Below are 288,358 nucleotides of genomic sequence, written 5' to 3'. Positions count from 1 at the left end.
CTCGTTCTTCTGATTCATTAGCATGAGATGCCTTTCCATTTATTTAGATTTTTATTTTCCAACAACAAAGTTTTCTAGTTTTTAGAATAGCAGTTTTGCACTTAAAAAATTATTCCCGAGGATTTTGGGTGTTTTTTTTTTTTTTTTGTTGCTGTTTAAGTGAATTGCTTTTCTTAATTTCATTTCAGATTATCATTCAAATATGTAGAAAACATAGTCATAAATATGTATATATTTATGTTATATAAATATATATTATATTAAAATAAATATATAAATGCATAAATAACTATTATATATAAATATATGCAATTATCTTATATAAGTGTATATATATGTATATATATGTTTGTGAGGTAGCCTGAAAACTTGTTGAACTCATTTGTTAATGCTAATAGGTTTTTAGTTAATTCTTTAGATTTTCTCAATATAAGATTATGTCCTCTGCAAAAAGCATTATTTCTTCCTCCCCAATTTCAGTGCTTTTATTTTAATTTCTTGCAGAATCTTCAGTATAGTGTTGAAAACTAGTGGCAAGAATGCACATTTGTTTCTTCTTAATCTTAGAAGAAATAATTCTGTCTTTTACCATTAAATATAATTTGAGTGGTGGGTTTTTCATTGATACCTTTTAGCTGGTTGAGGAAGCTTTCTTCTTTTCCAATTTTGTTAAGTGTTTTTAATCATTAAACTGTTAGATTTTATCAGCTGATATTCTTCTGTCTACTGACATGATCACCTTGTTTTATTCTTTACTGATAAAGTGTGTTGTATTAATTGAATTTCAAATGTTAAACCATCCTTGTATTTTCTAGATAAATTCCACTTGGTTGTGGCATAAATTCTGTTTGTTTTTTTCCACCCTACTGAGGTATAATTGAATAAATTATAATATATCTTTTAATTTTCAAAAAATTTTTAATGTTTATTTATTTTTGAGAGAGAGCACAAGCAGGGGAGGGGCAGAGAGAGAGAAGGAGACACAGAATCCGAAGCAGGCTTCAGGCTCAGAGCTGTCAGCACAGAGTCCAACATGGAACTCTAACTCACAAACCGTGAGATCATGACCTGAGCTGAAGTGGGGTGCTTAACTGACTGAGCCACCCAAGTGCTCCAAAATTATAATATATATGTATATTTAATGTATACAATGTGATGATTTAATGTATATGTATGCATTGTGAAAGGCCTCCTACCGTTAGGTTTATCCATACATCAATCACCTCATATATTTACCCCCGTTTTATTTTGGTTTTTGTTTGTTTGTTTGTTTTTGTTTGGTCAGAACACTTCAGTTCTACTCTCTTAGCAAATCTCCATTATATAATACAGTATTATCAATTATATTCACTGTTATATATTATATCCTCAAACCTATTCATCTTGTAACTGAATGTTTGTACCCTTTTTACAGGCCTTATTTCCCCCAACATCCTAGTACTAGATATGAACTACTCTTTCTACCATTCTACTCTTCGCTTCTAAGAGTTCAATTTTTTTCAAAGTCCACATGCAAGTGATACCACACAGTACTTGTCTTTCTCTGACTAATTTCACTCAGCATAATGCCTTCCAGCTTCATTCATGTTGTCACAAATAGAAATTCCTTCTTTTTGAAGGCTGAATAATATGGTCCATTCTATCTATCTATCTATCTATCTATCTATCTATCTATCTATCCATCCATCTACTTATCATCTATCTATCTATCTATCTATCTATCTATCTACTTATCTATCTATCTACTTATGTATCTATCTATTGATTGATTGATCTATCATATACCTATCTCATATTTTCTTTACCCATCATCCATTTACAGACGTTAAGGTTGTTTCCAACTTTGGTAATTATGAATAATGCTACAACGAACATGAGAGTACAGATATTTCTTAGAGATAGTGATTTAGTCCCTTTTGGGTATATACGTACAACTGAAATTACTGGATCATATGGTGGTTTTATTTTTAATCTCTCGAGGAAACTCCATACTGTTTTCCATAGTGGCTGCACCAGTTTACATTCCCACCAAGAGTCTACAAGGATTCCCTTTCCTCCACATCCTTGCCAATGCCTGTTATATTTTGTCTTTTTGATAAAAGACATCCTAACAGGTGTGAGGTAATAGCTCATTGCAGTTTTGATTTGCATTTCTTTGATGAATAGCAATGTTTAGCATCTCTTCATGTAAGTATTAGGATTTGTATGTCTTCTTGGGAAAGTATCTGGCCATGTCTGTAGCTCATTTTTAATTGGATTAATTTTTTTAATTGTTTATTGAGTTGTTTGAGTTCCTTCTGTATTTTGTATGCTAACCTTTTATCCATATGTGGTTTGCAAATATTTTCTCCCATTCCATAGGTTACCTTTTCATTTTGCTGAATTTTCATTGTTTTGTAGAAGTTTGTTAGTTTGATACAGTCTCATTTATTTATTTTTGCTTTTTTTGCCTTTGTTTTTGATGTCAAATCTAAAAAAAATAATAATAATTGTCAAAACCAGTGTCAAAGAGCTTACTCTTAATGTTTCCTTCTAAGGGTTTTATGATTTCAGGTCTTGCATTCAAATCTGTAATCTATTTGGAGTTGAGTTTTGCATATGGTGTGAGCTGAGCATCCAGTTTCATTCCTTTGCATGTGGATACCCAATATTCTCAACACCATTTACAAAGAGACTGTCCTTTCACCATTATATAGTCTTGGCTCCTTTGTCATAAATTAATTGGCCACATATTAATGGGTTTATTTGGCGGCTCTCAATTCTGTTCCATTGGTCAGTGTTTCTGGTAGTGTTACTGTGATCACTACAGCTTTGTAAGGTAGTTTGAAATCAACAAGTCCAGTGCTTCCAACTTTACTCTGGTTTCACAGGGTTGCTGTTTTGGCTATTTGAGGTCTTTATGGTTCCATTTATATTGACTACAATATGCTCTCCTTTTAAACAACGTCCTTAATACAATGCCCAGTGGAGAGGGTTATGAAGTCTGAATTGCAGCCTTCCAAAAACAACTCAATCCAAAAAAAAAAAAAAAAAAAAAAAAAGAGTGGGCGGCGTGCCTGGGTGGCTCAGTCAGTTAATCTTCTGGCTTCAGCTCAGGTCATGATTTCACTGTTCCTGAGTTAGAGCTCCATCTCGTCTCTATGCTGACAACTCAGAGTCTGGAGACTGCTTCAAATTCTGTGTCTCCCTCCTCTCTCTCTACCCCATCTCTGCTCATGCTCTGTCTCTGTCTCTCTCAAAGCTAAATACACATAAAATTTTTTTTTCAAAAAAAAACCAAGCTCAATCCAAAATCCTGAATATATCTCTTCTTTAAACTAAGTATCTGCTCTACTTTTGCATGAAAATGGAAGAACATTGGAGCTGTCATCTTTGTCTACATTGATATCTTATTGGAGCTGTCTTTGAATCAATATCTTGCTTTAGTTTTTCAAGTTTGTGTATGTTGGCATCAGACTAAGAAGACAATGTGTCTAGAACAATAATACACTGACCACTCTTATTCTCAAGAATCCATAATTCCTAGTGATAAATTTTAATAAGTCCCAACACGGAACATAATCTTCTTAGATATCAATGTAAGCATATGTCACAAGGACACTTTCAGGCATTTTGCCCCCAGTATATGGCCATCTCTCCCACCCCCAGGACATTCCTGAGCTAGAAAAAGTCCTCAAATTTTAACTAAACCAGGACTTTTACTAACAGGTCTTAAGTCTGTGTCCATATTAACACACTTTAATAATTCATAGAGACTTATTTAGTATTCTTCAAAGCTTTTTCCATGGACTGGTTTTCCCACAAAGTACTAGTGGTTTTACTGCTGTTGTCATTTTTAACTTGGTTTCCAAGAGCAAATATACTTTCCAAATGAAGTTACTTTCCAAACAAAAGTTACTTTTGTTTTTGTTTTACTGCAAAAATTATCAAAGTCTTTACTATGACACAGAGAAGAAAGAGATGAATTGCTTACTTTTTTCCTTGATTAAAGGAATCAAATTTTCTTGGACACAAAGCTGGCAGCGGTTTAATTGTGAATAAAGAAGAATAGTACTGTGCTCGCTTCGGCAGCACATATAAAGAAGAATAGTACCTATATTAGTAAATTGCCCAGTCTAAAATTATAGCTCCTGTAAATTCTCTAATTACTTATAGTGTCTTCCCCCACAGAAAGGAAAAAAAAAATATTGAGTACAATTTAAGAACTGCCTCTCATAGAAGAACAAAAAACAAGAGATACTATGATCAGCTGAAGTTATTTAAAATGCTTTAACCCAGGTGCCTACATGGCTCAGTCAATTAAGTGTTCGACTTCAGCTCAGGTCATGATCTTGTAGTCTGTGGGTTTGAGCCCTGTATCCGGCTTGTGCTGACAGCTCAGAGCCTGGACCCTGCTTCAGATTCTGTCTCCCTCTCTCGGTGCCACTCCCCTGATCATGCTCTCTCAAAAATAAATAAATGTTAACAATAAAACTTAAAAAATACTTTAACCAACTTCCACATTATTGCCTGCACAGAGAAATTTTAGATTCCAAAATATAATTGTACCAATATACAATTTTTTGTTTGAACTTCTATTTCTTGTTTTATTTAATACAAAAAGTGTATTAAATTCCATATCTGCTCAATAAGATAATAATTTTTAAGTATACCCATTTATAATTTTTTAAAGTATGTGTTTTTTTAAAAAGCTCTAAATAATTATTTCTAGTGGCTCTAGATATTGAGGAATTAGCTGCTATATCTCAATAGCCTAAGAGAAATGAAAAGAAAGGACTTTTCATCAAGTTAAATTTTCTTGATGGAAAAGCATGTATGTGAAAATAGCTGCAAATATAAAATAAATTAAATTCCTAGTTGGAATTGCCTAATATATAAATAAATAAGGGGCTCTTAAAAATTAAACCATCATGAAGAAATCCCTCAATACATGTATTATGGAACATGGTGAGTTAGAGCTAATATTTATTCATGATCAAGTTTTCTGCATTGGACTACACAGAGGGAAAATGAGTTTCTTTTAAGACTATTAGCACATAGATACAAATTACTCACTGAAATCATGGTAGAAAAGCATGATTAATGAGAATTGGTTTCAAATGTTTCCATATAATGGCTACATTCAGTGGATAGAATGGGGATAGTGGGAGTGTTTTAAATACAAAAAAAAAAATGAAATAAGAAGATGATCATGAGCAAAATGACCAACATCCATCACTCGAAGCTGGTATAGTTTTGACTAAAAACAGCAACAAAAATTGAAGATCAGAATAATTTTAAACATGTCCCACTTTGCCTTACTGCATGGGTTCTTACAAGTCTTTGGGATTATTTTGTTCATATCTATTGGATAATAGAATCTCTAATTCACAATATACACATTTAGTCAAAGGGTGCAGGATGTGACTGCAGGTGAGAAACTCACTACTAATGCTCTCTGCACTACTGAAGTATAGCTGTAGCCCTAGACATTTTCAAAGTTGGAAGCTAACAAACCAGAGGCAGTGCGTATTTTTGTCACATACGATCAACAATTATAATAATATAAAGGCAACCTCAATATGGATTTCCAAGATAGGCTTTCCTCTCCTGTCAGCCTGTACTCATCTCTCTGGGCAGTAGGCCCTGATGGACCTTTTAGCCCCTTATCAATGTTCAACTATATTTCTCACCAACTAGAAACTACAAATAGATTTAAAATTTATTATAATTTGATTAATATTATAATCTTTCTCACAAACTATTCTAACTAAACAAATTGTAAGTTGTTTTCTCTCCCCCCTCTCTCTTATTTCATTTTTATTTATTTATTGTTTTGATATTGTTTGGGGATTCTACATTGTTACCAGTGATAGGGAAAATGGTGTATTCCAGCATATTATTTTAATGTAATATTGCTTAAAACTAACCTTTTGGTCAGGACATCCCTAAGCTTGGACAATTTAGTAGTACTTCAAAGTAAATGAGGAATCTCCAAAAGAGATATAAATGTAAAGCTTTGTTATAAAATGGGGTATAAATTTGTAGATAAAGCATTCATGATAGAAACTTAGCTTTTGTGAGGTGAATAGAATAAACATCATTCAATTTATTCAGAAAATTTGGCTTCAAATCCCAAATCAGCTAGTTGCTAGCTGTGCCTTAGGCAAATCACTAATGTTTCTGTGGGTAAGTTTAACTATGCAAAAATAAGTATAATGTGTTTGACTGACTGACTTTTTAGTGCTGTTAGTATAATCAATGGAGGAAATAAATACAAAATCACTTAGTAAATTCTACAGAAATATAAACTACAAATTCTTATGAGCTTTGATTAATGTTTTTGATGAGTCAGCAAATTGTTTTCTTGTGCAAAGAGGTCTGAGATATATTTTTAAAGCTGACATGACAAGTGAGATGGATGCACGTATTTATCCCAGAGATGTCTCAATAAATCAAATGATAAATGTGGAATGATGGAATCTATTCCAGTGTGGCAACAATTTCCTTTAGACTATTGACTTATTTAAAGTAATTCACCATTCTTTAGGTACAAGATAGAGTTGAGATTTTGGAATCATCTTCCTACTTGCATAAGCACACTGAGTTCATGAGGGTGATGTAAGCAGTGTAGATAATTTCCTTTTCATTTTGTTTCATTTCGGGAAAATTCTTAAAACTTGTGTTATTTTTCTAAAGATTTTTGTAAATGAATTTACCTGAAATATTCCTTCCCACTAGAGTGAGATGCTTCTAATAACTAATAAATAAAATGAATTTTCAGTATGTATAAACATTTTAAAGTGTTAGAGATCAATTGGTATATCTGAATATTATTTGAAGTGACATTGCAAATGCTATTTTAGCTATTTGCTCATATCTGAAATACTTATGGACATTTTACCATAAGAGAAAAAATATATATATATTAGAAAGAAATCATGAGGGATCTTATTGAAAGTAAATTCTGGGGGGTGCCTGGGTGGCTCAGTCAGTTAAACATCCGACTTCAGCTCAGGTCACGATCTCACAGTTTGTGGGTTCAAGCCTCGCATCGGGGTCTGTTCTGACAGCTCAGAGCCTGGAGCCTGCTTCAGATTCTGTGTCTCCCTCTCCCTCTCCCTCTGACTATCCCTGGCTCACACTTTGTTTTTCTCTCTCTCTCAAAAAATAAATAAACATTAAAAAATTATAAAAAAAAAAAAGAAAGCAAATTATGGAACGCCAAATGATGAAAAAATGAATGCAATATCAGACCCTATTTCTTTGTTATACTATTAATTTCCGGTGTTGACATTTTACACTGCTGCTCATGGCAACTATTATTTAGAGCAATATATTTAATCACTTAATCTTTATTTTTAAAGTACTTATTGCTATGTAAACAATATTCATCTGTGGATAATTAATAAAAGTATTTAAAATTGTGGCTTTTTTATATGACAGATTAAATGAATATTTAGAGGATTAAACTGAAATAAGCAGAAGAACTTGGTTAAAATACATTTAACTTTGAAGAATTTATAAGCCTAAAGGAATGCATTTCAGGCTTTAACTGAGTAGATATTACCTAAAGCACATCAGCTGTATCTTTGCCAGAGAGTAACAAAGGTACCATTTATTAGAACTAGAACAAAGAGAAGAAAAGGAAGAAGAGAAATTGACTTAGACATTCATTGCAAATTTCTTAGAACATAAGCTGAATACTAAAATGTGATAAAAATAGAGAGAGAGAGAGGCAAACCATAAAAGACTCTTAAAAACAGAGAACAAACCAAGGGTTGATGGTGGTGGGGAAAAGGGGTGATGGGCATTAAGGAAGGCACTTGTTGGGATGAGCACTTAGTGTCATATATAAGAGATGAATCACTGGGTTCTACTTCTGAAGCCAAGACTACACTGAACGTTAAATAACTTGAGAATAAATTTAAAAAAATGCTTTTCCTAAATTTTGTTTATTATTATTTAGAAATAGTAAGGCTTGCTTTCAAATGACCTACTCAGTAAACAGAAGCATGTTGTAAAACAATGAATTCTCTTTTGCACATAATATTCTATACCTGACCTTATAAAAAATAATAAGTAAAAAAACATGGCTTCTACACTTCTAACTTTATGTTCCAGTATGGACCAAATTAACTTCAATGCACATGAAAATTTTGTGTTAATAAACTAAAAAATAAAGAAATGCACAAATACATGATGAGAAGGAAAGCTGAAAAAAACAGATAAAAAAGAACCAGCCAGATGTTGGAGGCTGGATACTCCCTTTGCATGATGTTGGCTTCCATACTCTTGCTTGCCTCGATTAGCCCACTGCCCACATAGCACAACCCCCACCCTTTTTTTTTTCCCCTTGAGTCCCTGCAATCCCGCCCACCTGTGCAGCCGATGGAAAGTTTCCAAGTTCCCAGAAGCTGGCCAGGCATAAAGTAGGCCAGCGCCAGGGCTGGGGGCTCAGCTTTTGGAGGTGATTCTGCTGGGCCGGCACCAGTGCAGAATGAACAGTCTTTACTGATTGCCAGAGTGCATGTCGTTTGTCTCTTCCTGGGCGCCAAGTAGTTGCTGTAACAATAAAAGATATAGAAATTAATGATTTTAATTATATTCTGTAACAGATTAAACCAAATTTCAAATGTAGAGCCAGAGGATGAGGACAAATAGTAGAACCCTCTGGTGCAGACATAAAGCATGGTGTTCATAAAGAGATGTTCTTGGGCTTGCATTACCCCATGCAAAGTGGATCGCCACCAACAGAAGGATCCCACTCCCATGCTGCTTTATAGTCATAAGAAAATTACAAGGAGGTAGGAAGTGCCAACTGGTCATCTAATAATAGCAACTTTATGGCCAGAGTAGTGACTCAAGAGGCCTTTAGGGAGGACATCAGCTCTGGATGAATTTATACACCAGCACCACCATCAGCATGATTCTCTAAGCCAACACATTCATGTAAGCCAACTTCTTGAAAAGCAACTTGAGGTGGGGATGGTGCCATCTAGCTGGCAATAATTTAAGCCAATAAGGCTTTTTTAAAAAATGTTATGAAGAATGGTGATAAAATTATTTCACTTCTGAAAAATAAACACGACATAGGATTACAAGTCGTGATTTGTATAGTTCTTCCATCAGTATTTGTAGTAACACACTGAACACTTACAAACCCAAATGGAAAAATAATATACCCAGTTGGGATTGACACATCTAAAAAATAAGGACACAGAATACTTAACTGAGGAGAAATATTCTGTGTCCCAACGACCATTTTAGTTTTTTTGACAGTAATTTTTGTTGTATTCTGTTAAAATCAAAATTTAAAGTACATTTATATTATACTTAAACTATTAGGTCTAGGTCAGTCTATATAAATTATTTTAAAGAATTATAATTTAAATTTGGCAAGAAAAAACATGGATTCTTCTCTAGATTCTAGCCTCTGAAACAAGCCTCCAGCTTCATTCTTAGACTCATTTCTAGCGTGTGTTTTCTTTGCACAGTTACATAACACCAATGGTTTTTTTAAGCTCGCTCCAGATGAGTTGTCAATGACCAATTTGATTCCAATAATAAAGCACATATGCTTTACTATCACTGCTTTCTTTTCATTCAAGGAATAAAAATAAATGTGTGCTTTCAGTGTTATTTTGTCTATGCCAAACTTCAGGATGCAGTTCCAATACAAGTCAGTATGCTAGAACATATCAGAGGACAAAAGTGCAAAAAAATCTGACATTGACCTTAAAATATAAAGGAACTTAATATTTCCACTCTTCTTCATTTGTGTTAAATGTCAAATATTTCAAACTGTCCTATCTACAATCTGCTCAACACACAGAATCCTACATAGATAGAAACAATGAAGCAATGTTTGTTCAATTTGATCAAATATTGGAAACATGACATTGCAGCACATTTAAAACAAAATACAATCCCTGTGGTGGGGTGGTCATCCCAATAGTTGTAGAGATATCAGATGTCAAAAGGAGTTCATGTTGTGCTTACTCCCTGGAATATTCTTTATTCTGTATTCCTGGCTAATTTTTCTCACCACTCAGTTTTAAGATTGAATATGTCTTCTATAAAAATCCTTCCTAGTTCCCTTTAGCCTCTCCTATTTCTTTGTTAATGACATTTATTATCATTTGTAATACTACATTTGTTTTGGTAGGCATTTTTATATCTATCTTCAACAAACTGCAAGCTCTGTCAGGTCAGCTTAATATATACATGTTCACTGTGGCTCATTCATCTCCTAGCAAGAGCCATGCACATTATAGACAGACAATAAATATTTTTGAACAAATAAATGCAGGCTTTAAGGGCTATACTGAGCATTTGAAAGGCTTAAACTAGCATCTCAAGAGCTTGGGCTAACTCCAGCTATGTAAAGATATAGATACTGACTTTGCTAGGTTAAGTTGAAGAATATTTAGAAGAATTCCAATATTAGATGAGATGTCTGTCTCCTTGTGACAGACAAAGGTTGATTTAGGGTGTGAGAATGTAACCAATGTATCCTTCTGAAAGGCTGACTTTTTTTTATTTGACTTAGCAGACAAAACGGAATATGTCCTTCAAATGTATTGAAAAACCAAGCCCAAGAGAATGATGCCATTCTCATTTGGCCTTGTATTCTGCCCTCTTTTTATCCTTGGAAACAGGAATATTTGAGAGTGTAAAAGGATAAGAGTGTAAGAGTCTTTGCTGAATTCAAAGGGACATCTTTAGATTTTCAAGAATAGAAGGCTTCTGCAGAACTTCTTAGAGTATTTGTTATGTGTTAGTATGCAAAACTGGTAAACTTCTACCAACTGTACTACTTTGATTTTGTGTAATGTAAAAGCTGTTTTGCATGACAAATTACACTGTTGTAACCAATATTATAATTAGGATAGAAAGCAGATATATTGTATTCACATTTACAAAAAAGCTACAGAAGATTAATTACAGTCTATTAAAATTCTAAGTTCATCATCATTTAAAGTTTCTTTCACTTGATGTCAGAATGGAAAGCTTCTAATACATTGGTGAGATGAATCTAGCATGAACTAATCTACCATGCTGAACCCATTCAAATTTAAGGACCCAAATGTGTTATAAAGCATAATTACTTGAGAGTTAAATCTTAAGCAAGACAGAAATCTAAATTAAAGTTGCCAAAAATTATATGGACACAGAGAATACAATTAGGGAGAATCTATACAAATAAGGTCATGTCTTTAAGTGGTCCAGCATCCCCCGATTATATGATTCATGTTGGTTACTATAGTTTAACTTGGATTCTTCTAAATTAATTTTTAAGGCATTGAAAGGTATACCCATTTTCATGTGCTTAATGTATTCATTTTATATTACCTTTTATGTTAACTGGCAGATGTCACAATAGAGTGTCACCTAAATCTTCTAATTATGCATGCAAATGAAGGGAATATAGCAAGAATATTTTTCATAATATGAGTACTTGATGTCACTTTTTGATTTTTATTAGGCTAATTAATATAATTGCATACAATACCATTTGTGACATAAATTCCAAATACCAAGCTGTCAATCATTTAAATATAATGTGATCATATGTTTTGGTTGATCTTTTCCAAAACCACCATCTTAGGTTTAAGAGCTCCATTTGCCTTTTTTTGAAAACAACAGATTGGTGTTCCTTCAAAGGTAATCATGAACGTTTTCCATGTGAAATATAGCATGATTAAAACAAGTGGGGTAAAAACTGACGGTGATAAATAGTACTTCAACATAAAGAAAGCTGTTCTGAAATCAAATCTTCAATTGCACTTTTCAGGTTAGGTTTTGAAAATTCTGATTTGCTTTCTTTATGCAAACAGAATAAGAGGCAAATTAAACCTAGTCTGTCCTTCTTAGCTGAATGTAGTGAATTAAAAACACAAAACAAAAAAACTGTGTCACAAGCACTTCACAACTTTTCTTTAATACTCATAGTCTAATTTATCTTGGAGTAATTACAGCTCAATGATTAGCTAATTAGGAATAGTCATTATCATTTTCATAGGTTATTTGTAGGGTATTATGTCTGATGATTTAATATACATTGTGTTATGAGCACTCCCCTGCAAGTTATATGCAGATAGGGCCATAGGAAGATGAAAGCAAATATCATTTCATGACCATGAAAATAACTTGATTTTTGACCAGAGTTATGAGTCTAAGTAAACTCACAAATGGTAGAGTCAAAAGAATAAAAAGCAGCTTTAGTCTTCAAAAACATATGAGCTGTATTAATGTAAAATTTTCTGGTTTCCTACATTGTTCTCACTAAATGTGCTTCTGTTTTTTATGAATATTAGAAACTTTTTACTTGTATTTTAATGCTAACTCAATGAAGAGTAATTACGTGATGAAAGAAAGAATTCTGAGTGTTAGGAAAAAATTATTTTGAGATTTGGCTTCACTATGTGGCTAGTAGGCAACTTCTGGTAAAATGCTTAACAATTGCACTCATTAACCTCATCTTAAAATGTGCCAAATAGCTTTTCCTCTCTGTCTCAGCATGGGTCATTTTAAAGTTCAAAGAGAAAATATGGATCAATTATGTAAATGTGTCTGTGCACATTATATCATTTGGCCCACAATCTAAAATTCAAGATAGTATCATTATATACAAAAGAATCAATACAGCCTTTATCTATCACTATGCTTGATGTTGTCTTAGATTCCTGAAGAGTATACTTAAAGTAGACTCTAGGAGCATGTAGGTGGCTCAGTCAGTTAAGCCTTCGACCCTTGATTTCAGCTCAGGTCATGATCTCATAGTTTGTGAGGTCAAGCCCTACATGAGGGCTGCACTGTCAGTGCAGAGCCTGCCTGGGATTCTCTTTCTCTCTCTCTCTCTTTCTCTGCCCTCTCCTGCTCATGCTCTCTCTCTCAAAATAAATAAAACTTTAAAAAAAAGTAGACTTGGGGCGCCTGGGTGGCTCAGTCGGTTGGGCGACCGACTTCAGCTCAGGTCATGATCTCGCAGTCCGTGAGTTGAGCCCTGCATCAGGCTCTGGGCTGACAGCTCAGAGCCTGGAGCCTGTTTCAGATTCTGTGTCTCCCTCTCTCTCTGACCCTCCCCCGTTCATGCTCTCTCTCTGTCTCAAAAATAAACATTAAAAAAAAAAAGTAGACTTGAAAGTAAATATTTCAATGAAAGATTTAGTAAGAATTAGGTGATAGAGAATGAAAATCACATTTGCTTTAATTTTGATCTGAGATTTCAGGGGTGCCTGGGTGGCTCAGTCGTGGTCATGATCTCATGGTTTGTGAGTTCCAGCCTTGCGTGGGGCTCTGTGCTGACAGCTTAGAGCCTGGAGACTGCTTCAGATTCTGTGTCTCCCTCTCTCTCTCTGCCCCTCCCCTGCTCATGCTCTGTCTCTCTTTCCCTCAAAAAAAAAAAAAAAATTAAAAAACATTAAAAAAAAATTTTGAGCTGAGATTTCAAATCTATTTTTTCCAGTGGGCCATGGATTTTTAAAAATAAACATGGACATAAAAAGTCAGACACTGTGACATTTTTCTAACCTATTTATTTTTGTGACTCAAATAAGAGTAGGTCTTCACAGTCAGTATCTATTTTTAACAGGAGATGAATCTCAGCTTTATCATCAAAATAAAAGATACACATATACACATGTGCATATGGCATTTTAAAAGATTGATGGAAAGTATAGATATTACTGAGGGTTTTGTGATAAATGAGGGAGAAAATTATCAAACGCCAAATATTCAAACATACCGAAATGTTTTTAAAGATATGTAATCAGTCTCCTTACGACTCTCCCCTCCTGCCTACACCACCAAAGAAAATTATTATTGAAAATTTCCCTTACCTATGATTTCCCCTTATATGGTGATCTCATCCTCCTCTCCTCCAGTTTAGCTTTCTTTCAGCTATCCCAATAGGTGTCTTTCTTCTCAGAATAAAACCATCAAACAAAAGATCTTCTTCGGAACTACGCACATTCAAAGTCTGAGAGAATTATAAATAAAACTTACTAAAGATTTGGATAGAGATGGCAGACAGAGCATATACAATTTTCTCCTTGCCTAGCACTAATTCACAGAAATGACATTAAGTAAAAATAGCCAAAACAATATTATTGCCAGACAAAATAGAATTGAAGGTGGAAAGCATAACCAGGAGGGGAAGAACAAATTCCACAAAGAAGTAATCTCTAAGGTAGCATAGTCATGAATCTTTAAGTAGCTAGCAACATAACTTTGAAATATACCAAAAACTTTTAAAAATGAAAGAACAAATTGATAAAGCTACAACATATTGGAAATTTTTTTAATTGTTTAATGTTTATTTATTTTTGAGAGAGAGACAGAGTGTGAGCTGGGGAGGGGCAGAGAGAGAAGGAAACAGAATCCGAAGCAGGCTCCAGGCTCTGAGCTGTCAACGGGGTCAAACCCACAAACCATGAGATCATGACCTGAGCTGAAGTCAGATGCTTAACCAACTGAGCCACCCAGGCGCCTCCATAGTGGAATATTTTAACATAACTGTCTCATAAAACCAATAGGTTAAGTAGATAAATAATAAGCACAGGCATAGTTAAGATTTAATTAAATAATTAACACATTTGACCTAATGTAAATATATAGATTTTTATGCCAAACAAAAGAAAAAAATTTTTCTTGAAAATAATTACACATTTACTTGAAAAAAACACTATATAGCTCAAGATATTACTAGAAACAAACATGCACAAATAAATTTCAGTAACCAGAATATATTAGAAATGAATTATTGATTTACACTAAGGATAGCAAAACTTAGAGGGGAACAGATATGACTTTTTTTTCCTTCTAGATATATTATCTAATAGTTATCAAACTTTGGGCTTGGAAGGGCTAAAAAGAGACCTGAAAATTACTTGTGAGTAATTTTAGAAATACAGAAATGAGAATGTGCTATGAGAATTTGGGCTGGTAAGGGGAGGTAAATCAACAGAAAAAAAAAAAAGAACTCTGTGTAACCATGTTTTCATTTGTGAGTATTAATTTTTGTTTTTATAGTCTTCTCCTCTGAAAAAGAAGAATGCCCTTGGAGCACTGTAATTTGTGTAAGTTAATTGGATTTTTTCAATATAGTATTCAGAGGACAGTGTCATGAAAATAAATTTTTATTTAGAATAGGTGTCTTCCAAGTGGAAAATTAAAAGTATGTAATTGAGATATAAAACTGTCATGAATAAATACACCAAAATACTCACAAGAAAAAAATGTTAATCTTTTTTGTGAAATTCTGTTTTCAAGATAAATGCATGTGACTTTGGTCTGGGTTAGTCAAGTATTTACATGTTTGGTACAAATGTCTTTTTTTCTTTTTTTTTTTTTTTTTTTTTTTTACTTTAAAAACCATCATTTTCAGGTGATCCAAAATACACTGAGGAGGTCTTGAGATAATTTCATGAAAGTGTAAAATAATTGACCTCTGTGTTAGATATGTTTAGGGAAGAATTTAACATTAATGGCATAAACTAACTAAAATTAAAGGGAGAGGCTGGCAGTGAACCTAGATTATATAAGGTTACACATCTCATGGAAAGAAGATCTGTTTTCTGGCTTGACTTGAAGTTAGCTTCTCTAGTTTATAAGCTGAAAGCGTGAGTGAGAGTGAGAAAGGGAAAGATCTTAAATGTTTGATAAAATTAGTTCCTTAACAGATTACTAATTGTTTTAAGTTTATTTATTTTGAGAGAGAGAGAGAGAGAGAGAGAGAGAGCGAGCAGGGGCAGAGAGAGAGGAAGAGAGAGAGAATCCCAAACAGGCTCCACACTGGTCCCTGACACGGGGCTTGAACTCATCAACGGTGAGATCATGACCTGAGCCGAAATCAAGAGTCAGACGCTTAACTGACTGAACCACCCAGGTGCCCCAAAAGATTACTAATTATAAATTTTTTCATATTTTAAAAACTATTTTGCAAAGAGCTATGAATTTACTTTCAAAGGAGAACATATTTAAAAGATGAAATAGAAGGTAATGAGATAGGGAAAATGAAGGATTCCATAAGAATCTGCTCTTTGCTTCTTTCCCTGCTTCTTTTCTTGTTAGGACCTGCACCCCACTTTACACATGCCTCAGAATGCATATAGTGTATGGCATCCTTGTCAGGGACACGGAGTTAATGATTTCTTTAGAACAGAGAACACCTAAGATAAGACCAGGTGAGAATGACCAGGTGAAACTATCATATGTGTATTCCTGACCAGCAGCTTTAGACTTCTCAACGCCAAGGTCTTCTTACTCCAGGTACAAACACCTAAGTCTTTGTCTTTGTTCTAGCTGGCTCCTGGGTTCCTGAGAGGACATGTACACTGGACCCACAATCCTCAATAACTCACCCACCAGGCCCTGGACAAAGACAAGACTCATGCTCCTTTTCTTTCCATATCTCCCAGATGGTCTGTCTGTATCTGCCTTCCCTATGTCTTCAAAAAACCCTTTACTCACTTCCTGTTGCCTTGCATTTTATCCATCCTGCAAGAAGCCAAGGACCATCTTGGCTGGTCCTGTGAAACCCTCTCTGGGTCCTTGGACCCGGCCTCAGTAAATCCACGTGAGAACCACTTTTATCAGGAACTACAGCTGTGCACTGGGAAAGGCACAGTGGCAGACCACAACACAGGGCTGATGCCTAAACCACAGCAACATAACCTCTGAGCATTGTCCCAAATGAATCAGAGTCTGCAAAAGATGGCATAGACTTCTCATGTATTGGTGATAGGTGGTTTTCTCAGAATTGACAGTATAATAGTCCGGGTATGGAACTATTCTAAATCTGAAGGAAGTGATGTCTCTCATGCTTAAATACAGATGTAAATTATACATGGAAAATTTTAACTTCTAATATTACCATCCCTCAAACAGATGTATAATTTGAAAGTGTTAGTTTCCTAGAGATCATATGGGCAAAAGCATCTATAACTAACAGGCAATTAAAAATAAATTATCATTCTGCTCTGGCCCAATGTGTAATAACAGAGACAAGATTTTACCTTTCACCTAAAACAAAGAAGAAACCAAAAAAATATATTGAGTAATCATTTTCAAGATGCTAGGCATTCCACAACAAAGCACAACAAACCCTGAGAGAAAGGGAAATCATACTGTAAGCCCTCAGATAGCCTCACCCTATGGCCTTAGAGAGTTTTTGGGACTCTGTTCAAGGAGAAAGAAGCCAGGCAGAATCCAACAATTTCCAAAGGTGAAATGGGAATCTGGGGAGGACAAAGAAACTAGAATATGCAGGAAAAACACTGGACAAGAGAAAAATGGAAAGAGGAGACCGACAGGGAACTGAATAGAATTTCAATTGAAGGTTCAGCTGAGTCTGATCAGTACACATACATGAAGAAACTGCAGGGAAAGGATCACCGGAATGATTAGGGGGGAAGATCTTGGAATTCACACAAGATGATAATAGCCCCTGTTCCCACAAACCACGGTAGAAAATCTCACAATATACAGGGTATTGGGTAGATCACAAAAGATTCTTTTGCATCAGGAATGGAAAAAAAAAAGCCTCACACTGAAGGCTGGCCTGGTATAACCAAGTAAGTTATAGAATAAAGATCCAAAAGGGTCAGGCATTTCCAAATATTTTTACCACATTCCAGAACAAAGGTCATGAATAGTTATAGTACAAAAAAGTAAAATTCGCAATGATTTATTTCCAATAACAAATTGCCAGGCATTCAAAGAAACTGGAAAATGTAAGTCATAATGAGTAGAAAAATCAATAAATCTAAACTGATCCAGAATTGTCACATTTGACATAATTAATAAATGGGGACATTAATATACCATTATAACTGATTCCATATGTTCAAAAAGCTAGAGAAAAACTGAATATGTTAAGTAGAGACAGGAAAGATATTAAAAATCCTCTAATGAAATGCTAGAGATGAGAAGTATAATATATGAAATAAAAAATAAAACTATGTGGGATTAATGGCAGAATAGACATGGCAGAAGAAAAGATAAATGTACTTGAAATTACAGTACCAGAAACTATCAAAAATTAAATGCACAGGAAAGTCCCCTGGGGGGGAAAAATACATATAACATCAGTGATTTCTAGAAAGACTTTATGAAGCCTGATATACATCTACTTAAAGTAATGTAATATATATATATATATAGTAGAGGGAGAGGGTAACAAAACAAAGTTTGAAGGAATAATGGTACCAAAATGTCCAAAGATGATGAAAACCCACAGAGCCAATTAGTTAAATAAACCCTAAACAGAAGAGGGAAAATAATTTTAAAACTCTGTAGCAATGCATCTCAATCAAGTTGCCTCAAACCAGTGATAAAGGGAAAAATCTTAAAAACAGCCAGGGGTAAGGGAAGAAAAATGCATTATGCACAGAGGAATAAAGACAAGCATGTCAGCAGATTTTTTTTGTCAGCACAATACAATCCAGCATACAACGAGCAAGATCTTTAAAGTACTCAAAAGAAAAAACAAACAATCAATTCTATACCCAGTGAAATATCTTGATAACATGAGGGCAACAGAATTTTTCAGCATGGAAACACTGACAGACTTCATCATCAAGAGACCTGCATTAAAATGTACTTATAGATTAAAATTTTTTTTTTCAACGTTTATTTATTTTTGGGACAGAGAGAGACAGAGCATGAACGGGGGAGGGGCAGAGAGAGAGGGAGACACAGAATCGGAAACAGGCTCCAGGCTCTGAGCCATCAGCCCAGAGCCTGACGCGGGGCTCGAACCCACGGACCGCGAGATCGTGACCTGGCTGAAGTCGGACGCTTAACCGACTGCGTCACCCAGGTGCCCCAAAATGTACTTATAGATTAAAATAATTATTTTAGGCAGAAGAAAATGATATAGGAAATAAATCTAGATCTCCATAAAGCATGAGGAATACCAGAAACAGTAATAACATCAATAAAAAAAGTCTCATATTAGTTAATTTATTTGAAAGATAATTGACTAAAGAAAATAATAAAAAATGAATCGTGGAGCTTATTACCTATATGGAAATAAAATAAAATGTGTGACAAAATAGCACAATAGCCAGGAGGGAGGAAATGGAAGTATACTGTTGTATATTTGACTATACAAGAATCACATAATATCACCAGAAGGCAGATTTTGATAAATGAAAGTTACATATTATAAACATGACAGCAACTACTAAATCAACAAAACAAAGCACTCTAATATGCCAACAAAGGAGATTAAATGGAATCGTTAAAAACATAATTTTAGGGGTGCCTAGGTAGCCCAGTTGGTTAAGCATCCAACTCTTGGTTTCAGCTCAGGTCATGATCTCACAGGTTGTGAGTTCAAGCCCCACATTGGGCTCTATGCTTTCAATATGGAGCCTGCTTGAGATTCTCTCTCTCCCCCACTCTCTCTCTGCCCCTCCCCCACTTGCATGCACACACTCTCTCTCTCTCAAAATAAACAAAAATTTAAAAAAACACATAATTTAAAAGAAAAAGGAAGAAAATGAGGAAATGAGAAAATAGAATATGTGGGACAAATAAAAAACAAATAGCAAGATTGGAGGTGTAGATGTAACTCTATCAGTAAACACATTACATGTACATTGTCTAAGCACAATTAAAATAAGATTGTGAGATCAGATTGACAAAAAAGCAAGACTCAACTATATGCTACCTGCAGAAACCTCACTCAATATAAAGATCTAAATAAGGTAAAAATAAAAGGATAGAAAATGTTATGCCATGCTAACACTAATCACACACACAAAAAGCCTTTAGTGGCTATATTAATATTAGGGGAAAATGAGGTTTTAGAAGAAAGGCTATTGTCATAAATTAGGAAAGTCATTTCCATAATCATGAAGAATGAATATAATAATCCTAAATGTTTATGTACCTAACAACAGAGATTCAAAACATATCAAGCAAAAAGTGATAAAACTGAAGGCCCACAATTGTAATCATATATTTCAATACCCTTCTCTCAATAATTAATAGGACAAGTAGAAATTAAGAGTATAAAAGAATTGATCTGCACTATCAACCAGGTTGATTTAATAGGTATTTGTAGAGCATATCATCTAAAAATGGCAGAATACCTATTCTTTTCAAGTGCAATAAACCATTTGTCAAGGTAGACCATTTTCTGGGCCATAAAATAAGCCTTCATAAATTGAAAATTATTCAAGTCGTGTAATGTATGTTTTCTGACAACAATAGAACTACATTATGAAAAAAACAAAAAGTGATCTGGAAAATTTATAAATATTTGGAAACAACAAAAATTTTATATAATACATGAGTCTTAAAATTGCTGAAAAGAGAATTTAAAAATATGAGCTGAATGAAATGGAAACTCAGCATATCAAAATGTGAAGTGTGCAGCTAAAATATTACATAAAGAGAAATTTATAGGATTAAATACACGTGTTAAAAAAGAACAATCAGTAACTGCAATGTAACTTTAGAAACTAGAAAAAGAAGAGAAAATGAAACCCAAAGTAATTAGAATGACATAAATAATACAAAAATAAGAGAGAAAATCAATGCATTACAACATAGAAAACAGTGGAGAAAATCAGTAAAACCAAAATCTGGTTCTTTCAGAAGATCAGCACAATTAATAAAACTCTAGCCATACTAATTCAAAAGTAATATGGGTTGACACAAATAACCAATATCAGGAATGAGAGTCATCACTACAGGTACTACAGATATTAAATGGTCAGTAAAGGAATGGGATTAACAACTTTATGACAATAAATTTGATAATTTAGATAAAAAGGACAAATTGCTTGAAAGATACAAGCTACCAAAGCTTACTGAGACAGAATAAGTTGGTGTTTTCTTATTAAACATGAACAAATTCACAGTTAATCAGACAAGTCCTCTCTGAGACTATGATGGGTCAGGACAAAAAGGAATTTAAATCCTTAATTATATCCGAACATGGTAAGAAATGTAAACATTGTTTAAATCACAAAATGATCAAACTTCTCCCTATTGCACTAACTTGTGTTACTACTGCTTCTTTACCTGAATTATAGATACAGATTATCCTGGATAGTAAATAAAAATCTCTAAAACACCTATCAGAGACTTGTCCTTACTTATTGGGAATTAAAATATAATTATCTTTGGGGCACCTGAGTGGTTCAGTTGGTTAAGCATCTGACTCTTGATTTTGGCTCAGATTATGATCTCAGGGTTTGTGAGTTTGAATCCCACATCTAACGCTCCACATTGACAGTGCAGAGCCTGCTTGGGATTCTCTGCCTCCCTCTCTCTTTGCCCCTCCTTTGCTTGTGTTCTCTCTCTCTCTCTCTCTCTCTCTCTCTCTCTCAAAAATAAATAAATGTTAAAAAAAATTATCTTAGTGCCTACAAAAATTAAGTGTTAAGAGAGTTTTATGCAAACATAAAACCTATATTTGTCCTTCTAATAGTATGAAAAATTTTGGATATTATATGTATTACTTAGGGTAGGCTAAAATATTTAAAGTTTCAGTCATAATAGATACTTATTTCTTGCTTACATACAATCATACAGGTGCATTCAGGATGCTAGGGGCTCTGCCAACATCAAATGGTATCCTTGAAGATCTTAACAGGTGTTGTTTCCATTATATCAGCTGAACAAGAAAAAACATGGAGGACCACATATAGGAAATATTTATGCTCCAAGCCATAGAGTCCTGCATGTCACTTCTACTCACATTCTACTGGCTAGAATGCTGCTTCGCACCCATCCTTAACTGTAAGCAAGTCTAGGAAATGAAGCATAGCTATTAAATCGACAATAAAAGGAAATGTGTTTTGATTATCAACTCGGCAGCACTAGGCATGCTACTGATTTTTAAAATTTTTTTCACTTTAATATATATTCAGAAAAACACATAAGACATATGTAAGGTTTAAATATAATTTCAAAGGGAATACTCATATATTCATTACCCAAGTTTAAAAAAACAAAGAAAGGTGTCAGATATACCTCTGTTTACTCCTTGATCGCAACATTCTCCCTGCTCAAGTAACTATATCTTGGCTCCTGTGATCATGTTTTCTTTGTTTAACTGTTTTTGTTTAAGTGTGTTAATTCCTATGATTGTGTCCCAAAAAGTATAGCTTTGCTCAGTTTTAAACTTTATATAAACATCGCCATTTCCAACCTTTACATAAACATCACAACATAAATATTGTATGCTTATTTTTCTCTACATTATTTTATGAGATTCACGCATGTTTTGGTGAATAGTTGTTGTTTGTTCATTTTCATTGTTGTATTCTATGTCATTTTAAGAATATAGTCCATTTTATTTCATTCTGTTGGTCAGCTAGTAATTGTTTCTGGTTTGGAACACTTACAAACAAAGTGGCTATGAACTTCCTGTACCTGCCTTCTGGTGCATGGTGAAAAAGTTTCCCTACCCAACAAAGGAATTGCTGAACCATATGGTATATTTACATTCAACTTTACTAAATAATGCCAAACTAGTTTTCTGAAATAGTTGCAATAGTACATGTTCCTATCATGGTATGAGAATTCTCATTTTGCCATATCCTTGACAACAGTATCATTAGATTTTTTTTTTTAACTTTTGTAGATCTAGTGAGTGTGTAATTATAGCTTATGTGGCTTCAGTGTGGACTTCTCTCATTACCAATGTGTGTTTTCCTGAAGAGCAATGAAGATGAATATCATTTGATATATTTATAGATCATTTGGAGTTCCGTTTTATTCAAGTGCTTATAGAAATATTCCACCATTTTTCTGACGGGTTTTCTTCTCCTCATTAATATGTAGGAATCCATCGCATATTGTAAGATTTTTGTCAGTGATATGTGTTGTAAATAGTCTTCCATTCAGTGATTTATTTTGTACTTATCCTTTAATTTTCTTTATAACCTCTTTCGATGAACAGTTTTTATTTTTCTTCAAAAATAAAATGAGTAATGAGTCAAACTCATTGCTGCTTTGTGGCTGGTGCTTTTCTGAGCTCTATCCCATTGTATTTGATTATACCTTAATTATTTTCAGATTTATAATAATTTTAGCAAACTAGTAAGGCAAACCCAACCAACCTCTTATTTTATTACTGGATTTGTTTTAATTCTTAACTGCTAAAGCTCTTACTCTCAACATCACTTTCTGCATTCTTCAGAGGAACTTATCAAAATTTTTCCTTGCACCGTTCTCTGGCACAATTCTCTAACTTATTACCTATGATACCTCTTATGTTCCTCCTTATAGCACTAACCTTTGTTCTAGCAGGTCTCAAATGATGGCAAGGGTCTATTTGACATGATCCATGCCCAAACACACAAACACTATCTACATTATTCAGTTTGGCCCATAAAAAAATACAACACTTTTTTCTGCCAAACTCTAGAAGCTCTGTCCTTCCTTCATGTTCTCCTATCAGGGCAGTTCCAACCAGTTCTGAACTTTATACTTTCTAAAGTCAAACATTCTACTCTGAATTCCAGAGAATAGATTTTTATATACTTCAAACCATTGTCTTCAAAGCCCTCTTGCCCTATTTGCTTTGGGATGAAGGACTCGTTGGAGAACAGGAAAAATGGATGCACACGCCTAAAATCATAGCATTTCAACCAAACTCTCCAAGGAAATTCTCACTACCAATCTTTCTTTCTGATTATTCTTTATCCCTTTATATAACCTGGAGATAGGTTCAGGGCTACAGGTCTCAAAAGCAGTTTAGGGTAACTGGAATCTCAATAGATTATCTGGGACTTCTCTTTGGCATATAAAAATATTTAACCCCCACTTCTCTTTGGAATCGCTATCCAAAACCTCAAGGCATACAAGGTCATATTTAGCAATATACTTTTCCTGTATCATTTGAGATTGTTAGTTAAAAGCGTTAACATATTACTTGAGATATAGTCAGTTGAAATTAATTAAGCCTATAATAGGTCATAAGACAATGTTCAAAATAAACATGTTTAATATAAACCCAAAAACATATCTACCAATGTAAACCAATTCACTTGATTTTAATTACAGAAAAAAAAAATTTTTGACACACTTTGGTTAAAAACATAACCAGCTCCTGAGTAACAAGTAATTTGAAACACTTTACAGTCTAAGTGGCTCTTGTACAAATGACCTAAAGTATTAGGTCTTTTTTGTAGCATAGCTGTATTATCCAGTCCAATTAAAATAACTTGAAGCCTCTATTTTCCTTAGTGTTATTACTTGTTTACATATTATTACTTGTTTCCACACACTATCCTGTTTTCCCTCATTTTCCAAAAATATGTCCCTTTCACAACACCATAACTCTGGACATTCCTCTGCCCAAAAGTCTCTTTTACTTCTTCTTTACTACATATTTACATTAAATCAAGCATAGGTGTTATGGCTTCTATTTGCCCTCTCTTGACTTACTAAATAAGGATTATTTACATTATTGTTGATGTCACAGCCCTAAATTCATTATCTATTATAGCACATAACAGATTATATTATTAATTATAACAATTTTGTTGTTTCTCTTATTAGACATGGATTACATCCTCCCTAGAGCAAAGCTCCTGGGATATAATTAATTCCTCAATGAATATTAAATTAATAAATAAAAGTATCATATCTTCTCCATGTGAAGGCTAGATAGAGTTATGGTGACTAATATCAGGTTTTCAGTTCCAGAACAGGCAGCATAAGACACAGCAGCTCAGAGTATTTAAAGGCAGAGAATAGTGAGAAGTCTGTTTTCATTTGTGTCTTCTAGGCCACAAGGAAAAAAGATATATTGAGAAAATTCCAGCGATGGGGTTTCTTAGTAGATAAAGATACAAATATAAGAAACAAAGACAGTGTATCGAGTCAAACAATTCCCCTGAAGAGTCAAAGCCATAAGCTGTTGCTATTTTGGATTCAACAGCAATTGTAGTGGTTCAGCAGTAATTTCGCTAACTCAGCTGTGACTCTGGTAACCCAATCCATTTGTCAAGGGGACACCTAGCTCTTACTACTCTAGTGACCCCATGACCCAGCTCCCCTACCTCTGATTTGTTCTAAATCTGTTTCTCTGTGTACTTCTGCTGCTTAAATTCTTCATTCTCCCTAATCGGCTTCTGCATTGCCTGTACTTTTTTTGAAAACCTAGATTCTAAATTTCTTAAAATAGTATCTTACAGAATTTTTTCCAACAGGTAGAAGGTAGCTTATAGCTACTGGACTTCTTGCAACAAGCCTGGAGATGTTTCCCTTTACCACATTATCATTGTTAATCCAATTAGTTTTGATCAATATAGCGAGATTAAAAGACATAAGTAGGCAGAATAAAGAAATAAAATGTTTATGTCTACATATTTAGTTGTTTGTTTTTTTTTTAGTTTTATTTATTTATTTATTTAGAGAGAGGGAGCACGCACAAGTGAGGAAGGGTGAGAGAGAAGCAGAGACAGAATCCCAAGCGGGCTCTGCACCATCAGCACAGAGCCCAATGCAGGGCTCCAACTCACGAACCATGAGATCATGACCTGAGCCAAGATCAACGTAGAACATTATTGAGACAATTGAAGAAAACTGAATATGCATGATAGTAGTAAACTGTTAATTTCTGCATATATGGTAATGAAAGTGTGGTTATATTATATGATGTTCTTATTGTAGAGATATGTGTGCTGAAATATTGAGGGGTGAAAAGTTTAGATATCTGAAACTTTCTAATAAATCAACAAAGATGGATGTGCAGGAGAGAGAGAATGTTAATAGTTGTCAAATAAGGAGGTAATGTACAGAGGTATACTGTTCTATGCACTTGTTTTCCTGCATGTTTTCATAATAAAGTTGAGAGGGGGAAAAAAGGACAAAGTTAAGGAAGAAGAAATAAAATGGATGCTTTTCATGCCAAGATTTTATGAAGTTTTTTTTTCTGTTATTTAAGACATGGCATAAGTTTATAAAGACATGGGAAAAATAAAAAAAAATTGAAGCTATTGTTCTAATTTTATCATCTCTTATATGAGTTTGGATCACTCTATCATTCATTATAAATATTGAACTTTTGCTGTCTGTTCAGGATATTGCAGCGTTAATGTGTTAATGTCTCCATAATTTTCTGAACTCTTCAGATTAGAAGTGCTATGCAATTGAAAAGTATTATTGTAATGATGATCATCATTATTAACCTTGCATGGCACTTTATATTTGAAAGTGCTTAGTAACCATTTTTATTAGTCATTATTAACATCTTTTCCAGAGTGCACTTCAGATTGATTAAGCACATTCCTGACCTGACTATTCAATTTATGTTCAAGATGTGCCTCTATGTTCAGTTACAATTTATTGTTTTAAACTTTCCATTTGTTTTTGAAAGCCAGAGATTTTCAACAGTTATCTTTGAGATCAAAGGACTTTTAAGTAATTCCACTTTGTTCTCTAACAGATTTTTGAAGATACATGTATTTTTACTTGAAGCAATAGTCATTTAGAGGTTATATAACTCTATTTGTAAAGAAAACTGCCAAATTGTATTCACATTTTATTCATATCCTTCAAATCCATTGCCTTTTTTGCTATTCCTGAGGTGGTAGATTTAGTTTATTCATTTATTGTTGAGGTTTTGATTATTCTTTTTATAAAAAGTCAAAGACAAAAAGAGCATGTCTTTGGTGTAAGAAAGTTGAGTGCAATTTCTGAACCCACTGTTACTTGACCATAGACAGATCTGTTAATAAACCTTATCTATGAAAGAGAGAAAATCACTACTTCATAATTTGTTGTGATGATCTAATGAAGTATCTATTATAACTTATTGTTATAGTATCTGATACATGGTAAGCACTTAATATAGTATCTGGTAAACAGAAACCACAATTTACCATGTTTCCAGTTTCTTCATCAAACTTGTGGTAGGATGATCTTTCTAAATGGCAAATTTGAGAATATTGCTTTTGTTGGTTAAAATTAAGACTAAGTCCTCTTCTCTTTTTAGGGCCTCACAAAAAGCACAAAAAACCTCTATGCCCTTATGTGGTCGTTATATTCTACCATTCTGACTTGTACTCATTTATTTTCAAAGGATTCTGAACTATATGGAACTAAATACCTGCAACCCTCCTGAGAGTCATCATAAGAATTGTCCATTTTTTAAATACTAGATATCTTGTAAAAGCTTTGCACATGTTAAATATACAGAACTTCTATAATGTCCTTGGAAAAACCCTGTTTATACAGCAAACTTTAACTCAAATGTCATCCTTCAGCAAAAGCTTAATTTTTCTCCCCATCATGCTCTTATGACAACCTGACCCTATTAATCCCTTGAATTTCTAGAAATGTCTCTCTTCTCCTTTCTCTCCCTCTTCCCTTGACTATGAGCTCCTCCATGATAAGGTTATGTTATGTAGAACTTCATTTACCAAGAAAACAATTGCAGCATCTGTCAATATGTAATTTCCCTAGTATTTATGTAAAGGGTATAATTTAAATATAATCACTAGTCTCTGATTTTTTTCAAAATATCTGCTGTATCAGCATGAGATGATAATATTTTCTTTTCCTTGTTACCTGAAATTTCTAACAATAACCCCACTGACCCAAAGTGGGCTATTTTCTTATTCAGACCATGCTTAAAAAATGTGCTACATGGTACTGAAAAATCTATTTCATTTCTAACTTTTTTTTCAAATCATAAATTAGTTTATAAGATTAGCCAATTATGACCTTAGAAGATGTAGAGAAATTATCTCTAAATTTAAAATAAGATATAGAGCAATTTTTTAATTGGGATAGAAAAGAAATATAAGGGAAAATCAGTGCATATATTTTATGTACAGCAAGTGAAAGGACTTCTTAAGGATGTACGTCAGCATTCATGGAAAGCTCATGTTTTGATATAGCAGAATTTTCATTACATACAGGATAGTGGTTACAGGCATGAGATTTGGAGTAAACTAACCTATATTATAATTCTATTTTTAATGCTTACTAGAACTATAATTTGAGACAATGTAATTAACCTATACATAGCAATTTTCTCATATACAATATACTTGTAAAAAGATGCCAATCTCGTCTAATTGTTTTTGCGATTTATTTTTTATGTTTTTAATGTTTTTACTTATTTTTGAGAGAGAGACACACACACAGAGTGCAAGTGGGGAAGGGGCAGAGAGACGGAGACACGGAATCTAAAGCATGCTCCAGGGTCTGAGCTGTTAGCACAGAGCCTAACGCAGGGCTAGAACTCATGGACTACAAGATCATGACCTGAGCCGAAGTTGGACACTTAACCAACTGAACCACCCAGGCGCCCCTGTCATGCAATTTAAATAAGAAAATATGTGTAAAATATTTATCACAGAAGCAAGCACATGATAAGCGTTCAATCATGGTAGCTATAAGTAATAATGTAATTATTATTATCTCTTCATTCAAAAATCACAAATCAAGTGTTATCCTTCACAGCTAAGGGTATCAAATCTCAAGAAATGTTAATGACTTGCCTAGGATGTAAGTTGATAGTTCTTAATTTTTTAAATGTCTTATGTATTGGTAAGAGAGAGAGAGAGAGCACATGAAGCAGGGAGAGAAAGAGACAGAGGATCTGAAGTGGGCTGTACATCAAGAGTAGAGAACCCAATGTGGGGCTTGAACTCATGAACTGTAAGATCATGACCTGAAGTGAAGTGAGACACTTAACCAACTGAGCCACCCAGGTGCCCCAAAGCTGATATTAACTGATGGACATAAGATTCAAACTTAAGCTCTCTGATTCTCTTTACAGCACACTTTATAATATCCCATGCTGCTTCTAGCTTGCAAAGGTCTCCGACAAGGAATAAAAGATCATTTGTAGGTGTCCAAAGGTAGGTATCTGATAAGGGGAGGGAGGAAAGCATAGCTAAAACAAAATGCATCTGTTTTCTAGATATGCCTTTTGTGATGTTATCTAAAAACTGATGCTACCTAAAGAATCAGCACTTGTAGGGCACTATGCTAAGTGTGGATGTGGAAGGACAACAACAACAACAAACAATTTATTCTCCAAAAGTTTTTGTCTAAGTTAAGAAATAACAAAGTTCAATTTTTTTATTGTTTTAGAGAGCAGAAGAGGGTGAGAGAAGGGCAGTGGGAGAGAGGGAGAAAATCTTCAGCAGGCTCCATGCTCAGCACAGAGACTTGATGTGGGGCCCAACCCCATGGACCTGGAATCATGACCTGAGCCAAAATCAAGAGTTGGCCACTCAGCCAGCTGAGCAATACACAGGGTCTCCCCAAAACTCAAATATTAATAGAATAAATCCATAACTGCAAAATAAGTATAACCAAAGATGTTCTTATATTGAATAAAATTATTCCGAGTTGACATATAAAAAAAGATTTTATGGAAAAAATTTTTTGAACTGAGTTTCCAAATTGTTATGGAAAAAGAAAAAGGAGAATATTCTAAGGAGTGTGACTATTCTTCTACTTTACCTTTCACCTTAGGATACTACCCTTTACCTTCCAAACATCAATCATCATTCATAAACTGTCCATTTTCAAAGGTGCCTCATAAAATTCTAGCAACGTGTCCTATTCATTTTATTTTCTTAGCGATGTAGATAGGTAATAACTTCCTTTTAGAAATGACCAGATAGTTCTTTTCAGCAAAAACCAATTACAAGTCACTTTCAATATACTAGCTAAAGACATTTATTGATACTACAGTGTAATAATGATATTTTGTAGGTGTATGAGTTTCCATTTCAGTTGAGAAAATTCAAGCATTACATAATGAATAGTTCATTAACTTGCAGTGTTTGCCTGTGATGAAAAAGAAGGAAAATTATTGTCTTAAATTTCAGGTTTGGTAATAAAGAGCAGAGATTAAATTACTTGCCCCCAGTTAAAGCATGAATCAGGATAGAACCATTCAGATCTCAAAATATAGTATGCCTACAAAATAGCTTGAACCCTTAGGAGAAAAATATGAATAAACTGAGACAATATATTACTCTATAAAATTATGCTAATTTACAATAATTAGCTACCATCCTATTTTAAAGCAGAATTGTAGCAATTTCATGCAATTTACTAATTTCCTTTTCCATTCTGCACCCCGAGTTTTGTTGAAGGAAGGAAAGATTGTATTGTTAGACTCACAAATGTTGCATTCTTAATTCCATATTTAATATGATGTTGGTGGATACTTTGAGAAATCTTAAATTCAAGTCAGTCTGATTAATTAGTGAGATTATCATGGGTCAATCACTCTGCTAAATCCCGAGGACAAAACATTTACTAATAATAAGACTGGCCTCATTCGATGAGAATTTACAATCTATCGGAGAGTAAAAATACACACATAATTGAAATCCAATGTGTTAAGTGTTAGAGTATATTCAAATGCCCTAGTTTAAACCTCATTGTCTCTCACCTGGAAAGCTGGTGTAATGTAATCATTGTTCTTCCTGCCTTTAGTCTCTGCCCACTAACTATTTAATCTCTTTTACATTACTATCAGAATGACCTATATAATGCAGATCTCATTTTGTTACTCTACATGTAAAGACCTTTGGTGGCTCTTCATTATGTACAGAATACAGTTCATACTCCCTATCAGGGCCCATGAGGCTTTCCAACTTTTAGTATGTTTCTCTCCAGCCTGGTTATGGATTTAGAAGCATCATGCTATTCTACATCTTTCCTATTCCTTCCTTCTGGGATGCCTTCTCCATACTTAACCTAACTCTCTTTATGTTTTCTCTTCTTTCGTGATTTAGATAAGGTTTATATCTTCTAAGAAACTTTGAGAAACTAAAGGGCTTTCCTTTGCCTTTTTTTATAACATACTGTGTTGATCTCTATTTTACCACCTTCCATAATATTTCTGGTTATATTTGTCATGGTGTGATATTTTGCATGCAATTCCTACTCACAGAAAATAAGTTAAGTTAGAGTGAGACAAAATGGGAGTCACAGTGGCCAATGTCAATTTCCATATTAATTTTTTTTGTCAACGTCTGATGCAGCACTTCCAGTGTGTCCATACAGATGAGCTGTGTGGCCAATAGATTAGTAAAACTTGTTTGGGGCACCTGGATGACTCAGTCAGCTGAGGTGGTTCCAATCAGGTCATGATCCCAGGGTGGTGGGATCCATCCCCCAGTGTGTCTCCATGCTAGGTGTGGAGCCTGCTTGAGATTCTTTCTCTCCCTCTGCCCCTCTCCCCTGCTTATGCGCTCGCTCTCTCTCTCTCTCTCTCTCTCTCTCTCTCTCTCTCTCCCCCTCTCTCTAATAAAATAAAATTAAATTAAATTAAAACAAAAACTTGCTTGGAAAAGTCCATGGGGAATTTGGTGAGACCAAGCAGACAAAACTGGTAACGGAAGACTCTCAGGTGTAACCTTTTACACCCAGCTAAGCAGACCCCTTAAAAGAAGGAGCTGTCTGGGGCAATGTCCTGCAAGGCTGGTTAACTTCCCACACTGTACCTGTAGAGATGTTGCTCCAGATGGGTGCTGCCAGAGGCTCTGTCTGCGTAAAAGGTGACCTGACTGCAATCCAGACCAATGCTTGTGGCACTACCCACCACCAAACCGGCGCTTTGCTGCTCATGTTGTGACACCTCCTTTCTAGATCCTCTTTGGAGTGCTTTGTTACTTCTCTCTTCTCACAGTTTTGTGATAACGTGCAATAAACCGAGTGATTCGTGATTTTCATATTGGCACCACGTGGCGTGGTTATGTGAAACGTTTCAATCCAGTGATTGCTACCTGGCATTGCCATTTGTCTCACTTCCATATTGCCAGACAAAGTATAAAATTCCCTGTGGTGAATATGGTCCTTTCCCATCCCTTCTAGTATATCTTCCTGCTTTGCATATTTCTGGATTCAAATTAGATTCTGCCACACTTTAAACTCCACTTTTATGAAATTTGAAGGCAGAAGAAGTACAAGTTATCTTTATGCTTCTTTTGCTATTTACTCCTGGCAAGAAAAGAGCTATTATGCAGCAAGGTCCAGTCTTCATTGTTGCAAGTGTTGAAATATAGTTTGGGCAGAGGCAGAAGTCAGAATTTAAGTTCCTGTGTCCAGGCACCAGCTCCATAGGATTGAGATGCAGGATTGAAGTTGCCTCCTAATCCCAAATTCCTGATCTCCTGATCATTGGTACCGCTAAGTGTGTTTGAACACACTTCTCACCTCCCTGATCTTAGCAGAATTAATAACTACCTGGCAAGTAAGTTCTGCACTTTTCTAGGACTCATTTCACGAGATCCAGCCTTGAGTCCATTCCTCTATCCTTTCTAATGACTTTCTAAGTGCCCAATTCCCTATATTAAATTTCTTTTTTTGCATAGAATACTTAGAATTGTTTCAGTCTCCTGTACTGTGCCCTGCCAGAGTTTTTATACCAGGATTGGTCTCAGACAACAACATTTTCTCAAGAAAGGGAATTTTGGATTGGTTATCTGGCTACACTAAATTTTAAGGCAGTGAAAATAACAGTATAACTGCAGAATGGGTATTGGTGGCCCAAAGACGACAGAGAAAGTCAGTAACTTATTTGGAAGGAAATGCCTACTAACTATAAGGGGCTATTGTTTCCTGGAGTGACACCTGACTGATATAAATAACCCTTCTATGAGCAGAGACTGTCACTGCCATGTCACAGCTGCAGCCTCTAGCGCAGAGCCTGGCATGTAGTCACATAGCATGGAAGTGAAATGAGTGACGCATTTGGCCCAGGTTATTGTAAGCATCTCCGTGAATGGACTTATATTTGACTTTGATATCAGAGCACTTCAGTTAATACTTCAGACAAAAGAGACAGCATTTCAGAGGAAAAAGGCTCAAAAAGACAAAGCATGAGCGGGTGATAGCAAGTAGTTCAGTGTAACTCTTATCAGCAGGCCTTTGAAAGATTCCGTGAGGGATAATGTTGGAAACAAAATTCTGAAGGACATAGTACATCATACACAATCCACTACCATCCTTAACTGTTTTCATTATTTTCCCCAGGAATTTCTCCCAGTGTTTTCTAGCAAGCTTTTATAAATCCCCTGCTCTGTTATTGCCAATCCTATACCAAGAATAAAATTGTAATAACATTACTAGACCGGTATTATCCAGTTCAGAACACTATTTTTCTCCTGTTGTCATTAGATTTCAATAAATATAAACCAAAAGAATATTGAAAGTGATGGTGTCTCTTAAAATAAATCTCATTTAGTTGTCATTTATAATTTATTTTTCTTAGGTAAAATACCTGTATCTATTTTTACTCTTGTCCTTTTGAATTATTAAGTCAGAAATGACCGCTTCCTTCTAGGACTTTGATCTTTTCTCACGTGTACCTTCAGTGTGATTATTTTAAAATTCAGACAGGGAATTAACTTTCACACATTTTCTTTCACCTGTTAATCATAACAACCAGCATTTCTACAGACTAAAAGATTGATCTAAATTTAAATAAAATTACCTTTTGCAAAGTAGGATGATTATTTTATAAAAGATCTAGAATTAGTATTCTTTTCCTACAAACAACAATGCAACAGAGCAAATAGAGTGTCCTAAATCCCTAGTCTGTCATATGTAAAGTACTAGATGTGGTAGAAAATGGCACAAGTCTTCATCATCACTTCATCGGATCAATACTATCCACAAAAGGAATCGATCATTTGGCATTTTTAAAAATAATATTTGCTCTTTAAGTACAGAGTTGATGAAATTTTAATGTGTACTCCCTGGAACTGATTTCATGCCACTTTCCTCATTCATTCACTCATTTATTCAATAAATAGCTACAGAGTGACTTTTATGCACTTGGAAACAAAACAGACAAAGATTCCTGCCACATGAGCTAACATTCTAATGCTTCAATGTCTCTTCAAGAGAGAAAATACATAAAACACATAATAAAATAAATTGCTACTGAGCTCCCTAAACACTGGCTGGAATTAACTGACAGTTTAATGAAAAGTACCTTAGCTCTTAGAGACTAAAATATGCTATCTCCCTAATTTGGACATATAATTTCCCTTAGTATAAATTCAACATGTAAATGATATTTATAGCAATGAGCAAAAGGAACAGAATAAAATGGAATGATTCAGAACTAGCAGGAATCTAATAAATTTGATATCTCATCAGTGGTAGTCATCTTTGGAGACAGTACAAGCCAGGTGCTATGTTTGCCACTCAACATGCATTTCATTATTTAATAAAACATTTTGGCCAATATAAATAAGTCCAGCTACTATACCCAATCTATAGAAAAGGAAACTGAGGAACAGAGAAGATTCCCATATTTCAGAACTTAAGAAGTAGTTTGGATGGGACTAGAACCCAGACTATCTACTCCTAAAGGTGCTAGGTTTGACTGTGGGTAGAATGCAGTCATGTATCTACTAAAAAACAACAACAACAACAATAACTGTGATAGTCAAAAAGAAATACTGGGAGCTTTGGAAACATGAAAAAGTGAAGTAACTTTTTCAGTGCACATTTAAATGCTATTTAGAGAGGGAAAACCTTAGACGAGGAAATTACAGTTTCATTTACATGACCATTCTAACGTGTGCATGGTGCCTCAGGCTACACTGGTATGATGAGAAATACTTGACTCATCTAATTAACTCTCCTTCGTTTGTCAATCCACTTTCTGTTTATTATTTGGAGTTCCAAATTTAACACCGAGAAGGAAGCTACCGCGTCATGTCAATGTGAGGTTTATGATGCATATGACATATATAGTTCCTTTGGGATATGATACATTTGATTCTAGTTTTATTCATCTGTCTCAGGAGCTTGACTAGAAACTAATAGTATTTCATGAAATGTATGATGTACAAACTCTATGCTAAATATCTTATGTGACCTAAATATTTTCCGTTACAAGTGTTTATTAAATGAATCTATCCTCTCAGTTGTTGAAAAAAATAAACTTCTATACTTCAACTTTGTAAAAACCCTACAAGTTAAGAACTATTATTAGGAACCAGACAATAAGCCCATGGACATTTAGGGCTGGAACTTTTACTCACGTCTACCTGAGTCTGGAACCAAAACGATTGCTTTTCAAACTGTAATACTGTAGCTAGACACTAGTATGGTCATGACAACTTGACAATTCTATTTTACTGAGTGAGCCGAATCCACTTGAAGTATTCCCTTAGCCTTGCCTCTTGTGAAACTGTCAAATAGTCATAAAGCACCAAATCTTTTTCATTAAAAGTACAGTATATGACAAACACTGATGCTCCAGACAAAACACATAGGATTATTGGCAAAATCACTTTCTTAAGTAATATTACTGGTTGTTAAGTAAAAACAATGATTAAAACTGAGGAGGGCAATAACTATAAAAGAGGTGCTACAGCAGGCATTTTTGTATTACATTTTAAGGAAAGCAGCCAATATAAATGGTATGAATGAATTCTTCACATATTTGTGGTACAAATATGAAATAGAAGTACTCGATCACTTTTTCTTCTCCAGTCCCTGGAAACTCACATTAAAAAGGAAAGTGTTTGTTTCCTCTTGTTTCATTTAATGATTAGATTGTTCCCGAGGGATGGAATGGAGCACTTTTGTGTGAGTCACATGAATGGAAGTTGCTTCTCAACTAAAGTAGATTGCACCTGAATGTCAATCCAAAGCAGCTTTATTCACAGAGGGCAGAAAATATTGATTTTGTTGTTGAAAATAACTGAGAGAGGTGTGAGCATCATTAAATCATAACTACTGAGTCTAATTGCAAAGTACTGTTTCAGGGGTCTCACAAGTCCACACTCATTCTCAAAGAGGAAGAGGTTTACACGTTTTGAGTTGAAGCCTGTCTGTATTCTTGCAAATACCCTATCCATAATTTCAAGTGGCTTGATAAAGCAGAGTACCTCAATATGTTGAATAGATTAAATTATTATTTTAGGTACAAACAGTCTCATAAGCATTTTTTAGAATATTCTTTTAAGTTGAGAACTTTCATGAATTTTAATTTAGGCAAATAAATCAGAAATCATTAAAGGGCCAATTAGTGGTATAAAGACTCATTGAAAATTGTCTTGATTTTCTCCACTTCCTAGATACTTTTCCAGAGCCAAATGACACCAAAAACTGAGTAACAGTTCTATTTGTTTCTATTTCCTCAGCTGAAACACACATTAAAGCTTTTAGTCTGATACACAACCATCACCTTAGCATTTGACACAGATCAAATGCGGCAAAGAACATTCAGTGAGAAGTCTCTAGATTGTGGGTCTATTGTCAGAATTATCTATTAGAATCACAAAGAACTTTCTGACTTACTCAATAATCTGTGCTAGCTCAATGTTCACAAAATAGAAGTGAAGTGTTAGGAATGTAAGAAAAGAAACCAAGCAGTGACAGGGTCGTATATGTCTAAAACTCCACAATATCAAACAAGATTGAAGCATATTATTAATCTACCATATCATCTCTATCATTAATAAGAAACTATCATAATTGTTACAAGTATTTATAATTCTACATTTTTACCTTATTACATGTATATTTAAATAAATTCTTACTTTTATATTTACTTTGAATTGGGGTTTATATGTGTGCAAAGCTCACTGAAGAGTCTATTGATGATGACAAAGAAAAATCATGCTATGCCATATTCTAAATCATTTATTGAATGTTTCCTTTATTTATTGTCCTAATTAAAACTTGGGATGCTGCAGATGCCTGGGTGGTTCAGTCAGTCAAGCGTCTGACTCTTGAGTCTGCTTGAGATTCCCTCCGCCTCTCTCTCATGCTCACATGCACATTCTCTCTCTATATATATTAAAAACAAAAACAAAAACTTAGGGTTGTCCACTTCATAATATTGCTATTCTGATGGAGGCTATTTTTTTCAATCCCATGTACCTCAACATCTGGGTGTTTAGTATGTATCCTTCAAAGCCATTTCCCAAAACTTTATGCTTCCTCTTCAAATCCCATATTTGACTTTATGTGAATCAACTTTACCATCTACAAACTCTCATGTTGTTACTTTTATGGATACATTTTCTCATATACTGATGATTTTAGTATTTACCTTAACCTTTCAGATTACTAATAGCATTTTGACAAACTCAGGATCTACTTATCCAATCAATAATATGATTGCTCATAATCTTAATCTTCTCACTTCCCACTACTGAATATTATTAGCATATCCAACCCTATACCATGGCTTTCCATCTCACTCATGGTAAAAGTCATAATAATGGCCTACAAGAATATGCATGACCTGGCTTCACCCTCTGAATTCTTGTTAGTCCCTTCACCTGGAATAGTCTCCAGATTTCTGTTTGATTTACATCCTCAAATTAACTGCAGTAGTGAGAAGTTCCCTGACCAGCCTTATAAAATAGCAACTATCCTAAGGCATATTTTATCTACATTACCCTGCCTAATTTTTCTGCACAGTACTTATCACGATTCATAATTACTTCTTTGTTTTTGTATGTTTTCCCCCACATTTTGTTTGTTTGTTTAGTACTATATTCCCAGGGCCCCCAAAAATAAATGATGTACTGTTGTACTGACTATTACTGACTATTGTACTGGGTCCACTAGGAGTAGCCAACAGGTCAAGTTTCTGAAACTGCATAAATTTAGGGGTATATTTATTACCAAGATCAAGAACACCACTGAGAAGATTCTTGAAAAATAGGCAATTAGCTCTTCTCTCTTGTTGCAGTGGTTGCTACAAGCATCTTGTTTTTTTCAACTTTCACAAATCTTCCTCTAACTGTTATCACTTCTTTCAGTAAAAGGCCAAATTTTAAAGACTTTATTTAAGAATAAACACTTTTAAATACTAACTGACTGTGTTTTGCTAGAATGTAGATTCATGTTATACATTTATTTCCCTGTCAGGTTTTAGTTTCAAAAGAGTCCAGAATAAAAATAAGATCAGTAGATACTGTGGCAAAAGAAAAAGATATTTTTAAAAGGTTTATTCTTCTATCAGATAGTTCATTGAGTTTCACTGTGCTTGACAGATTAAAAAAAAAGTCACTGGCAGATCAACAAAACACTTCAGACGAAAAAATTTACCAGTTGACTAAAAAATACTCGGTAAACAAAATGATTTTGTTAAACACCTTGATGTACTCTGCTTACTAGTTATATTCTGACTCATAAATGAAAGTTTCTGAAAATTTATGTTGTCAGTGACACGCCATTTGGATGGAAATTTTCATTTTGCAAAGCAGCTTACCATACATTTGCTAAAAACTACATTTAGGATGAGCAGTAAAACTAATGTTTGCTCAAAATAAATTTTGCTCTACACTTTTTGTATTAAATTCCTATAAACTGCTGTTACAGATTACTACAAACGGTATCTTAAAACAATAGAGATTTGTTCTCTCACAGTTCCATAGGCCAGAAGTCTGAAATCAATATCACAAGGCCAAAACCAATATGTCAAATGGGGCCTCACTCCCACTGGGGGCTGTAGGGGAAAGTCCATTCCTTGCCTCTTTTGGCTTCTGGTAGTTGCCAGCCTTCCTTGGTGAATTCTTCAAAAATAAGGTGCTTATGTCAATATGAAAATCATTGTTCTGTTCCAAAGGCATATATGGAGTCCATAGATTTTTTTTTTAAAGAGAGAGAGAGAGAGAGAGAGAGAGAGTGAGAGTGAGTGGGGAAGAAGGGCAGAGGGAGAGAGAGAGATCATCTTAAGCAGGCTCCATGCTCAGCATGGAGACTGACGGGGGGCTCAATCCTATGAACTGTGAGATCATGACCTGAGCCAAAATCAAGAGTCAGATGCCCAACTGACTGAGCCGCCCAGGCATCCCAGATTTTTCAATACCACTCTAAATTATTTCTCAGAATTTATAATATTTGGAGTTTGAGATATTTATAAATTTAATATAAATTTTGCTGTTATTAATATCCATTTGAATAAAAAATACTGGTAATTCAATGCCTTTTTTGTAAAATGAATATACATGGTCTTAAGACACTTTTTTAAATTTTTATTAATTTATTTCAAGATAGAGAGAGAGAAAGCAAGCATGAGCAGGGAGGAGCAGAGAGAGAAGGAGAGAATCACAAGCAGGCTCTGAGCTGTCAGCCCAGAGCCCAACATGAGGCTCAATCTCACGAACCGTGAGATCACAACCTGAGGTAATATCAAGAATAGAGTGTTTAACTGACTGGGCACCTTTATAAAAGGTGCCCCTTTATAACAGCCATGAAAATACAATGCTTAGCTCTCCTGTTGAGGGTAAACAATTTACTTATGATCTCAGCTACTGCCTCCATGGATGCCACACTATGTGTAGATCCACACTTTCCAGGGACTGCTCTGGCAGTGACTGAGCAGGATAGAGGTATTAATGTGGATCCATTCCTGTCAAACAGGGAACTTCTCAACTACTTTTCCTCCTCATTGGTCTGGCTTAACTTTGCTGTGAACTTGCTATGGGTTAATTTGTGTTTCCCCAATATTAGGTTGAAGACCTAACCTCCAGTACCTCAGAATGTAACTGTCTTTGAATATAAGGTCTTGAAAAAGGTAAGTAAGGTAAAATGAAGTCATGTGGAGTCTTAATTCAATATGATTGGCATCCTTATAAGAAGAGGAAGTTAGGACACAAACATAAAGGAAGACCATGTGAAGACACAGGAAAAAAAAAGACTGCTATCTACAAGCCAAGGGAAGAAACCCTACAAGAAACCAATCCTGCTTGCCACCTTGATCTTGTATTTGTAGCTTCCAGAACCGTTAAGACATTTCTATTGTTTAAGCCAGTCAGCCTGTGGTACTTTGTTATGGCAGTCCTAGCAAACTAATACAGAACTACACTGAAGTTCAATACTCTTTGTCTTCCTGTTGTCTCCTCTTCTATGGGGATCAGACCTGAATCACAGTCTGAATTCTCACCCAACAGCTTCTACTCCATCTCATTTTATCCTCCACAGATTCCCCGTGCCCCTCCCAACCCCAGAAATGTGTCTTTTGCAGGTATAATTACATTTTGGCTTCTGCTCCTCATTGGTATCAAACTAACACAATTTTCTATATAAAATAGGGTGAAACATTATTTCTAGTTCATGTAACAGAGACATTAACTTTAGATTATCTTGTTCAAAAGTTATTTTCCTAACTGCAGTTAAATTTTTATTTCTATTTCTTCTAAAAGTTTATGAAAAAATTATTCCTTATAAATCTGACTAAAAACTCTTTTCAGTATATAAATTTATTCTGTAAATATTTTTTCTCTCAAAAGTAAAAACAAAAACCAAGAAACTATTATTTTATTTTATTTCATTTTATTTTAATTTTTAGAGAGAGCATGAGTGGGGGGAGAGGGGCAGAGGGGGAAAGAGAGAGAGAATCTTAAACAGATTCCCTAATGCAGGGCTCAATCCCATGTCCATGGGATCATGACCTGAGCTCAGATCAAGAATCAGCTGTTCAACCACCTGAGCCACCTAGGTGCCCCCAGGAAACTATTCTTATTGTAAACCTGCACTTATTGGCTGGCATTTTGTGATAGCCCCTGTGCTAGTCGTCTTTAAAATAACTGAATCAGTTGATTCATTGAGTATCAATGAAACATAACTGTTCAAGAAACAATTAAAAACCCTAAACATTCCACCAAAAAAAAAAAAAACTATTAGAACTGATAAATGAATTCAGTAAAGTCATAGGATACAAAATCAATGTGCAGAAATCTGTTGCATTCCTCTACACAAACAATGAAGCAGCAGAAAGCGAAATTAAGAAAACAATGCCATTTATAATTGCACCCAAAACAATAAAATATCTAGGAATAAATTTACATAAAGAGGTGTAAATAAAAGAGGCTGTACTCTGAAAACTATAAAACACTGATAAAAGAAATTCAAGATGACTCAATGGAAAGACATTCCATGCCTATGCATTGGAAGAACAAATATTGTTAAAACGTCTGTACTACCCAAAGCAATCTACACATTTCATACAATCCAAATCAAAATATCAACATCATTTTTTTTACAGAACTAGAAAAAACAACCCTACCATTGGATTGGAATCCAAAAAATCCTACAAATGGAATTCTACCATTCCATTTTGTATGGAACCACAAAATACCTCAAATAGCTAAAGCAATCTTGAAAAAGAAAAACAAAACTGGAGGTATCACAATTCCAAACTGCAAGTTATATTACAAAGTGGTGGTAATTAAAATAGTATTATACTGACATAAAAACAGACACCTCATTCAATGGAATATAATAGAAAATCCAGAAATAAGCCCAAAATTATATGGTCAATTAATCTTCAACAAAGAGGAATGAATATACAATGGAAAAAAGACAGTCTCTTCAGCAAATGGCATTGGGAAAACTGGAGAGCCACATGCAAAAGAATGAAACTGGATCACAAAAGTAAACTCAAAATGGATAAAAAACCTAAATGTGAGACCTGAAACCATAAAAATCCTTGAAGAGAGCACAAGTAGTAATCTCTCTGACATCCGCCATAGCAACATTTTTTTAGATAGGTCTCCTGATGTAAGAGAAATAAAAGCAAAAATAAACTATTGAGACAACATCAAAATAAAAAGCTTCCACACAGCAAAGGAAACAATTAACAAAACTAAAAGGCAACCTACAAAATGGGGGAAGATACTTGGAAATAACATGTCTGATAAAGGGTTACTATTCAAAATATATAAAGAACTGATACAACTAAATACCAAAACAAAACAAAACAAAACAAAACAAAACACCCAGATAATCCAATTAAAAACTGGGCAGAAGACATAACAGACATTTCTCCAAAGATGATATACAGATGACCAATAGGCACATGAAAAGATGGTCAACATCATTCATCATCAGGGAAATGCATAACAAAACTAAAATGAGATATGACCTCATACCTCTGAAAATGGCTAAAACAAAACCCTAAGAAACAAGTGTTTGTGAGGATGTGGAAAAAAAAGGAACCTCCGTGCACTGTTGATGGAAAAGCAAACTGTGGCAGCTACTATAGAAAACAGTATAGTTTCCTCAAAAAGTTAAAAACAAAACTACCCTATGATCCAGTAATCATTCTACTGAGTACCCAAAAAATACAAAAACACTAATTCAAAGGAATATATGCACCCTAATGTTTATTGAAGCATTTTTCACAATAGCCAAACAATGGAAGCAGACCAAGTATCCATAGATAAGTGAGTAGATAAAGAAGATGTGGCATATTATATATGTATATATATTTATATTTATATTTATATTTATATTTATATTTATATTTATATTTATATTTATATTTATATTTATATTTATAAAACTTATGTACGATATATAATTATATTAATAAATTATACTAATTTATATGTGATATATATAATATATCTATCACATTACTCAGCCATAAAAAAGAATAAAATCTTGCCATTTACAGCAACATGGATGAATCTACAGGGTATTATGCTAAGTGAAATAAGTCAGTTCCGAGAAAGACAAATACTGTATGATTTCACACATATGTGGAATTTAAGACATCAAATGCTGGAAAGACTGTTTTTTTTCCATTGTAATTTTCATTCCTCCTTTGTATGAGCAAAGGAAAAAGAGAAAGAAAGAGAGAGAAAGAGACCAAGAAACAGACTCCTAACTATAGAGAACAACTGATGGTTACCAGAGGGGAAGTTGGTGAGAGATGGGGGGGTGGAAATAAGGGACAGCAATTAAAGAGTACATTTACCATGATGAAGTAAAATAAAATAAAATAAAATTAAATTAAATTAAATTAATAAAATTAAATAAAATTAAAAAATAATATTAAAATAACATCTTCCAAATCTCTCTCTCTCTCTCTTTCTCTCTCTCTCTCTTTCTCTCTCTGTCTCTCTGTCTCTCTCTCTCTCTCTCTCTCTATATATATATATATATGTGCCCAGAAAGCTGTTTGATGGATAACGAGATAACTATCCAATGTAAGATTAATAAGTAGCCTATCAATTATCAAAATCAAAATACTTCTAAAATGGTTAACACTTTACTGTTATTATTTACAGAAAATTACTAATGATTTTAAAATTTAAAATTTCAAGTAGCAGATGTTGATTTAGCTAGATTTTTTTATTAACCCCTAAAATAATTTCTTAAAAGTTATATAAAATTATATTATACTCCATTACTAGATGTTCAGGGAGATGTCAGTTTTAAAAATTCATTTTAACTGATTTTTTTTATTAAAATATGTTGTAAAATGAATGGGAAGTGAGTTAGGAACTGAAACTACAGTATTTTACACAAAGAGTATTTTTTAAAAATTTTTAATGTTTATTTAAGAGAACAAGCAGTGGAGGGGCAGAGAGAAAGAGACACAGAATCTGAAGCAGGCTCCAGGCTCTGAGCTGTCCGCATAGAGCCTGACATGGGACTGGAATTCATGAACCACCAAATCACGACCTGAGCTGAAGCCAGATGTTTAATGAAATGAGGCACCCAGACGCCCCACACAAAAAGTATTTCTTGTAAAACAATTTGAAGCAAAGTTGTCAGTGATGAGTGCTACATAGGAAATATAGCAGGAATGAAATCACTGAATTGAGAAAACATGGAAAACATTTTTATTCATTAAAAAAATTTTAAACACCACCTAAAACACCTGCCAGTGTTGTGTTACTAACAGAAAAATTCAATAAAAAAAGATCAAGCCTATAAATACTCTGTTTCCAGGGGAGCCAGGGTGATTCTGTTGGTTGAGCATCTGACTTACGATTTCAGTTCAGGTCATGATCCCAGGGTTATGGCATCTAGCCCTGCATCAGCTCTGCTTTCTCTCTCTCTCCCTCTGCCCCTGTCCCCAGCTTGTATGCTTTCTCACTCTCTCTCTCTCTCTCTCTCTCTCTCTCTCTCTCTCAAATAAATAAATAAATAATAATAATAAATAATAAATAAATAAATAAATAAATAAAAATAAACAGATACATAAATATTCTTCTTCCAGAATATTTTGCTAGAACAAATTAGAAATTTTGCAACATATCTTAACTTTTAAACTCTGGATATTCCTTTTATTCTTTAAATGAGATTAGACTTGATCAGTACATTTTCAAATCTTTGTTTTATTGTAAAAAGTGTCAAAAGATTAAAGTGGACATACCTTCCCCCACATTCACATCCAGTATTTCTCAAACAAGAAGTTTCTTTCTACCACCAAATCACCACACTTAGTGCAGCCACTAACCCCTGCCCCCCAACACCGAGATCCAAAGGATAGATACACCACTTATTTAAATGCTCTTCTCTCATCTATTCTGGGATCTTTACTTTCTTACTACCTAATAGTTTTCAACTACTTCCTTTCTATTCCTCTTGACTCTTTTCTGACATTTTAAAATGTTCAAGTATCTTTCTTTAGAAAAATAAAAAATTAGGGGCATCTGGGTGGTTCAGTATGTTCAGTGTATGACACTTGATTTCGGCTCAGGTCATGATCTTAGGGTTGTGGGATGGAGCCCAGTGTTGGGCTGCACTCTGAGCATGGAGTCTGCTTAAGATTCTCTCTCTCTCTCTCTCTCTCTCTCTCTCTCTCTCTCCCCCCCACAACCCTCTCCCCTGCTCACATGCTCTGTCTCTCTCTCAAATAAAATTAAATTAAAATTAAAAAAAGAAATTACTCTCCCCAATCCTTTCCAAAACCAGCTATCTCCTCTCTTCACAATGTTCCGAACTATTGTCTGTATCAAGGATCATGAATCTTCTCTGCAAAGAGCCAGTATGTAAATATGTTAACCTTTGTGAACTATGTGGTCTGTTTCAACTACTGTTTGCCATTGTAGGCAAGAGTACAGACAATAGATAGTTGAAGAGTCACAGATCATAATCAAGTGAGTGTGATTGTGTTCCAATGAAACTTTATTTATGTAATTTTCACATTTCAGAAGATATCCTTTCACTTTTTCAAGCTTTAAATAAATGGTTTCTCTATGCACCAAATTCCTCAAACCAAAACTCTATGAACTCTCTCTCACAAGTCCTCCCACTGATCAATCAGCAAGTCTGTCAAATGTCAAGACTTCCTGAACCCATCTACTTTTCAAGCCACTACATGCATCCTCGTCCACATCCTCATTGTCTTCTACTTTCGACTGCTCTCTCTCGTCCCATAAACCAATCTCCACTTAGCAGGGTGTTTTTATTTTTTAACATAAATTAGATTACATCATTTCTTGATTTAAAACTCTACAATAGATCCTTATTACATTTAGAATAAAATTAATGTTGTTTACATTGGCTTACAAAGCCCCAGATGATCTGGTCCCTGTTTACCTCTGAATTATTTTAGCTCATCTACCATCATCTCATTGCTGTCTGCCACCATGCTGGTTTTCTTTGTTTTTCTTGCTTCCACCTTAAAGTAGTCCAGCTAGCTTTTCCTTCTCTCTTGAATTCTTTCTCTTGATCTTCTTATGACTAGCTCCAGTGATCAGCTTATATGGCATTTCTTCTTTGGGATCTGCACTGGCTAAAACCCACACATCCCATGTGGCTAACTTATACAATGCATAGCAGTTATAACTACCAGCTATGCTTCTTGTGTATACATTTAGTAGCTTCCCAGCACGTAGGTTGGTATCTAGTCTGATAATGTAGTTTATCATCCAAATTGGTATCACTTGGGAATATAAGAGGAAACTATTAAGGATTATGCTAGAACAAGCATGAAACAGGCCTATCCCAAGCAAAGACAATAATCGCTCTACAAAGGCTGGACATAATGTGGTCTGGCAGCAAACATTTTGAATAAACAAGCTCTCTGTCTATCTTCCTTAAGAAACTGTATATTCTGATATTAATGAACTTAAGCTATTCTGGCTATAATATATAGTGAAGCTCCATTTTGTGGGAAATAAACACAATGTGTATTCTTAGGTTTAAAACCATAATCTTTGTTATAACATTAATCATTATATTATAAAGATAATTAGAAAATAAAGAAATTTTTCTTGGGGCGACTGAGTGACTCACTCAGTTAAGCCTCCGACCCTTGGTTTCAGCTCAAGTCATAATCTCACGGTTTTGTGGGTTCAAGCCCCACATCAGGCTCTGCTCTGGCAGCATGGAGCCTGCTTGGGATTCTCTCTCTCCCTCTCTCTCTCTCTGCCCCTACCCCACATTCTGTCTCAAAATAAATAAATAAACTTAAAATAAGTTTTTAAACATTTTAAGAAATTTTTCAAAGCCACCAACTCTTTGTCTTATAAAGAGACAGCAGGCTTTGAAATTGAGATTTTTGACATACAGAAATTAATTTCATTATAAATACATAATATTATAATAACATCATTTATGTGACATAATGATAAACAAGTTTTATATGTTTTAATTTAACACTTTTTCTACTAACCTTCCAATTATCAGTAGATATATTTCAACCATTTTCTTTCACATATAGTTTAAGTGGTCTTTAAGAATAATTCAATAAGACTATACAAATTTATCACAAAAATTTTTACTTTCTTGTTTGTAGTCATTTTCCCTTGTCTTTCATATTCTAGAGTTATATTTTGTTTAAAAATGATATAAAAGCTTGTATTCAAGATTAACTTTACAAAATCATTAATGAAACTGAGCAACAAATGAAAAAACAACTCAGTTTATTTTTCATGGTCTGTTTCTTGAATAAGCCTGTTGTTGCTGCTCAATTGTAAAATAGCTCAATTTTTCTATCCCTTTCAGCCACCTGTATATTCATACATTTTTTGTACTTTACAATTGTTTCACTGTTGTAGTTATTAATATTTTAAAACTTAAATGGCAATAGCCAAGGTTTATAATTCATGAGATACAGTTTTTTTCCCCTTTCCACTAAAAAAGTGATTCTAAAAAATACAGTATTTTTCCAATTAGTTTTCATTGCTAACATAATTATAACATGAAGTCATATCTATATAATATTTAGCAATAGAGATTACATCTTAGAAAAACATTTAACAGTACTCCTAAAACAGATAAAAAATCTTTTTTAGTGTTAAGTTAGCCTGAATCCTCATTAAATGGAGCCTGAGGCATGTGTCCTTTGTGTCATTACTTTATTAGGGAGTCCCACCCAAGGGAAGGATACATTATGTAATTGGAGGATTCCGTAATTGAGTTATCCCTCCTGTGGAATCAATAGCCTAAAATATCATATCATATAAACTAAATTGAGCAGCCATCTTCAATAAGAGCAAGAAGGAGACTAGAATGTATATATCCAGTAGTTACCAAATGTGTCCAGTAGTTTTCAAATATTTCTGGTCAGAAGTTTACCTCATGGACATTTAGTTCTTTGCATGCTGGCCTTAGCAACACCAATAAGCAAACCCTAGTGGGAGGGCATAGGCTCACAGTCACTAGACAATGCGCTGTCCAACTACAGATGTTAGAATTTGGACAGGTAAAACCAAGAGGTAACATGATTTTTTTTTTCTTAATGTTTTAAATGTATTCAACATTTTATTTTGAAAATTAAATTTTGAAAAAGTAAGTAACCAAAGGTACTTGATTTATCTTTCCTTTTGCACAGCTTCTCAAATTTCTTTTCCTATCTGCCAGATGAGAATGCTGCCCAATTCATCAATCATTAAGTAAAGCCAATGAGATCATTAAAATTTATTCAGTTGAATTTTTTTAACATTATAAAGTTATAAATTAAATAAAAGTATACTATTGATACAGGAACTGAACAGAAAGTATAGAAACAGACTCAAGTATTATAATGTTAATTTATATGAAAAGGAATTTTTTCAGGTGCAGGCCAAAGATAGATAATTAAATTCATCATGTGTTTACAACTAGCTAAACTTTCTAAGAAAAAACTAGTTTAAGCCTTTAACTTACATCAACTGTAGATTTGTAAGTAGGAGAAAAGGAAAGTACACAAGTACTAGAGGAAAAATAGAGTAAATCTTTGTGCCATTGTGTTTTATAATAAGACTTATAGGGGCACCTGGGTGGCTCAGTCAGTTAAGCATCTGACTCTTGATCTTGGCTCAGGTAATGATCTCATGGTTCAAGAGTTTGAGCCCTGAGTCAAGCTCTGCACTGACAGAAGAAAACAGAGTCTGTTTGAGATTTTCTCTCTCCCTCTCTCTATGCCTCTGCCCCGGTTGCATGTGATCTCTCAAAGTAAATAAATAAACTTAATATATATATATATATATATATATATATATATATATATATATACACACACACACACACATATATATTATACATATATATATTTGATATATATTATATATAATATAATATATTTATGTATAATATATATAATATATAACATATATATTTCATATTCATTTCCATTTCTGGCACAGAGCTTCTAAAACTCTTGGTTAAGCATCTGACTTCAGCTCAGGTCATGATCTCATGGTTCTTTGGGTTTGAGCCCTGCATTGGGCTCTGTGCTGACAACTCAGATCCTGGAACCTGCTTTGAATTCTGTCTTCCTCTCTCTCTCTCTCTGCCCCTCCCCTGCTCATACTCTGTCTTTCTCTGTCTCTCAAAAACAAATAAGTGTTAAAGAAATTAAAAATAAAATAAAACTCTTGGAATTCCTTAGAGATGAAAACAACAAGGTATCTTTTGTTATGCTAATGAGGTTACTTTTGAAAAAATCCCAAAGATGGGAAGTGGTTGTCAGGAGAACCAACCACATGACTAGAGGGTTGGAATCTTTATTCCCACCTCCCTGACCTCCAGGGAGGGGAGAGGGCCTGGAGGTTGAATCAATTGCCAATGGCCAATGATTCCATCAATCATGCCTATGTAGTGAGGCTTCCGCAAAAATCCAAAAGGACAGGGTTTTGCAGGACTTCTCGGTTGATGAACTCATCTCCATGTAGGGAGAGTGATGCTCAGAAATGGCATGGAGCTTACATGCCTTTTCACATACCTTGCCCTATGCACCTGGCTGCTACTGAGTTATAATCTGTCATAACAAACTAGTTATCTAGAAAGTAAATTGGTTTTCTGAGTCTTGTGAGCCACTCTAGCAAACTAATTGAACCCAAGGAGGAGGTGAGTTGTTGGAATCTCTGATCTATAGTCTGGGTCAGTCAGAAACTGAGGTGACAACCTGGACTTGTGACTGGCATCTGAAGTGGGGGCAGTCTTGTAGGAATGAATCCTTAAATTTTGAAATCTGATGTTATCTTCATAGAAATAGAAATGAGTTGAATTGTAGGACACCTAGGTGGTGTCAGAAAATGCTTTTTGGAGGTGTGGGGAAACACCTCCCTCAACATATTGATATTGTGATCAGAACCTAGTAATATTCATATAATTCATATTATGTCTTTATATTATCACATAGTAATGAGATTATTTTGTATTAAAAATCTGGAGAAATATTTGGATTAGTTTATATTTACCTCTTTATTATTCCAATGACTAGTACAAAATATGATAAGCTTTTCTAGTAGTGGAGAAAATTTTCCCCAAAACTAGATTCATCATCAAATATAATAGCATTGATACACTTTTTTTTATAAGATCTTACTTAAAAAAAAATCAAATAATTTAATTCATTTTCAATTTTCAGGAATGATTTTCTTCATTTTATACAGTGTTTAGTTTATTTTGTATAGTTATTTTTATTGCTTTTTTATTTGTAATTTAAATTAGAATGGTAATATATATTTAACTTTATGGTTTTGAACTTTAAGATTCATTCAACATTATATAATATGTGTTTATACATTTTATATGCAAAGTATACCAAATATTTACTTTTAATGATTTTTAACATTTTTCTGAATTCTGAAGACTTTTTAAATAAACAATGGGTATTAATAGCAAAATATCAATACATTATGAAAAAAATACAAAAATATAAAACTCAAAATAGAGCCATGACCTAAAAGTAAGACCTAAAACTATAAAACCTTTGAAGAAAGCAAAGGACAAAAGATGCATGACATTGAATTTGACAATATCTTCTTGGATATGACACCAAAGGCACAAAAGAAAAATTGACAAACTGAACTTCATGAAGAAAATTTAAAAAAACACTACCAACAGACACTATCAAAAGACACTATCAACAGAGTAAAAAAAAGCAGCCCACAGAATGGGAGAAAATATTTACAAATCATAAATCTGTTAAGTGATCAATATCCAAACTACTTGGGAAATTCCTAAAACTCAGTAACAAACAACTCAAAAATGGGTAAAGGGCTTGAAAAAAAATTTCTCCAAAGACAATATTCAAATGATCAATAAGTACAAGGAAAGATGATTAACATCACCAGTCATTAGAGAAATGCAAATCAAGACTACAATGAGATGCTACAGCATGCTCATTAGAATGGCTGCTGTCAAAAAAACAAAACAAAAACAAACAAACAAACAAATACAGAATAACAATTGTTAGAGAAGACAAAAAAATTGTAACACTTGTGGCTGGTGAAAATTTAAAATGGTACAGCCACTATAAAAACAATGTGGTGGTTCCAAACCAAAATAAATATAGAATTATCAAACGATCTAACAATTTTACTTCTTAATGTATACTCAAAAGAATTGAGGGTAGGATTTCAAAGAGGTGTTTGTACACCCATTTTCATAGCAGCATTATTCAGAATAGCTAAAACATGAAATCAACCTATGTGTACATCAGTAGATGAAAGGATAAGCAATATGGTGTTACACACAATGGGAAGAAAATAAAAGAGAAGCAAATTTTGACATACATGACTGCATGGATGTAACTTGAAGACACTGTGCTGAATGAAAACAGCCAGTCAAGAAAGACAAATTCTGTATGATTCCACGTATTGGTGGTACTTAGAAGAGTCAAAATTTTAAGAGTCAAAATCATAATGATGGTTATCAGGGGCTGGTAAGAGGGGAAATGGGGAGTAATTGTGTAATGGGTATAGAGTTCCAGTTCTGCAACATGAAATAAGTTTTGAAGCTAGATGGCAATGTGGGTGGCACAACAATATGATTTTGTCAGTAAACTGTGCATTTAAAAATGGTTACGATAGTGAGGATCATATTATGTACACTTTACTAAATTAAAAAAAAAAAAACAGTAGAAGAAAAATACCAGGAGGTGATTATAAACAACTTTATAACAACATATTTGAAAACTTAAACAAAATGGAAAAATTCTTTGAAAAATTCAAGTTTATAAAACTAACACAATATAAAGTAGAAAATCATATAGATTATACCTATTAAAGAAAGTATATTCCTTTGTAAAAACTTTTCCATCAAAAGAACTCTAGGTTTAGATTGTTTCACCTGTAAATTCTTTTTTTTTTTTACATTTATTTATTTTTAAGAGACAGAAAGACAGAGCACAAGTGGGAAGAGGCAGAGAGAGGAGACAGAATCTGAAGCAGGCTCCAGGCTCTGAACGTCAGCAAAGAGCCCAGCGCGGGGCCCAAACTCACAAACCACCAGATCATTACCTGAGCCGAAGTCGGAAGCCTAACCGACAGAGCCACCCAGGCGCCCTTCGCCTATAAATCCTTTCACACATGCAAAGAAAATAATGCAAAACGTGCATAAACTTTTTTCAAAATTGTAGAATGAAGAAATACTTTTTATCTGTCTTTTACATCTGTGTAACATGCAAGTCAGACAAAGATATTCCAAATATTTTTTAAAACAGAGTCCCTGATGGGGCATCTGGGTAACTCAGTTGGTTAAGCATATGACTTCAGTTCAGGTCTGATCTCACTGTGAGTTCAAGCCCCACATTGGGCTCTGTGCTATAGGCTCAGAGTCTGGAGCCCACTTCAGATTCTGTGTCTCCCTCTCTCTCCAACCATCCCCCACTCACAATCTGTCTCTCTCTCAAAAATAAATAAACATTAAAACAGAGTCCTTGAATATAGGTGCAAAAATATTTGGCAAAATATTAATAAATCACAGCCAACAAGATGTAAAAGGGATAATGTGCCATAACCATGTAGGGCATTCGCTACTATGCAAAATAGCTTAACATATAAATACCAAACAATGTTATTCTCCACATCAATTAAAAAAAAAGGACAAGATGTTATGATAATTTTTATAGGTGAAGAGAAAAGCATTTAACAAAATTCAATTGCCATTTGATTAAAAATTCTCAGCAAAGTAGGATTAGAAGGGAATTCTGTAACTTAATAAGGACATATATGAAAAACCTACAGCTAGTATAATATTTAACTGTAGAATATTGCTACTTTTCCCCTAAAAAGAGGAAAAAAGCAAATGCCTGCACCCACCACTTCCAATCAATATTGTACTGAAGAGCAATAAGACAAGCAAAAAACCCCAAAGTTTTATACATTAAAGAGGAAGTTAAAACTGTCTATATTTGTAAGCTATATAATTATTGAATATGAAATCCTAAGGAATCAGCAAACTTATTGAGAATTAATGAGTGAATTTAGCAAAGTTGCAAGATATAAGTCTAATCTACAATAATCAATGCATTTCCAGGGGCACCTGGGTGGCTCAGTCAGTTAAGCATCCAACTTCAGCTCAGGTCATGATCTCACAATTCATGAGTTCAAGCCCCACATCAAGCCTCACATCAGGCTCTGTGATGACAGCTCAGAGCCTGGATCCTGCTTTGGATTCTGTGTCTCCCTCTCTATCTGCTCCTCCCCTGCTTGTGCTGCTTGTACTTCCTCTCTCTCTCTCTCAAAAATAATAAACATTTAAAAAATTTTTAAATCAATGCATTTCCATATATTAGAAAAAAACTTGAAAAGTTGAATTTAAAAATGTAAACTATATATTAACCTTTACAATACAGACAAGAATAAAATTCTTAGGAATAAATATAAGAAAAGATGTATAAGATAATTTTCTTAAAGATTTCAGGACAACAATGGGATTGAAATACTCAGTATTGTTAAAATGTCACTTTTCATTAACTTGGTTTATAGAATCAGTGCAATATCAACTAAATGTCAATAGATTTTCTGTAGAAATTGAAGTCGCTTAAAAATTTATATGGAAATGCAAGTGATATAGAATGACAAAAGCAATTTCAAAAGAGAACAAAACTAAAGGAATCCCAGTACTGGATTTCCAGACTAACTGGAAAGCTACCAAAATCAAGACACTGTCATATGAGTATAAAAACAGACATATATATCAGTGGAGCAAAAAAGATTTTCAAGGAAATAGAATTAGTGATTGTGTGTTTGTGTGTAGATTTGTATGGTAGGTTGTTTGATTTTTGACAGGTTAAAAATCAATTCATTGTGGACAGAGAAGTTTTCAATAAATGGTGTTGGGACACTGGATATTCACATGTATAAAAGGGACATCAATCTTTACCTAACTCATGGATAAAAATTAAATCAAAAGTATAAGTCTAAATGTATTAGTTAAGGGGCGCCTGGGTGACTCAGTTGGTAAGCATCCAACTTTGGCTGAGGTCATGATCTCATGGTTTGTGAGTTTGAGCCCTGCGTCGGGCTCTGTGCTGACAGCTCAGAGCCTGAAGGCTGCTTCTGATTCTGTGTCTCCCTCTCTCTGCTCCTCCCCCACTCACACTCTTTCTCTCAAAAAATAAATAAACATTAAAAAAATAATAAAATAAATGTATTAGTTAAAAATATAATATTTCTAAGATAAAACAGAAAACATTTCTGCTTAAGGTAGGCAGTGTTTTCTTAGATAAGACAGAAAATCCAAACCATAAAATATTAATACATTGACTTTATTAATATTAAAAACTTCTCCTTTAGAGAAACTATTAAGAAAATTAAAATACAAGCCACTAGATGGGAGAAATATTCCCCAAACTTTTATCTGGCAAAGGACTTGTACCCAGAATATATAAAGAACTCTTATGTTCAATAATACTAATACTAATACTACTACTAATAATAATAATAAATGATGAATAATTGGATACCAATTTATAAAATCATTTCATACACACACAGAAAAAATAAACAATTATCCAGTAAGAACATAATGACTCATGAAAGGACAGTGAATTTCAAATTTGGTGGTTTTATCTTCCCCCCTTTCAAATGCACACACATACACATTCCTGTCCATTACTGTTTACTGGCCATGTACATGCAGCCTATCCATTATACACTATTACACTAGAATCGCTGAAATTAAAAAAAAAAAAGACTGACAATAACAAGTGTTAGTGAGGATATGGAGTAAATGGAACTGCTGCTTACTATCTCATTTCAATACATCCCACTGCTGGTAGAAATTAATAATGATATGACTGGGGAAAGTATCTGGCAGTTTCTTAAAAAGTTAGACAAACCCCATTCTTACACCCAGCATTCCACCCAAGTATTTATCCAAAAGAAATGAAAATATATGTCCACTTGTAAGGGAATGTTTATAACAAGAATGGAATATTAGTAATATCAAAGAACAGATTATTCTGCATATAGTCATACAGAATGATGGATAAATCTTAATGCTGATGTAAGGAACCAGGCAAGCTAAAAAAATACACATGACGTGATTTCATTTTAGAAAATTCTGGAAAGTACAACACAATCTACAGTTACAGAAAACAAATCAATGGTTTTCTGGAGCCAGGGGCAGAAAAAAGGGATAAAGGGAATGGGATTTGAGAAGTTTTGAAGGTGATGGTAATGTTCTCCGTCTCAATTGAGGGAATGCTCAGGTGTACATGACTCTCAAAAGTCATTAAATGGTTGACCTTCGTGTATGCAAATTGTATTGCATGCAAATTATATCACAGTACAGTTGGTTAAATAAAAAAATACATACTATAAAACCTAAAAAGTCGAAAGATCATGGCATTAAGATATAGATGAAGGTGTTTAAGAGCCCCAAAATAACTCAAATAAATTGAACAGAACAAAATATTATGTGCTTTCAGTTGGTAAAAGAACTTAAAATGCCCTTGTTTGCCTACTTACTACAAAGGTTTTATGATGAAACACTGATATAGTAAGCCAAAGAACACCAAAATGTTCTGCCTTACTTTAAGTTTTTTTTTTCAATCACATAAACTGGAACAATATAGTACAATGAATAAATTTATGAATTATTTTTTATTAAGAGGGAGGAATTGTCTGAGACTGTAAAGGGTAGAAACTATTGTGCAAGTGATCACAGATGTCTCAGAAATGAATTTTTTAAAGCATAGAATCTACTCCCCAAAAAAGACCAAAACAAAAATGTAAAGAAATAAAAAATCAAATTCTGTAATATACCATTGAAACACTTTATATTGTAATTTTACATCAATATGCTTTTACAGTGTCTATAAATTATACAGAATATAAATCTCTGAAACAATAGAATCTTACATTAGAAGACTTAACAATCTTTACAGTATATAAAACTATATCCCAGAGAGAAATATGCTCATTATTTCATTTTTGCAAAGAGTATTTTTTCTGCCTTTATCTCTATGTTCTTTCCTTTACCATGTATCATTTATTGCTGATATTTGAAAAGTCTGCCCTATGAACAGACTCAACATTAGCAAGAAGTCACTATTGTCTTCTTGCTCTGGAAATTGGTGATCTATTTTTGGGTTCTAAAACCCTGCTAGTTTCTAAGCCATTCAATTGTCAAAGAAATAGTTCTTTGTTCCACTCTGAGATAGAGTACCAATGTCTGGTCATGAATCACTTAAAAGATAACCAAAAAATCTTCATAGGAAACAGAAAATGATAGGTTTTCTCCAATATAAAAAATATATCATTGAGTAAGAACTTAGTTTTTGAAATTTTTGATCTTAGCACTGTTAAAATAAAATGCACATGGTGCAGAACTATACACATTTTGTTAAAGTATACTTAATAGGCATATTTGACATATGTACAGACTATGCTTTACACACTATATACGTGCTTATATATGATATGTGATATATTTTATTATATTCATAACAATTATGCTTTATATAATATCATAACAACAAAAGAAAAAAGCCTGTAATTTTTAAAGTTTATTTATTTATTTTGAGAGAGAGAGAAAGAGTGGGAGAGGGGAAGAGAGAAGAGAAGAGAGAGAATTCCAAGCAGGCTCTGTGCTGTCAGCTTGGAGTTTGACATGGGTCTCAATCCAAAGAACCATGAGATCATGACCTGAGCTGAAATCAAAAGCCTGGCATGCAACCGACTGAGCCACCCAGGTGGCCCCTGTTAATTTTTAAGTAATTATTTTTAACATTAATATATGGATAAATGTCCTAATTATAAAACGTTGTATAGGTAATGGAGATCATTGTAGAATGAATATTATTTTATTTCATAGAAGAACAGACTAATTTAACATGAGCTACAAAAACAACTTGTTCAATTTGAAAGATGGAGAAAATGTAAGCCACCTGAATCTAGGAGGTTCTCTTATAGCAAACATATCTCTACTATAGGCCTGCTAAGTCAGGAAAGGCATAAAGCTCAGTGGTTGAGAATTGGATGAATTGGATGAGTCCATCATTTACCAGCTGTGAGACTCTGAAAAGTATTTTTACTTTCTTGAACCTCAGTTTCCTCAACTGTAGGATAGAGATTATGATAAGTTCCCCATGGAATTTCTGCAAGGATTTAGTATCATCATGTATGGAATCATTTAGTATAGTGACTGCCACATACTAAATGCTGAAGAAATGATGTCTTTTAGTCCAAAAATTACTGTCTCCACAAAATTGGAAATTGGTTCTAATACATACTTCTTTAAAAATTTTTAAACTCAATCTCAGAAGGAAGACCCTGGAGCAGGTACTTTTACTAATAAATTAAGAACAATTAGGTAGCATTATACAAACTACTCAAGATTAAAAAAATGTTTTGAAAGCAAATATATAATTATGTTCAAAAAAAGGACCCCATTTATTTTACATTTGAAAAAGTTTTAAAACGTTTTGAATAACTTTATTTCAATAATTAGGAACAAAATCAACTTCAGCATGCATCCTACTTCCTTATCTAGCTGTATGTTCAGAATGTCTTTCATGAATTCCATTTAAACAAAACTACAGTTTGATGCAACAATGCTTCTAAACAAATTGATGAATTCTAACCAAAAGGTTTACACTATTACAACTAAATCTCTTGGAGCACCTAGGTAGCTCAGTCAGTTAAATGGTCAACTCTTGATTTTGGCTCAGGTCATGATCTCACAGTAGTGAGATCAACTAAGTGATGGGCTCTGCGCTGGGTGTGGAGCCTGCTTAAGATTCTCTTTCTCCCTCTTCCTCTGCCTCTCTCCTGTTCTTGCTCACTGTCTCTCAAAAGTAAATAAATAAATAATGAATAAATAAATAAATAAAGTATGTTATTAATGCAGCAAAGGGTAAGTCATTTAAATACTCTGTGCATTGATGCATACAAGTTTGTAGTTAAAGTAAAATAAACAAAAGTCGGAGCCAGGAAGACATGAGAGAAAAATCTCTAAATTATAGTCTGGTATACCAAAAAAAAAAAAAAAATAGACAGTACTGGGATGAGAAATTCTTGGAAAAATTTCCTTCATGGGATTGAGAACCGGAAAACCCATGTCATGACTCTTTCTCATGGGAAGCTGAAATGATTAGTAGAATGTGATTATTATCTGTTCGTGTTAAACAAGTTATTCTAGGGTCAACACATGCCCCTTCCTAGAGAAAGGATGACTATATATGTCAAGGGTAGAAAACTTTAAGTGCCTACAAATTCTCTGGTAAACAAAGCTCTCTTTGATTAAAAAAACAAACAAAAAAAAACAAACAAAAAATGCGTGTTCCTTTATACATATCTATAATATAATATGGATAAAGTATTTCAGGGAATAACATAAGTAAAAATAAAAGATCACTATGAACTCTCCATTTCACCTTTAACAAATACAAAAATAGAGTTAATATATCCCACTTCCTCACCCATCACAGCATTTGCTAAGCAATCATCACATGAATTAACACCAGTTTGGGGGAACTTGAGAAAATTCCCAAAGAATTCCATCTCCAGGAAAGGAGTGAGAAAATGAAAGTATTTGGCTAACTCTTAGCATTATAATTAAAACAGAATAAATGAAGACAATCTGAAGAGCCCATATCTCATTAAATCTTTTAATTACCACTTCATTGTCATCAATAGACTCAAAGTAGATATCTTATACAGAGGGTAGGCATCCTCAAATTTGATAGATCTAGTCTCCCTTAACTCAAAGAGAAAAAGACTAACAACTTCATTTTAAAATGAGAAGAGATATAAACAGGCAATTTACAAAAGACACACAAATGGTCAATAAACATGGAAAGAGGCTCAGTCTTAATCTATTCAAGGAAATTCAAATTAACATAGCAATAGTATACAATATTTGCCAGTCAACCTAGCAAAAAGGGTTAGAATTAATTATTGACAACATCAAAGAGATTTAAAGACACAGATTAATGGAAAGTCTCTTAGAGCAAAACTATAATTGAAGCCTTTTGGGAAACCATTTTTTTAGTATCTATCAAAATGTTAAGTTAGATATATCAAGATTTTGACCCAGTAATTTCATTTTTAAAAACCATCTGCAGATCCACACCTCAGGCCTTGAATGTGGCTTTGCTAAGTGATACAACAGAAAAAAATTGGCCTACTCATCTATTATATAAATGCAATAACCAGCCAGGAATGTGTTGGACCCATTTAGCAACAATTACCTGCAACTAGTCTGCAAGCAAGGGCATAGGAAAAAGTTCAGAGTCAGAATGAGACTAGAAAAGTAATTTTTAAAATATAGTCAAGATGGATGTGTGGGAGCAAGGGGGTACTTGAGAATATCTCTACCTTGTGCTCAGTTTTGCTGTGAACCTAAAACTGCTCTAAAAAATAAAGTCTAATATAAATTATTTTTAATACAGGAAAGAGGAGTTTCTTACTCCAGAAAAAAAAAATACCCACCCCTTACAGTTAATACTATCAATAGTTGTACAGCCCTGTAGATACTTCTTGGAAAATCTTTTCATCTGAGAGCATGATGTATTTATGTCACCATTTCTGAAAAGTCTCCTTTCACTGCCATAAACAAAGCATCATTATTTTTGCCCTGTATTTTTAGGATTTTTCCTTAAATTTTAGCATGGGATATTCCATTGCACAATTATATGGGCCCTATTTACCTTGCAATTTGCCCTCTATGGGTATCAATCACATAAGAGACATAAGCATAGCACAATCTCCTGGGTTTGTGTCTGAAGTGAGACTACCCAGTGATGCCAGATCCTATTGGCTAAATTGATTAGAATGAGATATCAGGGGAAAGAAACAATAATGGAATGCTTGGTAAAACAAAATAAAACAAACAAACAAAACCCAAAAAACCTCCTTGCGTAAAAATCATGAAATTTTTGTGGATATATCAGGAAAGGATAGGCTTAGTTGCATATATCTACTTATCTGTAGCTCTAGGTGGTTTGAAACGTGAAAATGAAGAAATTACAATGTGAAGGATCCATATTGGTTAACCCAGTTGGTTCTCTCAGGTATCGTGACAAGAAAATTTGGGAAATGTAAGGAGTCTGTTCTTCCAATTGACGCATGCCATACTGCTACTGCTTTATATAGCTCAGGGAATAAATACATTTTTTGTTCATTTCATTCAAGAAACTTATATCTTTTTATTCGTTCTATTGGTATCTTTTTATGAATCATATCACTGTCCTTTTGTGACAAACCTATGCCACTAAATAACATAAAGTTATTAGTTCAAAAATGCCTTCCTGCTTCTTTCTTCTAAAAGCAAAAAAAAAAGGAAACTGTTTTACCCTTCAAGAAGGAAGTTTGAATAAATTACATTATGTTTATACTACAGTATTGTATCTAGTCATTAAAGAAGATGAAGTAGAGCTATATTTATTGACATAGTTAAAATTCCAAGATAAATAGTTGGGTGAAAATAGTATTTTATAGTATATGAATGTGTATACAGAGGGATAAAGTAGAGAAATATGCAGATAGAGACAGGGATGATAGATATTTATAAAGATCAACCTATTTTTTGCAGATTTTATAAGAACAGTTCCAAATGCATGAACATCAGAGGTTCAGTGACAGAGTGGATACATTTGGGGAAAAGAAGAAAGGCAGATTCATATACTCTACAGATTTTTTTACCTAATGCTACCTAAAGATGTCTATGAATGCATAGATATTATGCCTTGATGGGAAATCTTGGAATTCATCATTAGAAGCAGTAAGATCATCACACCTTATCTGAAGAATATTTCACCTGGACTCTACCTGTGTGTCTCAAAAATAGAATCTTTAGTATTGTAAAATACACTATCATCAGTGTATTTGTGCTGGTCCTTTAGCCTGAGAAATAGTTTCTACACAGATCTGTGGAAATATTGCCACCTGGTTCTAGTGCTTTCCTTCATGCTAAATCTGATTATTTCTCTTACAAATGTAACCAATACTTTCTTTATGCAGGGTATATTTCTTACGCACCCAAGCTTTGAGGCATATTTGGCTTTGCTAGACTTCATCTTTGTTATTATGAAATCTTCAGGTAAATTCTTCAAATGATTCTAGCATTCAGCTGGTAGAAAAGGGCCTAATGATTCTGTATTTTTAGTGGGGGATTGCTTGAGCCATCTTTGTCCCTGATACAATTTTTTTCTTTGCACTTTAAGATATGTTTATAAATCTCTATTTCATTCTCTAATCCACCAAGGTACCTGAGAAACTAACTGAATTATTCTTCTCTACATTGTGGTCAGATTCCTCCAAAGATATTTATTTTTTACATAGGGTTGTGTACTTTATTAATTTTTCATTGGTCAAAACTGTGACATTGCCAAGCTGACACTCATAATTATTTGATCTCTGCAACATGTTTTATTGCATCCATTTTCTTTTTTTTCCCAAGTTTTTAAATTCCAGTTAGTTAACATACAATGTAATATCGATTTTTAGGTGTAGAATTTAGTGACTCAACACTTACATACAACACATGGTGCTTATTACAGCAAGTGCCCTCCTTAATCTCCATCACCTATTTCACCCATCCTCCTACCTATCTCCCCTCTGGTAACCATCAGTTTGTTCTCTATAGTTAAGGGTCTGTTTCTTGGTTTTCCTCTTTTTTTTTACCCAATGTTCATTTGTTTAGTTTCTTAAATTGCATATATGAATGAAATTATATAGTATCTGTCTTTCTCTGACTTATTTTTCCTACCATAATACTTTCTAGCTCCATCCACATTGCTGTAAATGGCAAGATTTCATTGCTTCTTTATGGCTGAGTAATATTATACTGTGTATATATACCACATCTTCTTTATCCATTCATCAATCTCTTACATCCATTTTCTTATCTGGAATTCTCAGGTGTTTGCTTTCAAGCTTGCCTTTGTGTATAGCAAAATACTAAAAAGGAAAGGGCAGCCAGCTTTGCAAATATTTACCCACTTTTAACATAGGTCACCTCATTTTTTGAACATACAATGTAAGTAGAATAAATACTGTTATGGGCTTAATTGTGTTCCCTTCAAATTCATATGTTGAAGTCCTAACCCCCAATACCTCATAAAGTAACTGCATTTGGAAAGGGTATATAAAGAATTGGTTTAATTAAAATAAAGTCATTAGGGTGGGCCCTAGTCCAATATAACTAAGAAGGAAATTTGGACACAGACACATAAAAGAAGGAAGATAACATGAAGATGTAAAGAGAAGATGGCCATGTGTAAGCCAAGGAGAAAGGCCTAGAGCAGATCCTTCCCTCATGACCTTCAGAAAGAACCAACCCTGAAGACAACTTGACCTTGGACTTCTAGCCACTGGAGCTGTGAGATAACAAACTTATGTAAGTCCCCCAGTCTGTGGTAGACTGTTATGGCAGCCCTAGAAAACTAATGTAGATACTATGTGTTCTTATTTATGTATCTATTTATTTTTGAAGTTTTTTTATTTATTTTGGGAGAGAGTGTGGGTTAGGAGGGGCAGGGGCAGAGAGAAAGGGAGAGAGAGAATCCTAAGCAAGTTCTGCACTGCTGGCATGGCTCCATCTCACGAACCATGAGACCATGACCTGAGCTGAAATCAAGAGTAGGACAGTTAACCGACTAAGCCAAAGTGCCCCAATACTATGTGTTTTTAGAATAGGAATGCCAGCGAGTATTGAAATCTGAATCAACATTAATTTATAGGCAAGGTTTACCATACTCTTCCAGAATTTTTTTGAAGTAAAATGCTTACTTTAACCATGGAAATATTGTTTGAGTGCTGAAGGCTCTTAAAATTGGGTCTGCTGTTATTATTTGTAACATTTCCTCTTTACTTTTAGACAAACTAAGTTTTTCCCTTATTATCCTTCACTAAAAATTCTTTATGGTGTAGGACTTATGAAGCTACCTAGTCATTTTTACTGTTTTCAATGTATCACAGGAGCAAAGTAATAAGATTTATATTTGAAGTTGGATTAACATATGTAGTAGGTAGTTTGAGCAGATGAAGTCTAGCTGATTGACCCATACTTTGAAAATCATTTCCAACAAATGGTGAAGAATTTTAATTTAGTGGGGTCAGCAAGTCACATAACCTAGTAGAAAACAGCTTGTGTCATAACTTTAGTAGTCGTTGATAGCCTGTGAAGAGGGTTCAGCATTTATGTTTCCATAAACTCCCCTCATCTAGTGTATGTTGTAAGCACAGGGTTTCTTTAGGACCCAACAGGAAGCTGCTTTGGATTTCGCTGTAAGCTGATAATGACCAAAGGGTAACTGAAGTTTCTCTCTGCAAATCTTTGTAGAATCCTTTCTTTATCTTGATCTCTGCTCCTCAGTGTTAGCCTGAGCTCATGGATTTTCCACAAGCCAGATCTTCTGCATTTTGAATGGGTGAATAGATAAATGGTTAAAACCTTACTATGGAGCCCTGGCAAAGTAGACTTAAGGTCTTTGCAGTCAAATGTTCCACCCCCTGTGCTATACCATCTCTAAACAGAGATTCTTTGAATGGCTGCCAACCCTTGCAGGGAAGGATGCCTTTGTCGTGGTCCCACTTTCACTACACCAATATCCTGGTTTTTAAAAGCTGGAAATTAAATTTTAAAAATAAATTAACTCCGGATAAACACTGCAGTGCAGTTTGGTGCAAACCAAACAAAATATTTTTGTGATTCAGAATCATTTGTGAGCTGCTAGTTTATAATCTCTGATTTAGAGGAAATGATACGTTTTGGGGAGGAAAACCCTTACTTTGGATACTGGCTTTGCCACAGAATTGATAGAAACTTGTCCTGTAAGTGTTCCACAAGATGAGCAAACATTTCTTTTTTTAATTTTTTTTTAAAGTTTTTGTTAATGTTTATTTATTTTTGAAAGAGACAGAGAGAGACAGAGCATGAGCAGGGAATGGCAGAGAGGGAGGGAGACACAGAATCTGAAGCAGGTTCCGGGCTCTGAGCTGTCAGCACAGAGTCTGACACAGGGCTCTAACTCATGAACTGGAAGATCATGACCTGAGCCAAAGTCATACACTTAACTGACTGAGCCACCCAGTGATCAAACATTTCTAAAAAATTTTAACTTGGATAAACAAGAAATGTCTTGCAATACTAATACGTGAAGCCAAGCATCACGTGATCACAACTGAGCCAATGATTCTTGAAATTTGCTTTGATATACAAGTGCTTTGGAATACAAGCATGTTTCTGGAATGAATTATGATCGCAAACCAAGATTTTACTGTATATACTTGGGGAACTCTACCTCAGTTTTGTCATGTGGTAAATGGGAATCATCTGCTCTATTTATATATTAAGATAAACTGTTTTGATTGTTTTCTTCTTTTGAGAAACAAATAATGACTCTGAGGAGAATGAACACAAGGTAAGAAGTCTTGGAGAGTGGATACATCTGGTCAATGCAAGAACATTAGGAACCAAGGATAACTACACCACCTGCTAAAAGGTGCTCTGATTCTTTTGTAAGGCACACATTGTTTTGTTTGCCTAACCTCCTGATTTTCTAGGAATCATAGTTACTGATGGCCTAACCATTTTGTATAGTGTTATCCTGCTCCCCAAGACACATGCCTGGTTCAAGGATGGGCACAAGAACACACTGAGTTGATGAATCCCTTCACCAGGGTTCTGAAATTGGGAGAGAAAAGAACATCTCCCTTTCAGTAAACATCAGTAGCTGTTAAAAGTTAAGCTTTAGCCTTTAGTCCAGAAAGGAAAGAGACCACTAAGCAAAGAAAGTGAGAGAAATGAAGGAATCCAGTGAAGTAGAGAAGCAAGTGCTGAAGAATAAAAGATCTTTGTCACCTCAATGTCTATCCCAATAACTGGACCTAAGTAGACAAGCAACATATGTATTATAAATCAATGAGTGATATAAATTAGATGATAGATTCAAAATTTCAAGTGCATAATTTTTGTTTTATCTCAGCACGATCTCTCTCTGTTTCTTCCTCCCAAAACAAAACAAACTAAAACAACAACAGAAAAAACCTGAACACCTCCTGTATAGAACCCATTCCATATGTTTAGAGATGGTTGACACTGCCCCTTCACTGCCAGAAAGCACCTGACCTGGGCCAAGTTAATGAGAAGATTCTTTTCACCATAAACAATAATTCTTACTCAGGGATGGTTCTGGGTTCAGGAATGGTGCAGAATACAAACTAAGCCAAGCAAAAGTAGAGTATTCACTAATTAATACATGGAAGGAGGGGTGCCTGAGAGGTTCAGTCAGTTGAGTGTCCAACTTCAACTTAGGTCATGACCTCACAGTTTGTGTTCAAGACCCACATCTGGCTCACTGCTGTCAGCACAGAGCCTGTTTTGGATCCTCTGTCCCCCTCTCTGCCCCTCCTCTGCTTGAGCTCTCTCTCTCAAAAAATAAACAATTTAAAAAATACATGGATGGAGAGCCATAAGGATATTAGAATGGAGCTACCAGAATTAATCTTTACTGCATGTACAGCCAGTCTGTGAATTAAGCCAATACAGTGTGAAGTTGGACAAAATGATACAGAAAGAAACCTCTTCATTTGAATCCCTGAATTTAGCTGTTTCTAAAAGTAGATTTGTTATCTGGTATGAATCAATGGTTTCACTTTCAACTTAAACTGGTTGAGTTCGGTGCCTGTCATTTGCAATAAATTACACCTTATTATACAAAAATTATTTCAAGAAATGTAGAAAGGTCTATGCAAATGTTGTTTATTATTCAAAACTTATTCCCCTTTGATTAAAAAAAACAAAATAAAATAAAACCAAACGAACAAAACCCAGATAAAATTCCCGAAGTATTTAGAATGCTGAAGTATTTAGTCAAATTTTTTATCCATTATTTCCAGGAGAAAAGGGCTGATTCAAGACATTTGAAACATCAGTCCTGTTTCCTTGTGTAGCCACTCCAAACAAGCATGCATTCGAAGGAGAAGAGTTGGACTTGCTAACCTATAGAACAAATATATAGCCCACTCTATCAACCAGATTATCATCTCAAAAGTCTCCTTTTATAAAGAGCCACCTTGTTGAATTCACATGCCAACTTCTCTTATGAAGATTCATTAGTTCAGCTATGTGCCATATACCATGAGGCTTTGAGGATAAAAGAAGAAAATAAAACCCTGGCCCAGGGAACTTGCAGTAAAATGAAAAAGATAAAGCAAGTTCGAGCACCTGGGTGGCTCAGTCAGTTAAGCCTCCGACTTTGGCTCAGGATATGATCTCACAGTTTGTGGCTCAAGCCCTTCATCAGGCTCTGTGCTGACAGCTCACTGCCTGGGCCTGCGTAGGGAATTCTGTGTCTCCCTCTCTCTCTCTGCCCCTCCCTCACTTGTACTCTGTCTTTTTCTCTCTGTCTCAAAAATAAATAAACGTTAAAAATTTTTTTAAAGATAAAGCAAGTAAATAAACAATTATAATACAGTATGAGAGTGATTTTTATGAAAATCCAGAGGGCACTTCATAGGAAAGTGTTTCGCCATCCTGCGGTACTGTGTGTGTGTGTGTGTGTGTGTGTGTGTGTGTGTGTGTGTGTGTTTAAGGAATAAGCCAGTCTTCCCATATACAAGTTGCTTCATGGTTATACATAAAGCATGTCTGGCAATTTTATTTATACTTGATCATTAAATGATTATTTCTTGAGGACCCAGAAATCCAAAGATAACCAGAGAACATGTGTTTACAAACCTGCTTATTCCCTAGGTTCCTTTTATTGTCTATTTAAGTTAAATTAATTGGCTGAGATTCAATATTATTTTTAGAATTTTAAGTATAGTAGAACAAAGATATAAGTATTGAGTGGTTATTTCTGTGGAAAATTAAAAATTATAGCTACTATTTTTACCAAATACCCCCAGTAGTCTTATTTTTAGAAGTTAAATTTCCCCCTTAGAAGCAATATTTGAAGAAAGAAATATATTTCAAGCACTGTTTTTATCTCAACATCAAAACAGAATGGGACAAATCCTAGGAGAATTAAAGAACTATTAGCACATGCCTAACAAAGGGGGCTGGTTGAAGACCTGTGGCCCACTGGAAAGTCTGTGGATTTCCCAATGTAGAAATGTGGTCAGTGTCCTGATCATTGAAATTAGAGGAACATGCACAAAGGAAAACCATCGATGACCTCTTTGTCACACGCAGTTTCTACTTCTCCTGAAAGAGGTAGAAGAGCTTCTTGCATGCAGCAAGAATGCCAGCAAGCATCGGTAAGCCTGACATGAGGCCAAGAAAAGAGGAAACAGCCCCTCCAAGATTCAGTGGTGGGGAAATTTAAACCCTGAACAAGCCGCCTATTTGATTTCTTCATCTGGCAACTCTATTTTGGCAAATTATGATGTTGGAATATGTTCTCCTTGCTAATAGAATATCAGTGTGCAGAATCTTTAAAACCTGTGAATATACTGTCTGGGGTACATTCTTCCCGCATCTGTCAGAAAGCTCCATCTGTTTCACGCTGCCACAGGCACTGTCCAGTTCCCGCTCAGCTCCCTCCCTACACACCAGTTTCTTCTTGCCTGCCTTTCGCATTTCGCCACCCCCCACACCACACACACCTAATTAATTCCACGTGGCTCTGATGATTCCTCCACATTGTCTTCATCTGACCGTGTAGCTTCTCTACTTGCTAATCCTAAAATTATCTTTGGAAAATCCCATTTGACTCAGAATAGCCTCATTAAAGAATTTAAGACAATTTTCTAAATGTGTTTTACAGAACGGAATAGGAAGGAATATGCATATTAGCTTTGACAAGTAATGCGTTAGAACTCTCTTACCGCATGCTTCACTAGTGCATAGAGCCCGAAAAGCTATAAGCCAAAACATAAATTGTACATATAACGAAATCTTAATATAAAATAGCATGAAAGCAGGTATTAGCCTGTCTCCCAAAAGCTATGTAAAGCGGATGAACGGTCTATAAATGAAATGACAGAATTATAATCATGAGCAGTTGTCATTATCTGGAGATAAAATACAGAGTTCCATTTTTGGCTTTGCTACTAACAGATCATATACAAGTCAATTAACCTCTGTAAAACATGACTTGCTACCTTTCTATTTCACACCAGGGTTTTGAAAATTTGGATGAATATGAATTAGTATAGCTTTGTTTATTAAGTGGCTAAGAACCAAAAAAAAATTGAGAATAGAAAATGTAACAATGTTAGGGTGGCTGAGTGGCTCAGTCGTCCAACTTCAGCTCAGGTCATGATCTCGTGGTTCACAAGTTTGAGCCCCACATCGGGCTCTGTGCTAACAGCTGGGAGCTTGGAGCCTGTTTCAGATTCCGTGTCTCCTTCTCTCTCTGCCCCTTCCCTGTTCACGCTCTGTCTCTCCCTCTCTCTCAAAAAATAAATAAACATTAAAAAATTTTAAAAATATATAACAATGCATGCCCAGGTATGATAATCAAACATATGGCACCATTGGTATTTTTTAAGGGTATTTATTGATTGCAGAATTTCTTTATTTGTTGTGCTTTTTTGTTGTTTTTGTTATTTGTTAGAGCAGCTCTTTTAAAAATAACTGTACCTTTATTAACATATCACATTAAATACTAAAAATGTTGAATTTAAATAAATATAGCAGGAAAATAAATTTTTACCTCAAAGAACAAGCATTGATTTACTTTTGTAGTTAAACCCATCTATTGATACAAATTGCTTAGCAGGAAACATATGTTGTGTTTAAAACTGATCTTACATTTAGAAATTTGAGCTGAGCTACCCTGAACCTTTTATCTAGGTTAACTTTTATTCTTCAAAGTTGTAAATGGTTTCTTTCAACATGTACATTCAAGGTTACCGGATACAAAAGTAAAACATCAGTATTATATTTTCTTCTACTCTAGAATAAATAGGGTGTTGGGGGAAGGATATTTATTTTAAAATATAAAACTTTAATTAAAGGTGACCATAAAAGCTTTACTTAGAATCATTTGCAGAACATTATTCAATGTTGCCACCTTCAGGACATATTTAAAATAGCAATGAAGAGGGTAGGATTAAAGATATTCTTTCCATGAATAAACAAATATTCGGCCTACAACAACGATGCAAGGTTGACTACTTAGACATTTTAAGGCATCTGAACATCTGACTTTTAAGTTATTCTCATATTCAAATGGCCCAAAATTTCAGCTAGAACATACCCTTCCAATAATCACCCACTGACAGATATTTAAGAAACACTGGTTGATTATTACTATGTCTTAGACACTGTGCTAGATGTTAAAGATTAAAAAAAATGACTACACTCAAGGAGCCCACATTCTGGAAGGGGAGTCAATATAAAAATTGGATATTCCAATTTGTGGTAACTGTTCTGATGGAATGTAAACAGACTGTTACAGAAAAAGATAAACTAAATGCCTCTCACTCCAGAAGATAAAAAAGAGCCAGTGAGAAAGGCATGGATGGAGGTGATGACTGAGCTTAGCCTGTTATCATAATAACTTTGAAATAATTTAGATTGTTTCCCCTTTTCTTCTTTCTATTAAAACAAAGGGAGAAAGAGAAATGAATCTTTATAAAAAATGTTTGTTTATTTTGAGATAAAGGGAGAGAGAGAGCGGGAGAGAGGCAGAGAGAGAGGGAGAAAGAGAATCCCAAGCACAGAGCCTGATATGGGGCTCAGTCACAGGAACTGTAAGATCATGATCTGAGCTGAAATCGAGTCAGACTCTTAACCAACTGAGCCACCTAAGTGCCCCAAAAAGAAATAATTCTTAAGAACAGAACAAATATCATGTCTACTGGTATATACAGAAAATGGAGATTATTTGCTGAAATATTGTTTCATAAGTCACATAGATATTCTTACATTTTAATTTCCTTTTTTTACTCTTTAAGAAATTTCTGAGTCTTCATGGAGCAATTCTGGGGGGGTAAATATTATGTCATTTCTCCTGCTCATATTCTAGGTGTGAGCAATACAACAGGATTGCAGGTAGTTGTGTTATTGATTGGCAGATACAGTCTTTTTCAAAAGCTCCATGAACAGAAAAAAAAAAAAAAAAAAAGAAAAGAAAATGCAGTATGGTGTCAGTGTTCCTTCCCATCATAAGAAAAACTTTTTTCAATCAGTTTAATATTTCCATTCCTACTGTCCCACTTTTCCACATAAATGTCCTCTGAAACAACTTTTCTTAAATTTATTTTTATTTTTGAGGTGGGTAGGAGCAGAGAGAGAGAGAGAGAAAGAAAGAATTCCAAGTAGGTTCCACACTGTCAGTGCAGAGCCTGATGCTGGGCTCAAACTCACTAACTGAGATCATGACCTGAGCCGATATCAAGAATCGGATACTTAACCAACTGAGCCATCCAGTCGCTCCTGAAACAGCTTTCAATTTAAGTGTGTTACTGTTGTTATACATATGCATATATGAGATGTGTCTGTAAGGCAGTAAGACTATGAGGCCTATGAAGCCGGTCGGATGTGCTCTACCTGAAAATTTCCTATATCTCCATTACCCAAGGAGGATTTTGGCCTGCTCTTTACTGTAATAATTTCTTAAAAATGCCACTGTAGGATTTTTAAATAAAAATTATCATTATCACTACTACTATTGGAAATGGGATTATTTCAATCAGAGAAAATGAAATAGCAATGTTGATTGAAGGCATTACATTGACAGATAGGAACTTAAACTGACTATAGAAAACAAAGACCCCAAGTAAAAGCAATTTATACTCAAGTTTAAATTTGAAAGAGAAAAAAAAACAGGGTACAGTGTTGAATAATGTCTCATTTTTGTAGAATAACAGAAAAAAATCAAAATCTGAATTTAAAAAATATGAATAAAATTGTTCATATCTCTCCTGATAAAAGATCACCCAGGTGTGCTAATGAGAACACAGGAACCGGTTATGTTTAAATAACTTACCAAACTTTATTCGAGTTCTAATACTCTCACAAAAAATTTTAGTTGCACATGTCAGCAAACAATTCTCCTCCTGAGGTACTTTTTCTCCTGGATATAGTTGTCTTCTATGTAGCCACATCTTTCCTTCCACAAACATTCATCATGGAGATAGGTTGTGTCCCAGTTCTTTATGACAAAAAATGCAAACAATTTAACCTTAAACATCTAGGGTTTTTTTTGAACCAGAAAGTACAAAAAACATCTTCACAATAACGTCTATCACTTTTCTAGTGAGAAATCATAGTTTCAGGATTGAATGGGTGATTGCATATGTGGTTTCAAATGTGAATGTTTTAGTGCGGTAATTTTTTTTTAAAGGAGCTGACAAGAGATTTCCTTCTTTTTATGTTGCCAAAATAATATAATAGATAAGATACATGCAGGGTAGATAGATGATAGATAAACAGATCAATCAGTCAATACTCTGGCCATGATTTTATAAAATGAAGGAATTTTTGACAAATTTTGACAAAAAAGTTGAAAGTATGTGATTTTAAATTAAGAACATTATATGATATTAGATAAAATGATCTTCATTTAAAACTCCCTGCATTCTTTTTATTTTCTACTCATTTCACCACAGAGCAACAAAAACTTCCTAATAGATAGGCTCTGGTCTGTGTCAAACCCATGAGAACAACAATCTATTTCAACTCTCATTCCTCCCTGGTGAGGGTTCATCTAATATTTCTGTTTACATTACATTTGTACTTATAACCATTTCCAATTTTAATTCATGGAAAATGCTTAATTTTTAAAAACTGACAGCTTAAAGTTATTTTAATTCTTTTCCAGGTTTGCCCTCAAAAATAGCTTAAGTCTCAGTCAAACACTCAATCATATATGTTTAAAATCAGTGAACTTCAGTTTGTCTATTTGAAAAATAGAAATAGGATTCACTCATTCATTCAGAAACAAGATGCAGATATACATATAGAGTGCAATGACATAATTTCTATCCTCAAGATTATGTGAAGAAAATTATATCTCAGGTATTTAGATGGTTGAAATGTGATAAGATTTAAGAAGAATTTTGCATCAATTCTGATTCAAAATTATATAATTAATATTGCACAAAACATATGTAACAATATGGCCAACAACCTTAAAACACTTGCTATATTCTGTGAAGCTTGGTTGCCAGTTGAAGCCAAGGAAAGCATAAATACATTTCCTGCTCCCTCCTTCTGTCCCTGTTTCTGACATGTATGCAGAAACAAGAGTCTTTAGATTCCAGGACTGTCTCCTTTTTCTCCCCTACAGTTACAGTTCACTCTGGTGAGGTGCTGTTGAAGTATCTTATGCACACAAAGTCACCACCCCTGTTTTTTGACTTTCATCTGTTGACATCATCTCCTGATACTCACAAGGCTCCTGTTACCATGTCAGCTCACCAGAGCCCCATTGTGTTCTCACAAAATGAGGTGAATCCCACCCCACTCTGATCTACCAGTTACTTGGGCCCCCAAACATGGCTTTCTACTCAGCCAAAGTCTTCAGAACATTAACAAAGCAGCTCATTATAAATTAATATATCATTATATATTATATTACACATACAGAAAGGTGTACACAGCATATATGAGCAGTTTGAAAATAAAAAGTATATATACCAGTTGCCCACTGGGCTGGTTTCCCAGTTATGGAATCTGTTGGGCCTGCTCTGGCTACTCCCCTCCCCATTAGGAAAGGAGTTCCAGGAACCACGGGAGCACGAGCACATGAAGCCCTAGTGCCCACTTCTCTGAGCACCCAGGACCCCACAATTCCTTGCCCAGATGTCCCTGACCTTGCTTCTGAAGCCTGATCTAACTCTCTCCCAGGTCAGATACTACCAGGATATGTCACTCTAAACCCCAGGAGTGTTCAAGAGACAGATACTTAGGGGAGGTGTGGGCAAAGCTTAACTAGAAGTGTTGTGATACCCTTTGCAATGCACAGACCTTAGGGGGGACCAGAATTGAGTGGGCCACTATTGTGATGAGCCAGAGGCCATGGGTCTACAGTCTAACTTTTTCTACATCATTATGTTAGAGCATAGAATTCCTAAATTCAAACCTTCCTTTTGGATCACAAAGAAGATATATGTTTCAAGTTAGGAATAAGCAGCAATTTTGCTTAATGGTTTGATAATCTTGATACTGTTAGGGAATAAATAGGCATGCACAATTGATGTTTACTAAACATGGATGAGTCTCTTAATAATTAAGCTGGCTGAAAATGCCAGGTAAACAAAATGAATAGATACTGTATGACCCCATTTATTTAAAATTCTAGGCTTTCATTTTTCTTGAGTGAATTCCTAGTAGTGGAATGGCTGGATCATGTGGCATGTATGTGTTAAGTTTTTGAGAAAATTCCATGTTGTTTCCCAAAGTATTTGTATCATTTCGTGTTCCCACTAGCAGTGTATAAAAGTTCTAATGCCAGTTCTTTCATGTCCTTGACAACATTTGGCATGACTAGTCATTTCATTTTAGTTATTTTACTAGATGTGTAATGGGATGTTGTTGTGGTTTTAATTTGAATTTCTCTAATTACTAATGATGTTGAGTATCTCTGCACATGGTACAACACTGAGAAAAAGTGGTGAATCATTTTGCTTTTATTTAGATTTTTATTATGGTCCAGAATAAAATGTATCTTCTTAAAAAGTTCTGTGTCCACACACAGAAAAAAGTGTGTATTCTGTTGTTGTTATGTAGAGTGTTCCATCATGTTACATTAGGTCAAAATGGCTGATAGTGCCATTCAAATATTCTATATGCCTAGTGATTTTTGTTCTCCTTATCCTACCAATTATTGATAATGGAGTATTGAAATATATCTTTAGAATTGTAGATTTGTGTATTTATTTTTGTAGTCCTGTTAGCTTTTTCTTCATTTTTTTGAAATCTGTTTTCTTGTTTGTTTTTGTCCATAAAAGTTTAGAATTGTTAAAAACCTCCTGATGAAGTCATCCCTTTATCATTGTTGAATGGCTGTTTTAATCCTTGGTAATACTAATGCTTTGAAATATACTTTTCCCAATATTTAATTTTGCCACTTAAGCTTTATATATATATATATATATATATATATATATATATATATATATATATATGAAATATGAAGTATATACAGGTCTTATCCTTTTACCTTTAATGTATTTGGTTTCTTTTTATTTGAAGCATGTAAGTACATTTCTTATAGCACCTAATTATGCTCTTTAAAAAAAATCCAATCTGGGGTGCCTGGGTGGCTAAGTTGGTTAAGAGTCTGACTTCACTTCAGGTCATGATATCACAGTTCATGTGTTTGAGCCCCGCATCGGGCTCTGTGCTGACAGCTCGAAGCCTGGAGCCTGCTTCTGATTCTGTGTCTCCCTCTCTCTCTGCCCCTCTCCTGCTCATGCTCTGTCCCTCTCTGTCTCTCAAAAATAAATAAACATTGAAAAAATTAAAAAGAAAAATCTGATCTGACAATCTCTGTCTCCTAGTTGGAATATTTAGACCATTTGGTATATTTGGTATGTTGTTATTGACATGATTAGAGTTAAATCTATCATATTGCTCTTTGTTTTCTATTTGTACTATATATTTTTAATTTACCTTTTCTCTTTTTCTGCCTGCTTTCAGATTAATTAAATATTTGTATTACTGTATTTTATCTGTTAGTTTATAACTTAGTATCTTTGTTTTGTTAATTTGTGGATGCTTTAAGGTTTATTGCATATATCATTAACTGATCACACTCTAGTGATATTATACTACTTGATATATAGCATAAAAATCTTAAAATTTTATACTTCTTTATCCATTATATTCCTGATGACTGTTGCTCAAATTCTATATGTGGCACATGAAAAATTTTAGAGATAAATTAGGACTCTGAGTGTTAAATTCTTCCAGAGATATTTAGGCTAGGGGAATACCTCCTTAACCCAATCTGAATTTGAGCTGATCAGAAGTTGGTTTGAAGGTAGGTTTTGATCTATTTCTGGTTTGCTCTTACTCTTTGAGAACAAACTTTTAGAGGTCTCACTTAAATGCCTGGGAAGCTTATCAAGGCCTTTATTCCTTAGTGAACTCTAACTTATGAATATTGACTCCTTAGCCTGAAGGAACAAGAAAAGCTTTGCTCAGTTTCTCAGTCCCTTGGCTTAAGAATTCACAATTTGTCAGGAGAAAGATGATGGCAAACATCAGAAACATCTCACTGTGCTTGCCTTCTTTCGAGAATCCTGAACCATCAAGTCCTCACTACCTTAATAGTTTGCCAGTGTTTCCAAACTGAAGACATACTTTTGTTATGTTTTGTGTTGTATCTAGATTTTCTCTAGATGTTCTAATTGCGCTAAGCCGGAGGATTGGTCTATTGAAAGCTAAATTTCTGTGACCAAAAGCAGATGTCCCCTTTGTTCTGAAATTTCCCAATGACTTTCATATGTCATCCATTATTCTGAGTACTCAGTAGCCATTTCAGTATGGAAATTCATAGCATTCCATTCTGAAAGTTTTCTTGAATAATTTTTTATAACAAAATCTTCTCCAGTTTCTATGTTTTCTTTTTTTTGAATTACCCATTACTCAGATATTGACATCCTGAGTAGTTCTCATAGTTTTCTTATCTTTTCTGTAGTTTCAATCCCCATCTCATTCCAGAGACCATCTGTTGAAATTTCTTCAGTTAGTAGAGCTTCAGATTTCAGTTGAATATGTAAAGTGGGGGAATGTAGGGATATAATTTCTTTCTTCTTATGTATGCTCGGGGAAATGTCTTTAACTTTCTTTTTTGAGCTCTTCTTTTGCATCATTTTCATTTCTACTATTTTAAAAATTAATATCCAAGGGTTTTTTTTTTCCTTTGGATTTTTTAAGCCATCTTTATTTGGTCCATCAATGTATTAAATTGTCTTGTCTCTCTAAAAATATTGCAAATAGTTGTTCTTTTTCAGTTTTCTTCCCCCTGCTAATTTGATGTGTATGCGTGTATGTGTGTGTGTATGCACATATTTCAATATTCTATGAGAAGCCTTAATTCAGAGATATTATAATACTTGGCTTATAACAAAAAATGAGAGAGTTAAAAGCTGATTGGTGGTTTTGTCATCTGTCAACTTTTGAGCTTTAATAAAGTGTAGATAAGCATGTAAGTCATTGTCTAAACTTTTGAGATTAAGGAGGCACTGTTTATACTATACCAATATTACAAATATAAATTAAGATTGTGCCAGACAAATCAAGATGTATGTTGATCCATTTATTAAACTCTACATCTTTAAGTACCTTTTTCGAGACTGGTGAAATTCCTTACACAACAATCTTTAAAACTTTTTGCCTGTATTCAAAGATAGAGGTAAGAAAAGTGGACTGAGGATTCTCTATATTCCCATTCAGTATGTTTAAAAACATTAATTTCCCTGTTTTTGAAATGGGACCCACAACCTCAATTCTGTATCATGCCCTAATACTCAGCTCAAATCATGTCTGTTGAATTTTCTCTAGTGAAGCATCAGATTTCTGTTTGGCTGTGTTAAGTGGGAAAATATATGTATCTAACTTTTCAAGTAGTTTTCACCCCAGTTTTCCATATTTTAACTCATATCCAATTAATTCCCAGTCCCACAGGACTTGCTGTCTCAGTAGCTGAGGCTTTTGATTATTCTTTAGTGTGAATCAGGGTGATTTTACTTTTCTTTATTGCCATCATGGGATTTGGTTTTATTTGGATGCTAGGTCAATTGACACTCCTCCATCTACATTTTCTAGATTTCAGAATTTTGTCTCTGCCCCTATACTTTTGTACTTGTTACTTTATGTGTTTAAAAATGTCTTCACTGTAGTTTTAGTGGAGTTTTAAGAGGGAGAAAAATTTTATGTGTATTCAGTCTATGACATTAATTTCAAAATGTTCTTTTTATTTTTGCTGCTGTCTCTACTTCTCAGAATTTGGATATAAATTTGAGAGAGATAGAACAGACGGCAATCTGACTAAGAAACAGAGTAGAATTCCTTATTAAAATATTCATAACCCTTTGACCTTAAGGCATTTCTTTTGGACCCATTTTGCCCTCCTTTTAAAAGTAGTCCTTTCTCAAGTATTTATCTGACATCTTGATCAAGCCATCCTTTTATAGGTGTACCTCACACATCCTCCAGTCTTGTAAGATTTTAGGATAAACACAGCTTAGACTAGAGAAAAGATCTTTGCTTATTTTAAGAATGCTGTTATATCTATAATCAGGTGATTATCTCAAAGAAAATCACTAATTCAGCAAATATTTACTTAAGGTTTTCTATATGGAAAGCATTGCATTGGGTCTTCATAATTCACAGGGTTATTTCATATATTAGCAAGTGAATGAATTACCATAAAGCTAAGAATTAATTGGAGACAAGTGCATCTAAGCATTAGAGCCAGAGGGACCTCAGGGACTATGTACTCTTTATTCTGTAGGTAAAAAACTGAAACACTGAATGGTTTAATGATTCAAAGAGCTGCACCCTTATTGGGGATTAATGAAGTGTCCTAGGGGATTTCTACTCTGGCCAACCCAAATTGAGAGTCAATGGAGTAATTTGGGAAATTTCTACATTAAACTAGAAAATCAATTGCCTATGGTATATTAGCTAGCATCTTGGGTAAAATATAATCCTTATGTTCAAGTGAGTTATCAAATCAATTTTGAACCCACTCCAAATGCATTGGCCTCTAAGCTCCTGCAGTCAGTACTGTAATAGCACAAGTCCTGCTGTATTAGCCAAAGTGCAAACGCCTGTTTAAAAATTACTCATCCTTAGTGAAAATGGCCAAATGTTGAAAGTTATGCTATACATTACACATGCATAGAATTTTACTGCAATTTGGTCTGATTGAAGATTTAGGTAAGACTATTCTGCTTTTCTCTTGTAATCTTTAAGTCAGTAAGTTTTATACTACATAATATTCATCTGTCTTCTTAAGATCATCTTCTAGTACTTTATACATTGTTGGATGGTCACAGGAACAAAAGTATGTCACCATTCAGAGAGATGCTTCAGTGCCCCAAATAGTAACTTCATTAATGTACGGACAAACACATACTATCAAGGAGGAGTGTTGTACAGGATACACTGACACTGGTGTAGTGATTGGAATTAGACAGTCCCTAGGTCACTTTCTAATTTATTAATTTTTCAAATAATGTTATAGTGTAAATAAATATTTTCAAAGCTTCGAAAAAATATAAGAATGTGTTCTTCACTGATGCTTCACTAAGATGTATTTACAGATATATTACTCTAGCATCTCCTTATTTTATATTTAAACCATCATAATAAATTTATATTATACCTATATAACGAAATATGTTCTTTATACCTATACTGCATAAATGTACTCATAGTAATGCTACTTTAAGGCAAATATTGCTACAGCACACAAACATATATACTATATATGTATATACAAATATACATATACATATATATGTATATGTATATATATATATATATACCATATTCATACAAAGAAGAATAAGTTCTGATGAAGTTGGATTAATAAATCAATGTGATGATATTTTTGGAGGAAAGAAGTATCTCAGAGAATGTTTATTCACTCCAGGCTACCTAGGCATAGAATGAGGAGGCTTCAATTTGTTTGTAAAAGCAAAACCACTCACTTTAGAGTAAAGACCATTACACACTGAGAAGTGAATCCCTTGAGTGCACTCCACAAAGTCAAGCCCTCATGGCTGACAGGTTGGTAGATTCCAAGTCAGCATGATGTAGGAGCTTAGTGACCTTTAATTCCACAGACACAAAGGACTTCTATCTAGTTTCCTAACTCCATGGCTTTCAGAAATGAATGCTTGAGTACCCTTCTTTGTGCCTCAGCTGCAATCAGAGTCATTTTATGCCCCTAGAATACAGTTTTAGGTTGATTGAACACATAGTAAAAATACCCCAGATGTTTCCATTGTGATAGCTAAGAAACAGTTGACAAGTGCCTTTTAAATTGCTTTTTGCCACACTGAAAGTTTTGAGATATCTGTCCTTATCTTATGATAAAGTATCATAGTTTATGAAACACACAACAATCAATCCATAAATGTTAGTGAATTTGTTAGTTAAATGTCATATACAAATTGTTTAACTAGACTCTGAGCAGGATGAAGTGCCATTTAAGGGATATAGACAAAGGAAAATAGAATTAATATCACAAGGCCTTAAAGGCATTAAGTGGGTGGTAGTTGCTCAGTAAAAGAAGACAGAAAAGAAGCAGTCTAAAAGATTGGATGGGATAAAGGACTTGAGTTGTGCTTTCCACAGAGGAAGAATACCATTAACAAGGGAAGCAGACGTGAGAAAATACAAGGGGTTTTTTTGATGGTCAGAGAATGAAGGAAAGGTAAAGTGAACAGTCAAGAGGGAGAGGACCTGAGCCTCCAAGTGTTGTAACAGTACAAGATAAGAGCAAAAAGGAGCTGTGATCTGTAATGGCATGTTCCGGCCACACACAGAGGTTTGGACATCTTTTGGCAGGTAATGTGACACCATTAAAAGGTTTCCAAAGAAAATTTAAGACATGATCATACTATTAGTTCTGTACAGAGAGGAGGTGACAGGAAAGAATAAAAAGAGGAAGTCCATCAAGAAGCCCTTGCAGCTGCCTAGCTCCCCAGGAACAAGGGTCTAAACCAGCAACAGTGAAATCAGGAGCACGGATGAGGCGTGTGTGAAGACACCCAAAGTTGTTGGCTAATGGCATTGTGAGAAATCAGGGAAAATTTAAATTGAAGATGACAATGGGATATTAAATCTTACAAATTTAGAGAAAACATAATTCAAAAAAGAAACCCCACAGTGCCTGGATGGCTCATTGGGTTGAGCGTCAGACTCTTGATTTCAGCTTAGGTTATGATCTCACGGTTCATGAGATCACGCCCCACACTGGGCTCTGTGCTGACGACACAGAGCCTGCTTGGAATTCAATCTCTCCCTCTCTCTCTGCTCCTGCCCCTGCTCACAGTCTCTCTCTTCACAAAATAAATAAAATAAACTTAAAAAAGAAAAAAAACTTTAGAAAAAGCTATGTAAAATAGTGTTTACAATTGTAAGCACTGGAATGTAAATTATTTGAATTTAAATTGCAGCTCCACTACTGATCAAATTTGTGATCTTAAAGAACAGACATCTCTGTGCTTCAACCTCCCCATCTGTAAGAGAGCTCATTAAGTATCTACTGCAGAGGGATGGCATGAACACAAAATGATATTATGGATGCAAATAAGTGTTGCCTTGCATATGATAAATATAAAACACTATTATTATTAGTAATGTTACAATATTTCAAGCACAGGGGATTACTTTTATATATGTTGAGTTTGGGGTAATATTAACATCAAATAGGCAATTAGAATAGTGATCAGAACTCTGGTGGGAAGCAGGCAGGTGATATAGGATGTTGTTGTTTAAGCCCATAAATACTTGAAACTCTTAGAGTTAAGAAAAGAATAATAGAAGCCCCATTTTCTAGTCTCTGAGACCAAACCTGGACCTGTTGGGTGAGTCCCTGGTGCCTTGAAATGCCATATAAATTTATGAATCACCAGGCCACAGATGATATTACATCTAACCCAGGTTTCACCATCAGAGCTTTAAAATAAGAACTCAACATTGTTCTGAGATTGGAGAAATCTTTGAAAATCATGGTCAGTTGTACAAAAGTTCAACAACTAATGATAGACAAACGTACAAATTGTCAAAGAGGAAGAATATTGTAATTTGAGAGCTATAAGCCTATAAATTTGGTGTTTATCCTCAGGAACTTTTACAAAAGTAATTAAATAGAGAATTATTAAACCTATAAAAAGATGGGAATATTAGGAGCCTGGGTAGATTCAGTAAGCAAATCCCAGACTAACATAATTTGAGGTTTTTAGGAAGGTTGTCCAGAAAGTTCACAAAGATTTTATAAATTTGGATATTTGAAAGAACTCACCAGAATACAAAAGGAGTATTCACATAAGGCTTTAATATAAAGGCAAAGGTTTTATGCAGTGCAGACAAGAAAGAGTGCAGGCAGGCACTGGAGATCCTTGAGACATCCCATGTGCAAGCTCCTAAAGTTCCTTATTAAGATACCAAGGGGCTTCCTGTCCAGATTGAACCTTCAAGATCTGAGTAATGAATCTTGACCTCAGGAGATCTCAATTTATTAAGAGATAAATTCCCAGTAGATTCTTTTAGGCCTCTCTGGTCACAGAGACAAGCAAGGTGGGCTAACAGATTGTGTCAAATGAATCCAGTCAGTAAACATACTGGTCCTGGAAGTTACCAGAGTAGTTTCAGACTTTAAATCCCACTGCCCTTAACTCAACTAAGAATTAAAATCAGACATCTAGGCATCTCCAAAGATAAGGCTAGAATTTTCCAGCCCAGCTACAAATCAGCTCTATCCTACAAATAGATCAGAGGAGCTCATACACATGAGCTTTTCTAGTTTCAACGAGAAATTTGATGTTGTGTTATCTGTAGCAATTATAAGCAAGATGGAGAAAAATAGATGAGATGATTAGGTTGATTTATAGTTGGAAGAGGAACTTACCCCAAAATATCAATTATCAGAGTAAAATCACTATATAAAGAGATTTCAATAATCAGTGTATGAAAACTAGAAAAATAAAAATTTAAATTTCACAAATATTAAGTCTATATTTAGAACACGTTAATTATTATCCTAAATTGTTAGGGATCAAAGCAATGGGCAGTTTATATGCAGGAAAAAAAGCTTAGTGCTTTCAGCAGACCAATAATCTCAATCTAAGTAAACATTATTTTATTTAAATGCACGCGCGCACACACACACACACACACGCACTCTTCTTCTAAGCTTAGAACAGCTTAGGAAATTATTGGACTTACTCTATCCTGTTGCAGTTTAAATGGCAATTGGTTTTACTTCTGGATATCACAATTACAAGATGACAGCAACATCTTTATTCTGGCCTAACTAGGCTAAACTAGGATTTTTTTTTTTTTATCAAGGAATCAGATCAGTTCTTTAATAAAATAGGTAACACAAAAGGACTTAAATGTATTACATATATTTTAATAATTTTTTTAAATGTGCAAAATTCAGTAGACATGACAAAAGGCATAATGAAAAGTGTGTCTTCTTAACCAGTGTCCCTTATCACCTACACTTCTCTCCCACCAGTGGCTATAGTTCTAGAGAGATTCCATGCATACACAATCAAATAAATCATTTTAAATCATTTTAAACAAATGATCATATACTATACACAGTGTTCTGAATCCTACTTTCAGTTAACATTTCTGGACATCTGTGATAGTTTTCCATTATCAGTACATAATTGGTCTCATTCTTTTTATGCGTTGCATAATATTGCATTGTACAGATGTACTACACATAACAATACCTATTGATAGATTTTAGGAGGTTTAAAAACAGTAATGTTGCAACAAACAACACTGTATAAAAATCATTTCACACATGTAATAATTAATTAATTGGAATTAATTAATCAATGCAATAGGAAGTAATATATTGATTTTAGTAGAATTACTGGGTCAGAGGGAATGTGACTTTAGAATTCTGATATATATTTCCAAATTGTTCTTGTCATTGGTTTTACCCTTTTACATGGTCATGTGCAAAGTACAGAAATATCCACTTTCCTTCATCTTGGCCCATGCAATGTGATGAAAATTTCTCTTTCTCAAAGTAGAAAATTGAATCTTGTTGCAGTTTCAATGCATACTTCCCATATTATGAGTCACATAGATCATATTTTCATATGTGTAAGTCACATTTGTTTCTCTCCTGTGTGACTTCTCTGCATCTTTTGCAGGTCTGGATGAACAATAAGAGGCAGGTGAGTAAAAGGGTAAACTGATCCAGGTGGTGACACAAGCACAAATGAAGGCAAAGTTAGTATGGTGGAAAAATCATAAATAAGATTACAATTTTATAGCAGTAAATGGGGAAAAGAGTAGTGGTGAGAAATGAGGCTGAAGAGGATGACAAGCATCGTATCATGGAGAGTCTAGTGTATCTACTAACAAACCAGATTTAGCTGAGATCTTTAATTATAAGAAACACCTGGGATCCTTTTAAAGTAGCATCTCAGGATGCTTTTCTCAGCATTCTACTTCTTCAGGATTAGGATAAGAACCATGGACCTGGTGCAAACTGTGGTGTATTAATGGATCTGAAAATCAGTCCTGTGGCCCTCACATACCAGTGTTTGAGGTTTTTTGTTTGTTTATTTTTAATTAAATACAAAGTAGAGGAGGAAAAAAAAGAGTGTGAGATAAAAGGGGGAGAGAATGGAGGGAACAAAAGGAGAGGAGAAGAGAGAAGACAGAAAAGAGAATACAAAAATGCATTGCAAGGTACATGACTTTGATTCCAATAAGTATGTTTATAAATAAATGAGTATGTATTTGTGTAGGCTGGTGTTCTGGGAGGTAATAGGAAGATATAAAATGTATTTTTTTTTGCTGTGAGCCATGGTTTAAAAGTTTGAAAATCACTGCCTTAGGCTAGGTGGTACCATTGAAGGATTTTTAAGCATATGAATGGCAGGATCAGATTGAATTTCAGATTTATCTGTTAAAAGGCCTACAGGGCAGAAAGCCTCTTCCACAAATTGTTTGTAGGCAGATCTATAAGCCTCACTTGAATATATTTAAAGTAAAATCCGGTCATTTGACATGCAAATGAATGTGCATGTTTTTTAAAGTAGGAAAAAAAAAAACAAGTTTCCATGAGGATCTTTCTTTATGCAATATTTCATTCATTCATTTACTTAGCTATGTATCCAGTACATACATTATTTTAGGCACATTTGTAGGTGCTGAAAACACAGCAGTGAATGAAAAAAAGTCCCTGCCCTTATTAGGCTTATAGTCTAGTCAAAGTGCACAGGATAGTAAACTATGTAATAATTTGCATTTTAGAAAGATGGCAGCAACAACACCCCCATGTCTTAGGCTCTTCCAACAGTGTTACTCTGTTACTCTATCAAGTAGTGGGATCTATGTCCATTGCCCTTGAAAATGGGCATGCTTTGTGATTATGTTGGTCAATTAAGTATGCTGGAAAAACTTCTTGAGGTTTTCAAGCACACTGTAAAGGATCAGGCTGCCCTGAAGCACTCATATGTAAGGAATCCCAAATTAGCCCTTGCTGAGAGCTCATGTGGAGACACCATGAAACTACATGGAAAACAGAGAGAGAGAGATACCTGGCCAATTCCAAGTTGTTTCAGCCCCACTCTTAGAGCTGCATCCACTATGTTCCTGCAACTATATGAGAAACCCAGAGCCAGAATGACCCAGGAAAGCCTTTCTGAAATCCTGACACATAGACACCATGAGAGTTAATAAAATCATCATCCTTCTTTTGAGCCTCTAGATTTTGGTGTGATTTGTTATGCAGCAATAGACAAAGGGAACAATGACAAATAAATATACAGTTAGTCAGTGATAAAGTACTAAGGAAAAACATAAACTAGGGTAGAGCTAAGGGGGTTAGGAATTGTAGGGGAGAAAAGTACTGTACTATGTAAGCTGGTCAGAGGAGGTCTTACTGATGAGTGATGTTTGAGCAGAGGTAAGAAAGTAAAGGAGCAGCCCTGCAGGAAAGTGGAGAAAGCATTGCAGAAGTCAGAAACAGTAGATAGGAAGACTGAAGTAAGTCCGGAATGCTTGGTATGTGTTCAGGACATGAGAACAGAGAGAATGAGAGAGAAGGTGATGGAGAAGAGATCACAGAAAAGAGAGGATGGAGAAGAGGAAAAAGAAACCTAAATAATGTGGACTACTATAGGCTGTTCTAAGAACTTTTATTTTCACTCTGGGTGAGATGGGAAGGTTTAGAATGGTTTCGAAAAGGATTTTTCTTAAAGCATCTTTCTGGCTTCTGCATGAAGATTAGAAGGGGTATAAGGACAGATACAAATTTAAAATAAGAAGCTTAAGACTCTCCCTTGAAAATCAGGGAAGGGAGTCCCCTCATCCCTTTTCTTAGAGCATTTTTCTTAGAAAACTGGTAAGTTCTTTCATTGTCTTTTTGAAATTTATGTGAATCTTTTCAAAAGGTAAATAAACCTCCTTCCAGCTTTATAACCCAGGAATGTCTTTCTCAAGGGCCTGGGAACCATCTCTTTGAAAAGTAATCATCAAGAACGATAGTATCCCTACTCCCAGTCTCTGCCATGGGAGGGGAGGGCGCAGGAGCCTAACTTCAGCAGGCTCCTTGCTCTGAGCTGTTAAACAACCTCTGGAAATAAAGGTATGAGAAGGTTTCCTTAACCCTCTTTGGATAAAGCCAATTAACTAACACAGATGGTCAACTACCAAGTGAATTTAGGATGAACTATGTGACAAATGGTGCTGTCAAGTCCTCTTGAGAACTCCTTGTTGTTTATCTTGGAAACATGTATGTAATTTGCTTAGCTATGTAAAAGGGGAGATTTCTTTCTTTCTTTGCAATCCCTCAGTGAATTGCCTGTTATGTTCATCAAACTCTGGTTTAATGCGTATTCAATAATAAAATTGTTTTCTTTCTCTTCTATCTTTGTGAAGAGACTTTCTAGGTAAAAAAGATGTTTTGTGTTTTAATTAAATATCCCAGACAAGGGCAAGGATAGAATCAAAGAAAATAGTTATGAACTTATTTTGGTATTCTGAGATAGGTGATGATGGCTTACAGAATGTGCAGTAGTGAAGACTAAAATGTAAACCAAAATTATTCATTCTTTCTTTCATTCTTGTATTCATTCAACTAAATGTTCTTTCCTGTCTTCCAGACATAAGCATAGACCCTAACAAGTTAAAATAAATAATACTGATGCTATTTATCAAATTTGAAAGTCTTTTAAAATTTTTCTGATAATTCAAATTACATGTTTCATAATTCTCCTAGGCTTTCAGTTAGTGTAAAAGATGCAAAGCTGATTTATTCACTTTTAAATGATTTGGGGGAGTATTTTTATAGGTTATCAAATCAAAGTCTAAACTTCACCATTATGAATAGCATATTCAATGCTAAAATATATGAAACCATATATGTGCATGATAATAAATAATGACAATGATACCAAAATACTAAAAACAAACTCTAAAATTAAGTTTATTAAAGTTTGTGTCCCCACTATTTATATGGTGTCTTTTGTAGCTTTTTTTTTTTTTATTGCGGGGAGAAGAGGTAAAAAAGAAGAAAAAGTAAAATATCTTGGGTGATTTTTTCCAAGGTAGGAAAAACAGGAATAATTGGTCATTCCCAATCTAAGTCTCAAACTTTCTGTCTAACTTTTCTGATAGGAATCAGGGAGGTTACCTGTGTTAGAGTTTTATAAGGGTACAGAAAGCAGAATCCATGCCCATTATCTGGAATCCAGAAAAGTCCAGGCTTTAGCTGAAAAATGAATACTAATAAGAGTATTGAGCCTCATTGAAACCAATAGCTACTCACGAGCTAAGTGAGCATTTTGTTTAACATAATCATCACTCCAGACAGTTTGTGTGAACTTACTCTGGTGACAATCCCGTATAACTCCGAACCTCTTGAAACAACACAATTTAGTTTTCTCAGAACAGGGAAATAAAAATATGCAAGCTCTTTCACTGATTTCTGGGCCAGCACTGGGACTAGTTCTTGACAGCCTAATTATGCCATACATGAGGGAGTGATTTTATCTTCCAAATTGGTTTTTATTTTGTTAGCATGAAACATATTCTATTAGGAAACAGGAATTTTAAAGGCAAGCAAAAGTAAACATCTACATAGCTAAACCACAACCTGAAATAATTATGGATGCTATTTTGTCCTATAAAAATCCCCCACTGAGGAAGTTAGTTTGAGTTAGTAAATCATTCAGAAGGGCTGTCTTCACTAGTTGAATCTATTCAATGATTGTTCAACTTCCTGGTTGGTGTTGATAGAGCTAAGACAATCATTTCAGTGAAGGGCAATGCTTTGGAGTAGAAGGAAATTCATGAAATCAGAATACCTAGGGTCCTCAATTTCTGAGCGTGTAAATTTAGGTAATGAGGTAACATTAAGCTGAGTAGCTGAGTAGCTCCTACTCCGCAAAATAAAAGTACTGATAATAACATTTCCCCCTGTGTAGCACTATTAATATGAGTTGAATGAGAGCATGCAATTACAAGAACCTTGAGAACAGTAAGTTGTTTCTAAATGTAAGGTATATTATTACTTCCACTATTAAAAACATTGATTGTAGAGTATCAAAATAGATTATAAAAGTTCAAAGAAAAATTTTTTATTTCTTTTTGTCTGACCTACAGGGATGTCACAACAATCTATAAAATCATTTAAAATGTTACAATAACCCAAGTAAAAATTTGTACTCTTTTTTTTAAATTTTTTTGAAAAGAGAACTGGGTAGATGAGAGTCAGGGTTGGTGGGAACAAAGTCTGAATTATGTGTAATATATGCCTAATGCTTACCTCCTAGTATATAATAAACTCGTGGGAGAATTAATAAATGACATATTATATACTTAGCCCTTTAGTAATAATGTATTGTTATCTTGTCATGCTCTTGCTTAAAAGGATTGGCAAAGAAAAATCTCTGCCTAAAGAGGAAAAGTCCTTTTAAAGAAGGTAGAAGTCATATTCACACGTCTCTCCTCATTTATCAATTCAACAAATTATTTATTGAGTTCCTTTTTATTGCTAGGCATGTGGTAGCCCTGATAGAATGCTCCATATCTGAAAAGTATGAGAAAGTGGAAAAACATAGAAAGCACATTTATATGTATTCATTCAATGAAAATTAATTGTACCCTGTACCATTCTAGGCAAAGGAGACATAGCAATGAATAAGATTAGCATTACATTTGCTATCTCAGGACTTATAAAGTGATCATTAAGTACATGTTTAAAAATATTTTTTTAAAAATCTGACTGTTATGATTGGGAAATGCAGAATAATATGGGAACATAAACCTAAATTTAAGAGTCAGAGAAGGTGAAAAGAAGAACTAATACATAAATTGACATCTGAAGAGTGATTCATTAAAATGAAAGGTAAGATTGTCCTAAGAAGAGAACATTTCTGGTGTAATTATATGCAGACAAGTTGGAAGGACTCCACCTCCCCCTTCCACATATAACTGAGAGTTTCTTTATTAAACACCACCATAGCACTCTGTACTTTTGTAACACTCCTCATATTTATAATTATATTTTAATGCCTATCTTATCAAACATTTTGGAATCTCCATAAGGGCAGGAAAACTACCCCATTCATCACTGTATTCCATCTCTTAGTACAGAAATGGCTATATTAAAAAGCCCAATAAATAAAGGCTAAATACAATGAGTTAATGAAAGAAATTTAGTGAGTTGTGAAAGCACTAAAAGTATCTTGGAGAGAAATGATATTGGAAATATGGCCAGAGGCCAGATGTTAATTCTAATTTATAGGATAGCTATTGAATTATTTTATGGGAAGCACTAAGATGATTACAATTGGCAGTTTGGGACGAGCACTCTGGCTGGAGAATAAAGAAGAATTTGGAGGACATCTTACCAGAAGGAAAAGACACCAGTTTAGAAAACTGTTGCAATAATCTTCATGATGATAATGGTGGCCTAGTCTAAGGTATAGTAGTAAATATGAAAAGTAGAGGATGGATTCTGGAAATATTTGGAATGCTAAATTAAAGAAAAAGGCAAAAAAGACAAATATCCCTACTTTGATTCTGCCTTGGTCAGTCTCTCTATACAATAAAAATATCCTGAATATCTAATTTAAGCTCAGAGGATGTAGAGAAGCTCACAAACATAATAACAAATTATTACAGTACCATAGTCTAAAAGCTATAACAAAGTACAAAAAACACAGAGGCATAAGGAACCTAATTCATTTGTTCATTTGTTCAACAGATATTGATTGAAAGCCATCATTGATACCCATTGAGTAGTATGGAAATGTTGGGGTAAAGAGCCAACAGCCAAGAAAGAATTCTTGAGATGTCTTCAGTGCAAAAAGGGTCGTTTTATTAAAGCACAGGGCCAGGACCCATGGGCAGAAAGAGCTGTGCTGGGGTTGTGACAGATGACCGATTACATACCTTCAAGTTGGGAGGGGGTCAGGAACAGCACAAACCTCCAAGGTATTTTGGAAACAAGGTTTTCAGGATACTGAGGGAGCTAGCTATTGTTAGGGAAAGGTCATTTACTACTGTTTAGTAAACCCTCCATCATGAGACCCTTCAGATGTATATCAGTGGGCCATATGCTTGGAGGGTGATTGCTAACATATATTTGGGGGGCTAGAGATAAAGGAAGTTTCCAAAAGAATTTTTATATGTTTAAAGTAGATCCACAGGATGTTGTAGGGTCAGCATAATGTTAAACTGATTGCCTTTTGCTCTTAGCAAAGGGTCAACACCAAGGCAGCTGAGCTCCCAAAGGAAGGTCATTCTGCCTCTTTCAAGGACTTGTCAATGGGCTGTAACCTGTAAGGAATTTTAATTCTTTTCTTTTTCCTTTGTTTCATACATCACTAAGTACATGTTTGGATCTGTCTTCAAGAAATACAATATCATGGGAAACTCAAATAGGAATAGTGGTTAAATGGTAAAAACAGCTAGCATTTATAAATCAGTGATGGAACTGAATCCATTTCTTGCTTCATCTTATTTAACCCTCTTATCAAGCTTATGATGATAATTATTCTTATTGTCTCCTTTTTTATTTATCTTCTTCTCCCCTACTGCTTAAGTTTAAAATGAGATAAGACTCCATCTTTAGTCCTCTTCTCTTCATCTACACTTATACCCAAGATGATCTTATTCTTTTTAATGACTTTAAATACTTTTACATGCTGTGACTCCAAATGCATATCTGCTTCTCAGACTTCTCACACAAATTCCAAACTTCTATATATTGCTACCTATTGGACATCTCCTATGACCAAAATGAAGTGTTAATATTCTCTGAAACTTGATTCATTGACAGCTTTTCCCATCTCAATTGATGGTACTCTCCCCTTCCAGTGGTTCAGCATAAAGACTTCGGATCATCTTTGGCTTCTCTCTTAACTCTCATACTCTATGTCCAATGTTGTCATAAAATCCTATTGGTTTAATCTTCAAAAGTTATCCAGAATCTGACTGTTTCTCACTCTCTGCACAGCCACAACCTTGGTCTGAACCATCTTTATTTCTTACCTTGAATATGGTTAATAGCTTCCTAATTGGAAGTTTTTCCTTAACCTACCATTGCTCCCTTATAGTCCATTCTCACCAGAAAAGATATCTTTTTTTATGATTTTGTATTTGTATATATTGTGAAGTAATCACCACAATTAGTCTAGTTAACTTCTGCCACCATACATACATACATACATACATACATACATACATACATACATTGTAATGAGAACTTTTAAGATTTACTCTCTTAGCAACTTTCCAGTAGGTACCATAGCTTTATTAACTATAGTTGCCATGCAATACATTATATCCCCATGACTTATTTATTTTCTAGCTGGAAGTTTGTACCTTTTGATGCCCTTCACCCATTTTGCCCGTACCCATCCTCTACACCTCTGGAAACCCCTAGTCTGTTCTCTGTTATCTGTGAAGTTGGTTTTTAGTTTTGTTTTTGTTTTTTAGATTCCACATATAAGATCACATGGTACTTGCTTTTCTCAGTCTGACTTAACTTCACTTAGCATAATGTCTACAAGGCCCTTCCATGTTGTTGCAAATGGCAACTTTTCATTCTGTTTTAATGGCTGAACAATATTCCCTTATGTGTATATATCACATTTTCTTTAACCAATCATCTGTCAATGAACAATTAGGTTGTTTCTATATCTTGGCTATTGCAAATAGTACTGCAATGAACATGGGAGTACAGATTATCTTTTTGAGTTAGTGTTTTGTTTTCTTTGGACAAATACTTAGAAGTGGAATTGCTGGATCATGTGGTAGTTCTATTTTTAATTTTCTGAAGAAACTTCATAATTTTTTCTATAGTGGCTGCTCCAATTTACTTCCCACAAACAGTGCACAATGTTTTCTTTTTCTCCACATCCTTGCCAACACATATTATTTCTTATCTTTTTTATGATTACCATCTTAACAAATGTGAAGTGATATCTCATTGTGGTTTTGATTTGCATTTCCGTGATGATAGGTAATGTTGAGCATCTTTTCATGTACCTGTTGGCTTTCTGTATGTCTTCTTTGGAAAATGTTTATTCAGATCCTCTGCCCATTTCTCAATCAGAATGTTTTATTGTTGTGAGGTTTCTATTTGTTTGTTTTTGGTTTTGCTTTGTTTGCTATTGAGTTGTATGAGTTCTTTATATATTTTGGATATCAACACTTTATCAGATATATATGATTCCATTCAGTATATTGTCTTTTGATATGGCCTCCTCTGCTAAGCAGAGACGTCCTTTTAAAAGTCACATCATGTGACTTGTCTGCTCAAAATCCTACTGTAGCTTCACTCTCTTCATTGTAAAAACCCCCAGAGGTCTCTGAATCACATATGTATTGGATTAAATAGCGTCTTCAAAACAATGTCTATTTGGACCCAAAAAATGTGGCTTATTTGGAAAATGCCTTTGCAGATGAAATCAAGTTAAGATAAGGTTATAGTGGGTTAGATTCAATAATTGTTATCATAAGAATTTGAACACAAAGATACACAGGGAGAACACCATATGACTGTGGAGGCAGAGACTACAGTGACTTAGTTATAAGCCAAAGAATGTCAAGGACTACTAGCAACCACCAGAAGCTAGGAAGAGGCAGAGGAGGATTCTTCCCTACAGCCTTGAGAAAAAGCATGGTTTTTCTGACACCTTGATTTTGCACTTCCTGCCTCCATAACTGTGAGAGATTAAATTTTGTATTTTAAGCCACCCAGTTGCAGTAATTTGTTACAGTAGCCCTAGAAAACGAATACCTTAGGGGCCCTGTGTAATGTGCACTTCCCATCCCCCCAACCTTATTTCTTGCTGGTTTTCTCTCTTGGCTACTCTGTTCTAGTTATCCAGCCTCTTTACTACTTCTTATATACAACAGGAATGATGGCACCTTAGGCCAATTGTACCGCCTGAAACATCTTCCTGGAAGGCTTTTCTGTTAGGTGTCTGCATAGCTAATTCCCTTGCCTTACCTGTTTCAAGCCAGTGACCAACTAGAAGAGTGTCAATAAAATTGAACAATTATTGCCTTATTTTATTTTTATTTTTATTATTTTTAATTTTTTAATGTTTATTTATTTTGAAGGAGAGAGAGACAGAGCGTGAATGGGGGAGGGGTAGAGAGAGAGGGAGCCACAGCATCTGAAACTGGCTTCAGGCTCTGAGTTGTCAGCACAGAGCCTTATGTGGGGCTCGAACTCACTAACCACAAGATTATGACATGAGCCAAAGTTGGAGGCTTAACTGACTGAACCACCCAGCTTCCCCCACCCTATTTTAAATTGTAGTTATTCCCAAGTCACAGAAGGCTAATTTATCACATTTTACTGATGACTTTGACTTGTCATATTAGTTTAAAAGTAGTAGTTAAACACCTTCCAAAAGATTAACATATAAATGATGACCCCTATCATTAAGGACTATGAGAACCTCTTTCTTGTGGACACTACAGAGTATACACACAAAAAAAAAAATATTCAGAGCTCAAGTAGTAAAACAAATAATGTGTCTTCTCCCGATGAATAAGAATTCATAGAAAGGAAGATCTCAGCAGGAGCAGGACAAAGTCAAAAGATTGTTGGAATTGTGGGACTTTGATGTATTGCTTAAATTCTCCGGATGTATAGTCCTATTGAGAATAAAGAGGTGAAAACAGATGATCTCAAAAGTAACCCACCCCTAACAATCTATTATCAACCATTTACTACTTAAAAATTTTTTTTGCTTGTAGTAAAAACTACTTTCTCCACTAGCTCACATTTTGTATTATTATAGTTACATACTCATGTCATAAATCCCTTCTAACTATTCATTTAAGAGTATAATTTCCCCGTGAATAGACACTGTTCTAAATGTTGCCTTCACAATACAACATTAGGAAAACCGCAAAGCTCTTAACTGCTTTAAAAAAAAAAACCCTCACCATTCTTGACAAAATATGGAAGTTTTTGGCAACATTTTTGTTTTATAATCCCCAATTCAATTATAAAACTACCAAGAAAGAGTCAGTGAGACATGGAGCAGTGAAGAATACAGTATTCCATTGGGAAAAATAAATTATAGTCATTCTGATGGAAGAGAGAAGGCATTGAAGGAATGTTCAAATATTGAATAAAGCAGCTACTAAATATACCAAATATATCAACTAATGTATTTGTTTAAGTGAGAAAACTAGAGAAAGCATGTATCAATAAGACTTAAAAGTGAAAGTTGGAGTAATAGTCTTAAGAAAAAAAGAAGCTATTTGGAAAACCTGGAGTAGCAACAGGAATCTCCACTGAGAAGCAATTTAAAATAAAATTATGTAGTTTGCCTAACTCAGATCCATTTTATCCTTCAATTAATTTCATGCTCTTCAAAATGATAAAATAATGATCTCTGAGTGCCCAAATAATTGAGTGCTCTTGAGTTATGTGGAATAAGATTACATTCTTTGTTCTTTTACCCTCTTCTGAAATTGGTGTAATGCTTGTAAAAAGATATTCACTTGACAGTTCTAAACATGTAAGCCCTCCATTAACCCAGAAAGCAAGCATGGAATGCAAAGGAGATGCCAACAGCCTCATATCAGCTATGTGCATGCTAAACACTGCTCCTATTGGACCACTTGTAAAGTGAGACGCTCACACAGTTCAGAGGCCATTCAGCCCCTCCTTCATGGTTGGTATATTCAGGAATGAAGCTAATTAACCACAGACTTATAAAATTATTTCAGCTCAGAGATAATCTCCAGAGATACATTCCTTAGTATAATGGTGAATTGGCTAAGGAATATTAGCTTGCTTTTTCCAAGTTAATAAAATTAATTGACCACTCATCAGTCCAATCTTATTTTATCTTAAATGATATATCTCTACTTCCATGATATATGACTTCATTATTCGTCTAGTTTATGCATTATCTAAATATATGGAATGGGTAAAAGAGGCGCTTTAACCTGAAAGCTGTTGTTCAAGTAAATGGCATTTTTTAAGTACATTTTTAAAGGCTTTATATTCAACATCCATGAGCTACCATTGAGACCTACAAAATGCAAATTTGACAAGTAGATCAAACAAAGATACAATATGTCATGGGTAAACCTCATTTTTGAAATGATACTTAATGTGGAAAAAACACAGACAATTTTTAAAAACCAAGCACAAAACCCATTAGGCATTAGTATTTCCCAGGCATAATCAATGTTCCCAGATACAAAAACATGTCCTTGAAATATAGTCTACATTGCTGTTAATACTGCACAGACTGAGGGCAATTTCATAAAACTTGGGGATGAAGCTCCACAGATAAGAAAAAGGCTCCATGGTATCAGCATCCATTTGTCACTTAATTCATGCCAGTTTTCCAAAATATATTTTAGTTCCTAGCATATATTAGCTCTAAGTAACACTATGTGAAATAAATTAATACATCTCTAACAAAGTACAAAATGTCTGCTAATTTATGGCCAATAAACTATTAAATAAATTATCTTATATTCATTTAAAATAAAATGATTTCTCAATTTTTTTTTTAATTTTTTTTCAACGTTTATTTATTTTTGGGACAGAGAGAGACAGAGCATGAACGGGGGAGGGGCAGAGAGAGAGGGAGACACAGAATCGGAAACAGGCTCCAGGCTCTGAGCCATCAGCCCAGAGCCCGACGCGGGGCTCGAACTCGCGGACCGCAAGATCGTGACCTGGCTGAAGTCGGACGCTTAACCGACTGCGCCACCCAGGCGCCCCTATTTCTCAATTTTTTTTAATCAATGCTCTTGGTCAACTCATACAATGAAAAAAATAATGTAAAACAGTATTTAATAATTCAAAAACATTGTTAATCCCTGCCCTTTCTGGGCTTACAGGCTGGTGATAGAGATAAACACTAAACAAATTAATAAGTAAATATGTCATAAATCAATACCAATTAGTAGAAATAAATCTATGAAGAAACATAAAGTAGGATAAGGGATAGAAAGAGAGACTATATGAGTGCTATTTTACATGGGATAGAGGAGACACAGTGGAGCAGACATTTAAGTTAGAGAAAGGACCCATGGACATATCTGGAGAAGAACATGACAGGCAGTCTTGAAGTCAAGAGTAAATAAGCCTGATGTATACCAAACTTCAATTAAATATTCTAGTGGCCTCTTAGAGCCATATGTTAGTTAAATAAAAACAATTTATGATGAATAAAAAAAGTCAGTACAAATCAAAGATTTGGTGTAAAGATCAACCACATATATAGCACATATGCAGTAAATAGTACCAAAACCTGAAATCTGTACACTGTTTTAGAGTATACAAAATGCTTTTACATATAAAGTGATTGCATCACTCACTGGGCATTTTGGTATAATATACAGCCTGTTAAGAGTTTTGAGTCAGACAAATGTGAACTCAAATCCAAGCTTTGTTGTGTGTCTTCTCATAAGAGTAAGTAACCTAATTTAATATGACTTCAGTTTCTTGACCTGTAAGGCAAGGAAAATGATCTTTACCTTTGTTTGTTTGTTTATGCATTCATTCATTCATGCATACATTTATTTAATCATTTCACACATATGTAGTAATTGCTTCTAGCACAACAAGCATCATCCTGGATCTGGGAATAAGATTACATTCTTTGTTCTTGCCTCTTCATAAATTGGTGTAATGCTTGTAAAAAGATATTCACTTGACAGTTCTAAACATGTAAGGAGAAATGCTGTCATGGACTTTGGAGAAAGATCACCAGAAAATCATTAAAATAAAAATTTGTAATGTGTCAATTGGTAATATGTGCTAAAAAGAAAAAGAAAACAGGATAGGACAAAATATTTGGGGCATTCAACTATTCAAGGTAATGTTGTCAGGGAAGCCTGTCTGACTAGAAGAGAGAAACCTAGAGGTAATGAGAGATCCACTGGAAACTGTTCTAAGCACAAGCAAAGGGCAGGGGCAAAAGATAAGAACAGATAGTCAACCTGGAGGCAGATGATTCCTAGACATGTAAACCATAATAAGAATTTTGGATATATTGGATATATATATTTGGATATATATTGGATATATTGGATATATATATATATTGGATATATATATTGGATATATATATTTGGATATATTTTAAGTGAAGTTGGAAACCCTTAGAGCAAGTAAGCAGAAAAATGATTTGGTAAGACTTCAGTTGTAACAGGAGCACTTCAGCACTCTAGTGGTGGGTGAAGAACAAACTTAATAGCTGTGGCAAGTTTAGAAGCAGGGGGACTAGTTGGAGGTATTGTTCTAATCCTGATGATAGTGATCTCTACAAGTTTGGGATCAGAAAAGGTGGTAAGTGATAGATAGCTTATGGATATATTTCAAAAGAGGAATTCGCAGGATTTTCTGATGAATTTGGATATAAATTGTGAAAGAGAGGAGTCAGGAATGACTCCAAAGCTTATGATCAGCTGTAGGCTGAATGAATGACATCCCAAATACATCCTAATCCCTGTAGCCTGTGAACTGTTATTTTATAGACCAAAAAGCGCTCTGCAGATGACATTAAGTTAATGATCTTGAGATGAGGGAATTACCCTAGATTATCTGGGGAGGCTTAATGTAATCAGAAAGGTTCTTTGAAGAGAGACTCAAGAGAAGTCAAAGAGAGAAAGAAGTACATGTGATGACAGAAGCAGAAGGAGAAAATGCTATATAATGCAGGGTCAAGAACCAAGGAATGAAGAGAGACCTATAAAAAGTGGAAAAGGCAAGGGAATGTCTTACCTCTTAGAGCTTCCAAAGAAAAACCAGTCCTGCCAACACTTTGCAGATTTTAAAATTGTTAAGACTCATTTTCAGATCTAGAACTATAAAAGAATAAATATGTGCTATTTTAAGCCAAGAAATTCATAGTAATTTGATAGAGTGACAACAGGACACTAATATGTGGCCTAAGGAACTGAAAGTATAGAGATGGTGGAGGAAGACAGGAAGAACCAGGTTTCTACCTGTGTTAGGAAATCAGTGAGTCTGGGTTTGACCATGTTACATCTAGATGACTTCTAGATATCAAAGTGGAAATGTCAAGTAAGATGTTAGTTAATATATATACAATAGAATGTTCCTTGCTGGAGAAATAAATTTGGAAGTAATTGGCATATATGTTTGATAATTAATCCATAGGTTTGAGGAAAATCACCCAGGTTATAAGTAGAGTTGGAGAAAAGATATCAAAATACTGAATCCAGAGATTCTTCAAAGTTTACAGAAAGAAAACTCAGGGAAATTCAAAAAAGCAGTAGCCAAAGAAGTAGGCAGAGGACAAAAGACTAGTGCTCTGAAGGCCAGATGGAGAAAATATTGCAAGGAAAGGGGAGTAATTAGTTGTGTTAAATGTTGCTGATAGGTTAAAGCAAGGACTGAAAATCGACCAATCAATGTAGCAATATGGGGATCAATCATATATTTGATAAGCACTAAAACTGTAATTTTAAGACCTATTTGGGTGAAGGTAAGGAGAAAAGTCAAATTGACTTGGGCTCAGGTAAAAAAAATAGGTGGAGAGAAAATGGAGGCACTGGTCAGGACACAATATCCTAAGTATGCAAAATGGAATGGAATCCAGTGTACAAGTCAAAGGATGGGCCTTAGGTAAGAATATGGGCAGTTTAAATGTTATTATAAGGATTAAAGATCTAATAAAAATAAAATGCCCACTTGTTTGTACAAAATAGCTACCCAATGAGATGTAGATATTATTATTAACATAAGTATCCTTCCCATAAACAAATGAGTTGTGTTAATGTGGTGTCTAGTTTACAAAAAAAGAAACTGACTTCTATTTTAATTAGATGAATTTCCAACTCACGTAATATTAGATATTGGCAAGGATGTGGAGAAAGAGGAACACTTTTGCACTACTGGTGGGAATGCAACCTGGTGCAGCCACTCTGGAAAACGGTATGGAGGTTCCTCAAAAAATTAAAAATAGGACTACCCTACAACCCAGCAATTGCACTACTAGGTATTTATCCAAAGGATACAAAAATGTTGATTCAAAGGGGCACGTGCACTCCAATGTTTATAGCAGCACTATCGACAATAGCCAAAATATGGAAAAAGCCTGAATATCCATTGACTGATGAATGGATAAAGAAGAAGTGATACACACACACACACACACACACACACACACACTGGAATCTTACTCGGTGATCAAAAAGAATGAAATCTTGCCATTTGGAACAACATGGATGGAACTAGAGTGTATTATGCTAAGCAAAGCAAGTTAGAGAAAGACAAACATATGATTTCACTCATATGTGGAATTTAAGAAACAAAACAGATGAAGATACAGGAAGGGAAGCAAAAATAAATAAAAACAGGGAGAGGGACAAACCATAAAAGACTCTTAAATACAGAGAACAAACTGAGGGTTGCTGGTGAGGTGTTGGGTGGGGGTGGTAGGCTAAATGGGCAATGGGAATTAAGGAGGGCACTTGTTGGGATGAGCACTGGGTGTTATATGTAAGTGATGAATCACTAAATTCTATTCCTCAAATCATTATTATACTATACGTTAACTAACTTGGATTTAAATAAAAATTAATTAATTAATTAATTAAATGAATGTCTCAGGTGTATTATACTAAATAAGTTTCCAATATACCTTACAGTGAGGGTAGAGTCGCATAATGGAAAAGTTGCTGCCATGAAAGAGGACTTAGATTTGAGATAACTCTTTGTCAATTACTAACAATGTAGTTTAAAAAAAACTCAGTTATTACTTCAATTCTTCACATATAAAACGGAGCTAATGATATCTCCACTACACAGTGTTGCTAAGGTGATTAAATAAGATCCTGAATATAAATTTTTTTTTACATTCTACAACAGTTCAAAAAGAATATCAAAAACCTGGTGAAAATCTCTTCCTCAGTTGGAGAAGTATTCTTAAAATTAATAAGCCTGGAGTTTGATTTTTACTAAAGACTGAAAATTGACAGACAGATGAAGAAGTGATTCAAACATAGGAGCCATCACAAAAGCAATCACGTGACACACTAGAGAAAACTGTATGTATGAGCATCAAAGGTAAAAGGGAAAAGTGATAAAGAAAGGCATGGAAAGTCAGACCGAGGTCTTTATTTTGAATATTTGAGAAACGCAGAGATGGAGGAGGAGACACAACAGTTAGGATCCAGATGTCATTCCTGGAAAATTAGCTAATAATAGACTGAAGGAATAGAGGTCAATGGTGCATACATTAGACTAATACAGGTAAAAGGAAGCAAGGGCCATATGAAAGAGTAATAAATCAAAAATGATGAGGTAGATTATAGAGATTTAGTCAGCTATCCATCAAGCTGGCAATTCTTTATATTCTCATTAGAAAATACTATTTCTTTTAGTTTCTTAGTTAGCATTCTTCCTTTAGAGATCTTACTTCCTACAGAGTTTTCATTCAAGTGAAACACAGTGTGGAGATTTGAAGTAACTTCTCTGCATATCTGAGTCCTAGCAGATACTTTTTGTAAAAAAAAAAAACAGAAACAAAACAAAAAACAAACAAAAACAACAAAAACCCAAACAAACAACATCCAAACCCCATCTTACATAAAATAAAGTAAATAAAACTTAAGAGTGCCCATAATCACAAAGAAAGTCTCAGTGTCCAGAAAAGTGGAGCCCAGAGCAGTACAGATTAAATTCAGAGGATGGAGGGGACACATGGGTGACTCAGTCAGTTGATCCTCTGACTTCAGCTCAGGTGACATTCTTGTGGTTTGTTTGTGAGTTCGAGCCCCACATCTAGCTTGCTGCTGTCAACCTGTCAGTGCAGAGCCCTCTTCAGATCCTCTGCCCCGCCCATCTCTCTGCACCCCACCCCACCATTTACATGTGCTGTCTCTCAAAAAATAAATAAAACATTAAAAAATTTTTATATAAAAAAATTCAGAGGATGGAGAAGAGGAAGAAGATTGCCTGAGGCTTTCCATTAGTTTAAGGCATAAATGGAATACAGTAAGAACTCAGGAAACAAAATACAAAAGGTAGCAATTTCTCGAGTTGTCTTTACTGTTAACTTTCAGTATTATGAAATTTAGATCAGACACAGTCGTATGCATTTCAAATAAAAGATTTGAACTGCATGTCTCCTGCTAAAGTTTGCATGATTACTCATATCAATCACCAAGTGATTACTGTTCATATTCTAAGGTCTCTGCACTGTTTTTCCCTCACAATGATGATTACTCTAGAATTACTAATCTTAAGAGATACAAAGACTAACATTTAAGGATATATTAACATCAAATGTCAAGAACATTTAGTTAGTAATTTAAATTATCCCCAATGTACAGAGAGAAAAATGAGACATAACAGACCTCTCCCCGCAGAAAATAACATTACCACTGTGCAACAGGAAGGCAATGCTGCTGTTCCAAAGGTCTAAATTAGCGTTTCTATTAATGGAACCCACCACGGGGTTATTGTGAGGATCAAACAGTAAAGGAGATTAGTATAGAATTTTTCTATAGTAAGCACCTAATAAAAGTTGATCATAATGATTCTTATCAAGATATATTGTTTTCCTAAAACAGATTTTTATTTCCCTCAAAAATAATGATAGTTTTGTGCCCAGACATGATTCATTAATATGAGAAGGAAATTTGATGTCTTTGTATTTCAATATTTTCTAGAGTTGATTATTTTATATTTCCCTCCTTACCACAAATGAGTGTGCATGTGTATCTACATTTTGGTAACATGTTTTTAAAGCTATAATGAGGGGCACCTGGGTGACTCAGTTGGTTGAGTGTCTGACTCTTGATTTCACTTCAGGTCATGATCCCAGGGTCATGGAATTGAGCCCCATGTCGAGCCCTGTGTCAGGCTCCATACTCAGCATGGAGCCTTCTTAAGATTCTTTCTCCCTCTGCCCCTCTCCTCTGCTCACATGCTCTCTTTCTCTAAAATAAAAAAAATATATAGAAAAAGCTATAATGATTGCATTGTGCAATAGGATAGGGCGTTCCATAATATTAAGAGTGTTGTATGGGCTATTTAAGGTGAATATATTTCATTAATAGATATTGTGCTAAACTATGAAAGACTTGGATACAAAAATGAAGTTTTCTTTAAAAGACTTTTAACTGTTCTGATAGCTTATATTAAGTATTTCCCTAGAGAATTACATTAATTTGTATATGGCACTATAAGAGGTTTTTTTTTCCCTTGATGTATTAACTGTATCAAATATGTTTTCTAGTTTATTGTAAATAAAGGCCTTTCTTTGCTATAAGGAGGTTGAACAATTCCCTTCATCAGGAAAAAAAAATGTTTAAAACAGGTCAAATGATTAAAAAAAATTTAAGGAATGCTGAAAAATGACTAAAAAGCTTACAGCTATTCCAGAAGTATTTACTCAGAAAAAAATTCTTCCTTCAATAGATAAAAAATTAGTCTGTGATATTCTAGCCTAGAGGTATTCCCATCTCAGTGAAAACACAGTTTTACTTGTTGCAGGTGGTGGATTGATACCAAGGTGGCTAGAAGAACAAGGAGAAATTCAACGGGAATATCTCTTGGAAGCAAGAGAGCCAGAGAAGAACTGAGATGATAAACTCTTCACATATCCTTCACTGGCTGCTAACCTACGAATATGCAAGAGACCCTGGAGCACTCAATGAAATCTCTATATCGCTGATACTCTGTTCTGCCTCATCCATCCTTGCTGCCACTGCATCCATCCATAATTGCAGTTCAGTTATAGCATTTGTAATTTCATTGTGGCCATTTTTTACTTCTTTTATCTCTGCAGAAAGGGATTCTAATGTATTTTCGACTCCAGCTAGTATTCTTATTATCATGATTCTAAATTCTGAGGATGACCTCTTTTGGAATCATTGACTAATGTCTAAACTAGGAATACACAAGAAGATCACAAGGAAATCGAGCCAAAACAAAAAAAGCCAAAACAAAACAAAACAGAACTAAACAAAACAACTCTGCCGAGACATCAGGAGCTGCATACCACGTGAAGAATATTTTATGATGTGAGTATAGGTGAGATAATTGACTACTAAAACAAACAGCCTCCAGAGAACAAAAGAGAGTCCAGAATAGCCACAGTGTATTATCTACTATATATAGTTAACAACCAAATTGTTCTTTTAAAACTAGACAAAGAGGGGTGCCTGGGTGGCTCAGTCAGTTAGGCGTCTGACTTCGGCTCAGGTCATGATCCATGGTTTGTGGGTTTGAGCCCTGCATTGGGCTCTGTGCTAACAGCTCAGAGCCAGGAGCCTGTTTCAGATTCTGTGTGTGTCTCTCTCTCTGCCCCTCCCCGGCTCACACTCTGTCTCTCTCTCTCAAAAATAAATAAACGTTAAAAAAAAATTAAGTAAAAAAAAAAACTAGACAAAAAAATAGGAAACTGTGAGAAATAGTCAGGATTTTAAAATAGCCAATACAGAAACTGACGTAAAGTGGGTTCTGATGTTAATAAAGACTGTGAGGCAAATTATATATATATACACACACATATACACACACACATATATATAATGTATATATAATATATATGTATATATAATACATACTATTATAAATATAATATGTATATATTATATATATAATTTTTTGAGGTGATTGTTCTATATTTCCTTCCTTACCACAAATCAAAGTTTCATGTGTATCCATCTTTTGGTAACATGGTTTTAAAGCTATAATGAGGGGCACCTGGGTGACTCAGTTAGTTGAGCATCTGATTCTTGATATCAGCTCAGGTAATGATCAGGGTCATGGGATTTTATATATATATATATATATATATATATATATATATACACACACACACACACACACACACACACACACATATGTGTGTGTGTGAATCAAAGAATTAAAAGAATGCATATTCAATTAAATAAGTATTACATTATTTATTTCAAGTAAATAAAAGAAAATATGCTAAGTATATTCAAAACAATCATACAAATAAGGAATCTCAATAGAGGCCTGGAAATTGTAAAAAAAAAAAAAAAGGGGAAAACGCTTAATGGAAATTCTAGGACTGAAAAAGTATAACAGGTAAAATTAAAATTTCTCTGTTCAACGGCAAATTTGAGATGTCAGAAGAAAAAATTGGTGAACTTTGAGATAAAGCCATAGAACTGTTCAAATCTGAACCATAAAGAGGAAAAAAGATTGAAAATAGCAGCTATTTGGAAGTATGTGGGATAATAGCAAGTATTCTAACACATGCGTAATTGGACTTTCAGGAAGAAAATAAAAATATAAAGGGGTAGAAATATATTTGAAGGAATAGTCGCTCCAAACTATCAAAATATGTCAACAAATATTAATTTCTACATTCAACAATCTTATGAATCTTCAGTTAGTATAAATACAAAGAGAACCACACTTAGATACCCAAGAGTCAAACAGCTGAAAGCCAAAAACAGAGAAGTCTTGAAAGTATGTATCATATATATTAAAATGATATAGTTAAGGTCATAGGAGCCAAGATGGCAGAACAGCATAGAAGTTTTTTGTGTGTCTCGTGCCCATGAAATACAGCCAGACCATCCTGCACAACCTAGAAACCTAGTAAACCATCCTGCACACCTAGAAAACAGATTGGAAGATTAACACAACAATCTGCACACCCTGAACAACAGAATTCAGCAGGTACGTGGCACAGAGAGATGAACTTGGGGAGTGAAAAGCGGCGGCTGGCAGGGAACCACTTGTGCAGGTGGAGAGAGGATGGAGACTGGGGGGTGGGGGAGAATACAGGAAAAGCACCCCTCCCCAAACAGTTGGAGAGAAAGTGGAAAATTGGAACAGCCACAGGGACTAAACCTAAAAGGGAGAAAGGAGAAAGGAGAGGGTTTAAATTCCATTAAGACTGTAAACAAGGGGAGCACAGTCTGCAACTCTGCAGCTCAATACCTGGTGGTGCTCTGGTGGGAAGGGCGAATTCCCAGGAACAGAGTGGGGTCCGGGAGGTTCTTGGGCCATATGGGGAAAAGCGGTTCCACTGCTGGAAGGACATTTGGTGGCGACTATTGAGGCGCCCTGGTCCCAGCAGACCCCAGAGAACAACACACATTCGCTGGTGCTGGAACAAGGTCCTTAAGGATGAAGCCTGGTGCCAGATGTGTGTTGTGGTTTTCCATAATCCCTGAAACTCTGCTGCTACACTATATTGACTATATATTTCTGGGGTGGGCTGGCACCTGGCAGTAGTCTTGGGGCACTGGCAAGGGTCCAGCAAGCATTCCTGGGTGCAGCCAACATTGGCCATTGTTCAGTGAGACCCTCTCACAGAGGAGCGGTACAGGTCAAAACCGCAGTCCCTCAGAAGTAAGGGGCCGGGGAGAACAGCCACACCTGAGACAAAACTCAGGGGAAAGGTACTGCCTGGGGTTTGGTCACTGACAGTGAAAAAGCGGGGAGTGGATGAAAGCTAAAGAAAGAGAACAGGTGCACAATTGCTGATCAGGGAGAACAGAGTTCTGATACTAGAGACTGGGTAGCTGGGTGATGCCATTTTCACCACTCCTGCGCATGTGCATAGGGACCTACTAACCCCACAACTATCCACCCCAATAGGCTAGCAGCGCCATCTAGTGGATAACAGAGCCATTACACTGAGCCCCACCCAACTGGGACAACCTCGCTCTTCAAAAACACAAGTTTCACCACCTGCTTAGTTTGTGGAATATAAAGCGCTTCATAGTCTGACTACTAGGGGAAATCAGTAATTTCAATCCTAATCAATCTGATAGCAGGCCCATCTATTCAACTTTCTTTCTTTTTTTTCTCTTTTTCTTGAATACAGAAAGAAAAATTTCATTTTTATTTTCAAATTTTATTAAATATATTTTTCTTTAATTTTTTACTGTATTTTTGGTGTAAATTTTCAAATTCTATTTTACTTCCATCATTTTATTTTAGTCTACTACAATGTATTCACTTTTTCAATTTTTCAACGATTTCCTTTTTTTCGTTTTTCTCTTTTTCGTTTCTTTTCTTGAATACAGAAAAAAATCATTTTTATTTTTATTAAAAATATTTTTCTTTATTTTTTTCTAGTATATTCTTTACTTTTGTGTAACTTTTTTATTCTATTTTACTCCCATGATGTCATTTTAGTCGACTTCAGTGTATTCATTTTTTCAAATTCTCAAATTATTTCCTTACACCCGCAACCCCGCTTGTTTTTTTTTCTTATCTGTCAAACCACTTTCACCACCTAGACCAAAACACATGTAGGATCTAGATCTAGCATCATTTATTCAATTTGTGTGTGTGTGTTTAATTTTTTAATTTTTTTTAATTTTGGTTTTTTTTAATTTTAATTTTTCTACCTCATTAATTCCTTTTCTCCCTTCAAAATGACAAAATGAAGGAATTCACCCCAAGAGAAAGATCACAAAGAAATGACAGCAGGGATTTATCCGACACAGATACAGGCAAGATGTCTGAGCCAGGATTTAGAATCATGATAATAAGAATACTAGCTGGAGTCGAAAATACATTAGAATCCCTTTCTGCAGAGATAAAAGAAGTAAAAAATGGCCACAATGAAATTACAAATGCTATAATTGAACTGCAATTATGTACGGATGCAGTGGCAGCAAGGATGGATGAGGCAGAACAGAGTATCAGTGATATAGAGAGAATAATGAAGCAGAAAAAAAAGAGGGAGATTAAGGCAAAAGAGCATGATTTAAGAATCAGAGAAATCAGTGACTCTTTAAAAAGGAACAACATCAGAATCATAGGGGTCCCAGGAGAGGAAGAGAGAGAAATAGGGGGAAAAGGGTTATGTGAGCAAATCATAGTGGAAAACTTTCCTAACCTGGGGAAAGACACAGACATCAAAATCCAGGAAGCACAGAGGATCCCCATTAGATTAAAAAAAAAACCGACCATCAGCAAGGCACATCATGGTCAAATTCACAAAACACTCAGGCAAGGAGAGAATCATGAAAGCCGCAAGGAAAAAAAAGTCCCTACCCTACAAGGGAAGACAGATCACGTTTGCAGCAGACCTATCCACAGAAACTTGGCAGGCCAGAAAGGAGTGGCAGGATATATTCAGTGTGCTGAATCAGAAAAATATTCAGCCAAGATTTCTTTATCCAGCAAGGCTGTCATTCAAAATAGAAGGAGAGATAAAAAGTTTCCCAGACAAACAAAAATTAAAGGAGTTTGTGACCACTAAACCAGCCCTGCAAGAAATTTTAAGGGGGACTCACTGAGGGGAGAAAAGATGAATGAATGTATATATACCAAAAGCAACAAAGATTAGAAAGGCCCAGAGAACACCACCAAACTCCAACACTACAAACATCATAATGGCAATAAATTCATAACTTTCACTACTCACTCTAAACGTCAATGGACCCAATGCTCCAATGAAAGACATAGGGTAACAGAATGGATAAGAAAACAAGATCCATCTATATGCTGTTTACAAGAGACCCACTTTAGACCTAAAGACACCTTCAGATTGAAAATAAGGGGATGAAGAACCATCTATAATGCTAATGGTCAACTAAAGAAAGCTGGAGTAGACATACTTATGTCGGACAATCTAGACTTAAAAATAAAGACTGTTTCAAGAGATCCAGATGGGCATTATATCATAATCAAGGGATCCATGAAGAAGACTTAAAAATTGTGAACATTTATGTGCCAAATGTGGCAGCATCCAAATATGTAAATCAACTAATCACAAACATAAAGAAAATCATCGCTAGTAATACCATAATAGTAGGAGACTTCAACACCCCACTCACAGCAATGGACAGATCATCTAATCAAAAAAATCAACAAGGAAACAATGGCTTTGAATCACACACTGGACCAGATGGACTTAACAGATACATTCAGAACATTTCATCCTAAAGCAGCAGAACATACATTCTTCTCCAGTGCACATGGAACGTTCTCCAGAATAGACCATATACTGGGACACAAATCAGCCCTAAGTAAGTAGAAAAAGATTGAGATCATACCATGCATATTTTCAGACCACAATGCTATGAAACTCGAAATCAACCACAAGAAAAAATTTGGAAAGGTAACAAATACTTGGAGACTGAAGAACATCCTACTAAAAAATGAATGGGCTAACCAAGAAGTTAAAGAGGAAATTAAAAAGTATATGGAAGTCAATGAAAATGATAACACCATAACCCAAAACCTCTGGGATGCAGCAAAGGCGGTCATAAGAGGAAAGTATATAGCAATCCAGGCCTTCCTAAAAAGTAAGAAAAATCTCAGATACACAACCTAACCTTATGCCTTAAGGAGCTGGAAAAAGAACTGCAAATAAAACCCAAAACCAGCAGAAGACAGGAAATAAAGATTAGAGCAGAAATTAATGCTATCAAAACAACAACAACAAAAAACAGTAGAACAGATCAATGAAACCAGAGCTGGTTCTTTGAAAGTATTAACAAAATTGATAAACCACTAGCCAGTTTGATCAAAAAGAAAAAGGAAAGGACCGCAATAAATAAAATCCAGAATGAAAGAGGAGAGATCACAACCAACACAGCAGAAATACAAACAATAATAAGAGACCATTATGAGCAATTATATGCCAATAAAATGGGAAATCTGGAAGAAATGGACAAATTCCTGGAAACATATACACTACCACAACTGAAACAGGAAGAAATAGAAAATTTTAACAGACCCATAACCAGCAAGGAAATCGAATTAGTAATCAAAAATCTGCCTAAAAACAAGAGTCCAGGGCCAGATGGCTTTCCAGGGGAATTCTACCCAACGTTTAAGGAAGAATTAACACCTAGTCTCTTGAAACTGTTCCAAAAAATAGAAACGAAAGGAAAACTTCCAAACTCTTTCTATGAAGCCAACATTACCTTGATTCCAAAACCAAACAGAGACCCCACAAAAAAGGAGAACTATAGACCAGTTTCCCTGATGAACATGGATGCAAAAATCCTCAACAAGATAGTAGCCAACCGGAGCCAAGAATACATTAAAAAAATTATTCACCAGGCTAAGTGGGATTTATACCTGGGATGCAGGGCTGCTTCAATATCCGCAAAACAATTAACATGATTCATCACATCAATAAAAGATAGGACAAGAACCATATGATCCTCTCAATAGGTGCAGAGAAAGATTTGACAAAATACAGCAAACTTTCTTGATAAAACCCTCAAGAAAGTAGGGATAGAAGGAGCATACCTCAAGATCATAAAAGCCATATATGAATGACCCAACGTTAATATCATCCTCAATAGGGAAAAACTGAGAGCTTTCCCCCTAAGGTCAGGAACAAGACAGGGATGTCTACTCTCTCCACTGTTATTCAACATAGTATTGGAAGTCTTAGCCTCTGTAATCAGACAACACAAAGAAATAAAAGGTATCTAAATCAGCCAGGAGGAGGTCAAACTTTCACTCTTCGCAGATGACATGATACTCTATATAGAAAACCCAAAAGATTCCACCAAAAAACTGCTAGAACTGATTCATGAATTCAGCAAAGTTGCAGGACATAAAATCAATGCACAGAAATCGGTTGCTTTCCTATACACCAACAATGAAGTGACAGAAAGAGAAATCAAGGAATTGATCCCATTTACAGCTCCACCAAAAACCATAAAACACCTGGGAATAAATCTAACCAAAGAGGTGAAATATCTATACACTGAAACTGTAGAAAGCTTATGAAAGACATTGAAGAAGACACAAAAAAAATGGAAAAAGATTCCATGCTCCTGGATAGGAAGAACAAATATTATTAAAATGTCAATACTACCCAAAGCAATCTACAATCCCTAATCTACAATCCCCAATCTACAATCAATGCAATCCCTATCAAAATAACACCAGCATTCTTCAGATAGCTAGAACAAATAATCCCAAAATTTGTATGGAACCAGAAAAGACCCCAAATAGCCAAAGCAATCTTGAAAAGAAAACCAAAGCAGGAGGCATCACAATCCCAGACTTCAAGCTATACTACAAAGCTGTAATCATCAAGACAGTATGGTTCTGGCACAAGAACAGACACTCAGATCAATGGAACAGAATATAAAACCTAGGCATGGACTCACAAATGTATGGCCAACTAATCTTTGACAAAGCGGGAAAGAATATCCAATGGAATAAAGACAGTCTCTTCAGCAAGTGGTGCTGGGAAAACTGGACAGCGACATGCAGAAGCATGAACCTGGACCACTTTCTTACACAAAAATAAACTCAAAGTGGATGAAAGACCTCAATGTAAGACAGGAACGCATCAAAATCCTGAGGAGAAAGCAAAAACCTCTTTGATCATGGCTGCAGCAACTTCTTACTCAACACATCTCTGGAGGCAAGGAGACTCCATTTTGCCTGACTTGTCAAAATGAACTACCGGAACCTCATCAAAATAAAAAGCTTCTGCACAGCGAAAGAAACAATCAGCAAAACTAAAAGGCAACCGATAGAATGGGACAAGATATTTGCAAACGACATATCAGATAAAGGGTTAGTATCCAAAATCTATAAAGAACTGATCAAACTCAACACCCAAAAAACAAAGAATCCAGTGAAGAAATGGGCAAAAGGCATGAATAGACACTTCTCCAAAGAAGACATCCAGATGGCCAACAGGCACATGAAAAATGCTCAACATCACTCATCATCAGGGAAATACAAATCAAAACTGCAATGACATACCACCTTACACCTGTCAGAATGGCTAACATTAACAACTCAAGCAACAACAAATGTTGGCAAGGATGCGGAGAAATAGGATCTCTTTTGCATTGTTGGTGGGAATGCAAGCTGGTGCAGCCACTCTGGAAAACAGTATGGAGGTTCCTCAAAAAACTTAAAATAGAACTACCCTACGACCCAGCAATGGTACTACTAGGCATTTATCCAAGGGATACAGGTGTGCTGTTTTGAAGGGACACATGCACCCCATGTTTATAGCAGCACTATCAACAATAGCCAAAGTATGGAAAGAGCCCAAAATCCATCGATGGATGAATGGATAAAGAAGATGTGGTATAAAAATACAATGGAGTATTACTCAGCAATCAAAAAGAATGAAATCTTGCCATTTGCAACTATGTGGATGGAACTGGAGGGTATTGTGCTAAATGAAATTAGAGAAAGACAAATATCATATGACTTCACTCATATGAGGACTTTAAGAGATAAAACAGATGAACATAAGGGAAGGGAAACAAAAATAATATAAAAACAGGGAAGGGGACAAAACAGAAGAGACCCATAAATGTGGAGAACAAACTGAGGGTTACGGGAGGGGTTGTGGGAGGGAGAATGGTCTAAATGGGTAAGGGGCACTAGGGAATCTACTCTTGAAATCATTGATGTACTAATTTGCATGTAAAAAATTAAAATTAAATTAAAACAATAATAAAAAAAATGAGATTTGTCAAAAAAAATAAAAAATAAATAAAATGATATAGTTAATGACTGACTTGTCATCAGGAACAATGGAAGCAGAAAGACTTTGAAAAAACATATTTAAAATGTTTAGGGGAAAAAACTACCAAATAAGATTCAATATATACTGAAATTATGTTTTAAAAATGGATATAAAATAAAGGTATTTCCAATTAACAAAAATTGAAAAAATCAATAATAAGACAAGTGCACTATAAGAAATATTAAAAGAAGTCCATTAGATTGAAAGAAAATCTTATCAAATTGTAATTAAAATCCAAAGGAAGGGGTGATGAAGGCACTAGAAATATAAGGTAAATATAAGATAAATGAAAGATTTGTGTGTTTTTACTCTTAATTTTTTAATGGCATTTATTGCTAAAGTTATAACACCCTATTGTTATAACACCCTATTGTCAAAAATTATAACACCCTATTGTTGAGTTTGTAACCTATGGATATAATGCGTATGACAAAAATAGCTTAACGAAGTAGGATAGAATACAAAATTTCTATATTTTACAAAGAGCAAGTCAGTACAAGCTTGAAGTGGTATTGATATACACTAAAATAATATTGTAAAGAAATTGATTGTGGTGGTAGTTAGATGACTGCATACATTTGCTAAAACTCAACTAACTGTACACTTTAACAAGGTAGATTGTATTGTATGTAAATTAACTCAGTGAAGGTTACTTAAAAAAATAAAATCAAAACAAGCTTTCCCAGACATTTCCACAAAACAGGCAGTCTTATTTAATTTATTTATTATTTATTTAGAGAGAGAGAGAGAATGGGTGGGGGAGAGGGGCAGAGAAAGAGGGACAGAGAATCCCAAGCAGCCTCTGTGCCACCAGTACAGAGCCAGACATGGGGCTTAGTCTCAGTAACTGTGAGATCATGACCTGAGTTGAAATCAAGAGTCTGACACTTAACCGACTGAGACACCCTGGTGCCCAGAAAGTCTTATTTGAATAAAAATAATCATAGGAACAACTAAAAACTTCTTACAGTTTGGAAATTTTTAGAAAGCTGTGAGTTAAACAATTTCAGAGCAGAAAAAAAGAAAATGTCTTCTTTCCATACTGAACTGCATGCATACCAAGAAAGAGCAAGATGAAGAAAGAGCATTTTTAAAAAAAATAATGGGTGGAATTTGATTAATTCAATCTAGGCAAATAAAATATAACTTTAATTTTAACCAAAATAGCAGAATTCCTATTTATTCCTGAACACATGGTTTATGTGAAATATGATGGCAAAAGATTGTCAAAAGGCATCAAAAAAGTGACAATGTTAACGTTTTGACCTCTGCAATGGCACTAAAGATTTTAATTTGAAACTACAGCTTTCACTTCTAAATCTGAATTTAGCAACAGGACAAATTAAATAATTTAGCAAATGTGATTCTTTTTAAGTCAGCATTTCCCCAAAGCAGCACCCATAGCTTTGTTACAAGGAACCAACAAATGGTAAAAACGTCAAGTACTTTTTCCGTGAGTGCATCTTTCTTCAACCCAGTAGGTATTCATAGCACAGATTTTTTTTCCAGAGGTATTTTATTGTTTTTCTACTTTTCATCAGGGTTAGGTTGCCATGGCAATAAAGTAGGCTATCTTGCTAGATTTCACCTTTGCTGTCTTGCTTTATATGGTTCTCTCTCCTCAGAGCAAACATGGTGGATGCTGCACACATACAGATGTCTGATTTTGTATTTTCTTCTTGAGTGTGCTTGGCAGTTACTCTCCTGAGACAGCTGAAGCAGCACTTCACAAACTGGCATTCATCTTTCTCTCTAATGGCCACCATCATATGTCTCACTTGCTTTGTGATCTCTCTTTTAAGAAGGACACAGCACCTTTTAAAAGATTTTTTTCCCATTGAAAACATTGGACTTTTAACATTTCAATTAACTTGGTTGTCAGACCAACTCTAAATGCATGCCCTGTTTAAAGTTACCTATCATTAAGGTGTAAAAGAAAAAAAATCAAAAGAGCATATAGATTTACAATTATAGGTAAATTGATTTACTTGGTACATAAACACTTTAGCTTACAGTCTCCTCTTACTTATGTGTAGCAGTTATCAATCCTTCCAACTGTCTAAATGTAATTATTCCTGACAAAGGATGGATTAGTTTTTTAACTGAACTTGCCTGCCAAAAACAAATATTTTTTTTCTTTTCATATTACCTACCTATTTATGATTTCTCAAGTTCCATTCTATCATATTTATTTGCATCTGGTAACCAGTGGTGCCCAATAGTATTTGTTCATCAGATTATTTTGGTTTGGAATTCCATTTAAAGGAAATTTGTTAATTCTATTGCTTATAGTTCAAAAAATGACTTTTGCACATAATTTACAATAGATATTCCATGCATTTAAGCAAAGTTTGCAAGGCAAAAGCTTGGCAATATTTTTTAAGATTTAATAATACTATTTTCTGATTATATTTAATTACAAGACTATAGTCAGCATTGTCTAGTTAGTAATATCTACCACATTATTGCCATAGGTCTCACACATTAAATTTTTGTTTTTAAAAAGGTAGACATTTTCCCCCATCCAGGTGCGTAGAACATACAACATTCTTTTGATATTTATAGATAATCAATATTGTGTATTGTGGGACCACAGGGTTTTTCTCTGCCTTTTATGATTTCCTTACCCTCCTTTATCTAGTTGCTCTGTGGAATCCCTCTATTTCTATTCCTGAAGCATATCTCCATTATGATACCCATTCCCAGCTCTAGGAAGAGTCCTCCAACCCAGGTTGGCCAAAAGTACTATCCCTCTGACCCCAATGATTGCTTCAGGGTTGACCATATTATCCCTTCAGAGGTAGGAAATTCTTAGGGGGAAAGATCTCTTTCTGCAAAGAGAATATAGATATGAAGTACATGCAGTCTCAGCTTTCTCGCATGGAGTGCTTGTCTATAGGATGGTGCCAGATAGAGATGAGCTGAACCACAAGAGCTAAAGACATAAAGACAGCTTTATGTATATCTGAAAGCAACGTCATACATGAGTATTTAAGTGACATGTCCTAATATAAGCCATTCTTCTCAAGTTCAGCTCAAATATCAGTTTTGCAGAGAGGACTTACTTTCTCACAGTAACTAAAGTACCATCTTCTTTAACAACCCACCAGTTACTCTTTCACTGCCCACTTTCATAATAAAAATAACAATCTGTATTCTCTCATTTATGGTTTACAGTCTTTTTCTCTCATAATAATATAAGATCCATTACGGCAGAATCTTTGTGTTGTTCACTATAGTAGCCCCAGAGCCTGGAACCATGACTGGCTTTCAATAAATAGTTGTTGAGTGGATGAATAAATGAATGAATGAATGAATGAACAAATGAATGAATGTATTTTGAGGAGAGTTTCTGTCACTAGAAACTGAAAGAATCTGAGTAATACATACATTATTTTTCCACTTTATGGAAATAACATAAAAATCTAGTATTAATGATTCTATTTTCTCAACTTTTTTATAACTATCTTTTTTTTCACATTATGGTGACTTCTGTCTTATTTTAGTTTCTCAGATGGGTTTTCAAAATAGCCTATGAATAGAATTTCTTGCTCCTTAGCCTAACCCTTTGTTTCAATCTAATGTCACCAGAGTGATATTGAGGAGAAAAAGATTATATTAAAGTACATTCTCTGAGTGTCAGCAGAGACCATCTAGTGTCAAGATGCCTCAGACAAGACCACCTTTCCCTAGCTTCTGCATATCCATGGGGAGAAATTAAGAGGAATCCAAGAACTCCATGTACTCTAAATAAAACCTTCTTTCCTACAAATTCCACATACCCACTGGCAAGAGTGAACAAGAGACCATGGAACTCTATGATCCTTGCAAGATTCACTACCTCCCAGCCAATACTCACAGCTTCACTCCCTGCCCACCCCCCTCCCCGATTATTTGAGGCCACCATTTCATTTTGTAATTTATCCATTTCAAGTCAAGCATGACAAGATTTCCAGAACTCTTCATTTGTATTTCATTCTCTGGATTCTAAACAACATGATATCTATGTAGGCAGAGGGGCAACTCTCTCATCCCAATTCCACCCTCAACATTCTTGATTTCCTGATTTATTTTACTTAACATCTATATTATATATTCTCTTTCTCTATGAAAGTGAATATAAAGTTCTTTTTAATCTCTTCTCAATTTCTGTAATCCTGCTACTACCCTTCTATAGCAGGTATAGACACTGGTCTGAGACTTGGCCCCACAAGGTACTTCATCCTTCTTTGCATAAGAGATGGCCATGTGTGGCGTGTAGTATGATGGCCTCCAAAAAATGCCCATTTCCTAATTCCTGGAACCTGTGGATATGTTATATAATGTAGCAAAGGGTAATTAAGGTAGCAGATATAGAGAGATTATCCTGGATTATCCAGGTGAGGACAATGTAATCACAAGGGTCCTTAAATATGGAAGGAGACAGAAGTGTCAGTGATGCAATATGAGTAATACTCAACTAGCCATTACAAGCTTTGAAGATGAGTAAAGGGGCCATGAGCCAAGAAATGCAGGTAGCCTCTGGAAGCTGGAAAATTCAAGGGGATAGATTCTTCCCTAGAGCTTCCAGAAAGGAATGCAGCCCTGCTGACAGAGTAATCCTAGGCCACCACATGAAGAGAATTAAAGTAGCAGGTGGAATTCAGTATTCCAAGAATCTAATCAATACAAGAAGGCACATCCAAGAGAGAAAGCTCTGGTGGCATTATTTCAATCCTGGACTTTTCAGTTATGTGAGTCAGAGCATTCTTTTTATCTTAAGCTGGTCTGAGTTAGATTTTTGTCACCGTTAGCAGAGAGAATCCTTAATTACCACCTTCCTTGACTGTGCCTTTACCTCCTGAAAAAGGTCTATACATATTTCAAAATTTTGTTCAAGTCCCCTCACTTGTTAAGCATTCCCCGACTCTCACAAGTAGAATTTTTGCTACTTCTGTGCCTACTATAAAGTTACATTGCTAAACTTAATATATCTTATCATTATTTGACTGACATGGTGAGCTAAGATTTTCCTTATGCCTTCCATGTCCTCACCCTGAGTCAGGAGAGAAGACTTGAAATTATTCTTAATCATAAAAATTTTTTCTAATAGAGAGGATAAATGCTGCTTTAACAATATAAGGCCAAAATAATGGTTCATAAGAAATAAAGCCAAAGTCACATTAATCAGAGAAATATAAATTTTTTAGGGAAACAAAATGAGATATATGGGAAGGAATTCCATTCATCCTTAATTAGATATGTCTGATTTTTGATGGACCAGAGTGGAAGAAACTTTGATATAAAATCAAATAACTCATCTAGTCTTTCTTGTCCCCTCTAGACATCTCTCCACCCATGACACCATAGCTTAAAGCATGTCCATACACATGTACACACACACACACACACACACACACACACACACACACACACACACACATTACTGGATAAGCCAGTAGACTGAAGTAATCCCTCTCTGGAAGAATGTGGAAAAAAATTGAGGTATTTCTTCCTTCAAGAGATTCCAGGGGGTGCCTCACTGGCTCAGCTGATAAAGCATGTGACTCTTGATCTCAGGGTCATGAGTTCAAGCCCTACATTGGTCATGGAGCCTACCTAAGGAAAAAAGGGAAAAAAATCTCTCAGTATATGACAGAGGGGTATGTATGCTAACAGGGTAGTGATAGAGAAGGAAAGATTCAGTTTCCTGAGTGGTCTCTATATCAAGCCTTCTGTTGTCACCAGGGATAAGCGGTGATGCTTTGTGCCTTCTGCATTAAGAGAAAATAGAGAGGGGTGCCTGGGTGGCGCAGTCGGTTAAGCGTCCGACTTCAGCCAGGTCACGATCTCGCGGTCTGTGAGTTCGAGCCCCGCGTCAGGCTCTGGGCTGATGGCTCAGAGCCTGGAGCCTGCTTCCGATTCTGTGTCTCCCTCTCTCTCTGGCCCTCCCCCGTTCATGCTCTGTCTCTCTCTGTCCCAAAAATAAATAAACGTTGAAAAAAAAAAAGAAAATAGAGAGTCTTGGGTATATGACACTCAATTCCCTACCACCTCTCATATATCCATTCTATATGTCATATATCTCATATATCCATAGTTTTTAAAAATTCATCCAAAATCCTAAATTCCTTTAATGAATAACTACTTACTTAAGCCTTCAAAAATATCAGGAGCATATTAATTTCAGAAAAAATGAGCTTAAAACAATGTTAAATCCAGAATGTTAAGTATATTCCCATGGTTATGCAACAGATCTCCAGAACTTTTCATCTTACAAAACTGAAACCCTATATCCATTGAACAACAATTTCCATTTCCCCCTCCCTCCAGCCCCTGGAAATTACCATTCTACTTTCTGTTTCTCTCAGTATGAGTACTTTAGATACATTATACTTATGAATAAAAATATATAATCTAATTTACATATGGAATCTAAAATAGCCCAACTCATAGAAACATAGAGTAGAATGGTGGTTTCCAGGAGTTGGGAGAAAGGGGAAATGGAGAAGTTGGTCAAGGGGTGCAAAGTTTCAGTTATGCAAGATGAATAAGTTATGGAGACCTAATGTACAATAGTATGACTATAATTAGCAATACAATTTGCTGAGAGGGTAAATCTTAAGTATGCACATGCACACACATACATAAATGAAAAAGGTAATTATGTAAGATGATATATTAATTACCTTGATTGTGATTATTATTTCACGATGTATACATATATCAAATTATCCAGTTGTATACTTACTTATATGGAATTTTATTTTTAATTGTCAATTAAGCCTCAATAAAGCTAGAGGAATAAAGGAGAGTAGTGGAAGAGACCAGAGCTCTTTTTCACTTCACAATGTGAGGATGCAGCTGTCTATAAGCCAGGAAAAGAGCCATCACCAGGGAACTAAATAGACTGGGTATTGATATTGAACTTTCAGCCTCTAAGACTATGAGAAATACATGTATATTATAAATAAATAAACACACAAATAAATAAATTTTAAACACTGAAGTATGTTAGAAGGAGTAGAAGCCCTCGACCCTTGTAAAATCCATGAGTAGCAGCAGTACCACCATCACTGTAGAGTACAGGGTTTCAGCAGTGCCTGTACTTAGCTGACTGGACAAAAAAGATGCAGTGTATCTAACCTACTAATCAAGCTGGAGAAACATTCAGTTAAATTGGTCTTCCAACTCTCCTCTCTATTCACAAAGAGTATTTATAGATAGATGACAAGTTATGGAAAGGAAGACTCATAACACCCAGGGACATTGGTTTACATCTATAACTCTCCTAAAGACTATAACCTCCTAGAGAGAGAGAGACAGAGACAGAGACAGAGAGTAAAAAGGCTGTGCTTATTTATCTGAGGCTTAAGCATTTAGTACAGAATCATAAAACAAACTAAAATTATTAAGTAAATGAATAAAAAACTCATTGATCCTTATTATACTCTAAAATTTACCAAGCAATTTAGCATACATTATTATCTCATTTCAATCTCCTGCAATCCTGAAAGATAGATGGGAATTATAAAGAGAAATAAGAGAGAAAACTCCAAAGATGTTTAAGGATTCACCTTCCATTCTTCAAGTTAGCAAAGAGCATAGCCAGGACTAGAACTCTAGTTTATAGGTTCTTTGTCATAGCCTTCCACTGTGGATGGCCTCTTTCCAAAATTTCATTTGCAAGTCACTGAAAGATCTTCCTAACTCTTTTATTTACTTTGAATTGAGACTCGAAATTTTAAGTATTCTTATTTCCTTTCACTTTTCTAGTGAACTCATATTTAATCTATGAAAGGTTTTATTCATATATCTGAAGGTAAGCCACATCTCCTATGTTCTTCCTGTGCAATATTTAAATCTCTATTTCATTCTTATAGTTTCTACTTAAGATAATCTGTATATTCTGCCAAATTAATTTAATAAAATTACTAAATCTATATTTTAAAAATATCAATGCAACATTTATTGTTTAACTTATTTATTGTTTAATTATATTTCAAATTTTATTGCTATTTATTCTATAAATATTCAAAGTAATTTGAATGAATTCATTCTTTTTAAAGTTTATTTATTTATTTTGAGAGATAGCATGAACAGGGGAGGGACAGAAAGAGGGGAAGAGAGAGAATCCCAAGCAGGTTCTATGCTGTCAGTGCAGAGCCCAATGTGGGGCTCAACCTCACAAATTGTGATTCTGACCTGAGCCAAAATCAAGAGTCAGCTGCTTAACTGACTGAGCCACCTAGGTGCCCCTTAATGAATTTATTCTTATCTTAAGAATATTTACCTTACATTTTACTCAACATACCCAAAATTCCTTGCATAATTTTCTACTAAGACACTAAATTTCATTAGGGAAAGGAGTAGTGATTATCTTACTAATTGTGACAAAACACTTGTGTATAGAAAATTTATCTTAGGGGCGCCTGGGTGGCGCAGTCGGTTAAGCGTCCGACTTCAGCCAGGTCACGATCTCGCGGTCTGTGAGTTCGAGCCCCGCGTCAGGCTCTGGGCTGATGGCTCAGAGCCTGGAGCCTGTTTCCGATTCTGTGTCTCCCTCTCTCTCTGCCCCTCCCCCGTTCATGCTCTGTCTCTCTCTGTCCCAAAAATAAATAAACGTTGAAAAAAAATTAAAAAGAAAATTTATCTTGATGAAACAAAATATCAATATCCTTTCTTTAAAAGATACATATATTGAAAATAAACTTAGAAAAACAAATATGGTTTCAGAATAAAAATTAGAAGTATTTAGTCAGAAAACAAGATCGTTTCTATAATTAAATAGCTCATCATAAAACACAAATAAATAAGTACAAAAAGCAATAAAAATATAAACATATTCCAAAATAATAGAGATTGAATCAAGGTGATAGGCTTAGAAAATGCTACAACATCCCCACTCATCCAAGATTTCATGAAAGAAGAGGAAAATATTTTATATGAGATCATATACATGTAATTTTCTAAACCCATATATATATACATACATATATATATATATACATATATATATATATACACATACATACATATATATATATACATATGCATAATAGAGAATAAACCCAAAGTGGACAAGAACAAAATTAAAAGTTCCATGATAGTCCAGTTTTGTGAGGAATACCTAAAAGATAGAAAGTAAATAACATCAGATCCAAAGGAAAGAACATAAGAGAAAAATGTACTCTAAAATAGATGCAAAAGCACACTGTTGCAAAGGTGAGCACATCTGAGTTTCTAAAGGTTGAAGTAAAATTAATGAAGCATGATAGGTATTAAGGAGGGCACCTCTGATGATCTGAGTGTTATATGTAATTGATCAATCACTAAATCCTCCACATGAAACTAATATTACACTGTATGTTAACTAACTGGAATCTAAACAAAAACGTGAAAAAAAAAAGTGAAACAATCATGAAATCTCAGAACACTAAATGTTATTACCTGAACTGTGTCTCCTCACCAAAAAAATTTATATCTCAAAAGCTTATTCCCCAATACCTCAAAATATAACTATATTTGGATATAGGGCTTTTAAAGCATTAAGTTACAATGAAGTTGTTGGGGATGGGCCCTGATCCATAGGGCTGGTGTCCTTGTAGGAAAGAGACATCAGGACTGCATGTGCAGAGAGGAAAGACCATGTGAACACACAGCAAGAAGGTAACCATCTGCAAGACAAGGAGAGAGGCCTCAGAAAAAACCAGATTTGCTGAGACCTTGATCTTGGACCTCTTTCCTCCAAAACCATGAGAAACAAAAAAATTCTGTTGTTTAAACCAGTCAGTCTGTGGTATATTCTTGTGGCAGTCCTAGCAAATTAACAAACCAAAGATGGAAAAAAAATTATTCTAAAAGTTTCTTGTAGGGAAACACAGATCACATAACAAAAGAATAACTGTCAACTTAATATCAGATTTCATTTGAACTTCACTTCTACCTTTATTATGATCACTTAAGGATAATTATTGTAATAGCATCCAGATTTGATTCCCACTTTCCACACTTCTCAACCCCCCCTTTAATCAGTTCTTGACTCTGCAGATGAAGTTATCTTTTCCAAAAAAGATGATGTAATGACCCCTGCTCAAAACCTTATAACATTCAAAATAAAATCCAAAGAATGCATCATGACCTGTAATCTACCGTTTATTTTTCTTTCTTTCCTGGTCATCTTTTATCCACTCTAGCCTCCTTGACTTTCTTTCAACTTCTGGAATACAAGTTCATCGTCATCTGATTCAGTGTTTCTCAACCTTGCTGGACATTGGAAGCAACTATACGGCTATTAAAATACTGATGCCTGGGTTCTACTCCTTAGAGCTTTGGGTGTAATCAGTCAGATATGCAGCATGGGTATCAGGATCTTTCTTTTTTCCCCTTCCTTCCTTCTGTCCTTCCTCTCTCCCTCCCTCCTTCTTTCTTTGTCTGTCTTTCTTTTCTTTCTTCTCCAGGAGATTGTAATGGGCTTAACAAGTTTGAAAAATGCCACTCTACAGAATGTTCCCTTGTCTCAGTTTAGAATCAATTTGCCCACATTTTCACCTGGCTCTCCTCTTCTTTTCATTCAAGGAAGGCCAAATATCTGATGTCCTCTAGTCAAATGTCATCTCCTGAAAGAGTCTTTCTGACCTTCATATATAAACCACCCCATGTCACCCCTCCAGTATATACCTTCACTCAATTGTTAAGAAAGTGGACCTTTGTTTTCTGAGCAAATTTTTTTAATGTTTATTCATTTTTGAGAGACAGTGCGAGTGGGAGAGGGGCAGAGAGAGGGGGCACAGAGGATCCAAAGTGGGCTCTGTGCTGACAGCAGATAACACGATGCAGGGCTCAAACTCATGAACTGTGAGATCATGACCTGAGCTGAAGTCTGATGCTTAACCAATGAGCCACCTAGGTGCCCCCTGGGTAAAATGTTTTTTAATGTAAAATTCTAAACCAGAAAAATAATATTAACATGGGCAGAGATAATTACACAGACACATCAAAATTACAAAACACGTGAATGATGAAAACATTTAAATCAGAGAGAAAAATGAGGAAGCAGCATGTCTATAGTAGTAAAACCTCCTAACATAGCATCAGAAGACCGGGGTTCATATAATGTCTCTGAGCCCTGGTGTCCTCAGTGGTAAACTGGAGATAATAATAACATTTTAGTATTTTCATGCCTCCTCCTCCTGGTTACATCAGATCAGTGTAGAGAAAATTTCTGGCACTTGAAGAACCATACAATGCGGTTCTTAAGTAAATGTAAAGTAAGAAATTCATACCAGTCTTCTTGGGCTGCCATAACAAAATACCACAGACTGAGTGGTTTATACAATAAAAATTTTCTCAGTTCTGGAGGCTCAAAGTGCAATATAAAGGTGATAGCAGGTCTGGTGGACCTTACCTCCTGGTTTGCAGAAAGCTACCTTCGCACTGTGTCTTCACAATAACTTTCCTCTGTGCACACATATTCCAGATGTCTCTTGTTATAAGAACACCAGTCCTGTTGGATTAGAGATTCACCTTTATGACCTGACTCAATCTTAATCACATCTTTAAAGGCCATATTTACAGATAGAGTCATATTAAACGTTAAGGCTTCAACATATAAATTGGGGGTGGGACATGACACAATTCAGTCCATAGCAAACTTCAATTAAAAGATAAGTTGAGGGGCGCCTGGGTGGCTCAGTCAGTTGAGCGGCCGACTTCAGCTCAGGTCATGATCTTGCAGTCCGTGAGTTTGAGCCCCGCGTAGGGCTCTGTGCTGACAGCTCAGAGCCTGTTTCAGATTCTGTGTCTCCCTCTCTCTGACCCTCCCCCGTTCATGCTCTGTCTCTCTCTGTCTCAAAAATAAATAAACGTTAAAAAAAAAAAAAAGATAAGTTGAAAGCTTAAAAGCTACCTTTGACTATGAGGCTTGAACATGGTCAATAATGTCTGTTTTAGATTGACATTCAACAAATGTCTTTATTTTTTTATAATACCTAATTTACTTTATTTTATTTTTTTAAACAAAAACATTGTTTTACTTGAAGCATACTTCAGAATACAAGGCTCTAAAATATATATATATATATATATATATATATATATATATATAAAAATATATATAAAACATTCCATCCAAAAAAAATAGAATACACATTTTCCTCAAGTACACAGAAAAATCCCCTTGTTAAATCACATAAAAAGAGACATAACAAATATTACAAATTTAAGAAGACTGATATATCAAGTATACTTTCCAATCACAATAGTACAAAACTAAAGATCAACAATAAAACAAAGCTGGAAAATCTACACTATAAATATTTAATATGTAAATGTTAAATAACACAGTACTGTACAAACAATGGACCAAGTAAGAAATCAAATGGTAAATCAAAATATGTCTCAAAGCAAAAGAAAAATAAAACACAATATTCAAAACCCATGAGATGCAGCAAAAGCAGATATTAGAATGAAATTTGTGCTATAAATGCTTGTATTAGGAAAAACTTCAAATAAAAACCTTAAAATTACACCAAAAGAAACTAGAAAAAGAAGAAACTTACCTGAAATTCAGTAAAAGAAGTCACAGAGAAAAATTTTAAAATACACAAAATAGATACCATAACAAACAATAACATAACATTGAAAGTAATGGCCAGTTTTCCCCTCAAAAAATAAACAAAATTGACAATGCTTTAATTACATTAACTAAGAAAAAAAAGAGAAAAGACTCAAAAACCAAAATGAGAAATGGAAGAGAAAGCAATACAACAGATAACCACAGAAATACACAGGATGATAACAGATTAATATTAACAATTATATACTAACAAATCAGATAACTTATAGAAAAAAAAAAAAACAGGTAATTCCTACAAACATACAAGTTACCAAGATTGAATCATGAATCTTGAATCTAAGTAATGGGAAATCTTAGACCAAGAATTCTTTAAAAAGAATTAAAGTTGAATTAGGAATCAAAAATCTTCCAGCACCGAAAAGCCTAAGAATACATGGTTTCATTGGTGAATACTATCAAACATTTAAAAACAATATTTAATGAAAATCTTTACCAAAATCTCAAAAATAACACAATAGAAGGAACACACTCAAAATCATTCTATGAGAGTAGCCAAGATGGAGGAACAGCATGGAAGTTATTTGTGTGTCTCGCATCCATGAAATATATCCAGACCAACAGTAAACCATCCTGCACACCCAGAAAACTGTCTGGAGGATTAACACAAAGTATGCACAACCTAAACCATAGAATTCAGCAGGTACGCGACGCAGAGAAGTGAACTTGGGGAGCGAGAAGGTGCAGGAAGGGAGGTGCTTTTGTGACCAGAGAGAGGACTGAGACTGAGAGGAGGGGGAGAATACAGGAAAAGCACCCCTCCCCAAAAGCAGCTGGAGAGGAAGTGGAAAACTGGAAACAGCTACAGGAACTAAACTAAAAAGGGAGAAAGGAGAAAGGAGAGGGTTTAAATTCCATTAAGGTTGTAAACAAGGGGAGCACAATCTGCAACTCTGCAGCTTGATACCTGACGGTGCTCTGGTGGGAAGGGCGAATCCCCAGGAACTCAGTGGGGTCCAGAAGGTTCTTGGGCCACACAGGGAAAAGCGGTTCCACTGCTGGAAGGATATTTGGTAGAGACTGTTGAAGCCACCTGGTCCCAGCAGACCCCAGAAAACGGCCACATTCGCTGGTGCTGGAACAAGGTCCTTAATGGTGAAGCCTGGTGCCAGATATGTGTTGTGATTTTCCATAGTCCCTGAAATGCTGCTGCTACACTATCTCGCGAGCTTTTTCTGGGGCAGGCTGGCACCTGGCTATAGTCTCAGGGCTCCGGCAGCAGCAAGGTCCAGCAAGCGTTCCTGGGTGCAGCCGACATTCGGCCATTGCTCGTTAAGACCCTTCCACAGAGGTGCGAAACAGGTCAAAGCCACAGTCCTTCAGAAGTAAAGGGCTGGGGAAAACAGCTGCATCTGAGACAAAACTCAGGAAAGAGGTACTGCCTGGGGCCTGGTCACTGAGAGTGAAAAAGCAGAGAGTGGACGAAAGCTGAAGCACCACTCCAGCGCAGGCACAGACGCCATCTACTAGCTCTGCAACGATCCACCCCAGTAGGCTAGTAGAGCCATCTGGTGGAGAACGGAGCCGTTACACTGAGCCCCGCCAAACTAGGCCAACTTTGCTCTCAAAACCACAAGTCTCACCGGTAGCTTAGTTTATGGACTATAAAGTGCTACATAGACTGACTTCTAGGGGAAAACAAAGTAATTTCAGTCCTACTTCAATCTGTTAGCAGGTCCATCTATTCAATTTCCTTTCTTTCTTTTTTTTTGTTCTCTTTCACACTTCTTTTTCTTGAATACAAAAAGAGAAAAAACTCATTGTTATTTTCAATTTATATTAAAATATTTTTCTTTAATTTTTACTACAATATTTTTTACTTTTGTGTAATTTGTTTTCAAATTCTATTTTACTTCCGTCATTTTATTTGATTCTACTTGAGTGTATTCACCTTTTCAAATTTTCAAACGAGTTCCTTTTTTTCTTTTTCTTTTTTTCTCTTTCATTTATTTTCTTTTTCTTGAATGCAGAAAGATAAAAACTTCATTTTTAATTTCAGTTTCTATTAAAAATATTTTCTTTAATTTTTTTACTATACTTTTTGCTTTTATGTAAATTTTTTCAAATTCTATTTACTTCCATTATTTTATTTTAGCCTACTACAGTGTATTCAGTTTTTCAAATTTTCTAATGATTTCCTTTTTTTCTCTTTTAATTCTTTTTTCTTATTTCTTGAGTACAGAAAAATAAAAGAATCATTATTATTTTTAATTTTTATTAATTTTCTTTAATTTTTTTCTACTTTATTCTTTACTTTTGTGTATATTTTTTCAAATTCTATTTTACTCCCATCATCTCATTTTAGTTTACTTCAATGTATTCACTTTTTTTAAATTCTCAAACGATTTCCCTTTTTTTTCTCCCCTCACCCCTTTTTGTCCCCTCTAATCAGCCAAACCACTTTCAACACCAAGGCCAAAACACACCTAGGATCTAGCATCATTGATTCAATTTGTGTGTGTGTGTGTGTGTGTGTGTGTGTGTGTGTGTCTATGTGTTTAATTTTTTAATTTTAATATTTTTTAATTTTAATTTTTCTACCTCATTAATTCCTTTTCTCCCTTCAAAATGACAAAATGAAGGAATTCACCCCAAGAGAAAGATCACAAAGAAATGACAGCCAGAGATTTAACCAACACAGATACAAGCAAGATGTCTGAACCAGAATTTAGAATCACGATAATAAGAGTACTAGCTGGAGTCAAAAATACATTAGAATCCCTTTCTGCAGAGATAAAAGAAGTAAAAAATAGCCACAATGAAATTAAAACTGCTATAATTGAGCTGCAATCACGGATGGATGCAGCGGCAGCAAAGGTGGATGAGGCAGAACAGAGAATCAGCGATACAGAGGACAAACTTATAGAGAATAATGAAGCAGAAAAAAAAGAGGGAGATTAAGGCAAAAGAGCATGATTTAAGAATCAGAGAAATCAGTGACTCTTTAAAAAGGAACAACATCAGAATCATAGGGGTCCCAGGAGAGGAAGAGAGAGAAATAGGGGTAAAAGGGTTATGTGAGCAAATCATAGTGGAAAACTTTCCTAACCTGGGGAAAGACACAGACATCAAAATCCAGGAAGCACAGAGGATCCCCATTAGATTAAAAAAAAACCGACCATCAGCAAGGCACATCATAGTCAAATTCACAAAACACTCAGGCAAGGAGAGAATCATGAAAGCCGCAAGGAAAAAAAAGTCCCTACCCTACAAGGGAAGACAGATCACGTTTGCAGCAGACCTGTCCACAGAAACTTGGCAGGCCAGAAAGGAGTGGCAGGATATATTCAGTGTGCTGAATCAGAAAAATATGCAGCCAAGATTTCTTTATCCAGCAAGGCTGTCATTCAAAATAGAAGGAGAGACTAAAAGTTTCCCAGACAAACAAAAATTAAAGGAGTTTGTGACCACTAAACCAGCCCTGCAAGAAATTTTAAGGGGGACTCACTGAAGGGAGAAAAGATGAATGAATGTATATATACCAAAAGCAACAAAGATTAGAAAGGCCCAGAGAACACCACCAGAAACTCTAACACTACAAACATCATAATGGCAATAAATTCATAACTTTCACTACTCTAAACGTCAATGGACCCAATGCTCCAATGAAAGACATAGGGTAACAGAATGGATAAGAAAACAAGATCCATCTATATGCTGTTTACAAGAGACCCACTTTAGACCTAAAGACACCTTCAGATTGAAAATAAGGGGATGGAGAACCATCTATAATGCTAATGGTCAACTAAAGAAAGCTGGAGTAGACATACTTATGTCGGACAATCTAGACTTAAAAATAAAGACTGTTTCAAGAGATCCAGATGGGCATTATATCATAATCAAGGGATCCACGAAGAAGACTTAAAAATTGTAAACATTTATGTGCCAAATGTGGCAGCATCCAAATATGTAAATCAACTAATCACAAACATAAAGAAAATCATCGCTAGTAATACCATAATAGTAGGAGACTTCAACACCCCACTCACAGCAATGGACAGATCATCTAATCAAAAAAATCAACAAGGAAACAATGGCTTTGAATCACACACTGGACCAGATGGACTTAACAGATACATTCAGAACATTTCATCCTAAAGCAGCAGAACATACATTCTTCTCCAGTGCACATGGAACGTTCTCCAGAATAGACCATATACTGGGACACAAATCAGCCCTAAGTAAGTAGAAAAAGATTGAGATCATACCATGCATATTTTCAGACCACAATGCTATGAAACTCGAAATCAACCACAAGAAAAAATTTGGAAAGGTAACAAATACTTGGAGACTGAAGAACATCCTACTAAAAAATGAATGGGCTAACCAAGAAGTTAAAGAGGAAATTAAAAAGTATATGGAAGTCAATGAAAATGATAACACCATAACCCAAAACCTCTGGGATGCAGCAAAGGCGGTCATAAGAGGAAAGTATATAGCAATCCAGGCCTTCCTAAAAAGTAAGAAAAATCTCAGATACACAACCTAACCTTATGCCTTAAGGAGCTGGAAAAAGAACTGCAAATAAAACCCAAAACCAGCAGAAGACAGGAAATAAAGATTAGAGCAGAAATTAATGCTATCAAAACAACAACAACAAAAAACAGTAGAACAGATCAATGAAACCAGAGCTGGTTCTTTGAAAGTATTAACAAAATTGATAAACCACTAGCCAGTTTGATCAAAAAGAAAAAGGAAAGGACCGCAATAAATAAAATCCAGAATGAAAGAGGAGAGATCACAACCAACACAGCAGAAATACAAACAATAATAAGAGACTATTATGAGCAATTATATGCCAATAAAATGGGCAATCTGGAAGAAATGGACAAATTCCTGGAAACATATACACTACCACAACTGAAACAGGAAGAAATAGAAAATTTTAACAGACCCATAACCAGCAAGGAAATCGAGTTAGTAATCAAAAATCTGCCTAAAAACAAGAGTCCAGGGCCAGATGGCTTTCCAGGGGAATTCTACCCAACGTTTAAGGAAGAATTAACACCTATTCTCTTGAAACTGTTCCAAAAAATAGAAACGAAAGGAAAACTTCCAAACTCTTTCTATGAAGCCAACATTACCTTGATTCCAAAACCAAACAGAGACCCCACAAAAAAGGAGAACTATAGACCAGTTTCCCTGATGAACATGGATGCAAAAATCCTCAACAAGATAGTAGCCAACCAGAGCCAAGAATACATTAAAAAAATTATTCACCAGGACCAAGTGGGATTTATACCTGGGATGCAGGGCTGCTTCAATATCCGCAAAACAATTAGCATGATTCATCACATCAGTAAAAGATAGGACAAGAACCATATGATCCTCTCAATAGATTCAGAGAAAGCATTTGACAAAATACAGCAACCTTTCTTGATAAAAACTCTCAAGAAAGTAGGGATAGAAGGAGCATACCTCGAGATCATAAAAGCCATATATGAACAACCCAATGCTAATATCATCCTCAATGGGGAAAAACTGAGAGCTTTCCCCCTAAGGTCGGGAACAAGACAGGGATATCCCCTCTCACCACTGTTATTCAACATAGTATTGGAAGTCTTAGCCTCTGCAATCAGACAACACAGAGAAATAAAAGGCATCCAAATCGGCCAGGAGGAGATAAAACTTTCACCCTTCGCAGATGACATGATACTCTATATGGAAAATCCAAAAGATTCCACCAAAAAACTGCTAGAACTGATTCATGAATTCAGCAAAGTTGCAGGATACAAAATCAACACACAGAAATCAGTTGCATTCTTATACAACAACAATGAAGTGACAGAAAGAGAAATCAAGGAATTGATCCCATTTACAGCTCCACCAAAAACCATAAAACACTTAGGAATAAATCTAACCAAAGAGGTGAAAAATCTATACACTGAAAATTATAGAAAGCTTATGAAAGAAATTGAAGAAGACACAAAAATGGAGAAATATTCCATGCTCCTGGATAGGAAGAACAAATATTGTTAAAATGTCAATACTACCCAAAGCAATCTACATATTCAATGCAATCCTTATCAAAATAACACCAGCATTCTTCACAGAGCTAAAACAAATAATCCTAAATTTTGTATGGAACCACAAAAGACCCCTGATAGCCAAAGCAATCTTGAGAAAGAAAACCAAAGCAGGAGGCATCACAATCCCAGACTTCAAGCTATATTACAAAGCTGTAATCATCAAGACAGTATGGTACCAGCACAAGAACAGACACTCAGATCAATGGAACAGAATACAAAACTCAGAAATGGACCCACAAATGTATGGCCAACTAATCTTTGACAAAGTGGGAAAGAATACCCAATGGAATAAAGACAGTCTCTTCAGCAAGTGGTGCTGGGAAAACTGGACAGCAACATGCAGTAGAATGAACCTGGACCACTTTCTTACACTATACACAAAAATAAACTTAAACTGGATGAAAGACCTCAATTTAAGACAGGAAGGCATCAAAATCCTCGAGGAGAAAGCAGGCAAAAACCTCTTTGATCTTGACCGGAGCAACTTCTTACTCAACACGTCTCTGGAGGCAAGGGAAACAAAAGCAAAAATGAACTATTGGGACCTCATCAAAATAAAAAAACTTCTGCACAGCGAAGTAAACAATCAGCAAAACTAAAAGGCAACCAACAGAATGGGAGAAGATATTTGCAAATGACGTATCAGATAAAGGGTTAGTATCCAAAATCTACAAAGAACTTATCAATCTCAACACCCAAAAACAAAGAATCCAGTGAAGAAACGAGGAAAAGACATCAACAGACACTTCTCCAAAGAAGACATCCAGATGGCCAACTGACACATGAAAAATGTTCAGCTTCACTCATCATCAGGGAAATACAATCAAAACCACAATGAGATATCACCTCACACCTGTCAGAATGGCTAACGTTAACAACTCGGGCAACAACAGATGTTGGTGAGGATGCGGAGAAAGAGGATCTCTTTTGCATTGTTGGTGGGAATGGAAGCTGTTGCAGCCACTCTGGAAAACAGTATGGAGTTTCCTCAAAAAATTAAAAATAGATCTACCCTATGACCCAGCAATAGCACTGCTAGGAATTTACCCAAGGGATACAGGAGTGCTGATGCATAGGGGCACTTGTTCCCCAATGTTTATAGCAGCACTTTCAATAATAGCCAAATTATAGAAAGAGCCTAAATGTCCATCAAGTGATGAATGGATAAAGAAATTGTGGTTTATATACACAATGGAATACTACGTTGCAATGAGAAAGAATGAAATATGGCCTTTTGTAGCAACGTGGATGGAACTGGAGAGTGTTATACTAAGTGGAATAAGTCATACAGAGAAAGACAGATACCATAGGTTTTCACTCCTATGTGGATCCTGAGAAACTTAACAGAAGACCATAGGGGAGGGGAAGGAAAAAAAGGTTAGAGAGGGAGCGAGCCAAAACATAAGAGACTCTTAAAAAATGAGAACAAACTGAGGGTTGATGGGGGGTGGGAGGGAGAGGAGGGTGGGTGATGGGCATTGAGGAGGGCACCTATTGGGATGAGCACTGGGTGTTGTATGGAAAGCAATTTGACAATAAATTTCAAATAAATAAATAAATAAATAAATAAATAAATAAATAAATAAATATAAAATTAAAAAAATTAAAAAATTAAATTAAAAAAATCATTCTATGAGGCCAGTATTACCTAATACCAAAGCAGGATAAAAACAATACAAGAACAAAAATGTCTAGTCTGTCCAATATAAGTATTGTTACTCCAAGTTTCTTTTGATGCCAATTTGCCTGATAAATGTTTCTCCCTCCCCTCACTTTCAATCTCCATGTGTCTTTAGGTCTAAAATGAGACTCCTGTAGGCAGTTTATAGATGGAACTAATTTTTTTAATCCATTCTGACACCCTTTCTTTTAATGGGAACATTTAGCCCATTTACTTTCAAAGTAATTATTGATAGATATGTCCTTATTACCATTTTATTACTTGTTTTTCATTGTTTCTAGAGATTTTCTCTGATTCTTCTCTGTTACTTTTGATCTCTCCTTTGCACTTAAAGAGTCCCTGTCAATATTTCTGTCAGGGCTGGTTTAGTGGTAATGAACTCCTTTAGTTTTTGTCTGGGAAACTCTCTCTCTCCTCTATTCTGAATGATAGCTCTACTGGAAAGAGTATTATTGGCTGCAGATTTTTCCCATTCAATCTGTAGCCAAGAATACTCTATCCAGTAAAACTATTTGATTTGAATATGCCATGCCACTCCCTTGCTAAATTTCTGTTGAGAAATCCCCAGCTAGCCTTACAGCTTTTCCTTTGTTAGTTAAAGACTTCTTTGGATGCTTTTATGATTTTTTCTTTACCACTACATTATGCAAATTTAATTACAATATGTATTGTTATTGGCCTGCTTTTGTTGATTTTGATGTGAGTTCTCTATGCCTCCTGGATCTGGATGTCTGTATCCTTCCCCAGATTAGGAAAGTTTTCTGCTATTATTTCTTGAAATACATTTCTGCCTCAGTCTCTCTTTCTTCTTCTGGGACTCCTATAATATGAATGTTATTACATTTGATAGAGGCAACTGAGGCCCCTTAGTATATTCTTATGTTACATAATACTCTCTTTCTCTTTTACTCGGCTTCATTATTTTCCATTATTTTGTTTTCTAGATCACTAATTCATTCCTTTGCTTCTTCCAGCCTGTTATTCATTGTAACAAACCTATTTCCAATCTTGTTTATTGCATTCTTCATCTCTGATTGATTCTTTTTTTTAACTCTTTTATCTCTGTGGTAAGGGTATCACTGAGATGGCAGTGGAGTAGAAAAACCTTTGGCCCATCTCATACGATGAACACAACTAGATAACCATAAAATCATCCTAAATAGCCCAGAAATTGACCTGAAGACTGACAGAACAAACTCCACAACTAAAGGGAGAGAAGAGGCTACATTGAAGAAGGTAGGAAGTGTAGAAACATGGTTTAGGGGATAAATGGATCATGGGTGCAGTGGAGGGGAGGGAGCCATGGTCATGGAGTAGGGTGAGAGAGGGAGGAGCACACAGGAAAATTCATAAGAAGAATGTTTCTCCAAAACCATTGGCTTGGAAAATGAAAGAGGCTTGGAAAACATATTTTGTGAATTCTTGCAACCAGTTGGGCTCAAAGCCTGGAGTTTTTAAGGTCATCAGGCTTTGCTGGTATAGAACCTGGAGGGCACTGCCCTGCTCTTAGAGAGAAAGCAGGCAAACAATCTGAGGATAGAAAGTGTGGTAACAGCGATATGAAAAATGCCTGGCGCATACAGGGTAAGATAATTCGGTATTCTAGGAGGGCTTCCCTGAGAGGCAGCATTTATGGAGACACCTCTCCAGCAACAAAGGAGCTGGCTAGACCATTTCCTTCCCCTGCCCCTAGCAATAAACACAGAGTCACCTGCAAGAAGTCGCCCAGTGCTGACACTGGCTGCCTAACTTGCTTACATCAATCACCATCCCCCTGTTCTCCAGTGAAACTGCCCTTCTCAGTCACACTTGCCTTAGTCCCAGCATGGTGGTCCTTTCCCAGAAAGCCAGCACAAGCCCCTGCCCATACCACATCTACCAAACGGAGAGTTGTACAGGGCCTAAGTTCTACAGGCCCCTAGTGGAGGTGGTGTCAGGTCTCATTTCACAAGCAGACCGGAGAACACCTAGTTAAAACTCACCATATTCAGGCCAGGGATGAAGCTCTTCACAGAGCAGGCAAGGAGAGCATCTTTGGACAACTGGCCAGAAGCATAGAGCTGCCAAAACACAACAGCAGAACATATACAGTACACACTGGAGACATTTCCTGAAGCACCAGGCTATGGGCACTACATAACTTCTTCATAAGACCATTACTTTTAGGAGCAGGAGACATAACTGGCTTTTCTAACACAAAGAAGAAGGTAGAGACTTAGACAAAAATGCCAAGATAGAGGAATTTATCCCAAATTGAAGAACAAGATAAGGCCATGTCCAGAGAGCTAAGTGAAATAGGTATAAGTAACATGCCTCATGGAAAATTCAAAGCAACAATCATAAGAATACTCACTGGGCTTGAGAAAAGAATAGACAACAAATGTCTTTAAATGCCAAATATTTTCTTGTTTGCTAATTTTTCACTGTAAGCGATATGCTAGCCACTTTTGTTTAAAGCCTGGAAATTAAACTAGAAAATTAAATGTACAAAGAAGATTTTCAGAAACTGAAATGTTTCACAAACAGGACCAGGTGATGGGAATTAGTAAATGTAAGCACACACTAGTACTTTGATGTGTGAAAACACTCAGAAGAAAAGGGGAGATTTTGAGGTTTAGGAAAAGGCAAGTTAAGTACCTTTTTCTGATGAATAGGCAAAGACAACTCTGCTGAGTTCACTTTTTTAATACCAATTGACAAATTATGATAGATTCTTACTCACATATATATCATAGTGGGTGATAATCAAAAAACCCTATGAAGAAAGAATCATAAATAATTGTGTTCTCATCTACAAAAATGACAAGCTATGATCTTGTGAGTAGTTGCTCTGAAAGTTTTTTTGTATATCACTTTCTACTAAATTGAAACTAAATTATGTTGATTTATGTTAATCAATATATTCATGTAGTGTTATTAATGCAAGATTATATTGGTTACTTAAGTTGCATATTGATAGATACAGACTGAATTTTGCTTGCTAGAATGTAAACACCAAGAGAACAACATTTGTCTGTTTTTATTTTATTTTATTTTATTTGTTTCATTGCTATAACTATGGCACCTAAATTAGCATCTGACACATTTAAGCTCTTAGTGAATATTTGTTCAATGGAATATTTATTTAATTCATGCATAAGTACTATCAGTACTAAGATTTTATCATGTTGTAAAGCATCATGCCAAAGGAAATTAGTTGGACACCAAACAATGGTCGAGTAGGTAATTTGGCACGTATCAATTAAAAAAAAAAAAAAAAGGATGGGTGGAAAGAAGGAAAGGCAAATGATAATGATAAAATTGAGGGAAAGTGAAAAAATTCTCAGTGGCATTGAATAACAAAATGGAAAATTTCTTGTAAAAATTAAAATGTGTGGGCGGTAAGGAAGAGACAGGGATTGGGAAAATCTGAGGCTGTGACAGATCTCTTTCTAGGATGGGCCTGCTTTAGTTATGTTTCCTTCTTGAAATTTTTATAAGATTTTACTCTGCTCTAAAACAAATAGAAAATTAACATGATTCATGTACAGTCATTTTCCTGGTATGTAATGTCCAGAGGGAAAGTAGTAAGAAGTGTCATTGAAGAAATGAGGGAAAAGCCAAGCTTCTTTTGACAAGATTCAACTAAATAGTCAATGCAAGCTAGAGGGATACCTCAAAATTGTTGTGGGTTCAGTTCCAGACCATCACAATAAAGCAAATATTGCAATAAAGTGAGTCAAATGAATTCTTTGGTTTCCCAGTGCATATAAAGTTATACTTACATTACACTGTAGTTTATAGGGTACAAAAATAGCATTATATCTAAAAGAATATATGTACCTTTATTAGAAAATACTATATTGCTAAAAAATGCTAACCATCATCTGAACTTTCAGTGAGTTATAGTCACTGATCACAGATAATCATAACAAATATGATAATAATGAAGAAGTTTGCAATATTACCAGAATTACCCAAATGTGACATAGAGACATGAAGTGAGCAAATGCTATTAGAAAAATGGCAGTGACAGATTTGCTTCACAGAGTTGTCCCAAACCTTGAATTTATAAAATTTAAATTTAAATTCAATGTTACAGATACATGTTGCTATTTTACCTTTTATTATCTAGGACAATAAGCATATTTGTCTAATGCTGGTATTATAATTATTACTAATAATAAAAATATTCCACACTGCCACACTGAAGATAAAGAGCAGACTTACTGTCTAGTAATTCCCAGATTTCTCCATGATTCATCTTGCACCATGCATTATGCCCCATAATAATGTCACCCTGTTTAGCTGCCTGTTGGAACTAGAATATTCCATCAGGTGGTAATCCCGTCTATTTGTCCCCACTAAGAAACCTCCTTCTGAAAAAGTGATTGACACAAATTAGCTTAATAACTATGCAAAAAGGAATTGACTGACCATTTGAGAATTCTGCTTAATGGGCATGCTATAGTGACTGTCAATGGCCAAACCTATCATATCTTTTTGGGGGATATTTGTGAGTCACAGAGACTCAGTTGTGTGGTTTAAAGAATGAAAAAAAAACCCATCAGGATATTAGAATAGGAAACATGGAGGCCATTGTCTTCACAGAAGGACAAAAGCATGAGTTAATGGCAGGTTATTAGAACTACTAATGCATGGTAAGTAGTGTTCTGCTCTTCTTGCTGTGCAGCTACAGAGATAAAAGGGTATCTTACTTCCCTTTGTATTCTGAAATAATTCACCATTTGCTGAGATAATATGAGTGTGCTTCTGGTCCTTATAACTTGAAAGACCCTAACTAGCAATTAAGATTAATAAATATGCATAAAATGTTTTACTCATTTTATTTTATTATAGCGTATTTTATTTGATGCCCTCCTAAGCTATGTGTTTCTGCTCTGGACTTAGATGCTTATGCTGTCAAATATACATAATATTTACCTTACAACTGATTTATACTGTAATAAAATAGTTCCTGTACTCTTGGCAAACTACGTGTATGTGATTCTTTTGTAACTAATCATAGCGGAGTGCTCCTGATAGGACATGGTAAGATATTAGAAATGCTTTCATATAAACAACATGATAGACTTCTATTGGTGGACTTTAGATATTGAACTTTATTATAATGCCTTTAACCATAAGGATTGTGCTTTAGGATTGACCAATGGATGAGTCATTTTCATCTCAAGATTATTATTGGTACTCCAGTAACTTACCCAGCTGGTGGCTTGGAGCAGAGGCTTCCTAAATTTTGCAATATAGTAAACAATATAACAGAGAAAGTTTTGAGTAATTTCAGACTATGCAGTTCTTTCAGACTGGCTTTTAATTGGCAGTGGCTAACACTTATTAAGTTTATATATGCCACATCTTGACTTCTTAAATAGAATAATAAATTTCAATATAAGAATAACAGCACATTTTCACTAGTTACAGTATATAGTATTAATATATGCATATCTCATTTTCTCTGCACATGTCCTAAATGGAGTTGTTGTTAGCCCCATTTTAGAGGCATAGTAATAAATTCTTGGATAATTTATTCTTAGTGATAAACCTGGAATTCAGATGTATCTGACTCCAAAGCCTGGTTCTTAATCATTGTTATATACTATCCATCTTAAAGCTTTTAAAAATACTTGAGGGCTCATAAAAAGAAGAGCTCTGATTAAACCCCTTAAAAAGTTATTTCTCAGGCACCTGGGTGGTTCAGTTGGTTGGGCTCTTGATTTTGGCTCAGGTCATCATCTCATGGTTCATGAGTTGGAACCCTGTGTGAGGCTCTGTGCTGGCAACATGGAGCCTGCTTAGGGTTCTCTCTCTCTCTCTCTCTCTCTCTCTCTCTCTCTCTCTCCAAATAAATAAACATTAAAAACTGTTAATAAAAAAATAGAAGTAAAATAAAAAAGTATTTCCACTTGGGATCTCTATTTGAAGGTTTCATAAAGCAGAGATTACTTCCATAACCATTTAAATGTTAGCTTCTAACTACTTTTTTTCCTAATGTAATAGATTCAGTTTTATATTCTGTAGAGCACTGGATTTCTAAGAATCTTCTCAAAAAAATCTGAAAACTAGAAGTTTGAAAAATATTTTGATAATATACCACTTCTTAAAGATTCACAGTGCACACTAACATTTTTTTTTAATCAAAGGATCCTACACTAAAAATACATTTAATTTTGTTTATCACAGCACTTCCAATTTTACCTGAGTGTTCATTAAAAACATTTATTAAAAATCTTAGGTAATATTTTCTCACAAAACAATAGTGAATGTATACATTTACTTAAGGATAAAAAGGAAGAGGAAGAAAGGCCCCAAGTAATTTCCCACTTAAAATGTAGTTCTCTAAAACCATATAGTTTTACTTCTAATTAGATACACTGAACAGAAAAAAAAGATGTCCTTTAAAATGTTTTTTGTTGAGAAGATCAAAACAGGAAAAATAATAAGAAATGAAACACATACACCAAAACCCTCCACTCAGATTCTATATAAGAGAAATTTCCATTTGTAGGGTCAGCTTTAAGTTTCTTTTAAAAAGTACAGCTACCTATTTTCAAATAGCAACATATATAACTTTTCTATTAAAGTATCATGGGGTGAATGATTTATAAAGTAGTCATTTCTCCCCCTTCTAAAATCATATTTTCTCTGCCTTACCTAAAATGACATTGAAGTGAGGTGGCTACATGAGTTAAATTACCAAAGGCACTAACTATGTACAATAAGTGGAATAGAGTGTTATTAAACAAATCCATGGGATATTTTCCTCTGCAATCTCTTGCCAGCTCTATCATCTCTCTTTGTTTCTCCCCCCCCCCCCCGCAATTTCTCAAATCAATTCATTTCTATGCAAATGCTGGCGTCTCTGTAAGGAGGATATGTGGTAAGAAACCAGACTTTTCTATAGACAGGCTGCTTATTGAGTAATTCATCTATCATTTACTCAAAGAGAAAATCTATGACTACCATTATTTATTCATTCACAAGGGTGTTTTCCCATCTGAGGCAAAGACTCTAATTTTGCTTTACAGTGGTGGATACATCTCTGCTCTATTACGATCAGCACCCCCACTTTGCACGTTACATTCCTTCGGTGCCTTCTAAATATTCTTCCATCACAGAGTGTCATTCATCTTCCATGTTCTCTGATTTATTCAATCCTAGCCATCTTTTTGAAGATGCTGCCTCCTTGGCTATTGGAGCCCACTTCTATTCTTTTAATTCATAAACTATAACATATAAGCTATCACTTAAAAGGTTCACCTTTTTCTTGTAATCCCTCTGAAACAGAGGCTAAAACATTGAACACAAATAAAATACTACTTCCAACATATATTCTGTTTTCGACCCTGCAATATTCTAACCCATAATATATGCCTATTAAAGATTTGCTGAAATGGAATTGGTGGAATTATTAAGAGGGACATATTACAGTGGGGGAGGGTTACTTTAGTGAGAGGAAAGAGCCAAAGTAAAACAGTGAAGACCTGTCAAGTTTATGAAGTTCCATTATCACATAAATGTATGTCTTCAAAGGGTGTCAGAGTTTCTGGTTGCACATTCTATTAGGAGCCTAGAAAGTTGCTAAATAAGACGTTCAGATGAGTTAGCAAGACATGGTACATTGGAAGCACACAATTCTGTGCTTTACATGAACAAACTTGATTTAGGTTTGTTTTGCTTTTGTTACTTTTGTTTTTGTTTTGTATCTCAAATTCCACTATAGTTAATGATGCTTTCAAATCAACTATTTTTTTTTAAATGTGCACAACCTAATTCCTCAAATATCCAAAAGATAGTATCATATAGTTTTATCATGTGGTTAAATGACATATTTAAAAAATCTTTTCTTTGTTGTGTATCCTCAAGCTCTGTCTATAGAAATAAATGAATTACTTACCAATGCAGTTAAGCAACTGTTATTATTTTTTTTCCTTCTACACATATTGAGGTAGGCATTGGGTATGAAGAAGTAAACACAGAGATATGGTCCCTTCCTTCTATATACTATAATTCTGTGGAGAATGTGTATGATAAATAACCAAAGAAAAAGAAAAAGAAAAGCAAAAAAGAAAAAAGAAAAAGATAAACTGTTACATACTTATAACAAGAAAAATGAACAAGAAAAAAATAATAACCAATCAACAACATAATTACAAACTGTAATAAATTCAGTGAAAGGAGAGTGAGGTGCTGAGAGATTAAATAGGGGGAGCCTATTTTGGATTATGCTGTTTTTTGAAAATTATTTTAAGAAGTAACTTTTAAGCTGAGACTTAAAAGATGAGAAAGAACCACTATGTGAATAAAGAACATTCCAAGTAGAAAGGAAAAAGAATGTGAAAGAGAACCTAAGTCAGGAAAGGATTTTTAGTATAAAAAGCAAAGGGGAATAACGAAAAAGATGAGGATGGAGAAACTGGCAGGGGCCAAATTATAAGAAGATAATAGGCTAGGATAAGTTCAATGGAAGCCATTGAAGACTTTCAAGAATGAAAGGAACAATATGAGTTTTTTAAAAAGATAAGCTCCTATGTGGAAAATACTACAAGGGAACAAGTGTGGAGCATACTTCATTATCTTGAAGGTTGTCTCTACATGATGGGGAAAGTGATCCGTGACAGTCATAAACCTACATACTTCAGATTCCATATTAATAAGTCAAATTTCAGAGAAGAACCAATTAACTGTTTCCAGTTCAACGTCTCCTGCAGCAGACAGTTGATACTTCCATCAATGCCATATGAATTGGAGCAACAGAGGATTGAACTATTTATGTTCTCCCTTAATTTTATTCTTCATTTATTTTTATATTACCCTTTAGTCAATTCTCTTCATACCTCTATATACCTATTCTTTATCTTCTGAGTGTCCTTTGCTGATACCTTCCTTAAATATTGATGTTCTTCCACTTCAACCCACTCTGTCATGCTCATTTTTGGTGTCTTTCTCTGAGTATGCACAACTATTCTCACAACATTACATTCTCTTAAATTTAGTCAACAAATGTTCATTGGGTACTACCAAGTACCAGGCACAATTCTAGGCACCATGAAAATAGTTAACAAAACATTCATTTAAATCTATCATCTATCAGGGTGCCTGGGTGGCTTGGTTGGTTAAGCATCCAACTCGATTTCAGCTCAGGTCATGATCTCATGGTTTGTGAGTTGGAGCCCCATGTGATGAGGCTCTATGCTGACAGTGTGGAGCCTGCTTAGGATTATCTCTTTCTCCCTCTCTCTATCTCTGCCCTTCCCCTGCTCATGCTCACTCTCTCTCTCAAAATAAAGAAACACTTTTAAAAAGGTAAATAAATCTATCATCTATCTATCTATCTATCTATCTATCTATCTATCTATCTATCATCTATCTACCTATCTATCATCTTTCTATTATTATCTGTCTTATCTTTTTATCTGTTGGTGCTTCTCAAATCTAGATTTCAAGCCCAAAACTCTCTCATAAAAGGTTCTGTCTACTGGGCTTGAGATTCATATATCCAACTTCTTGCCATCATCTCTGCCAAAGCATCATGCAGACACTGCTTACTCAAAATAGCCAAACAAAAATTCTCTTTTCTCTTAAGCTTGTTCTTCCTCATCATTTTCCATCTCAGCAGTTACTACAACCATCCATTCAGATACTAGGGAGACATTTTTCTTTCCTCCCCCTCTTTCACTTTCCACCTTTCAATGAGTGACTAATATTTGATATTCAAATTAATTTTTTAGTTAATTCAAGCCCCCATCATCTATTGCTGGTCTATTGCTATGAATTCCAGACTTGTATCCCTGATTCTAATTTCCTTTTCTTCAAATCAAACTTCCACACCACTTCAAGAGGGCTCCACCTGAAAGGCAAATCTGATCACCCTATCCCCTCTTAAAACCACTATCTCATCATAATAATTCAAGCAACTTAGCATGGCATAGGTCATCTGATCACCATCTTCCCCCTCCTCTCTATCTCTGGCCCCATTTCTTGCCAATTCCTCTCAAGCATTTTATGTTCAAAATTTTCTCTTGACATTGCCTGGGTTTGGGATTTCTTAGTTTCCATCACTCCTTCTTTATCTGAAGAACAACTTATTATTCTTTAAGACACATCCTTCCAAGAAGGCTTTTTTTTTTTTTGGAACTTTGAATTTGGATTCTCTTCTATGCATTCATTCATTCACTTAAAACATCCTTTGCTTACTCCTCTATCTGCTTGTATTTGCCACGTGCCTATGTATTATTTGTCTTAATAAGATCTGTGAGCCATGATAGGAAAGAAAACTTACTAATTTTCCTCTCTCCAGAACTAATTTAATGCCTTACACAACAGATGTTTATTGAGTGAGTGAATATTTTTACTTCTTCTCTTTCAAGTCTAAATGTTTCAATATATACTATCCATACACAGTCTTTATTATAATGATAATATGTATTTGAATAGCACCTTTAAATTTTTGAAATGCTTTCACATTTTTACCATGTTTGATCCAAATCATTCTTTAAAAGAATATTAATAGGTTTGGGTTTTTTCCATTTTTAGTAATAGGAAAAGTTGAGATTCAGAGATTTATTCAAGGTCAAACAGCTAGTGATAGAACTGTAACTCTGGACATATTTTTTTCATAGACCACACTGCCTACTACTCACTGGAGTGGGGATTCAGCCTCTTTGACCCCCTCTTTCTTAAACATGCTGGACACATCTCCTAACCTAGGAGAGCCTAACCTAGGGAAGCAGACACCTCTGCTCAAGTGAGCCTGATCTTTTCTCGCTGAGTTCCAACCTGTATTTCTAGCAAGCTGCTTAATATATCTCTCCCTGAATGTGCCACACTACTTCAAAAGCAACATATCTAAAACAAAATGTACCTTTGCTCTCCTTCCATACATACCCTCTGCCTCCCACCCAAACCAGTTTGTCCTCCAAATTTTATGATTTCTGCTGTTATTTTGTCTTGGAATTTTTAGAAATTAATGTTATAGCTGTATCTAGCTATTCATCTCTTGAAAATAAACCTCGTTACTGATAAATCGTCATTATTTATTGAAAACCTGCCAGACTGTCATTCATCCCTTCAGGGCCTTATTGAACAAAGACATTTTAGAGAATTAAATGTGGCATACTGAAAACACTACTCCCCCCCTTGCATAATTAGATTCAGGCATTAAAATATTTCAGTAACAACCTAAAGTGATAAAAGGCAAAAATCTCTAACAATGAAAATATTACTTTCATTACTTCAATGAGTTTTGTGAGTGTAATATATGTTATTATTACCTTTCAATTTATTTCAGTTATTTTTTTTTTACAATGAGGAGGACGATGATGACATCTGTTTTAATTCTATTTATTTCTGTTTCTGCACCATGCCAGTCATTTAACTGTACTAATGAAATATGGCAAAAGAGATTCCCTTTCAGATTCACCAAGTTTTATAGTGGTAGGGTGAGCTTTTCCTTCATTCTAACAACTTTCTTGTTATTTTAATATCTGCTTGAAACCATTCATTGGATTAAGTGTAATTGTTGAAATAAAATTATTGTTAAAAGACCAGAAAGTTCAGGGGCGCCTGGGTGGCGCAGTCGGTTAAGCATCCGACTTCAGCCAGGTCACGATCTCACGGTCCGTGAGTTCGAGCCCCGCGTCAGGCTCTGGGCTGATGGCTCAGAGCCTGTTTCCGATTCTGTGTCTCCCTCTCTCTCTGCCCCTCCCCCGTTCATGCTCTGTCTCTCTCTGTCCCAAAAATAAATAAACGTTGAAAAAAAAATTAAAAAAAAAAAGACCAGAAAGTTCAAAATAAGTTCAAAATATAAATCGTGTAACCTACTTAGTACACCACACCTAAAATATCTTATTGTATAAGTAAGGCAGAAACTATATTGATCAAATTGCTGCTCTTAATTGGTCTTTGACTTGGACTTTAGAAATGATATCAGAAAAGTACTTCAGTGGCTAAAATTAAAGGGAGAAACCTGAAGATTTCAGGGCTTGATTTCTCATAACCTGGGTGTGATGGCACTGTAATGTTATTGCCCCAGCTTCTGGGAGTGCTGTCGTCAACATGCTTTAGTCATCAGTCATCAGTCTTTTCAGAGATTTCCTCAGCTGCTTCGTGGTCTCATCCACTGCTTCTTGGGCAACTCACATTTAATGACAGATCAATACAGGAAGGCCCAACTGGTGACAAGCTCCTGGGTATGACTGCTCCCCTATGATTGTGATTGCCTAAGGCTGTTTTGGTTCTGTATCAGCTCAGCTTCTCACTCTGCCCAATCTTTCATCCTCATCTTCCTTTCCATAGGTATTGCTACCTAACAAATATCCTGCCTGCTAAGGTGTCTTAGAGTTGGGTTCTTCCACCCTAATCCAACCTGGAACACGGGGCTTCAAAGAACCTGTGAATCCTCTAAATTTACTAGCATGTGTTTATCTTATAAGTATACATAAACTTTCCTCGTAGAGGTTTTTCCTAGGTGGCCTTTGTATCAAAAACTACAAGTTTCATTGTCCTAGTATGTTGAAGATCATCCCATTACAAAGAAAAGATGAAATATGGATAATTTTAGCCTTTGAATTAATTGTAACAAATTCTGCACAATGACTAATGCACACATATTAACCATTCAATATCTATCCCATTATGAATAGGCAAAAATGAAACTAAATAAATGAATGCTTAAAAAGCAAAGAATACCCTGCTAAAGTAAAAAGAGAAATGATAATCCTTAAAAAAAAAGGATGACTATTCTTTATAGCCAAGAGACTATTTCAGGCTATCCTTTTCATTTTTAAAAAAATTTTTAAAAAGGACACATGAAAATACACCAAGGTAATGATACCCCCTGAAAAATTTTAAAATGATTGTGATGCACTTTTGAAATTGTGTGCATGAGTTCTTGGCTAGAGCCCTGCTGAATCTTTTTTCAAATTCATAAAAAGAGTCCCTCAGGATATTTCTCAGTGTGAGGATACACAGCCTCCTTTCCTGACAGGTCATTATTGCATATCATGCTGGGATTGAGTACAGGACTGGAGAGTGGCTTCTCTCTGCTTCTTCTGTAAATGTATGTGGGACTCAAGCTTTGGAATCTTAAATGTCCATGAGAGCTCAAAGTGTACCTGATGATTGATTTGCACTACAGGACAGGGCTGACACAAGAATTACAGTTGAGTTCAGCAGGATTGCAATCAGAGTCCTTGGCAAAAGTCACATTGCATGAGGTTGACTATCATGTGGCTATGACCACCTGCTGCAGGATTTTTTCTTTATCAGTGCTAGATAAGGGTTTTTTTTTGTTTCCTTTTTTAAATGTTGTAATTAAAAGCAGTTTCTTCAAAAGGAAAAGTTTAACAGAAAAAGAACATGTCTACCAAGTTCTTCTGACTGAAGAATGAAAAGTAATATAGGGAAGTGAAACCATAGGGAGGCATAAGCTGTGTGTCTAATTAGTCTATGGCCTTCGAAGTTGAGATACATCACAGGAGAGACTGAGCTTGGAGCAAAGTTCCTTACTTTCTTTAAAAATGATATACTACACAATCATTAAAACATTAAAGTCCTAGAAAATGTTACACCACATGATGTTATACCAATTCATGGCTTTACTTTATACAGTTAAGAAGTCTAGGTGGGAGAGCATATTTAATTTTTTTTAATGTTTATATTTATTTTTGAGACAGAGAGAGACAGAGCATGAGCAGGGTGGAGGGGAGGGGTGGGGAGCGAGACATGGAATTTGAAGCAGGCTCCAGGCTCTGAACTGTCAGCACAGAGCCAACATAGGGCTCAAACCCACGAACCACAAAATCATGACCTGAGCTGAAGTCCGATGCTCAACTGACTGAGCCACCCAGATGCCCCAGGGAGGGAAGCATATTTTAAAATTCACATTCTGCTCTAATAATCTTTTCCTCCTATTATGCTCATTGTAAGAAAAATTAAAAATACATAAAAATATTTTTAAAATGAATGAAAATCAGTTAGAACTGTACTACATAAGAGATCACCACCCGGATTCTACTAAAAATGTACCACCAAACTCCCAGGGAGACTAAATCCACTAAAAATATTATAAAATGTCAGAGAAATTTTCAATTGTTGAAAGGTAACAAAATTTAGGTTGACTAATTGTTCAAGTAAATTAACCATTTTTTTTCAAAGTTATTTCAAATTAATTTTGTTTGTTTAATATGCAAAAGCACATGTAAACAGATAGTTGCTTTGGAGAATTGATTTGAACAGAAGTAAAAAGCTAATATTAACCAGGTAACTCAAATGATTAAAGGCTTTGATGTACACATTCAAATTCAAAATCAAACTCTATGATATCTGATCTCCATGGAACATCTTTACCTATTCCAGTAATATTTCTTGCCACATTTTGATTCCTAATATTGGTCTGGACAAGGAGAAATATGAGGACTCTGACCACATGCTCAAAACTCTTAAGTGTTGAAAAGTGATATCCACATCCTCACTCTATTCCAGATGGCTATGTACTTTATTCTTAATATTAAAAGGGGAGTTGTGGGATTTTTGTTTCGTTATTGCTTTTTACCCTCAAGGTGGTTTTTATTTATAGAAATGGGTACTCAGAGGCTTACTTTAATGTTTAAAAAATCAACTAAATTTACAATTATTAAAACTTGGCTCATTCTTAAGCTTTTAAGCTTAAAGTTGACTTTAAGCTCAGTTTACTTATCTTATTCTATTACAGGTCTCGCAGATTCTCAAATTATTTTAAGGAACTTTCAGTAATTTATAGTCCCATTTATAAGCATAGTTATAAATATTTAAACATTATTTTTTCTTTTTAAAAGTTTATTTATTTGTTTTGAGAGAGACACAGATAGCATGAGTGGGGGAGGGGCAGAGAGAGGGAGACCGAGAATCCCAAGCTGGCTCAGCACTGTCAGCATGGAGCCCGATGTGGGGCTCAAACTCATGAAGTAAGATCATGACCTGAGCTGAAACCAGTAACCAGATGCTCAACTGACCCAGCCACCCAGGTGACTATAAAAATTTAAACATTTTAAACCACAATTTTACATTGTTAAAGTTTATTTTCTTATATTTTTCAATTTATGACTACAATTTCCCAACTGCTAAATACTTCTCATAAAGCTATTAAGTCAGATTTATAAAAGAAAACTGGAATTACATTAAATGTTACTTAATAACTAGTTAGATGTCAACAACAAAAAGTATAAACCTAAAATGGTTGCATAATTAAGTGTCTTAATTTGGAATTACAGGAATTTAAAAATGGAGTCACATAGTTGACTCCTGTTATACAAGTTGTCCAAATATCTTCAACATTAATGGCACCAATAGTAAATATGCACCCATTCTTTAAAGAATATTAATGCTATGAATTTTAATCTCTTAAGTAGTTCTATATTCAATTTTAAATCTTTCTGGGATTGAAAAATTATTTGTCTTCCTCTCCCACTAAGGAAGTATTATATTATTCCTTAAATTTAGAGGGTTAACCTTCCAAATCTACCATGTTTACAAATTAGCTATGTTTTATCCATGTCCCTGGATTTATCTACATCTACTCATAGAGGTCTACAGCTCCCACTCAGTTCAATTGGATTTTGTATTTCTTTTGCTTCTGAAGAGTGGCTTGCAGACCTTGGTTTGTGTGGTCATGGGACACTAAAGCTGACCAGCCAGGCCTGTTCCTGGGTCCTCACCAAACTGGAGAAATGAACCTGTGGGCCTATCAGGGTCTTACCAGATCCAGGATATGGAGCCCAGCCTTGCATGTGGTAGGCCAGCTCTTAGCCCTACCCTCTCCACAGTTAACCACTGCTGGGACAACTTCCTGTTGAAATCCCACACAGGGAGGAAAACAAACAAAAAACTTACTTTTGCAGAAAAGTAAACACAATTGCGGTCCAAGTGAAAAGATTTTTCTATGTGAATGGAAACTGCATTATTTTATATACTTCCTAAGACTATACAACACTTGGGATATTAAAAGTATATTAGGCTCAGTTTGAAATTTTTCTTTGTACTCTATTAGGCCCAATGTAGAATGCATTTCCTCAGAAACTGCTATTTCCTGTTTCTCTGGTATTGATGCTGTAGGACAGGGATAACAAAAGATGACTATCAGGATAGCCTTGCCCAGAACAGTCCATGCTGTTTCTCTCCAGTTTGAACAGACTAAAAATTCAACTCAGGTAGCTTCTAGTAGAAAGGTGGACTCAAAGAGGATAACAAACATGGCTTTTTAAATTAGGATTTGAGTTTCTCAAAATTTTGGGTGACTAATTTCTGGGAACTTTTTGATCCTGCATTGCAATAAATTGTCCTGAGGATTGGATACAGTATTGTCTGCAGCAGCAGCAGCAGGAGCAGTAAGCAAAAATTAGGGCTGTAGGTTGCCTTTCCACTTTGTTGATTGTTTCCTTTGCTGTGTAGGAGTGTTTTTTGTTCGTTTGTTTTTGTTTTTGTTTCTTGTTGTTTTTGTTGTTGGTGGTGGTAGTTTGTTTCCATGTTTTTAATGAGAAAGGTACCGAGATTTCTGTATATTCCTTCCCTGCCAAAAAAATATTCCTTAGGATCAAGTTGGGGAAAGAATGACAGACTGATCTAATTCTAATTCAGCATAGGAGGTCCCTTGTATGGGACTGACAGCATCTCTCTTTATCAAGGCGCTGTATAATATTTCTCTGACCTTGTCTAAAACAATTAAGAAACCTAGAATCAATGGAGCACCTCTCATTCAGCTTACTATCAGCTCAGTGAGGACTGTTCAGAAGCGTTTTAGTTTGATGTAGTCTCACTGTTCTATTTTTGATTTGTTGTTTGTGCTTATGGTGTCATATTTATGAAGTCATTGTAAAGACCAATGTCATGAAATTTTTGCCTGTGTTTTCTTCTAGGAATTTGACAGCTTCAAATTTTACATTTAAATCTTTAATCAATTTTGAGTTAATTTTTCTGTAGAGTGTAAGATAAGGGTCAAATATCATACTTTTGCATGTGAATATCCAATTTTCACAGTACTATTTTTGCTGAAAATACTATCCTTTACCTACTGTGTATTTTGGCACTCTTGTCAAGATCAGTTGATCTTACACTCATGGATTGATTTCTATTCCACTGGTTTATATGTCTCTCTCTATGCAAGCACCATACTACTTGTTAGTGTAGCTTTTTGATATAGTTTGAAACTAAGAAGTGTGATGCCTCAAGCTTTGTTCTCCTTGTTCAAAATATTTTTGCTATTAAAAGTCTTTTGTGCTTCCATATGAATTTTATTTTATTTTATTTTATTTTATTTTATTTTATTTTATTTTATTATTTTTTAATTTTGAGACAGAGAGAGAGAGAGAACATGAGCAGGGGAGGGGCAGAGAGAGAGGGAGAGAGAGAGAATCCCAAGCAGGCTCTGTGCTGACAACGCAAATCCCAATGTGGAGCTCAATCTCATGAAACATGAGACCATGACTTGAGCTGAGGTTGAGAGTAGGAAGTTTATCAGATTAAGCCACCCAGACACCCCTGTGCTTCCATATGAATTTTAGAATTGTTTTTTCTTTAAAAAATTTTTTTTAATGTTTATTCATTTTGAGAGAGAGAGAGAGAGCAAGTGCGGGAGAGGCAGAAAGAGAGGGAGACACAGAAACCGAAGCAGGCTCCAGGCTCTGAGCTGTCAGCACAGGACCTGATGCAGGGCTCCAACTCACAGACTATGAGATCATGACCAGAGCTGAAGCTGGACGCTCAACTGACTGAGCCACCCAGGCTCCCCTGGAAGTGTTTTTTCTATTTCAGTAAAAACAAAATATTCCATTGAGGTTTTGGTAGGGATTGCATTATTATGGATGTGTTTAACAATAATAAGTCTTATAATCCACGAATACAGGATGTCTTTCTATTTGCATTTGTCTTCAATTTCTTTCACCAGTGTTTTAGTTTTCACTGTATAAGTCTTTCACCTCTTTAGTTTATTCTAGAGTATTTTATTATTTTTGGTGCTTTATAAATGATATAGTTTTCCTACTTTCATTTTCAGATCATTGATTTGAAATCAGATTATATGTAGAAATACAGCTGATTTTTGTGTGTTAATTTTGTATCCTGCAACTTTACTGAATTAGTTTACTAGTTCTTACAATTTGTTATACAGTCTTTAGGTTTTCTATGCATAAGATTGTGTCATCTGCAGATAGGGACAATTTTATTTCTTCCTTTCCAACTTTGATGCCCCCTATTTCTTTCTCTTGCCTAATTGATCCGGCTAGGACTTCTAGTACTACATTGAAAGGAAGTGTCAAAAGTGGTTATCCTTACCTTGTTCTTGATCTTAGAGGAAAATCTTTCAGTTTTTCACAATTGAGTGTAAAATTAGCTGTGGGTTTTTCATATATGGACTTTATTGACAGAACATTTTTAAAGCAGATTTAGGTAATACTTAGAACAAAGAAAAAACTTGAGATTCTACTAAATTACTTTCTGATTATTACTCTTATAAACAACTTCTATATATTTTTAACATAAAAATGGACTCAGTCATTTTACTGATTTTTTCCCAAAGTTAAAGCAAGGTTTCAATATGCAGAGAGGAGAGGCTTCAGCCCCAACTTAAGTAAAGATGGAAATGAAAGATGTACCCTGGGAAAGAGCTTAGATTTTAAAGTTAATTACAGGTGAGCAGATATGAGAGCAAGCAGACAGTTTTCTGACATCATTCATTTCAATTCAATACTGTATTAGATAAATATCTCTCTAATTTTAAGTAGCATTTTCTAATTTAAGCATGAATGCCTGTACTAGATTTCCACAGCTGTGTAACATTACCGCAGACTTAAAAACTTTAAGAAATCACACATTTATTATTTTACAGTTACCACAGGCAGGAGTCTGGGCATAGCTCAAATGGGCCCTCTGCTCAGGCCCCCTAACAAGCTGCAATCTAAGTATTAGTAGGGCTGCAGTCTCATCAGAGGTTCAACTATAAGTCTTAGTTTTCCAATATACCTACAAAGATTAAATCATATTATTTTTTTATTGGCTCTGGTTTTCAAGAATTTATAAAAAATTTTTCATAAATTAAAAATATTACAATTATTATTATTTGTTAATGAGAAAAACGTTAACAAAACTATCATGTTCAAAGTCACCTAGCTCTGAGTTTGTGTTTCTTTATTTTATCATCTTGTTCTTTGGTCATTAAAATAAATTTTTGCCACCACTTTATATTCTCAGTCTGATTTCCTACGCTACTTTGAGATTTGATTAGTAGTGGAAACTTCTTGGGAAGCTATTTGGCACTGTTATCGACCTCACACAGGATTCCCCCCCACCACCCCCTTTATTCTGTCTTTTTTCCCTTTGCTCTGTCTCATCTCATTACTTCTCCATTTCTTCCTGCAATATCACATTTGAAGGCTTTCATCTAATTTTCAATACACTGTCACCTGCTCATCTTTTTTTAGTTCTCCTGCTTATCAAGCGGTCCTTTCTTATAGAGTCACTTTACTTTGGAAACTATGTGCCAGGTATATGATACTAACTTGTAGTGCTGCCAGATGAATCTTGTTTAATTTTCTTTTTAAACTTGCTTTAAATGTATAGAACAGCACATGTTCCAAATGCATTGAACATCAGGAGTAAAAAAAAAAAACAAAAAAAAAAAACACTTTTTTTTGTAGGGAAAATGGAAAAGCATGTATATATAGCCTATCTTATCTATATATAAACACAGTGCTGCTCTTCTACCGGTAGTTGTGCACAGGTGATTACCAACAGGAAGCCACTAGAAGGTAGTGGAAATTAGTGCACTCAGCATAGCAGTAAACATTTAGCCTTTTAGATATACTTTAGAAAGAATTTCTCCATGGATGGACTTGCAAAGTGTGACTCTGAAGAGCAAAGCAAAAGCTAGCATTATTGGTATTGGGTCACTGACCCACTTCAGGCATCCAAATGCTCAAATCTAACAGACATAACCTTAGCTCTTAAAATCACAAAATTCCTTTTACAAATTTCTAAAAGTAGGGAAGAGGATCCTCTTGAAGAATGAGAAAGTTTTCTTTGCTTTCATCTGAAACCTATTTTATCCAGTATTAGCCTTACACAATATCATGCGTACACATTCTAAACAATTTTTTTAATTAACTTAATAAATAGCTGATATAATTCCTTTTTTTGTGTACAACTTGAATATTTTTAAAGTTTACAATAATAACAAAAACTAAATCATATCTTATTTGTTATAAAGGCTAGAGTTTAAATATAATGCATTGTGCTAAAAATCAGGTAAAATGTCAAAAATATGTATAGTGCATGTTTTCTTCAGTGCAAGGTACTAATTAAATTTTTTTTAATGTTTATTTTTGAGAGAGAAGGAGACAGATTGTGAGTAGGGGAGGGGCAGAGAGAGAGACACACAGAATCCAAAGCAGGCTTCAGGCTCCCAGCTATCAGCATAGAACCTGACATGGGGCTCAAACTCACAGACTGTGAGATCATGACCTAAACCAAAGTCAGATGCTTAGCCACTTAACCAGGTGCCCCAAGGTACTAATTTTATACTCAAGAACATTATAACCAAATTAACTAAGGATATGTTATAATTAAATGGAATCTAATAAATTTTCACCAAGGAAGTAAATGTTCTCTGTCATGACTTTGGCAAGTTTATTCCAATCTGCTTATATACTTCCAGTAATACAGATTCCCTTATTTCACAAGACTGTTCCCTATAGTGTTGAGTTCTATTTTTATGTCTTATAAAATTTTTACTTTCATAGAAAATAAACCTGCTTCTATAGGACATCCATTCATTGACCTTAGTTTCATCTTGGAACTATCCATTATAAATCTGTTTCTTACACATTACCTTCCTGCAAATGTTTAACAAAAATTTTTTTTTACCGTAAGACATGTTCGGGTATGTCTAGAGTTTTTTTTTTTCAGTAATTTCCAATATGCTTTTCTGCACACAATCTACTTGGCCATTACCATGATTATATGAATGAACTTAAAATTATTCACAGTAGCATAGGCTAAGGCTACAATAGATTTTTTTCTTTAATGTTTTCGTTGTTCTGTCAACTAACACTCTATTTTATTTTCTAATATAAAGTTCTCAAGATAGGTCTCTTGAGTTGTGAAATTTATATTTGATGTTTTTTTATAACCTTTGTGCTGAATTTGTTTAGTTTTTTGACACATAACTACTAGTGCCAAGTACTACCCCAGGTGCTGGAGATGGATTGCTGAGCACAGTTTGATCACAATGGCCATAGAGTCTTAAAAAAGAATCAGACAGTCAAATAATCACAGCAATAAATATATAATTATAGACTGAGATAATGTTCAAAAGAGAAAACTTCAGTTTATTACATACATTTGTAGTTATTTTAATTTAATTTTCTTTTGTTAGATTTGTCCTATGCATCTATACTCTGGGGATGTTTTTGAACCTGTATTATTTTAATCAACATGTTAGTTATTCCTTTTAGGTTTATTGTCATTTGAAATATTAATAAGTGTAAGCATTCCCATATGTTCTTACCCTTTTAAAAATCATTTTCCATATCTAGTTAAATAAAGATAATTACATTGTCCCAGCCTTCAGCATAAGGCTATGATTAGGATAAAATGAGATATTTTACCTGAAAGCTCTGTGAACTATCAAATGCTACACACTGTCAGGCATTATTATTCTTCTGAGTTAATACATCAAAAACCAGAGTCTTTTGTGTAATTAAAGCTTTCATTAATACATTAATCAACAATGTTTAGGCATATTTATCTAACCAGTTAAAATGTATGTACTCAATTGTGTACTTGTATTCACCCACGTTTCTCTATTTTCTTCATAAAGATATTGCAGCAGAGAGTCAAAGTGCTTGCTAAAATCAAGTGTCTATATTTTCCTGAATTTTCCATTTTATTATTTTATAATTTACTGAATTATTTGGTAATCAAAACAAATAAACATCATTTTGGTCCTCTTCTTTCTCACTCTCCTCAACAATATCACAACTTGTCAAAGAAATGAAGGGAAATTGCCTGCCAGTTTTTCACTTATGTAATGTTTTTTAATTTGTTATGCAAATGGGTATGCACAGTACATATTTCTCCTTTTCCACTCTTTGAATTTTATTTCCAATTTCAAAGATCACTCTTCTTTTTTCTTTCATTTATTACTGACTGCAGGTGGATTCTTCTTAACAAGAAAGAGGTGTGGTATCACACTGAGAAGATATGAGGATTGAACACAGCTTTCAAATAAACTTTTATCCATCTAGTTTTTTTTTTCTTTTGGAAGAGATGAGGTATAAAAGGTGATTTTTATCAATTCTAATAACAATTTATAATTTCTGATATATCCTGGAGCACATATCACAATAATTAACTCTCAAAAATTTACTTTCTTTGTTAATTACCATCCCTTGAACATATACAAAAGAAAAAATGACATGTTTCAATAAATGCAAAAGTTCTGCTTTTCATTGTTTCACTCAAAACTAAACCAAACCACAGCAGTAATTAGAATGCATGTGCTCTTTTAGCTGGAGGGTACCAAATTGGTCTAGATGGTAGACAAACCAATCAAGACTTTGTAAACTAACAACGAACTCATAATTCTGTATTTTATTGAAATCAATGTTCACTTAATTTTTATTGTAGTGTAGATTATTTAGACACTCTCATAGTTAATGCTTTCAAATGTAATTTTACTGCTAGTTTACTAACATTATTATTATTATTTTAAAGTTTATTTATTTTGAGAGAGAGAGCACTAATGGGGGAGGGGCAGAGAAGGAGGGAGAGAGAATCCCAAGCAGGCTCAGAGCTATCAGCTCAGAGCCAGAGGTGGGGCTCAATCTTATAAACCATGAGATCGTGACCTGAGCCAAAACTAAGAGTCAAACACTTAACCAACTGAGCCACCCAGGTGCCCCAGTTTTGCCACTAGTTTGAAAATTCATTCCTTTACTATCAAGAAACATTTACTGATTGCCTGTGATGCTTCAAGTACTATTTTAGGTACTTGAGATTGGGCACTAAACAAACTAGCAAACAAATAGACAAATCTCCCTGCCCTGATAGAGCTTACCTTTCAGCAGAGACAGATAATTATAAACTGAAATAAATTAGAAAAAATGTATATTAAAAAGTAATAAATGCTATGAAGAAAAATAGAGAATAATGAATAAGAAGAGAGTGTTTGAGGTGGGAAGGGGTAGGTTATAGTTTTAGTTGTGACAGAATAAGGAAGGTTACAGAGAACCTCATTAAGAAAGTGCCATTTGAACAAAACCTTGAAGGAGGTGAGGAAGTTAGCTATGTGGATGCCAGGAAGAAGAAGCAGCTAAAGCAGAGGTCCTAAGGTGGGAGCATCTTTGGAGGAAGACTAGTGTGACTGGAGCCAAGTGAGGGAAGTGCAGTGTAAGTGGGGTCAGAGACTTGGTGCGGAACAAGGTCAAAGAAGGGCTTTTGGGATACTGCAAGAATTTTGACTTTTACTCTAAGGAACAAGGGGGGTCAGGGCACAATTATAAGCAAATATTGGACCCATTTTTACTTCTGTTGCAAAGGATTACTTTGCCCATTGTGTACTTAAGTATACACTAGTAGATACAGGAGCACAATATTATAGGCTGTAGCAATAATCCTAGTAAGAGACAATGATGATTTATATTTGAGAAAAACCAGTAGAAATGGTCAGAAATAATCAAACTCTGGGTGTTTTAAATTAATTTTTATTATGAAAAATTTAAAACATATTACAAAGTAAAAATCATAGTAAAATGACCCCATATACCCATTACTCATAAAGGAGAATTATCAGGATTTTGTCATATTTACCTTCTCCATCTTCATTATGTTCTTTCTTACAAAGTATTTTAAATCAATCCATAAATATCTTGTAATTTCCCCCCAATAGCTTCATTATGAATTCCCAAAGCTATAGTTATCATGACCAATAAAAGAGATGATATTCCATAGTATCCTGTAATATCATAATCAAATTTCTTTCAGTTATTTTAAAATATATTTATACAGTTGCTTTCTTGGAATTGAAATCTAAACAAATGTCTTACATTGATTTTTGTTTCATGGTGTCTCTTAAATCTCTTTATTGTACATTTTTAAATGTTTATTTTTATTTTTATTTTTGACAGACAGAGACAGAGACAGAGACAGAGTGCAAGCAGGGGAGGGGCTGAGAGAGAGGGAGACACAGATCTGAAGCAGGTTCTGGGCTCTGAGCTGTTAGCACAGAGCCCAATGCAGGGCTCAAACTCATGAACCACAGATCATGGCCTGAGCCAAAGTCAGATGCTTAACCGACTGAGACATCCAGGTGCCCCCTCTTTGTTGTAAAACAGATGCCATTTAACTTCTTTCAAGTGAATCTCTAGTAGACAGCATATAAGTGGATCATTTTTTTTAAAGACTCTATTTTGCCAATTTCTGCCTTTGAATTGGAAAATTTAATCCATTTAAACGTAATTGGTGATAAGGAAGAATTTCTGTCATTCTGCTCCTTGCTTTGTGTATGTCTGTTGTTCCGTGTGTCCTTCATTACTGCCTTATTTGCAATTATTTGGTTCTTTACATTGTCCAATTTTTATTCTGTTCTCATTTCGTTTTCTGTATTTCTTTAAATTATTTTCTTAGTGGTTTCCCTGGGGATCACAATTAACCTCTTAAACTTGTAACGATTTATTGGTACAATAAGGTACTAATACCACCTCAACTTCAATAGTATACAAAATCTTTGCTCCTATACAGCTCTGTCCCTCCCTCTTTATACTGTTGTCACAAATTACATCTGTATACAATGTTGCCCATTAACATAGATTTTTAATTAATGTTTTAAGAGTTTGTCTTTTAGATCACACAGGGAAAGAGGTAAGGGTTACAGACCAAACACACAGTAATGCTGACTTTGTATTTACCTATGTAGTTACCTATACAGTGTTCTTTATTCTTCATAGACTTTATGTGATTCTCCAGTGTGCTTTTATTTCAACCTGAAGTACTTCCGTTAGCATGTCCTGTATGCAAGTCTACCAGCTTTTGTTTGTCTGGGAATGTCTTGATTTCTCCTTTATTTTGGAAGAATAAGAATAGTTTGCCAGATATGTAATTTTTGGTTGACATTTTTTTTCTTTCACTACTTTAAATATTTTATTCCATTGCTTTCTGATTTCTATGGTTTCTGTTGATTGTTTATCGATCTTATTGAGGATTCCTTGTATCTAATAAATTGTTTTTCTCTAGCTGCTTCCAAGATTCTCTCTTTGCTTTAGTCTTTCAACAGTTTGATTGTCTTGGTGTGGATCTCCTTGTGTTTATCCTTCTTGGAAAGATCTTTAGATTCATGTCCTCTATCAAAAATGATTAGTTTTAGGCCATTATTTTTTCAAATATTCTTTCTTCCTCTTTTTCTCTCTTTTCTCTCTTCCTGAGACTTGCATTATGTACATGTTGGTACATTTGGCAGTGTTTCACAGACCTCTTAAGCTCTGCTAATTTTTCTTCATCCTTTTTTCTTTCTGCTTCTTTGAATGTATAATTTCAGCCTTTAAGTTTGCTGACTCTATTCTGTCTGCTCAAATATGCCATTGAAAAACATCCTCAAGTGACTTTCTGGTTTCAGTTATTGGACTTGTTAGCTCTAGAATTTCTGTTTGTTTCTGTTTTATAATTTCTGTCTCCTTATTGATATTCTCTATTTGTTAAGGCATCTTTCTCAGGGTTCCCTTTAATTCTTTGGGCATGGTTCCTTTAGCTCTTTGACTTTATCTAGTAATTTCAGTGTCTCTGCTCCCTCACGGACAGTTTCTGTTAAATTCTCCTGTGATTGAATCATACTTTCTTATTTCTTTGCATGCTTCATAATTTTTTGATGAAAACTGAACATTATGAAATATTATAATGTAATAACTCTGGAAATCATATCTCCTCCTCATGATTTGTTTCTGTTCATTTAATGGGTTATAGCTCTTTGTTCAGTGACTTCTCTATACTACTTTTGTAAAGATTATATTCCTTATCAAAGATCAGGCAGAGATGAAAGTTTAAGGTCTTCTCAAGGATTTTTTTGAGCATGATTTCTGCTGTGGGCATGTGCATGGCTTTCTAAATCCCTCCATTTACACAGAAACTTTCAATTCTGTAATTCTCAAAATATATATACATATACATGTATCTTTACAGCTTTCCTTTTTTGCTCCAGATGGAAGCAGGTTAATTTTCTTTTCAGTGTTTTTGAGAAACGTCATCTGTGTAGCCACTTTTCTGTCATGAGGAAGTTCTGCTGAGGAAAAACAAAGACCAGCATCTTGCAGCAGTTCTTCAGGCAACTCTCAGGTCAGACAGAGAGACACAATTTCTTTGAGAACAGGGTCTGGTATGCTCTTTCTGGAATCAGGAATCAGGGTTCCATGTTGGAAACATGAGCTGTCATCTTTAAAACCACAGTGGAGCTAAAGAGGGACTAAGTGGTGCATGGAGAAGTGTGCATGACTAAAGCTGTCTTACTATTTTTTGGGTTGCTTCTTTCTTGATTTGGTATTTTCTTAGTTGCTGTAGACCTTTGCCTATTTTTCTAGAGTTCTATTAATATTGATTCTTACCATTTTCACTCATATTTCCTTTGTGTGTTTCTGTGGAAGCATATGACTTTTGAGATACCTACTTCACTATCTTCACTCATGTCATCTCATTTGTTTAAATTTTAATGTCTCCTATTATGAATAAAGGTGAACATCTCTTTATATGTCTGAAGGCTATTTTTATACCTTCTATAAATTGTTCATAGTTTTTTACCATTTCTCTATCAGAATGGATATATTTTGAAGAAGCAGGAGAGTGTGGCAAAAAAATACCAGTTGTCTCCAGCAAGTGTCCAATCTTCCCTTCTCTATTATAGTACATGAATCCCCAATATTTATTTATTTTTTCTCATTTTTTAATTTTATTCTATGAATAGTCACAGATGACTATGAATTGACACAGATAGTCAAAACATACTTTTAATATTTTACTAAAATTTGTTATTTCTCAATTTAACTCTGCCCTTTTTTTAGAAAGCAAATATGTTCATATAAGCAAAAAGAAGAAAATAAAAATCACCTTACAACCTCACAATCTAGAGGTTACAACTATCAGCATGCAGGCATATAATACTCTACACTTTTTAATGTTAAATACCATAAAAGTGACCATACTTGTACAGATTTTTTTAAATATGACCATATAGAAAAATATTTTCATACATATATTTTAATAGAGAGTGATAATTTTTTAAGTTTATTTATTTATTTTGAGAGAGAGAGAGAATCCCAAGCAGGCTCCACACTGTTAGTGCAGAGCCAGATGTGGGGCTCAATCTCACAAACCTGAGCCAAGATTAAGAGTTGGACGCTCAACCAACTAAGCCACTCAGGGGCCCTGAGAATGATTTTTTAGAGTTTGATATGTTTAATTTAACCAAAAAGCTAAAATAAAATCTATACATAAAAACAATATAAGCATTTCAGCAAATGATGCTAGAACAATTAGATAGCCATAAACCAAAAAATTGCTCTATATATGTCATCATATGAAAAAAATTAACTCAACATGTATCATAGACTTAAATATAAAACCTAAAACTGTACAATTGCTAGAAGAAAACACAGGTAAAATCTCTGTGACATGGCCTTAGGCAAAGACTTTTCCTAATTCAATTTTTCTACTTTGGCAAAATACAGATAACATGTACTATCGTAATCATTTTTAAGTATACAGTTACTAGACCAATGGCTGACTAGAATAAAGTCTATATCTCCCAGCCTCTCTTCCAGCTAAGTGTAGAGTGATGATTACATCCTGACCAATGAGATGTTTGCAAAAGTAATGTGAGAAACTGTACTTTACTATATAAGGGAAGGGATATGCATTTCTTGTTCCATTCTTTCCATTCCATTGCCTGGAATGTGAGTGTGATGATGATACATTTGGGATCATATAAGATAAAGGCTATTTTCTATTGCAAAGCAACATTATAGTAAATGCTAAATCCCTAGAAAACTTCATGAAGCATACCTGTCAAAGCAGCCTTTAGTCTCTATTTGCATTTAATTACCTGAGAGGGAAAGATGTTTCTGTCTCATTTAGGCCACTGTTATATCTTTTCATTCAATGTATACTATATCCCAACAAACACAAATATTCATCAAGGATGCTTCTAGTTGGCAGCAGCCATTAACACTAGAAGATCAAGGAAGCTTGAGAGCTGAAGAATCCAATAAGGACAACATGAAAATGAATATATAATCACTCGTGCTTTATTTATTTTATTATATTATTTTTTGAGATAGAAAGTACATGCATGCACATGAACATCACTCATGCTTTATTTATTTTATTATATTATTTTTTGAGATAGAAAGTACATGCATGCACATGAACATCACTCATGCTTTATTTATTTTATTATATTATTTTTTGAGATAGAGAGTACATGCATGCACATGAACAGGCGGGGAGGGGTAGAGGGAGAAGGAGAGAGAGAGAATCATAAGCAGGATCCACACCCAGCACAGAGCCTGATGCGGGGCTTCATCTCAAGACCCTGAGATCATGATCTGAGCCAAAATAAAGAGTGAGCTGCTTGACCCATTGAGCCACCCAGGTGCCCCAATCATTCATACTTTAAACAAGCACTTTTATTATCTATTAGAAGTGGAGGGAAAATATTTTTAAAAAAGAAAATCCTTGTAGTAAGGGTAGTCTGCTCTTTATTTAAAACACATAGATTTAAAAGATGCTGAGGTGGCATAGTGAATATTAGGATATAGTAGTAAAGAAGAAAAGTTAGAGCTAAATTTTTCACTATTATAAAAAAAAGAGACATATCAATAGCATAGAAGGTTGGAGACAGGAAGGTTTGGAGAGAGATTAGGGAAAAGGTTAAGAAAGGTTAACTAAGAAGGTACTCTGGGAAGAAATGGCTAGTGAAGATTTTTGGAGAAAAATAGATACATACTAATATTATGTAACCTCTACTTTCCCACTTAATCTTCAGTAAAATCTGAGTTGTTCACTAGCATTATAGAAATCATAATTTCCATTTAGTAACTCAAAAAACATATTGAATTATGTTTCCATGTTGGTATAGATTCTGTGCAAGAAGATTGATTCTCTCTCAGTTACAAGTACTAGGTATAAAAATATAAACAAGATAAAAATCCCCATCCTCCAAGATTTCACAGTCCTTCAAGATTTCATGAAGCAAATGAAGCAAAAAGTGACAAAATAATGTAACAAATGTTGGATACTAGGAATATGCAAAGCATGCTAAAAGTGCCAACAGAGGAAGACTAAATCTAGTGGTAGGGTATGGTAGGAGGAAATACCTTTTGTGGATGCAGACTGGAATTCTTCATGGAGTGAAGGGGCAAGAATCCTAGGTAAAGGGAATAAAACCACGTAAGATGTAAAGAGCTATGAATGAGTCAGTATGCTACCTCGATAGCCTACAAGTTGTTTGGAATTGTGAGTTCAGGATATTTAAGAGGGACTAAAAGCAGATGCATTGGGAGAGTTATACACTTTTTCAAGCCATCTTAAGGACTTTTGAATTCTCCCTTCATGTAGTAGAATTAAAACAACAAATTCGCTTATTCACTAAATAACATTTTTTTTTAAAGAAGCATCTAGTGGTGCCAGATACTGTTTTAGACACTAATATATGGAAGGAACAACTTTATATCTTGATGGGAGGAGAAAATGTTCTTAAAAATATAAGGCACATATGAAAACTATATTGAAAAACATATATAAGAAATCAAATTCTTTGTTTCTTGTGGGGGGCCGGGCCCCGGTGTCAGGCTGAGACCAGGTCGAGCAATGTTCCCCGTTGACTCAAGCCAACCCGGTGGTTCCCCCTCCCATTCATGTGGGAGGCCGGGCCCTGGCGCCAGGCTGAGACCGGGTCGAGCAACGTTCCCTGTTGACTCAAGCCAACCCGGTGGTTCCCCCTCCCATTCCCCCACTTTCAAGGGCATACGAAAGCCTTGTCAAGGCTGAGAGAGTTAATTCCTGAAGCCTGTGGTCTGCAGGTGTTGGCAGTAATGCTACCTCCCTTTTTCTACCCCGAGTCAGATAGAAACAAACATGGGAATTGTGTTTTGCTAGCAATCTTATCAACAAGGTCTTGTGACCCGTCTAGAAAATGCACAAGAAACACAGAACTAAATGTTTTGGTGGGCAGCAATTATGTGAAAACTGTTTATTCTTAGAATGACCTAACCCATAAGAGTCTGGTTATAAAAGATTGTGTACAGCAACAATAAAGTCGTCACTTGGGCCATCAGCCCAGGGGACCCTCCTGTTCCCAAACTTTCTCTTCTCTCTTTTTTTCTTGCATTCTCCTACCCTCAGGACCCTGACCTTGGTGTTTGTCGCGCCGGCCGCGACAGTTTCTAGGAGGAAAATAATATAGAGAGCATACTGTGGGCAGGGAGGAGAGAAAGAGATTTGTTCTGGCTTGAGTGGTCATGGAACTCTTCTCTGAGGAAGCGTCATTTGAGACTTGAATAAAGAGACAGAAAGCCATGTAAACATCTGCTGGAAAAAGTTTCAAAGCAGAATCAACAGCCTTGGCATAGTAACGGGAATCAGCTTGAATATTTGAAAGGTAGAAAAAAAGCAATGTCATAGACTGAATGATTGTGTACCCCTCCCCCTCCCATTCATGTGTTTAACTCTGATCCCCAATGTGATAGTCTTTGAAGGTGGAGCCTTTGAGAGGTGATTAGTCATGAGGACAGAGCCTTCAAGAAGGGGTTAGTGCTCTTAGTAAAGAGATATCAGGGAGCTCCCTTGCCTCTTCTGCCCTGTAAGGACACAGTGAGAAGACAGCCATCTATGAACAAGAAAGTGGGTCCTTATTAGGCACCAAATCTGCCAGCACCTTGATCTTGGACTTCTCAACCTCCAGAAGTGTGAGAAATAAATTTCTGAGACTGGGTAGAGCAGCCATCCAGTCTATGGTATTCTGTAATAATAGCATCCCAAACAAACTAAGACAGTCAATATGAAATGAGCATAGTAAATAAAAAGTAAGAATGAGTTTGGAGAGTCAGGTAGGGGCCAAATTATAGAGAAATACATAAACTAGGTAAGTGAAGGTAAGTTTGATCTCAATGGAAATCCATTGGAAGCTTCTATGCATGAAATGGCATGATCTTATTTACATTTTAGAAAGATACTTCTGGTTTCTATGTAGAAGGAAAATGGTTTTTAAGCAAGAATGAAGTAAAGGATTCTAGTTAAGAGGCTATTTCAGAATCCCAGACAAGAGCATTATGGAAATGCAGTGAGAAGTGGAAATAATGAGAAATGTTTGGATTTGGAATATATTTTGGCAGAAGAGAGGTAACAGGCTATCCAGTAGGAATCAGTGTGAAATGTGAGGAAATATGACTCATATTTTGGTCTGACCAATAGAGTAGATAACTATGCCAATACTTGGGATAGGGAAAGTTTGGAAAGAGTGAATTTGAGCAAGAAAAGATTGAGAAAAAATGAGAATTTTTTGTTCTGTTTTGACCTTGTTAGCTAATATGCGTCCACTCAACCGAGAGTAGAAATGTTGAATGATCAGTGGAACTTAAAAGCCTTGAACTTAGGAGAGGCCTGGTCTAGAAATATAAACATTAGTGTCCTTAGAATATACTGACATTTAAGTCATAGGACTGGAAAGATCATCTTGGAAGAAAAACTAGAAAAAGAAAAGACTGAGGCCAATGTCCCAAAGTGGGAGTCCTTCAGCACTAAAAATCTGTAAAAGGAGGAAAAGTCATAAAGGAGCCATTAGGGAAGCAGAGAGACCGAAAAAAATTAACAACAACAATGACAACAACAGTTAAATGTTATGTCACTGTGGACTTAGAAGAAGTGTTTTAAGAATAAAGTCAGTGGTCAATTGTGTCAAATGCTACTGAGAAGTCAAATAAGATAATTGCAGTGAAACAATGGCTCTGGCAAAATGCAGGTCATTATTGACTGTGACAAGAGCCAATTCAGTACAGTGGTAGGTACTAAAAACTTATCAGAGTGGTTTGAGAAAATAATGTGTTTGGGGGGGTGGCGGGGAGGTGAGGTAAGAGTGCTTACAAAAACCTATTTTAAGGGATATTATCATGGAAGGGAGCAGAGGAAGGGTCGGTGAATGGAAAAGTTAAGGGTCAAGTGAGGATTTTACTCTATTTTAATCCAAGCTATACATTCACATAATTTAAAGAGTTAAATAATTCTAAAAAGCTTTTACAAAATGTAACTATTCTCAGAATATATCATACATGCCCCCCTTTTCTTAATCCTCAGAAATCCTAGAATCAACTATTTTAACTGTTGCTTTTGATTTCCTCTTGCCTTTTGTATCTGCATTTGTTTCCTTTGTCTGTCAGACTTCCCCTCTCTACTACCTTTGTTTCCTCACTCCCTTTGTCTTTCCTTTTCTGTTTCCAACTCTCCTTTAATCCTGTTCTTATTATTTTCCTTTTCCTAACTTAGCTCTACCTTCTTTTTTTTTTCCTTTTCCTTCTCCTCTTCCTCTTCATCCTCCTCCTGTCTCCCTTCTCTCTCTCTCAGACATGACTAGCCAGCACACTAAAATGTCATGTACATTGGCATTTCATGAATACATATTTTTAGTCCATGTTCTTAAGTTTGAGCAAAGTTGGACAAAGAATTGTAGTTCCTCCTCTGAGGAGGAAAAACAGGGTTTCTGAATGTCACATTAACTTTATTTTTTTCAGTATCAGCATTATTCAATAGAAATAAGAAATAATACACATAGAATGTATTTCTAATAAGTTCAAAGATTTCTGAGAATTAGAAAGCCTCTTTCACTCAATTGGTATTTCCTTCAGGTCAACTACTTTACTTTATTCCTCTAAACCTAGCTAGCACTTAATACTGTGGCTGTTAGGTAATAGCTGTTCAAAACTTTTATGTAACTATATCAGTAATCCTCCTAATAAGCAGAATGCACTGTTAGCATATTGATAAAATCTGATCATGTCAACATAAACACAATTATATCATGGCTTTGTTGGTATTGGCTATTTTTCATGTCAAACCTTTATCTTTAAATGAAAGATATTTAAGAAAAAAACCCATATATACTACCATAAGATTATATGGAGATTTTTTTCATATGCCCCATTGCTTACTTGATACAGTTTTCACATTTACTCAATGTGTGCCAGATCTTTATGCTGCCCCCAAGGGCTAGAAGGAGTCATTACAAGATCGTGTGATAAATGCTATAATGCTTTAAGACAGTAGTTAGAAACAAAGGAGAAAGTCACTGAATTTCCTTGTGAGTCTGGGTAGGCTTCAGACAGGTAGTAACTTTTGATCTGAGTCTGGAAGTGTGAGTGGTGAGAGCCATTTCAATGCAATCTTTATAACAAACAGTTGCAAGATTCAGTCATAGTTTTAGTGAAAAAGTAATATATATATTTTTAAACACTTCCTACTTTCTTTGAGTATGGAGTGTAAAGAAATATGGACAGCAGGAAACATGCCATCTAGAGACAAGAGCAATTTAAGCTGAGCCCACTCAGTGTGGAAGCATTTAATTCAGAATCTTCACATAATTTCATTTTATTTAAAGCATTATTAAGAAATATCTTCCAGCTTATCACATGTGAATTTTAAGCCTCAGTAGTATTAGGTTTGACACAGACAGAGCACTTCTGGGATTATATTAATTTAGGCAGTAGGACCTGTTAGTAAGCATTTGATTGCCCACAATACAGAAGGATTTAATCATGTTATTGATTTGTTGGCAAATATTGGTTGAAATCCCCTGATACTGCTGGCAGTTATGCATTCCAAAATTTATTGGATTTGTGAGTCATTTTCCTTTGTGTTTAAACTTGTGATATCTTCCTATAAATAGAAAAACCCAGGTGTTAACTGAAAAGAACATTCACTGTTATGCAGCTGTACCCTACCTAGGCTTGTGCCTCCGATGCTCAGTTATAACAAGTGCTTAGAGTCCTTTTCAACTTTAATTTTGTTTTATCACTTTTAAACCATTCAATAGAAGAGAAAGTATAAAATGATTATAAATTATCTAAGCAAAGACATTCCCTTCAGCAGGTGTTCTAAAGACCAAAAGCGCTAAATAATATGCTTGGGTATTTTTAGGTAAATTATAAAATTTCCTTTCTAAGTATATTGTCCTAGATTTATCTTTGAAAACAAGGCAACTGGATTAAAACTTACTGTGTATTTAATTTCAAACAAAAATATGTATTGTACATCTTTCACATGCTATAGGATACGTTAGGGCAATTCTACTTCTAGAACCAGCCAAATCCTCATAAAATATGTTTTGGCAAATCTTATACTATAGATTTTCATAGCCCATTGCTAAGGTATAGCATCTGATATTTCACAGTGGTGACAGAACCTCTATTCAAAAATAAGGGCCCAAGGTTGTCAAAATGTAAGGCTGCTAGCGTTTACAATTTGGTAATCATGGTATTAGAAATACAATTTACTTAACCTGTGAAGCCTCCTTGGACATGTAAACTAAGTCCACAGAATTGTCTATCAGCTGGACCTCATGAGAGAACACTGGACTGTCTAGGGTGAAACAGTAACTGGCAAAAGGAAAGAAAAGAAACTGTAACAGCACAATAACAAAGAGTAGCTTCTTAGTCTTTCTGAGAGAAAGATGATATAAATTTTTTACATTAGGTTTTATATTAGGTTACAAAGGATTGGAGTAGGGTCGATTTAAACCTAGGGAATCTGGGGTGGCTGGGTGGCTCTTTTAGTTAAGTGTCCAACTCTTGATTTAGACTCAGGTCATGATCTCATGGTTCGTGGGATTGAGACCCACGTCAAGCTTGAGTGGAGTTCTCACTGACAGCATGGAGCCCGCTGAGGATTCTCTCTCTCCCTCTCTCTCTCTCTCAAAATAAATAAATAAACTTTAAACCTAGGCAATCTGATTCAATAATTCATAGGTTTTACAGTAAGTTTCTAACAATATGTCTTAATAGCTAATGGTTGTGGTGGTAATTTTTCCCCAACCCAAATTTCTTTTCCCATCTCATTACTTTTCCCTTAGGCATTAAAAGAAAGCTTGGAAACTTGGGTGTGAGAGGAGTATCTAGCAAGAGGAGTGACTTCAGAGATCACTTGGACAGTAGAAACTTGAGTATTTGAGATTATGGACTCAGAAAATAAGCACACAATAAGGAAAATCAAGAAATGAGATTTACCATAACTTTACACCTGTGTGTATTTTTCAAGTATATTTCTAGATACACATAGAAAAATTTTTCATATTTCAAATGATATATATGCAATTAATTTTTCCCAGATTCTGTTTAAAGTAAAAGAAGGCAATTGTTAAATTCTTATCCCAGTTCTACCACCAAATAGCTGTGTAAATTTTGATAAGTAATTAAACCTCTCTGATCCTCAGGTTACTTAGGTTCAATTCGACTTGGTGAATATGGATTGTTCTCATATTAGCTGCCAGTCCTTATGTTCAATTCTTTGAGCCCAAAAGTAAGAATTACTTCTACTTGAGTTACTGTAATTCCTAATTCCAATCTCACCCCACACAACAACTTCTAAATTGTCCACATTGCTCCAAAGTGATCTCTTTATAATGGAAATATTCTCAAAGGATTTTAAATGCTTCAATAACACGCTGTGGCCCTCATTAAAAAAAAAAAAAACAATCTTTAATTCCTTAGAAATGTATACCTGACTCTTCATGGTCGGTCCTGCTTCGCCTCTCTTTGTCTATTTTTCACCCCTCTTCACTAAGCCTCATGGTAATCCCCATGCTGTCTCAGCAATACTCTCTATTTTCTCTTTTGTCCCTTTGTGGTATGTGTACTTCTTTCCGCATAAAACAGCATCCTTTATCACTTCTGCTTATCCCTAACTTGTGCTAATCCTTCGTACTTCAGTACTAAGTCTCTCTTTCTTCACATGTAAGCCTCTTCTGATCCTGCTGAGGTATTGTGGAATTTATCAAGTAATATCCTAACTCTCTTTATGAACCTGTTTGCCACTATATTAGAGATGTCAGAATACTGACTAAAGAGTGTGAATTAATGAATCAGATTGCCTAGGTTTGAGTTTAACTTACTTCAGTACTGTTAAGTTGGGCAATTTATTTAACCTCTTCCATCTTCTGTTGCCTTATGTGTGAAATGGGAAGAAATAATTGGTACCTAGCTCTTAAGAATGCTATAAGAATTAGAAAACAAATGAACATAAAACCAAACAAGCCAAAAATGAATATCATACCAATGCATGTAAAATGTTGCACATAGAGCCTGACACATAAGCACTTAATAATGTAATTTATCATTTTATTGTTCCTAAGTATGTCTCATCTCTCTATCTCTAGTACCTTATACATTTCCTGACATAACACATTTACTAATTCATTAAGAGGGTATTTGCTGTGCTGCTCTGTGTAAAATATGTAATTGCAAAACATACAAATATAAAGAGTATATACTTGAAGTGAAATAAGGAATGAATTAAAGAATGAACAAAGACAAGTTCTATCCCTCCTTATCCATAAAGAGAGTTTGCTGTCTAGCAGAGGAAAAGACATGCAAGTGAAGACTATAACAAGTATGTATCAGTTCTGGATTAGTACAGGAAGCAAAATCTTTCCAAAGTATCTCCAGCAGAAAGTAATTCTAATTCAGGGAATTGTATCTTTGAAAATCGTTGACCAGGTAAGGAATGGAAGTCAGGATCAGCCACTGGATTCCTAAATGTAATGGTCCATCACTAAAGCTGTAATCCAAGGAACATCAGTCTGCCCCTGTTGTCAAAACTGCCTCTCATCCACATAATGCTGGTAGCTAAAGTCTGGGAAACTGAATGTGGGGTTCCTAAAATGCCTTTATGCTCTCTGGTGTCCATGACTTTGCTTGCCATGACACCTAAGTTTCACTGTCCAAATCATATGACAATGCAACACCCTCTTGGGCAGGTCTGTGAAATGCAGTTTTTCACTTCCCAACCTCTCCAGAAATAAAGGGGCCACATAATTTGTAGGAATATATTTTACTTTTAAAAGTCTCTACTTTAAAATCTATTTTGGGTATTCTCATAAAAAATCCTACCATTCCAAAATCCATAGCAGTTACTTCATGGGCTCAGGTAGAAAAGTATTATTCTAGATCAACCTAGTGAGTGGTACAGTGATATAATTACATTCTCAGTATTTTAGGAAGCAAGGGTAAGAGCGTGTAAACCAGCTCAAGATAGAGGATGTAGGTTCAGGAGGGCTTCCTGAAAGAAGAGCTCTATGGAGAAGAAAGCAAGGAAGCAGTTAAAATAATAAAAATGTGGGTTTCCATTCAAGAGGTCCCTTACCAGGAGATATTTCCCTGATTTCTTATCTGAAAAGGATGTATTTGTGAAATACCATTAACAAAATATCAATTTAAAAAGCTGGATGAAAATATAGAATATTTTAGTCTACTCTTACCCACAAATACTTGGGCGTTCTGATTGGATTTCTATGCATTGAGTCCACTAAACATTTACAAACAGATGGCTGTGTCTGCCACATTCACTGAGAACTGCCTTAAGGAATGATTTGGAATTTTATTAATGCAGCTTTTCTTAAATTATGCTGTTTAAACTATTCTCAGACAAAACCAGAACTAGAAATGAGAACTTGACAGTATTGTTGTTTTCTTTCATTTCTTGTTACAAAATCAAAGCAAATATTCATCATGGGAAAATTAATTTTTCACCAGAGGCAATTTTGGGGAGATAAACCTGATTAAATTCATTTAATTTTTGTAACATATGTTGCTGTTGGTTTTACTAGGAAGGGGGACTATCACTTAAAAATGTTTCTTTCATTTATATTCCACATAATAATTATTAATTGGCATTCCATAGTCTCCAAAGAACTGAGAAATCAGTTTTAATTTACCATAACTGTAGATCTTTTGTAGTAGAGCTATAGCTTAGATATAGAAAACAGGTAGGTAATTAATTAAAAGCCACTGTACCACAGAAAGCAGCAAATGAATTTTCAAACAAATGCTTAGCATTATATTCTATATAATAAATCTCACGAATAATCTTGGCCTTCTCAACCCTTGAATTTTATTATCTCCTCAGCCTCTTTGATACCTCTAAAATATTACCTCTTAGATATATCTCTTAGATATTAAAAGATCTGAACAATAGTGTTGTCTTGCTACATTGAGAGTGGGGTTTTTTGAATTAGCATTCAAACATTCAATATTTATATCACTTTTTAAATTCTTTTTGAGTCGGGGCACCTGGGTGGCTCAGTCAGTTAAGCGTCCAACTTCAACTCAGGTCATGATCTCACAGTTCATGGGTTCAAGCCCCACGTTGGGCTCTGTGCTGACAGCTAGGAGCCTGGAGCCTGATTCGGATTCTGTGTCTCCCTCTCTCTCTGCCACTGCCCCATTCACATTCTGTCTCTCAAAAATAAATAAACATTAAAAAATTTTTTAAAAATTCTTTTTGAGTCAAAGATTTTTTATTTTGTTTTGTTTTGTTTTTTGTTTTGTTTTGTTTTTGGGTTTGTTTTGTTGCTCCTCTTTGAACTTTTAGATTTACATAGCTGAGAAAAAACTTGTTACCTTACATTTCTTTCTTTTCTAGTTTTAAAAATGTCCCTTACTTACACTTTTAGAGGTAATAGTGTACTAGTGTCCTTTCACTATTTTTTAAAGCAAAGATAAACTATGAAAATAATACTACTTTATACAATACAAATGATAAAGTATCTTCACTTTCACCATAAACTGTCATAAATATCTCTGCCTCCCCATTGTATTCACTTTTATAATCATCTAAAGAAATTTTAGAACTATTTTCTGGATTTAAATAAAATTTTAGCAGACTATTGGATGAAAGTTAAACATACAAGAATTATCTCTAAGTTTTGCATTATTTTTTATACTTTAAAAAGTAGTTCATCTTATCGTATAAAAATTGCAGTAATTAGCAATATTATTGTAGACATGTTGGTTGAATAGCACCAATGCAGTTTAGGAAACTGACTTGAGCTTAAGGGGTGAGCCTGATTGGTTGAACTGCAATAGCATCTGCAATAGCATCCGCCTTGTCAGTAATTCACTGAGCAATCGTTATGTGATTAAACTTTGGCTTTGGAACACAAAATAGGATTGTTGGAATCCTTGTTCTTCAGTGAGATGGAATTTCTACCATCCTTGAAAAAGTGTAGAGTCCTTCTGTTATTGGCAATCATTCTACAGTCATGAGGGATGATGTGAATAGTAGATGACAGAAGAACAGGAAAACATGTGGTTCCTCAATAACATAATTGAGCCAGTGAGTCAATCAACCCAGAAGCCTCATTTCTTGCTAGGTTTCCTGTTAAAATGAGCTAATAAATTTCTTTATTGCATAAGCAAATATTTGTTCATTTTTTTGTCACTTGTACTTGAAAAGCCTGATGGATAAAAAGCAGAAAGTGAAAGTCTCTACTTCCACTTCCCTAACATACACCACTAAGGTAATCACTGTTACCTATTGTATATGAAATCTTGTCTATTCCTAGAAAAATTGATTTGCCTTTCTCACCACACACACACACACACACACACACACACACACAGATCTCTCTTGATATTATTATAACAAATGGGATGATAGTGTGCACAATGATATATATCTAGCTTTTTTTTTCACATAATGTAAAGTGGGCAATTTTTATATCACTATACATACTATAAAACCCATTGTTTGTAACAGCTGCATAGTATATCATGGTATGAGTGACTTTTGACTCCCTTTAACAAATGCCCTAATAATAGAAGTTCAAATTGTCTTGAATTTTTTGCTACCATGAACAGCATAGTAAGTACTTCTATACATATGTCTTTGCATAAGTGTAAAAGTATTTCTTAGGATAGAATCATCACAATAAAAATGATGACATTCTCCATTTTTATAGTCTTGTTTATTCTGCTCAATGGTGGTAACTATACTGAAGCACACAGAATTAAATAATTTGCTCTCTATCACAGAGCCAGTAAATGTTAGAGTCAGTAGGTTGCTCAGGCCATTTGACTTTAGAGCAAGCATTCTTATGCATTATATTATGCTATCTCCTCTTTTTGTTTTGGAATTACTCCCGATTTATTAATAAATTTGGGAAGATTTATCTCCCTATTTCATATCTTCATTTTGCTTTTTCATAAAAAAAGTTTTAGTTTTTTTCCATGTAGGCAAGACATTTCTCATTAAAAATAATCTTGGGTATTTTTTGCATGTTATATTAGAAATTTTTAATATAAGGATGTTTGAAAGCAGATGTTTTGACCAGGGCCCCCAAGGGGGAAAAAAAGGATAAAGAGGGCAATCTTCCTAAAACATCAGTCTAACTTATAGAGTGTAATCTGAAGCATTATTTTATGTTAAAACTGAATATTACATAAAGACAGAATTCACATGATTTGTTTTCATAAAATATAAGGCTATATTAAAACTGAATATTACATAAAGACAGAATTCACATGATTTGTTTTCATAAAATATAAGGCAAAGATATTTTTATCCACATATTAGTTCGCTATTGGTACAAAACAAATTAAATCTTGAAACTTAAAGTGACAAGCATTTACTACCTCACACAGTTTCTGAGGGTCAAGATTCTGATGAAGCTTAACAGGAAAGTTCTATCTCAGGCATCTCATAGGCTGTAGTCAAGCTGTTGACCAGTATTGCAGTCATTTAGGGATAAAGGATCCGCTTTCCAGTTTACTCACACAAATGTTGACAGGAGGCTTCAGTTCCCTACCACATAGACCTGTAGTGTGGTGAGAAAGAGAGAGTGAGTATGAGGGTGAGAATGAGGGTGACTGTGGGAGAGGGAGAGGGAGAGAGGGAGAGAGAGAGAGAGAGAGAGAGAGAGAGAGAGAGAGAGAATGCTCAAGAAGGAAGTCATAATGTCTTTTAGAAAATAATCTCAGAAGTAATATTCCATCATTTCTGATGTATTCTATTGTTTATACAGAACAATGCTGGTATAATAGGGGTAAGAACTACACAAGAGTGTGAGGCAGGGATCACTGGATCTAGGAGATTGGAGGCACAAGCTCTGGGTTCTTGAGCACCCTCCACTACCATATGGATACCAAAAAACAAAAAGGTTGAGAAGCACTAAGCTATGAAATTTTATTTATATAGAATCTTAAGGTATCTAAGAAACTCTTATTTATAACTAGTTTAATAGTTTTTCAAAGAAATATATCTATCTATGTATCTATCTATCTAGATACATATGTATCTAGATAGATAGATACATAGATAGTATGTATCTAGATAGATAGGTACATAGATAGATATATACATATATCAGTCCAAACCTCCAGAAAGTAAACTTTAACTCCAATTATTAATTTGACCATAAGTTTTTTGGATCAAAAACTTATGAGAGAATAAGAAAAGCTTCTAGCCACCTGGGCGGCTCAGTTGGTTAAGCATCTGACTCTTGATTTGGGTTCAAGTCATGATCTCACAGTTCATGAGATGGAGCCTTTGTGTCAGGCTCAGCACTGACAGTGTGAAGCCTACTTGGGATTCACTCCCTCTCTCTCTACCCCTCCCCTGCGTGTGTGTGCTCCCCCCTCTCTCTGTCTCTGTCTCAAAGGTAAATAAATAAACTTAAAAAAAAAAGAATAACAAAAGTTTCCTTTTCAAAACAATGAATTCTAAAACTGAAGACATCAACCCAGGTAAGTGTATTTGAACTAGATCTTTTCCTTCAAAACTCTCTCTGGTGGCCTTTTGGTATATATAACAATATTGTATATAATATTGATAATTATTTATGTATTTTATGAATTATTTTAATCCTTGATATCTTTCAGTTTTATAAAATTTGCAGTCATGTCAAAATTTTAATTATATAGGTTTATAAAATTATATAGATATTACTAAAGCTAATATTGTCCTCTTCATTCTTACATCTTACATTCTTACATTATCAAGTTTATATAGCTTGATATGAATAGATATATAATAAAATGAAATAATAAAAATACACTTTTCCAAGGAATTTCATTAACTAGTTAAATCTATATATTCACTCATGTGATGGACTATTATAGTGTTGATCCCCCCTCAGTGAACCACAGCTCCCAGTATTTATACACTTCTGTAGTCTCTTCCACCTTGAGCTTAATGAAGATCTCTTAATAGCTTGTGCACATTGCAGCTTGTTCTCTTGGAACACTTCCTGGACTAGACTAATTTGAAGGATAAGACCGTTTTGTTGTGTTAGCCTTAGCCAAGTTCCCACTTACATAACCACCTAAGTGATATCAGTTATACCACATGAAGCACAACAACCAACCAACTGATCCCAGTCAACGCACAGAATCATAAGAAATAATACTTTCTCTTATAAGCCAAATGTTTTTTAGGGTGTTTATTTCACAGCACTACATAACTTGAACAGAAAAGGATAATACATGAAAGCGGGGTGCTGTCATCATAAAAACATAAAATATGTGGCATTGGCTTTGGAGCTAAGCAGCAGACAAAGGTCTGGCTAGAAGACTACTGAGAAACTTGCTATTGGAAACTTGACAAGAGTGGACCTGATTTATTGACAAAAATTAATAAGAAGTGTGACCTGGGTAACTTGTAAGATAAAACATGTGCCAATGACTGTGATTCTCACTAAGGAGATTTCCAGACAGGATGCTGAAAGTACCATTTGGCTTCTTATAGTTGCCTAAGATATGGCTTCGCAGAAAAAAAAAAAAGATGGATAAAATAAGGAACTGTTTAGTTTTCAAGCAAAGTTAATGAAATTATTTTCAAACCAAACTGGCTGAGCTAGAATATGAGTTCGTTTTCAATCCTCAGCTTCTCGAGGGCATAAAAGTTATCAAATTAAGAAAAGGTATCAGATGAAAACAAAATCCAGGGCACTGACAGTAAAATGTGGCTTCAGCATAAACATCAGATCAAAACTATGATTGCAAGTCTGTTAGGACATAAGAAAGATTCAAGGTGAAAAAGATAAGAAAGAAAGAAAGAAAGAAAGAAAGAAAGAAAGAAAGAAAGAAAGAAAGAAAGACAGACAGACTCAAGGTGTTTCTTCTCACTCTTAGCTAGGCTCCTAAGGATTTTAAGGGTATTGTCACATATTCCAAAACAGAAAGGGATCTGTCCTGAAAATATATGCCCCTATGGCTTTTGTCTAATGGAATGGACTATAATCTAATATGTAGAAGGTCTGCAAAATTTTAAAGGGAATTTGAATATTAAAACTACTGTCAGCTTAGACTAAAAGAGACAGTTCAAAACTTTTTGGGCCTTCAGCTTTCTACAGCAGGAAATAGGCTAATAAAGCTGCTCAGCTACAAGGCAAATATTTTTACTGAAAAAAGCAAGCAGAAAGAAGACCCCAGCAAGCTGAGCCAAGGGTCATGGGGAACCACTCTCAAATCAAGAAATGTTCTCTACCCTGGAGCATAGGAACTGGTGACATGAGCCTGAATGTATTTCAGAATTTCTGTGAGTCTCTTCTTCCTCTCCTCCTCTCTGAGTGGGAGTATCTAGCGTGATTATCTTCTTTCTATCTTACCACGGTATGAACTGTGTGTAAAGGGCTGGTAATTTAACTTTTCAGTTTATAGGCCTCTATAAACTGAGCCTGGGTGGCTCAGTCAGTTAAGCATCCAACTTTGGCTCGGGTCATGATCTCACAATCCCTGGGTTCAACCCTGTGTCAGGCTCTGTGCTGACAGCTCAGAACCTGGAGACTTCTTGGGATTCTGTGTCTCCCTCTCTCTCTTCCCCTCCCCCACTCATGCTTTCTCTCTCTATCTATCTCTCTCAAAAATAAATAAAAACATTAAAAAAGAAAATTTAAACACTTAAGTTGTACCCAGGGTAAACTTTGGGAAAGTGTGGAGAGAAGATGTTTTGAATGGACAAGAAGCATAGAATGGTATACAAACACTCTGAAAAATATTAGAGCTAGTGATTTACTTTGATTAAGCTCCTGCAATGCCATTAGCTCTCTTCTCTGATCATTTGCAAAGGTGGAAAAAGCTCTTTTAAAATGCTTTTCCCTTGAGCCTAGAAAAGAAAGAGAGGTCTGCTTTCTAAAAGAAAAGTTTTCCTTTTTGATTGTTCTCAGTCAGCTCAAATAAGAGGAGCTCAAGGAGGAGCCAAGATGGCGGAACAGCGTGGAAGCTTTTTATGTGTGTGGCGTCCATGAAATACAGTCAGACCAACACTAAACCATCCTACACACCTAGACAATTGATTGGAAGATTAACACAACAATCTGCAGAACCTGAACCACAGAATTCAGCAGGTACACGACACAAAGAGCTGAACTTGGGGAGCAAGAAGCCCCCAAAGGTAGGGAACCCCTTTTGCAGGCAGAGAGAGGATGGAGACTGGGGGGGGGGGGAGCATACAGGAAAAGCACCCTTTCCCAAAAGCAGCTGGAGAGAAAGTGGAAAATTGGAAAGAGCCACAGGAACTAAACTAAAAAGGGAGAAAGGAGAAAGGAGAGGGTTTAAATTCCATTAAGACTGTAAACAAGGAGAGCACAAAGGCTGCAACTCTGCAGCTCGATACCTGGCGGAGCTCTGGTGGGAAAAGTGAATCCCCAGGAACACAGTGGGGTCCAGGAGGTTCTCAGGCCACACGAGGAAAAGCGGTTCCACTGCTGGAAGGACATTTGGTAGAGACTATTGAAGCCACCTGTCCCAGCAGACCCTGGAAGGCAGCCACATTTGCTGGTGCTGGGGCAAGGTTGTTGAGCATGAAGCCTGCTGCCAGATGTGTGTTGTGATTTTCCATGGTCCCTGAAACACTGAGGCTACACTGTCTTGCGATCTTTTTTGGGGGTGGGCTGGCACCTGGCCACAGTCTCAGGGCACCAGCAACAGCAGGGTCCAGCGGGTGTTCCTGGGTGCAGCCAACATTTGGCCATTGCTCATTCAGCCATTACTCAGTGAGACCCTCCTGCAGAGGGGCGGAGCGGGTCAAGGCCGCAGTCCTTCAGAAGAAAGGGGCTGGGGAAAACAGCCACATCTGAGACAAAACTTGGGAGAGAGGTACTGCCTGGGGCCTGGTCACGGAGAGTGGAAAAGCGGGGAGTGGACAAGAGCTGAAGACAGAGGACTGGTGTGTGATTGCTGATCCAGGAGAAGACTGTGGCTGGGTGGGGCCATTTTCACCACTCGCACGCATGTGCATGCGCACTGACAAGCACCCCAACAATCCACCCCAGTAGGCTAGCAGCACCATCTACTGCAGAGTGGAGCTGTTACACCAAGCCCTGCCCAACTGGACCAACTTTGCTCTTCAAGAACACAAACCTCACCGTTGACTTAATTTATGGACTATAAAGAGCTACATGGACTGACCCCTAGGGGAAAATGAGGCAATTTCAGTCCTACTTCAATCTGTTACCAGGTTCATCTGTTCAATTATTTTTCTGTCTCTTTTTCCTTCTTCTCTTTTACAATACTTTCTTTTTCCTGAATATAGCAAGAAAAAATTAATTTTTATTTTCAATTGTTATTAAAAATATCTGCCTTTAATTTTTATAACTATATTTTTTACTTTTGTGTAAATTTTTTCAAATTCTACTTTACTTACATCATTTTATTTTAGTCTATTTCAGTGTACTCACATTTTCAAATTTTCAAACAATTTCCTTTTTATTCTTTCTTTTTTTCTTTTTCATTTCTTTTTTTTCTTGAATGTGGAAAGATAAAAACTTCATTTTTACTTTCAATTTCTTTTAATTTTTTTAATTTTTATTACTATATGTTTTGCTATTATGTAATATTTTTCAAATTCTATCTTACTCCCATCATTTTATTTCCGTCTACTACAGTGTATTCACTTTTTCAAATTTTCAAACGATTTCTTTTTTTGTCTTTTCTTTTTTTTAATCTTTTTCTCTTTTTTGTTTCTTTTTTCTTAAATACAGAAAATGAAAAAAATCATATTTCTTTTTAGTTTTTATTAAAAATATTTTTCTATAATTTTTCTACTATATTCTCTACTTTTGTATATTTTAGGCTACTTTAGCATATTCATTTTTTCAAATCCTCAAACAATTTCTTTTTTCGTTTCTCTCCCCCCCTTTTTTTTTTCTCTAATCTGTCAAACCACTCTCTACACCCAGACCAAAACACACCTAGGATCTAGCATCATCTATTCAATTTTTGTGCGTGTGTTTTTAATTTTTAATTTTAATATTTTTTTATTTTAATTTTTTTCATTTCAATTTTTTCCACCTCATTAATTCCTTTTCTCCCTTCAAAATGACAAGATGAAGGAATTCACCCCAAAAGAAAGAGCACAAAGAAACGACACCTAGGGATTTAACTAACACAGACACAAGCAAGATGTCTGAACCAGAATTTAGAATCACGATAATAAGAATACTAGCTGGAGTCGAAAATAGATTAGAATCCCTTTCTGCAGAGATAAAAGAAGTAAATAAATATCCAGAATGAAATTAAAAATGCAATAACTGAGCTGCAATCACAGATGGATGCAGTGGCGGCAAGGATGGACGAGGTAGAACAGAGAATCAGTGACATAGAGGACAAACTTATAGAGAATAATGAAGCAGAAAAAAAGAGGGAGATTAAGGCAAAAGGGCACTATTTAAGAATTAGAGAAATCAGTGACTCATTAAAAAGGAAAGACATCAGAATCATAGGGGTCCCAGAGGAGGAAGAGAGAGAAATAGGGGTAGAAGGGTTATGTGAGCAAATCATGGCAGAAAAGTTTCCTAACCTGGGAAAAGACACAGACATCAAAATCCAGGAAGCACAGAGGACTCCCATTAGATTCAACAAAAATCAACCATCAACAAAGCTTATCATAGTCCAATTCACAAAATACTCAGGCAAGAAGAGAGTCATGAAAACAGCAAGGGAAAAAAAGTCCCTAACCTACAAGGGAAGACAGATCAGGTTTGCAGCAGACCTATCCACAGAAACTTGACAGGCCAGAAAGGAGTGGCAGGATATATTCAGTGTGCTGAATCAGAAAAATATGCAGCCAAGAATTCTTTATCCAGCAAGGCTGTCATTCAAAATAGAAGGAGAGACTAAAAGTTTCCCAGACACACAAAAATTAAAAGAGTTTGTGACCACTAAGCCAGACCTGCAAGAAATCTTAAGGGGACTCTCTGAGGGGAGAAAAGATGAAAAAATATATATATAAATAAACAAGTACCAAAAGCAACAAAAGATTAGAGAGGACCAGAGAACACCACCAGAAACTCCAACTCTACAAGCATCATAATGGCAATAAATTTATTGCTTTCAGTACTCATTCTAAACGTCAATGGACTCAATGCTCCAATCAACACAGGGTAACAGAATGGATAATAAAACAAGACCCATCTATATGCTGTTTACAAGAGACCCACTTTAGACCTGAAGACACCTACAGATTGAAAATAAGGGGATGGAGAACCATCTATCATGCTAATGGTCAACTAAAGAAAGCTGGAGTAGACATACTTATGTCAGACAATCTAGACTTTAAAAGAAAGACTGTATCAAGAGATACAGAAGGGCATTATATCATAATCAAGGGATCTATCCACCAAGAAACCCTAACAATTGTAAACATTTATACGCCAAATGTGGCAGCACCCAAATATATAAATCAATTAATCACAAACATAAAGAAACTCATCGCTAGTAATACCATAATTGTAGAAGACTTCAACTCCACACTCACAGCAATGGACAGATCATCTAATCAAAAAATCAATAAGGAAACAATGGCTTTGAATGACACATTGGACCAGATGGACTTAACAGATATATTGAGAACATTTCATCCTAAAGCAGCAGAATGTACATTCTTCTCCAGTGCACATGGAACATTCTCCAAAATAGACCATATACTGGGACACAAATCAGCCCTAAGTAAGTACAAAAAGATTAAGATCATACCATGCATATTTTCAGACCACAATGCTATGAAACTCGAAATCAACCACAAGAAAAAATTTGGAAAAGTAACAAATACGTAGAGACTGAAGAACATCCTACTAAAGAATGAATGGGCTAACCAAGCAGTTAAAGAAGAAATCAAAAAGTATATGGAAGTCAATGAAAATGATAGTACCACAACCCCAAACCTCTGGGATGCAGCAAAGGTGGTCATAAGAGGAAAGTATATAGCAATCCAGGCCTTCCTAAAGAAGGAAGAAGGATCTCAGATACACTACCTAACCTTACACCTTAAGGAGCTGGAAAAAGCACTGCAAATAAAACCCCAAACCAGCAGAAGACAGGAAATAACAAAGATTAGGGCAGAAATTAATGCTATTAAAACAACAACAACAACAACAACAACAACAACAACAACAAAACAGTAGAACAGATCAATGAAACCATAAGTTGGTTCCTTGAAAGAATTAACTAATTTGCCAGTTTGATCAAGAAGAGAAACGATGGGGCGCCTGGGTGGCGAAGTTGGTTAAGCGTCCGACTTCAGCCAGGTCACGATCTCGCGGTCCGTGAGTTCGAGCCCCGCGTCAGGCTCTGGGCTGATGGCTCAGAGCCTGGAGCCTGTTTCCGATTCTGTGTCTCCCTCTCTCTCTGCCCATCCCCCGTTCATGCTCTGTCTCTCTCTGTCCCAAAAATAAATAAACGTTGAAAAAAAAAAAAAGAAGAAAAAAAAAGAAGAGAAACGAAAGGACCCAAATTAGTAAAATCAAGAATGAAAGAGGAGAAATCACAACCAACACAACAGAAATAAAAAAACAATAATAAGAGACTATTATGAGCAATTATATGCCGATAAAATGGGAAGAAATGTCCATATTCTGGAAGAAATGGACAAATTCCTAGAAGCATATACACTACCAAAACTCAAACAGGAAGAAATGGAATATTTGAACAGACCCATAACCAGTAAGGAAATCAAATTAGTAATCAAAAATCTGCCTAAAAACAAGAGTCCAGGGCCAGATGGCTTTCCAGAGGAATTCTACCAAACATTTAAGGAAGAGTTAACACCTATTCTCTTGAAGCTGTTCCAAAAATTAGAAACAAAAGGAAAACTTCCAAACTCTTTCTATGAAGCCAGCATTACCCTGATTCCAAAACCAGACAGAGACCCCACAAAAAAGGAGAACTATAGACCAATTTCCCTGATGAACATGGATGCAAAAATCCTCAACAAGATATTAGCCAACCGGCTCCAACAATACATTAAAAAAATTATTCACCACGACCAAGTGGGATTTATACCTGGTCAGGAACAAGACAAGGAAGTCCACTCTTGCCACTGTTATTCAACATAGTATTGGAAGTCTTAGCCTCTGCAATCAGGCAACACAAAGACATAAAAGGCATCCAAATCAGCCAGGAGGTGTTCAAACTTTAACTCTTCACAGATGGCATGATACTCTATATGGAAAACCCAAAAGATTCCACCAAAAAACTGCTAGAATTGATTCATGAATTCAGCAAAGTTGCAGGATATAAAATCAATGCACAGAAATTGGTTGCATTTTTATACACCAACAATGAAGCAACAGAAAGAAAAATCAAGGAATCAATCTCATTTACAGTTGTACCAAAACCATAAAATACCTAGGAATAAATCTAACCAAAGAGGTGAAAAATCAACACACTGAAATTTATAGAAAGCTTATGAAAGGAAATGAAGAAGACACAAAGAAATGGAAAAAGATTCCATGCTCCTGGAGAGGAAGAACAAATATTGTTAAAATGTCAATACTACCCAAAGCAATCTACATATTCAATGCAATCCCTATCAAAGTAACACCAGCATTCTTCAGATAGCTAGAACAAATAATCCCAAAATTTGTATGGAACCAGAAAAGACCCTGAATAGCCAAAGCAATCTTGAAAAAGAAAGCCAAAGCAGGAGGCATCACAATCCCAGACTTCAATCTATACTACAAAGCTGTAATCATCAAGACAGTATGGTTCTGGCACAAGAACAGACACTCAGATCAGTGGAACAGAATAGAGAACCCAGAAATGGACCCACAAATGTATGGGCAGCTAATCTTTGACAAAGCAGGAAAGAATATCCAATGGAATAAAGACAGTCTCTTCAGCAAGTGGTGCTGGGAAAACTGGACAGCGACATGCAGAAGCATGAACCTGGACCACTTTCTCACACAAAAATAAACTCAAAGTGGATGAAAGACCTCAATGTAAGACAGGAAGCCATCAAAATCCTCGAGGAGAAAGCAGGCAAAAACCTCTTTGATCTTGCCCACAGCAACTTCTTACTCAACATGTCTCTGGAGGCAAGGGGAACAAAAGCAAAAATGAACTACTGGGACCTCATCAAAATAAAAAGCTTCTGCACAGAGAAGGAAACAATCAGCAAAACTAAAAGGCAACCAACAGAATGGGAGAAGATATTTGCAAATGACATATCAGATAAAGTGTGAGCATCCAAAATCTAGAAAGAACTTATCAAACCCAACACCCAAAAAACAAAGAATCCAGTGAAGAAATGGGCAAAAGACATGAATAGATATTTCTCCAAAGAAGACATCCAGATGGCCAACTGACATATGAAAAAATGCTCAACATCATTCATCATCAGGGAAATACAAATCAAAACTACAATGAGATATCATCTTACACCTGTCAGAATGGCTAACATTAACAGCTCAGGCAACAACAGATGTTGGCGAGGATGAGGAAAAAGAGGATCTCTTTTGCACTGTTGGTGGCAATGCAAGCTGGTGCAGCCACTATGGAAAACAGTATGGTTTCTCAAAAAAACTAAAAATAGAACTACCCTATGATCCAGCAATTGTACTACTAGGCATTCATCCAAGGGATACAGGTGTGCTGTTTCGAAGGGACACATGCACCCCCATGTTTATAGCAGCACTACCAACAATAGCCAAAGTATGGAAAGAGCCCAAATGTCCATCAATGGATGAATGGATAAAGAAAATGTGGTGTATATATATATATATATACACACACACACACTCACACATACTATGGAGTATTACTGGGCAATCAAAAAGAATGAAATCTTGCCATTTGCAACTATGTGGATGGAACTGGAGGGTATTATGCTGAGTGAAATTAGTCAGTTAGAGAAAGACAAAAATCATATGACTTCACTCATATGAGGACTTTAAGAGACAAAACAGATGAACCTAAGGGAAGGGAAACAAAAATAATATAAAAACAGGGAGGGGGACCAAACAAAAGAGACTCATAAATATGGAGAACAAACTGAGGGTTGCTGGAGGGGTTGTGAGAGGAGGGATGGGCTAAATGGGTAAGGGGCATTAAGGAATCTAGTCTGAAATTATTGCTTCACTATATACTAACTAATTTGGATGTAATTTTTAAAAAGTAAAAAATAAAGTTAAATTAAAAAATTAAAAAATTAAATAAGAGGGGCTCAAATAAGTCTTTCCTAAAGTAAATATTGAGCTCCACAGACCTCCTTACTTCCTTAGCATTGTCATCTGTGTTTTGCAGAGCTTCTCCACACTTTTCCTTGGCATTTTTTGAAAGTTTGTTGGCAATGGAATGAATGTGTAAGCGCTCTTGGGAGACTACCTTTTGTTTACTTTTTAGATTTTGCTTCTCTGGAACTATTCCACCTTTTTAAAGTGTCTTTCAGGATAGAATCTATAAACTCTGAACCAAATACCCACTTATTTTAACTTGAACTTCAGAGCAATCCTTCTTTATGATCTGATCACTATAAAATAAAATTTCATCTGGAAACAGAAAATAAACTAATAAGCATAGTAAAGTTATCAAAATAATCCCATTAAACCTTTTATAAATTCCCTGTTATTTGAAACCAGTAACAATCTCTGAAAGGCTAATTTATTCTATTGTTATTGTTTCATTCAAAATGTTGCTCAATTAACAGTAGTAAGACATAAGAAATTTATGGATAATTTTCAGATGTACATTACATTCTAATAAGACAACAAAAATATACAAACATGATTCTAAATTGCATAATACAAAGATCTGAGTCTAGAAAAAATTCTAAAATAGATAATAAAAGTACTGTGTGTGAGGACAGCCTCTGACATTGCCTAACCATATGATGCTAGATAAATCATTTTGCCTTTGAGTTTCAAACATAAAATGAAGAAGTGAAAACAGATCTAATGCTTTGAATTAATTGTTTTAATTGTAATTTGAAGAGTCCTAAAACTTGAAAAAGCAATGGTCTAATCTTAATTTATATTTTTAAGTCTTCAAATACTTTAACGATAAATTTCCAATAGATTTTATAAACCCTTTTCCTGAGTTTTGCTATTTAAGAAATGACTCATTGTGAAATGCCTTATTTTAGTGACACAAATAGAATTTCATAATATGCTCTTCATATAAAATTAATAGAAAAAATGCAGATGACTTACAGTTCAATTCTGCAGGTACAGTATTCCCAGTGACCTATTTACTAAATAAAAACAGCTCCACTGTTATGCTCTGTACTGCACAGAAGACTATAAACACCCAGAAAAAATGTCCTTCATTTTTAATTCATTTGAATCACCTTTTTTCTCACCTTTATTCAACAGGGAAAAGAAAAATCCAAACCTCTTCAGTAATAAAGTTATTCCTTTTTAGATGCAAAAATAGTTCTGACATTTTTACTCCATCAAGGACAAGAACAAATAAATGTTATAGAATGAAAGGAGATTGCCCATACCATATAGCTTCTCCCTGAAGTAAAACAACAAATCCATCAGGTTTCGGGAAGGAATTTCCTCTCTTTCTCAAGTGTTTTCTTTTTGTAAATTAAACTGTTATTTTGAGATAATTATAGATTCATATGTAGTTATAGAAATAATAAAAAGAGATCCTGTGCATACTTCTCAAGTTTTGCCAAAGTGTAACCTCTTGCAAAGCTACAATGCAACATCACAACCAGAATATCAACGTTCATATGTCAAAATACAGAACATTTCTATCACTATTATCTCTCATAGTGTCCTTTTATAGCCATATTTGCTTCCCTTACTCCTTAATCTTTGTCAACTACTAATATGTTCTTAGTTCTAATTTTTTCATTTCAAAAATGTCTCATAAATAATCTCACTCAGCATAATTCTCTGTAGGTTTATTCATGTTGTTGCTGGTATCATGGCATGAGGGTATCACAATTCATTCACTACCATCCACTAAAGAACAATCTCCATTGTTTCTCAGTTGGGGCTATTAGGAATAAAAATGATACAGAGGCACCTGGGTGGCTCAGTCGGTTCAGCGTCCCGCTTCGGCTCAGGTCATGATCTCGCAGTTTGTGACTTCAGTTTGTGAGTTCAAGCCCTTTGTTGGGCTCTGTGCTGACAGCTCGGAGCCTGCAGCCTGCTTCGAATACTGTGTCTCCCTCTCTCTCTGCCCCTCCCCTGCTTACACTCTGTCTCTCTCTCTGTCTCTCAAAAATAAATAAATGTTTAAAAAAAATTTTTAATGATATAAACATTTGTGTACAGATTTTGTATGAACATGTCTTCATTTCTCTATGTTAAATGCCCAGGAGTGTGTAATTGCTGGATTATATGGTAGTTGCAGTGTTTAATGTTATAAGAAACTATTAAGCTTTTAAAGAATGGCTGCACTATTTTATATTTTCAAAAGTAATATATGAGCAGTCTGATTTTTCTGTATCATCAGCAGCATTTGGAGTTGTCACCATTTTTTATTTTTGCCATTTTCATATGCATATAGTGATCTCTAATTGTGGTTTTAATGTGTATTTCTCTAATAGCTAATGGTATTGAACTCTTCCTCTGCTTATTTGCCCTCTGTGTATCCTTTTTAATGAAATTTCTCTCCATGTCTTTTGCCCATTTTCTAATTGGAGTTAGTTTTAACTCTTGAGTTCTTAGTGTTATTTATTTATTCTACATCATAATTCTGTAATGGATACAGGGTTTATAAATATTTTCTCCCACTCTGTAGCTCATCATTTCATTTCCTTAACAAAGTCTTTCCAGAGCAAGATTTTTTAGTTTAAATGAAACCAATTTACTAAATTCTGTTTTCATGGATTGTGTTTTTGATGTTACATCTAAAGACTCTGTGTCCAGCTGTAGAGCCTTAAGATTTGCTCCTGATGTTTTTCTACAAGTTCTGTAGTTTTGCATTTTTACATTCATTCATTGATCTATATTGAGATAGTTCTCTTTTTTTTTCTTTTTTTATCTTTGTTTGTTTTTGCCTATGGATGTTCAAATTTTCCAGCACCATTTGTTGATGACTCTTTTCTATCCAATTGCCTTTTCACCTTCATCAAAAATCAGTTAAGCATGTTTATATAAGGTATGTCTGGATTCTCTATTCTGTTGGACATTAAATGTGTCTACCCTTCCACCAATACCATAGATTCTTGATTAATATAGTATATAAAAAAGTCTTAAAGTTAAATAGATAAGTTTCCCACTTTATTCTTATCAAGATAGTTTTCAGCTATTCTTTGTCTTTGTATATAAAGGTTAGAATAATATAATCTATACCTGTGAAACGTATTGCTGGAATTTTGATAGGAATTACATTAAGCCTGTTTATTAATTTGAAGAGATTGATATGTTTACCATTTTGAGTCTTGCAACTCCTGAATACAGTATGACTGTCCATTTTTTAAGATTTTTTTCTATTTATTTTATTATGACTCTCCATTTTTTAAGATTTTTTTTCTGTTTATTTTATTAGCACTGTGTAGTTTCCAGCATGCATGTTCTGGACATGTTTTGTTAGATTTACATTGTAAAATATGGTATTGTATTTTCAATTTTGTTGCCCACTTTCTCATTGTTAGTATATAGAAATAGAACTGATTTTTGTGTTTACCTTGTTTTCTATGGCCTTGCTGAACTCATTATTAGTTCTAGAAGTTTTCTGGCATATTCCTTGGCATTTTCTATGTAGAAAATCATGTCATTTGCAAAACATTTCTTTCTTTCTGATCTGTATGTCTTCTTGCTTTCTAATCTGTATGGCTTTTCTTTTCTTTCCAGTTTGCACTGGCTAGAATGTTTAGTACCATGTTGGATAAGAGTAGTGAGAGTAGGCATCCTTGACTTGTATCTGATTTTAAGGGGGGAAACATTCCATCTTTCACCATTAAGTATGTTAGCTGTGAATTTTTATAGTTGCTTTTTATCAAATTGAAGTTCCACTCTATTCATATTTTCTGAGTTTCTTAAATCATGAATAGGTGCTGAATTTTGTCAAATGGCTTTTCTGCATTGATTCATACATGTTCATGTGATTTTTCTTCTTTTGCCTGTTTAATATAGTATAGTACAGTGATTGATTTTCAAATATTGAACCAGCCCCACAATTTTGGAATAAATCACATTTCGTCATAATGTATAATTATTTTTATGTATTGCTGAATTCTATTATATAAGGGACATAGATCTGTTTTTTTTTTATTGTACTCCTTTTGTCTGGTTTTGATATCAGGTTAATATTACTTTAAAAAATGAATTAGAAAGTATTCCCTCCTTTTTTATTTTCTGGAAAAGATTGTGTAGAATCAATGTAAGTTCTTCTTTATACCTTTGTATAATTTTCAGTGAAATGACTTTGTCCTGAAGATTTCTTTCTGACTTATAAATTCAATCTTCTTACTAGTTATAGAGTCATTCATGGGGCACCTGGGTAGCTCAGTTTGTTAAGCGTCGAACTTCGGCTCAGATCATGATCTCACAGTTCATGGGTTTGAGCCCCGCATCAGACTCTGTGCTGACAGCTCAGAGCCTGGAGCCTGCTTTGCATTCTGTGTCTCCCTCTCTCTCTGCCCCCCACCTGCTTGTGCGCTGTCTCTCTCTCTCTCAAAAATACATAAATGTAAAAACAAATTTTTAAAAATAGTTATAGAGCCATTCAAGTTATCTATTTCATATTTGGTGAGTTGCAAACTATTTTCAAAAACTAGTCTGTAACTGTCAAAGTTGCTCAACTTGTAAGTGCAGAATTGTTTATTGTATTTTCCTATCCCTTGGATGCCTGCAGGATCTGTTCCATTCTCTATTTCATTCCTGATAATAGTAATTTGTCTTTTTCTCTTTTTTGTCAGTCTTGCTATAGTTTGTCAATTTTATTGATCTTTTCACAGAAGTAGCCCTTTAGTTCATTAATTTTCTCTATTGACATTGATTTCTGCTTTTATATTTATTATTCCCTTCCTTTTGCTGACTTCCCATTTATTTAGTTTCCATTTCTTCTTTTTTCTAGGTACTTGAGATGGGACTTAGATTACTGAATTGAGAATTTTACCTGTCGGCACTGAATTAGCTTTTCCCATGAATTTTGATGCCACTTTATTTTCATTTTCATTTAGTTCCATGTATTTTTTACACTTCCCTTGAGGTTTTCATTTTTAGACCCATAGATTATTGAGATGTGCTTTGTTTCCAAATGGTTACATATTTTCCTGTTACCTTTCTGTTATTAATTTCTAATTTGATACCACTATGTTCAGAGAACATACTCTGTGTGACTTCAATTGTTTTAAATATGTTGAGGTTTATTTTATGGATATAGATATGGCCCAACTTTCATGGACATTTTGAAAATGTGAATTATCAGTTGGGTGTTCCACAAATATTGATTAGAACATGTTGTTTGTTGGTGATGCTGAATTTTTCTCTATCCTTCCTGATTTTCTGTTTATCAACTCTTGGGGGCATAAAGTCTCCAACTATAGTCACACATTTGTCTATTTATCCTTCAATTATATCAGTTTTTTCTTCATATATTTTGTGGACCTGTTGTTTAGTGCATACACAGTTAGAATTGCTATTTCCTCCTGGTGGACTGACACTATTATTAATGATGTCCCTCTCTGCCTCTGATCATTTTCTTTGCTGAGGTTTACTTTATCTGATATTAAATATAGGCATTCCTGCTTTCCTTTAATTAAGGTTTATGTGGTATATCTTTTATCTATCTTATTTTTAAGACAGTCGGTAATTTTGTATTTGGTTGAGTATACATATACACACACACATAACACTTCTTTATCCATTCATCAGACAATGGACACTTGGGATTTTTTTTATGATTTAGCTACTGTAGATAGTACTGCTATAACATTATCGGGGACATGTATCCATTAAAAATAATATTTTTGTATCCTTTGGGAAAATTCCTAGTAGTGCCATTGCAAGATTGTAAGGCAGTTCTATTTTTAACTTTTTGAGGAACTTCCATACTTTTTCCAAAGTGGCTGTACCAGTTTGCATTCCCAAAGGTGAAAGAGAGTTCCCCTTTCTCCACATCCTCACCAATACCTGTTTTGTTCTTGTGTTATTGATTTTACCCATTCTGACAGGTGTGAAGTAATATGTCATTGTAGTTCTGATTTGTATTTAACTGATGATGAGTGAGGTTGAGCATCTTTTCATGTGTCTAATGGCCATCTGTATATCTTCTTTGGAAAACTGTCTAGTCATGTCCTCTGCTAATTTTTTAACTGAATTATTTCATTTTTGGGTGTTGACTTTTATGTTCTTTGTATATTTTGGATAGTAACCCCTTCTCAGATGTGTCACTTGCAAATATCTACTCCCATTCCACAGGTTGCCTTTTAGTTTTCTTGTTTCCCCTGCTGTATAGAAGCTTTTTATTTTGATGTCCTTCCAACAGTTTATTTTTACTTTTGTTTCCCTTGCCTCAGGAAACACATCTAGAGAAACTGTGCTATGGCTAATGTCAAAGAAGTTACTGCTGGTGCTCTCTTGTAGAATTTTTATGGTTTCAGGTCTCACATTTAGGTCTATCATCCATTTGAATTTATTTTTGTGTATGATATAAGAAAGTGGTCCAGTTTCATTCTTTTGCATGTTGCTGTCCACTTTTACTGACATCATTTGTTGAAGAGACTGTCTTTTTCCTGTCGGATATTCTTTCCAGCTTTGTCAAAGATTAGTTGGCCATAAAGTTATGGGTTTATTTCTGAATTTTCTATTCTGTTCCATTGATCTATGTGTCTATTTTTGTGCCAGTACCATGCTGCTTTGATTACTACAGCTTTGTAATATAATTAGAAATCTGGGATTCTGATGACTTTAACTTTTCTTTTTCTTTTTCAAGGTTGCTTTAGGTATTCAGGGTCTTTTGTGGTTCCATACAAATTTTAGGATTATTTGTTCTAGCTCTGTGAAAAATGCTGCTAGTATTTTGACAAGGATTGCATTAAATGTGTAGATTGGTTTTGATAATATAGACATTTTAACAATATTTATTCTTCCAATCAATAAGCATGGAATGTCTTTCCATTTCTTAGTCTCATCTTCAATTTCTTTAATCAGTGCTTTATAGTTTTCAGAGTACAGATCTCTCATCTCTTTGGTTACGTTTATTCCTAAGTATCTTGTTTTTGTGCAATTTTAAATGAGATTGATACCTTACTTTCTCTCTGCTACTTCATAATTGGTGTATATAAATGCAACAGATTTCTGTACATTGATTTTATATCCTATAACTTTACTGAATTAGTTTATCATTTCTAGCATGTTTTTTTGGTGGATTCTTTACAGTTTTCTATATAGAGCATCATATAATCTGCAAATAGTGAAAATTTGACTTCTTTCTTGCTGATATGGATGCCCTGTCCCCTTTATTATAATATAGTGCCCCTTTTTGTTTCTTTACAGTCTTTGTTTTATTTATTTATTTTTATTTTTATTTTTTAATGTTTATTTTTGATAGAGAGACAGAGCACAAGCGGGGCAGGGGCAGAGACAGAGGGAGACACAGAATCTGAAGCAGGCTCCATGCTCTGAGCTGTCAGCACACAGCCCTATATGGGGCTTGAAGTCATGAACTGTGAGATCATGATCTGAGCTAAAGTCAGACGCTTAAGCGACTGAGCCACCCAGGTGCCCCTCTTTATAGTCTTTGTTTTAAAGTCTAATTTGTTTGATACAAGTACTGCTACTCTGGCTTTCTTCTAACATCCATTTGCATGTTAAATGTTTCTCCATCCCCTCACTTTCAATCTTTTGTGCCATAAGGTCTAAAATGAGTCTCTTATAGGCAGCATATAGATGGGTCTTTTTTTTTATCCATTCTGACTCCCTATGTCTTTGATTGGAACATTTAGTCCACTTACTTTCAAAGTAATTATTGATAGATATGTATCTATTGCCATTTTATTACTTGTTTTGTTATTGTTCCTGGAGATTTTCTCTTATTCTTTCTTGTCTTTGTCACTTTGGTCTCTCCTTTGCACTCAAAGATTCCTCTTTAATATTTCTTGCAGGGTGGGTTTAGTGGTCATGAACTCCTTTAGTTTTTGTTTATCTGGGAAACTCTCTCTCTCTCTCTCTCTCTCTCTCTCTTCTGAATAATAGTTTACTTGGATAGAGTATTCTTGGCTGCGGATTTTTCCCTTTCAGCACTTTGAATATATCATGCCACTCCCTTCTGGCTTGCCAACTTTCAGTTGAGAAATATCCAGCTAGCCTTATGGGTTTTCACATATTTTATAAATTTAATTACAACATGTCTTCACGTTGACCTGCTTTTGTTGATTTTGATGGGAGTTCTCTGTGCTTCCTGGATCTGGATGTCTGTTTCCTTCCCCAGATCAGGGAAGTTTTCATCTAAATTTCTTCACATAAATTCTCTTCCCCCCTTCTCTCTGTCTTCTTTTGGAATTTCTATAATACAAATGTTATTATGTTTGATGGAGTTATTGATTTCCCTAAGTATATTCTCATGTTGCATAATTCTTTCTCTCTTTTGTTCAGCCTCATTGTTTTCCATTACTTTGTCTTCCAGGTCATGAATTCATTCCTCTGTTTCTTCTAGCCTGCTGTTCATTGCATCAGGCATTTTACCAATTTTGTTTATTGCACTCTTCCTCTCTGATTATTTTTTAACTCTTTTATCTCTGTGGTAAAGGTCTCCATGATATCTTCTATTTTTTTCTCAAGACCAGTGAGTATCCTTATGATTGTTGCTTTAAATTTTCCATCAGGCACATTACTTGTATCTGTTTTACTTAGATCTCTGGCCATGGCCTTATCTTGTTCTTTCATTTGTGATAAATCCCTCTGTCTTGGTTTTGTCTAACTCTATGCCTTCTTCTATGTGTTAGAAAAGCCAGTATGTCTCCTGCTCCTGAAAGTAATGGCCTTATGAAGAAGAGGTTGTATAGTGCCCAGGACTTCATGGAGTGTCTCTGGTGTGTGATGCATGTGCTCTGCTGTTGTGTTCTGGCTGCTCTATCCTCAGGCCCGTCATTGTGCAGAGGCTCTCTTTGCCTGCTGTGGATAGTGTTTGGTCCCTGGCCTGAATGTGGCAGATTTTAAGTAGGTGTCCTGGTCTACTTGTGAAATGATAAGTGACACCAACTCCACCAGAAATGGGGCCCTGCAGAACTCTCTGGTTGGGAGACACAGTGTGGGCAGGGGTTTGTGCTGGCCTTCTGGGAAGGAGCCCACTGTCCTGGGACTGAGGCAAGTGTGACTGAAGAGGACGTTTCCACTGGAGTTCAGGGGGTTGGGCTTTGTGTATGTATGTTAGGCAGCCATTGTTGACTGCACAGCTTCCAGCATGTAGCTCTGTGTTAAAGCTGAGTGCAGAGGAGGAAAATGGCACTAGCCATCTACTTTGTCCCCAGAGAGGTGTCTCCTTGAATGCCAGCTCTCAGAGATGTGCTCTAAGAAGAGCAAATAATCTCCCCACTGTGTGCCCCAGGTGTTCATCAGGTTGCTGTTTACACACTTTCTTCCCCCAGGTTGTTTGCCTGCCTTCTCTCTAGGTTCAGCACAGTGCCTTCTGGGTTCTATCTCAGCCAAGCCTGCTGATCTTTAAAACTCAAGGCTTTAAGCTCTACTGGTTGCAAGAACTCATGAAATTCAGCCCCTCTCATTTTACAGGCCAATGGCTTTCTGAAAACATTTTTGTTCATTTCCATCTGTGCTCCTCTCTCTCACCTTTCTTTCAGACCATAGCTCCCTCCTCTCCACACCTATGATCCATTTCTCCCCTAAACAGAGTTTCCACCCTTCCCATCTTCTAAATGTGGCCTCTTCTCTCCCTTTAGTTCTGGAGTATGTTCTGTCAGTCTTCAGGTCTATTTCTGGGAAATTATATAGGATGATTTGATAGGTATCTAGGTGTGTTTCTCAGACAAGGTGAGCCTAGAGTCTTCCTACTCTGCCACTATCTTCCTCTATCTGTATGTTTGTATTTGAAATGAGTTGCTTGTAGACAAAACAGAGTTGGTTCATGTTTTTAAATCCATTCTGCAAACTCTTTTAATTGATGTATTCAGACTACTTATGCTAAGTATTAATACATTAGGGTTTAAGTTAGCCATTATATTTCCATTTTCTGTTTTTTCTGTTTCTCATTGTTCTAGTTGTTTCAAATCAGAGACTCCAGAAATTGCCTCATAATTTTCTGCCTTCTTGTGGATAACATGAACTTTTTAAAATTTCATTTTTATCATAATTTTTAAAAATCCATATCTTTACATAGTATTTTTAATTTTTGCTGTAAGCATTAAATTTTACTAGCACAGTATTGAAATATTACTTCTTTTAATGTTCCTTTACCCTCCTCCATTTATAATATAATCATTTTAAATATTTTCCCTGTTCATATTTAAAACACATCAGATAAAATTTTTGCTAAAAGCATCAAATATACATTTTAAAATTCAAAGGAAGAAGAAAAGCCCAGGGTGTTTATCCTTATTTTTGGTTTACTGTGTTTTTCTTCTTCTGGATTGTCTGACTTACATTAGTTTATAATTTCCTTTCTGTTTAGAGAACTTCCTTGAGGTATTCTTTTAAGGTACATCTTCTGGTGAAAAATTCTTTGTTTTCCTTTATCTGAGAATATCTTCTTCATTTGTGAATGATACTTTTGCTGGATATAGAATTCTGGGTTGTCAATTCATTTTTCAGTACTTAACAATGTTGTGCCACTTCCTTTGATCTCCATGTTTTCTGATAAGAAATCCACTATTATTCTAATTATTTTTCATTCTATCAGTAAAGTTTCATTTTTCTCTGGCTACTTTCAAGATTTTTTCTATTTTTTTCTTTAGTTTTCAGAAGTTTAATTATACTGTGACTTGGCATGAATTTCTTTGGGTTTATCCTGTTGTGAGAATCAGTCGCCTGTTTGAATCTGTAGGTTTACATATCTTGCCAAATTTGGAAGTTTCTAGCAATTGTTTGAGTGTATTTTAGTCTCTTCTTTTTTTTTCTCCTTCAAAAACTACAATGACACAAATGTTAGATTTTTTGCTCCATAGTTTCCTAAGTCTCTGTTCGTATTTTAAAAATGTTTATTTATTTTGAGAGAGAGGGGAGCGATGGAGAGAGTGAGCACAGAGCCAGATTCAAGGCTCAATCCCACAAACAGTGAGATCATGACCTGTGACAAAATCGAGAGTCAGATGCTCAACCAAATGAGCCACCCAGGAGCCCCTTAATTTTTTATTCAGTTCATTTTCTATTTATTATTATTATTTTTAAATAGTTTATTGTCAAGTTAGCTAACATACGGTGTATACAGTGTGCTCTTGGATTCAGGAGTACATTCCCATGATTTATCATGTACATACAACACCCAGTGCTCATCCCAACAAGTGCCTTCCTCAATGTCCATCACTCGTTTTCCCCTCCTTCCAGCAGCCCAATCAACCCTCACTTTGTTCTTTGTATTTAAGCGTCTCTTATGGTTTGCCTCCCTCTCTGTCTGAAAGTACTTTTCCCTTTCCCTTCCCCCATAGTCTTCTGTTAAGTTTCTCAAATTCAACATAGGAGTGAAAACATACTTATTATTAACATTGGGTAATTTCTATTATTAATTTCTCATTCTTGATTATTTTCCCATTCTGTTTTTGAGTAAATCCACTGAGATTTTTATTTGAGTATTGTATGTTTCATTTCTAAAATTTTCTGTTGTCTTTTTTTAATATATGAAATTTACTGTCAAATTTGTTTCCATACAACACCCAGTGCTCATCCCAAAAGATGCCCTCTTCAATACGCATCACCCACCCTCCCCTCCCTCCCACCCCCCATCAGCCCTCAGTTTCTTCTCAGTTTTTAAGTGTCTCTTATGCTTTGGCTCTCTCCCACTCTAACCTCTTTATTTTTTCCTTCCCCTCACCCTTGGGTTCCCATTAAGTTTCTCAGGATACACATAAGAGTTAAAACATATGGTATCTGTCTTTCTCTGTATGGCTTATTTCACTCAGCATCACACTCTCCAGTTCCATCCACGTTGCTACAAAAGGCCATATTTCATTTTTTCTCATTGCCACATAGTATTCCATTGTGTATATAAACCACAATTTCTTTATCCATTCATCAGTTGATGGACATTTAGGCTCTTTCCATAATTTGGCTATTGTTGAGAGTGCTGCTATAAACATTGGGGTACAAGTGCCCCTATGCATCAGTAATCCTGTATCCTTTGGGTAAATTCTTAGCAGTGGTACTGTTGGGTCATTGGGGAGGTCTGTTTTTAATTTTTTGAGGAACCTCCACACTGTTTTCCAGAGCGGCTGCACCAGTTTGCATTCCCACAAACAGTTCAAGAGGGTTCCTGTTTCTCCACATCCTCTCCAGCATCTATACTCTCCTGATTTGTTCATTTTGGCCACTCTGACTGGCATGAGGTAATATCTGAGTGTGGTTTTGATTTGTATTTCCCTGATGAAGAGAGACGTTGAGCATCTTTTCATGTGCCTGGTGGCCATCCAGATGTCTTCTTTAGAGAAGTGTCTATTCATGTTTTCTGCCCATTTCTTCACTGGACTATTTGTTTTTCAGGTGTGGAGTTTGGTGAGTTCCTTGTAGATTTTGGATACTAGCCCTTTGTCCAATATGTCATTTGCGAATATCTTTTCCCTATCCGTTAGTTGCCTTTTAGTTTTATTGATTGTTTCCTTTGCTGGGCAGACGCTTTTTATCTTCATGAGGTCCCAATAGTTCATTTTTGCTTTTAATTCGCTTGCCTTTGGGCATGTGTCAAGTAAGAAATTGCTACGGCTGAGGTCAGAGAGGTCTTTTCCTGTTTTCTCCTCTAGGGTTTTGATGGTTTCCTGTCTCACATTCAGGTCCTTTATCCATTTTGAGTTTATTTTTGTGAATGGTGTGAGAAAGTGGTCTAGTTTCAACTTCTGCATGTTGCTGTCCAGTTCTCCCAGCACCATTTGTTAAAGAGACTGTCTTTTTTCCATTGGATGTTCTTTCCTGCTTTGTCAAAGATGAGTTGGCCATACGTTTGTGGGTCTAGTTCTGGAGTTTCTATTCTATTCCATTGGTCTATGTGTCTGTTTTTGTGCCAATACCATGCTGTCTTGATGATGACAGCTTTGTAGTAGAGGCTAAAGTCTGGGATTGTGATGCCTCCTGCTTTGGTCTTCTTCTTCAAAATTCCTTTGGCTATTCGGGGCCTTTTGTGGTTCCATATGAATTTTAGGATTGCTTGTTCTAGCTTTGAGAAGAATGCTGGTGCAATTTTGATTGGGATTGCATTGAATGTGTAGATAGCTTTGAGTAGTATTGACATTTTGACAATATTTATTTTTCCAATCCATGAGCATGGAATGTTTTTCCATTTCTTTATATCTTCTTCAATTTCCTTCATAAGCTTTCTATAGTTTTCAGCATACAGATCTTTTACATCTTTGGTTAGATTTATTCCTAGGTATTTTATGCTTCTTGGTGCAATTGTAAATGGGATCAGTCTCTTTATTTGTCTTTCTGTTGCTTCATTGTTAGTGTATAAGAATGCAACTGATTTCTGTACATTGATTTTGTATCCTGCCACTTTGCTGAATTCCTGTATCAGTTCTAGCAGACTTTTGGTGGAGTCTATTGGGTTTTCCATGTATAATATCATGTCATCTGCAAAAAGCAAAAGCTTGACTTCATCTTTGCCAATTTTGATGCCTTTGATTTCCTTTTGTTGTCTGATTGCTGATGCTAGAACTTCCAACACTATGTTAAACAACAGTGGTGAGAGTGGACATCCCTGTCGTGTTCCTGATCTCGGGGAAAAAGCTCTCAGTTTTTCCCCGTTGAGGATGATGTTAGCTGTGGGCTTTTCATAAATGGCTTTTATGATGTTTAAGTATGTTCCTTCTATCCCGACTTTCTTGAGGGTTTTTATTAAGAAAGGATGCTGAATTTTGTCAAATGCTTTTTCTGCATTGATTGACAGGATCATATGGTTCTTATCTTTTCTTTTATTAATGTGATGTATCACGTTGATTGATTTGCAAATGTTGAACCAGCCCTGCATCCCAGGAATAAATCCCACTTGATCATGGTGAATAATTCTTTTTATATGCTGTTAAATTCTATTTGCTAGTATCTTATTGAGAATTTTTGCATCCATATTCATCAGGGACATTGGCCTGTTGTTCTCTTTTTTTACTGGGTCTCTCTCTGGTTTAGGAATCAAAGTAATACTGGCTTCATAGAATGAGTCTGGAGGTTTCCCTTCCCTTTATATTTTTTGGAATAGCTTTAGAAGAATAGGTATTATCTCTGCTTTAAGCCGTCTGGTAGAACTCCCCTGGGAAGCCATCTGGTCCTGGACTCTTATTTGTTGGGAGGTTTTTGATAACTGATTCAATTTCTCCACTGGTTATGGGTCTGTTCAAGCTTTCTATTTCCTCCAGTTTGAGTTTTGGAAGAGTGTGGGTTTTTAGGAATTTGTCCATTTCTTCCAGGTTGTCCAGTTTGTTGGTATATAATTTTTCATAGTATTCCCTGATATTTGCTTGTATTTCTGAGGGATTGGTTGTAATAATTCCATTTTCATTCATGATTTTATCTATTTGGGTCATCTCCCTTTTCTTTTTGAGAAGTCTGGCTAGAGGTTTATCAATTTTGTTTATGTTTTCAAAAAATCAACTCTTGGTTTCAATGAAACTCATTGGTTTCATTCTGCTTTACAGTTTTTTTAGATTCCATATTGTTTATTTCTGCTCTGATCTTTATTATTTGTCTTCTTCTACTGGGTTTTGGGTGTCTTTGCTGTTCTGCTTCTATTTCCTTTAGGTGTGCTGTTAGATTTTGCATTTGGGATTTTTCTTGTTTCTTGAGATAGGCCTGGATTGCAATGTATATTCCTCTCAGGACTGCCTTTGCTGCATCCCAAAGCGTTTGGATTGTATTTTCCAAGCGTTTGGATTGTATTTTCATTTTCGTTTGTTTCCATATATTTTTTAATTTCTTCTCTAATTGCCTGGTTGACCCATTCATTCTTTAGTAGGGTGTCCTTCACCTCCATGTTTTTGAAGGTTTTCCAGACTTTTTCCTGTGGTTGATTTCAAGCTTCATAGCATTGTGATCTGAAAGTATGCATGGTATGATCTCAGTTCTTGTATACTTATGAAGAGCTGTTTTGTGACCCAGTATGTGATCTATCTTGGAGAATGTTCCATGTGCACTTGAAAAGAAAGTATATTCTGTTGTTTGGGATGCAGAGTTCTAAATATATCTGTCAAGTCCACCTGATCCAATATATCATTCAGGGCCCTTGTTTCTTTATTAACCGTGTGTCTAGATAATGTATCCATTACTGTGAGTGGGCTGTTAAAGTCCCCTGCAATTACCACATTCTTGTCAATAAGGTGGCTTATGTTTGTGAGTAATTGTTTTATATATTTGGGGGCTCCCGTATTCGGCACATAGACATTTATAATTGTTAGCTCTTCCTGATGGATAGACCTTGTAATTATTATATAATGCCCTTCTTCATCTCTTCTTACAGCCTTTATTTTAAAGTTTAGTTCGTCTGATATAAGTATGGCTACTCCAGCTCTCCTTTGACTTCCGTAGCGTGATAAATAATTCTCCATCCCCTCACTTTCAATCTGAAGGTGTCCTCAGGTCTAAAATGAGTCTCTTGTAGACAGCAAATATATGGGTCTTGTTTTTTTATCCATTCTGATACCCTATGTCTTTTGGTTGGTGCATTTAGTCCATTTACATTCAGTGTTATTATAAAAAGATATGGGTTTAGAGTCACTGTGATGTCTGGAGGTTTCATGCTTGTAGCGATATCTCTGGTACTTTGTCTCACAGGATCCCCCTTAGGATATCTTGTAGGGCTGGTTCAGTGGTGATGAATTCCTTCAGTTTTGTTTGTTTGGGAAGACCTTTATCTCTCCTTCTATTCTAAATGACAGATTTGCTGGATAAAGGATTCTCGATTGCATATTTTTTTTCTGTTCATCACATTGAAGATTTCCTGCCATTCCTTTCTGGCCTGCCAAGTTTCAGTAGAGAGATCCGTCACGACTCTTATCAGTCTCTCTTTATATGTTAGAGCACGTTTATCCCTAGCTGCTTTCAGAATTTTCTCTTTATCCTTGTATTTTGCCAGTTTCACTATGATACGTTGTGCAGAAGATCAATTCAAGTTACATCTGAAGGGAGTTCTCTGTGCCTCTTGGATTTCAATGCCTTTTCCTTCCCCAGATCAGGGAAGTTCTCAGCTATTATTTCTTCAAGTACACCTTCAGCACCTTTCCCTCTCTCTTCCTCCTCTGGAATACCAATTATGAGTAGTTTATTTCTCTTTAGTGCATCACTTAGTTCTCTAATTTTCCCCTCATACTCCTGAATTTTTTTATCTCTCTTTTTCTCAGCTTCCTCTTTTTCCATAATTTTATCTTCTAGTTCACCTATTCTCTCCTCTGCCTCTTCAATCCGAGCCGTGGTCATCTCCATTTTATTTTGCAGCTCACTTATAGCATTTTTTAGCTCCTCCTGGCTGTTCCTTAATCCCTTGATATCTGTAGCAATAGATTCTCTACTGTTGTATACTGTTTTCAAGCCCAGCGATTAATTTTATGACTATTATTCTAAATTCACTTTCTGTCTTATTGTTTAAATCCTTTTTGATCAGTTCGTTAGCTGTCATTATTTCCTGGAGGTTTTTTTGAGGGGAAATCTTCCGTTTTGTCATTTTGGATAGTCCCTGGAGTGGTGCAGAACTGCAGGGTACTTCCCCTGTGCTGTCTTGAATACCTTGCATTGGTGGGCGGGGCCACAGTCAGACCTGATGTCTGCCCCGAGCCCACTGTTGGGGCCACCGTCAGACTGGTGTGTACCTTTTCTTCCCCTCTCCTAAGAGCGGGATTCACTGTGGGGTGGTGTGGCCTGTCTGGGCTACTAGCATACTGCCATGCTTGTGGTGCTGGGGATCCTGCATATTAGCTGGGGTGGATAGGCAAGGTGCACAGGGGTGGGAGGGACAGGCTCAGCTTGCTTTTCCTTTGGTGATCCGCTTCGGGAGGGGCCCTGAGCCCCAGGAGGGATGGATTCGAAGAAGCACAGTGTTGGGTGTTTGCGTGGTGCAAGCAAGTTCCCTGGCAGGAACTGGTTCCCTTTGGGATTTTGGCTGTGGGATGGGCGAGGGAGATGGCGCTGGTGAGCGCCTTGTTCCCGGCCAAGCTGATCTCTGTCATCTGGGGCTCAACAACTCTCCCTCCCGTTGTCCTTCAGCCTTCCCACTCTCCGAGCAGAGCTGTTAGCTTATAACCTTTCAGACGTTAAGTCCTGCTTGCTGTCTGAACACACTCTGTCCGGCCCCTCAGCTTTTGCCAGCCAGACTCGGGGCCTCTGCTTGGCTGGCAGGCTGCTCCTCTGCCCTGGCTCCCTCCCACCAGTTCGCGTAGTGTGCACCGCCTCGCCACCCTTCCTACCCTCTTCCGTGGGCATGTAGTCTACGCATGGCTCCGGAGAATCCATTCTGCTAGTCTTCTGGTGATTTTCTGGGTTATTTAGGCAGGTGTGGGTGGAATCTAAGTGATCAGCAGGACGCGGTGAGCCCAGCATCCTCCTACGCCATCTTTCCCCTGTTGTCTTTTTTTTGTATAACTTCTCATTCTTTGGTGAGCTGTTCTCTTTGTTGTTGTTGTTGTTTTAAGACTTTTTTTTTGAGAAGTGTTAGATTTGCAGCAAATCTTGGCAGAATTTTTTCACATACCTACTGATCCCACACATGTGTAACATTTTCATTAAAATTCCCACCAGAATGGAATGAATCTATACAGACACATCATAATCATTTAAAGACCATAGTTTGCATTATACAGTTCACTGTTGGTGTTGTATATTCAATGGGTGTGGACAAATGTATAATGATATGTGTCCATCATTATAGATGGATTTTCACTGCCTCAACATTTATCTGTGCTCCATCTATTCATATTCATAACTGCCCCCGCCAAACCCTGGCAATCATTAATATTTTTCAAGATTTTTTTAATAGCAGTTTTAGATTTGCAACAAAATTGAGAGGAAAATATAGAAATCTCCCATATACCCTTTCTCTTACACATGTATAGCCTCCCCCATTTTCAAAATCACTCACAAGAATGGTATTTTTTATTAAAGGATGAAACTATATTGGCACATCACAATCACCAAAAGTCCACAGTTTACCTAATGGTTCTCTCTTGACATTGTATATTTAATGGGTTTAGACAATTTATAATGGACATATTTTTATCACTATAAAAACATACAAAGTATTTTCACTGCCCTAAAAATTATCTGCCCTGCCTATTCATCTCTCTCCACCTCAAACCCAAGCAACCACTGATCTTTTCATTGTCTCCATAGTTTTGCGTTTTCCAGAATGCCATGTAATTGTAATCACACAATATGTAGTTTTATCAGATTGGTTTATTTCACTTAGTAATGTACATTTAAGGTTTCTCCATGTCTCTTCATGCACAATAGTTCCCTTCTTTTAGTGCTGCACAGTATTCCATTGCCTGGATATATTTTGGTTTATCCATTCACCTATTGAAGGACATGTTGGTTGTTTCCAAGTTTTGACAATCATGGATAAAGTTGCTGTAAACATCCATGTGCAGTACAGGTTTTGGGGTAGAAATAACTTTTCAAATTCTTTGGGTAAATACCAAGGAGCATAATCACTGGTTTAATAATATTTAGTTTTGTAAGAAACCAGCAAATTGGCTGCACCAGTTTTCTTTATAACAATGATAAATAAGAGTTCTTGTTCCATATCCCCAGCACTTTCTGATATCATCAGTGTTCTGGATTTTGACTATTCTAGTAAATGGTATCTACTATTTTAATTTGCAATCCATGGTGACTTATGTTGTAGAACATCTTATCATAAGCTTACTTGCCATCTGTATATGTTCTTTGATGAAGTATCTGTTAAGGTCTTTAGCCCATTTTTTAATGATGTTTTTCATTTTCTTGTTGAGTTTTAAGAGTTCTTTGTGTATTTTGAATAATAATTCTTTATCAGTGTGTAATTTACAAATATATTCTCTAGTCTGTGGCTTGTCTTATTCTCTTGACATTGTCTTTTCCAGAGCATAAGTTAAAAATTTTTTTCATAATGCAGTTAACAAGGAAATCCAGTTATTTCTATGACATATTAACATTTCAATTATTAGAATCTCAAGTGATGACTTTATATCAGGACATGCTAAACCTTCAGAGATTTCATATGATTTCTAGAACAATTATAGCATTGACTCATACAACATAACCTAAATGGTTTATTATCCTTTGTTTAGTATTGCTTCCCATGTAACACCATACCAAACATACACGCCTAATTAGTCATAAAAACTTCATTTAAGATTTGAATTTTTGGAAAGTCTGTTTAAAAAACAACAACAACACCCCAGAATGTTTAAAGCACATGCCTAAATGGGACCACAGATTACTATAAAACTTAAAACTTGGCTATCTATTTAACCAAAGTGGCAATAAGAGATTCTAAAGGCAAACACAGAAGGTTTTATAGTTGCTAGAAAAATTTAGCTCTTTAATATTGAGGAAACTTAACATTATTAGGTAATCTGAGAGCTGATAAAGACAAAGCATGGAAATTTTGTTTTCTGGGAATTTGTTTACAATTTTTTACCAAGAGCAGATCTACTACTCAAGAAAGTTTTGTCTTTTTGACGAGAGAAAAAGCCAGATTTCATTCTTATACCACTGTATTTTTATTTTTTAATTTTTTTTAATTCCAGTTACCTAATATACAGTGTTATATTAGTTTCAGGTGTACAGTACAGTAATTCAACACTTCCATACATCACCCTGTGCTCATTACAAGTGCACTCCTTAATCCCCATCACCTATTTACCCATCCCCTCATGCACCCCCCCTCTCCATAAATTTGTTCTCTATAATTAAGAGTCTGTTTCTTCATTTCTCTATCTTATTTTTTTTCCTTTGCTTGTTTGTTTTGTTTCTTAAATTCTATGTATGAGTGAAATCATATGGTATTTGTTTTTCTTTGACTGACTTATTTCACTTAGTATTATACTCCAGCTCCATCCATGTCATTGCAAATGGTAAGATTTGATTCGTTTTGTGGCTGAATAATATTCCATATTATATATTATTATTATATTATATGTTATTATCCTGTATTATATATTCCATACACACACATACACACACACACATATCTTCTTTATCCATTCATCAATCGATGGACCCTGGGTTGCTTCCATATCTTGGCTATTGTAATAATGCTGCTGTTAACATAGGGGTGCATGTATCCCTTTGAATTAGTGTTCTTGTATTCTTTGGGTAAACACTCAGTAGTGCTATTTTTAACTTTTTGAGGAGCCTCCATACTGTTTTCCACAGTGGCTACACCAGGTTTTATTCTTACCAATGTTACAGGAATCTTTTTTTTCTTCACATCCCAGAAGTTTTTAATTTTAATGAGCTTATCAATTATTTAATTCCTTGGGATCCTTCCTTTGATATGGCATTTAAAAAGGTATTGCCATGCCTAAGGTCATCTAGATTTTCTACTATGTTATTTTCTAAGAGTTTTATAGTTTTGTGTTTTACACTTAGATCTATGATTCTTTTTAAGTTTACTTTTTGTGAAGTGTCTAAGATCTGTGTCTACATTCATTTTTTTGCATACGGATGTCCAGCTGTTCCAGCACCATTTGTTAAGGAGACAATCTTTATTCTATTATATTGTTGCCTTTGATCTTTTGTCCAAGATGAGTTGAGCACATGAGTGGGGGTCTATTCCTGGGCTTTCTATTTTGCTTCTCTTGATCTATTTGTCTATTCTTTACCCAATACCACCTGTTCCTGAATACTATAGCTTTATATTAAGTCTTGAACTCAGATAGTGTCATTCCTCCAATTTTGTTCTTCTCCTTCACTATTGTATCCTACTGGATACTCTGGGTATTTTGCACCTCTATATAAACTTTAGACTCAATTTGTCAATATCTAGAAGCCAACTTTCTGGAATTTTGTTTGAGATTGCATTGAACTGATAGATCAAGTTCAGAAAAACAGACATCTTGATAATATTGAGTCATCATATCCATTAACATGGAACATATCCCATTTAGTTCTTTTATTTCTTTTATCTTGTTAATCAGTTTTAAGGTTTTCCTTTTATGAACCTTGTGCATATTTTATGAATTTATGCCTAAATATTGCATTTCAGGGATGCTAATGTAAATTGTACTGTGTTTTTACTTTCAAATTCCAACTGCTCATTGTTGTATAAAGAAAAGTTATTCACTTTTATATATTAACATTGTATCCTACAACCTTGTTATAATCATTTATTAGTTCCAGGAGTGTTTTGTTGATTCTACTGAGCTTTCTATATAGACAGTCATGTTATATGCAAGCAAAGATAGCTTTGTTTCTTCTTTTCTAATCTGTATACCTTTTATTTCCTTATCTTCTTATATTAGATAGGATTTTTGGAACAGTGTTGAAAAGGTGTGGTGAAAGAGAACAGCCTTGCCTTGTTCTGGGAAAACTATTAGTTTCTTATTGTTCAGTATGATATTAGTGGTAGGTTTGTTCTAGATATTCTTTATCATATTGAAGAAATTCTCCTTTATTGCTAATTTTCTGTGAGTTTTTATAAAGAATGAGTGTTCATTTTTTCACTTTTCTGCATTTATTAATATAATATAATAATTTATTAATATAATATAATATTTATTAATATTAATATAAATATAATGTATTGTTTATATAATTAATATAATTATAATTTATGAATATAATCTATATTAATAGCTGTATTATATTACAAATCCACTTGTGTAATAGATTACATTAATTAGTTTTTTATGTTGAATCAGCCTTGCATGCCAGGGATAAATCCCATTTGGTCATGGTGTATAATTCTTTTCATACATTGTTGGATTTAATTTGCTAATATTTTGTTTAGAATTTTTGCATCTGTGTTCATGAGAGATACAGGTCTGCAGTTTTCTACTCTTTAAATTCTTTAAGATATGTCTTGTAACCCAAAAAGTCATCTATCTTGGTGAATGCTCCATATGAGCTTGATAAAAATGTGTATTCTGTTGTTGGATGAAGTAGTCTATAAATGTTAATTATACCCAACTGACTGGTGGTGGTGTTGAGCTCAACTATGTCCTTACTGATTTTCTGTCTGCTGGATCTGTCCATTTCTGATAGAGGGATACTGAAGATTCCAACTATGATAGTGGATTCATCTATTTTTCCTTGCAGTTTTATCAGTTTGGGCATTCATATAGTTTGGGCATTCTTTTTTTTTTTTTTAATTTGGTTTAAGTGTGTTTTTAGTTGCTTGTTTAAGCATTTTTATCATGGCTACCTTAAGATTTTGTCAGATAATTCTGCCATCTTTGTCATTTCATTGTTGAAATTTATTGACATCTTTTTGTAAAACTTAGATCTTTCTCATTCTTGGTACAAAGAATGATTTTCTATTGAAATCTGGACATCTTTGTATTATGTTATCAGACTCTGAATTTTATTTGAACTTTCTGTTGTTACTGGCTTTCCCTGATACCATTTTGACAGGAGAAATGGGATGTTTGTATTGTTTCTAGCAGATTAAAAGAGTTTGGGTTATCACTGAAGCTGGGTGATGGCATATAAGAGCTCATTATATTAATTTCTCCACTGTTGTGTTAGTTTGAAATTTCCATACTAAAATTTAAAGAAATAAAGGTAAATACTATATAAATTGAAGATGTATTTTGTCTATCAGAGCCTAACATATTCAGTGGACACTCAACACATAGTAACTGAATAAAGTAACATAAAATGTCTGAAGCAAAAAAAAAAATCATATTGGGGTTTCACTGTGAAAACATAATAAATTTTTAAGCTATGTATGAGCATTAAAAATATAAAAGTTTAGGTAAGTTTAAAAATAACCAAACCTGAGACTTCAAAATATGAAAAAAAACTAGCAATGAGAAACAAACTCTTGTTTTTTAACATAAAAATTATCTCATTCTTTAATTTACTTTGCCATAATTTCTATGGGTGGGGAATGTCAGTATGACAGAACAGTTCAGATATATTTAGTGCAAAATGAAACTATCTGCTTTTGGTTTCTTCTCTTATTAAAGTTTCACATTAATAGCCTGTCACATTAAACTATATGCTTTAAAATGTCACAATGTAGTCCTGAAGTTTAGATAAACTCATATTACTAGACATTTTATTATTTATTTATAGTGTCTCCTGCCTTTCCAAAGTAACAAACTTCCTACAGATACTTTTAGGGACTTTGGAAGAGATATATATTTGGAACTAGATGGTACCTCAGCAATCATGTAATGCAAAGATTTCATTTACAGACAAAATCATTTAGTCCCCATAGAGAATGTGTATGTGATTGCACAACATCTTTTCTCTCAGCTTTCCTGAGAACTACATGTCACCTATTCTACCCACATGACTTCTATTTCTATATTCTTAAATCATTTCATTTTACCCCTGGCCACAGTTGATTGTTCCAGAAGCTGGTATCTTTATGAAGAGTGTTAGATTTTGATAAACTTCAAGTTATAAACCTGTTAACATCATGTTTTCTATCATATAAGAAAAAACTTGGCAACAAGAGGAACAACAATGAGAGGAACAAAGATGAGAACTCCATCAAGACTCAAGTCTCTGACTCCTGAACTTCTGTCCAGTGCTTGTTTATTTCCTTCAATACCCCAACATCCTTCAAATAAATTTCTTCTTTTGTTTTGGTGAATCTTAGTATCGGTCACTGCCACACAAAGAACCCTAAAACACAGGGCTATGAAGGTTAAGTAACTTACCCAAACCTTCAAAACCAGTTTAAAAGTTGTCTTGGAAGCCACATAATCTCCCAGCCCTGTAATAGGCACTAATAGATTTTTGTGAAGTCAAATATATTATAATATATTATGTTTTATATAATAGAATACTATAAAATGTAAAATGTTATAGAAATATTTTGTTGCATTTCATATATATTTATGACTTATCTTGCACTGTCTTCAGTAGAAGTTTGTCTCAAGTAATAAAAAAATATACTATATTTATAACTTTTAATACAATTGGGTAGTTTTTTGAGTAAAAATAACATTATATCTAGAATTTGCTTTAAAATACTTCAGCACAGGGGCACCTGGGTAGCTCAGTCAGTTAAGCATCCAACTCTTAATTATTGCTCAGGTCATGATCTCACAGTTCATGAGTTTGAGCCCCACATGAGGCTCTGTGCTCACAAGTGTGGAGCTTGCTTGGGATTCTTTCTCTGCCCCTCCATTGCTCACTCTCTCTCCCTCTCTCTCTCACTCAAAATAAATAAATAAAATTAAAAAAAAATACTTCACACAAAAAGGTAAGGAGGCAGCAATACCTAAAACAAGATTAGTAAAATAATAATTGATAAAGCTGGGATATGGGTTAATTTGAGTTCATTATACTATTCACCCTTCTCTTGTAGAGGTTGGAAATTTTTTATTACAAAAATATTCTAAAAGTGTATGATGATATATGACATATGATAGATTCTCATTAAATACTGTCTATCTCTACCCCATAGCCCAATTTTGGGGAAAAAATAGAAAAAAATAAGAGTAGCTAAATGAGCTAAAGGCCATAATTACTAGCCTTGAGAACACTTGCTTTCTGAATTGTGAGTGTTAGAAGGAGTATTAAGGTTCAGATTTCTTAATAGCTAGTCCCAAATTCTAGACAGTTTTCTCTTTCATTATTTGACCATTTCACCATCTGACAATTTCTGTGATACATTTTTATTGCATTTTATTGCAATTTCACTTTTTGACTCACACTTTTACAGGCATAGGAAATGAAAACATTTCATTTATAAAAATAGGATTTTTATCACTTGTACTTTGGTACATTTTAAGTACATGGGTTTTTCCCCTCAAGCTTCTTTGTTGTAGCTAAATTTAAATGAAACTGAAGATTTTCAATCTGTATTCACTGGGGAATATATGTACAAATGCATACATATACAGTATTTTTTTTCTTCAGTGTTTTGCTTTAAAAAAAAACTGAAGAAAAAACCCAATGCTAACAGTAGATAACAATCAAGGATACCAAATTATATAATTCAAGGAGCTTCCATTCAGACTGTGTGACTAGATTGTACAACTATGGTGATTTCTGTTTATTTCTATATTCTTTTCTATACCATACAGATGTTCTTAATTAAATAGGTATTGCTTTTATAGTCAGAAAAAATGTATAAAATTTTAAGTAAAAACTTCTGCAATGTATTTCTTAAATACATTTTACAGTCTGGACAGCAAGATCATTCTGGTTGGGATACAAAATAATCCAAGAAGATCAAGGATCATGGGATCCAGTCCTGCATGGGGCTCCGTACTGAGCATGGAGCCTGCTTAAGATTCTCTCCCTCTGTCCCTCTCCCTGACTCACTCTCTCTCTCTAAAATAAAATAAGAGAAGAGAAGAGAAGAGAAAATATTAAAAGAAAAAAACAAAAAACCTGTTTGGAAAGTCCGTGGCAACTTCCATGAGACTGAGCAGACTAAGATGATAAGGCAAAGACTTGCTATTCTTATAATAACAACCAAATACTACTATTACTACTACTACTACTACTACTACTACTACTACTACTACTACTAAACAACAAAGTGGTTTTTGTCTTTTCACCAAAAAAAAGAGGAGTTAAGATACTGATAGAGTATTTTACATTCAATGGAGAAAATACTAAATAATTCCTAGCAAGCAAGACTAAAATATTAATATTTCTAAAGAAAATAAATTGCCATTTAACAAGGTCAGATTTGTAATTGAAATGGAAAACAATGGGGCAAGGAGACTTCAATGTTCATTTAAGCATTTTCCAGGAATATTCTGGTTCAAACTCTTGGTGTATCTATCATAGTAATATGCATACCTCTATGAGGAGATGGAGTTTGCAAATACACTTAATTTTTCTCTTCATGCCTCTTTTATTCCCCTTTACCTGCCTCTCTCCACTTGAATCCTACTTATCTAGGAAGCTTTTCACAATAAAATTTCTGCTAATTCAGACTGCATACTCCCTCCCCTCAATTTTCATACCAGCCTGTGTGCAACTCCATCATTGCAGTTATCGCATTGTAATTTGTTTATTAGTCTCCCAAATTTGTCTTGCTTATCTTTTTCCCAAGCACATGATACAGTACTATGCACATAAAAGGGAACTGAATACATAAATGGATGAATGATGGCTTAAGCCATATTTATCAAGCTGCATGCTCTATTACAGGCTGTATATCAGTGTTATATGAAGCCACAGGAGAGACCCGCAATCCAGAGCATCACCTTTTGACAGTAAGAAGGTCAGAAAATTATTTTCATTACAAAAGAAACATATATATGTTATGAAGTAAATTATATAATCATATTTTATTATAGTCTTAGAATTCAAGGTAAATTATTTCAAGCTATAATCCCCAACTTCTGTCCACAGATGCATACAGAGATGTTTGGAAGCCACACTTAGGCTTAGGCATAGTCTGAAGCACTCTGTTTCACTCTATCTAAACCCTTCTGCACTCACCACCATGGGATTACTTTGGCTGTAGCACTCAGTTAGCTCTCCCCAGGGGCAAGTATGCCCATTTGAGAAGTTTCTGTAGGCTAAATTATTCTGAAAATAATACAATCTTCAGTAAGAAGATTGAATAACAAGATGGATTGATTGTACAAGCCTGAAATCAGACCTAAAATATGCTAAAGTTACCAAGTTAATGCCCCTTGGTGAGTCCCCTTCACGGCCACAGCCCAGATATCTTGATTCCTCAAACTTCTATATATGTCCTCTATGTTCTATGTTATAGATTAGAGGAAAAAAAAAAAACACTGAGCATCCAAAAAGTTTTTGGTCCTGTAAAGCCAGATTTTAGGCATTGTCTAATAACAGTACCCCCCCCAATTCATGTTTAGTAAATATCTACTATAAATTGCTTATTATTATTTTAAAAATCATATCTCTATGTACATAAAAATTCACTTACTAAACAAACATTCATCAAGATACCTATTATGTCCTGAATGGTTGAGATGCTGAGGATGCAGCAGTGAACAAAACATTATTTCTACTCCCACATAGGGTATAGTCTAGTGAGAGAGAAAGGCAAAATACAAGTCCATATCTGCCGTGTCAGGGCACTGGGGTAAAGAGTGAGTAGTCAAGGAAGGGGTTCTCTGATAAGTAACATTACTGCTGTAATCGCCAATCTGAGGGGTTTGCCTTTTCATGTAGAACTATACAGTCTTCTCCTTTTCTTTCTCTTCTTCCTTCTTACTTCCAAGAAACTAATAAAAAGAATTTTCAGAGGACTGGCTCATCTCAGGTTAACTACAGAAGTTATACCTACAAGAATGGCATCTTGTCCACAAATGCTAGCATGACTGAATCATGTGTTAAATCCAAATTCAAGAACACAAGCTATTTATAAACGGCAAGCAGGTTCACTCAGAGTTTGAGATATAACTTAATTATTCCTTGAGAACATACAATGTGCTAAACTTAAAAGCTGTTGTGCTATCCTTTCTAAAACTGTATTTTTGAACTAATTCTAGGTCTCTTGGTAACTTCAGGCGGGAAGGTTGTTTGGGTATTGTTCTTTTCTCTTTAACACTTGCGAAGGTGACTATTTGCCTTTAGCAAACTTTTATCCTTATTCTCTTTCCAGCCTGCTTAATGAGCATCACCTCTCACCTTTTGGCTTCTGTAGCTCAGATACTTTATTCAGAGAGTACTGTTTTCATGTAAAAAATAATACATTGTAATTAAAGCTACAGCTATAGAAACCATGACCATATAGTCAGTGAAAATAGGCCTAAATGAGTGTTTCCCAGAGAATATAACAACATTTGATGCTATTCTACTCAGTTTCATTTCAACTTTGTGCATATGAGATGTATTTTGATAGTATGACACTTCTTTTTTACCAAAATACCAATTCAGAACCTTAAATATTCTTTTTCCTAAAATTAATAATAATTACTAACTGATGGATAAAAGCTGACTATCATGTCCTAATAATGACATTTAGTAAAATGGAATCAATTATTTTCTTAACAAGTCAATAAAAAAAATGAAAGTAAAAAATAGAAGTGTTATGGTCTGGAATGCCCATCTGCTCATTTTTTCCCTAAGGGCATTAGATTACATTAGTATATCTAAATTTAATCAAAGCTGGATGTTTGAAACTAGCAACTTCAACAGGCCTTCGTCGAAAAAACAAAAAACAAAACAAAACAAAATGCAAAAAATTGTAGCCAGTAGGCTACATTAATTGTGAATATTTCTCTTTAAAAGTTTATCTGAGATCTAAAATCCTTAAAGTAGTATGAAGTATTTTTAAAATATTTTAAACATTTTAAAAGATCATCCAATAAAAGAAAAGTGCTAGATATAGCCTCATATTTGAAATAGCAGTGCCACCTTGTGACAAGATATTTCAGTATAATTCTATTCCATATTTCCTTATACTTAACCATTCTCTTGACCTATATAATATATAAAGATATGATGAGAAAAAGTACTTTGATTCCTTTAGGACACTTTAAAATCATTTATTAAAGAAAAAGAGTCAACTTTTCTTTATTTATTAACCATTAAAGTAACAGTCATCAACACTTTTAAGCAGCCATTATATTCAAAGCATTTTCCCAGGCTTTACAAAATTTTGTAAAAGAAATAGTAATTGGTTCTAATTATTGCTCATAGAAGGAAATAGAAAGGCCGACAAAATAAGCTCAAGAAAAAAAATGGTGAATACATTAAATAGCAAAACATAGCATTTATCAGAGTGTTTCAAACAAGAAAGATATCCTGGAGAGGACAGAAAAATTCTATTATCTCACAATCCTTTGTTTAATGGAACAAATATTTTAATAGAGCCTGGTTGGGAAGGGCATTTCATTTACCTTATCTTAATGTTTTTGTTTTGCTCCATATTTCTATTCTATTTTTCCAGCAATAAAAGATGCAAGATATTTTGAAAATTTAAATTTCTATATAAAAAAAAGCCAGGAACCCAATACAGTGGGATTTTGTGTGTTTATGTGTGTGTATGTGTATGTGCTGGAGGCTTAAACTAATGGACACCCTAATAACTTTTTAATATTTTCCAATAATTTTTTTCTCCCAGCATGTATTTGTTATATTCGAAAGGAGATATTTAAAAAATATACAGAACAGTTAAATTATATAATATATCCTAAAGTGATCTGGAAACTACAGTGAGGTTTTGTGCATATAATTCAATCCAAATCAACAATTAGATTGAACATTTACTAGACAATAAAAGGAATAACAAGTACATTTATCTTCCTGTTGTGCAAGTTACTTTGACAAAATTCTAGCTAATAGCCAGGGAAATTGCTCATTCCTCTGCCTTAAGTTCCAACTCTATTTTTCTCCCTATCTGGGTGGCCAGACTAGACTATTAGCTGTGATGAGGGAGCATGAGACAGGCTGAGGTGTAAAGTAAAGCTAGCACCCCCTCCACCCCAGGTGGGATCTGTGTGATATTCCTTGGACACACCTGGCTACAAGAACAAAGGAAAGGGGTTTAAGTGCTTGCCATAGTGATGGGGAAACTAAGGTAAATGAAAAATTAAATTCCCTTACTGCCTACAGCCCATTGACAAGTCCTTGAAACCAGCAGAGTGATTTCCTTCTGGGAGCTCAGCTCAATGATGACACTTTGCTAGGGACAAAAGAGAACCTTCACTGAACATTACCCCAACCTCAAGGATCCTGTAAATCAACTCCCTTTATCTCAACTTCCCCAAGATATATGCTGGCAATCATACTCCAAGCTTATGGCCCCCTGATACACATCTGAAAGGTCTCATGAGTGAGGTTTTATTAAATGGTAATAAATTGCATTTCCCTAGCAATAGCTAGCCCCTCAACATCCTGGAAACCTTGCTTCCATAATTCCTTAAAGACTTACTCTATCCTTGATCCCCTCCCAACCTGAGGGTATGTAAGGAGTTACCCATCATGACCCAATGCAGCTCTTCCTGCCCACCCGTCCAGTCCCCATGCTTTAATAAAATCTCCTTTTTGCACTAAAGATATCTTCAAGAATTTTTTCTTGGTCATCAGCTCCAGACCCTATGAACCCCACCATCACCTCAAAACTTCATCAGCTTGACCAGAGAGCCCTAATTTTGGAACACTACAGGGAGAGGAAAAGGAAACAATACCAATGAATACTATGTCTATTTCTCTTCTTCATCCCAGTCAATAGTATTATAATTTAATTTTTTTTTCTACAATATCTAAGTTGGCAACCAAAATAGCAATCAACAAGAGTAAAAGGGTAGGTAAATTGGGCAAAAGCTGTTCCCTTCTTTAAATTTTAAGCTTCTTAAAAACAGCATCTTGGTCTCTGTGACCCAGTGTAGGTTTAAACAATAATAAATATTCATTAAATTAAAATTTTTAATTGCTTCATCAGTGCTGTTAACACAGTATATTTTGAAATTTTTGGAGTTGTTTTATTATGCTGGTGATAAGATATTTAGCTATCATTAGCCTTAAAAATAGTCTTATCCTCCAAATAATTTTTTATAGCAAATAGGTATTTTTCACACACTGAGTTGCTTATAATTCATGTCCAATCATAATTTAAAAATAATCTAAAAGTGGGTTGTCTGTGTGGCTCAGTCAGTCAAGTGTCCGACTTTGGCTCAGGTCATGATCTCACAGTTTGTGGGTTCAAGATCCCTGTCAAACTCTGTACTGACAGCTCAGAACCTGGAGCCTGCTTCAGATTCTATGTCTCCCTCTCTCTCTCTCTCTGCCCCTTCCCTGCTCACTCTCTCTTTCTCTCTCAAAAAATAAATAAACATTAAAAAAATTTTTTAATAATCTAAGAGGATCTTTGCCTCCTAAAGACTGCTAAATATAAATCCCTTCCTAAATCCACTGATATTTTAATACAGAAAATTAAAGAGAAGTATGTTTTTCCCCTAGGCTAGATTAAGTGGAAATGAGAGAGATTAAAGAAGAAATTCCTCATTACATAGGTTGTGAGAAAATAGAACATTTTCCCTTGGAAATTTGTACATTGATGAGCCACTTTTCCTCTTGACAGTAAAAGACATTTATAAGCCAGATGCAAGACAAAAAAAGAAACAGTATACAAACTAAGAAGACAAAGAACGAATCTAGAAGGTGAAGATTTAGGGCTGGTTCTAATTATTTCAATTTGGATTGCCTCTAAATTTGTTTCTTTTTATTAGTATTCACTTATACCAAAAAACATTTATTTAATATCTAGTTCTATATCTGTCAGAATAAAAATTCAAATGCAGCGGCACCTGGGTGGATCAGTCAGTTACATGTCAAACTCTTGATTTTGGCTTAGGTTATGATCTCACAGTTTGAGAGAACAAGCCTCATGCCGTGGCTCCATGCCAGGTGTGGAGCCTGCTTGGGATTCTCTCCCTCCCTCTCCTTCTGCCCCTCCCCTACTTACGTGCAAGCACGTGCACATGTGTGCGTGTGCATTTGTGTACACTCTCTCTCTCTCAAAAAAAAATTAAAAATTCAAATAAAAAAGGACAATATATAAAAATTTAAAAATTTTATATTAAAGTTAATATTAAACTAGAGCTTATTTTTCATATACCTTAAGGAAAAAAGTGGAGAAATATTTATTTAGTAGTTCAAAATTAACAAGATTTTAGATTTCTATTTCAAAATTTAGCCGTGAGCAATCAGCTGTGTCACAAGTAACGCTTATTCATATTTTTAGGATTAAAATAGTAACAAATTTAGCAACAAACAAAGAAAAAATTGAACAAAAACAATACAACAGTGTTTTGAGTTTTGAACTTTTTTCTTATGTGGCTACTTACTAACATAAAAGAATAATGTGCTATATATATGTCACATATGATTCGGTTATATAAATATATCCAGTGTAAGATTAAGTAAAATTAAAATAATAATTCTGGACATATTTATGATGTCAAAAATATTAATATAAAAGTAGTATATAATAATGACTATAGCATCAATAATTTTTATTATTAAATTAGTTATTTTTCTATGAAATACATTATTATACAACATGGAATGGGATGTTTTGAAATTGGCAGAGTTAAATGAAATTGAGTCTCGTATATGTCTGAACTATATACATGCTGGAATCTATCTGGTTAATTCAGTGCTCTATTTACACATTATTGACCATCTGCTCTGTCACCTGAAGTGATATTGTTATGAAAATGAAGTCAAAAGATATCTCCTGCTCCTTGTTATTTCTGAATGTCAACATAACTTTAACGAGCCGAAAAAGATAAATGTTCACTACCAGCTTAACCTCCTGTATATGTTAATGGAATTATATTTTAGAATCATGGAAGCATATTAAATACCTTTTATAATTAAAAGTAGTCATTCATAAATTTTTTACATCTTCTGCCAGAAAATGAAAGTTACTTCTTGTGTAACATAGTAAAAATGTTGTTAAATAACAGTTAATAACTATATATTTATAATTTTCAGGTAGAAACGGTGAGGGTAAATTATTCAGAGAAAATATCTTTTGCAGTAGAGATGACATGTGCAAGAAGGTGTGACAAACCAAAGGAAGAGAATAAATCAACCCTCTATGCAAGAATCAGTATTTTTCGATATGGATAAAAAGTCTGTGCAACTTTTCACTAAATTTGTCAATTTTAGGAAATAATTAACAAATTTTAACTTAAATTTTCAGAAATTAAGCAATGATTTTTAACCTAAATATTGAACCTTATTGTATTAGTCACATTGATATTATAATGACAAAACCTTGCATCAACCATTTTATGACAATATACCTTCTTATATGAATAGCCCAAATCTTACTTTTACTTAACATATTTAAAATATGTTAAGTTTAGTGTTAATAGGTGAGAAGAGGACCAAGAAAATTTGCTAAAATTTTACTTCCTCTTATATCACACTTCGGAACACTCTTTTCAACTTTTCATTTATTTATTTAGTTATTCCTTCAATTTTCAAATAATTACAAAGCACTTAAGACTTATGAGACAAGGTGTCTAGGTTTTTTTAAAAAAAATTTTTTTCAACGTTTATTTATTTTTGGGACAGAGAGAGACAGAGCATGAACGGGGGAGGGGCAGAGAGAGAGGGAGACACAGAATCGGAAACAGGCTCTAGGCTCTGAGCCATCAGCCCAGAGCCTGACGCGGGGCTCGAACTCACGGACCGCGAGATCGTGACCTGGCTGAAGTCGGATGCTTAACCGACTGCGCCACCCAGGCGCCCCAAGATGTCTAGGTTTGAATGGTGCTTCCAACTGACTGGGAAGGCAAAACCAAACAACTAATTATGTAAGCATTTACTACTGTCAAGAGAGGAGAGAAGCAAGAATGGACTGGATGGAAGGGCATGTGAAGAACAAGCTTTGCAGAGGGAGAAGCAAGTATAAAGGTCCTGAACTGGAAAAAAATATATGATTTTTTTAAGTAAATACATTAAAGCCAATGAGACTGAAACATAAAAATTGACAGTGTGTCATGGAATGAAATTTGTGAGGTAATCTGGTCAAGATTATAAAGAGCTGAACAGTTGTGCTATAAATTTGCCTCTTTATCCTCATAGCCAGGAGAAACTGTTAAAGACTTTCAAGCAATGAATGATATGAGAGATTTGCATTTTTGAAACACATTAATCCAGTGTTAATAAAGTTAACAGTCATCCACTACTTAATCATTACACGGAGAATAGTCATGTCAATGTCTGAATGTATGAGGCACCAATTTGACGTCTCTACTAGACATTAACTCCAGATAACAGTTAAAACTGTGTAACTACAGGTTGTATGCATTAATTTTAGAATTATTAAAAATAAACCATAAGAATATAATTAAAAATGAGGTTTCTGGGGCATGTGGGTGGCTCAGTCAGTCATGTGTCCAACTCTTGGTTTTGGCTCAGGTCATGATCTCACAGTTAGTGAGTTCGAGCCCCATGTTAGGCTCTGTGCTGACAGTGCAGAGCCTGCTTGGGATTTGTCTCTCCCTCAACCTCTCTGCCCCTTCCTGGCTCGTTCGCTTGCTCTCTTTCAAAACAAAAACATTTTTTTAAATTTCTGTTTCCCACTTTCATATTGTCCATTTTTATTAAGAGCATACTAAATCACTTAAAGCCAGAGGAGGAAGAAATGCCTTTCATTTTGCCTGCCCTCCTTCACCCAAGCAGTGAGTGTCTGGAAGTATGGTTCTCAGTGTTCCCTGAGGCAACAGGATGCTCTTGTGGTTCCCGAAGGTCTACAAAAAGTTTGTTCTTGGCAGCTTTCATGTTTCTAAAAGCAGCCTCCAACAAGTCTATTCTTCACTGCAGGGTGGGAAGGGGATGGGAAGGCACATCATCTCCTCAGAGGAATGAATCTCAGCTTTGGTGGGGCAGGGGTGGGGGAGGGGAGGTGAAGGTCTCCCTAAATTCTGAGTTTCTTTACAGTTCATATTTCCCTCAATCCTAGCGGTGGCAGCAGCCTTCTGCATTTGCTAACCCATTACACTTAGAGCTCCCTTTTACTTCTTTCAGTAGTTAACTATTTTTCACTTGGTTAACTATTCTTTATAGTATATACATCTTGTTGAAATTATTTGTGTGACTGAAACCTAAATGATACAAGTACAAAGCATAATAAAAGAAATAAATGGTCACTGTTTGAAAGAAGTTAAAACACACAAAACACAGCAAAATGGAAAACACAGCAAAATTAAGTGGAATAATAGCAGGTTATTAACTTTTCATTTTTTCTTTTTCTGTATCATCTTATAAACACATATATATTATATCAAACTATATTGTTTACATTATATCATATACATATTTAAACTTCTATTTCCAGCTTATTATCTTTTTCCAAAGTCATTATACATTATTTGAATCCATGCTTTTTAATGACTGCATAATGGGCCACTTATAAAGGTAGACTTTAACTTATTTAATCCATTTTCTCTTATTCTTTGATATTTAGACTGCTTTTAATTCTCTTAGAATTTAAGGTGACACTTTAAGGGGCACTTGGATGGCTCAGTCGGTTAAGCATCCGACTTCAGCTCAGGTCATGATCTCGAAATTTGTGAGTTCGAGCCCCACATCAGGCTCTGTGCTGACAGCTCAGAGCCTGGAGCCTGTTTGGATTCTGTCTCCCTCTCTCTCTCTGCCCCTCCCCTCACTTGCACTCTGTCTCTCTCTCTATCTTTCAAAAATAAATAAAATTTAAAAAATAAAGCGATACTTTAAGAAACAACATAAATATTGTTACTCTTGAATAATTATTCTTCCTCTCTCTCACCCTTACTCTTTCCCCTAACCCCATGCATCTATCTATCTCTTAATTTGGCCACAAATCTTTTAGTGATTAACGTGAAAATTTATGAACTCATAAATTGTGACATCTATTTTTAGTAAGGAAAAATACCAAATACATTTTTCTTAATTATACAACCTGGAATGTTTAAAATCTTATAAAATCTGGTGGTTCTGGAATAAGAATTGGCATTCATCAAACTAGTACCTAATATGGTATCTTGTAGCTAATAGAGTTACCTTCTGTTACAGCTTTGCAATTTTTTCACGGTATTTGAGCTTTGTCTTTGCTTTCATTTCCTATCCCAACTCTCCTTATGGCTTATCAACTACATCCTGTAGTTACCCAGTGATGGGAAGCCAATGCCTATTTGTTCCACATCTACTGCAGTGCTCTATTTAGACCCTCCTTCCCAGGCTCTTCGTTTCTCTTTAACTTTTTCAAGCTATAATTTCTTCACCTTGGGAGTTTGGGGCTAACAAGACGACAGTCAACATGTCTGCCTGATACAATATTACATGATCCTAGATTCTGCCCTCCCAAGTAATCAATTTCTTACCAAAATTAAAAATGAAATCATCTGAAATTCAATAGATAATATTGAGAACTCTAATTGACCTCCCTGCCACTTAATAAAAGTATCTGACTCTGAAATAAAAAATCTAATCCTAAAAACTCAACTCTTTCTTTTTAATTAAGTTTTGTCTGTAATAAATAGTTGCTGTAATTTTTCCTTTTTTTGTGCAGAAGGTTATTTGCATATATCAAATCTTCAAATCTATATTAGCTTCCTATATCTAGGCAAACCACTTCCTCTACACTAACTTGTCCAGGTAATAGCAAAAAGTAATTTTGAAAGTCATATTTGTATAATTGGATGTATTCATAGCACAGCTGCAAATCTCTTAAAGTTGTTATAAACCATGCAACACCACTTCTTTGTGACAGTTTGTTGAGCATTTAAATGGAAATCAGAGAACCTAAGCTATCTATTTCAATTCAGCTAGCAATTCTGCAAAGCTTAAAAATCTAAATGCCACAGTACTGTGAAAACACAAACTATCAAAAATTTATACAATTAAATTATCTTCTATAAAAATAACTTTGTTTTCAAGCATTTGCTAATCTCCTTATAAACATACATTTCTTTTACAAAATCATTTAAGCTCCATAATGCCCATATTATGCATATTGTTTTCAAATTACTCTTTTGTTCTGACTGAATTTAAGCTTAAATTTCTAAACATGGTTATTTGAAATTGTTTCTCTTCCCCATAAGATTCTTAGTTAGGAGGCGTCCAGTTGCACCACCCCACTGTTACTCCCCAGGTCACCAGTGGCAAGGTAACCAGTTGTCTATTCAACCTTTCTGCTCCTATACCTCTAATTACTCTTTTTCCTTATTTTAGCTCCTTTGTTTTTATTACACAAATAAGCCCTAATTCTGACCTCCAAACCCATTTCTTATCTCCTTTATAAAGTCCTTTTTCTAATCTTTCACTATTTCCATTCCCATATTTTCCACTTCCTTTTCTTCCCTTCCTTCCCGTTTTCTCCTCTTTTTACTCTCTATAAATATAAGTAAAACTCTACATAAGGCCTCAATTACTTTTATATATTGAAAACTCTGAAAGGCATATAGCAAGGATTTTTTTCATTAAGCCTTAAACTATATGTCCAGCTGTTCTCTGAACATCACTGTCTGGAAACTCATGTGTTCAAAGCTGAATTAATTATTATCTTTATCCCATTTCATTCACCTCCAATTCTTCATCCTTTATTCAATTCTTTATCGACCACCAATTTTCCGTTCATATTCATTATGTTTTCCATTTTAGTGATGGCACCATTTATCTCCTAAACTAAATCAGAAATTTACAGATTATCCTTAAAGCATTCTTCTTCACCATCCATATTCCATTCCATTCTCTTAATTCCACTTCCTGAATACTTCTAAGATCGTTTCCTTAATTTATATCCTCCTAACACTATCTATATTTAGGTTCTCCCCATTCTTCACTAGCAACATCCTGACTAGTTTCCCAGCTTCATCAAAATCATCATCCTCACTAATGATAACACTAACAACACATTTTTTTTCTTTCTCTTCTTTTTTTATAATAGTTCCTGATTATCTCCTTTATCAAATCATAGGAATATTAAATATACAGAAAACATAGTAGTCTATGGAGAACTAACACAAATAAAATGGGTCTTCTCTTTTCCTACTCATGTGTTGCCAAACATTTGACAGTGAATCTTCATACTACCTAATCAGAAGTCATGCAATTGGTGACAGAAGCACAAACACTGGTTTCTCTGGAAACATGCCTGATTTGTAATGCTGGGTCATATCAATCTTCTGTGTTTATCCTTCACTTGCCATACTTCTCTCTGCATTCCACTTCTACACCATTTTGGTGGCATTTTTAAAAATATCTTGTTACTCGCTGCATGTATTCTGTCTTAGATTTTCAATGCTCAACTATATCATAGCTACAGAATATGGATAGAACATGATGGGGATTTTAAGGCATCAAACAAATCTGTTATGGACCACCTTTAAGCAAATCTCCAACCCTTTAAGAAAGCATGTATTACACATGAACTTTAGGATTGTCTTTCCATCTCTGTGAAAAATGCCATTGGAATTTTGATAGTGGTAACACTGAAGTCTATAAATTGCTTCAAGGAGATGGACATTTTAACAATATTAATTCTTCCAATCCATGAACATGGGGTATCTTTCCATTTATTTATGTTTTCATTTCTTTCATCAATGTCCTGTAGTTCTCAATATACAGGTCTTTCATTTGCTTGGTTAAATTTATTCCTAAGTATTTTATTGGTTTTCATGCTATTATAAATGGGATTGCTTTCTTAACTTCTCTTTCAGATAGTTCATGTTAGTGTGTAAAAAATGCAACTGGTTCTTGTATACTGATTTTGTATATTGCAACTTTACTGAATTAGTTTATTAGTTCTAACAGTTTTCTGGTGGAACCACTATGATTTTCTATATATAAGATCATGTTATCAGCAAAAAGAGACAATATTACTTCCTCCTTTCCAGTTTGGATGCCCTGTATTTCTTTGTCATGCCTAATTATCCTGGCCAGGACTTTCAGTACTGTGTTGAAAAGAAGTGGCAAGAGCAGGCATCATTGTCTTCTCCTGGTCTTAGAGGAAAAGCTCACAGCTTTTCACCTTTGAATATGATGTTAGCTATTGGCTTGGCATATGTAGCATTTATTAGGTTGAGGTACTTTCTGTATTTAATGTGTTGTGATGTATTACCATAAAAGTATATTGAGTTTTGCCCAATGTATTCTTTTAATTTATTGAGATGATAATTTGTTTTTTACCTTTTGTTGTGTTAATGTAATATGTCATATTTATTGATTTAGTATATTGAACCATCTCTGCATCACGGATGTAAATCCCACTTGATCAGAGTGAATGATCTAAAAGGGTGTACTGTTAAATTCTGTTTGCTAGTATTTTGTTGAGTATTTTTGCATCTGTGTTCATCAGGGATAGTGGCCTGTAATTTTCATTTTTTGTGTGGTGTTATTGTCTGGCTTTGGTATCAGAGTAATGCTGGCCTCATAAAATGAGTCTGAAAGTGCTCCTTCCTGTTAGGTTTTTTTGGAAGAGCTTGATAGGGATTGATAGTAATTCTTTTTAAATATTAGTAGAATTCACCTGTAAAGTTATGTGCTCCTGAGCTTATCTGTGTTAGGAGATTTTTGATTACTGATTCAATCTCCTTACCTACAACTGGTCTCTTCAGATTTTCTATTTCTTCATGACCAAGTCTTGATAGGTTGTATGTGCCAAGGAATTTTTAAATTTCTTCTAGATTTTTAAATATCTCCTAATTTGTTGGTATATAATTGTTAATAGTAGTGCTTTAATATCCTTTGTATTTTGTGGTATCAGTTATAATGTTTTCTGTTTCATTTCTGTTTTATTATCTCTTTTCTTAGTTACTCTAGTTAAGTTTGTCAATTTTGTTTATCTTTAAAAAAAAAGCTCTAATTTTCATTGATTTATTTTGTATTGTTCTTCCAGTCTCTGTTTCACTTATTTTTGCTCTGATCTTTGTTATTTTCTTCCTTCTTCTTACTTTGGGCTTAGTTTGTTCCTCTTTTTCTAGTTCCTTAAAATGTAAAGTTAGATTGGTAATTTGAGATATTTTCCTTTTTCCTAAAGGAGGCAATTATTGATAATCTTTCCCCCCAGAATTGCTTTTGCTGCATCCTATAAGTTTTAGTATGTTGTATGTCCATTTTCATTTGTTTCAATATATTTTTATATCCTTGTTGATTTCTTCCTTGACTCATTGGTATGGTATGGAACCACAAAGACCCTAAATAGCCAAACCAAACTTGAGAAAGACAAAACTGGAGGCATCACATTTTCTGATTTCAAACTATATTACAAAGCTACAGTAAATCAAAACAGTATGGTAGTGGTACAAAAACAGGCATATAGACCAATGAAATAGAATACAGAGCCCAGAAACAAACTCACACATGTATGGTCAACCAATTTTTGACAAAATTGCCAAGAACATACAATGGAAAAAGGACAGTCTTCTCAATAAACTGCCTGAAAAACAATATCCACGTGCAAAAGAATGAAACTGGATCCCTATCTTACAGCACTCACAAAAATTAAGTGGAAATGAATTAAAGACTTAAGTGTAGAACCTGAAACCATAAAACACCTAAAAGAAATAATAAGGAAGAAACTTCATGACATTGGTTTTGGCAATGGTCATGGATATGACACCAAAACATAAGTACAGAAAGCAAAAATAAACAAGTAAAATTACATCAAATTAAACAGCTTCTGCATAGCAGTCAATAAAATGAAAAGGCAAACTACAGAATGTGAGAAAATATTTGCAAACTATATATCTGATAAAAGGTTACTATCCAAAACATATAAGGAACTCTTCTAACACAATGACCAAAACAAAACACAAGTAACCTAATAGAAATGGCAAAAAAATCTTTATAGACATTTTTCCAAAAAAGATATATAAATGGCCAACAGGTACGTGAAAAAGTGCTCAACAATACTAATCATCAGCAAAATTTAAATCAAAACCATAATGAGATATTACCTCACATCTGTTAGAATGTCTAGTTTCAAAATGAGATAACAAATGTTGGAGAGAGTATGAAGAAAAAGGAACCATTATACATTTTTGTTGGAAATGCAAATTGGTACAGCCACTATGGGAAACAGTATGGAAATGGGGGTTCCTCAAAAAATTATAAATAAAATTACCGTGTGATTCAGCAATTCTACTCCTGGGTATCTATCCCAAAGAAACAAAGTCAGTATCATGAATTGATACAAGCTCTCATTTGATTGCCCCATTACTCACAGAAACCAAGATATGGAAACAACCTAAGCTTCCATTAATGGATGAATGGATTAAAAAATATTTATTGTCAAAAATATTTATTGTCATAAAAAAGAAAGAAATACTGCTATTTGTGATGATATGAATAAAACTGGAGGACATTATGGTAATTGAAATAAGCCAGAGAGAGAGAAATACTCAATGATTTTTCATATGTGGAATCTTAAAAAAATTAAACTCGTAAGAAACTTGTAATAGAGTAGAATGGTGGTTGTCAAGGACTGGGAAAATGGGGAGGTGTCATTCATAGGGCACACACTTCAGACATAAAATGAGTAAGTTCTGGGGGTCTATGTTCAGCATGGTGTCTATAGTTAATATAGTATTTAAGTATTTTATGCTTGAAATTTGCTGAAAGTAAATCTTAAGCATTCTCATCTCACCAAAAAAAAAAAAAAAAAAAAAAACTATATTAGGTTGATAAGTGTATTAATTAAGTTAATTATTCCATTTTTAAAGATCAGCTCAAATCTTTTACTTTGTTCCATGTGTCCAACAATTTATTACTGCTGACTTAGTTTAAGAGTAGTGTTTTAATTCAAAGCCTTAGTTCACATGATCCTGGATAAGCTCCCAAAATGTGGTCTAGATGTCAGTTAGGGTTTGCCTGCCCCTTGAGAGCTATATAAGCCTTGATAAAACTCTCAACCCATCTTTGGAAATCCAAAGTCATCAGGATTTCTTTTAAAGGATAATAGGGAGGGAATGAGTTCATGTCCTCATGGTCCCTAATTTTATTTCTTTTCATAGGAAAAAAAACCCCTCCTTTATAGCACAGAATAGAAAACCACATTTACTCTGAGGTCTTGTCTCAGAATCTCACTCACTATCTGCCAGTGGCTTTTCAAGATATCTTCATAAAGAGGAGCATTTTATCTATGAGAGAAATGAGATGCCAGATGCTAAAATAACACATTTCCAACTTCTCATAACTGCCTTGTTACTCAGGTTCTATAATTTGGGAAGTTATTTTTTAGCTGTAAAGTAGGCTCTATGGAAAGTGGGCCCTATCAAGTATCATCTTGCCCAACATCCTGAGACCTATAGAGGAAACTGTCTTTCCCAAGATCCTGCTATTAATATCAGAGTCATACTGCATCTCGAGCCCCTGGATTGTCATTCCAGTGTTCTTTCTATTACTTCATACTGCACTGATACTCAAAATAAATGAAATCATTATTTAGGCAACTCACTGAAATAATTTTCTTTTACTTAATCAAATGATAAAAATTCAAAGTACTTGGGTGCCTGGGTGGCTCAGTCAGTTAAGTGTCTGACTTCGGCTCAGGTCATGATCTCACGGTAAGTCAGTGCAAGCTCTGCATTGGGCTCTGCTCTGACAGTGCAGAACCTGCTTCAGATCCTCTGTCTCCCTCTCTCTCTGCCCCTCCCCCACTCTTGCTCTCAAAAATAAACATTTTTAAAAATTCAAAATACTTAATAAGATTTAAACTTATATTTTCCTTTGAATACTTAAATTAATAGTAACCACTCATGGACCAGATGTTCTTTGTGAGTTTATATTTAAAAAGTGATTATGTATGCCTATAATTTATTACTCTTTCAAATCATAGCTCAAAATTCCACAGACTAATACAATTGCTAAATTAAATTTATCAGTGCTGTGAAGTCAACTTTTATTTGGTTACATTTTTAGTTCACTATGTGTAAATTCAATTTAAAAACAATTTAAAAACAAGCTTAAGGGAAGAGAATCCATTGAAGTAATTAAATTGGTTAGTATCTACTCAATTTATCAAATGTTTATTTTTTATTTTTGAGAGAGAGACAGAGAGAGCAAGTGAGGGAGGAGCAGAGAGAGAGGGGGACGGAGGATCCAAAGTGAGGTCTGCACTGACAGCAGAGAGCCCAATGTGGGGCTTGAACTTATGATCCAAAAGATCACAACCCGAGCTCAAGTCAGACGTTCAACCAACTGAGCCACCCAAATGCCCCAGTACTACTCAATTTATATACATTATTTATTTATTCTTTCTAATCAAAATAAGAAAGTTTTATTACAATAATAACTATAATTTGTTGCACATTCATTGAGGCAGGCACTGTGGCCTATGTATTATCTGATTTCTGTAACTTCTCTGTAAGTTAGGTATATTTTAGAATAATTAACTAAGAACACTAAGATGCAGAAAGGTTATAGGAAATGCCCACAGCCACACAATAAAGTGGCAGGTATTAAATTCAAACCCAATCCATTTTACCCAAAACCCACACTTTTACAAATGTGAAAAATGATTCTTTATTTATGATTATCAATATCCTTGTACTATCTATCTATATCTATTTGCATGTAGGTCATTTTTTAGAGGTCACATGTGATGTGATAAAGATTTAGTATATCCGTAGATGTTAATAAATATTTGAGTAATTATAAAGATTTGTTCTCTTTATAACATTTTATGAGCTATTCTCAAATTATAAATTTCTTAAAGTAGATAACTTGAAATACTTAATGCAATAATAAATTTTGAAAATCTTTTTCTAAGCTTTCTGATCTATTTTTCCCCTTGTAAACCTTGCCAGTTCCTCATTTAAATTTTTTTGTCCAAAATTTCTGGAATAATGAGAATGCAGTTTTGCCTGACCTATACATGGACCCAGTCTCCCAATTATACTGAACCTATTTTCTTAGATTTTTTGACTGTCCCCTAACATATAGGTTCATCCTTGCACAGTATTAATCTTTAAGCAATACAATCTGGGACGGGGTGACAGGAAGACTACCTAATTGGCAATATGTCAGCATTTTTCTGGATGACATGTGATGATGGACTTGGCAGCAATAAGATCATGGGCATACCTGACCTAGCAACATGTAAAGCACTCATGTAACACAGATGATTTAACTATATGAACAGCCAATATTCCCAGAATAAGTTTTTCCCTCAAAATAAAGCAGCCATTTCTTAAAGACTTAAATCCATGTATTAAAATACAGATTTGACTATAATCATCTACCAAGGATGGGCTAAATGATATAAATTTGTTCCAAAATCTAATATGACTTCAACTAATTTGATGGGAGACAGAAGGTCAAGAGCAGGAAAAATCTTCTTGGACCTACCTGAATTTGTGCCAAAAATAGGAAATTTCAGAGAAACCTTTGTTTTTGAGAATTGTCTAGGACCAACACCAAGGCCTCCATATTAGTTTGTGCACATCAAATACAAAATGATATGAGGTATTATCTGAGATGTGAGAAAAAGAATACAAAATCCTTATAAGGATAATTCTAATATACTTCCAAATATCAGTGTCACCATTTTATGGTATACACAGAAAAAGAACGTTGTCTCACATACAACCTTGGATGGTGCACCATACAAATACTTATCCTTACTGCCTCAAACTTTCTTGTAGGCCACTATTCATGTCCCTGTTTATCTTTTCAGAATCCTTTTGAAGAATGCCACCCCATACCCTCAAATGGCAAAAGTAGGGACTGGCCACACTTGCTTTTAACTGCCGTGAACTTTTATCCTCTCCTGTATAATTCAATCATTACTGAAGATTGGGAGAAAATAGACCAAACACTGGAAAGGAGGAATTCAAGACAGTAAATTTTATTTTCCCCATAGTTCAAAGAAAAGGCACAGAACCAGAACACAGAATTTCTTCTCAGAAACAGCTCATTCTTAATAACTCTTTTTTTTTAACGTTTATTTATTTTTGAGACAGAGAGAGACAGAGCATGAACAGGGTAGGGGCAGAGAGAGAGGGAGACACAGAATCTGAAACAGGCTCCAGGCTCTGAGCTATCAGCACAGAGCCCGACGTGGGGCTCGAACTCACGGACTGTGAGATCATGACCTGAGCCGAAGTCGGACACTTAACCGACCAAGCCACCCCGGCGCCCCTGAAACAGCTCATTCTTAAAGACTACGCCATTCATCAAGTTGACTCTTCACTAGGAGTGCCTATTTCTTTAAAGTGCCATTTTACAGTTCTATAACACTCGTTAATAAAATCCAACTCTGTCTACCATGTTGGCCATACTGTAGAATACATGTTTTTTTCCAAATCCCCAGAATGCAGTGGGACAAAGGCAGGATTTTCCGAAGTCTGTTTAACACTCAGGATATTATAGCAGGACTGCCTACATTTTAACCTGAGATTGATCATGCAATGGATAAATTAGTCTATGCTTGTGGCTTTGGAAAAGCTGAAATAGGAAAAACATACATAGTTTGGAAAAATTTATATATATATATATATATATATATATATATATATATATATGTATTTTTTTGTTTATTTATTTATTTTGAGAGAGACAGAGCAGGGGAGGGGCAGAGAGAGAGAAAGGGAGAGAGAGAATCCCAAGCAGGTTCTGTGCTGACAGCACAGAGCCTGATGCGGGGCTCAAACCCAGAAGCCATGAGATCATGACCTGAGCCAAAACCAAGAGTCAGACATCTAACTTACTGCACCACACAGGCTCCCTTATATTTATATTTTTAAAAACAAAAAACATTAAAATATAATAAAAAACTCAAAAATTTGTCCTTGTATTTATAAGCAATTTAGCATTTCATTTGTTTCTTTTCTCAAAAAATTATTATTACAAAGGAATGTGGGTCCAATATGGTTAGTGACTCTAAAAGTTTGAATCTACAAAATAATAATAATAATAATAATCCAGTGAAGAAATGGGCAAAGAACATGAACACTTTCACAAAGAAGACATCCAGATGGCTAACAGACACGTGAAAAGATGCTCAACTTCAGGGAAACATCACTCATAATCAGGGAAATACAAATCAAAACCACAATGAGATATCACCTCACCCCTGTCAGAATGGCTAAAATGAACAACAACTCAGGAAACAACAGATGTTGGCCAGGATGAAGACAAAGGGGAACCCTCTTGTACTGCTGGTGGGAACGAAAACTGGTATACCCACACTGTAAAACAGTATGGAGGTCCCTTAAAAAATTAAAAATAGAACTTTATGGCCCAGCAATTGCACTACTTGATATTTATACAAAGGATACAAAGATACTGATTCAAAGGGGCACATACACACCAGTGTTTATAGCAGCACTATTGACAATAGCCAAATATGGAAAGAGCCCAAATGTCCACCAATTGATGAATTTATAAAAAAGATGTGAGGTACACACACACACACACACACACACACACACACACACACACACACACAATGGAATATTACTTGGCAATCAAAAAGAATGAAATCTTGCCATTTGCAATAACATGGATGGAACTAGAGTGTATTCTGCTAAGTGAAATAAGTTAGAGAAAGACAAATATCATATGATTTCACTCATATGTGGAATTTAAGAAACAAAACAGATGGACATAGAGGAAGAAAAGCAAAAATAAGATAAAAACAGAGAGGGAGATAAATGATAAGAAACTCTTAAATATAGAGAACAAACTGAGGGTTGCTGGAGGTGTGTTGGGTAGGGGGATGGACTAAATGGGTGATGGGAATTGGGAAGGGCATTTGTTGGGATGAGCACTAGGTGTTGTATGTGGTTGATGCAACACTAAATTCTATTCCTGAAATCATTATTATGCTATATGTTAACTAACTTGGATTTCAATTAAAATTAGAAAAATGATAAAATAAAATAATAAAATAAAATAAAATAATAAATGAATAAATAAATAAATAAGAAAAAAAAGTTTGACTCTAGCACTGGCTTTGGCACTTTAATTCAGGTGACCTTTGATATTTAGAAATAAATGTGAAGCGAAAATAAGGATTCTCCATTTTTTTCTAGGGTATACCTATCATGAAAATGTCTTTTGGGGCATCTGCATAGCTCAGTAGGTTAAGTGTCTGACTCTTGGTTTCTTCTCAGGTCACAATCTCATGGTTTTGTGAGTTTGAGCCCTGCATCAGGCTCTGTGCTGACAGTGCAGAGCCGGCTTGGGATTCTCTCTCTCTCTCTCTCTCTCTCTCTCTCTCTCTCTCTCTCTCTCCCTCTCTCTCTCTCTCTGCTCCTCCCCAACTCATGCTGTCTTTATCTCTTTAAAAATAAATAAACTTAACAACAAAGAAAGAAAACAGTTATCTGGTCTCTCTTTCCCTTTCTATCTGTCTCTGTCTCTGTTGTGGATATTATGTATTGACTTCCAAATTTAAAAGACTATAATTTAGCATTATAATATATCCCTCATACATGCACATTTTCTGGTTCCCATCCTCCCAATTTGGTTTTATTAGTTAAATCCAAATTTACTGCCTTCAACATTATGTCTATGTAAACATCTTTTATTCTGAGCCAAGAATTTCAATATCTTTTTTAGACAAGAGTTTTTACCTTTCCAAGTTAATTTTTAAATTTTCTTTTACTTGCTTGACATTTTTCAAAATCTACAAACTTTTCTCCAAACTCCAACACTTCTCTCTAATGCTTTTTACTCAAATTATTCACATGGCCAAAACTGTCAGATAATGTATTAACTTTATTTTCCTAAAAAGACCTTTCTCACAAATCCCACTAATGTCCCAATCTAGTATTTACTGGTTTGCTTCTAGCCTGGTGGAACCCTACTGTTCTGGGACTTTTTGTCATTATAGTGAACATTCCCTTAGTTTCTTTTTGGTATTTAATTCTATCTCAAAACCTTATTTTCCTCTTTCTGGGTTGACTACCTTATTTTGGTGAAAAAAAGGTACATGAGAGTTATAATATTTCAGGTTTTCATATGTGAGAAATATCTATTCTCTGCCACAAATAATGACTGGTAGTTTGGCTAGCTACAAAATTCTAAGTTAGAAATCATCCTCCTGAAGATTTTAAAGATATTATTCTACTGTGCTCAAGCTTCCAGTGTTGCTGTAAGTTTTCTAATAATAGCTAACACTAATTTAGCACTTCCTATGCACCAAGTTTTATACTAGCCTACTTATTTCTTATAACAAACTTAAGAAAAAGTAGTATCCTTAATGACAGAGAAAGAAATTAAGATCCAAAGAAATTAAGTAGCTTGTCTCCTTCCCCGCCCCTCAGTTTTCTGAAGTATTACAATATGCACTGCTCTCAATACTTCAATTTTTAATCTATATACAGTACTTGTATGCTTCAACTCATAATTGTCTTTTTCCTGTTTTCCCTATAGTCTCTTCAAAAATCACTACAATTAAATGTTGAGATTCATAGAATAATCCTCTAATATTCTTATCTATTCTATTTTCTATCTCTTGTCTTTTTCCTCTATGTCCTAAGATATTTCCTTAATTTTACACTCCAAATTTTCTATTGAATTTTTATTTTAGTTAGCACATTTTTAATTTCAGAAATCCCATTCATATGTATAAATATATTACTGTTTCTTTTTGTGTGTCTTAAACATTCTAAAATTTTCTTTATAGTATCACTTTCTTTTTTTGTTACATTTATTCTTATGTTCCTTATGGTTTTGTTTTTATTGTAAATTATATGTTTTTAAATTATCTTTTCCAAATTTGTTGGTGATTTTTAAGCATACCATTGATTTTGTACTGCTATCTTCTGTTTATCTTCCTTTCCTTCTTTTATAATTACTTAACATGGGCCATATGTCATTTAGTATTTTTTTAGGTTTATTTATTTATTTTGAGAAAAAGAGAGAGACAGAGTAAGAGGGGAGGGGCAGAGAGAAGGAAAGAGAGAGAATCTCAAGCAGACTCTGCAACATCACTGCATAGCCTGATGCCAGGCTTGAACTCTTGAACCGTGAGATCATGCCCTAAGCCAAAATCAAGAGCCAGACACTTAACCGACTCAGCCACCCAGGCGCCCCTGTCATTTAGTTTTTTTATTATTAACAATTTTTATTATGACTAGGTCTCAATTCAGCTAAAGGTCTGTATTTTTATGTTTGGGTTTCGGGGGCCCATGTGAGCTGGGACAGCATCATTTTGTATATATTGTCTCAGGACATTTTTTTATCAAACCTTCTGTGTAAGCTCAAAGATCATTTATTTTCCTCATAGTACTTTTGCCTGTGTCTAAATATGTTTTTAAAATGAACAGAAAATCTGTATAGCTCATTATGAAGCTTTTTATTTTATAGGATTCCTTTGTGGCATTAGTGCATTTTGTTCCCCCAGGTTAACATGTAGAACTGGATTATCAAATCTGAGATCTTATTTTAGCATCAAGCTTTACTAATAATTTCAAAGACAGAGTTAATTAGGAGGTTTAGACAAAACAGAGAAAAGCCTAAGATATCAGCAACAGCTCTTCAGGTCCCACTTCCTGCACTGCACATGAATATCTGGCTCAGAAAAATAGATTGGGTCTCTAAATAAGGATTATAGAGTTATCTCACACATAGAAGATTTTAAGACATAAAACATCTCCATTTTAAATCTAAGAGAGTTGCATAACTTATAAAATATCACCATGCTTCATAGATTCTAGATTCTAGTTCTTATAGGTAACACTTAGCCAGGGACCCTCTACAAAGGGCATTTCAGAGATAAGGTTTCTTCCTCCCAACCAAATATCAGTAGAAAATTTCCCCAGAAATCCAGGTGACAGGAAAATTAGACCAGGTCACCTACCTCCTATTTTTCCTCCCAGGACATCTGACAGTCAAGAGAGTTAAGAGATTTCAAGTCAACTGCTTTAATTACTTCTAGATAGCCCTAAATGACTTTATACAATTATCTGGCTGATCATCAAACATATTCCTTGCTACTACTTCCAACTCTTATTAACTTCTGTGGAAAAAATAATTTTTCTTTGTGGCTTTTCTATTCTCACACTATGGAATAGGATTTGTGTATAGTTCCAAATCCCTGGTAGCTCACTGTTCAAAGAAAGAAATCTTTGATTAGATTTTTAAGGTCAGAGACCACCATATTTCTAAGAAGTTTGTGCCATGCACAAAATCTGTTGGTACTATTTCCTCTATAGATTATTCCAAATTCCACTTGATTGGCATTTCTATTCAGGTTCTTATTGTTTATTATTTGCTCTGGAAATCTCATAGTTTTATTAGAGATGAATGGAATTATAGTTTTGCTCTTTTTATTTTCTGTTTTCACCAAAGAGAGTGGTTGGAGTAGAAATATCTTTGTAATCTCCGAACATAAGAAAATGAAACATTGTTTTAAAGGCTTTCTACTGCTATAACTAAAATTTCTGTGATTTAAAGAAGTTTTGAAAAACAAGATTTTGCTTCAAACTCATGTATTTGATATTTTTGTAAATAAGCTTTTAAAAATTTGGAATTAACAAAGGCCCTATGTAAACTTCAAAAATATGCAAAAAGCTTTTGAAAAGCAAATGTTTATATTTTTAAATAATTTTTGGATGCTATCTGTAAATAATTTATAGACAAATATAAGAGTGAATAAAGGACAAATAGGACTAAACTTTAGATTCACTTTTAACTATTTTAAATTAGTATCTACAGTGTGAAATTTTATATGCAGCAATAAGGAATTTAATTCATTTCAAAGATATAGTGAAAAATAACTGTATTTTACTATAAGCTCTTTTTTTACTATATATATATAAGATCTTTTTTACTGTATATTGAATTAACACATGTATATGTTATAACATATATATATAACATACATATATATATAAATAACTGTATTTCACTATAAGGTCTTTTTTTTACTATATATGTATATAAGGTCTTTTTTACTGTATATTGAATTAACCTTTATATATATATGAAAAATATGAAAAATAACTATTTTACATATATATGTATAATCAACTATATATTGAATTTTTAATATTAACGATTGAAGGTTAATTCAATATATAGTTGATTATATATATATATATATGTATATATATATAAAGGTTAGTTCAATATACAGTAATAAAGACTTACATATACATAGTAAAAAAAGACCTTATAGTAAAATAGTTATTTTTCATGTATATATATAAAGGTTAATTACATATATATATACACATAGATATACATATATATGTATATACATATATATGAAGGTTAATTCAATATATAGTATGTGTGTGTGTGTGTGTATATATGTGTATATATACATATATATATGTATATATATATATATATATGTGTGTGTATATATATATATATATATATATATATATATATATATATATATATATTTGGGTTAACCAGGGAATAAGATGCAAAATTCTCTGATCTTCAGGTAAATGCTGGCCAGATTTCAGTTAATGACAGGCTCTTCAGAGCAAAGGCCACAAGTTCTTTATGTTTTTACCTTTCATACCTAGCATTTTATCTTGCTAGTAGTAGTCACTCTTCCAATATGTGTGCCTGGTACTGCTGTCAAAAATGTGCTAGATATAGTTAAACAATATCTTTTTATTATCATTTTTCTAATAATTAGTATATTTTAATTATAATATTGGTACTTTTTCATATGTACCATCTCATTAATCTCTATGGACTCCAAATGTTATTTTCAATGAGTTAAAAGAAAATGATTTTTTCTTGGAAGGGGAATAGAAAATCTTCAGCAAAATAACACTTGTCAAAAAGGAGAGAAAGAGAAAAGAAAATATCCCAAATTAAATTACAGAAAGGACTGGCATTGATAGATTACAAGTGCTTAAGATAGAATAGTGCAGAATTCCTAAAGTAACACCCAATTCTTATAAAATGTACCACTTGGAAACAGAGGTTCTATTTTACATCTCATTGCATCTGAAAAAGCAATATTTTAGCACAGTCCCAACATCCTTTTTCAATTTCAATATGACATTTTATTCTGAGGTTAATAGATATTAATAATACGTACAACCACAGAATATCAGCTACAGCAAGACACTAAATATAGAGAAGGTAATTCTGTGGCTTCTCTTCCATTATGACACTATCACAGGGCCAAAATCTGACCAGATGTAAGATGTTTATACTTTAACTTATTCAGTCCACAACTGCACCATAGACCATCTGAGAAAGCCCCCAGGGACAGTATTTTACTGTCACATCTTTCCTGACTTAGTTTCCTCTCTCACAGAATTTCATAGGAACAAAAGTTTGGAAACTATTGGTGTATCATTGCAAAAGACTTAAATAAGATAAATTATTAAGTGTTAATAATTATCACAGTACTGAGTTAAAGTATATTTCAAAATATAAGGATTTATGCATTTAAATATTGTAACAACAGTACTGCTAACCCATAAATACATTAAAGTAAATAAGTGAAACAAGAAGTCAATTCCCAGAATTATTTATATGTATGTGCTCAAGGGTAGGGGCTTGAAGCAGAGTTAGGTGCTTAAGTGAGTCCAAAATAACCATTCCAGATAGTCAAAAAAGGAACCAAAGAATAAGTCTGATGATTTAAATAATTCTAATAGCTCTCTAATTTCTAACAGAGAATGATGGATCCACTGAGACTTCTGAAGTGTTCCTGCTTGCCTAAAGATATACCCCCATTCTATTTTGGTGTTAAGCTTCTGTAGTGTTAACCTGCATTGACCTAATCGTTTGTTGTTCTGAGGATAAGATGAGATAATGAAGCTGTATCTTAGAAGTTAGTTTATAAGTTTAATGCCTATAAGAATTCATGAACCCAATGGATCCAATCTTAAATGTTTTATTTTTTTGTGGTGGGATTCTCAACATGATCAGAAGCTGTAATAATGTAGAATTCCACCAATGAAGGACAGCAAGGGACAAGTCTCCTCTCCCTCCCAAGAAATCAAGAAACCTTGAGGCAAGTAGTCATAGAAAGAAAGGCAAAACCTGATCGAAGGTTTAAGGGATCAGAGTAATTCTGAGTACCATAATATTGCCTCCATCTTTCAAATTTTTTTTCACAAGTTCCCATAGATTAAACTATGCATGTAAATTGATAATCATTGTGATATATCTGAATTAAAAGGCAACACTGATTTGAGACTCAAGCAACATGTCATTGTTGGAGGAAAGGAATTCAAAACAAGGCTTTGGCATATCAAGAGCTTCCATCCATCAGTAAGTACATAAACTCTATTAGTGGTTTTGGCATAGAAGTATGGCTTCAATACATCATGGCCTTTTTACAAAGAGGCTTAGCATCAGCAAGGAAGGGGTTGGCAATCTATATTGGTCAAAAGACAATTTAACATTGTAGCTTAACAGGTACTGACGAAGCCATAAATACAAAGGAGGAAAATGGCAGGTGTCACATGGTTTACAAGAATACATTCATCCATGAGATATGGCATTTGTTCTTCCAGACAGAGAATTTAGTATACTTTGAAGGGAAGTCTTCCTTCCTTTGAAGGAAATGAATGGCACAGTAATAGGTATAGTCAGAGTCTTAAGACATACGATGAAATATATAAAACTTGGGACACATTTTCACTGAGATCTGGGGGTTAATATGAATGCTTAAATGAGAAAACAAAAATGCTGGTTAAATAGCAACTTAATTCAGCAACTCTGCTCTTTCAGGAAAAATAACAAATGAATTATGCATCTAGGATATAGTGAAAAATTAAGATTATAAGAAAGTAGAGGATCCTTGAAAGATGTGGGGACATGTGTGTGCAAGCAAGGTGATATAAGTGAGTCCAGAAATGGGGCATTTTGGAGAAGGACTGCAGAAGAAAAGCCCGCAACTGGTGTTAGTATGAATGGTATAGATTTCACACAATCAAAATGACTCAAGCACAATGAAAATGTGTTAGTTTTGTAACTGGGAAGTACACATACACAGATGACTTCAGACTGGAATTAGGAGCTCAAACATTATCTCTGTCCATCTCTTGGCTCCGCCTTCCTATGTCTTGGCTATATTCTCAGGCAGGCTTTTCTCATGCAGTAGCAAAGCTGTTCAAACACACTGTCAAGCTTACATTCTACCAGGTCTGCAAACTCAGAGAAAAAAGTAAGCACTTTTTTCCTAACAGTTTAAGCCAAAGACCCAAGGATGAGTCTTAATTGATTTGGCTTCATTTGTAAGCCTTATCAGAACCCAAACATTGTGACAGGGGAATGGAATGTGATAACAATCAGCATAGATCACATTCTTACCCCTGGAGATGAGATATGAGGTCAGCTGTGCCTTCACAGAATGGGTGCAACATGGCCTCCAGGTGGTTTCTTAATAGGAAGGTGATGCACAGTTACCAAAAAAGGAGGAAAAGATGCTTGACAGCTGTATACAATAAATATTCATCACATGCACATGTTGAAGATTTCTAGGTCAGGTGACCCCAGATTGTACTATCACTAAGAGTTATTACTAACTAAAATAATTAATTATAAAAGGAAATTATAAAATCTTAGAATTGCTGTAGAGGAAAGTATGCACGTGTATGTAATGTCTAATATGTTGCTGATTCAGAATATCATATTTGTTCTGAAATGTCCATGATAAAATTCAAGTTTAGTTTTTTTATTTTATTTGTCTTTGATATTTTTCATTTAGATTGTTACTCCAAACTCTTTAGCTGTTAATGTTAAAGAAATAAACACCCATGTCTTTTGCCATATGACTTTGCAATTCCTATTATAATATAGAGTACATTTTCCCACTCAGCCAACTGATATTGAGCTTGACCATGTGTCTTGTTTTGACCAGTGGAATGCTTGCATATTGAGGCAAGCAAAGGTTTTAGATGTCCTTTCAAAGACTTGTTCCCTTGTATTTCTGCCTTGCACCATGAAAAGAACATACCTTGAGTAGCCACTGATTGAAGAAAATGGATCAGATGTGACTTCACCCCCACAGCCAGGAGTCAAGCTCAGGTAAACCACAGCATGAAGGAGAGGCTACCCCAAATAACCTGCAGACTTGGGAGCAAAAACCATAATCATTTGTTACCTTAAATTACTGAGATTTTGAAATTGTTGATTATGTGGCATTATTATAGCAGAAAACTAAATATTAAAGTATTTACACTACTTGTGGGTTATATTCCACTTATTTTCAATATTGCATATTTTATAAAAATGGTACTATTAAAAAATGGTGCTGTTAAAAATAGTAAGAAAATGTTGACATGTAACAGTGGAAAATGAAATAGTAGGCAGTTACTGACAGTTAGTGGTTGGAAGACTTACTGAGAGCCTACTTACATATCTTCCCCATTATGATGTCAATAACTCACACCTCTGAGTTAAGACACCATATCTCCATATTTTTAAATAATTATTTAAATTGTTTTCATTAAAAATTAATTCAGTTAATAAAAACTATATTAAGCCATTAACATCTACTAAATCTTTGGGGCAGTGAAATGAGATAAATTCAATTTTCTTTGAAAACTCATTTCCTTTTCTCTTTTGGTTGCATACCAAGAAGCTGACACCACAGGTCTCACTGACCTCAATGGGAGAAGAGTAGTACTAGAAGCCATCTCTTCTTTTCTTTTTTAATGTTTTATTTATTTTTTGAGTGAGAGACGGACAAACAGAGAGAGACAGATCCTGAGTGGGGGAGGGGCAGAGAGAGAAACACAGAATCTGAAGTAGGCTCCAGACTCTGAGTTGTCAGTACAGAGCCCGATGCGGGGTTCGAACTCATGAACTGCGAGATCATGACCTGAGACCAAGTCGGATACTTAACTGACTGAGCCACCCAGGCACCCCTAGAAGCCATCTTTTCTAACAAAGTCACTTCCTATTCCCTCTCCATATTTATGTGACATTGTGGGAGTGCGGGCTGCTCCCTTTTTACTGTAGTACTTTCTGTGGCCACCCAGTCCAGATGTGCTAGTCAAAGCATAACTGCCTGTGGAATAATGAAATGTCTACAATATGTGTTTATAACGTTCCTCAGTAAGCCTTTTTTTTTTAATATTTACTGTAGTGAAATTAGAATCTCCTTTGAATGACAAACATGTTATTTTTTAAGATTAGTTAACAACAGCAACAAAAAGTTTTAATGGAAGAATTGTGGACCCTAAAATTGTAAAATTGGCAGAATGCTCTTCTTAATGCATAATGGTAGGAGGAAAAGAAGACCAAAAATAATCATTAGGCAGGCAAAGGAATTCCAAAGCAAGCTAACCACTATAGAAAGTTCTGAAATTCTATTAAAATGTCACTATCAAAGAATAATGAAAATATATAGATAGAAACTGTAATTAAGAAGCTATGTTTTCATATTCTTTTCCTTTTTTTCTTTTTTCCTTTAAACTTGTTGATTTTAATACAAAATACTTATTCCCCTTCTAAAATACCAAAAAGCACGCAGATGGTTTTTCTCTACTTGTTTCTTTTCCTGAGGAATAGCTACTTTTACAGAACACTTCGGTTTCACATTTACAGAACACTACCACTTCACTCACTAGAGAAAGTGGATAACATCTTCTTGATGTTTGGAGAGAAATATTGGACACACTCCTTTTTCCCTTGTGAATGATTTACATGCTGATAAAATATTCTGTTTGTTTGTTTGTTTGTTTTCCTAGAGAGGCTTTGCTCCTCTCTAGGGGAGAGCCCTGCCCCATTTCAGGCTGTTGAGTGGGAATGCCTATCTAATTCTTCGGTTCACCATTAGAAATGCCACTTGCCTGTTGATACAAATTGTGTTCTCCTGTATCAGCTTTTTACTAGAGGTGATGTTTTGGTTTTTATCTTCCTTATTCTTGTTTGCTTTTTCAATTAGTTTGACTCCAAGACCCTGAAAAATGTACTACACATTGGGAAGCATCTAAGCCTGCATACAGTACCTCTAAAATATGTCCATATAGTATATCCAAAATTAAATTTCTATAAAATAAAACTGTATTTTGCTGAGTGGAGTTAAGATGGTGGAGAAGTAGGGGAACCGGAATTCCCCTTGTCCCCACAGCTGTATTGAGGTCAGAACGCTTGGAATACCCAGGCATAGAGGCTGCAGAGTGACAAAAAAATTTCCACAGGTGGAAAGAGACAACTCGGCAGGACAAGTTGCGTGTTTGTGAATTGGGAGAGATAGAAAGAGCAGCATAGTCATGGAGTGGGGGGAACGCTGTTGGTGGAGAAATGAAAGGAAGAGAAGGGAGGCTGTAGAAGTGTGGTATTGTATTTGGGTAAGAGAAAAACCTCTCTGGACCACAGACTGGGGAATGAAAAATACAAAGATACCAAGAAAGCCAGTTTCTACTTTGCAAACAGCCTTAGGAGCTACAGATTAGAGTTATCAGAGTTGGGTGACTTTCTTCACACTGGAGCCGACCATGTGCGAGTGCCTGCAGAGGAGAGGAGTCAGCCCAGGGACCTCTTCACCAAATGCCACCCCTCCATGCTGGTAACTGCTTATCTACTGGAGTGAGATGGACACTGATGGAATCATACGGCCTCTTCTCCAGACGAGCACAGCCACCGGTTCCAGGCACCAACAAACAACTGTCCAGTTATTTTGTATGTTAGTCTGTTGTTGTTCTTGTTTTCTCTTTTCTTTTCTTTCCATCTCTTCTCTCTTCCCTTTTTTTTCCTACCCGCCCCCTCCTTTTTTTTTGTTTCATTTGGAATCAAGCTCATAGTTTATGATTTGATTTTTGGTCAATTCCTATTATTATATATCCTTTTTGTTCCCTTTCTCTGTTCTGGTTGTTTGTTTAATCATTTTTATTCTATTCTTTTTACACACTTCCTGTATCTCCTTCTTTATTTTCCTCTCTCTCTCTCTCTCTCTCTCTCTCTCTCTCTCTGGATTAAGACTTATAGTTTCCCTGATTCCCTGTCTTGTGTTTGTTTTTTCTTTCCCCCTGGCTCCTTTCATTTTTCTCTTTGTACCAGATAAGTCTTCCCCTCCAACATACACTTTTTTCCCTTTTTTCCAGGGTTACTGCAATGAAAAAATCAAAGCACACCTGGTGAAAAGTCCAAACAATCCCCCACTGTGAGCAGTGGGATAGAATAGCCAAAGACACAACAGAGTGCATGCAACACACTCCAAAAACACTTCTTGAAGTGCTAGGCCCTGGAGAGAGGATGACCCCTTTTTAATATAGTAGTACTCACAGGTGTGGGACACATAACAAGCTATTAAAACACATAAAAGACAGAAATTGGAACACAGGGAGATTTGGGGAGAATGGAGTATCTCTAGATAGAAAGGAAGCTCCACATTCCTTCCCTATACCACATCCTATGCATCTCTTCTATCTGGATGTCCTTATCATATCCTTTAATGAACTGGTGAACAGAAATAGTCTTGGAATATGAAAAAGAACACAACAACTGAGAAACTTTTAGCATGACAAAAAGCGGTCATTGGACCATCAAGAACCCAAGTATTTTACCCATTTGAACCACTTTTGCTTTTGGAGCAACGGGACACTGAGGTAACTAAGACACAGTCTATCATAAATACAGCTGTGTCTGATTCCTCCTAAGCCATCCATAGCAATGTCAGAGTAAAGAACCTCCTTTTGGAGGAGAGGCCAAGATGGCGGCACAGCATGGAAGCTTTTTTTGTGTCTCTCAACCCTGAAACACAGCCAGATCAACAATGAACCATCTGGCACACCTAGAAAACTGATCTGAGGATTAACACAGCAATCTGTACAACCTGAACCACAGAACTTGGCAGGTACACGGCACGGAGAGGTGAACCAGCAGGGAGAGAAGCCACAGAGGGCAGGGAGCTGGTTTTGCTTGTGGAGAGAGGTTGGAGACAGGGGAGGGGAGAGTATGGGAAAAGCACCCCCCCGCCAAAAGTATCTGGAGAGAAAGTGGAAAAGTGGAAACAGCCACAGGGACTCAACAAAAAAGGGATAAAGGGGAAAGGAGAGGGTTTAAATTTCATTAAGACTATACACAGGGAGCGCAGAGTCTGAAACTCCACAGGTTGATACCTGGCGGTGCTCTGGTGGGAAGGGCAAATCCCTAGGAGCAGAGAGCAAGCTCCAAGTGGTCCATGGGCCACTGGGGAGTGGCACTTCCCCTGCAGGGAGGACATTTGGTAGAGGCTGTGAGGCCACCCCACAGGCAAAGGTCTCAGCAGACACCAGAGAACAATCACATTCACTGGTATTGGAATAAGGAGGTTAATGAAGAAGCCTGGCACTAGATTGTGTTGTGATTTTCCATAACACCTGAAATGCTGCTGTTACAAAATCATGCGAACTTTTTCTGGGGTGGGCTGGCACCCAGTCACAGTCTCTGGGTACCAGCAGCAGTGCAGTCTCACCAACGTTCCTGGGGGCAGGCTGGCACCTGGTCATTGCTCAGTTAGACCCTCCCCCAGAGGATCTGAGCAGCAGTTCCTCAGAAGTGAGGGGTTGAAGGAAGGGGCCAACATGGAGGAGAAGTAGGGGGATCCAAAGTTCCCATGTCTCTCAAACAAAGCCATGTTGACACCAAAGAATTTTGAAACCCAAGAGTCTGGGAGGAAAAGAGGCAGATTGTTTCCAGGGACCCACCTGGACAACCTAATGGGCCACAGGTGGGGGACCTTCAGGGAACGACAGCAGGCCCACAATAGAGGCAGGACCCGCCTACAACAAACCACGTCCCTCCTCACCTGGTAACTGTGTATCTACGAGAGTGGGATTGACACCGATGAACCAGACAGCCCCTCCTCCAGAACAGCATGGTTGCATTGTCTGGTTTAATTCTCAGACAATTCTTATTATATAGATATATTCTTCCTTCCTTTTCTTCTTAATCTCTTCCCTCCTCTAGTCTGGTTTCTCTGGTTGTTGTTTGTTTAAGCAGACATATTTAATCTATTCTCTTGATACATTCTACATCTCCATATTTATTTTCCTTTCTCTCTCTCTGGATTAAGCCATATGGTTTCTCTACCTGGTCAATTTTTATTTTTTCTTTTTCCTGTCCCTGTCATTTCTCTCTTTGTATGGGATAAGGCCTCTTCCATCAGCACCACTTCCACCCTGTTTGTACTTGTAGCTGGTGTTTCTGGTTTTTTGTTTTGGGGTTTTTTTTGAGTGTTTGCATGTGTGTTTGTTTGGTTTTATTTTTTGTTTGTTTTTTTTTTGTTTGTTTGTTTTTGGTTTTTTTTGTTTGCCTGTTTTCCTTTCCAGGGCTACTGCAATGAACAAATCAAAGCACACCTGGTGGAGGGTCTAAAACATCACTACAAGTAGAGAGATAAAGTAACCCAAGTCACAACAATAGACAGCAAATAACTCACTCCAAAAAACACCTCCTGAAGGGCCAGGCCCTGAACAGTGCATGACCCCTCTTTAATATAGTAGTGCTCGCAGGTGCAGGACACATAACAAGGTTTTAAAATGAATAAGGAACAGAAAACTAGCCAAAGTGATGAAACAGAAGATTTCTCCTCAAAAGAAAGTCCAGGAAGAAATGACAGCTAAATAATTGATCAAAACAGATATAAACAATGTAACTGTTGAACAGGAATTTAGAATAATAGTCTTGAGATTAATTGCTGGGCTTGAAAAAAGCATGGAAGACAGCAGAGAATCTATTGCTGCAGAGATCAAGTAACTAAAAAAATAGTCATGATTAATTAAAAATGCTATAAATGAGATACAAAATAAATTAAAGGCGGTGACAGAGAGGATTGAAGAGGCAGAGGGGAGAATAGGTGAAATAGAAGATAAAATAATGGAAAAAGATGAAGCTGAGAAAAAGAGAAATAAAAATATTCTGGATCATGAGAGGAGAATTAGAGAACTAACTGATTCAATGAAATGGAACAATATCTGTATCGTAGGAGTTCCAGAAGAAGAAGAAAAAGAAGAGAGAGAGAGAAAGGGGCTGAAGGTGTACTTGAACAAATCATAACTGAGAACTTCCCCAATCTGGGGAAGGAAACAGACATTGAAATTCAGGAGGCACAGACAACTCCCTTCAGATGTAACTTGAATCAATTTCTGCATGACATATGATAGTGAAACTGGCAAAATACAAAGATAAAGAGAGAATTCTGAAAGCAGCTAGGGATAAACAGGTCTTAACCTACAAGGGTAGACACATAAGGGTAGCAGCAGACATATCTACTTAAACTTGGCAGACTAGAAAGGAGTGGCAGGAAATTTTCAATGTGATAAAAAGGAAAAATATGCAGCCAAGAATCCTTTATCCAGCAAGCTTGTCATTCAGAATGGAAGGTGAGATTAAGGTTTTCCCAAACAAACAAAAACTGAGGGAATTCATCACCACTAAACCAGCCCTACAAAAGATCCTAAGGGGGACTCTGTGAGTGAAATGTTGCAAGGACCACAAAGTACCAGAGACATCACTACAAGCATGAAAGCTACAGATAACATAATGACTCTAAACTCATATCTTCAAATAATAACACTGAATGTAAATTGACTAAATGCTCCAATCAAAAGACATAGGGTATCAGAATGGATTTAAAAAGAAAAAAAAAAAAAACAAGACCCATCTACTTGCTGTCTACAAGAGAAACATTTTAGACCTGAGGACACCTTCAAATTGAAAGTGAGGGGATGGAGAACTATCTATCATGCTACTGGAAGTCAAAAGAAAGCTGGAGTAGCCATACTTATATCAGACAAACTAGACTTTAAATTAAAGGCTGTAACAAGAGATGAAGAAGGGCATTATATAATAATTACAGGGTCTATCCATCAGGAAGAGCTAACAATTATAAATGTCTAAGCACCAAATTCGGTAGCACCCAAATATATGACAATTAATCACAAACATAAGCAATCTTATTGGTAAGACTGTTGTAATTACAGGGGACTTTAATACTCCATTTATAGCAATCGACAGATCATATAGACAGAAAATCAATAAAGAAACAATGGCCCTGATTGATACACTGGACCAGATGGACTTGACAGATCTATTTAGAACTTTTCATCCTAAAGCAGCAGAATACACATTCTTCTTGAGTGCACATGAACATTCTCCAAGATAGATCACATACTGGGTCACAAAACAGACCTCAATAAATATAAAAGAATTGACATCATATCACACACACTTTAAGATCACAATGCTATGAAACTTGAAATCAACCACAGGAAAAAGTCAGAAAACCTCCAAAAGCATGGAGGTTAAAGAACATCCTACTAAAGAATGAATGGGTCAACCAGGCAATCAGAGAAGAAATTTAAAAATATATGGAAACAAATGAAACTGAAAATACAACAATCCAAACCCTTTGGGATGCAGCAAAGGCAGTCCTAAGAGTAAAATACATTACAATCCAAGCCTATCTCAAGAAACAAGAAAAGTCCCCAATACAAAATCTAACAGCACACCTAAAGGAACTAGAAGCAGAATGGCAAAGACACCCCAAACCCAGTAGAAGAAGAGAAATAATAAAGATCAGAGCAAAAATAAACAATATAGAATCCAAAAACAAAAAACAAAAACAAAAACAAAAACAAAAAACAGTAGAACAGATCAATGAAATCAAGAGTTGGTTGTTTGAAAAAAATAAACATAATTGATAAACCTGTAGCCAGGCTTCTCAAAAAGAAAAGAGAGGACCCAAGTAGATAAAATCATGAATGAAAATGGATTTATTACAACCAATCCCTCAGAAATATAAGCAATTATCAGGGAATACTATGAAAAATTATATGCCAACAAACTGGACAACCTGAAAGAAATAGACAAATTCCTAAACACCCACACACTACCAAAACTCAAATGGGAAGAAATAGAAAATTTGAACAGATCCATAACTAGTGAAGAAATTGAATCAGTTATCAAAAATCTCCCAACAAATAAGAGTCCTGGACCAGATGGCTTCCCTGGGTAATTCTACCAGATTTTTAAAGGGTTAACTCTTTAATACTTATCCTTTTCAAGCTGTTCCAAAAAATAGAAATGGAAGGAAAACTTCCAGACTCATTCTATGAAGCCAGCATTACCTGGATTCCCAAACCAGACAGAGACCACACAAAAAATAATTACAGGCCAATGCCCCTGATGAACATGGATGCAAAAATTCTCAACAAGATACTAGCAAATCGAATTCAACAGCACATAAAAAGAATTATTCACCACGATCAAGTGGGATTCATTCCTGGACTATAGGGCTGGTTCAATATTCACAAATCAATCAATGTGATACATCACATTAATAAAAGAAAGGATAAGAAACATATAATCCTGTCAATAGATGCAGAAAAAGTATTTGGCAAAATAAAGCATCCTTTATTAATAAAAACCCTCAAGAAAGTTGGGATAGAAGGAACATACCTTAACATCATAACAGCCATATATGAAAGGCCCACGGCTAATATCATCCTCAATGGAGAAAAACAGAGCTTTCCCACTGAGATCAGGAGAGCTTTCCACCTGAGAGGAATTTCCACTCTCACCACTGTTGTTTAAGATAGTGTTGGAAATCCTAGCTTCAGCAATAAGACAACAAAATGAAATAAAAGGCATCCAAATTGGCAAAAAAGAAGTCAAAATTTCACTTTTTGCAGATGACATGGTACTCTACATGGAAAACATGAAAGACTCCTCAACCCAAAAACTTATAGATCTGATACAGGAATTCAGCAAAGTCGCAGGATATAAAATCAATATATAGAAAGCAGTTGCATTTTTAGACACCAATAATGAAACAACACAAAGAGATATCAAGGAATTGATTCAATTTACAATTGCACCAAGAACCGTAAAATACTAGGAATAAACCTAATCAAAGATGTAAAAGACTGTATGCTGAAAACTATAGAAAGCTTATGAAAGAACTAAAGAAGACACAAAGAAATGGAAAAACATTCCATGCTCATGGATTAGAACAACAAACATTGTTAAAATGTCAATACTGCCCAAAGCAATTTACACATTCAATGCAATCCCAATCAAAATAGCACAAGCATTCTTCACAGAGCTAGAACTCACAATCCTAAATTGTGTATGGAACCACAATAGTGCCCAAATAGCCAAAGTAATGTTGAAAAAGAAAACCAAAGCTGGAGGCATAAAAATCCTGGACTTTAGACTGTATTACAAATCTGTAAGCATGAAGACAGTATGATATTGGCACAAAAGCAGACACATACATCAATCGAATAGAATAAAGAACCCAGAATTGGACCCACAAACATATGGCCAACCAATCTTTGACAAAGCAGGAAAGAATATCCTATGGGAAAAAGACACTAACTTTAGCAAATTGTTCTAGGAAAACTGGACAGCAATAAGCAGAAGAATGAAACTAGACCACTTTCTTACACCATTCACAAAAATAAATTCAAAATGGATGAAAGATCTAAATGTGAGACAGGAAACCATCAAAACCCTAGAGGAGAAAGCAGGAAAAGACCTCTCTGACTTCAGCCATAGCAATTTCTTACTTGACACGTCTCCAAAGGCAAGGGAAATAAAAACAAAAATGAACTATTGGGACCTCATCAAGATAAAAAGCTTCTGCACAGGAAAGGAAACAATCAACAAAACTAAAAGGCAACCAACAGAATGGGAGAAGATATTTGCAAATGACATGTCAGATAGAGTTAATGTCAAAAATCTGTAAAGAACTTACCAAATAAACTCAACACCCAAAAACAAATTCAGTGAAGAAATGGGCAGAAGACATGAATAGACACTTTTCCAAAGAAGAATCAAGATGGCAAACAGACATGTAAAAAGATGCTCAACATCACCCATCATCAGGGAAATACAAATCAAAACCATACTGAGATACTACCTCACACCTGTCAAGTGGAACAACTTAGGAAATGACAGATGTTGGCGAGGATGTGGAGAAAGGGGAACTCTTTTGCACTGTTGGTGGGAATGCAAACTGGTGCAGCAGCTCTGGAAAACAGTGAGGAGGTTACTCAAAAAAGAATTATGCTATGACCCAGCAATAACACTAGTAGGAATTTATCCAAAGGATACAGGAGTGCTGGTTTGTAGAGGCACATGTACCCCAGTGTTTATATCAGTGCTATCAACGAAAGCTAAATTATGGAAACAGCCTAAATGTCTATCAACTGATAAATGGATAAAGAAGTGGTATATGTATACACAGTGGAATACTACTCAGCAATGAAAAAGAATGAAATCTTGCCATTTGCAACAACGTGAATGGAACTGGAGGGTATTTTGCTAAGTGAAATAGGTCAGTCAGAGAAAGACATACCATATGTTTTCACTCATATGTGGAATTTGAGAAACTTAACAGAAGACCATAAGGGAAAGGAAGGAAAAATAAGTTACAGAGAGAGAGGCAAACCATTAAGAGACCCTAAATAGAGAACATACTGATATGGTTGATAGGGGTGGGGAAAATAGGTGATGGGCATTGAGGTGCTGTACATGTGATCAATCACAGGAGTCTACTCCTGAAGCCCAGACTACACTATATGTTAGCTAGCTTGAAAATAAATTATTAAAAAACATTTAAAATATTAAAAAACAAACAAAACAAAAAATACTGTATTTTCCTGAAACATTATCTTTCTCAGAAAAAATACTGAAATATTAGTCCTTTTTCCCACCCTTTCTAGGCCTTTTTGTTAAATGCATACACATTTCTTTATTGGTTTTTTTACTTTTAGAACAAAAAGCAGGAAATATAGCAATTGCTTTTGTTCTCAAATGAAAATTATAGAAGTTTATTTTCATTGAAGTGGGATTTTACTGGATAGAATTCCATTTTTTAATTTGAAAAGATATTAATACTCATGACATAGGGAAGCATTTTTTTTTATGAACTTTCTTCTACTAAGCCAGCAGTATTGTAAAAATCATTAGTTCCTGGCAGATTGATGGGCTTTGTGTAGTTTTATAGTATGCTTGAGGTGTCACTTGATTGACAGTTAAATCAAGGGATAGTTCTATTATTTCTATCCCCAATGACATAAAAATAGTAAGCAGGAAGCAGGCTGTCATTCAAAACCAATTGTTTCAACATATGACAATAGAAGTCTGGAGTGACGACTGACAAATACAGTTCATGAAAATCTGAAACCATCCAAAGACTGGCAGACCTATATGAAAGTGGACTGAAGAATTCAGTTTTGTTTAAACTGCATAGCTGGGAGCTGGTGTGAGGAGGGAAGCAAGCCAAAAAGGTAATATACAGTAAAACTTAATAAACTAATTCTGTATTAATATAAGGAATGATAGTTTCTACAATTTCATTATCTTGCATAGATAGTGATATCCTTTATATTCACAAATATCATTGCTGGTGTCAATATATCAAATCTAACAGGAAAATCTTGACAGAAAATGCATTTTGTTGTTAGTCTTACTCTACCTTTCCAACCTATTTTCCATTAGTATCCCATGAATCCCCCGCTCTCCAGCACTAATCAACTGATATATTCACTGCCATACAGTCTTCAGTCCCTTGTGCTTCTGCCATACCTTTTTTATTCTTGATATATCCCTCCCTCCTTTCTCTTTCTTACAAATCCTCTTTATCTATATGAAGACCTTCCTTTTCCATCAAGCTTTCTCAGACCATTCCAGCACATGCATTATCGCCCTCCTTTGAAATCAAACAACCTACTATCCACACTTTATTATGCATAACTTTAACTATTTTTCTCTAGTTTCTTTAATGTATCATATAGTTATATTTTTTCCCAATGATACTATATACTTAAACATGGATAATATATTTCAAAGTACCTAAAAGAGTGCTATGCACTTAACTAATATGCTACATTGATTGACGTACATTTTGTTTATTACATAGAGATTTGTTGAATCTTTATTTGTAGCTCTTATAGCACATGTGAGATTATAATATACAAAGCTGAGGCTGAAGTTTCTCATAGAAGAATTCCTACAGAGAGAACCCAGAACTGAATTAGAAACACTATAGTCAAGATAAGAATTTTCTGTCAACTTTCAGCCAACGGCATATAGGTTGAACCTGGCAAAATTTCACATTAGTATAGATGTTACTTTCTGCTCCAATTCCAATGTTTTGTGGGTTCCCCCCCTTTTTGAGTTAGATTTTAGGCACATATCAAGTTGCCAGCCCTCAGCACTAAGAGACATATCTTTACTGAAGAGATAAAGAAATGTGTATTTAACCAGAAATAGTGGTTAATATATTATATGTAATTTCTCATTCAATACACCAAACAAAAAAGCAGATACTAGTTTCATTTTACAGGTGAGGAAACTTGAGTTTCAGAGAGGTGTTTTTAAAATGTCCCTTGAATTGATTATGAAAATATAATGATTTCATGACTCCAAACAGATCCTTAAAAATATCAAAGAAAAAATAATGAGTTGGATTTGACAAATTTACAATTATAGAGAAATAATAAGTATCACCTTTTATTCTAGTGTAAGTGGTGCTGTATGAACCTAAACCCTTTCAACACACCTATTTTTACCTAAGTAGGTTATGTGAGTGGCTCTAAGCCACACTTTTTTTTCCCCCTGAGAGTTTAAATTCAGTTCAAGGACAAAAAAAAAAACAAAAAAACAAAAAAAAAAAAAAAAAAAAAACAAGCAGACTGTGTATTTGCTCATCTGTTCCATTTCTTGGGAAAGACCTTTAAAAGTCTTTTAATATATCACTTACCCTTCTGTTTTTGTTAAGCACTGTTTTTATTGGAGTTCTTAGATGATTTCTTCTAAAACCTTAGGATTTTCTGCAACAAACTATAAGCTACATCTGATGTATCTAGATTTTTCTGCTTTATATTTACTTTTTTTTAGAAACTTATAAAAAAAACAAGAGAAAAATTGAGATTCACTCAATAAAACTAGCCCTGAGTTAAAACCCTGAAATTTTTTTCCACTCGCTTCCAAATTGGAAGAAAGAATTTATTTTAACATATCCATAAGAATAAAATACAAATGTTCAAAAACTTTGATTTAAATACTCAGATATTTTACTATCATTTGCAAAACCTGTCTCATTTATCTCTTACATCACAGAAAGTGATCTCTTTAGAGATCTGGTTTATTGCACGTAAGTGTCTTTTTGGAAGCTCTTATCATGTATTGGTCTAGCATCTAGATATACTTTATTTGGAAGTTTAATGATAATTATAATGATACTACTAATAATAATGTTGACATTACTCTGGAAAGTCACTGATCTTTTCTCAATCATTCTTTGTAATCGTATTCTGTGATGATGTTTAGTGGTTCACTTTTAACGTGGAAGTGAAAGGCTAACCGTGAAAAATAATTTTTGAACATAGTTATTTTCCCTTCCATGAAAAGAGAAATAACTCAATGTTCACATGAAGAATTGCCTCAATACATAAAATGAAACATCTAAAGGAAGAAACTGTTAACAAGTTTCTTGGTATGAGAAATCACTAAGTACATAACATAAGTGGATTTCAAATGTATTATATCCTGATCAGTGTGGCATCATTTTCCCTGTGTCAAGAATATTAGGTTGGAGACTTCTGGGTGCCTCAGTAGATTAAGTGTCTGACTCTTGATTTTGGCTGAGGTCATGATCTCACAGCTTTTGAGTTCAAGCCCTGTATTAGGCTCTGCACTAACAGTACAGAGCCTGCTTGGGATTCTCTCTCTCACCCTCTCTTTCTGCCCTTTCCCTGCTCTCACTTTCTCTCAAAATAAATAAATAAATTTTAAATAAAACTTTAAAAAGGAATACTAGGTTGATATAACAGGGGCATAGCTAACAAAAAAATTGACTGCTCTTATAACTTAAAGATCTTGAAAACATATGAATTTTAGGGTTTTTTTTTTCTATTTCTTGAAAAAATGCCATTGGAATTTTGATGGGAATCTTATTGAATCAATTGACCACTTTGAGTAGTATGGACATTTTTTAAGATGTTCATTTATTTATGTTGAGAGAACAAGAGTGCAAGCAAGGGAGAAGCAGAGAGACACAGAGAGAATACCAAGCAGGCTCCACACTATCAGCACAAAGCCTGATGCAGAGCTCAATCTCACAAACTGTGAGAGACAAAATCAAGAGACGACACTTAAGCAACTAAGCCATCCAGGTGCCCGGGTAGTATGGACATTTAACACTAATTTTTCCAAACCAAGAACACAGGATATCTTTCCATTTATTTGTGTCTTCTTCAATTTCTTTCTTTAATGTCTTATAGTTTTCAGCATATAGAATTCTTCCACCTACTTGGTTAAGTTTATTCCTAAGGATTTCATTGTTTTCCAGGCTATTGCAGATGAGATTGCTTTCTTAATTTTTCTTTTTGAAAGTTCATGTTAGTGTATTGAAATGCAACTGATATTTGCATGCCTAATTTGTATCTTGCAACTTATTAAATTTATTAGTTCTAACAGTTTTTTTGGTGAAGTCTTCAGGAGTTTCCATATATAAGATTATGTCATTTGCAAACAGAGACAATTTACTTATTTTCTGATTTGGAAGCCTTTTATTTTTCTGTCTTGCCTTATTTCTCTGGCTAGTACTTCTAGTAGTATGTTGAATAGAAGTGGTAAGAATGGGCATCCTTGTGGGGAATAAGCTTAGAAATTCCCTGGGCTTACATCAATGGGTTAACAAGGCATAAAGAAGTAAAAAGCCATAGGATGCTCACACCTGAGTTTGGGTAAACAAAATTGGCACCCCAGGAATAAGGAGGCTAAAGGCACCAAAAATAGGGAGGTGCAAAGGCATGCCAGAATAGAGACAGGGTGCAGAGCACCCAGAATAGAGAAGGAGGGGCAAGGGCCCCAGAGGCGTGCAAAGGCACCCAATACAAATGTATATGAGGTAAGCGAGATTAGACGTTCAGGGAAGAAGAGCCCCTCAATTTAGTACTTTAGCAAAAAGCTGCTTTCACAGGAGGAAAGGACCAAGTTAGGTAAACAGGTAAGTTGCCCTATAGACTGCTGTGCTGCAGGGGAAGCAGCCCAGAGCAGAAATGATTAACAAAAGAAAAGGTGCCTTGTTAACTCTGAGGTTATTCCCCCTATCTTCCTTATCCCCTGGGCTAGCTACGATGAAGACATGGGGCCTCCTGCCTGCGGTTAACAACTGCCCATCTGCCCATCTGCCTGGCGCCAGGATTTTGTTTTATATTGACCCAAATCCTAAACACCGTATACCTTCAAAACCCCCCTTTTCCCTCACATCCCTAAGTTAATGTTCCCAGTTTTTTTGTCTCTTTGTGCATGCCCATCATGTTTGTAAGCCTTCTGATCTTAGTAAATACAGGGCAAGGACCCTTATTCGGGGCTGTTGTCTTTTCCCAGACATTAGCCATCTCTCAGTTTTCATTCTCTTGTCTTGCTAGACAAGAAAGAACTTTAGACCCATAGTCTTTGACACATCCTTTTCTTGTTCCAGATTTTAGAGGAAAAGCTTTCAGCTTTTCATGATTGAGCATGATGTTTGCTGTAGGCTTGTCATATATGGCTTTTATAATGCTGTGGTGCATTCCTTCTATACCTAATTATTGAGAGATTTTATCATAAAAAGATGTTGAATTTTGTCACATACTTTTTTGCTTCTATTGAAATTCAATGACATTTATGACCTAACAAATCAGGGTTAACCAGGAATTAATTTAATTTGGGAAGAACTGGGGAGGGAGTCATTGATTTGTTAGTTGGAAGACATGTAATCTGAGGGGAGTAATCTAAGCAGAAAGGGAAATACTACTAAATCAGAAGAGAAAGAATAATGAAAAAAAGAAATTTCCCCACAAGATAAAAAAGGAAATGGTATTATTAACACAAGTGAGAAGAATGGCCTTTGTAGAATGAAGTACACTTTCTTCATTATGATAGGCAGGAAGAAGAAAATAACAGGGCAAGTACAGATAAATTTACAGGTAAAAAGAAGAGACAGATTCACAATTATGGTTTTATTTTATCACTCAAGCATAAGGAAAACAACTGAGAGTTATAAGACCCAGATGAGATCCTTACCAAATTACACATTTAAAGTCAAGGTGAAGGAAAATGAATAGCTAGAGGATCAAGAAAAACATCCAGAGCATATGGTGTAATGAAAGTCCTAAATAAATAAATAAACTCATACTGGGGGTTAGGAGATGAAAGAAAACACACACACAAAAACATCAAGTTAAAGACATTACAAAGAGAAAGAGAAAAAAATACAGAAAGAATATTCCTGGGAGCTCCATATAATTAAGAATGATACCTTGCATAATTTAAGTTTTTAACTTATTAACTGTAAAAGGGCTTTCATACTGTTAAAACCACTCAAGTGTTCTAACTCTGTATGGGAATCATCATTAAATCAACTATCCCTAACTAATTCTTAGAAATACTTGATGGAAGAAATACAGAAATACATACTGGGCAAATGGTGTTAATGGCAACAAACATATTTATCAAGATGCCTCTCTGAATTCTTAGAAATTCTTTTGACAAATAAGTCATCATAAGTCTTCTAAAATATAACATGATGTTGATTGTGGCTACCTTATAATTATATATGATCTGTATGCTTTTCTGAGTTTTTCAAGTTGGTTACTTATAGCTTTTACCAAAAATTAATGAATTATAAGAATACAAACACACACACACACACACACACACACAAAGAAATACACTTGTTTTTTTCTCTGATTATGTGTATTTGCTTCAAATTTTATAATTTAGATTCAGCATGAATTGCAATAAATGGATCTTCAGCAGAGTTACTAACAGAAAAATGAGCATTGCCATCCCCAGAAACATAAATTTTAATTCCTGTACAATTGCCATCAATTTTATCTCCAGAAATAACATCACAATATGTGCCAGCAGGAAGACCAGTTTGCAAAGTTAAAGATAATGGCCTGCAAAATAAAATTTAAGATTTAACTTGAATTCAACAGAATGAAAAGCAAGAATACAGACTATCTCTAAAAGGTTAACTTTGTGCTGTAGAACTCTAAGCAAAGTCTCAGTGAGAAGAAAATCCAAATACAAAAACCTCTCCAGTAGATGTGAACAGTTTTCCAGGACTAAAAGTAATCTTACAAAAGATTTACTAATTCCCTAGTCAATAGTGAATATTACCACAAAATTAAAGTTGAGGAATATCAGTGAAGATTTGAGTGAATTATCACCCTTCGATAAAAGCAATTCTTGTGGTTAACACAAATCTTTTAAATTTGTTCTCATCTAAACTTAAGAAAATATTAATTACTTTCAAAAATTTAAATTTGATTATTTCTTCAAAAATATTTTTCACAAGAGGCTAAAATGAATTTGGGCTGGAGATAAAAATAATCTTGGATTTTGTGAAGTATATGGTTTTAAATATAAAGCTGTCTCATAAATTTATGGGGCACCTGAGTGGCTTAGCCAGTTAAGTGAATCTTGATTTTGGCTTAGGTCATAAAAGTCTCTTGACTTTAGTTCAGGTCGTGATCTCACTGTTTGTAAGATTAAGCCACAAGTCCAGTTCCTCACTGACAGAGTGGAGCCTATTTGGCTGTCTTCTCTCTCTTTGTCCTTCATCCCATTCACATGTGCTCTCTCTCTCTCTCTCTCTCTCTCTCTCTCTCTCTCTCTCTCTCTCTCAAAAATAGACAAACATTAAAAAAAAGAGGTCTCATAAATTTATTTTGCTTCTCCCATCCAGAAAAGATAGAAATGAAAGGACTAGCCATGGCTTCTTTTGGTAAGAAAGAGATATATTCAATTTACTTTTTTGTCAGCAAAATATAATTTAAGCTAGAATGAGCTAAGCATGAGTGAAAGTTGGCCTTGGACTGAGACATTTCAATTGCTTAAAAGACGTCTTCTAAGCTATAGTTCTATATATTAGGGAATCAATATACTAGAGGCAGAGGATATAAGTATGACCAATGAAAGCCAATAAGAAGTCTCAGACTTAAAACTCAAAAATCTCCTGAGGCAGGTCACTGATGGACCATAAGATACATGCCCTTTATACATATGCTTTAAAAAACATATTATTTGTCAGAGAGAGACAAGGAAATGAAAAAAGAAGACCAAAAATTAGATAAAAGAGTACTTGAAAAAAAGAGCTAAAAAAAGATACTGAAGCAATATTTTTCCATTATTTAAAAAAGGGGAGGAAAGAGGAAAGGGGCTATGACACGTTCTTCTAGTGATTTCATAACCTTTGTATCAACTACTCTGTGTATTTTGTGTGGGGTATATGTGTGGAAACATACATGTGCAGAATATCTGCACATGATATGCAAGGGTGCACATAGAATAACTCCACTTAGAACAGAAAGTCCTAATAAGGAAGAGATCAGAAGAATAAGAGCCATCATTTTTCTTCTGGTTCTTTTCAGATTCCTGTGTTTTCTTAATCTGCTGACTAAAGAATTTTTTTCAGATATAAAAAAAGTAAATGTGTAATAAGAGAAGGTAGTAAACCAAGAACATACTAGTATAAATGTTATTTAAAATGTTACTTCTAATTGATATCTACTTACCAGTCATCATTGTTAAAAACAATAAATCCTCTGTTTCCTCTTCCGAAAGCTACTTGATTGCTACCATTATCCCACCAGTTTCTAAAAGGTTGGCCATCAACTACATTACGGAACATAACCATGTTCCTAAAGATAAAATACCACATAAAATGCTGATGAATACATTTAACAGTTTAAAATAAAATTTTAAGAATGTTTAATATTAGAGGTCATCTCTAAATAAGAATTCCTACCTTATTTGACGCCACCGGTGTTCACAGACCCAATCATTGCCACAAGTAGTGTCTGGATTAATAGTAACTTCTTTAATTACTCCATTATTATTTGGTGGCCCCATCCAATCATTAACATCCTTAATTAAAGGAAAAAAAGCTTAGATTTTTAACATTTCATGTATTTGTTTCTTTCTTCTTTATTACACAAAACCCAATCTGTCTTACTTGTGTCTACAGCATCTTCATTTAGTAATACTAACTCCTTCAGTATTTTTATAGCCCTTTACCAGGTCCTCACCATTTTCTTCCCAATTGCTAATTCTCTTAGTGCCATATATTAAAGGTCAGATTTTTTTTTTTTTAACCTCTTCACTTTCTTTCCAAGGAATTGTTATGGCTAAGCTCTGGGAAAAAAGTGAATGACATTGAAATGACAAGAACTGTAGTATCAGAGACAGCAGAATGAAAACATAGATTCTATTACTATTAGATAAAAAATCTTAGATAACATTGGGGTGACTGGGTGTCTCAGTCAGTTGAGCACTATACTCTTGATTTTGGCTCAAGTCATTATCTCATGGTTTGTGAGTTCAAGCCCATCTGGCTCTGTGCTGGACAGTGCAGAGCCAGCTTGGGATTCTGTCTCCCTCTTTCTCTGCCCCGCCCCTGCTCATACTCTCTCTCAAAATAAGTAAATAAACATTAAAAAAAAAAAAAAAAGAAAACTTAGTTAACATACATAACTTCTCTGTGCCTAATTAAATAATTATGTGAAAAATGCCTTGAATATGATAATTGCTGAATAAATATTCATTTCTTTCATTCTTCCTTTTGGATAAATGTGCTAGTCAATACATCACAATATTCTTTACTAAATTGATCAAATTTTTAATCTTGTGATTTTCAGATTGGTAATTTTAAAGATAGAGAAAAAAATGGAAGAAATCAGTCTGGTTTGAAGTGAAAAAGATTTTTAGTTTAGGTATGAAGTTGCTGTACAATGCTGCATCTGAAATCTTCAGTTTAAAAAAAAATTCCAATAACTTTCCCAATACATTCATAATTTTATTTCTCAGTTCGTTTTTCAAATTGCTACTCAATACCCCATATATTACCCCAAATATTTTTCTCATCTTTACCTTTTCCAAAATAGTCTAAATTTCCTTCTTTAATACATATATTTTCCTTCCACTTATAAGATATTTTCCCTATTTAACAAAAGTTCAACTGAACAACTTCTTTGCATTCCATACAACTTTTTAAAAAAAAGTATTTAACAAATATTTATATTGATCATACTATGGGCAGGTACTGTTTTAAGTTCTTTACAAGTGTTAACTTGTAATCCTCATATCAACTCTATGAAGTAGGTACGTATGAGAAGTACATATTTTACTTACTATATCCTTATTTTAAAGTGTTTCTTTGGGGAGGGGATGTTTGTCATACTTCTGATATAGCCTACAATACTCTTTGACAACAGAGACCATAATATTAATTGAATTGCTAAAAGCATCCTGCATCAGGTTTATACTTAAATACTTGATAAATAGTAAAAATAATAGTGTCATGTACAATTACAACAAAACTGCCTTTCCTTTCTTGAGAAAAATATATATTGGACAGCACAAAAACTTACTTTTCCATTTTCAAAATGTCTTGGCCAACGGAAGCTTGACATTACTCGTGTAAATCCATACGGATGAGCAAGCATAAATCCAACTGCCATTTTGTACAGTCTGAAGGTTACAAAATGATATCATCATAGAAGAAAACAATACTTTTAATGTCATTAAAACAAATGGAAAAAAATAGGGGGGGTGGTGGATTTTATTTCCTACCTGGAGTCCCAGAATGTTAGAATAGATGCTCCTCCAGCTCCATGTCCTCGCTGATTGTCATGATTGTCCACAAAGACAAGTGCTCTGTCAGAACGCATGAAACCCCATCCTTCTCCCCAGTTCCTATTAAAACACATATACACAAAAATACATGTATTCTTTTCCAATAGTTTTAGGGTAACCTAAATGTGTATTTCTTTTGGTATAGCATCCCCAAATGAAATTCTGTCTCTAATTAAATGATTATTGTATAGGAGTGTTTTTAAAATAAAAAAATAAATATATATAGAGATAGATAAATAGATATACTATATATATAGATATACTATACATTCAATGTATGTATATATGTATGGATTACTTGTATTATATTCATGTTACAGGTGTAAGATTTTTGTTATAAAAAGTCCTTTTAGAGGTTTCAGTATAATTTAGATGAGACTTCAGAAGGATCAACATCCATATCACATCATACAGAATGGAAAACTGGGTTAAAATCAGGTTTCAATATTATATTGTTATAATATAAACATTCTAATATTTGAAATTAATTAATTGATATAATATATGTAAACTTCATAATGTAGCTACATTTAGGTACTTTATAAATGATACAATCATTTTAATAATAGCATGGCCTTCACATATTGTATACAAATACTAGTCAAATATAGTAGAGTTATATAAGACATAGATTAAAGTCTCTAGGTTATGTTTGAGGTTTTGAGATATCCTCATGATTGACATTCTAAATAATAAAGATGATACATTGGAATTTGGGAAACTATAACCCTTATTATTAGTAATTGAATCTTTAAAAATTCTAAATAAGTTCCAAAGAAGATAACTCAGATTGGAATAATAAGACTAAAACATCTGTGAAATAATTTAAAAGACAAATCGTATTTCATTTACTTTAAGTAAGCCATCTTCTCTCCATTCCACTTGCGCAGAACTGTGCCTAATTTTGCACCATACTTGAATTCTGTCACACAGCCATTTCCAAAGTACTCATTGCTTTTAATTGGCTCACCACCCAGATCAATTACCTAGTAGAAATACAAGAAAAATATTACTTTAATAAGAACTTTAAAGAATTTTAACCAAAAGGTTAACATTATGTAGAAAATAACTTGAAACTATTTATGTTATTTGAAATACCCAAAATGGTTTTCTTTATATCAAGATTCTTCCTTTTTTGCTAAATTATATGCTACAATATTAACAATAACATGATACAAGGTGATCTGTTGTCCTGTGAGAATGTTGACCTAATTTAGTATTGTACATAAATGATAACAATAGGTCGTACTTATATAGCACTTGATATCTGGATGAAAACATTTCTAAGTGGTTGATAAATATTAACTCATTTAACTGTTGGACAAAGACAAAGACATAACTATTATCACCATCCCTTTTCTTCACTTGAAAATAAAATGTTGCATACAGAGGTTAATCAACTTGCCTAAGTGAACACAGCTACTAGTGCTATAGCCAAGATTTAAACTCAGACTGGCTCAAGATAGCAACTATGTTATTATCTGTCTTTTCTAAAGGTCTCTGGGGAGACGGTAAATGACACAGATGTTTGCAGCCTAAATGAATTCTCTGCACTTCCATAAAACCTCTTGTGATAAAGAGTTAGATGTTAGATGCTGTTCCAATGAAAGAAGGTTAAAGAACACTCTTCTATACAAATGATACAGCCATTAAACTACAGAAATTGTATCTTTAATTAAATCTACCATTTATTTTCTAATTAATTAAATTATATTTTTTCATATACCTATGAAATACATATACATATATGTACTGATGTACCTCCTGGTAAATGAAGGGTTTACTTCCTTCGGGGAACCAGTTTGTATTCAGATTATGCAGTTTATCCAAAATTGCCTTCATGTCTCCAGGCCACATGTGCTTAGAAGCATCAATTCTGAACCCTGCTACACCAATGTCAACGAGGCGGTTCAGATATTCAGCAATCTTAGAACGCACATAATCTTTCTCCAGTGCAAGATCAAGAAGACCGACCAGACGACAATCTCTGACCTATTGAGGTAAAAATTTTGTGATTGATACACAAAACACCACCTTAACCTGACAATCCATTTGATTATTCATTCATTTATTCATTAACAGGTGTTTCTGTAGTGTCTTTTTTGCATTGGGAACTGAACATACTGACATTCTAGTATGGACATACCTTTGATGTATTAGAAAAAATGGAGTATGTAGGAAATAAAGTAGATGAGTTTTTTTTTTTTGGGGGGGACAAATTTACTTGGGAAAAATATTTTAAATACTGATTTGAGTTTCTAATTTTTAAAGAGTCAGACTTGGAATCCTTATTTTCATAAGGAATCTAAACCAGTATTTAAAATGAAGATCAATAAGCTCCATGTGGATAATTAAAGGCACGAATAGCTCTTTATTCCAATCACTGTGGGTTTTTTTCTTTAATTACCTGATAAGGATCATTATAGTTCTCAATGTCTCCACTTCCAGTTCTACATTTACCATCATTAAAATCCCAATGAGAGAATGGGACTGCTGGAAAATCTCTATTTCCAGGGTTGAAGTAACTTCCACAAGTACTGCTTGTTCCTGCACCCACACCATTCCCACTCATATGATTAATTACAGCATCCACATAAATATGGACCTGAAAAACAAAGTTTCTATTTCAGTTTGTCTTTAGAGAAGTAGAAATCTATAGTATTATCGACTAAAGTTTACAGCATGTTAATCACACTGCAAAACTGGTATTTGTTATTTTTTAACTTACCTTCCTAGTAAACCAAAAGTTAAGTGTGAAGGGAAACCCATGTGAACTGAATACCTATCTGCATTTTACCCTCTTGGTAAAATATTTACATAAATGACAAACTGGTAACTAAAACTACCATAACTATGAAAAAATGCAAATAGCCTTTTGGGGGGACAGATCAGAATCATAGAAGACAGGAGAGAACATTGGTTTTTGAAATTTCCATGCATCATCCTAAGAAAGAAGCAGCTAGCCTCTATTATCTACTTAGCATCTAAAGAGAGGAAGGTAAATCTCTCATAATATAACTATTTACCATCAAAAAACCTATGGGGAAGAAGACCCAGAAATTATAGGTGCATATACAAGCCACATAAAAATTATAACAAATATTGCAACTGGAATTTCCAATTCCTAACTAGAAAGTATTCCCCAGAAATGTGTACAGTTAAATTTGCTTTATAAATAATTTTGGCTTTAAACTTTGATTGAAATTTTCTTTAGTAGACAAATGGTACATATACAAAGATTTACAAAAGCTAAACATAGGTAACAATTAATTTCTAACTAGAAATTTACACTAGGTTAAGTGTAAAGTAAAATAAAATAAAATAAAAAACTATGGAAAATATTCTGCTCATAAGGAACAGGAGACAAGAGAGAGAATTTTCCTAAATAATGTTTTTAAAGGAAATTTTAATTCACTTACACCAACGTTGTTACATCTAGTCACCATGTCTTTGAATTCATTTTCATTTCCTGATCTTGTGCATAACTTGTAGCTAACTGGTTGGTATCTTTCCCACCAAGGTCTTAAAGGGCTATTAATCACAACATTTTCATTGGGTGGAGAGATCTACAAATAAACAATAAGTATCATATTATGGGTTACTTTATATCATCAGATATTCTATAACATAATCAATGATCTAAACTTATTTCTGAATCTTTGCATATACAGCTACATTTTTAACTACCACATTGGAAATGTCCTCCTGAAGAAGGTTTATATCAGAAACAAAACATAAAGTTGTCAATAATACCAAATTTTTTTCTTCCTCAGTAAACCGTTTTAGAGTACCTATTTGTGCAGTAAAATCTTCCAGCTTCACAGATACAGATCATAATACCATTTACTATAAGCACAGCAAACTTTGCAGTTTATACTAAGAATAATACCCACCTGAACCCCTCCAAATCCTTTAGGAGCTAAGTATCGCTCACATTCAAGAGCAATGTCAGCCCAGCGCCACTCAAACAGATGGACAATAGATGTCCGTCCAGGCTTGGTATTTGGGTTATACTGAGCCCAGCAGAACCCAATGACTGAAAGCAACAGAAAGAACTTCATTTTGCTTTGAAGTTGTCAGTGTTCTTTGCAGCAACTATTTATCTTCCTGTAAGAAAAATATTTTACTAGGTAAATATTAACATGGATAAATACATAGAGCATAAAGTGTTTAATCATGATCTGAAAAGAATTATCAACAATGATAATATTAACAGGTGAAGAATATCTGTAAACAATATACCAGGCAAACAATCTAAATGACCTTTTAGAACTTAATGCTTTGTTTACTGAGGGAATATTAACCTTTTTCAACATCTGGAATTTTATATAGAGAGAATCCTCAATCATGGATTATTTAATCAGAATTAGATTTTCTTTCTGAAGTCCTTCACAAATAGAAGGAAAATCACAATCAAAGCCAGTTGAATTTATAATCAAAACATTGCCTTAACTATCTATTTGCAAACATTATAATGTTTCAATTTCAAAAAGAAATAGGATATTTAATTCAGTTCTTTTCTTATACCACCAACCCTAATTTTTAGTTACTTAACTTTCTACATTAAGATTTAAGAAACTATTTGGAAGTTGAAATAAAGATAGAGACACTTTTCCCCACTCCATCAAATTATATGCTTAATGCAGTGGCTGTAGCAGTAGAGCGTTTTGTTTTTTTCCCCTTATAGCCAAATATTTCATACCTGATAGGACACTAAATTAATAAATTCACACCTCATTTTCTTCTTAACGTAAGTAAAAACCTATGAAAGAGAATAATAGTACAGGTGGAAAACACTTAATCCTTTAATCCAACAAGCATTAACTGAATATTGTTTTTTGTTTAAGCATGTGGATGATATTTGGGATACAGTAATAAATAAGATAGATAGGATTCTTGTTCTTGTTACATTCTAGTGTGGAAAGAAAATATATGAGTAAATGATGATGATGATACATTGAAGATATCAATAAGAACTAGTATGAATTAATAGTAATAAAATAGAAAGTGACTTTGCCATTAAGGTATTTTAAACTAAATATTCAGGAAAGATTTCTTTGTGGAAATGATTTTCAGCTAGTATTTGAAGGATTAGAAGCACCCAGTGATTTGAAGATCAGAGAAAGAGCAATCTAGAGGAAAGTACAACAGAAAAAACCCAAGGAAAGAAAAACTTCAAGCAATATTAAATAAATAAATAAATAAATAAATAAATAAATAAATAAATAAATAATAAATAATTGTCAGTGTAGCTAAACAATATGTAATAAAGGGAAGGGCAAAATGATATGAGGTCTGAGAATTAGGCCAGATCATGTAGGATCTTGTAGAATATAATGAAAGAGAGAGGCATTGTGTCTGTAAGAAAGGGAGCTAAGAAACTCTGGTGTACTTTAAAAGAAAATCACTCTTGTTACTCTGAAGAAATTGGATTATAGGAAAACAAGAGTAGGGGTAAGGAGATCTGTTAGACTTTTTTAGTGGTTTAAGAAAGAGGTGAGTGGCTTAGACTAAGGGCATTGACAGGATATATTTCATAGGCAGAGAGGTAATAGGTTTATGGATAGATTAGAGCTGAAGAATAAGGGAAACAGAGGGGCGCCTGAGTGGCTCTGTAGGTTAAACGGCCGACTTTGGCTCAGGTCATGGTCTCTCAGTTCATGAGTTTGAGCCCCACGTTGGGCTCTGTGCCAACAGCTCAGAGCCTGGAGCCTGCTTAGGATTCTGTGTCTCTCTCTGTCTCTGCCCCGCCCCTGCTTGCACTCTGTCTCTGTCTCTCAAAAATAAATAAGCATTAAAAAAATTTTTTTTTTGTTTTTTAAAGAATGAGGGAAAGAGAAAAACTAAAGAACTAGGTATCTGGTAATGATACCATTCATTAAGATAAGGAAAAATAAGGAAGTACCAGCTTTGGGGAAGGGTTACATAGAGCACTATGGTCCATAATTATTTCTCTAGCAACCCTAATGCTCTCCTTTGGTCCTTCTTCCAACTCACCATGTAAACACTATGTGTCCTACTTTCTTAGTCAGTTCAAGTTACTATAACAAGATTATCACAGACTGGGTGATAATCAACAAATATTTATTTCTCATAGTTCTGGAGGCTAGGAAGCCTGAAATCAAAATGTCAGTAGGTTCAGTGTCTGGTGAGAGCCCCCTTCCAGCTTCATAGATGGCCATCTTCTCCCTGTATCTTTACATGATGGAGAACAGAGTAGAGCTCTAGTCTCTTTTCTTAGAAGGACACTAATGCCATCATGGGGCTCACTCTCATGACTTCATCTAAACCTAATTACTTCCCAAAGACCCCACAACCTTATACCACCCGTGGGGAGCTAGGGTTTCAATATGTAAAGTTGGTGGGGGGGAGACACAAATGTTTAGTCCCTAATGCTTACCCATTGCAAAACTAAAATTTCCTCATATTTCACAAGTAATTTCATTGCTCCGTAATTTTTGAAGTGTTTTCCTTTCTATAATCACCTTCCACCATCCTTGTATACTTCATAAGCAACATCTTTTAAAGCCTTTCCTGTTATTCCCAGGCATAGTTAATAACTGATCTATATGATAGCTTTTTAACATATATCACAATATTAAGCTGTATTTGATTTATATTGTAAATATATTATAAATAATTAAGTACTTATGTGTCCATCATTCTGGACAAAACTTCTTAAAGATAGACTTCCTATCTAATATTCCTAGAAACTAGCAAAACAAATAGCTAGTAATGGCTTATGTAATCAACAAATTGTAACATAAGATTCTAAATTCTAGGCATTGTGCAAGGCATTGGCATAACTTGGGTTATGTCTTCAATGATTTTTAAAAATAAACAAACACTGTCAGAAATTATGTGATACAATTTAATCTTTGCAAAAACTTTTTACACATAAAGGAACTATAGCCCAGATAAACAGTAAATTGTCCAGGCTCAGACAGTATATAACAAGCCAGAATTTGATAATAGGTCCTACCACAAATCAACATTCTCTGTATTATACCAATATTCCTCATAGTATTCTAGAGGTGTGATATCCAACATGGTAGCTACAACATTTGGCTACTGATAACTTAAAATATTAGTCTGTACAGAAATGTGCTATAAGTGTAAAATATACTCCACATTTTGAAGAAATAGTGTGAAAAATTAATGTAAAAATTAATAATTTTATGTCATTTATATGTTGAAATGATATTTTGTGATGCATTAGGTTAAATAAAATTTATTATTAACCTTAATTTCCCCAGTTTCTTTTGGCATCTTTTAATATTTGGCTATCAAAAATTTTTAAATTATATATGTAGTTTTCATTAAATTTCTAATGGGCAGTACCATTCTAGAGATAATGTTAAATCAGAGAAAGGACACAACTGTACACAAACATAAGTAACAGTAATAAAATAAAGAATATGATTAATACTTTAAGAAAGATACAAGTAAAGTGTTTCATGATTTCATTGATAGAAAAAATAATTTGTGCTGGATGAGAACAGAGGAAGATACAGTCAATTCAAAGAACAGGTTTGACTTTAACCTTTAAATAAAACAGAGAAGGTGAAATAGCTCTGACTAAAAAAAATAAATAAAAACAAAAACAAAAATGAAAACAAATTTAGGAAATGAGAAAGAAGAATATCAAGAAACCAATATAGTTTTGTAGAACACTAAGTAAGGTGCAGGGGAGCCATAGGAATTAAGGTAGGAGAGTCATATTGAGATCTCTTAAAGTCAAGGAGGAGAAAGTAGAATTTCTTCCTAAAGCTATAAGAAGCTATATAGAAGGGTGTTGTTCATTTGTTTGTTTGTTTTGAAAAAGAACAGTAACATGATTAGAGCTTTTAAAGTATATCAGATGGATTGGGAAGCAAAGAGAACTGAGATAGAAACAATTGAAAATAGCAGCAGGAGTGAAATTGAGTGTATAATAAATTGTTACAATCAGTGTCACCCAGTGAATGACACTTGCTTGTATCCAATTTGGGGTCTCTTCCTTCATAGGCTATGGAATTGGCTTATAAATCGTTTTGCCCAGTGGGATGTCAGCAAATAAGACACAAACAAAAGTTTGACTAGCATTTACCCAATGGATCTTGATCTCTTGAAAAATCTAAGACCATTGTGTTGTTTGGATAACTAGGATAAATTACCACATGAAGAGATCTAATTGTTTCTACCCATTCCAACCATCTGAGTTGATCTACCAACTAACTGTAGTCGAATGGTTATTCCAGGGCAAAAGCAGTGGAAGAACCACCTAGCCACCCATAAAATTGTGAGGCATAACACATTATTATTGTTATTCAGCAATAATTCACTAATACAGAAAGGAAAGATAAAATAGATTTGGTGGAGACCAAGTCTACATGAAATGGTAAGTAACTGGATGTAGGAAAATAAAGAAAAGGAAGAGTCAAACGGGACTCTGATTTAAAGGTTAATGAATCGAAGAATGACAATGCAATTACCATTCTTGAGCAATCTAGAAGCAGACTTGGTTAGGGAAACTGAAGAACTAATACTGGGATATACTGATATTGAAGTATAAAAAAGTATTAGATATGAAGAAAGAAGCAGATAGATTTGGGAACTTTCAACAAAGCAATGATAGTTTCAGAAATGGCATACAAAATATTTAACAACTGGATTTGGTCACAGACACTGACCAATCAGAATAGATACCATCTATAAACAACTAGTATATATAAGTCAATGAACATGGATGAATTATCAGGCCTGGAGAGCTGGACCCTTGAGAGTAGACAAAGAGAGTTGACAAGACAGCTGTTGAGTCCAAATTTACAACTTTGTTTGGGTAAAGCCCAGCAGTGTATATGATAAGGGAGATTGGAGGGAGCATATAAAGAGGTGCCTTCATAACAGGGAAAAGACTTTTATTACCAGAGAAAGGCTTTCAAAAACAAATAGGAAGGAAAATTTGCAAGGAGGACAAGAGACCAACTGGATGTAGATGAGTATTAGAATAAGAATAGGAGAGAAGACTGATGAGACTGTGGATGATATAGGGCTGATGGTGATAAAGAGGCGGGAATTAGATAAGAGCAGCATGGTTTGAACTTTATACATGACTTAAGGTTCCAAATGTTAAAATGTAATGGTTAAGAACATGACCTTAGGAGTTAGACAAACTACAGTTTAAATTCTGACCCGGTCATTTATCATCTGTGTGACCGTGGAAAATAATCTCTTTAAGTTTATCTATGATCTAGAAAAAGCAATATGTACCTCATAAAGCTGTCATGATGATTAAGTGAATTAACACCAATAAAGCTGTTATCCTGGTGTATGAATACAATAAAAACTCAATATATTTGGCTGCTGTAATGTTATTATTGTTTTGTTATTTTTACTGCTGGTACTGTTCAAACTGCTCTAAACTCATGCTCTCTTTCCACTTCTACTTATTATCACTTGGACATTCTCTCTTTCCATTCCACTCTTGCCAAATTCTAATAATACTTTCTATTTCTCAGAACTATTTGCACACCCCCTCCCCCCACACACACAAACACACGGAAGAAAAGATAGTGATAAGAAGGAACTGGCAATGATTTCTACCTATTTTTTCCACTCTTCTTTTTCTCTCTTTTAGTTTTAACCACTTTATAACTTCTAGCAGACACACATTGATTTTGAGATAACTTCTCATCACTGCCTCATTAGTTAACTCTGAACTGTTCTTTTAATAACAAGTGTTTTTCACATGTATGTTAAGATGTTATTAAAATAAGGGATAACATATTAAAATTATGCAGATATAATTCGGGAAATTTTACCAGCACCCCAGCATAGGTGGATATATACAATCATACAATAATCTTTATCAAGGGTCAGTCACTGTCCTATATTTTCTCATTTAATCTTAATTTTCCTCTCAATCTAAAGAGCTACAAACTCCATAAGCATTAAAACAACTAAAGCATATTTTTATATCTTGTGAAGTAAAATCTGCAAACAAATCCTTGACATCTTTGACATCAATAACAAATTAAAAAAATAAGAACTTGAGATAGTTATTATGGCTACTTCTCATTATAGATTTCCTAAAATTGTTCCCCTCAGAGAAGCTATTCACAGTTATTAATACTAATATCAATGCTCTGCTGCCCACATCTCATATTTCTTCTTCAAAAGAAGAAATTTCCTTTTCTAGTTTTAAGGGTTACTATAATGTCATATGAGATGTCTTGGGAGTTCCTTAAAAATATGAGCTAGAACATTTGATAATATCCTACCGATTACCGATAAAGCAATACTCCTTAAGAAGTATTTATATTTGAAGTGCCAATAAAACATATCCGATGTTAAAAAGAAAAAAAAATTCTATTAACTCAGACTCCTCCATAAGTTTTCTAGTTTCTGATGTTCTCAAGTATTTTTTTTCTCAATCAGTATTATATAAAAGATACTTGTTATTTTATTTAATGTCTACAATATAAATGACATCATAAGGGAAAGGCTCTAGAAAAAATTCAGGACTTCTCTTAACACATGAAATACCATAAATTTGGTCATTTAGCTTAAGTCTACCTAAATCATACCATGGCTTAAATAGCATAAAGGAGCTCTATTAAAATGTTAAGCAAAAAGTAATAGTCAAAAAACCAGTATCTATTTCTATAGCTTCCTTTCTACCTATATAAATGTCAGTAACCTATATAAGTATTAGTTATTTATAATGTTCTTTTCCCCTTTCCAAAACAACCTCTCATCTCAGGCATACACTAATACATTTTTTAACATGTAGATAAATTAACATTAACCTAAAATAAACAAGTTATCTACTCTTGTCATTTGTAGTTATTAGCCTAGATACTTCATATCTATATAAATATCTTTAGAGTAAGTTGTTTAAAGTATTATTAAAAATTTTAACAGAAATACCTTAAATGTCACATCTATGCTTGTTATTTTGTCACTTTTATTTATCTCCAAATGTTTTCTTTTTCTATTTTTCTAGTTTTCAATATTCTAGAACTTTAATTAGTATTATCAATACAGTAGTTTTTCAAGTTAGTGGTTTCTCTTACTGAAAAAAAGTCTTAATTCCTCTAAATTTTACACTGAATCATGTACAATTTTCTCAAAACAGTATCCTGTCTCCTATGAGCTACCTACCTCCATAAAACAAAAAGAAAAACAAAAAGAAAAAACTTAAAGGAAAAACAGGAAAATGAACCCTGAGCTCAGGATAATAAATCACCTGTGAAGTTAGAGAAAAGAAGGCAAATATAATCAAGTTTACCTACCAGATTCTTTAAATGAGAGAAACGTTTTGAGCCAAGACTCAGACACACTTCAAACAGAAACAGTACATTTTGTGCTGCTGGAAACTGAAACTTGAGTTGTCAACAAACCTAAAATAGCTTGTAAAACTTTGACCCATATCAAATCATATGACAGAAACCACTTATTTCAAGACAAAAAACGGGGTAGGGACTACAATACTCACAAAACATTAAGATAACTTACCACATCAACTTCTTTACATCAGCAAACTCTCAAATTGACAGATCAGTCTTTTCAATCATACAATAACAAAAATCATATAGTTCTTGTTTTGCTTTCTCTTCAATGAGGAAAAAAATGCTGAATTTAAAGCTTTATAGATTTGTTATAATCCTCTTCTTCTCCATAGGTGCTCTTACAATGCTGTTCCAACTCTCCAAACCAAATCTGTGAAAAAAAGTCTAATGTGAGCTCCACAGTGATACTTGATTAGCTACTATCACTCCCAATTCCCAGGAAAACCAACTGTCTTCCCTCGGCTCAATTTGCCTCCCTGACACTTCTAATTACACTGTACCTTTTCAGTTGTTTGCTTTCTCTTTGGTCTTCCTTTCTCTTTCTCAGTATTATCTCCGAATCTCAATTAGTCTTTTTATTTCCTAAATCATTTATATCAATCTATGAATTTTTTTTTATAAAATAACCTTTAAAGACACAGATTAAAATGATTGTGTTACATTATATAAAAAAGTGTGAGTAGGATGTAAACAAAGTCTCTAAACCAAAATCTAATTTTGCATCTGAGCTTTGCGACCTACTATGTGAACCTTAGGGAAAAGAGAAGCCTATAGATTGCATTTAGATCTTAGTTGGAAAATGGGGATAATAGTATTGTTGATAAATATGATAAAAATACAAAAATAAGTAAAACCAACTAACAATATGCATTGAATGTTACTATTACCACTTTGATTCCTTACACAAACATAAATGAAAGCTAGAACTATGATTATACCCAGTTTTAAAAAAGGAAACTGAAGCACTAATATTAAGTAAGACAACTATTCCATGGTCAAATTTCTGTAAACACTGCAACTGAAATTCAAAACCAAGCAGTTTAACTCCATAGTGAGCTCTTAGCCATTACTCAGTCTTATCAGTCCCCATCACTGAGTCAAGTGATAAAAGTCAAGTAAAATACTTTATGTGAAGATATTTTAGAATCTGGAAATTTCTGTTTAGCTAACATTAATAAGTTTATAAAATTGCAAAAGTAGTAAGGGTTATTAGTCTCATATTTCCTGTTTTTCAAATTTTCACACTGAACAAAATTAATCTTTCTCTGTTACAGTTTTTATACCTGATTTCATACCCACAGAAGGTATTACTATTCATAAATATTCAGTGCTCCTCCCTGCAGGTTACATATACCTTGTCCTGTTGAATTTGGGAATTTTCATGTCATTTGCTTTGGCAATAAAATACAAGCAGACGTAATATGTTTTGTTCTGGGGCCTGTGTATTAAAATAAAGTTTCAGTGGCAGATTGTAAAGTGACTAATATGAAGAGTCCCCTTGTTGATCTAAGATAAACACAAGAAATAAATTTGGCTACATAAGCTACTGAGTATTCAGCTTTTTGTTACTGCAGCATAACCTAGTCTATCCTGATTGACACAACCATTAAGTTCCTGTAAGCTCTTTGATTCCTAAGACATTCTATATGCCATTTCAGTTTTCTTGGGATGTAGGAAGAAAAAATAAATAAGATCAGAGAATATTTATATTGAAAGAGACTACTGGAATAGTCCAATGGTTTCTAGATTTTGAGCTCTAAATAATAGAATTTTAAAAGAAATTGTATAAAAAATATATTTTCAGACAAAAGTCATGAAATTCAGTTTTACAAAAATATCTACCATTAATATATTGTTCTTATCTTTCTCTTCTTAAATTTGAAACCACTTATCTAAATCTAATATTATTTTATTGATATAAAAAACAAGACCTAGGATTAAGACAAGTAGCATTTATATTAAACCAATAACAATTTTAAAAAATTGACATGTGATGTCAGCATCATGGTGGTATGAGTCATTCCTCTTTCATCTCCTCTTTGATTACAATTAATTAGTCACCTATACATGAATAAAAGTGCCTCTGTACATTACAACAGGACACCTGTGAAATTTCTATCTACTTGTGCACCCGAGAGAAAGTGGATAGATCTCAGAGTGAACTGTGGATTCAGTGGAATTGGTGAACCTGCTCCACCCACATTGCCATGATGGGGAAGCTGGAGGGTATACCACTGGACAGATACACATGGAAGCATCAGCCTGATAGGAGAACCTGGCACACCATCAGACTGGTACAGAGGTGAGTTTGGAGGCAGAGGTAAGAGAGGAACCCACTGAGGCAGGCTCCCTCTCCAGGACATCAGTGCAACACTCTGGGCTTTTGGCAACAGAAGGAGTTACCTCTCTGGCAGAAGATGTGAAAAGCACAAGAAGTGACAGACTGCCCAGCTGCACGTGGGCTGCAGCTGGAGAGCTTGTTTCTCTCCTGCAGCACCAGAGTTCTAAGGAATGACCTCCCTGACTTGGAGGAGGGAAGGGAAATGGAAGGAGGCAGACAAGGAATATCAAATGGTGTTTAAGGAACTCATTTCCTTCTGTATGCTTCAGGGTTTCAGCTGTAGATCCGCTCATGGACCTTTTGAAGTTCCCTACACGAAGATTCACCTAATGGGCTGTAGGCACGCCCAAAGTCCCAGGTGCTAAACCCACATCTCTCCCAAATCTGCTGCCAGCTCTTTTTGCACACTTCATCCTAACAGCCATCTCCCACAGGAAAAACCAAAAACTTGAGGTATAGTGCCATCTTCTGGACTACAAAAGAAAATTTTCTAACTGCTAACCTGTTGAACTGTAACAAGCCAAATTACACAAATCCTTAAGTAGGAAAAGTGTTTGCTGCTTCAAATGTAAAATCAGAGGCATATATTGTTAAACACAATGAAAATCAAGATAATATTATATAATGGAAATAAGATAATTCTCCATATACTGAACTCAAAGGCACAAAATATTGAGACACAACTGTTAAAGAATTCAAAATAAATTTTATGAAGAAATTCAGTGAGCTACAAGAAAACTGAGAAAGGCAATTCAATGAACCTGGGAATAAAATTAATGAACAGAAGGAGTTCCCTACCAAAGAGACTGAAATTTTTAAAAAAGAACCAAACAAGCACCTGGGTGGCTCAGTCAGTAGACTCTTGCTTTCTGCTCAGGTCATTATCCCAGGGTCACAGAATCGAGCCCTGCATCAGGCTCCATGCAGAATACACAGCCTGCTTAAGATTCTCTTTCTCTCTCCCTCTGCCCCTCTCCCTAGCTTGTGCTCTCTCTCTCTCTAAAATAAATAAAGTGAAAAAAGTAAAAATAAACAAATTCTAGAGCTGAAGACGTAAAACAATGAAATGAAGAATGCATTAAAAACTTAACAGAAGACCATGGGGGAGGGGAAGGAAAAAAAAACAGAGAGGGAGGGAGCCAAACCATAAGAGACTCTTGAAAACTGAGAATAAACTGAGGGTTGATGAGGGGTGGGAGGGAGGGGAAGGTGGGTGATGGGCATTGAGGAGGGCACCTGTTGGGATAAGCATTGGGTGTTGTATGGAAACTAATTTGACAATAAATTTCATATTTAAAAAAAAGCACAGACAACAGGGCAGATAGAATGGAAGAAAGGATAAGTGACTTGAAGGACAGGAATTTAGAAATGAATCAGTGAGAAGGGAGAGAAAATTAAGATTTTATATTAAAAGCAAAGAGGGGTGCCTGGGTGGCTCAGTCGGTTAAGCATCCGACTTCAGCTCAGATCATGATCTCATGGTTTACAAGCTGGAGCCCCATGTCAGACTCTGTGCTGACAGATAAGAGCCTGGAGTCTGCTTTGGATTCTGTGTCTCCCTCTCTCTCTGCCATCCCCTCCTTGCACTGTGTCTCTTGCTCTCTCAAAATAAATGAACATTTAAACAGTGAAAAAACCCTATGAGTACTATAAGATTCTATCAGAAAAGCAAATAGAATAATTAATTTACCAGAAAAAGAGAAAGGGAAGGGGCAAAGACTTATTTAAAAATACAATAGGGGCACCTGGGTGGCTCAGCTGGTTAACCTTCTGACTTCAGTTCAGGTAATGATCTCATGGTTCATGAATTCAAGCCCTGCATTGGGCTCTGCACTGAAAGTGTGGAGCCTGCTTGGGGTTCATTCTCTCTACCTCACTCTCTGCAAACCCCACCCCCGACTCATGCTTTATCTCTCTCTCTCTCTCAAAAATAAATAAATAAAACTTTATCTCTCTCTCTCAAAAATAAATATATACATATATATACATATATATATACATATATACATTATATATATATGTGTATGTATATATATATGTATATATATATATATATATATATATATATATATATATACATAAAATAGCTGAGAACTGCCCAAACCTAAGGAAGAAACCGAATGTACAAGTCCACAAAGCTAGAATACTCTATTATTTCAATGGAAAAAGACCATGTCCAAGACACTTTATTAAAAGCTGTTAAAAATCAGTTATAAAGAATCTTAAAGGCAGCCAGGGATATCAAAGAAAGCAATCTACAAAAATACTCCCATTAAACTATCTGTGGACTTTTAACCTGAAACTCTATAGGGCAGGTGAGAATGTAATGAAATATTCAAAACGTTAAAAGATAAAAACTGACATCATTTGTTTAATGAAAAAACAATCTAATTTAAAAATGGGCATAACTAAATAGATATTTTCCCAAAGAAGACATCCAAAATGTCAACAGGCACATGAAAAGATGGTCAAAATCACGAACCAACATGGAAATGTAAATCAAAACCACAATGAGATGTTACCTCACAATTGTTAGAATAGTTATCATCAAGAAGGCAAAAGATACTAAGTGTTGGCAAAAATGTGCAGAAAAGGGTACCCTTGATTCAACCACTGTGGAAAACAATATGGAGCTTTCTCAAAGTTAAAAATAGATCTACAATATGACCCATCAATTCCATTTCTGGGTATATACCCAAAGGAAATAAAACCAGGATTTCCAAGATACATATCTGTACTCCCATGTTTACTGTAAGCATTATTCACAATAGCCAAAATATGGAAATGAGCTAAGAGTCCCTCAGTGAATGAATGGAGAAGGTGTTGTATAAATGTTATGAAGTATTAGTCAGCCAAAATGTCTGTTTTATCTTTATTCCTCAAAACTACTTTCTCTGGGTAAAATTATAGAAGCTATTTTCTTTCACTACTTTGAGTATATTCTACAGACATCTGGCTTCCTTTGATGCTATAGAGAAGTCAGATGTCAGTCTAATTGATATTCCATGGAGGAAATCCTTTTTTTCTCCTTCTTAAAAATTTTTCTGCTTTAAAAATATTGTCTCTGTGTTATGTCTAAATATGGGTTTAAAAAAATTTATCCTGTATTCTTGGAAATGTGTGTGTGTGTGTGTGTGTGTGTGTGTGTGTGTGTATCTTACCAGATCTAGAAAATTCTAAGGGCATACTTTATATAGCCATGCTCTCCACAATCCATTTATTTATTTTGCTTCTTTTGGACTACAAGTGAATATATGATAGTTTTCACTCTATCCATTCTGTCTCTTAGTCTCCTATATTGTTCATATCTTATAATTAGCAGCTCCCAAAATGAAATACTTAGGTAAAAATCTAACAAGATATATGCAATATCTATATGAAGAAAATTACAAAACTCTGATGAACAAAATCAAGGAAGAACTACATAAATGAAGAGATATTCCATATCCATCGGTAAAAAGACTCAAGATACTAGTTCTTCCCAATTTGATTATAGATTCAATACAATCCCACTAAAAATACTAACAAGTTATTTTGTGGATATCTACAGATTCTAACATTTATATGGAGATTAAAGAGACAGAAAAACACAATATTTAAGAACAACAGTCAGAAGATTGACATTACCTGACTTTAAGACACTATAAATCTATAGTATTCAGGAGAACGGTAGTGGCAAAAAAAAAAAAAAAAAAAAAGACAAATCAATGGAACAGAATAAAGATCCTAAAAATAGAGCCACAGCTATAGTCAACTCATCTTTAACAAAATAGGAAAGGCAATACAATGGACAAAAGACCATCTTTTCAACAATAAAGAGGGCAGGGGCGGGTTTCTGGACACAGACTTTACATACTTCTACAAAAATTAACTCAAAATTAACTATAGACATACATTTAAAATGCATACTATAAAACTTCCAAAAGATAATATAGGAGAAAATCTAGATAGTCTTGGATTTGATTATCACTTTTTAGATACAACACCAAAGGCACAATGCATGGATGAAATAATTGATAAGCTTGATTTCATTAAAATTTAAAACTTCTATGTCAAGAGGATCAGAAGAAAAGCCACAGACTGGGAGAAAATATACACATGAGACATATCTGATAAAGATTATTACACAAAGTATACAAAGAACTTTCAAAAATCAACAAAAAAATGAACAATGCAATTTAAGAATGAGCAAAATATCTAAACAAACACCAAAGAAGATATACAGATGGCAGGCAAGCATATGAAAAGATGCTCAATATCATATGTCATTAGGGAATTGCATATTAAAACAATAAGATATCATTACACACTGATTAGAGTGACAAAAATCCAGAACACCTACAACAACAAATGTGAAGGAGGATGTGCAGCAACAGGAATTCTCATTCATTGCTGGAGCAAATGCAAAATGGTACAAACACCTTGGGAGGCAATTCGGCAGTTTCTTACAAAACTAAACACACTCTCACCATATAATCCAGCAATCATGCTCCTTGGTATTTACCCAAATGAGTGGAAAACTTATATCCACAAAAAAACATACATACAGATGCTTATAGCAGCTTTATTTATAATTGCCAAAACTTCAAAGCAACAACATGTCCTTCAGTAGGTGAGTGGACAAATAAACCATGTTACATCCAGACAAGGCAAATTTATTCTGTGCTAAAAAGAAATGAGCTATCAAGCCATGAAAAGATATGGAGGAGCCTGTATGCATATTACAAAGTGAAAAAAAAAACAATATGAAAAAGCTACATTTGACAAATATAACTTGACATTCTGGAAAAGGCAACAGTTTGGAAACAGTAAAAAGATTAGTAGTTGTCAGAAGTTAGGGGGAAGGAAGAAGAAATAGGTGGAACTCAGAGAATTTTCAGAGCAGTGGATTTATTCTGTATAATGGCGGATATATATTATGCATTTATAAAACCACATAAAATGTACAATGCCAAGAATAACCCTTAATGTAAACTTTGAGTGATAATAATGTGTCAATGTAGGTACACTAATTATAATTAATGTACCATTCTAATGCAGGATGTTGATAGTAGGGAAAGTTTTACATGTGTGAGGGCAGGGATTATATGTGAACTCTGTAGTTTCTCTCAATTTTGCTTTGAAGCTAAAACTGCTTTTAAAAAAATAAAGACTATTAAAACTTTTTATTTTTTTTATTTTTTTTAATTTTTTTTCTGCTGAGTGTTCAAATTTATTTATTTATTTATTTATTTATTTATTTATTTATTTATTTATTTTTATTATGTTTTTATATATGAAATTTATTGACAAATTGGTTTCCATACAACACCCAGTGCTCATCCCAAAAGGTGCCCTCCTCAATACCCATCACCCACCCTCTCCTCCCTCCCACCCCTCATCAACCCTCAGTTTGTTCTCAGTTTTTAAGAGTCTCTTATGCTTTGGCTCTCTCCCACTCTAACCTCTTTTTTTTTTTTTCCTTCCCCTCCCCCATGGGTTCCTGTTAAGTTTCTCAGGATCCACATAAGAGTGAAACCATATGGTATCTGTCTTTCTCTGTGTGGCTTATTTCACTTAGCATCACACTCTCCAGTTCCATCCACGTTGCTACAAAAGGCCATATTTCATTTTTTCTCATTGCCATGTAGTATTCCATTGTGTATATAAACCACAATTTCTTTATCCATTCATCAGTTGATGGACATTTAGGCTCTTTCCATAATTTGGCTATTGTTGAGAGTGCTGCTATGAACATTGGGGTACAAGTGGCCCTATGCATCAGTACTCCTGTATCCCTTGGATAAATTCCTAGCAGTGCTATTGCTGGGTCATAGGGTAGGTCTATTTTTAATTTTCTGAGGAACCTCCACACTGCTTTCCAGAGCGGCTGCACCAATTTCATTCCCACCAACAGTGCAAGAGGGTTCCTGTTTCTCCACATCCTCTCCAGCATCTAGAGTCTCCTGATTTGTTCATTTTGGCCACTCTGACTGGCGTGAGGTGATACCTGAGTGTAGTTTTGATTCGTATTTCCCTGATGAGGAGCAACGCTGAACATCTTTTCATGTGCCTGTTGGCCATCTGGATGTCTTCTTTAGAGAAGTGTCTATTCATGTTTTCTGCCCATTTCTTCACTGGGTTATTTGTTTTTCAGGTGTGGAGTTTGGTGAGCTCTTTATAGATTTTGGATACTAGCCCTTTGTCCAATATGTCATTTGCGAATATCTTTTCCCATTCCGTTGGTTGCCTTTTAGTTTTGTTGGTTGTTTCCTTTGCTGTGCAGAAGTTTTTATCTTCATAAGGTCCCAGTAATTCACTTTTGCTTTTAATTCCCTTGCCTTTGGGGATGTGTCGAGTAAGAGATTGCTATGGCTGAGGTCAGAGTGGTCTTTTCCTGCTTTCTCCTCTAAGGTTTTGATGGTTTCCTGTCTCACATTCAGGTCCTTTATCCATTTTGAGTTTATTTTTGTGAATGGTGTGAGAAAGTGGTCTAGTTTCATTCTTCTGCATGTTGCTGTCCAGTTCTCCCAGCACCATTTGTTAAAGAGGCTGTCTTTTTTCCATTGGATGTTCTTTCCTGCTTTGTCAAAGATGAGTTGGCCATACGTTTGTGGGTCTAGTTCTGGGGTTTCTATTCTATTCCATTGGTCTATGTGTTTGTTCTTGTGCCAATACCATGCTGTCTTGATGATGACAGCTTTGTAGTAGAGGCTAAAGTCTGGGATTGTGATGCCTCCTGCTTTGGTCTTCTTCTTCAAAATTCCTTTGGCTATTCGGGGCCTTTTGTGGTTCCATATGAATTTTAGGATTGCTTGTTCTAGTTTCGAGAAGAATGCTGGTGCAATTTTGATTGGGATTGCATTGAATGTGTAGATAGCTTTGGGTAGTATTGACATTTTGACAATATTTATTTTTCCAATCCATGAGCAGGGAATGTCTTTCCATTTCTTTAAATCTTCTTCAATTTCCTTCATAAGCTTTCTATAGTTTTCAGCATACAGATCCTTTACATCTTTGGTTAGATTTATTCCTAGGTATTTTATGCTTCTTGGTGCAATTGTGAATGGGATCAGTTTCTTTATTTGTCTTTCTGTTGCTTCATTGTTAGTGTATAAGAATGCAACTGATTTCTGTACATTGATTTTGTATCCTGCCACTTTGCTGATCCTGTATCAGTTCTAGCAGACTTTTGGTGGAGTCTATCGGATTTTCCATGTATAATATCATGTCATCTGCAAAAAGCGAAAGCTTGACTTCATCTTTGCCAATTTTGATGCCTTTGATTTCCTTTTGTTGTCTGATTGCTGATGCTAGAACTTCCAGCACTATGTTAAACAGCAGTGGTGAGAGTGGGCATCCTGTCGTGTTCCTGATCTCAGGGAAAAAGCTCTCAGTTTTTCCCCACTGAGGATGATATTAGCTGTGGGCTTTTCATAAATGGCTTTTATGATCTTTAAGTATGTTCCTTCTATCCCGACTTTCTCGAGGGTTTTTATTAAGAAAGGGTGTTGGATTTTGTCAAAGGCCTTTTCTGCATCGATTGACAGGATCATATGGTTCTCTTTTTTTTTGTTAATGTGATGTATCACATTGATTGATTTGCGAATGTTGAACCAGCGCTGCATCCCAGGAATGAATCCCACTTGATCATGGTGAATAATTCTTTTTATATGCCGTTGAATTCGATTTGCTAGTATCTTATTGAGAATTTTTGCATCCATATTCATCAGGGATATTGGCCTGTAGTTCTCTTTTTTTACTGGGTCTCTGTCTGGTTTAGGAATCAAAGTAATACTGGCTTCATAGAATGAGTCTGGAAGTTTTCCTTCCCTTTCTATTTCTTGGAATAGCTTGAGAAGGATAGGTATTATCTCTGCTTTAAACGTCTGGTAGAACTCCCCTGGGAAGCCATCTGGTCCTGGACTCTTATTTGTTGGGAGATTTTTGATAACCGATTCAATTTCTTCGCTGGTTATGGGTCTGTTCAAGCTTTCTATTTCCTCCTGATTGAGTTTTGGAAGAGTGTGGGTGCTCAGGAATTTGTCCATTTCTTCCAGGTTGTCCAATTTGTTGGCATATAATTTTTCATAGTATTCCCTGATAATTGTTTGTATCTCTGAGGGATGGTGGTAATCATTCCATTTTCATTCATGATTTTATCTATTTGGGTCATCTCCCTTTTCTTTTTGAGAAGCCTGGCTAGAGGTTTGTCAATTTTGTTTATTTTTTCAAAAAACCAACTCTTGGTTTCGTCGATCTGCTCAACAGTTTTTTTTGATTCTATATTGTTTATTTCTGCTCTGATCTTTATTATTTCTCTTCTTCTGCTGGGTTTAGGCTGCCTTTGCTGTTCTGCTTCTAGTTCCTTTAGGTGTGCTGTTAGATTTTGTATTTGGGATTTTTCTTGTTTCTTGAGATAGGCCTGGATTGCAATGTATTTTCCTCTCAGGACTGCCTTCGCTGCGTCCCAAAGCGTTTGGATTGTTGTATTTTCATTTTCGTTTGTTTCCATATATTTTTTAATTTCTTCTCTCATTGCCTGGTTGACCCACTCATTCGTTAGTAGGGTGTTCTTTAACCTCCACGCTTTTGGAGGTTTTCCAGACTTTTTTCTATGGTTGATTTCAAGCTTCATAGCATTGTGGTCTGAAAGTATGCATGGTATAATTTCAATTCTTGTAAACTTATGAAGGGCTGTTTTGTGACCCAGTATATGATCTATCTTGGAGAATGTTCCATGTGCACTTGAGAAGAAAGTATATTCTGTTGCTTTGGGATGTAGCGTTCTAAATATATCTGTCAAGTCCATCTGATCCAATGTCTCATTCAGGGCCCTTGTTTCTTTATTGACCGTGTGTCTAGATGATCTATCCATTTCTGTAAGTGGGGTGTTAAAGTCCCCTGCAATTACCACATTCTTATCAATAAGGTTGCTTATGTTTATGAGTAATTGTTTTATATATTTGGGGGCTCCGGTATCCGGCGCATAGACATTTATAATTGTTAGCTCTTCCTGATGGATAGACCCTGTAACTATTATAATGTCCTTCTTCATCTCTTGTTACAGCCTTTAATTTAAAGTCTAGTTTGTCTGATATAAGTATGGCTACTCCAGCTTTCTTTGGCTTCCAGTAGCATGATAAGTAGTTCTCCATCCCCTCACTCTCAATCTAAAGGTGTCCTCAGGTCTAAAATGAGTCTCTTGTAGACAGCAAATACATGGGTCTTGTTTTTTTATCCATTCTGATACCCTATGTCTTTTGGTTGGCGCATTTAATCCATTTACATTCAGTGTTATTATAGAAAGATACGGGTTTAGAGTCATTGTGATCTCTGTATGTTTTATGCTTGTAGTGATGTCTCTGGGACTTTGTCTCACAGGGTCCCCCTTAGGATCTCTTGTAGGGCTGGTTTAGTGGTGACAAATTCCTTCAGTTTTTGTTTGTTTGGGAAGACCTTTATCTCTCCTTCTATTCTAAATGACAGACTTGCTGGATAAAGGATTCTTGGCTGCATATTTTTTCTGTCTAACACCCTGAAAATCTCGTGCCAATTCTTTCTGGCCTGCCAAGTGTCAAAAGAGAGATCAGTCACGAGTCTTAAAGGTCTCCCTTTATATGTGAGGGCACGTTTACCCCTTGCTGCTTTCAGAATTTTCTCTTTATCCTTGTATTTTGCCAGTTTCACTATGATATGTCGTGCAGAAGATCGATTCAAGTTACGTCTGAAGGGAGTTCTCTGTGCCTCTTGGATTTCAATGCCTTTTTCCTTCCCCAGTTCAGGGAAGTTCTCAGCTATTATGTCTTCAAGTACCCCTTCAGCACCTTTCCCTCTCTCTTCCTCCTCTGGGATACCAATTATGCGTATATTATTTCTTTTTAGTGTATCACTTAGTTCTCTAATTTTCCCCTCATACTCCTGGATTTTTTTATCTCTCTTTTTGTCAGCTTCCTCTTTTTCCATAACTTTATCTTCTAGTTCACCTATTCTCTCCTCTGCCTCTTCAAGCCGAGCTGTGGTGGTTTCCATTTTGTTATGCATTTCGTTTAAAGTGTTTTTCAGCTCCTCGTGACTGTTCCTTAGTCCCTTGATCTCTGTAGCAAGAGATTCTCTGCTGTCCTGTATACTGTTTTCAAGCCCAGCGATTAATTTTATGACTATTATTCTAAATTCACTTTCTGTTATATTATTTAAATCCTTTTTGATCAGCTCATTAGCTGTTGTTATTTCCTGGAGATTCTTCTGAGGAGAATTCTTCCGCTTGGTCATTTTGGATAGTCCCTGGCGTGGTGAGGACCTGCAGGGCACTTCCCCTGTGCTGTGGTGTATAACTGTGGTGGGCGGGGCCGCAGTCAGACCTGATGTCTGCCCCCAGCCCACCGCTGGGGCCACAGTCAGACTGGTGTGTGCCTTCTCTTCCCCTCTCCTAGGGGTGGGATTCACTGTGGGGTGGTGTGGCCCATCTGGGCTACTTGCACACTGCCAGGCTTGTGATGCTGGGGATCTGGCGTATTAGCTGGGGTGGGTAGGCAAGGTGCACAGGGGCAGGAGGGGCAGGCTTAGCTCGCTTCTCCTTAGGTGATCCACTTCAGGAGGGGCCCTGTGGCAGCGGGAGGGAGTCAGATCCGCTGCCGGAGGTTTGGCTCCGCAGAAGCACAGAGTTGGGTGTTTGTGCGGAACGAGCAAGTTCCCTGGCAGGAACTGGTTCTCTTTGGGATTTTGGCTGGGGGATGGGCGGGGGAGATGGCGCTGGCGAGCGCCTTTGTTCCCCACCAAACTGAGCTCTGTCATCAGGGGGCTCAGCAGCTCTCCCTCCCTTTGTCCTCCAGCCTTCCCGCTTTCCGAGCAGAGCTGTTAACTTATGACCTCCCAGACGCTAAGTCGCGCTTGTTGTGGGAACACAGTCCGTCAGTCCCCTCCGCTTTTGCAAGCCAGACTCGGGGGCTCTGCTTGGCCGGCGAGCCGCCCCTCCGCCCCGGCTCCCTCCCGCCAGTCCGTGGAGCGCGCACCGCCTCGCCGCCCTTCCTACCCTCTTTCGTGGGCCTCTCGTCTGCGTTTGGCTCCGGCCACTCCGTTCTGCTAATCCTCTGGCGGTTTTCTGGTTTATTCAGGTGGAATCTAAGTGATCAGCAGGACGTGCGGTGAGCCCAGCGTCCTCCTACGCAGCCATCTTGCAAACCACCTGAAACTTTTTAAATAAATAAACACTTTTTAAAAAAGGTACCAGGCCCTATTCCCTAGATCCTATAAATGTTTCCTTGTTTGGAAAAAGTCTTTGCAGATGTAATTAAGTTAAGGATCTTGAGATGAATAGAGTAACCTGAATTATCCCAGTGGGTTCTGAAAATCATATGTATCTTATAAGAAAGAGGAAGAAAGAGAGTCAATACTCTGGAGGCATAGATTGGAGTGATGCGGTCACAAGTCAGGGAATGCTGGCAGCCACCAAAGCTGGAAGAAAGAAGGCTCGCTTTTTCCTTAGAGCCTCTAGAGGTTGCATCGCCCTGCTAACACCTTGATCACTGAAAAGATTTTGGATTTCTGGCCCCCAGAACTGTAAAAGTGTAAATTTCTGTTGTTTTAAGCCATGAAGATTATGGTAATTTGTTATAATAGCCATAGGAAACGAATACAAGTATGTGCTCTTTTGTGTATCAGTAGTTGTTTATATCATATTATTGTAGATTTGGTATAGTGAGGTCCGACTCAGATCAAGAGAGAGAAACCAAGAGGTTTTACAGTTTGTTATGCTTACAGTACCCTGAGGAGAAACAGGACATCACACAGGGCCACTCAGGGGAAGCACCAGAGTTGGTCACCAAGCAGAAGAAGGAAAGGAAACTATGAGCAAGTTCCTTTTTTTATGGTTTCTACAGGAAGAAATGGGTGAAGGAGGGTAGGCAAGCTTAGGATGTCTACTTTTAATAATTTCAGTGGGTTCCAGGGTAGAAAGATACTCCTGGTTGTCTATTACCTGGCCCTTGGGTGATTAGGGAATGTATACAGTGACGTGACCCAGAGTGTGAAAGTCTGATAAGGGAAGTTGTTTGGGATGTGGACTTAATCAGATGCCCAAGAAAGTCTGATTGACCTGTAGTCAGGGCCTCAAAATTGGATCAGACAACATTTATAAAAAATATATTACAGTAGTCCGTTTCTTTATATTGCTGGGTGGTAGTCTATTATATACATGTACCATCATTTGTTTATCTAATGTGTTGATGGCCATTTAGATTTACATGTTTTGGCAATGATGTATAAAGCTGCTGTGAACAAGGATAAACAAGACTTTTTATAGACATGTATTTTCATATCACATGGATTAATACCTAGATGTAAAAGTGTTCATTCTTATTATAAGTATATGTAAAGTGGGGGCACCTGGGTGGCTCAGTCAGTTGAGCATCCGGCTTCGGTTCAGGTCATGATCTCACAGTTTGTGGGTTCAAGCCCCACATTGGGCTCTGTGCTGACAGCTCAGAGCCTGGAGCCTGCTTCGAATTCTGTGTCTCCCTCTCTCCCTGCTCCTCCCCCACTCATGCTCTGTCTCTCTCTCTCTCTCTCTCTCTCTCTCCTTCAAAAATAAAAACATCTAAAAAAAATTTAAAAACTAAGTATATGTAAAGTTTATAAAGATAGTCAAATTATTTCCAAAATGATCGTATCACTTTATACTCCCACTAGCAACCTATAAGTAATCCAGTAAAGTTCTTTTTTTTCTAATGTATAAATCTGAGTTTTAATAAATGTGTACATATACCCATCTCAACCACAATATACAATATTCCATCATACCCCAAAATACCTTCATCCCTTTGTAGTCAATTCATCCACCCACACCTAGCCTCTGGCTCATCAGGTCTCTGTACTATAGTTTTATCTTTATATGATTTCATGAAAATGGAGCCACACACTGTGTGACTTTCTGAGTCTGGCTTCTTTTACTGAACATGATGCACTTGAGATATATCCATACCATCACATGTATCAGTCATTAGTATTTCATATAGAGGTACGATACTTGAAGAACATTTTGGGTTGTTTTCACTTTGGAGAATGATGAATAAGGCCACTCTAAATGTTCACATACAGGTTATTTTTTTTTATTAAAATTTTTATATTGTGGTAAAATACATATAAAAAGTTTACCATCTTAATTTTTGTTAAATGTACAGTTCAGTGTAGTATATTCACAATGTTGTGCAACCATCACCACCATCAATCTCTATAGCTCTTTTCATTTTGAAGAACTGAAACCCTTTACCCATTAAACAGAAACTTGAGGGGCACTTGGGTGGCTCAGGCTGTTAAGGGTCCACCTCTTGATTTTAGCTCAGGTCATGATCTCATGCTTTGTGAGATCAAGCCTTGCATTGTCAGTGCAGAGCCTGCTTGGGATTCTCTTTCTCTGCCCCTCCTTGGCTCATGCTCTCTCAAAATAAATAAACACTTGAAACACACAAACAAACAAACAAACAAACAAGCTGCTAGAAACTCTCCATTGCTCCTTCTCTCCGGCCCCTGGCAACTTCTATTCAGCTTTCTCTCTGTGATTTTGACTACTCCAAGTACCCCATATTGTGAAATCATACAACATTTGTCTTTTTGTGAGTGGCTTAGTTTATTTATTATAATTTCACCAAAGTTTATTTCCACTATAGCATATGGCAAAATTTCATTCTTATTAAAGACTGAATAATATTCCCTTGTATGGATAGACCACATGCAACTTATCCATTCATCTACTGATGTACTCTTGTGTTGCTTCCACCTTTTTGGCTATTATAAATAATGCTGTTATGAACATGGGTGCACACATATCACTTTGAGAACTTGCTTTCAATTCTCTTGGGTATATATTCCAGAAGTGGAACGGCTGAATCATATGGTAATTCTATTTTAAATTTACTAAAAACTGCCACACCATTTTCCACAGCAGCTATACCATTTTACATTCCCACCAACAATGCACAGGGTTCAATTTTGCCACATCCTCATAAACATTTGTTTCCTGTTTTTGTTTTGATAGACATCCTGAATGTGAGGTGGTACCTATGTGCATATTAAACATTTATACATATTCTTTGGAGAAAACTCTATTCAAATTATTTGTCCATTTTTTAAATAATTTTTTAAATGTGTTTATTTAATTTTTGAGACAGAGACAGAGCATGAGTAGGGGAAGAACACAGAGAGAGGGAGACACAGAATCTGAAGTAGGCTCCAGGCTCTGAGCTGTCAGCACAGAGCCTGACATGGGGCTCTAAGTCATGAACCACAAGATCATGACCTGAGCTGTAGTCAGATGCTTAACTGACTGAGCCACCCAGGCGCCCCAAATTCTTTGCCCATTTTAAAATTAGGTTGACTTTTTTGTTGTTGAATTTTAGGTGTTCTCTATGTTTTCTGGATATGAATCCTATATCAGATTTATGATTTGCAAATATTTTCTCTCATTCTGTGTACATCTTTTGTTATACACATTTTTAAAAATTTTGTGAAGTCCAATTTGTCTATTTTTTCTTGTTACCTATGCCTTTGGCATTGTATCTAATGCATCACTGTCAAATCAAATGTTGTGAGCTTTTGCTTTATTTTAGGAGGTTTTTTAGTTCTTAAATTTATGTATTTTGATCCATTTTGATTTAATTTTTATATACAGTCTTAGGTAAAGGTCCATATTCAATCTTTCGCATGTGGGTACCCAGTTCTCTCACCACCATTTGTTGAAAAGACAGACCTTTCCCACTGAATGGTCTTGGCATCACCCTTGTCAAGACCATTTGAACATGTATGTAAGGATACATTTCTGGATTTTATTCTATTCCATGGGTTTATATGTCTGCCTTTATGCCAGTACCACAATGTTCTGATTACTATAGGCTTGTAGTAGCTTTTTAAAAAATGTTTATTTACTTTGAGAGAGAGAGAGCGTGAACACACAAGTGAGGAGGCACAGAGAGACAGACAGAATCCCAAGGAGGCCCCGTGCTGTCAGCACAGGGCCTGATGTGGGCTCAATCCCATGAACTGTAAGATCATGACCTGAGCTGAAATCAAGAGTTGGAAACTTAACTGACTGAGCCACTCAGGTACTCCTTGTTGTAGGTTTTGAAACCAGAAGTGAGTCCTCCAGTTTTGTTCTACTTTCTCAAGATTGTTTTGGCTACTCAGGGTCCCTTAAGATATGAATTTTAGGATAGGATTTTCTATGAAAAATGAAAAGCCAGTGGGATTTTTATAGAGATTGTATTGAATCTGTAGATCACATTTGGGTGTACTGACATTTTAATACTATTAAGTATTCCATTCCATGAAAATAGGAAGTGTTTCAATTTATGTCTTCTTTAACTTTTTTCAGCAATGTTTTATAGTTTCCATCATATGAGTTTTCACCTCTTTGGTTAATTCCTAAGTATTTTATTCTTTTTCATGCTATTACAAATTAATTTTTTCCATAATTTCCTCTTCAGATTGTTCATTAGTATACAGAAATGCAACTGATTTTTTTAAGTTTAGTTGTTTATTTGCCTATTTATTTGTTTACCTATTATTTATTTATTTATTTATTTATTTATTTATTTATTTAGAGAACATGTGGGAGGGATGGGGGGGGGGGGTGGAGGCGGGAGAGAGAAAAAATCCCAAGCAGGGCTTGGATTGGGCTTGGAAAAAATCCCAATACAGGGCTCAAACTAATGAACTGTGGGATCATGACATGAGTTAAAATTAAGAGTCAGATGTTTGAGCCATCCAGGCACCCCAAAATGCAACTGATTTTTGCATGTTGATTTTGTATCCTACTACTTTACCGAATTTATTAATTCTGACAAGTTTTGTAATGGAATCTTTATGATTTTCTAATATAAGATATTTACAACTTGATAAAATAAAACTCAATAAAACAAAAAGTGGAAATAGGGCCTAAATAGACATTTTTCCAAAAAAGACATACAAAAAGGAAACTGGTACATGAAAAGATGCTCAACATCATTAATCATCAGGAAAATGCAAATCAAAACCACAGAGAACTAATACCTCACACCTGTTAGAATGATTATCATAAAAAAGATAAGAGATAATAAATGCTGGCAAGGATGTGAAAAAAAGAGAACCCCTCTACATTGTAGATGACAGTGTAAAGGAGTATAACCACTATGGAAAACAGTGTGGAGGTTCCTCAAAAAACCAAAAATAGAATTACTATATGATCCACCAATCCCAGTAATTTGTGACAACATGGATGAACGTGAAGGGCATTATGCTAAGTGAAATAAGCCAGACACAGAAAGAAAAATACGGCACAGTATCACTTGTAAGTGGAATCTAAAAAAAAGGGAAAAAAAAAAGTCAAAACTATAGTCAGAGAGTAGAAAAGTGGTTAACAGGAACTGTAGGATGGCAGAAATATAAAAACGGTTGGTAGAGTATAAACTTGCAGTTATAAAATGAATAAATAAATACAAAAACGGTTGGTAGAGTATAAACTTGCAGTTATAAAATGAATAAATAAAGTCTGAGTACCTAATGTCAGATGATGGATGTATTAATTAACTCAATTGGGGGGGGCAGATTCTTTCCACAATGTATATGTATATTAAATCATCACACTGTACACTTTAACTATCTTCAAAATTTATTTCTCAATTATAAATCAATCATGCTGAAGACCATATCATCTGTGAACAGAGATAATTTCACTTCTTCCTTTTCAATTTGAATGCTTTCCCCGCCTCCATCCCCACACCCCTGGCTAGAATTTCCAGCACTATGTTGAAGAGAAATGGTGAAAGTGAGACTCCTTAACTTGTTCCTGATTGTAGAGGAAAATTTTTCCCTGCTTTTCAGCATGGAGTATGATGTTCACTGTGGGTTTTTCATATATGGCTTTCATTATGCTGAGGCAGTTTCCTTCTATTCCCAGTTTGTTGAATGTTTTTATCATGAGAAAGTATTAAAGTTTGTGAAATGCTTTTTCTATATAATTTGAGATGACCATGTGGTTTCTGTCCTTTATTGATTGATTGATTGATTGATTGACTGACTGGGAGAGTACACACATGCCTGCAAGCAGGGGAGGGGCAGAAAGAAAGGGTGAGAGAGAATCCCAAAAAGGCTCCACCCTGACTCATGGAGCCTGACGTGTGGCTTGAACTCATGAACTACGAGATCATGGCCTGAGCAGAAATCAAGAGTTAAATGCTTAGACTAGTGAACCACTCAGGCACCCTAGTCCTTCATTTTTTTAATGAGCTGTATTTAATGAACATTGATACATTTTCATATGTGGAACCATCCTTGCACTCCAGGAATAGATCCCACTTGGTCATGATGTGTAATTCTTTTAATATGCTGCTGAATTTAGTTTGCTAGTATTTTGATGAAAAAAAAATTTTTTTCCCATCAATGGTTTGTGTTTTTTCTCTTGTAGTGAGTAAGCTTTGCTATTAGGGTAATTTAGTCTCATAGCATGAGGCAAGAAGTGTTCTCTCCTCTTTAATTTTTGGGAAAAGGTCAGGAAGGACTGGCATTCTCTCTCCTTTATGTTTGCTAGAACTCAAAAGTAAAGCCATCAGTTCCACAGTGTTTCATTGTCAGATTTTGGTTACCAGTGCAATCTCCTTACTAGCTATAGGTCTATTTTTGTGCATAATTTAGTCTCAGTAAGTTTTGTATTTCTAGGAGTTTGTCAATTTTGTCTAGTTATCCAGTTTGAGTAGAATTGTTCATCATACTCTTATAATCCTTTTTATTTTTGTAGAATCTGGAGTAATGTACCCACTTTCATTTCTGATTTTAGTAAGTCTTTATTAGTCTACCCATTTTAAGTGTGTCAAGTTTGTTGATGTTTTTCAACAATTAACTTTGGGTGTCATTGATTTCTATTACTTTTTTATCCTCTATTTCATTTATCTCTATTATTTCCTTCCTTCTACTAGCTTTGGATTTTTTTTCTAGTTCCTTAAGTTGTAA

At 35.0% G+C, this 288,358-nt stretch overlaps 1 protein-coding gene across 8 annotated transcripts; it reads right to left on the bottom strand.

Moving 5' to 3' along the window:
- Nucleotides 1-70,247: 70,247 nt before the first annotated feature.
- Nucleotides 70,248-268,359, bottom strand: AMY2B (amylase alpha 2B). Of its 8 annotated transcripts, none has more exons than XR_006584604.1 (13): nt 268,006-268,147; nt 260,623-260,836; nt 260,149-260,295; nt 259,137-259,334; nt 258,491-258,721; nt 257,582-257,715; nt 256,667-256,789; nt 256,465-256,564; nt 254,844-254,962; nt 254,611-254,736; nt 236,058-236,173; nt 235,412-235,535; nt 170,260-171,127 (listed from the first exon to the last, which is right to left on the bottom strand). XR_006584604.1 is itself a non-coding variant. In XM_045036303.1 (11 exons), exons 2-11 carry the CDS (start codon nt 260,788-260,790, stop codon nt 236,125-236,127), a joined length of 1,395 nt encoding a protein of 464 aa, XP_044892238.1. In that variant the 5' UTR covers nt 260,791-260,836; nt 268,006-268,147; the 3' UTR covers nt 233,972-236,124. The 8 variants fall into 8 exon arrangements, 3 of the variants coding, with proteins under 3 accessions (XP_044892238.1, XP_044892237.1, XP_003990428.1); XR_006584602.1 differs by having other exon boundaries at nt 235,412-235,480; XR_006584605.1 differs by lacking the exons at nt 170,260-171,127; nt 235,412-235,535 and adding an exon at nt 70,248-70,426.
- Between the last annotated feature and the right edge of the window lie 19,999 nt (nt 268,360-288,358).

This window comes from Felis catus, chromosome C1, assembly GCF_018350175.1.
Source record: "Felis catus isolate Fca126 chromosome C1, F.catus_Fca126_mat1.0, whole genome shotgun sequence".
In the NCBI taxonomy this organism is placed as follows: Eukaryota; Metazoa; Chordata; class Mammalia; order Carnivora; family Felidae; genus Felis; species Felis catus.
The sequence above is the reverse complement of the archived record's forward strand: the minus strand, read 5'-3'. Positions and strand labels throughout refer to the sequence as shown.

Bases quoted from the DNA above. Each gene is read 5' to 3' on its own strand.
- AMY2B (XM_045036302.1), bottom strand. From the start codon at position 260,790: ATGAAGTTCTTTCTGTTGCTTTCAGTCATTGGGTTCTGCTGGGCTCAG. The intron at 259,335-260,148 runs GTAAGTGAATTA...TTTGTTTTTCAG, and splicing joins CTAGATGTAACAACGTTGGT to GTCCATATTTATGTGGATGC. The intron at 257,716-258,490 runs GTACATCAGTAC...TATTTCTACTAG, and splicing joins AACCCTTCATTTACCAGGAG to GTAATTGATCTGGGTGGTGA.